The sequence below is a fragment of the Homo sapiens genome, chromosome 6 (assembly GCF_000001405.40).
Source record: "Homo sapiens chromosome 6, GRCh38.p14 Primary Assembly".
NCBI lineage: Eukaryota > Metazoa > Chordata > Mammalia > Primates > Hominidae > Homo > Homo sapiens.
Genome location: NC_000006.12, coordinates 139,084,169 through 139,364,881, shown reverse-complemented (window position 1 = coordinate 139,364,881; position 280,713 = coordinate 139,084,169). Strand labels below are relative to the sequence as shown.

Below are 280,713 nucleotides of genomic sequence, written 5' to 3'. Positions count from 1 at the left end.
ACACTATAATAAGCAGATACGTAAGAGTTTTCAAGTAGTTAAGAGGCATTTGTCTATATCCATTTATCTATTTCTCCCTCCCCAACTTTACAACACCACATTCCACCAGTTTGGGAAATCAATTATTTAGCTAGATGATCAACTAATAGATTAGTTGAAAATTGTTAAACAAAAGTGTATCATAATACATAACTATCCAGGAAATAATTATAGACTGACATGTAAAAGTAATGTAGCTAAAGAACCATGATAATGTTACAAAATATTTGTTCCTTTCATCACTTAACCACTAGATGGAGCTAAAGGTCTGTAAATTCAAATTTGCGCTTTTCTCCTGAGCTGCTGGACTGTCATTTCCTTAAAGAATTTGCCCCCATCCCCACTTACCATTTCCTGTTTGTATTACTGAAACAAAAAATATCCTATGTGACCTATTTTAACCCTCAAAATTAAAAATATGTCAAGGTCACCCAAATACACTCTGCCCAAGCACCATTGCTCGCTACAGTCTAATAAAAATAGGAAATTGACAAAAGATGTCTTTGAGCAACTCCACTTTTTTTTTCTTTTTTTTAAATTATACTTTAAGTTCTAGAGTACATGTGCACAACGTGCAGATTTGCTACATAGGTATACATCTGCCATGTTGGTTTGCTGCACCCATTAACTCATCATTTACATTAGGTATTTCTCCTAATGCTATCCCTCCCCCTACCCCCCACCCCACGACAGGCCCCGGGGTGTGCTGTTCCCCGCCCTGTGTTCAAGTGATCTCATTGTTCAGTTCCCACCTATGAGTGAGAACATGCGGTGTTTGGTTTCCTGTCCTTGTGATAGTTTGCTGAGAATGATGGTTTCCAGCCGCATCCATGTCCCTACAAAGGACATGAACTCATCCTTTTTTATGGCTGCATAGTATTCCATGGTGTATATGTGCCACATTTTCTTAATCCAGTCCATCATTGATGGACATTTGGGTTGGTTCCAAGTCTTTGCTCTTGTGAATAGTGCCACAATAAACATACATGTACAAGTGTCTTTATAGTAGCATGATTTATAATCCTTTGGGTATATACCCAGTAATGGGATCACTGGGTCAAATGGTATTTCTAGTTCTAGATCCTTGATGAATCTCCACACTGTCTTCCACAATGGTTGAACTAGTTTACACTCCCACAAACAGTGTAAAAGTGTTTCTATTTCTCCACATCCTCTCCAGCATCTGTTGTTTCCTAAGTTTTTAATGATCGCCATTCTAACTGGTGTGAGATGGTATCTCATTGTGGTTTTGATTTGCATTTCTCTGATGGCCAGTGATGATGAGCATTTTTCTCATGTGTCTGTTGGCTGTTACATAAATGTCTTCTTTTGAGGAGTGTCTGTTCATATCCTTTGCCCACTTTTTGATGGGGTTGTTTTTTTCTTGTAAATTTGTTTAAGTTCTTTGTAGATTCTGGATATTAGCCCTTTGTCAGATGGGTAGATTGCAAAAATTTTCTGCCATTCTGTAGGGAGCAACTCCACTTTCTTCCCCTTTTTAACCCCTTCCCTTTTTGAAGTGTTCTCCTGCCTTTCATTTGCTCAGGTATCAGTGGCTCAATTTTCTGCCCTGCTGGGACGTTTATATCTTAATAGAGAAATTTGAGAGAGAGAGCATTTAAAACTAAAGGAAGAAATTTTGAATGGTAGGATTTTGTGCATCATTCAGAAAGATATTTGAAGGTCCCTAAGCCTTTCTCTATCTTTTTCTGACCCTGAAATCATTCCTTTTTCCTGTCTCTCCTACCTCTCAAGCCAGTGCTATTCAAAATCTTATACGAGGCCCTTTGCTCCTACCTTAAATATTGGTGTTTGCCAGACTTCTTACCTCACCTCACTAGTCAATTTCATCTATTTCTAAAGGGCTCTGATACCACCTAGAAATTGAGCATTTCAAAACCCAGATGTCCAGCCCAGACCTCCCCAATCTCTGCTTACTACTGAATGAACACACGCACGTGCACACACAGACACACACACACACACACACACACACACACTGACGTCTGATACACATTGAAGTAGAATATGTCCAAGACTTTATTCAATCCTCTCTCATTCACTTCCTGTGTTCTGATTCCTGGTTAATGGAACTGCTATTCATCCAGACACTGAAACCAGAAATCTAGAACTTTCTTCCATTCCTTCCCTCTTCTTCACCACCAGCCAAGCTACTTAGTTACCACATTCAACAAACTTGCCGCCTGCCTAAAATGTGCTTTCCTTCCTAAACCTCCCTTAGGTCTTTGTGAGAATTTGCTTCCTAGATGGCCACACTAATTAAAATGGAAAGCCGTCTCCAGCTTTTCCCCATGGCATGCCCTATCCCTTTAATCCTGATCAACTTTTCCCCAGAGCACTGCCAAGGGTGTTTCAAACTCTGTAAAGGCCCGGCACGGTGGCTCACCCCTGTAATCCCAGCACTTTGGGAGGCCGAGGCGGGCAGATCACGAGGTCAGGAAATCAAGACCATCCTGGATAACACGGTGAAACCTCATCTCTACTAAAAATACAAAAAATTAGCCGGGCGTGGTGGCGGGCGCCTGTAGTCCCAGCTACTCAGGAGGCTGAGGCAGGAGAATGGCGTGAACCCGGGAGGCGGAGCTTGCAGTGAGCCCGGATCGCACCACTGCACTCCAGCCTGGGTGACAGAGCGAGACTCCGTCTCAAACAAACAAACAAACAAAAACTGCCTGTAAATTTTTTGACACTCATCTCATCAAAACAGCATTAGGCCTCTTCCCTGAATCTGAGGTTCACTTATGGACTCTCTTCCTGTGTAACTTTCAAGACTGAATAAGAAAACACCGCATAGCTTCCCCTTGGTTCTCTTGGGACACACGCCTCTGGAGCTCTGGGCTACAATATAAGAAGTCCAGCTACCCTGACACGGCCATGCTGTAAGGAAGCCATGCCACAGGGAAAAGCCATGTGTAGGTGCGTCCACCAGCAGCAGCAGCCAAGGTTCCCAGGTGATAGCCACTATCGACTGCCTCCAGGTGCTTCCAGGGTCCAGCTGTCGAGTGCCAGCATCTGTAGCATCTTCCCTGTGGAACCCCCAGGTATTATACGCTATGGAGCAAAGTCCTTGCACTAGCTCAGGCCAACTGAAATGGTGAATCTGGGCAGCCATGTTTATACCATAATGACCCTGTCTCCCAATGATACAGCAGATTGGACTATGGGCAAGTAGCTGTCAGGAAAGGCTAGCACATTGGCTGGCCGGGAAAACTCCAACAAAGAGACAGAGAAACTATAGTCAAAGAAAGCATGGAGGTGTTTTTAGTGAAATTATCTAATATTGACCCTGTAATGTCCTCTGGAAGCCATGCACTCATACTGAAGAGCAGAGAAACTGGTTTGCAGAAGTCAGCGGGAGAGTGGAACACATTGCCTGAACAAAGCAATAGTAAGAGACCATCTGGTGCTAAATCAAGATAGATGGAGAGGGAAGACACATCTGTCCCGGGCAACTTCCTGGTTTCCTGATTAGCACCCACCATACCCACAGTTCCTGTAAGATGTGTCTATGCCTTTTGTAATTTGTCTAACTTGAGGGATTTTGAGAATATCTATTTTATTACTCTGTGCTTTTGCACATGCTGCTCCCTCTGCCCAAAAGGCACTTCCTCATCTTCATTCCTTTGCTGAAATGTCCTTCAATACCCACCTTAAGTATCTTCTTCTCTGAGAAACTTCCTCATATACCTCCCTACTTTGCAGCACCCCTATACCTTATAAATACCTCTGTTTGTATGGATTACGTACACAGTATTACAATTATTTGATAATAAGTTTCTCTCTTCTACTTTGCAATCATATCTATTAAGAAATTTTTAGCTGCAAATAATAGAAATCCTGATTCTGGCTTAAACCATGAGAAATACATTTATTATCTGTCAAAAGTCAAGAAGGCAAGGGCAGGCTTCAGGGTTGATTAATTCACTGATCAATAATGTCCACAAAGACTCAGGCTTCTCTCATCTCTCTCCTGGGCTGTCGTCAGTGTTGGCCGCACCGTGGACCGGTGACAGGTGGCATGAGCAGAGCTCACGTGACAAGTAGGGAAAAGAAAACTTTCTCCAGAACCATCCTTTTCTTCATGTATCATGTCATGGACCAATTTCTGAACCAACCAACCACTGGGATTGGTTTTACCATGGGGTGGAATTATCACAATTGACTTAATCACCTCGGTGTGAAATGGATATTAAACTGACAACTCCATCACCAGAAGAGTTAACAGCGAAGCAGACCTTTTCTAAAATTTCTGTTTCAAGGCATAGATTTTAAGCTGTAATTGACAGGGACTCTTTTTAAAGTTTTTTTTTTTTCCAAATCTTCTTCATATAATAAAGACATATATAGCTAACAAAATTATATCATAAATCACTCAGAGAGGGTTTACTTGATTAAGGTTGAAATGTCTTCTATAAAGCAACATTTGTTAATATAAATAAATATTCTATTAAAAAGAAGTATATGGTCATTATGTCTTCATTTCTAGCCCTTCAAAATATGTTTGATATTCCCTTGTTAATATGACTAATAAGTAATTTTTCTGCACCAAGAAAATCATGTACATTTTGGCAGGTGATTAATCTCTGTGCAAAATGAACAGAATCTAATATTTATGAACAAATTACTGATAGCTATATAATCTATTTCCATAATAAATGCACTGGTCCGTATGACAAAGCCAAAAAGAATATAAAAACAGCCTGACAAGATTCAAACACGGAAGATAAGAAAACTCTAATATATGGCCGTGAACATCTTCTGTTCTGTCTACTCATTGCTTGTCCTACCCTTCCACAAAATGCCACTTTTTCACTTTAGTTACATACGTCCATGTGAAAATTCCCATAATCCTATGTGCCCTGGGCACAGTGAATGGCTAGGGGTGCCCAGATGGGCCCAGTTGAAACATTCATCACACTTTCATCTTACCCTCTGGCTGCAGCTAATTGGTCTGTGGATAACACTGACCCAACAGAAACCTTCCCACAGGAGTTAGCTTTCTTCCTTTCTTCTTCATTTTAGTAATTTTGGGGGCACAAATAGTTTTTTGTTGCACAGATGAATTATGTAGCAGTGAATTGAGATTTTAGTGCTCCCATCACCCATGTAGTGTACGTTGTACCTAATGTGTAGTTTTTTATCCCTAACCCCCCTTCCACCTTTCCTGTTCTGAGTACCTATAGTCCAATATATCACTCTGTATGCCTTTGCGTACTCACAGCTCAGCTTCCACTTATCAATGAGAACACATGGTTTTTGGTTTTCCACTCCCAAGTTACTTCACTTAGAATAATGGCCTCCAGCTTCATCCAAGTTGCTGCAAAGACATTATTTCATTCCTTTTAATGGCTGAGTAGTATTCCATGGTGTATATATACCACATTTGCTTTATCCACTCATTAGTCAAAGGGCACTTAGGCTAGTTCCACATCTTTGCAATTGTGAATTGGGCTGCTATAAACATGCACGTGCAAAGATTATTTTCATGTAATGACTTTTTTTCCTCTGGGTAGATACTCAGTAGTAGGGTTGCTGGATCAAATGGTAGATCTACTTTTAGTTCTTTAAGGAATCTCCATACTGTTTTCCATAGAGGTTGTACTAATTTACATTCCCATCAGCACTGCATAAAAGTTCCTTTTTCCCCATATCCATAGCAATATCTGTTGCTTTTGACTTTTTAATAATGGCCATTCTTGAAGGAGTAAGGTGGTATTGCACTGTGGTTTTAATTTGCATTCCTCCCCCTCCCCCAGGAGCTTTTAACTTGACAACAGAGAGATCAAGTTTTAAGTCCTCTTTAGTGATGAAACTATGAGCCTGTAAACTGCTGTTAGCCATACTTCCAGCCGTGTGAAAGAAGTGAGTGTGGGAGAATACACACTCTGTTCATCTGTATTCACACTGCTAAGAAGATATACCCAAGACTGGGTAATTTATACAGGAAAGAGATTTAATTGACTCATAGTTCAGCATGGCTGTGGAGGCCTCAGGAAACTTACAATCATGGCAGAAGAGGAAGCAAACACGTCCTTCTTCACATGGTGGCAGAGAGAACCATCAGATCTCGTGAGAACTCACTCAGCTATCACAAGAACAGCATGGAGGTAATTGCCCCCATGATTCAATGACCTCCCACCAGGTCCCTCCCACAACACATGGGGATTATGGGAACTACAATTCTAAATGAGATTTGGGTGGGGACACAGCCAAACCGTATCAACAGAAAATATGAAGAAAGAAGCAGAAACAAAAAGGTAATCTGTTACTATCTGAGTCCCTGAGGTCTAGGTGCAACTTAACCCTTCCTGAAGTTTGGTTACGAGAGACAATAAAATTTTCCCTTCCAGAACTAATTTGAATTGTGATCAAACACATGAAACAAAATTATCTTGACTAATCATACTAATACTAACACAACTTTCATCTCCACTGTATTTTGTTTGTTTGCTTGCTTGCTTTTAAATATTTTCCTGAAGTATATGTTTGGGAGGGACTTCTATTTTATGTATACTTTCAAAGTCACTTAAAAATGATCTTTTCAGGAAACAATATGAGAGATATAACATGTCTGTATTAAAATTCACTTTTTTTCTCCTTGGATAAGGCTTCTAGCATTGTCTTGCACCAATATTACAGTAAGTAATGGACATTGTGAAGTGCTGCTCAAATCCCCCTTCAGGACTGAAGAACTTCTTCCCTCCATTACTGGGAATACTGTCAGCAAATGGCCCTCAACTGACACCTTCTTCTGGAATTTCCTCACCACCTTGCTCAAGGTCACACCCCTTCTGGAGGCAGCCTGCATACAGTGTCTGGAATAAAGGCCTGGCTCTCTCGTCAAGTTGGGACAATTCTGGGAGACCACCCTAGGAGCTTCCCATGGATGAACTGAGGACTTTCTTGAGGCTGCATTGAAGTTCATCTTCTGCCCAATCTGTCCTTCCGCTTCCTTCCACAGGCGTTGCTTCCAAGACCACTCCCAATCCACTCCCAGCATTCTAATCTTCATCTCAGGGGCAGCCCCTCCTAAAGAACTCAACAGGTAGCACAACACTTTAAAAATCGTCAAACTGGGCCGGGCACGGTGGCTCATGCCTGTAATCCCAGCACTTTAGGAGGCCGAGGCAGGTAGATCACAAGGTCAAGAGATCAAGACCATCCTGGCCAACATGGTGAAACCCCGTCTCTACCAAAAATACAAAAACTAGCTGGGCATGGTGGCACGTGCCTGTAGTCCCAAACATTTGGGAGGCTGAGGCAGGAGAATCACTTGAGGTGGAGGTTGCAGTGAGCCCAGATCATGCCACTGCACCCCAGCCTGGGTGACAGAGCGAGACTCCATCTCAAAAAAAAAAAAAACAATCATCAAACTGTGAAAGTATTACGGGGTCCCCTAAGAATGGCCCCTTAAATTTTCTTAGCACTCTGCTAAGCATTCCAGAGGACAGAATAGAGGTATGAGGTGTGTGCCCTGCCCTTAAGGAGCTCACAGTCTCATTGGAGACATAGAGCTTAAGCAGGCGTCTTCATACAGCTCAGCAGTGTGCTCAGATGAGGAAGGCTAAAAGGAAGCCAAAATTAGTGCAGAGTAGGTCACACATAAATACTGAATGAATGAATGTGTTAATTACTTAATAAGAAGAGATCTATGTGAGCTCAGATAGACGATAACATTTATTTGAGGCCAAGGTGCATTTGCCACTGCCATTTTTCTTTTATTCATTAACCCAGTGCAGTACAGTTCTCCCAGTGGCCTTGAACCAACCCAGTTTTCCCCACTGTCTCACTTCTAGTCCTTTTTTTTTTAATTATTATTATACTTTAAGTTTTAGGGTACATGTGCACAATGTGCAGGTTAGTTACATATGTATACATGTGCCATGCTGGTGTGCTGCACCCATTAACTCGTCATTTAGCATTAGGTATATCTCCTAATGCTATCCCTCCCCCCTCCCCCCACCCCACAACAGTCCCCAGAGTGTGATGTTCCCCTTCCTGTGTCCATATGTTCTCATTGTTCAATTCCCATCTATGTCTCACTTCTCGTTCTTAAGAATGACTGTAGGCTGGGCACGGTGGCTCACACCTGTAATCCCAGCACTTTGGGAGGCCGAGGCGGGTGGATCACGAGGTCAACAGATCGAGACCATCCTGGCCAACATGGTGAAACCCCGTCTCTACTAAAAATACAAAAATTGGCTGGGCATGGTGGTGCACGCACCTGTAGTCCCAGCTACTTGGGAGGCTGAGGTGGGAGAATGGCTTGAACCTGGGAGGAAGAGGTTGCAGTGAGCCAGGATTGCACCACTGCACTCCAGCCTGGTGACAGAATGAGACTCCATATGAAAAAAAGAAAGGAATAACTGTAGAAGCCAAGTGCAGTGGCTCGCACCTGTAATCCCAGCTACTAGGGAGACTGAGATGGGAGGATCACTTGAGCCTAAGAATTCCAGGCTGCAGTGAGCCTGGGTGATAGAGATCCCATTAAAAAAAAAAAAAAAAAGAATAGCTGTAGAATGCGCTGGGAATGCACATCCTGAGGCAAGGAAGAACTGGCCAGAACAGCTCAGTCTCTGTTCCTTCCCCCTCCCTCTTTGACAAAGGATGTTTTTAAATGCTTTAGCCCAGCAAGTCACATTACCCTGAACTATAAAACCCAAGGCAGTTGCTATCCAGACTCCCTCAGCTGTGATGCAGGTTGGATGCCTGCAGATGACAGTCCATCTGCCCTAGGTAGCTTTCCTAAGTCCTGAGGGACCAGCTTGCCCTGCATCCTTGGCATCTGTTGTGCCTTGCTGCCTATCTGTGGGTAATAAACCCGCTTCATAAAACTTGTGCATGCGAGTGTTCTGTCTTGCTGGACTCAGGCAAGTAGTAAAAGCGCGGTCCAAGATGCAGTGGGCTGAAGTGGAAACCAGCACACGGTGAGCCTGCTTTGCACCCATTGCTTACTTTTCACAACCAAATATAAAATAACTAACCCAAGCAAACACAAGATCCTACTGGAAGCCCTGCTTTGGTTTGGGACAGGTCCCAAGAAAAAGAGCCTGCCCTTTTCCCACGTTCCAGAATCTCACCTCTCATTCATTCTCTGAATGGCCAAGGTGGACCAAAGCTGTTGTCACCCCAAAAATAACCTGTGAAGAAAGAGAGCTATTCTACAGCCAGTAATGATTGTAACATTGGTAATAATATCTTACATCAATATAGTATTTTATTGTCTCTGAACTGTGCCTTACTTGCTCCTCACATCATCCCAAAAGGTAAAAGGAATAGATATCATTGTATCCTCCTTTCATAGATAGAGAAACTGAGGTTCAGAGATCCTACATGTTAGAGCTGGGCTCTATTGAGGTCTTCTTACTCCCACTGCAACCTTACTCCTACTGCAACCCTACCAACTCTTGGTTTCTACATGTACTATATTCTTGGGTTTCTGTTTCTTATGGCTCATCCTCAACTGAGGGTTATGACTTATATCAGTAATAGGGGAATTTACGTCTTTCGTTCTAGTAGCACAAGTTTTGGACTCAATAAACATTAATTAAGCTTAACAAAACTGAATGTGTGTTATCTTATACATTACTAAGAAGTGATGCATTTCAAACACTATTCACAATAGCAAAGACATGGAATCAACTTAAAGGTCCATCAATGGTAGACTTGATCAAGAAAATGTGGTACATATATACCATGGAATACTATGCAGTCATAAAAAAGAATGAGATCCTGTTCTTTGCAGAAACATGGATGGAGCTGGAGGCCGTTACCCTTAGCAAACTAACACGGGAGCAGAAAACCAAATACCTCATGTTCTCACTTATAAGTGGGAGCTAAATGATGAGAACACACGGACACACAGAGGGAAGCAATACACACTGGGGCCTATCAGAGGGTGGGGGTGGGAAGAGGAAGGAGATCAGGAAAAACAACCAATGGGTAGTAGACTTAATACCTGGGTGATGAAATAATCTGTACAACAAACTCCCATAGTACAACTTTACCTATTTAACAAACCTGCACATGTAACCCTGAACTTAAAATAAAAGTTAAATTAAAAAAAGAAATGATGCATTTGAATATAAACCTTGAATTAAAAAGCAGAGAGAAGTTTGTCCAGTTAATTATACCCATATTTGAACAAATATGTGCATTACATTCTAAAAGATAAATATCTTTAACTTTTATGTAGGGTACTATTTTCAATTATGCAATTTCTCAAGAGTTAAAAACTAGATTGTATTGGAAACTTTTATTTCTATGCTGCTGCACAACATAACATTCTATTCTTAACTGAGATATACTTTTTTTTGGATGTCTATATTGCCAGGTCCCTTGTGAGGTGGAGGTGGGGGCGGTGGTGAAAATTGATGGAAAAGAAATTGTGCTGTCAGCTCCTGCGATGCGCCTTCAACTCAAATTGGCTTGCAATTTCCTCCACATGTCTTCAGCCAGCATATGGCAAAAATATCAGTTCGTTTCCTCTTCCCTTCATGAGTGAATTGAGGTCATCTCTTGTGCAGTTATTATTCTGTAAGGATTGTTCTGTAGGATGATTTGATTTCCTATTCTCTTGTCTACTCTTATTTCCACCTATATTTACATCTCATTGATTCTCAGAAATAATGTCTTACTCAGCTTCATTCCATCTGCTCATGTATATAATGAAGATTCTGTTTCTAATGCATTCTATTCCTGAGTCTGAGCCTCATCACAGCAGTCCCACTTGTGGACAATATGACCTCGGCCAAGACAATTACCTACTTACTGGCCTTATCTTCCTTCTCTGCACAAAGGGGATAATTATAACCGCCTCTTAATGTGCTTTGAAAAAAATCACAATAGATCCTTGAAATGTGTAGATTTATCGTTCATGGTTGTGCATTCACACATAATTCCTGGAAGAAGCCCTTGACATGTAGAGTAGATTGTCACTTTGGATTAGTGGATGTTTAAAGATGGTACCTGAGATAGTCATTCAGCTGATGCTGGAGCTATGGGACTATCCAATAATTGTATCTTGTTCCCTTCTCATCAGCGAAAACATGGAATAATAAAAACCATGTTTATTTAGCATGGACCCCAAAAGCAAGCTAGCGTTGAAAAAGTAAAGAGCAAATAAAGTAACCATTATTAGCCAGAAAAATTTGGTTTTGAATAAGTGAAAGAATAAAAGAATATTGAATTGGTCAGTGACTCTTATGTGAATGATTCTGACATATTTATTCAATATGAAAGGAAGAAAGGATGATTGAAGAAATTATTTCTGCAGTGCTTTAGCCAATGCAAATATGGAAATGTGTGGGGGAAAACTATATGTTGAAGTAATTTTGTAACTTGGAGGATTCTCGATGGGTTTAGGTGTTTCTTTCTTGAATGTTAAGAACCTGCTACATAAGGCAGCGTGGAATTGCTGGGCATGTTATTATTGTCTCATTGGATGAAGTACTGCTGATTGTATAGGGGTTATTAATACTTAATAATATTGTTTTGACTCCTACATAAAACAACTATGTATTTTAGGCCAGTGTGGTGGCTCATGCCTGTAGTCCCAGCACTTCGGGAGGCTGAGGTGAGGGGATTGCTTGAGCCCAGGGGTTCGAGACCAGCGTGGACAACATGGCAAAACCCTGTCTCTACAAAAAAATACAAAAATTAGCCAGGCGTGGTGGCAGGCACCTGTAGTCCCAGCTACTCAGGAGGCTAAGGTAGAAGGATCACCTGAGTCCGGGGAGCTAAAGGCTGCAGTGAGCTGAAATCAGACCACTGTACTCCAGCCTGGGCCACAGAGTAAGACTCTGTCTTAAAAAAAAAACAAAAAACAAACAAAAAAAGACCAAGTATTTTAAACTCCCTGGAGCTCATACTCCATACTTATGACTGAGAAAATAGTAAGCAGGTTGGATAATTTGTTTAAAACTATCAACTCACTTAGGGGCCGGGCATGGTGGCTCACACCTGTAATCCCAGCACTTTGGGAGGCCAAGGTGAGTGGTTCACTTGAGGTCAAGAGTTCGAGACCAGCCTGGCCAACATGGTGAAACCCCATCTCTATTAAAAATACGAAAAAAAAAAAAAGCCTGGGTGTGGTGGCTGACGGCTGTAATCCCAGCACTCTGGGAGGCTGAGGCGGGTGGATCACCTGAGGTCTGGAGTTCGAGACCAGCCTGGCCAACATGGTGAAACCCCATCTCTACAAAAAATACGAAAAATTAGCCAGGCATGGTGGCGGGCACCTGTAATCCCCGCTACTTGGGAGGCTGAGGCAGGAGAATGGCTTGAACCAGAGAGGCAGATGTTGCAGTGAGCCGAGATGGAGTCGTTGCACTCCAGCCTGGGCAACAAGAGAGAAACTCCATCTCAAAACAAACAAACAAATAAACAAAACACAATTAGCCAGACATGGGGGGTAGGTGTCTGTAATCCCAGCTACTGGGGAGGCTGAGACATGAAAATCTCTTGAACCCGGGAGGTAAAAGCTGCAATGAGCCAAGATTACTCCACTGCATTCCAGTCTGGACAACAGAGAGAGACTCCATCTCAAAAAAACCCCAAAACTCTCAACTCACTTAAAGGTGCTGTGTAAATGCTCATAGCCTTTAATTTATGTTTTCCTTCTGTGAATCTATCCTAAGAGAATAGTCCAAAATATAGAAAAATGTTTGAAAATGTTTGTGCATTACAATATTTATTGCAGGTTTATATGTAGTCAAAAGCTTTTGGAAACAATCAAAATGTCTACTATTAAAAAGATGGTTTAGTAAATTATTATTTAAACATAGAAAGATAAGTTGTGTTGCTGTTTAAAATAATGTTTAAAAAAACTTTAGTTAAAAATGAAAATGGCATGACAAAATGTTAAAAAAGTCCTAGATAAAAATCTATTTTACTGGTGGAGATCAACTATATGATGATACGCATGTTGATAAAAGTCTGAAAATAAGTATGCCATGATGATAATACAATGGTTTTTGAACAATGAAATTAAGACTTATTTATATTTGATTTACTTTATAATTTTTCTATAATCCATACATATTATGTTTGGAGTCAGAAAAAAATTGAAGAAAATTTTTAAAGAAATGGAGTTTGTTTGTTTGTTTGTTTGTTTTGATGGAGTCTCGCTCTGTTGCCCAGGCTGGAGTGCAGTGGCGTGCTCTGGGCTCACTGCAACTTCCGCCTCCTGGGTTCAAGCGATTCTCCTGCCTCAGCCTCCCAAGTAGCTGGGACTACAGGCACACAACATCACTCCCAGCTAATTTTTTGTATTTTTTATTAGAGACGGGGTTTCACTGTGTTAGCCAGGAAGGTCTCCATCTCCTGACCTCGTGATCCGCCCACCTCAGCCTCCCAAAGTGCTGGGATTACAGGCTTGAGTCACTGCGTCCGGCCTATTTTTAATAATCTATGTTCCTAACAATTAATATTATCTGGTGGAATTTTGTGCCATGAACAAGCCAATAACCCAATATCAGAAACTAGAGTGAGTATTGATGATCTGTAGCACCTATACCATACAGGCATGTAAATGTCTTGCAACTTCTTGTCTAGCACCTGTGAAATCAGGCTGGCTATAACTATTTTTTTTTTTTTTTAGATGGAGTCTCACTCTTGTCGCCCAGGCTGGAGTACAGCGGTGCGATCTCAGCTCACTACAACCTCCACCTCCCAGATTCAAGCAATTCTCCTGTCTCAGCCTTTCTAGTAGGGGCAGGGGTTACAGGCACCCACCACCACACCCGGCTAATTTTTGTATTTTTAGTAGAGACGGTGTTTCATCATGTTGGCCAGGCTGGTCTTGAATTCCTGACCTCAAGTGATCTGCCCTCCTTGGCCTCCCGAAGTGCTGGGATTACAAGTGTGAGCCACCGCGCCCAGCCTATAACTTTTAAACATTTCTATAGTGAGCAAAACAAAGTATTGACAAGATCCAGAAAAAAAATTCCCAGATGCCTTCTGTCATTACCCTACTTTGGGTAATGGTTCATTTACAAATGCCTGTCTAACTAAACACTTGATACTGTATGTGTTATGGGTTGAGAAGCAAGACAAAATAAGTAGTTCAGAGTTTAAAGTCTAATAGGAGAGGTAAATATGAAGCAAATAATCACGTAACTAGAAGCCAGAAAGATTAGTGAGAGCTCACCAAGCCAAGCTGAGTGGTAAATAAGGCATGAGGCAATATATGCCCCAGCTCTGGAAGCAAGAAGGCGAGTACCTAGTGCTCTCCAACAGCCAGCTCTCCTTCCTTGGCTTGCTTACGGAGGGCTCTACTTCTCAGCTCCTTTGTACTTGGGCAAGTAATGAGTCTGTTTCTGTCCACTAAAATGTGAACAGGAGTCAATATATAGCAATTCCAAGCCTAAGGCAGTCTCTTTCCTCTCCTGACCTTTAGCAGAGGGGTCCATGTCTCGTAGAGGGTACAGGTTACAGGATCATGTCTAGATCATGGAGTCCCCATATAGATAGCGGTCACCCTGGAGAATTGCCTGGACCTGCAGCAGACTGCATTGACAAGAGATACCTTTTTGTGTATGTCCTGTTTCATAGAAGAAATGTGCATCTAGAAATGGCAATATTAATTGCATCAGCTATGGCTGACATTATTATGACATGGTCCCTATGGAGATGCATTCCACAGCATTTTAAGTTGATACTCACTTGCCTGATCTCAAATCTCCCCATCACACACCTCTGGAAACATGCTTTTCTAAGCCCCATTTATTCAATTTCTGGTCAGTTTTCCCTCCCGGGTTGTAGCTGTAAGTAGAGTATACTTCTCAGTAGACTGCCACCAATCCCTAACTGCACATTTCCACGACTCTTTCTTTGAAGCCTCCTCTAGGTAATGTAAAAATTGCATGTTAATATCCAGCATGAGGTTTCTCTGCTTCACTTTTCTTAAACCCTGTCATCAAATATGTTTGCCAAACACAAAATAAACAACATAAAAAGAAGCCACAGGGGGGAAAAGACTACCATGCTTGCAACACACAGTCAATTAAACTCAGAAGAGTACAGTGATGAGCATTTGAGGCATGCTACCCACATATGCCTTGCTATGAGCACACAGACTACAGTCAGCCCCGCTAGTTCTACCTATCCTCATCTGTAGTAATGGCTAACATTACACAGGGCTTACTTTGTGTTAACAGGTTAGAACCAGACCAACCACCTCCATCAATCATGCCAAACTCAGAACTGGAAGAACTACTTCCAGTTCCAACTGAGAATGTCTTAGGACTCACATAAACACTTCCTTCTTCTTTCAGAACTGGCGTCGACCCCCACTTTAAGAAACCAATCAATTCAAAGACTTTTCCCGCTTTTCATATTCCAAGATCAATCACTGAACAATAAAAATTATGCAGTCATTTCCCCTGCTATTTCAGAATTGAAATGTATTCTCTTGCGTCTGTAAGTTTATGAAGTTCATTTGCTTATATCACAATAGTTTTTTGTTGTTGTTGTTTGTTGTTTTTTTTAATAAGAAGCAGGCTTTTCCACAGTTTACAGAACCCACCAAGGCTCAGCTGCCACCGACGAGGACCCCTGAGCCAAACGACTTTGGCATGCAAATCTGAGGGCCCTGAAAACCTCTTCTGTTTCAGATTCCTGGCTTATGGTGGAGAGATGAATCATATTCTGGGTCTGAGATATGATTTCATTGAAGCTTCCAAGCACTGAATCTGATTTTTTTTTCCTGAGAAAATTATATTTTACTGATTGATCTCTTTGGACTTTCTGATTAGACTTCTATCACTAAAAGTTCTTGGTGATATAGCAGTTTTCGTCCAAGCTCAACTTTATCTTGTTCTGTCATCCCATAAACATTATTTGTCAATAAGAGGAAAAACAATAGAGAATGATCAACAGATGGAGTCCCAATAAATCTATGTGCATGATCAAGAGTAGCTGCCAAAATTTGTGCTTATGGCTAAGATGGAGTAATAAGGACAGATTAACCCTCTTGCCCGAAACAACTAACACAAAAGGACGAAATATATGAAACAACATATTTCAGGTTACTAGGTGTCAGGCAGCAATAAACATTGATTGCTGGGAGATGGGAAACAAATAAGATGAGTGATGATTGGCTTGGCTTCAGGCCACAGAACAGAAAAACAGAACCGAAGAGGAGCTTCAAAGTATCCCTGAGTTGAGGAGATGGAGCTGAAAATCTGGAGAAAACAAAGTAGCTAGGGTTTACAGGACAGAGTAGTGAAGATTGTTGCAAGGAAGGAATCATCCAAAATAATTAGAGCTAATAATAGTGGGTACTCACACAGGACAGGGAATAGTGCCCACTCCCACCTGCCAAACTGAAAAACCTTGTAATTCACAAAGCATTTGGTAAAGTGTCTTGCCTTAAGTGTGAAGAATAATTAACCCTACCCTAAGACTGATGAACAAATCTTAAAAGTAAGCCACGAAAGGATCAAACTGTTTTCAAGTAGTTTAACTACATCCCAGAAAAATGCACAAGAATCTTTTATTATTATTATTTAATATTTTTATTTCAATAGCTTTTGGGGTACAAATGGTTTTTGGTTATAGGGATAAATTACATAGTGGTGGAGTCTGAGATTTTTGTGTACCTATCACCCAAGTATTATACATTGTACCCAATATGTAATTTTTTTTATCCCTTATCCCACCCGTCTTCCCCCTTCTGACTCTCCAGAGTCCTGTTATACCAATCTGTTTGCCTTTGTGTATCCACAACTTAGCTCCCACTTGTAAGTCAGAACATACGGTATTTTGTTTTCCATTCCTGAGTTACTTCACTTAGAACAATGGCCTCCAGCTCTATCCAAGTTGATGCAAAGACATTATCTTGTTCTATTTTATGGCTGGGTAGTATTCCATGGTGTATATATACCACGTTTTCTTTATCCACTCACTGGTCAGCGGGTACTTTGGTTGGTTCCATGTCTTTGCAATTGTGAACTGTGCTGCAATAAACATACCTTTTTGTATTACCATTCAAGGTACCTTTTTGACATAATCACTTCTTTTCCTTTGAGTAGATACCCAGTAGTGGGATTGCTGGATCGAATGGTAGATCAACTTTGAGTTATTTAAGAAATCCGGCCAGGCATGGTGGCTCACGTCTGTAATCCCAGCACTTTGGGAGGCTGAGGTGGGCAGATCACGAGGTCAGGAGTTCGAGACCAGGCTGACCAACATGGCAAAACCCCTTCTCTACTAAAAAATACAAAAAAACTTAGCCAAGCGTGGTGGTGGGCGCCTGATGTCCCAGCTACTCAGGAGGCTGAGGCAGGAGGATTGCTTGAACTCAGGAGGCAGAGGGTTGCAGTGAGCCAAGATCATGCCACTGCACCCCAGTCTGGGCAACAGAGTAAGACTCTGTCTACAAAAAACAAACAACAACAACAACAACAACAACAAAAGAGCTACTCCTGCTCACTTTTGGTTTCCATTTGTATGGAATATCTTTTTCGATCCCTCTACTCTGAGTTTCTATGAATCCTTATGTGTTAGGTGAGTCACTTAAAGACAAGAGATATTTGATTTGTGATTTTTCATCTGTTCTGTCAATCTGTGATTGTTTTGTTTTGTTTTGCTTTGTTTTTTTTTTGTTTTTTTTTTTTTTGGCAGAGTCTTGCTCTGTCGCTCAGGCTGGAGTGCAGTGGCACAATCTCAGCTCACTGCAACCTCTGCCTCCTGGATTCAAGCAATTCTCATGCCTCAGCCTCCAGAGTAGCTGGGCCCACAGGCATGCACCACTGTGCCTGGCTAATTTTTTGTATTTTTTAGTAGAGACAGCATTTTGCCATGTTGGCTAGGCTGGTCTCAAACTCCTGGACTTAAGTGATCCGTCCACCTCCTCCTCCCAAAGTACTGGGATTACAGGCATGAGCCACCATGCCTGGCCCAATCTCCGTCTTTTAAGTGGTGCATTTAGGCCATTTGTGTTCAACATTAATATTGAGATATGAGGTATGATTCCAGTCATCAAGTTGATTGTTACCTAGATATTTTGTTTCCTTTGTTGTGTTATTGTTTTATAGGCCCTGTGACTGTTACGCTTTTAGGAGGTGCTAGTCTGGTGCATATCAATCTTTTGTTTCAAGAGTTAGAACTCCTTTTAGCTTTTCTTGTAGAGTGGGTTGGGTTAAGTGACAACTTCTCTCAGCATTTGCTTGTCTGAAAATACTTTATTTCTCCTTCATTTATGAAACTTAGTTTTGCTGGATACAAAATGCTTGCGTGACAGTTTTTTCTCTCCAAGGAGACTAAAGACAGGACCCTGATCCCTTCTGGCTTGTAATGTTTCCACTGTGAAGTCTGCTGTTAGTCTGATAGCTTTTCCTTTATAAGTTACCTGAGGCTTTTTTCTCACTGCTCTTAGAATTCTTTCTTTCACATTGACTTTGGATAGCCTGATGACTATAGGCCTTGGTGATGTCCTTTTTCCAATTGATCTCCCAGGAGTTCTTTGAGCTTCTTGTATTTAGATATCTAAATTTCTAGCAAGGCCAAGGAAGTTTTTCTCAATTATTCTCTCAAAGAAGTTTTTCAAACTTTTTGCCTTCTCTTCTCCCTCAGGAACACCACTTATTCTTAGGTTTGGCCATTTTACATAATGCCATATTTCTTAGAGACTTTGATAATTTCTTTTGATTTTTTTTCCTTTATTTTTGTCTGATTGGGTTAATTCGGAAACTTTATCTTGAAGCTCTGAAATTCTTCCTTTTTTTTTTTTTTTTTTTTTGAGATGGAGTCTCACTCTGTCACCCAGGCTGGAGTGTAGTGGTGCAATCTTGGCTCACTGCAACTTCCGCCTCCCGGGTTCAAGCGATTCTCCTGCCTCAGCCTCCCAAGTAGCTGGGACTATAGGCACACACCACCACACCCGGCTAATTTTTTGTATTTTTAGTTGAGACAGAGTTTCACCATGTTATCCAGGATGGTCTCAATCTCCTAACCTTGTGATCCACCTGCCTCGGTCTCCCAAAGTGCTGGGATTGCAGGCATGAGCCACCACCGTGCCTGGCCTGAAATTCTTTCTTCTACTTGGTCTAGTCTATTTTTAAGCTTTCCACTACATTCTATAATTCCCCAAATGTGTCTTTCATTTCCAAGGGTTCTAATTGGTTTTTCTTTAAAATATCTATTTAGAAATTTTTTAAGTCATATCCTGAATTTTTAAAAATTTCTTTATGTTGGTTTTCACCTTTCTCTTGTATCTCCTTGAGTAGCTTAATAGTCAACTTTTTGAATTCTTTATCTGGTATTTAAAGAGTTTATCTTTGTATAGATCCATTGCTGGAGAGCTCGTGTGATTTTTTGGTAGGGGGTGGTGTTATAGAATGTTGTTTTGTTGTATTGCCAGAATTATTTTTCTGGTTTCTTCTCATTTGGGTAGACTATTTCTTGTAATTATTCTTGAATTTATTTTTGATATTACTCTTTTTTAAAATTTCTTTTCCCCCCATTAGCAATGTGACTTTAATGTTTATAATTTACTGTAGCCTAATGTGGCTCTTGGTGCTTTAGGGATGAAGATTCTGTTCCTTGGTTACAGAGAGTCTCTCTGTATGATGGCTTTCTCAGATGCTGGCTATGGTAGCAATGTGCTTGTTGTGTGAGCAAGTTCAGTGTCCCCTATGAGGTTGGAATGGCAGAGGTCTCTTGAGGTTTCTCATTCCCCCATGGTGTGCACTTTTTTATTCATTTATTTTTTCCTCCAGTATTTTATTTATTGGGTTGAATAGTTCAGGCTTCAGGCCAGTAGAGGAGGTGTCTCTGGGTAGAAACTGGTCATGACTAAAGCAGGTAGGTAAGTGCAATACCCAATGGTGGGCAGAGGTCTCAGCCTTGGCAGAGGTGGCTGGGGTAGCTCTCAGCGAAATGCACTGAGGTCTTTTCAGGGGGAAGAGTGGGAGCTGCCTCAGCTCCACTGCAAGGCAAGCAGGAAAGCCCTTCACCTCCCAATCACACTCCTGACCCAGTGTTTCAGTTATTCAAATCAGGCAGGCACCTCTTTTCATCTGCAGGAATGTTGATGTTCTAAGTAGAGAGGGATTGTAACTCTACCACTTATGCAAGCCTGAACCTGGAGGGTGCCCTTCCTGGAGTGATGCAGTCACCCTGAAGTTTTCTAGAAAGGCTGTCTATAGGTGCACCCATGCTAAGCTCCCATAGGAGAAGTCCCAGATGTGCCTGCAGTGATGGACTAGGGGGAAAAGAAGTTCGCTTCTCCAAGACCCTTCACAAGTGCTAGGGCTGCCTGACTGTTGGGGTAGAGCTATAGACTGGTCACGTGGACGGACTCAGAACCTCCTGGTTAGCCAGGGTGCTGCATGCAATGGTGATAGCTGAGGTCACACACAAGTTTTCTCCTTCCTGGGCTCTGTGTTATTCTACCTGAGAATGCTGTAATGGACTGTGTCAGTTGGCCTCCAGCCAGGAGGTGGTGCTTGCAAAAGAGTGTCAGCTGTGGTAGTAGTGGTGGGATTTGTGCTTGCCTTATGTAACTCAGGGGAGGTATTCTAGAATCTCAGGCAATGGGTGGGTCCATAGAGCTCCCAAAAGTTTCTGTCCCTTGTGTTAAGCTACCAGGGCAAGTGGTGGAGCAAAGCCAGGTGGGGGCTGGGTCAGGCAGGTCCATGCTCTGGCTCTCCACATGCAGGGCAAATAACCCCAGTAGGAGCTGGGGGCCAGTTCTCCGGCTGCTCCGGTAATATTCCAGGAAGCAGTGCAGCTGCCTGTGTTGCACAGAAGAGTTTCACAGGGAGTGGGGAATAGCAGGCAACAGTAAGCCTACCCAGCTCCCACACGCTTAGAAAGGCAGGTGGCAGGTCGCAGGCCAGGCGCGGTGCTCATGCCTGTAATCTCAACACTTTGGGAGGCCGAGGCAGGCAGATCACGAGGTCAGGAGATTGAGACCATCCTGGCCAACATGGTGAAACCCCATCTCTACAAAAAATACAAAACTTAGCCGGGCATGATGGCACATGCCTGTAATCCCAGGTACCTGGGAGGCTAAAGCAGGAGAATTGCTTGATCCCAGGAGGCGGAGGTTATAGTAAGCCAAGATCACTCCACTGCACTCCATCCTGGGAGAAAGAGTGAGACCCCGTCTCAAAAAAAAAAAAAAGAAAAAAGAAAAGAAAAAAGAAAGGCAGGTCTCTCATACTTGCAGTGTTACACTAGCATCAGCTAGCTAAGTTCCAGGCAATCTGCACTTAAAACTCAAAACTGCCCCAGCCCATAAGCCTTCCCTGTGGAGACAGCAACAGCTGCTTTCAGGACATGCTCCTCCCAGTCCCAGCTCCTGTACTTGTGGCTATAGCACACTTCCCACTTGCCCCCAGTTCTGGCCAAGGGAGTCTGTCCCCACTTGAAATTATATCATGAATTTCAGCTAGGAGCTTCTCTCAACGTGCAACCACCACTTGAGTTAGTTGGCAGACTTCTGGGAAGTCCCTTGTGAGGTAGGACCAAAAATCACTTCCCTTAGTCTGTGCTGAAGACTGGGAATGCACACAAGGCTCTTCCCACTGCTGCCCCTGCTTTTATATGCCACATCAATCCCTAAATCAATGCCAGCACTCAGTAGGGTTAAGGCCTTCCCCCATGGACTGGATTAACTGGTTCCCCAGTGGGAGTGTATTTCCTGGAGGCAGTTTATCCCCCTTCAGATTCTGCAGACTTAGTTTTTCACCTGACTCATGGTGTAGGCTGCAGCCCACCACTTCTTTCAAAGGGCCTGTGGTTTCTTTCAGTTTTCCTGTTTAGTTCCTGTGTTGCTTCTTGGAGAAAAATTCACAGTGTGAAACACTACACACTATTGTGTCTTTCCAAGGAGGAGAAGCATGCTGACAATGTCTCCAATCTACCATCCAAGAAGAGACCAAGAGTCTTTTTAGGAATATGAAACTATCCAGCACCAAACAAGGAAAAAATCTATAATGCCCAGCATTCAATCAAGGATTACCATACATCAGGATCTCAAATCTAATAAAACACAATTTAAAGAAAGAAAATAAAAGATCACCAGTCATGAAGGAAGCAAAACACCACCCTTAATGAAGAGAAAAGTCAGTCAATTGAAAACCACCTAGATGTTAGAATTAGCAGACAAGGACATTAAAACACTTATTGTAACTGTTTTTCAAATGATCAAAAGTTAAGTAAAGACATGAAAGATATAGAGGAGACCTAAATCAAATTCTAGTGATGAAAATTTTAGAAATGAGATGAAAAATTCATTGGATGAAATTAGAAGCAAATTAGATGTTTCACAATAATGTGATTATACTTAACACCATTGTACTGCACACATAAAAATGGATAAAATGGCAAATTTTATGTAGATTCTTTTACCACTATATATACAATATATATATTTTTGAGACAAGATCTCACTCTGTCACCCAGGCTGGAGTATAGTGGCACAATCATGGCTCACTGCAACCTCAACCTCCCAAGCTCAAACAATCATCCCACCTCAACCTCCCATGTAGCTGGTACCACAGTCACATGTCACCATGCCCAGCTAATTAAAAAAAATTACAGGCACAGTGGCTCATGCCTGTAATCCCAGCACTTTGGGAGGCTGAGGTGTGTGGATCAACTGAGGGCAGGAGTTCAAGACCAACTTGGCCAACATTGTGAAACCCTGTCTCTACCAAAAATACAAAATTAGCCAGGCATGGTGGCAAGCGCCTGTAATACCAGCTATGCAGGAGGCTGAGGCAGAAGAATCACTTGAACCAGGGAGGCAGAGGTGGCAGTGAGCCGAGATTGTGCCATTGCACTCCAGCCTGGGCAACAGAACAAGACTCTGTCTCAAAAAAAAAAAAAAAAATTGTAGAGATGGGTCTCACTTTGTTGCCCAGGCTGGTCTCAAACTCCTGGGCAATCCTCCTGCCTCAACCTGCCAAAGTGGTGGGATTACAGGTGTGAGCCACCACGCCCAGCCTAAAAATATATTTAAGGGGTCAGGTGTGGTGGCTTAAGCCTGTAATCCCAGCACTTTGGGAGGCCAAGGCAGGTGGATCATGAGGTCAGGAGATCTAGACCATCCTGGCTAACATGGTGAAACCTTGTCTCCACTAAAAATACAAAAAATTAGCCGAGTGTGGTGGTGGGCACCTGTAGTCCCAGCTACTCGGGAGGCTGAGGCAGAAGAATGGCATGAACCCAGGAGGCAGAGCTTGTAGTGAGCTGAGATCACACCACTGCACTCCAGCCTGGGCGACACAGCGAGACTCCGTCTCAAAGAAAAAAAATATATATATATATAAGGAGTTTAAGAAATAGATTAGAAATTGCAGAAGAAAAGATTAGTGTATATGTGTATATGAAGACATAGCAATAGAAATTATCTAAAATTAAACAGAGAAAGAATAAACATTTAAAAAACCATGTATCACTGTGCTGTGGAAAACTTCAAGATGCCTAATATACATGTAATAGAAGTCACTGAAAAAGAAGAGAGAGGGTAACAGAAAAAAATGGGAAGAAATAATGGCCAATAATTTTCCAAATTTAATGAAAAGCATAAATCTACATATTCAAGAAGCCCAATGAACCCAAAGCACAAGAAATGTGAAGAAAACGACACTAAGGCACATCATAATTAAATTTTCCTAAACAAGTGATAGAACATTGTAAAGCAGAGAAAAACATCACAATATATTTAGGGAAACAAAGATAAGAACTATAGCAGATCTCGTATAAGAAAAAATGCAAGTGAGAAGACAGTGACACACAACATCTTTAATGTACTGACAAAAAAATTATTAAACTGTCAAACTAGAATTTTATACCAAGCAAAATATGTTTCAAGAACTAAGGTGAAATAAAGACTCTTTCACATATACAAAAGCTGAAAATATTTATCAGCAACAGACTTGCTCTATAAGAAATGTCAGGCTGGGCGTAGTGGCTCATGCCCGTAATCCCAGTGCTTTGGGAGGCCAAGGTGGGTGGATCACAAGGTCAGGCAATCAAGACTATCCTGGCCAACATAGTGAAACCCCATCTCTACTAAAAACACAAAAATTAGCTGGGCTTGGTGGTGCGCACCTGTAATCCCAGCTACTCAGGAGGCTTAGGCAGGAGAATCGCTTGAACACGGGAGTCGGAGATTGCAGTTAGCTGAGATCACGCCACTGCACTCCAGCCTGGCAACAGAGTGAGACTCCATCTCACCACAAAAAAAAAAAAAAAAAAAAAAAAAAAAAAAAAAAAGAAATATCAAAGGAAGTTCTTCAACCAAAGACATGAGGAAAAGGGAAGAAAAAGAAGAGATGGGTCAAACAGAAAACAAATGGCAAGATGACAGACTTGAATCTATCAATTATCACATTAAATATAACTTTGTCAAAACATCTCAATTAAAAGTCAGAGATTGTCAAACAGAAAAGAAACACAGGGCCGGGTGCGGCAGCTCACGCCTGTAATCCCAGCACTTTGGGAGGTCCAGGCTGGCGGATCACCTGAGGTCAGGAGTTCGAGGCCGGCCTGACCAAACCCCGTCTCTACTGAAAATACAAAATTAGCTGGGCATGGTGGCACATGCCTGTAATCCCAGCTACTTGGGAGGCTGAGGCAGGAGAATTACTTGAACCCAGGAGGTGGAGGTTGTGGTGAGCTGAGATCGCGCCATTGCACTCCAGCCTGGACAACAAGAGTGAAACTTCGTCTCAAAAAAAAAAAGAAAAGAAAAGAAAAGAAAAAAACAGAAGACCAAACTATATGCTGCATATAAGAAATGTACTCTCTCTCCATATATATTTTCTTTCTTCTTGATCAGTCTAGCCAGAGATTGACCAATTTCACTGATTTTCTCAAAGTAACTGTTTTTGGTGTTATTCATTTACACACACACACACACACACACACACACACACACACACACGTTAGATGTTAAAAGACAGAAAAAGATAATCTAGCTAACCTTAACTATAAGAAAGTTGTAGTGACTATATTACTACCAGACATGATAGATTTCACAGCCAACAATATTACATGGGATTTTTCAAGTTTATTTCATAATGATAAAAGGTCATAAACAAATCTAAACATTTATGCACCTAATAATAAAATACATTGAGCAAAAAACTGATAGATCTACAGGAGAGGCAGACAAATTATGGTTTGAGATTTAAATATTCCTCTCTTAATAGAAATGATCTGCTGATTACATTTAAACTGAGCGACTCTGCATTTTCTGGATTCTGGATGGTTGCCTTTCATGAGCCCAATCGAAGAAAGAAAATCCTTGGACCAGATGCTTCACAGCTGAAGCCCGTAGGACCGCGGAAGAATACCTTGAAGATATTGTTTGCATCAAAATCACCCAAATTTATGTCTTCCTTATCCAGGTCCTGCCCACTGTGATAATGAATCGTTTTCTTGGAATCAAAGAGGATGATAAAGACCTCGCCACTTCCTTGATCTTCTCCTCCTCCTTTTGAACCCCAGCGCTGGCTCCATCATGACGATGTGGATGGTACTTCAAGGCCTGTTTCCAATAAGCTTTCTTGATCTTGTCCTCAGAGGCATTCTTGTCACTTCCAGAACCTTGTAGTAATTATCCCTCTTACTCTTCTTCAGTTCCAGCTGTGCATTTTTTAGGAGCTGTTTGTATTCTTTTGTTTTCTCCATCTGATATACTTTTTTCATAGCCTCGCACTGTTTCTTCATACTGTTCTGTGTCCAAGAAACACTGAGCTCTTCTCAAGTAGGCTTTTATGTAAGTGTCATGAGCTTCACTGCATTTGTGCAGCTGTCTATTGCATCATCTAGTTTCCCAAGCTCGGAATTAACCATATCCCGGTTACAGTAGAGTTTAGCAATTGCTTTTATGTTGTCGGGGTCTACCCCGGGGGTTCTGCGTACAGTTCATCAGCTAGTTTGTAATTTCCTTCCCTAAACGCTTTATTCCAGTCTTCTTTCTTTGCGTTAAGTGCTCTGGCATTTCTGCACGCAAGGCAGGCCTTCTCATGGTCAGGAACCACTCTGAGAGCCTGTACAAAAAACTGAACAACTGCCTACTCAGTACAATCTTCATAATAAAGGCAAGGTCCGCGTACATACAGAGCATCCACATTGGTGGAATCCGTTCATAAAATGTCACTGGCCACAGACTGTGCTTCTGGATAACGACCCAGCATTGCTAAACATTCTGCTTTGAGGGATATTGAAGTGATGGCAGACAGGGGCAAATTCTAGGGCATAGTCCATGCAGAAAACAACCTTCTGAAAAGCCCACTTCTCAAAACTTGTTTCTATGACTTTCTCCTATTCCTTGACTGCATTAGCATTTGTGAACTCCTGTTGTGAGTGAGCATTGTTATGATCCAGTTCTAGGGCTCTCTGAAAACTGCAATGTGCTGCCATGGCATTCCCTGGAGAGAGGTGGCACTTGCCCTCTCGTAGATGTCCCCAGAAGAAACCATCATCCAATTTCACTGTGAAAGTATCTCCATGGGCTTCGCAGAACCTTCCAAGTATCATCAATGTAGCTGCTCTATTACTATGATAGCTAGCATTTTTAGGGCACATATCTGTGGCTTTTGTTTAATAGTTATAAGCTTCGTTGTAATCTTCCTTGGCATAGTGTGCATTTCCTTGTTGCTTCAAAGACTGTGCTTCAGTATTTTAAATTACAAACTGGCAAAGCCACCCTCCTTTTATTGAGGCGATCCTGCCTTTTTGTTCTTCTCCATCACTGTCCTGGCAAGCCGTCTTTGCTTCCTCTTCATGGAGCAGCCCTGGCTTGGTTGCCGCACCACATTGCACGATGGGGCAACTGACAGTTTCTTAAAAAGGAAATTATATCCCTGCCATATGACGCAGCAATTTCACTCCTAGATATTTACTTAAAGGAAAACAAAGTATGTATCTATACACACAAACTTGTAGATGAATATTTATAGCAGCTTTATTTATAACAGCAGAAACCTAGGGAAAGAAGGCTTCAATGTTTATGTTCAGGTGAGTGGATAAACAATTTTTGGTATGCCCATATAACAGAATACAAATCAATGCAAAAAGTGAACTATTGACTCACACAAAACATGGAAGAATCTCAAAATTATGCTGAGCGAAAAAAAATATATTTTTTCTCAGAATGCACACTATATTCCATGTATGTAAAATTCTAGAACACCAACTAATCTACAGTGTTAGAAAACAGATCAGTGGTTGCTTGGGGACTCAGAGGTATGGGGAGCAGGGAGAAGAAGGGGGTATTACCAACGGACATGAGGAAACTTATGATGCATATTTTCATTATCTTGATTATTATGCTGGGTGTATACAAATGTCAAAGCTTTTCAAGGTTTATAGTTTAATTATGTGCATTTTATTGTATGTCAATTTGGCCTCAATAAAGCTGTTAATAAAAATTTTGTCAAGCTTATGTTCCCCAGTAAATGAAATTTACTTCAAGTCACCAACAAAAAAACGTACAAGGTCCATTTTTCCTCTGTTCTGTGTTTACAACTGACAGTTAATATGAAAGACAGAATATCCAAAAATTCTATCTGCTGAGGGCCACAAATTATCAAGTCTCTTGTCAAGGGTGGCCAGCCACTGGTTAGTGGCTCAAGACACAAAATGCAGAACCAACACATTCAACTGACCATGATCATTTCTCCAGGGGTAATCTCAGTTCAAGTGTGCACTTCTGCCAGTCCAGACACTTGCTTCTTTATTATTATCCAAATGCTTGCACACATCTCACAAACTGGCACTAGTTCACCGATGATGATTTGGCCACTTTGGGAGAATTCCATATGTTTCCAAAATTGTCCATCTTACAGTGTTCTTAGAGCAAATGAAGTTTCTCTTCATTAGGACAGTAAAGTCCTAATGTTGAATGTACTATCTTTTTTGATTGGAATAAAGAAGCTTCTAAATAAAATTCTGATTCTCTAATAGCTTTAATTACAAGGAAAGCACCAAAAATCCATAGCTTATTACAGTCTGTCTTTTGATCCTGTGGCAAAGGCCTACCTTGCCTCACGGCTACAGCAGCCACTGCCAAATTCATGGCCGTGTCTGCTGGCACAATTCCAGGGGCTTTCTGGGAGCTCGTGCTACACAATTTTGGCCCTTAACTGAAAATACTCATTTCCAGCAAGCTGGTTTACTCCTGTAAGATCATCTTACCTCTTTGCAAATTACTAGCCATTATTATAACACTTTATACCTTGCTACTTCCACTCTCAGGAAAAGAAGAAATGCAAATAACTTGGGGTTACCTAATTCGTAACACCTCCCTAAAGTTAGATGCCACTTGGGCTAATTGAAATTTGGGGGAAGAAGCCTAAATTGAATGATTTTACCCTGAAACAATGTCTTAAAAATCCTAATTTGGCTAGGTTTATCCTGAATTAGAAGAATTAAATTTGTCATTACCAGGTAGAAATTTAGCATTTATGACAGAAATTAAATTTGGTTATAGAAAATTTTTAAAAATCTCTATTTCATGCACAATTAAGTCATGGACTGATCCATTTACAGCCACTAAAAAAGCATCCACCCCTACTAAGAGGAGGATCCAGCCTCCTGGTCTATCTCATTTGGGCAATGATGGAATGAATCATATAAGCTCCCAGACAAGGGTCTCAAGATAGAATTTAAAATAATTCCACTACAAGGATAAAGGAGATTATAGAATAGATTGGGACAGAAATAGGCATGCTAAGCCAGAATTCACACAGGAGTTCATTTGACTCTAAACCTATGCTCTTTTTTTTTTCTGATGAGATGGTTCAGAGTTTGCGTTTCAACTCACTAGCTTAGAGTCTGAACATTATTGCCTTTTATGTAAAAGAGGGATTATAGCGATCTTAAAGGGTGAGAGAGCCTTTGTAAAGGCCTGACACTAGCGTTTGACTCATTTTATTTAAAATTATAGCTATTTATGTAGCAGAATGTCAGGTGATGTTGTGGAGAAACTGAGGAACCAACCAAAAAAAAAAAAAAAAGGTTATATACCAAATGATCAGTTTTCTGGCCAGAGAGAATTTGTATTGAAATTGGCAAGAAAGAGGCAGCAGGATTTTTGAACTGCCTGTACATGATTAAGTGAAAGTCAGAGGGAGTCAGAAAAGAAATTATACTTGCTTTCACAGCTCCGTTCTACAGCATTCTTCCACCACAAAAAAGCTTGCAGGTGATTTGTTCAGACCAGTTCTAAACGCCTGCAGAGGTAACAGCCCCACCTTTTGGAGATTATTACTTCACCTAACTCTGATGGGAGACAAGCTAATAGGACTTCCCATTAAGAGTAGTTCTGGATACTAAATTTACTCATTTTCCTCTGTAGTCTGATTCCACTTCTTTTTATTTTCACCAATGTTCAGTGATCTTGCTTTGACTTATTGTTGCTGTTGACCTTGACTCATGGCTTCAGGTTATTCTATTCACCATCTACCTGTCCCTAGTTCTTCTTCGCCCCCTCCCTAAAAACTTCCAAAAAACCTTTCTGAGAGTATGTTTCTAAGTAACAGCCTTCCCTGTATGTTACAGCCTCTAAGATTATGAAGTCAACACCGACATGCTTCTTTTGAGACAGATTTCATCATCACAGCAGTGAAAGAAACACAAGATGCGTTTTAAGGGTGACTTTTTGAAAGATGAAGATGGCTAGGGAGAAGTCTGTTGGATGGAAGATGAGCCCATTTGGCAAAGGATTAAATGAAGCAGCAAGTTTGATAAATCTGTTCGAGGTTTAAGAATATTCAGACACCTTTTCTTCCCAAGAAAATCCCCACACATCTCTTTTGGAACAAAGGCTTCTCTACAATGGTTCCAAATGATTCAGACATAACTTCCTGCATCTGTCACCAAAGGGATTTCTTCACTTTTAGTAAGACCATTAGCTGGCTTGCCAAATTCTTCAGCATAACAAAATTATACGTCATTTCTCTCTTGGGTATGCTGAAATGGTGAAAATTGCCCAGAGAAAATAGAAACTCTGATAAATGATTTTCTTACTGTTTTCAAAAGACCCAAACCTTTCTCTTATTAAATTGAATCTTTCAGGATGAACACAATCAAGACCATGGGGAATATCTCTATATTCTTAGAACACTTTCCAGCTAAAGTTTACAGATGATATTTCTTCAGACACAGATTTAGAATTAAATTATTTTTCTGAAATAGAACTCTTCTCTCTGAGCTTATGCGGAATCAGCCAATTTGACTATGTGATTTACTTTGTCCTTTTTATATGAAGTCCAAGAATTAAAGATGAAAAAAAGAACAGGTAAATATTGCTGTAAAACAGACGTTCATGTCATAAACTTGATACTGAGAAATAAATCTCTCTCCTCATTAGTGAACTACTTGAGGTAGAGACTTCGTTGACAAAATGGCTGAAATGCAGGACCTCTAGTTTCCTCATAAATTATGTTTCCAAATGATTGGATAATATTGTCAACACAAATATGTGGTGTATATATTTCCAAATCAAGATGCTTTGTGGTTGTCCGTAAGATACAGATTGAGTTGCATGACACCACTGCTAGACAGGTATGTGAGAAAATATATTGAACACTGAAAAACAATATTTTCTTTTTTTTTTTTTGAGATGGAGTCTCACTCTGTCGCCCAGGCTGGAGTGCAGTGGCGTGATCTCGGCTCACCGCAACCTCAGCCTCCCGGGTTCAAGTAATTCTCCTTCCTCAGCCTCCTGAGTAGCTGGGGCTATAGGCGCATGCCACCACATTAGCTAATTTTTTATTTTTAGTAGAGACGGGGTTTCACCATGTTGGCCAGTCTGGTCTTGAACTCCTGACCTCAGGTGATTCACCAGCCTCGGCCTCCCAAAGTGCTGGGATTACAGGTGTGAGCCACCACACCTGGCCAAACATTTTACATTTGAATGTTCTTCCAATAGAAACACTTGACGACCTTTACTAGAATAACTCTTTATATACCAAAAGCATATCTGGGCTATGAAGACAAGTTCTTTGAATTATTCATTTCCTGAACACAATTGTATTAGTCTGCTTGTGGTACTATAATAAACTAGAGATTGGATGACTTAAATCAGAGACATTTACTTTACACAGTTTTGGAGGTTGGGAAATCCAAGATCAAGGTGCCAATAGATTCAGTGTCTGGTGAGGGTCTACTGCCTGGCTTGTAGTCAACTGCCTTCTCCCTGGGTCCTCACATGACAGAGAGTCAAAGTTCTTACTCTTCCACTTCTTAAAAAGCCATTAGGGCCGGGCATGGTGGCTCACGCCTATAATCCCAGCACTTTGGGAGGCCAAAGCGGGCGGATCATGAGGTCAGCAGATCGAGACCATCCTGGCTAACACAGTGAAACCCCATCTCTACTAAAAATACAAAAAATTAGGAGGGCGTGGCGGCAGGCGCCTATAGTCCCAGCTACTCGGGAGACTGAGGCAGGAGAATCGCTTGAACCCGGGAGGTGGAGGTTGCAGTGAGCTGAGATCGTGCTACTGCACTCCAGCCTGGATGACAGAATGAGACTCCGTCAAAAAAAAAAAAAGCCACTAATCGCGCTCTCATGACCTCGTCTAATCTTAATTACCTCCAAATCCTCACCAATAAATTCCATCATATTGGGAGTTAGAGCTTCAACATATGAATTGGGAGTAACGGGAGAGATAATGCAATTTAGTCCATAGCAATGATATGACAATATTTCATATCTCAACTGATATTTATACCCTTCTTTTCTAAAGTTCTATATCAGAAAAAAGAATTTCATGAAGAGGTCTAGAGATCGTTGACCTCAAATTCTGACCAGCTCTGCTGCTGGAACATCTGAGTTCTACCTTAGGGTGGACATTTGTTCTTTATGCCCAGGATATCCACTCTTCCTCATGTTGGTAACAATACCCCAATTTTGCTTTGGATGAACAACCGCATCCCCAGTTCATGTGCTTAGGAAAAGGTGACTCCTCTTTACTATGAGGTGGAGCCTACGCGAAAGAGCTCACCTCCACCCACCCAGGCCGCAGTCACTATGATTGTTTAAAGGATGGGATGAGCACATTGACCCAGTCTGAGCCAGAGAGAGAGAGTGTGGGAACCCCTAGAGTTATGAAGAAGCTGCAGGAGGCAATTCCCCCTCTGCAGAACTTGAAAGTAGAATAACGTAAATTTGAATAGCATTATGGACCACAGTGCAGCGCGTAGAAACGGACCCTAGTGGTATTCTCTAAGCACAGAATCCAGCAGTATCTAAAACTAGCTCTCTTCCTGGATGATTTCATTTCATCCAAAAGAGCATCAAATATTAAGTCACAGTTCAATTTTTAAATGGCTGCAATATTTAAAAAATCCTAATTGGCATTTAAGCTTCTCCACTATTTGAGAAGTAACATTTTATATCTTAATTAAATTATTATTAAAGACAAGTTTTTGGCTGGGCACGGTGGCTCACACCTGTAATCCCAGCACTTTGGGAGGCTGAGGTGGGCAGATCATGATGTCAGGAGATGGAGACCACCCTGGCTAACATGGCGAAACCTCATCTCTACTAAAAATACAAAAAATTAGCCAGGAGTGGTGGCACATACCTGTGGTCCCAGCTACTCAGGAGGCTGAGGCAGGAGAATCGCTTGAACCCAGGAGGCGGAGGTTGCAGTGAGCCGAGATGGCGCCACTGCACTCCAGTGTGGGAGAGAGAGTGAGACTCTGTCTCAAAAAAAAAAAAAAAATCCTGATTTCCATTTTTTTTTTTTTTTTTTGAGACAGAGTCTCGCTCTCTCGCCCAGGCTGGAGTGCAGTGGTGCGATCTCAGCTCACTGCAACCTCCGCCTCCTGGGTTCAAGTGATTCTCCTGCCTCAGCCACCCAAGTAGCTGACATTACAGGCATGATCCACCAGGTCCAGCTAACTTTGTATTTTTAATAGAGACGGGGTTTCATCATTTTGGTCAGGCTGGTCTCGAACTCCTGGCCTCAGGTGATCCACCCTCCTCGGCCTACCAAAGTTCTGGGATTACAGGCGTGAGCCACCCAGCCTGGCCTGAAGACAAGTTTTCAACAGGAACTTTCATTAATCTGAGAGAAAACAAAACAGCTTAAAGTTACAGAGAGGTACCTAAGTGTGCAATTTATAAGTTATATACATAACTATCAATTTTATAGTTAAATTGAAATGTATTAAATTCAAATATTTAATCTACATTTTCCTTAAAAAGAGCTAGAATGAAAGGTCTTGGATATAGAGAATAGGATCAATAATGAGCATAGATTTGGGGACACGGTTGCCTATGCTATGGCTTTTACAAGAGCACCATGAAAGTACAAATTCCAATTCTGACCAGCTGAGCTATTTTACTCAACTTTGCAGGCTTACAACAATCTCTCCTTATTGTATAGCTCCAAGGACTCTTCCCACGCAATAATTTATTTGAACAAACATTTATAGCTGGATGATGGTATCTACTCAGTCACCTGAAAAGGAATGGAGACTCAAGAGAGAATCTTCTGCCTGCAGTTCTTTAGAAACTATCCTGAGTAGCAAATCTCAATCCCGATCAACTGTTTGCTCTCTTTAATGTCTTAGGCATAGTTTCTTCAAATTGAACTCTGTGTAGAATCAATCTTATCCACAAAAAATAACTCTGTTGTTCCTCTAAGTTACAAATGCATACATTGGCTCTCTCCTCCTTTGAAAGTGTAGGACAGATTTCAGACTTCAGGTCTGGATTTCTCAATCTTTTACAAGGGGGAAAAAAACACAAAACACAACCATCTGACCACTGGACACTGTTTTATTTTTCCTTTCAGTCTCACGAAGTAGTCAAATTAATGTCATAATCATGTTGGTATTCACACATTTTTCCTGTGTTTTTTCCCATGTGTGGGATCTTGGTATAGAAACCAGCTTTTGAATTTTTTTTTTTCCAGCCAGTATCTAACATTCTGGCAGAATGAGAATGAATGAGTGACATTGTGACAGACAGAGTTTTAATTTTAAATGTTTTAGAACTTGAGTATATTTTAGTCTTTTCAACTTATATGTGTATATGTGCATGTGTAAAAGATATTATTCAGATCTTAGTTAAACATAAGTATTCTTCCTTCTGAATAGGAAGATGTTTTAGTTAGATATTTAGTTAGATATATATTGGTTGCATGTAACAGAAAAATGAACCTAAATTGGCCTAAACAAAAATGATATTTCTCCAAACATGGCTGGATCGAGGGCTCAAAAGCTGTCATCAAGCTGTCTTTTTACTCAGACTTCCCCTGTGCCGCTCTCTGTCTTTGGCTCTTCATGGAAGCAAAATAGGGCAGCTGCACTAGGCATTCCATTCCATGAGGCTTCTTGTTCAGCTGGGAAGCAGACCTTTTCCCAGAAATCAGCGAATGTCAGCATACCTGCTTGACTCAGATTGGGTGGCTGGACAATGTCTGAACCAATCAGAGAATGCAACGTAGAGATTGGTTCCACAAATTCCTGTTACCATAATGATGCACGGATGATAGGAAGCCAGAAAAACTACCTTCTTCTATGAAAAGTCCATTACAGGATGTAAGAGTTATCTTTCATTTTTTGACATACTTGTATTAAAATCTATGAGGGCAGTTGGAAAGCAGCTGCACTCATTATCTACTTATGGTCTGAAGATTCACCTTAGGATAAGCTATACTAAAATACTTTGAGACATATTTCAAATCTACAGAGACAATAAATTAAAAACTCCACTTAACAGGTCAGTTTATGGTGTAGGTATTGGTATATTTTGCAAATAATTCTCAGAATGTAATTATAACCAAAATTAGATTTGAGTAATACCCTACTTAACCCAGAAACTCAATTTGGAAACTTGAGTAGGAGGCATAGGGGAAATAACTTTTTCTGCTTTATTTTAGTTCTATTACTATACATGATGTTTGATAAGGACATGTTGACCTCTACTTGTCCCTTTTCTTAATAAACTTTGCCTTTCTTTTAGCTTAGTTCACCAGAAAGCAACATGTACTTATTATCTTAACTCTTCCCTGAAATGCCTTCGTGGAAGTTTAATATTATCCTCTCAGAATCCATCAAAGGTTAATGCAGGAAATGGCCATTCATAGACCTTTTTAAAAATTTTACCTTACTTTAAGCATGTGCAGAATGTGCAGGTTTGTTACATAGGTATACACGTGCCATAGTGGTTTGCTACACCTATCAACCTGTCATCTAGGTTTTAAGCCCTGCATGCATTAGGTATTTGTCCTAATGCTCTCCCTCCCCTCACCCCCAAACCCCCAACAGGCTCTGGTGTGTGTTTTTCCCTTTCTGTGCCCATGTGTTCTCATTTATCAACTCCCATTTATGAGTGAGAACATGCGGTGTTTGGTTTTCTGTTCCTGTGTTAGTGTACTGAGAATGATGGCTTCCAGCTTCATCCATGTCCTCGGAAAGGATATGATTTCATTCTTTTTTATGGCTGCATAGTATTCCATGGTGCATATGTGCCACATTTTCCTTATCCTTGTAGACCTTTTTGCACCAACCTAATATCTTCCATAAAACAAAATTTAAAGGTACTGCTTACTGCGCTATCAACTCCTTCTCTGCTCTGTATGAATCCCTACAAGGAATTCCTCCTGGAACAGAATTCCTACCTGGCACACAATGTTTGGAATACTGAGGGGTTTTGTTTGTTGTTTGTATGTTTCTTTTATAATATTTAACGGGACCTCTAGAACCCATTCTGTTTCCTTTTTGGTCTTGTCTACGAGGAAATTAAAATATATAGCTATATTGCTAAATTTATGTTAAATCTAAATCATATTTACATATAAATTACACTAATGATTCAACATCAGATTTTTTTTTTTTGAGACAGAGTCTGGCTCTGTTGCCCAGGCTAGAGTGTAGTGGAGTGATCTTGGCTCACTGCAACCTCCGCCTCCCCCATTCAAGCAATTCTGCCTCAGCCTCCCAAGTAGCTGGGAATACAGGTGACCACCACCACACCTGGCTAATTTCTTGTATTTTTCTTTTTTTTTTCCTTTTTTTTTTTTTTTTTTTTTGAGATAGGGTCTTGCTCTGTCACCAGACTGGCATGCAGTAGCGTGATCTCAGCTCACCACAACCTCTGAATCCCTGGTTCAAGCGATTCTCCCGCCTCAGCCTCCTGAGTTGCTGGGATTACAGGCACGCACCACCATTCCCAGCTAATTTTTATATTTTTAGTAGAGACAGGGTTTCACCATGTTGGCCAGGATAGTCTCAATCTTCTGACCTCATGATCAGCCCGCCTCAGCCTCCCAAAGTGCTGGGATTACAGGCATGAGCCACTGTGCCTGGCCTCAACATTAGAGTTCTGTAGTAATCGATTTTCTTCTCTTAAAAGCCTAACTATTGCCTTAATCTTTATATGAACTTATTTGTCTGATGTTTGAAAAATGTCTTAGTATGATAGTGGCCTCAAATTTTACTTGGAAGTAAAGGTATAATAATAAATTTTAAATATACATTAACTTCTGAATTTACACATAAAGTTGAAGAAAAGTTATGTACACAAATTTTTTATTGCTAAAGTGAAAAGTGTTGTGGAAATGGAGAGTACTGTGAAGGTTCACAAACCATAAAGCGTATGTTTAAACATTTTTCTTTTTTCTTTTTTCTTTTTCTTTTTTTTGAGATGGAGTCTTGCTCTGTCGCCCAGGCTGAAGTGCAGTGGTGCCATCTCGGCTCACTGCAAGCTCCGCCTCCTGGGTTCACGCCATTCTCCTGCCTCAGCCTCCTGAGTAGCTGGGACTACAGGCGCCCGCCACCACACCCGGCTAATTTCTTTTTGTATTTTTAGTAGAGACGGGGTTTCACTGTGTTAGCCAGGATGGTCTCGATCTCCCGACCTCGTGATCCGCCGGCCTTGGCCTCCCAAAGTGCTGAGATTACAGGCGTGAGCCACCGCACCCAGCTGGTTTAAACTTTTTTCTAAAAACTGATGAGGAAACACGACTCCCAATTAAGTAGTAATTAATAATAAGTGAGATAACCTGAAATGAAATACCACACTATCTCTTGATGTTGGTACTCTAAATTTTGCTCCAATGTATTCATTGCTTAATTTATATTGTGTCTATACTGCCATCCAAACAAAAAACAAAAAAACAAAACAACAACAACAACAAAACCACTTTTAACACACATTGAGCTGTTAGGTCATTTATTCATTCTATTTATTCAGTCACTAATTCATTCATTCAACAGATATTTATTGAGCACCCACTAGGTGTTAGGCACTAAATTTTCAACCCTATTCTTATGAAACTAACAGCCAAATGAAGGAGACAGGCATCAAATAAACGAAAAAGTCAGCTAACTATATAGTGATAAAATAATAAGTGCTATGCAGAATTCAAAAACAGAGTGTTAGGGGAACACGGGAGATCACTGATATCAGAGCATCAGAGAAAGCAACTCTGAGGAATTTGACATTTAGGCTGAATTCTGAAAGAATGATGAGAGTTAGCCAAAATAAGGAGGTCAAGAGAGAGAAACTTCCAAGCTGAGGAAAAAGTCGGAAGAGCCAGAGGCAAGAAAGAGGCTGGCACATTTAAGGAACTGAAAGGCCAGTATGGCTGGAGCTTGAAGAGTGAGGGGGAGGTGGCAGAAGCATGGTCCAGAAATGAACACCTGTTTAAACCGCCAGATCAGTCAAATAAAGCCAACAGCGGGGCAGACAGTATAGGGGCTGAAAAGGTTAACAAGAAAAAAGCATAACAAATGTGTTTTTTTGTTTTTTGAGACAGAGTCTCACTCTGTCGCCTAGGCCAGAGTGCAGTGGCACGATCTCGGCTCACTACAACCTCCACCTCCCAGGTTCAAGCAATTCTCCTGCCTCAGCCTCCCAAGTAGCTGGGACTACAGGCGCACACCACCACGCCCAGCTAATTTTTGTATTTTTAGTAGAGACAGGGTTTCACCATGTTGGCCAGGATGTTCTCGATCTCTTGACCTTGTGATCCGCCCCGCTTGGCCTCCCAAAGTGCTGAGATTACAGGCGTGAGCCACCACGCCCGTCCAACAAATGTGTTTGATCACAGTTTTAGGTAACATGAGAGCCTTTGGAATGAAGACCCAAAAATACAGGGGAAAATATCAATTTTTATGCTTAGGTTAAACAAAGAATGGACAGCTATGTAGAAATGTGATCGGGCCAAAGGTTTTCCCCCAAGGACTAACGTGATAGACTGAGGAGGAAACCCAGGAAGTGTGGGCTCATATTCTTGGCTTCTCTGTGTGCCATTCCTTTCTCCAGGAATGGGGGCAGGACCCCTCTGGAATGAGGGTCTTAATTTGTTTATGGCCAGCTATTACACAGAAAGCTGGGAGAAGGTTAGAGTAACATTTTTGGTCTTTATGCTTGCTTTGGGGAAAGGGAGTTCTGGTTTCTATGACCCACCATGGGGGAGAGAAATTCTAGTTTCTTCTAGTTTCTATGACTTGCCTCAGGGGACTATAAAGGATGAGAGACAGGAGGGCAGGAGAAGGTCAGAGAGAAACTTTGCTTCTGAGGCCTTCGTTCTGGGGTATAATTTTCTGAGCCCCAACAAGAGCAACAGATATGGTGAAGCAATTACCCTTAGACTCTCACTGTTAAACTATTGCATGAGAAATTAATATATGTGCATATGGTGCTGATTTTTTTAAAAGTGCATTTTATTGTGAGAAAAAAATACATGACTGCTTGCTGCTAATTTATGGTGAGTTATTCCCTCATCAGTCAACAATCATTTATTGAGCACCTGCTTGGTACTGGTGCTGGGTATACAAAGATGAATAGGAGAGACACCTCTTTTGCCTTCATGCAACCTAAAGTCTAGGTTAGATGAAGACAAACAAGCAGGCAAACACCTGGGACTTATTCACAGCTCAGCAGTAGTGGAGGCAGCCGTTCCACAGAGGAAGGAGGGGAGTAACCAATGGCAGACAGTGGCCACAGCAGTGTGGGTAAAGCAGCTGTGAAGAATGAGCAGGAATCCAAGACCCCATAGCACAGGAAATATTCCCCAGCCAAGAGACACAGACCCAGGCTGACCCCCCTCACTATTTAGCCAGGTGTCAGGGAGGAGCTGTTTTGGTGTTACCATGTCAGGGTTGTCAGGAGCAATTCTGTCCTAATTCTTGATTATCCAGGGATGATTGATTTCATTTCCCTCATAAAATGAAGGCACTACTGACTTGGAGAAACATGCAGCTTTAGAGGTTGGGTTTTTAAAAGAAAACGATTTATGTTTTCTAACTAGAATGTAAAATATTTGACAAATGTCAAATTATTTGACTCTATGTTTGCATTTGAGAAAAATTGCAGCCATCAGCAGGCATAAAATTAACACCCCTTGAAAAATGAGGAAGTAACTATTACAGTTAGTAAATTGTTTCCCTCTCTGACCACAGAAGCAGAGGCTGGCAACAAATTTGATTTACAGAGTAAATATAATTCCTACAGTTGGGCTGAGCCTGTTGTTTTCTTAAAGGAAATATATTTTAGGTTGCTCTATGAAAAACACACATTAGCATTTTTCAGAACATTAGGAACCAAACACAGTATCATAAAAACATAGAAAAAAAGGAACTAATTTTATCTTCTAGTCACAGATGATGTTCAGAATCAAAATGACATGTGACTAATAGTCAGATATCAAATTAGTGGAGCTCTGCTCTTAACCACATATTACTCCATATCTGTTTCTTTATGGCAGCAAAAGACAAGACTCCAGCAGTGGTTCAGCTGTATAATGGGAATATGAATATTCCAGAACTTTCTGTATGCCAGGTGATTGAGAACAACAGTCTCTTAATATTACCTGGCTTTTAAAAGTATTGGCATACATTTGAACTAAAGATTTTTTTAAAAAATAAAATCTGTCCAGGTGCAGTGGCTCACGCCTGTAATCCCAGCACTTTGGGAGGCCGAGGTGGGAGGATCACGAGGTCAGGAGATTGAGACCATCCTAGCTAACATGGTGAAACCCCGTCTCTACTAAAAATACAAAAAATTAGCCAGGCGTGGTGGCACGTGCCTGTAGTCCCAGCTACTTGGGAGGCTGAGGCAGGAGAATGGCATGAACCCAGGAGGCGGAGCTTGCAGTGAGCCAAGGTGGTGCCACTGCACTCGAGCCTGGGTGACAGAGCAAGACTCCGTCCCCCCCAAAAAATAAATAAATAAAAAATGAAATAAAAGGTAATCTCTTAAAAAAAATTATTCTGCATTCAAGTTAAAACCATTGAATGTAGTCCCACGGGCCCTTGTCCTGGGAAAGCCACTGTTCAATCAGCAGCTGTTTATGGGAGATTGAACAGGGAGAAAAAACTAACAAAAATTCCTGCCCCCATGCAACATACAGGAGAGAGGAGAAGACACAGAATAAACAAGGAAATAAAACTTTCCTTTCCAGAAACAATAACAGACCAAAAAAAAAAAAAAAAAAAACGGGGGGATTTTGTAAAATGTCATCCTGAACTAGTCACAGTTAAAAAAAAAAATTAAATGAAAAAAATATATATGTATGTATATATATATACACACACATTGAATACACTCCACAAAAGAGGAGGCTCCTCTCTGTCCCCAGAGCTTGGAAGGAAGCTAGAAGCTTCCGGCAGAAGATTCTGAAAACAAAGCTAAGCTCAAGCATTAATGGGCTGCATGTTTAACATTTGGTGCTAGAATAAGGTAGTCAAAGATGGGAATCATAAAACAATGTCAGTATCCCAGAACACTTTTCCAAGTCAAAGTGGAGTTGAAACAGTTAAACAGACAGTCATCTGAATAAACAGGAACCTGTTTCTATGGCGATGACAATGGGGGAGGGGCGTGACTCCTATCTACCTTCCCTGCGCAAAGCTTCTGGGGGCGTGTTTTGCTTTATGGGACCCTTTCCAAACCCTGACCACAGCAGAAAGGACGGGGATGAGCACTGACTGGAGCAATCTGTTGACTGTCCCCTGTTGTAAACCACAGCTGCCTAATTTTGAGAAACAGGGGCCGAGCCATCAGATGTAGGGGAATGGAAGCTGATGCCAACGGAAGCCCGGAGGTAAACTAGGGCCCCGGAAAAACGAAGAGGAAACAGAAATTATGAGTAAGCAGCGGAAGTTGGTAAGTAAGCCTAGAGAAGACAATGCAGCAGATGTACAGAGAGAAACCACGTGCCTCGTGATTCTTGGTGACTTTCCTGCTTGTCCCCAGCCCAGGTCCACATGTTTCTTTATTATTATATAAGTAAATAAAAAAACTAAACAAGCCTGGGCGCGGTGGCTCACGCCTGTAATCCCAGCACTCTGGGAGGCCGAGGCGGGCGGATCACGAGGTCAGGAGATCGAGACCATCCTGGCTAATACTGTGAAACCCCCGTCTCTACTAAAAATACAAAAAATTAGCTGGGCGTGGTGGCACGCACCTGTAGTCCCAGTTACTCGGGAGGCTGAGGCAGGAGAATTGCTTGAACTCGGGAGGCGGAGATTGCAGTGAGCCTTGATCATGCCATTGCACTCCAGCCTAGGCGACAGAGCGAGACTCCGTTTCAAAAAAAAAAAAAAAAAACTAAACAAATTCTTTTTCTTGGGGTCACTATAATACATCTCTAGAGGTTTCTTGCAAACAAAAGAGCCCAAACCACACACTGAGCCCCATCCCTTCTTCATCTCGTGCAATGTCAACACCAACAAAATGATTTCCTATGTATTTAAGGAAGGATAATCATAGTCACTGGTCCAAAATGAAACTTCTTACTGAAATGACAATTGAAATTATTCCTAGTCAGTTCACAGAAATGCTAGTTTCTTATTTTAAAATGAGGACAGATCCAAAAGAGATAAAGGGATTTAGGGAAATGGACATTTAGAAAATTGATAGCCCCATGGGCCTCTGTCCTGGGGAAGCCACTATTCAATTAGCATCTGTTTATGGGGGATTCAACAGCAGGGAAAACCCAGCGAAAATGCCTGCCCCCATGCAACATACAGGCAAGAGGAGGAGACAAAGAATAAACACAGCAAATAAGTAAAATGTACAGAAAATGTGCAGTGTGTTTTTTCTACAGAAAAAGAAGGAACAAGGGGGATATAAAGCTGGGCTGGGGAGGCATCGATATTTTAGGGGAGTGGCCGGGAAGGCAGTTGTTACTAAGATAATTTGGATGAGAGGTGGTTGAACTCTGCACCGTATTGAGGATAGAACTAATGGGACTTTTGTGTTGGATCAGATGTGGGATGGAAAAGGAAGAGAGGAGTCAGGCATGAGTCCAAATTTTTGATCTGAGTAACTAAAGGATGGAGTTGCCATTTTCTATAATGGGGAAGACTGGAGGAGGAATTTCTTTAGAAGGGAGGTGGGGCCTAATGGGAGGTGTTTAGTTCATGAAGGCTCTGCTTTTATGAATGGATTAATAATGGATTAATGTCACTATGGAAAGGGCTGGCAGGAGTGGGTTCACTCTCTTCTGCTCTTCTGCCAGTGTGAGGACACAACACTTGTCCCCCCAACCCTTGCCCTTCTACCTTCTGCCATGTGAGGATGCAACAAGAAAGCCCTCATCAGATGCCAGGGTGTTGATCTTGATCTTCTCAGCCTCCAGGACGGTGTGAAATAAATGCCTGTTCTTTATAAATTACCCACTCTGTGGTATTCTGTTATAGCAGTGCAACCCAGCAGTGATAATGCCGAAGCAGAGATGTCAATAGGCTGTGAAGTCAGGCATGGTGGTGCACCTGTAGTCGCAGCTCAGAAGGATGAAGTGGGACGATTGCTGGAGGCCAGGAGTGCAAGGCTTTAATGTGCTATGATGGTGCCTGTGAATAGCTACTGCACTCCAGCCTGGGCAACATAGTAAAACTCTGCCTATCTTAAAAAAAAAAAAATTAATGAATCTGTAGTTCAAGAGAGTAGTCTGAGAGGCTGGGCGCAGTGGCTCATGCCTGTAATCCCAGCACTTTGGGAGACCGAGGCAGGCGGATCACGAGGTCAGGAGATCGAGACCATCCTGGCTAACACAATGAAACCCTGTCTCTACTAAAAATACAAAAAAATTAGCCAGGCGTGGTGGTGGGAAACTGTAGTCCCAGCTACTTGAGAGGTTGAGGCAGGAGAATGGTGTGAACCCGGGAGGTGGAGCTTGCAGTGGGCCAAGATTGTGCCACTGCACTCCAGCCTGGGCAACAGACTCCATCTCAAAAAAAAAAAAAAAAAAAAAAGAGAGAGTAGTCTGGGCTAGAGACATAAATGTAAAAGTTTTCAGAAGTCTCTGTATATGAAGTCTCCATAGATTAAAAAAAAAAAAAAAAAGGAGAGCTCAGTCATAGCCCATGTGGGCTGCTATAACAAAGTACCATAGACTGGGTATTTTATAAACAACTGAAATGTACTTCTTATAGTTCTGGAGGCCGGGAGACCCAAGATCAAGACATCAGCAGATTCAGTATCTGGTCAGAGCCCATTTTCTGATTCACAGATGGTGACTTCTCACTTTATCTTCATATGGTAGAAGGCACAAGGCAACTCTCTGGAGCCTCTTTTGTAAGGGCACGAATCCCATTCATGAAGGCTCTACCTTCATGACCCATTCACCTCCAAAAGGCCCCATCTCCTAATGCCATCATCTTGGGGGTTAGAATTACAACACCTGAATTTTGTAGGGGACACCAACATTCAGACAATAGCAAGGTCCAGTGACGGAACCCCGGGGCACTTCTACACTGACAGGCTAGTATCAGGATTCAATCCATTGGATAAGGTAGAAAACCCAAATAATAGTGTCTGAAAGAACATGGATGTCTGGAGGTGAGTATTTCAGGCCTAGCAAGCAGGTGCATGACATTAACAGGGATCTAGGTTCCTTTTACTTCTCTGCTGTGCTGTCCCAAGCCCATGGCTTTCATCTTCACAGTTGCCTTAGAGTGGAATATGGCCACTGTAGCTCTAACAAATACATCTGCTTCAGGTAAGAAGAAGGAGAAAGTGGGAAAGGGCAGAAGAGCTTTCTTAGAAGTGTTACCCAATGACTTGTGCCTATGTAGCATGGGAGAGATATAGACTCTGAAGTCACCTTGTTGAGTGAGAATCATGTCTGTACCAGTGCAGAGCTAGAAAGTCTTGAGCAAGTTGATAACTTGTCTCTGCCACAGATTTGTCTTTTGAAAATGGGAACAATCACACTGCTCACCTCTAGGTTGGTAAAAAAAAAAAATGAGATTATATGCTTAGAAAATTTTCTGCCTACAGAAAATTCCCCAAAAGTGGAGTTTTACAAATTAAGTAAATGATAATCGAAATAAAAAGGAACCCATTTGATTTCCAGTGTCTCGTCTCCAACCCAGTCCCATGAATTTGGATTTTTGGTGATGGTAATATTTTAGTGAAGGAAACTTGAGTTCACTGGCAACAGTTGTGTTCCTCTAGGACTGAAAATATCAACTCATAACGAGCTAGCAAGGAAGGCAATTGTCTCACTGATTTTGTAAATATTCCTTGTGGTTTCCAGAAATTATTTGGAAACAGAAACCTAAAGGAAGAATAGATTAGTGCTCAAAATCGATAATATGAGTAAGAATATAATGTAATTGTCTACTCCCAAATTGATGAATTAGGACCTATGTGTCATACAAAATTTTAGAAAACATATAGGCTTAGTCACCACTTAGAAGTTACTTAAGTAACTTTTATTTAAGGGAAAGAGAAGTTAGAAACCAGGCACTAATATTTATTTTAAAGAGTTAATAATTTAATACCACATTGGATTTTAATAACTTTAACAAATTATAATTTAAAACAAGATATAAAATACATATTCAATAACCACTACAAATTAAGAGATATTTCAGTTATTTATATATATATGGCCATAAGCTAAATATTTATAAAGTAGTAGAAATGTATTTTTAATAACTTTTTTTTTACTTTTTATCCACTTCACTATGCTGTGTATTGCTAATCCTTTCTAAATGTCTCATTTCCTGTTGTAATTGTTAAATACTATAAATAGTCATTTATTAATTCATGTGAAATACTCATTTAAAAGGATTTACTTGTTCTCATGTTGCTCCTTTTACTTATTTATTTTTTTAGAGACAGGGTCTCACTCTGCCACCCAGGCTGGAGTGCAGATGGCACAATCATGGCTCACTGTAGCTTTGACCTCCCAGGCTCAAGTGATCCTCCTGCCTCAGCCTCCCAAATAGCTGGTACACAGGTACATGCCACCATGCCCAGCTAATTTTTGAATTTTTTTTTGTAGAGATGGGTTCTCCCTATGTTGCCCAGGATGGTCTCAGACTTCTGAGCTCAGCCTCCCAAAGTGCTGGGGTGTGGTATAAACCACCACAGCTAGCCTTATATTGCTCCTTTAACAAAGGAGGTGTGGTCATGCCACTGCACTCCAACCTGAGTGACAGAATGAGACCCTGTCTCAAAAAAAAAAGAAAGAAAGGAAGGATGGGTGCAGTGGCTCACACCTATAATCCCAGAACTTGAGGAGGCCAAAGCAGGCAGATCGCTTGAGCTCAGGACTTTGAGACCAGCCTGAGCAACATGGCAAAACCACATCTCTGCAAAAAAAAAAAAAAAAAAATTTTAAAGGGAGAAAGACATTGGCTGGGTGTGGTGCTCATGCCTGTAATCCCAGCACTTTAGGAGGCCGAGGCGGGCAGATCACGAGGTCAGGAGTTCGAGACCAGCCTGGCCAACATGGTAAAACCCCGTCTCTACTGAAAATACAAAACATTAGCCGGGCATGATGGTGCGTGCCTGTAGTCCCAGCTACTTGGAGGGCTGAGGCAGGAGAATCTCTTGAACCCAGCAGGCTGAGGTTGCAGTGAGCTGAGATCGCGCCATTGCACTCCAGCCTGGGTGACAGAGCAAGACTCCATCTCAAAAAAAAAAAAAAAAAAAAAGGAAGGAAGACAATCTAATATCCTGAACAAAGCTTTAATCTCTTAAACTCAAAAAAAGGCTAACTACCATTTGTGAATTCATCATTTTAGTTTATTCATTTATATCAACTAATATTTATAGAGATTGCTACATCAATCAATTTTAATGTGGATTTATTGGCAACAAATACACTCATATTTTGTCTGGAAAAAATGTCTTTACCTTCAGATGTTTGCACTGCTTATAGAATTCTAAGTTGGTTAGTATGCTAAAAATATCAGTCCATTGTCTTCCATTGTCATCTAGCTTTCATCAGTTTGTTTCTGCTTGGAAATAATGTGTTTTGTCCTCTGGATGCTTTTAACATTTTCTCTTTGTCTTTGGTTTTAAGCAGTTTTACCAAGGTACACACCTTGGTACCTTGATGTGCTTGGGTTTTATAGAGATTCTTGAATGTTTGACTTGATATCTTGTGTCAGTTTTGGAAGCTTCTCAGCCAGTATCCCTTCAATTATTGTTTATCTCTCATTCTCTTTCTCGTTTCCTTTTGGGGATCTAATTACACATACGTAAGAATTATCACCACTTTTCATATATCTCTTCTTCTCTTATATTTTTCATCTTTTTAATTTCATATTTCTTATTTAGCAGTTCCATAATCCTTTCTTTTCTTTTTTTTTTTTTTTTTTTGAGACAGAGTCTCACTCTGTCACTCAGGCTGGAGTGCAGTGGCGTGATCTTGGCTCACTGCAAGCTCTGCCTCCCAGGTTCACGCCATTCTCCTGCCTCAGCCTCCCAAGTAGCTGGGACTACAGGCACCCGCCACCACCCCCAGCTAATTTTTTGTATTTTTTAGTAGGGACGGGGTTTCACTGTGTTAGCCAGGATGGTCTCGATCTCCTGACCTCGTGATCCATCTGCCTCGGCCTCCCAAAGTGTGGGATTACAGGCGTGAGCCACCGTGCCCGGCCCCATAATCCTTTCTTTTACTGTCTAATATGCTGTTTAGATCATCTGATGAGATCTTTTCTTCTGTTTTTTAAATTTTTTAAAAAATTCTCACAATGTTGCCCAGGCTGGTCTCAAATTCCTGGCCTCAAGTGATCCTGTTGCCTCAGTCATCTGATGAGATCTTAATTTTGATTATTTGTATTTCTCAACTATAACTTTCATTGGATCATTTTTATAGATTCCAGTTCTGTGGCAAAATTTTATATTTATAAATCTATTTTCTTAACTCTATTATTACCATTAAAAAGCCTCTGTCTTGGCCGGGCATGGTGGCTCACGCCTGTAATCCCAGCACTTTGGGAGGCCGAGGCGGGAAGGTCAGGAGATCGAGATCATCCTGGCTAACACGGTGAAACCCTGTCTCTACTAAAAATACAAAAAATTAGCTGGGCGTGGTGGCGGGCGCCTGTAGTCCCAGCTACTCGGGATGCTGAGGCAGGAGAATGGCATGAACCTGGGAGGCGGAGGTTGCAGTGAGCCGAGATTGCGCCACTGCACTCTAGCCTGGGCCACAGAGCGAGACTCCGTTTCAATAAAAAAAAAAAAAACCTCTGTCTTTATAACTCTAATATATAGGCCATCTATTGTTTCTGCTTTAGTATTTGCCCATTTTTTTTCCTGTCTCTTGGGATGTCTGGTAATTTTTTACTTAATGCCAATCATTGTGTATGATGAGTTACAAGATCACTGGATAATATCTTCTTTTAGAGATGACTTTTTTTTTCTAAAAGACAGAGAAGCTACACATCTTGATCCAATCAGTGACTGAACTAACTAAAATATAAGAGGTCCTTGGAAATGTCTGAACTCAATTTTTGTCTCTCTCAAACACTGTGAAACTATCTCAAGTTCTGCTTGATTTCTCAGCCTCTTAGCTTCCACTTTCTGCTTTATCGCTTATATTCTCACACTGGAACCTCAGGAATAATCAGATTCCCCGAGGGAAAAAAAGAGTTGCAGAATATCCAACCCACTTTTCTGCAATTCCCTTTTCTCCAGTCTTGGATCCTCAAGTACATGACTAGTATTGAACTCCAACCTTTGCCTCCCCAGCCTTGTGAGCCTTAACTGTTCTAGGCCTTTCCTTCTGCTTTTCCTCTCACCTGGGCCACTTACATATTGAAAAATGGCTTGAAAGGACAACCCACAAAGAATGTGAGGTTTACCTCAATGCATTTCCCCTGACTCCAGAATTTGTACCATTAATTGCAGCAGTCTTAGTTGTTCTCAGATGTCTCCAAAAGCTGTTTTTTAAAAAATACTTTTTACAGGCTTTTTTGTTATTCTTGTGTTAAAGAAAAGATTGTTCAATGATACTTGTTAAAGCACAGTAAGGAAGACTTTATTCAAGATCAGCAACATATGTTTAGGGACCACTGCAACAGGGTCTTGTAGTATGAAAGATTGGGCTCAATTCCAAATACAGCCTGGGCAAGTGGGAATTTATAGCTAAGAAATAGGGTAGAGGGTCTGTGATAAGAAAAAAAAAATTACTAGCAGAAAACATCAGGGGTAAGGGAATTCTGACTAAACCAACCTAACAGGATTCTTGCTGAAGACAGGCCAGGGTGATCAAACATCACCTGTGGTGGGAGGGGAGGGATAAGAAACCTGATCATATATCAAAGGTGATCAGATATTAAAGGTGGGGGTTCTTGGTAAAATGACTTAATAGTGTTCTTTTCTAAAACTGGATTTTATAAGGAAGTGCACAGGTAGGCCTAAGAGAAGGTTCAGGACCCTGACTAAAGCTTAGCCAAGCAAAGAATCTTTGTCCCTTGTCAGAAGAGAGGGCTTAGGCCGATATAACCTACTGCCTCACAGATAGAAGTGGAAATTTTCTAACAAGATTTTTACATTCTTCTCTGTATATTCTTACCAAATATTTTTTCTCCCTGTCATTTTTTACTTATTATTTAAACTTAATGAAGTTTTACTATTATTACTATATTATATAATTTAGTTTTCACATTTCTTATTTATTGAAATCTGTATCATTTTAAATTCTGTATCTTTTTGGCTTGTAACTTCATAATCCAAATTCTCTTTATAAGTTCTCTGTGTCTAAAATAACATCCATTTTAAGTCTGTTGATTAAATGGCTTTATTTCTAAATTTATAAGAAAGTAATTGTGATTTTTTAAAAAGCTGGCCCACATACATTTTATTCATCTCAGCATAAATTATTTTTCTTCTATCATTTGCTTTATTCTCATGAAGAATTTTAAACTCCCTTGTCTGAATATTCATCCTTGCCTCTCACAATTTTTATAATATATTCTACTTAAAGGGAATCTGAAACTCAAACTTGCCTGGGATATTATAAATATTCTATTTGTGTGAACTTTGTATTCAAATAATTGTTTCTTTATTACAACATTCATATGAGTACTATTCGCAGCCAGAGGTCTAACAAATAATTACATGTTTGCAGATTTCATTCAAAGAATGCAGAGATACATGAATTTTACTCATAACTTACTCTCTTTTATGTCAGGAACAAATGGAGGAAAAAACAATGTAACTGCCCAATGGGTTCACCTTGCCTGCTGCCTAGACAGAGCCGATTTATCAAGACAGGGCAATTGCAATGGCCAAAGAGTAATTCACGCAGAGCCAGCTGTGGGGGAGACTGGAGTTTTATTATTACTCAAATCAGTCTCCCTGAGCAATTAGGGATCAGAGTTTTTAAAGATAATTTGGTGGGTAGGGGCTTAGGAAGTGGGGAGTATGGATTGGTCAGGTTGGAGATGGAATCATAGGGGGTCAAAATGAGGTTTTCTCGCTGTCTTCTGTTCCTGGGTGGGATGGCAGAACTAGTTGAGCCAGATCACCAGTCCAGGTGGTGCCGGCTGATCCATGGAGTTCAGGGCCTGCAAAATATCTCAGGCACTGATCTTAGGTCCCCAGGAACAATTTGGGGGGTTCAGACTTTTGGAACCAAGGGCTGCATGACCCCTACGTTGTAATTTCTAATCTTGTAGCTAATTTGTTTGTTCTGCAAAGACAGACTGGACCCCAGGCAAGAAGGGGGTCTTTTCGGGAAAGGGCTGTTAGCAATTTCGTTTCAGAGTCAAACCACAAACTGAATTCCTTCCCAAAGTTAGTTCGCCCTACGCCCAGGAATGAACAAGGACAACTTGAGGATTAGAAGCAAGATGGAGTTGGTTAGGTCTGATTTCTTTCACTGTCATAATTTCCTCAGTTATAATTTTGCAAAGGCGGTTTCAGAACTACTTAGTATTGTTCCAGATACAAGTAATCACTGTCAATGGAAAAGAGGCAACTCTGTGAAATATTTCAAGGGATTTATTCCAAGCCAAATCTAAGTGACCAAGGCCCAAGGCACAGTCTCAAGAGGTCCTGAGAACGTGTGGTCAAGGTGGTTGGATTACAGCTTGGTTTTATGCGATGTAGGGAGATAGAAGATAGCCATCAGTGCATGTAAGGTAGACATTGGCTTCGTCTGGAAAGGCAGGATAACTTGAAGCAGGAGCTTATAGGTCATACATGCATTCAAAGATTTCTTAATTGGCAGTTGGTTGAAAGGGTTAAGCTTTGCTTGAAGAGTGTAAGTCAGCAGAAAGAAATGTTTGTAGTTAAGACAAGCAGGGCGTTGTGGAAGCCAAGGTTCTTGTTACATAGATGAAACTTCCAGGTCATAGGCTTCAGAGGAATATATGGTAAATGTCTCTTATCAGACTCTAAAAGGTCCCAGAGTCTTAGTTAAATCTCTTCTGTATCAGGAAAAGACCTGGAAAAGGAAGGAGACTCTCTACAGAATGTAGATTTTCCCCACAAGAGATAGCTTTGCAGGGCTATTTCAAAATATGTCTAAGCAATCTATTTTGGGGTAAAATGCTTTGATTTCTTTCAGGGCCTGCCATCTGTCACATGATGCTATACTCGGGTCAGGTTGGAATTTGGTATCTTATTGCTACAAGGAGTCTTCTTTGTCAGTCTTAAGATCTCTGTTTTCATGTTAATGCTGGTCGGCTGTGCCTGAATTCCAAAGGGAGGAGAGCAGAAAGAGGCAGGCCTGGACTCCCTCTTTCCATCATGGCCTGAGCTAGTTTTAGTTTTTCAGGTTTTCTTTGGAATGCCCTTGGCTGGGAGGATGGTTCATTCAGTCGGTTGGGGGGCTTAGAATTTTATTTTTGGTTTACATCACAAAGTTTGAGATCCTATTTTGTGAAAAAAATAAAATCTTATAAATGAATACTGGGGCTGCCTGCCACAGGGTGACTTAAAAAAAAATATAGCAGCTCAATTGATAATTAAAATTTACCTTCCCAGCATAAACTTTCTAATAGCAAGCTGCCCTCAGTTGTTTCTGAAAGCACACAGAGCTCTTTCTCACAGATGTTCAACAATACCTCCTGCACCTGGTTCTTTGCCCCAAACTCCTGGTCAGGGTACTCTTTTCTTGTCTCCTCACCTGATACACATTCTGAAATTGCTGTCATGCAAGAGGAGCTAAACTCTGTAGGGGAGGAAACTTTTTTTTTTTCTTCCTGCCATCCTAGGTTCCTGGCTAAAGTCCATGTAACAAAAGACAGATTAAAAAGAGAAAGACAGGCCGGGCGCAGCGGCTCACGCCTGTAATCCCAACACTTTGGGAGGCCGAGATGGGTGGATCACAAGATCAGGAGATCGAGACCATCCTGGCTAACACAGTGAAACCTTGTCTTTACTAAAAATACAAAAAATTAGCCGGGCATGGTGGCACGTGCCTGTAGTCCCAGCTACTCGGGAGGCTGAGGCAGGAGAATGGCGTGAACCCGGGAGGCAGAGCTTGCAGCGAGCCGAGATCGCGCCACTGCACTCCAGCCTGGGCAACAGAGCGAGACTCCATCTCAAAAAAAAAAAAAGAGAGAAAGACAAATAGAAGTTTATTAACACTTACATCACATAAATATACATTAGAGAAACTCAGGGATGAGTAACTGAAAGAGGTGGCTAGAATTTGGGCTTCAATACCATCTTCAGTTAAAACAAATAGTGTGCGAGAGGCAAGTTATTGGAAGGTGACCAGGAAAAGTATAGTAAACAAGGGTAAGATTTGTTGTGCAGATTTCAGTCAGTGCCTTCTTCACAGATATGAGTCTTTAAGGACTTACAGTCATCCTCTCCTCAGTACAGAGGGAGAAACCCTCACATGGATATTTCCTTTATAAAATATAAATTATCCTTACAAAAGGGTAACATACTGTTTTCAGAGCTTCTCCTGCGTATGCTATATAATCAGCTTAAAATAATCCTTATCCAAGGGATGTTTTGGGGTTCATATTCAAGTCTCCTACAACTCTAAGGATGATGGCCATTGCTAACTCCACTCAGGCCTAGGGGTCAGCCTCTTCCCCTCAGTCTATATCATGCAGCTAAGTTCAAACTGTAGCACTTAATAAAATTATACTGTCATTTTTGAGGCAAGGTACCCAAATGGAAAGGCATCTTGCAAACACTACGAGAGGTGGCAACCCTCACAGTTTAATCTCCACTTAACTTCAGAATCCTCATAGGGTTGCCCCCAGCCAGCTTCAACAGAGTAAGGGTCATGTTATTCCAACTAACAGAAATTATTTTTTTGACTATAACTGTGCCTAACAGTCCAGATCACCTAAGACAGCTTAAGATTAAAAAAGAGATTGATTTTTTTTACCTTTCCTCAAGTCTAATGTCCTAAGATTGGCTCTTCTTATTCAAGGAGAAGAGGTGTCTCCTTCACAGGAAAGCCTACCCCTACCCATTGGAGTGTCATCTTGCATCATGATGGCATCAAAACTATGACACCAAAACATAATAGTGTAGTGTTCATCATCTTGGATTATTCACTCTTAACTCATATAGGATATAGGACATATTATGGACTGAATGTTTGTGTACCTCCAACATTCGTATGTTGAAATCCTAAGCCCCAGTGACATGGTATTAGGAGGTGGGGCCTTTGGGAAGTGATTAGGTCATGAGGGTATGAGACTAGTGCCTTTATAAGGAGAGAGACTAGAGTTCAGTCTCTCTATCATGTAATACACCATTTGCAAACCAGGAAGAGAGCTTTCAACAAGAACCTGGCCATCCTAGCCCCCCTGCTCTCGGATTTCCAGAACTGAGAGTAATAAATGTTTGTTGTTTAAGCCATCCAGCCTACGGTACTTTGCTGTTGTGCCGGAACTGACTAAGACAGGCCACAAACAGTCCAGTTCAGGTGGAGCTGCAGACGACGCGGTCCTGTTCTCTTGATTGTTTTTCCTCCATAAGAGGTAAAGATTTCTTCTGGATGTCCTTCCTTCCAGTTTCTCCAGTTTAGTACATCTCAGGTAAAAATGAAACTAACAACAATAAACTGCTTAAGGCAGAACATATGCAGCATCACAAGGTCAGCTAGAGGCCTTTTCCAACAGCAGACTCTAAATTCATAATCACGCACACCCCCCCACCCCCCAAAAAATATCACAAAGTAAAGTCTCAGAATCATGGCTTGGGCTTATGGACAAGTTACAGTTTCATCACCAAATAGAACACTCTGCAGCACCTGTCCTGCGTTCAGATCTGCCCACAGATTCTTGATTTACATTTGTATAACTAAGTTATCCATTCAAGAGGTTTTATGCAAAAGAAAAGAAAGATATGGCTCAGAGATAAGCTGAAATCTCTTTTAGCAAGCAGACTTGCTTGCCACTTTTTGAAAAGTTTCTCCAGCTTCCACTGATCAAGATGTCAAAAAGCATTAGGGCCACATTTTCAACCAGCATTTGCAGTGACACAAAGTGCAGCATAGGCAGAGAGGGTATAGGCTGGCCAAACCAGCTCCAAACTGCAGGCTGGAAAGCTTGTGTGTTTGCCTCAGCTCCAGATGAAATGACTGACATTTAAGTTATTATTTCATCAATTATTATATCTTAGTACTTATACATAAACACAATAGCAATTGTGTGGTATTGAAACAGAATGGGCTGGGCACGGTGGCTCACGCCTGTAATCCCAGCATTTTGGGAGACTGAGGCGGGTGGATCACCTGAGGTCAGGAGTTCGAGATCCACCTGGCCAACATGGTGAAACCCTGTCTCTACTAAAAATACAAAAATTAGCTGGGCATGGTGGCCAGTGCCTGTAATCCCAGGTACTCAGAAGGCTGAGGCAGGAGAATCACTTGAATCCGGGAGGCGGAGGTTGCAGTGTGCTGGGATCGTATCACTGCACTCCAGCCTGGGCGACAGAGTGAGACTCTTGTCTCAAAAAAAACCAAACCAAAACAAAACAGAATGACATGTTTGTCTACAGTGCAACAATATTAAAATTTACTCAAAAGATATATACTTGTCCTTTTTAATAATTTAAACTCTTCTTCATTAGGTAGCTGGATGCTTTGAGCTTAATCTGAAGGCTTCGGAATTAGACAGAGAGATAGAGTGGCTATCCTTAAACTGCCAGAAATTTACTTCTAATAGGTTTTATTGTGTGAATTGTGGAAGAAGACATTTGTATGTAGGATAGATAGCTTCTGTTTTGGAAGGTATCACTTTAGTGAGTGTATAAAGTCATTCCTTATGATTAGTGATGTTGCACACCTTTTCATACACCTGTTGGCTATTTTAACTCTTCTGTGGAGAAATATCTGCTCAGGTCCATTGCCTATCTTTTATAAATCAGATCCTTTGTTTTTCTGCTATTGAGTTGTAAGAATTCTTTACAAATTTTGGATATTAAGCCCTCATCAGACATGGGGTTTGCAATTATTTTTTCCCAGTCTGTAGGTTACTCTTTCATCCTGTCGATTGTATCCTTTGCTGGACAGAGGTTTTCATTTGATGGAGCCCCATTTATTTATTTTTGTTTTTGTAACCTGAACTTTTGGTGTGATACCCAAAATATCATTGCCAAGGCCAATGTCAAGAAGCTTTTCCCCTGTGTTCTTGTCTAGAAGCTTTATGGTTTCAGGTCTTCCATTTAGGTCTTTATCTGTTTCGAGTTAACTTTTGTGTGTGGTGTAAGACAAGAGTCCAATTTCATTCTTTTGCATATGGTAATCTAGTTTTTCCAGCACCATTTATTGAAGAGACTGTTCTTTCCCCATTGTGTCTTCTTGATGCCCTTTTCAAAAATTTGTTGTCCATGTATGTTTGATTTTATTTATGGGTTTCCAGGGCCCTTTTATATTTTTTAATTAATTAATGTATTTATCTAAATAGAGACAGAGTCTCACTATGTTGCCAAGCTGGTCTCCAACTCTTGGGCTCAAGCAATGCTCCCTCCTTGGCTTCCAAAAGTTTTGGGATTACAGGTATGAGCCACTGTGCCTGGCCCTTTTTGTATTTTCATGTCGAGACTCTTCGGGGAATTAACGATGAATTCTGCTTTACTAAGTGTGTAGTTTGGACAAGAGGCAATATTGACTACTTTCTTTGTACAAGGTCACATGCTAAGCACCTTTATGCTTATGTTAGTGAGAACAAATAGGCCTATCATGCAACTGGGAAAGGAAAGAAGAAAGAAAAGGAATTAACACTTAATATGCATCTACAAAGGCCTGTGATGTGTACTTTGTGTGTGTACGCAAGATCTACTGTTTAGAAATCTTATTGCAAACAAGAGAAACTGATTTGGGCATATTTAAACAGAAAGAGAATTCATAGCTAGCCTACTGAATCTAAGAAATATGGAAAATCAGGTTTGGGAAATGGTAAGGAATCATATAAATCTAAGCAGAAGAGTCCTGGCTCAGAAATAACTCTGATTAACATTTGCTGCTGAAACCTCTTCCCATAATTCTGGGGCTGCTGGAAACTCTCCACCCACTGGACAGTCATCACTGCCCCAGGAAATAACCTCTGCTCCCTGCATCATTGCATAACTGCCCAGATTCAAAGTTCCAGCTGGGAGTGTGGTTGGACAAGGCTAGGCCATGTGCTACTCCTAGCTGTCAAATAGGGAATGGAATGCATGCTCCTCTTTACCTTTCACAGGGGTAGACAGAACCCTGCCCATCACCAAGACTTATCCTTATTCAAGGTTTGAAATAGAAAGAAGACTTGGATGCTAAGCGGTCAACACAATGGCAAGCATTCACTGTTGTTTTACTACTTTGGTTTCCTAATTTCTATATTTGCCACTTGTCCTTTATGGTAAAAACTTGCATGTTAAAATAAATATTCCTGTTTAACATGACTCATTACCTAGTGGGAAATTTACCCACCCCCTCAAAGGGAAATGACCCAGCATCTCAATAGTTTCTACATTCAGCTCCAAATCTAAGATCTCTGGGTGATACTCATTTCTCCTCTAGTGACCATATAAATCTATCTTCATGTAATGTAAGTATGAACAAAATTGGAAAGTCAACCACTAACGACATAGTCCATACACAATAGTGTGGTTGGAAAACAACAAAAAACTTTTAAAAGGAGTATTAGTTGGAATATATAGCAAAACAAGGAAGTGAACACAAATAAAGCCTACAGTAGTCATATCTGTAACTCTTCACAAGATATTTTATGATGTGTGCAGTATTTACAACTTCCCTCTTCCACTACCTACTGCATCTTGCCTTTGTTTTCAGACGGCGTCTGGGCTGGTCAGGGTTTGTCTTTGGAAGTCCTTCCAATATAGTGATGCAGTGGTCTTCATTAATTTTTTGCAACCAGGCAGGTAGTTGTATCGCTTAGGATCCATCCATACTTTTCTCTGTCCTTCTTATATAGCAATAACCATACATGCCCATGGTAGCCAGAGTCAGTGACTCCAAACAGTTTCTTAACAACCATCAGCCCTTCCACTCTGCCTATTTGCCTCTTCGTTTAATAGCATCTAGAGCTCTCAGTAGGTAGGTGTCCATTTAGCTTTCATTTTAAAAGAGCCATTGTGGCCGTGTGGAAGCATCGATCACTTGGGTTCTGAAATCTCGCATGCAGAAGAACCCAGGTGTCAATACTATTCCTGGGTTCTGAAATCTCGCATGCAGAAGAACCCAGGTGTCAATACTACTCCTGGGAAGTGTCAACCCACTTCCACTCTGGGTCCCTAGACCCATGTGTTTTAATTAATCAGGAGCAAATTTGTGTAAAAACACGTCTGGATAAAAATCAATTTAGCAAAATTGTTTTTAAGATATTTATACAGATAAAATGATATAATTATTTCTTAGTCTTTCATAATGAAGCCAACATTTAACAATAAATTCAATATTGCCTTTAAAAAGCCATTTGTTTAGATATCCAAAGAATACCCAATACTATGTTGAACAAGAATGAATAGAAGAGGAAAAAAATGAATGGGTATAATAAGGTTGTCCTGGAAATCTCTATATAGGCAAGAAAACTATAATTTGGAAAAGTATGTTACATTCTCTTATGAAAATAATTGAAAGGGCATAAGCTCACCTGAATATGTTACTATAGACAAAAACTATGATCTACTTTTCCTCAGCCAAATTTATGATTTAATTCATAGATATTTGTTGAGGCCATGCACAGTGGCTCATGCCTGTAATCCCAGCACTTTGGGAAGCTGAGGAAGGAGGATCACTTGAGGCCAGGAGTTGGAGACCAGAGTGAGCAACATAGCAAGACCTTGTTCCTACAAAAAATAAAAACTTAGCCAGGGGTGGTGTCATACACCTGTAGTTCCAGCTACTCAAGAGGCTGAGGCAGGGGGATTGCTTGAGCCCAGGTTCAAAGCTGCAGTGAACTATGACTGTGCCAGCCTGAGCGGCAAAGTGAGACCCTATCTCTAAAAAACAAAACAAACAAACAAAAAACCCCAATCATTTGTTGAGAACTAGTAGTGTGCTCTGGGCTCTCTGCTCAACCTGTCTTGGTCAATACTTTTGTCAGTGAAGATGTAGCCATAGGCTTATCAAAAGTATAGATGGCAACAATGTGAGATTTAAAACATCTAATAGTAGAATCATGATTCCAAAATGTCACAATAAGCTGGAATAATGATCCAAATAGAGATACTAGTGAAATCCTTAGGTTCAAAATAGCAACTACATAAGCACAGAATTATAGAATCATGTTTTAAAACATCACAGAAAGAAACAACAACATAAAGCAAAACACAGGGGCTTGAGTTGGCTGCAAGTATGGTGAGAGTCAAGAACATGATAAGGCCACCAAGCAGATAATGGCTGTTGGCTGCTGTAGAAATGCAGTGCCCAGGAGCAGAGTAGGGTCCCCTGCTGCCTACCTTGGTCAGGCTACATCCCACATGCTGTGCTAGCTTCTGCATCTTTGCAACAATACAGGGATGAACTGTAGCAGGAAAATCAGGCTGAGGAAAGGTTTGGAGACTATATCATATGAGGAACAATTGAAGAAAGCGGGAATATTTAGATCAAAGGCCCATATGATTTTCAGACATTCGAAGGGCAGTCATGAGGAAGTGGATTGAAATATCTTATCTGTGACTCCTGATAACAAATGCTTAGGCAGGGTCTGAAAGAAAAACTGTCTTCATGCCTCAACCATTTGCCATTCAAGCCCAGTTGCTGGCAGGCACCTTTTGTATAGCACATCCTTTCACAGAGAATGTCAAGGGCTGTGTCTCTGGAGCGTCCCAGAAGTTTGACCCTTTCCATCTGTGAGCATGCCCTGGAATAAACATCAAAAACATCAGAGAAAACTTTTCCTCTGTCTCTAGTACTTTCTGAAATGGCTGCAGGAGGGAGCATTCAAAAATAGGAGCAGCTCAGTAGGACTGGAAGGAGACAGACTTTTCTCTGATCTTTGTGGAAGGAGACACTGATGGAAACCAAATCACCTTACAACCTTAAGGACCTCATTTATTCATTCATGGTTACTGGGCACTGACTCTGGGCCAGGCACTGTATTGAGTATACTGAGATAAAATACACCATTCTTGTTTCTAAGGAGCTCCCAGTTTCCTGGGGATGTAGGCAAATAAATCACTTCAATGAAAATTGTTGAAATGCTACAATCAGGGCTATTTTCCTAGGTAGATCTTCTAGTTTCCTACTTTACACGAATATTAATAAATCATTTTCATTCCTTTAAATTGTTCTATACTTAATTCCAAATATTCTGTGGATTAAAAAAATGCAAACTCATTAAGGAAGATGAATATCTTCCTAATTAATTAAGATTATTTACTATCAGAGACAGATGGAGGATCTGGATCCTTTCCCAAGACCTAATGATACATGCAAAAGTCTACTTATAGTTATTATGTTAATAATTCTACAACTCTGATACAAGTTATCACTCAGCCCACTTCCTTCTCCTTAACATTATACATAGTACCTAATTCTTCTATCTTCCTATAGAAATCTACAGCTACTGTCCAGGATGATCCATTCAATGTGTTTGGGATTTTTTAAATATGTGAATATCTTTCTGACTCTAACAATTTATAAACTGATAACATTGTAAAAGATTTAGATGCCTTTTCATTGAACTGTTTTTTATAAATGAGACTTTGTTCCATGGTCAATCCACAGATGTTATATAACTATGTGGAAGCAGTTCTTAATACAAATACCAAAAAAAAATTGTTTTAATGCATATGGTTATAATCCATAGCGATTTTTCTGGTGCCTTTCTATCTTAAAACTTGTAGGCAAATTGTCCTTAAATAAGATTGTAAATATCAATATTTTAAAATATTAGTAAGCTGTTAGATCTCATTTCCCTCCAATTTATATCTTAATACATACACACCACATGCTCAAAAATTTCCAATCTTTCACAACACATCAATCAAGTAATAAGAAAAACTGGACTACCACTACCAAAGTTGTCAAAGTTTCAATGGGAGAGTTATGAACAAGGAGAAGGCTTTTGGGGGAACAATTCTACTTAAAAGTGAGTGGAAAAGGTAATTCAAAACATTTAAGTTACGTTGAATTCATGATTATGATTTCAAATTGCTATTTAGTTATATTTCATATTACAGGCTATCAAAATTGCCCTTCTGCTGCCTGTGGAATATTAAGTTGACAAACGAGACAGTTATTTACCTCTTTAAAAAACAAGATTTACACACAAAAAAGCACCCACCTAAATATGTTTTATTAAAAAATGGAATGAGGTGGTATCTTCTCCTTTAAATTGTTTTCCTAGAGCTACCAAAAATTTGCATTTATAGAAAAGTGGACACAAATACCTCTGGATTGATACAAACAGATATACGGAGACCAGCGGTGAGAGTTGGTTTATGACACACTCATTGGACTTCACTTCTTTTTCATTTGGCTTCATTAAAGGCTGGACTCTCTTCATTGTTAGTTTCTCTGGTTTCTGCAGGAGTCTTCTTAAGTTCTTGGATAACCCTCTCTACCTGTTTTACTTTTGTTTGCCTATTCTGTTTTGTTTGCATTCATTTTTGTCTGAAGATTGGTTCTGTCCTGTTGCCTGTTGCCACTTGTTTCAGCTCACATGAGCAGGCTTGGTTGATAACCTTGCTCGTCACCTCTTGAGCCCTTCTTTTACTGCTCTTTTAGTGGAAGTGACCCCCTTTTGTGCATCGTGGTACTGATTGCCTTTTCCATTTATCTCTAAAGACATCTGTGCAGGATACATTTCTTCCTATTTCTTTGCATCATTTAAAAACTGATATAACCGAATTTTGGATACTTTCCATGGGTTTTGTCTGACTTGTAGTCACAAATTATGGAGTCTTTCTACTGATATTCTCACCTTGTGTCAGAAAATGCCTTTAACTGATATATTTATAGCATTATTCATTTCTGTATTCTTTATGGATACAATCGATGAGCCAAGAGTGCCAAATAAATAACAAAGCTCAGCAGTAACAACTTCTTCACCTTCTTTTCAAATACTTCCCGTTATTTATTTTCTTTTTGTTCATTGCTAGGGAATCATAGCTGTTTAATAGATTTCAGTTGACTGGAAGATTTATTATAATTCTTAATGATACAACTTTGACTAGTGGTAGTTTCTTTTAGGCAGGTTCTTATGTCTTTTTGATAGTACTTTAGAAAGTTTTGAAAGCTTTCTTGCTTTCTAGCACAAGGCAGTTCAAGCTATCTTGCACATTTCTGGGCCAAACAAAGACTGAGATGTTTCTCTTAAGAATCCTTAGTTTCTTTTAGTTTAAAAAAAAAAAAAAAAAGACCAGGAACTGGATGATTGGCTGCAACATGGATTGACATTGTTCCTAGATTATTTCTGTGTCAAAACTACAAATATTTTCTTTTAAATTTTATATTTATGTTAATATTTCTAATTCTGTTCTAAAATTACAACATTCCTCATTAATTTAGGAATTCTATAATTGTAGCACATTCTCTCTTATATAAGAATACTTATATTTACTTTATATAAATATTAAGTAATTTATAATTACTTATATTCTTCATTTGCCTAAGAGTGCCAAGATGCTAACACCAACATCAGTATGAACAATAAAGTACTGAGTTAAGCTTAACCTTTTCTACATAGTTACTTTTGTTTTTAGAAGGTTTTCCAGAAAGAAAATGCATTCCATCCTTTCCTGAGCCATAAACATTTCCTTGTATATAGCATGCAACATTTCCTTATTCCCTCAGGAACCTAATATATCATGGAATGTTTTATTTGCATTTCATGAACCCAAGTCATTTGCCTAGTTAGTACTATGTATATGTGTACTTCCATCCAGCGCCAGACCAGTTCAAAGTGTTTCATTTTCTTGCAAGTAGATCAAGGAGAGACTTTGTAAGCGAGTAACATTACATGGAAACTCAGGCTTTTGAGGTTTAAACTGAAAGTCTCTTCTTTGACCCAGGATCCAAAATCCATATATTTTAAATATGTTATCTGATTAATTATCACTTATCAAAAACACATTAGTTAATTACCAATGACACTACTATAGAACTCTAATTTTTCAGAGGTCTTTGGATAAATCAAAATATCCATGACTTTAATATTTTATGAATTCAAAACTTTTGAAAACCACTTTGGAATATCAGAAAATAAGCAGAATGTGTCAAAATAAGACAGTTTAATAGAAATACTATGTACATTTACATAAGGTAATTGCATATTTCTCTGTCAATTTTTTTGCAGAAATCTGAATTTGTATCACTTATCCTTATACAGAAAAACCACAAAATCACATTAATTTTCCAGTTTTATTACACAATATAAATGTAGTTACCTTTCAAAGCTTAACAAGGTTTTTTTTTCTTTTTTCTTTTTTTCAAGACGTAGTTTCACTCTTGTTGCCCAAGCTGGAGGGCAATGGTGCGATCTCAGCTCACTGCAACCTCCTCCTTCCCGGGTTCAAGTGATTCTCTTGCCTCAGCCTCCCTCGTAGCTATTCAGGCGCCATTCAGGTGCCCGCCACCATTCCCAGCTAATTTTTTTTTTTTTTTTTGTATTTTTAGTAGAGATGGGGTTTCACTATGTTGGCCAGGCTGGTCTCAAACTCCTGACCTCAGGCAATCCACCCGCCTCAGCCTCCCAAAGTGCTGGGATTACAGGTGTGAGCCACCGCACCCAGCTAACTTAACAGCTTTTTAATACAAAATCACCCAATTTTGGAAGAAATATTATAGAAAACCCACTAGATTCATTTTTGTGGTTGCTGTTTTTCAAACTCTGTCTTTCTAGATGTGTTTCACTGTTAGGGACTGATTTAAAACAGCTCCTTTTTTTTTTTTTTTCTCCTCTCTCTCAGACCTTTACCCAGACCCAAGTTTCTAATCCCTTTGTTGGCCTTATTTTCCTCTTACTAACACAAAACTAAATTTCTCTTCTTACGCTTAAAAATCTGACTTAAAACATATTTTTAAAAACAGCTTAATTCATATGATATTCAACTTTATATACCTACATGTATGCTACCATCTTATTTTTAGCTAAATATACAAAAATTCATCTAAGCAAAATATTCAAATACATTTTTTATCATATGCTTTTACCCAATAAAGCATCGTAGTTTCAATTAAGAATATATATATATTTTTGTTTGCTTTCCACCCCAAAAAACATTCATTCTTTAGATCCTAAGATCTCTGAATTTAAATTTTTTAATTCTAAGGACTTGTAATATATTATCAGCCTGTCAAGGGTTCCTTGCTTTGCTTTGTTTTTGTTTTGTTTTGTTTTAGGGGACGGGACAAGTCTTTTTTTATTAATATACACAGAGTTGCTTACTAAGTACTAAATGAATACTAAAATATGTACTATGGTCAGGGGGGTGGGGATTAGTTCATTATTATCTATATCAAGTTACTGTGAAAGTAAAGGTCAGGCAGGGGAAGCATTGATTTCTGTGCATAGACTTGGTGGGGGCTTGTTGCCCCATTCTGTGTGGGGCACTAGAGTACAGCACTTTCTTCGGTGAGGACTCTGATGATTCCAAACCCATTGTATCTCAGGTGTGCTCTTCTAACCCATGGAAGACTTAGTGATCCCATCTCAAGAGCTTACTCTTTTTTCCAGACCATCTATAGAAGATTTCCTGGCAGTTCTAGAGGAAAGATATATGGAGGTTTATGGGGACTTCATAGGAAGGTAGCTTTGGAACTCAGGGGACAATGGAGGTTGCAGAGGCTTACTCACACACTCATGTCACCAGTAGCAGGTATTATTACTTTTAATAATAGTAATATTTTCACCCTAATAAGGTCATCTAAGATGTCATCTTTTGTATTTGGTGGCACTATACAGATACCCAAGAAAATTTCCCTGCAATTTTTCCTTCATATTTTTTAATGATTTTGCAACCTCTCTTGGGTATATATGAGAAAGACAACTAGGAGTTTGTCCTTTCCACAGAGACCATGATTTCGCCTAGCCATAGTTTCTGGTATCAAGGTCCCAAGTTGAGTCTAGGAACTCTATGTTCCACAAACTCAGGGGGTCCCACATCTATTTTGTTTGAACAGTGACCCCTGGAGTTAGGTAACAAGGCATCTCAGCCAGGATCCATCTACAGTTTGGGCTCCTAACTGGCACAATTCCAAATTTATACAGAATGGGGGCCCTGAAACAGTTTAAAGAAGAATAGAAGAGATGTGGTGCTTCCTTTGTAGTCCTTGAGCTTGAATTAAGGAACACACAAGGGAAGTTATTCCCTTTTTTTTTGAGATGGAGTCTCGCTGTGTCACCCATGCTGGAGCACAGTGGTGCAATCTCGGCTCACTGCAACCTCCGCCTCCCTGATTCAAGTGATTCTCCTGCTTCAGCCTCCTGAGTAGCTGGGATTACAGCCGCGTGCCACCACGCTGGCTAATTTTTGTATTTTTAGTAGAGACGCAGTTTCACCATGTTGGTCAGGCTGGTCTCGAACCCCTGGCCTTGTGATCCACCACGTCAGCCTCCCAAAGTGCTGGGATTACAGGCGTGAGCCACCGCACCCAGCTGAAGTTCTCTTCTAAGGACAAAGGAGTCATATAAGATACATTAGGAGCAGAAAGGCTCTGAAAGCCTTTCGAAAGGCAGACAGGTTCAGGTAATGGGCTCCCTTTAAGCCTATCAATGGACAATTAGCCTAGGCATCCCCTCACCATGAAAGGGAGGGAAAAAAGAGACATAATTGGGAAGATAAAGAGGCAAGGTAGCAGGAGTCTAAGCATTTGCTCACTCAGTCCCAATCCTGTTGACCATCTCTGCTGTTCCCAGGTTGCGTTGTTCTACATCCTATCAAAGCCACACCAAATTGTTACAGAGAAAAAGACCACACATAGAATTTAAAAATTAGTCCATGCTCTTTGATAAGAACTGCATTGCAAGAAGGAAGGAGAGGAGTGTCCACCAGCTCAGAACTAGGTGACCACCACACACCTGTTTTCTAACACATCAAAATGACAGGCTTTCCTTTCAACACAAGTTCAACCTTAGACCCTTCCTGAGAATTGCTTTGTGATCAGCAGGGGAGGAGGGGCTTCATGACACTCACGTAAGGGAGAGAAGAACTTCTGACCCTTAGGGAGGGGAATCAAAAGAACTTGTCATACTAGACAGAGAAGAGAAAAATGAACCTTATAGTTAGTTAGTTAGAAAACCTCAAAAAGGCTATTTGAAAGGGATGCTTTTATCAAACCTCTGAAAGGAGTCACAGTGCTTGTATGGTAAAACATCATGGATCTATCATCTTTGGAGACTTAACTATTGGCAAGTAGTACTGTCTTATTTAAAAGAGCCATTTTTTTTTTCATCAAATGTCATCTACCTAAGGACAGATCAGGGTGGCTCTAGACAGGACCTCTAAGTCCTGTCTAGTATCAAGGTCCCAAGTTGAGTCTAGGAACACTATGTTCCACAAACCCAGGGGGTCCCACATCTATTTTGTTTGAACAGTGACCCCTGGAGTTAGGTAACAAGGCATCTCAGCCAGGCATCTCCCCAAGTGGGGAGATGATCTGTGAGGTCCCTTCCCTCACCAAGATTCTGCAGACCCCACGATAGCTGGCAAACCCTAGGACAAGGAGGAATGAGAAGAGGGGAGGGAAGGAAGAAACATCCCTGTCCAGGAGGTCCCAGTCCAAAACCATGGGTGGCCTGAGGACTTCAAAGTTGGGACTATTAACAGTTGACATTTCAGTTAATCTGCATTATTGCCTTCTTCTTGCCATTAGTAAGGTTTGTTTGGGTATCTTGTGGCCAGAGTTCTTTCAGATGGGATATGTTTCCCAAGTTTCTTACAGGGAACATGAGCCAAAGGAAGCAGAATGCCACAAAAAGGGTGACATGAGCCCTTCGAGTTCAGCAACTTTTGTTCCCAGGGTTGTTGAATATTCACACGCCAGCTGGGCTTTCTTACCCATGTGCAGCAACAAGGCAATCCCTCCCCTCCCCAGGAGCAGCCAGGGGCCAGCCAATGGGAACAAGCCAATGGCAACACAGATTGTCTTAGTCTGTTTGTGTTTCAATAAAGGGACACCTGAGGCTGGGTTGTTTATTTAAAGAAGATATTTATTTGGTTCACAGTATTGCAGGCTGCATAAGACGCATGGTGCCAGCATCTCCTTCTGGGGAGAGTTTCAGGAAGTTTCCACTCATGGTGGAAGGTGAAGGGGAGCAGGCATCACATGGCAAGAGGGAGGAAGAAGGAGAGAACATGGAGGAAGGTACCAGGTGCTTTTTAGCAATCAGTTCTTGTGGAAACTAATTGAGCAAGAACTTGATTCCAAGAGACTCGCACCTAGCCATTCATGAGAGATCTGCCTCCATGACCCAAAAGCCTCCACCTCCAACACTGGGGATCAAATTTCTACATGAGACTCTGAGGGGACAAATATCCAAACTATATCACATACTTTAATCAGGACCAATCACTTGACCTTCACATCCTCTTGCTGGCATGCAGGGGTTGCAACAGTGGAGTCTGCTTTAGGGGAATGTCATTGCTGCAGCCCATAGTAGCCACTAAAATCCAACTCTACCCTCAGGGGACACTCTGCATGAACAAGTCAACATGCAGTTCTATGCTTCTGAATCTCTACTACATCCAGCAATGGGATAAGGAAGAGCTCTTCAAAGATGGGGAGGTCCAATATTCCTGCAAAATAACACACCTTATTCTGATCTTCCTTGAAGCAAATATTGACATGAGCCAAATGTCCCCTGTAGAATGCATGCAGCAATGTCATATTAATTTGAATTCAACAGAGAATTGGTATAAAGGAGCCTATCCTAGAATCTGTCTGCATTATTTATAAGAAGACTTTCATGATGAAATTGTTAATATAAAAATGTAAGAGTAATAAGGCTACTTAAGAGGTGGGGCTCTTTGCAAGTACAAGTGTAGCACCCAATATTTATACAAATTTCAAACTATTTATTTTATTTATGCAAGTCCATCTGCTCTTTACTAGAAATAATATTTGCTTGCCTAATTTTGCTGACAAGTGATAAAACAATTCTTTTCACAGGGTGGGAATCATATTTCACTTTTAGTACAAATTAAAGAGTTGTCACCATGGGAATTGAATATTGTAACTTGCTGTTTGGTTTTGTATTTGGATTAATACAAAATAATCTCTGTTTGATTACAAGCCCACATTTCCCTCCATTTTAGAAAGACAAAGGTGATGTCTGCTGAGTAGAAGCAGTATAGAATGATGCGCCCCCACCACCCCAAGCCAGATCTAGCCTAGGTCAAGAATATAAATACCACAACCAAGAGATGATACAATAGATTCCTTCAACTTGGTCCTAGGCAGCAACAATTTGAAAATGTTATTGGTGTAGAAAATATTAATTCCCATTCACAGGCTTTATTTAAACACATAATTATTGGAATTAATTAAAAAGATTATGTGTTTGTATTAAACCACATTTACTATGTTAATTTCATAACAATCATATACAATAAGTAGTCCCCATTCTATGGAGTAGGAAATTGAAACTAAAGAAATTAAAATATAGCCCAAGTAAAAGACAGATCTGGAATTCACGTGGAAGCTACTTGATTTTAAGGCTCATAATCTTAATTATTTAATGATTTCTGTTTCCTTTCAGCCCATGGTAGAATAGTACAGAATTTATAAACTTCTATACTTGAAAAAGATCTTAAGTGAATCATTTAGTTTACCCCTGCCCCCTTTCCAGACATTTCTTTACTAGTATTCCTGAAAGAAAGAACAACCAAGTCTCTACTGGATATTTCCAATGCTGATGCTTTTTATTTGGAGGGATAGGTCATTTCATTACTGGACTGCTACAGTGGTTAAACACATCTTTATGGTAAAAATCAGAAAAGAAGAGAATTCTGACTTCTTTCTTCTATAAAATTCACCAGTAAAGAAGAAGAAGAAAAAAGGCAGAAAAAGGGAAGCTCTAATGTTAGGGAAGCCAGAAGAATTGAATCCATAAACCCCAAACCACAACGGATGAGGACTAGAACACAATACATAGTGGTAAATGATTCAACAGGAAGTGTGCTTCACAGGGATGAGTTGGATGTAAGTGGGACAGGCAAGCAGTGAGGGGCAAGCTGATTTCCCTGGTAGACTGGAAAGACTAAGGAATTTGAGGTTAATACTCTGCAAGTGGAGATACTATTGAAATTGGCAGTAAAGCAGGAGACTACAAATAGTAGGATGGTTTGTTGGCTGTTGGCTTTGTTTGTTTGTTTGTTTGTTTGCTTTCAGAGATGGGGTCTCACTATGTTGCTCAGGCTGGATTTGAATTCCTGCATTCAAATGATCCTCTCGCCCGCCCCTGTCTTCCAAGTAGCTGCGACTACCAGGTGCGCACCATCACACCTGGCTTGTTTGTTTCCAGTTAGGAGAAGGAACAGTTAGAACAAAGGGTCCTAAATGCCACCCTTCAAAATCAAGCCCCTTTCAGGATACCTGAGGATTGTTCTCTGAAGAAGCTTAACCAGAAAGGCTCTGAACTGAGCGATATGAGGCTCAGAGGAGGACAAGGGTGAGCAACAATGACGAAAAAGAGAAGAGGTTAAACATTTGAGTCTACAGACATTAAAACCAAGTAAGCATCCAAAATAATAAATGAAAAAAAGATCTACATCAAATTTAATCATTGTGAAACTTCAGAACATCATGATAAAGATGCCAAATGGTTCTAGAGAGGAAAAAAAATGGATCATATCCAAAGGATTAGGAATAAGAATGACCTTGCATTTTTAAGAAACATTAAAAACTAAAAGACAGGGGAAAATAATATGTCTTAAGATTTTTAATAAAAATTATTTTCAACCTAAAAGGTTACATCTAGCCAAACTATCAATCAAGTAAGTATAAGGGTATCAAAAAGATATTTCAGGCACACACACAGTCTCCCATAAATGCTTTCTCAGGAAGCCACTAGAGGATATGTTTTTCTAAATGAGGAATTAAACCAAGAAAGAGGAAGAATAGGAGCCAGGCAACAGGAGAGAGGTAAAGGGAATTCCCAGAACGACAGCAGGGGAAGTGCCAGGACCACAGCTGTGTAGCAGGCCTAGAAGCCACCAGCCCAGGCTGGAGGAGGGGGGGGTCAAGGTTCTAAGAGTGTTTGTATGTGGGGATCATATCTCCAAAAAAGTACTAGAATACATAAATTATTTGACCTTTGGGAATATTGTATAGAAAGATTTATAGGCCTCTTACGCTGTTTGGGAAGACAGAGTATTCTCAATACTAGGCAAATGAAAAGAAAAAGAAATTATCAACTCCAGGAAAAACAGAAAGTTGCATATGAATAGAACTATAATCACAATGCTCTACCTGGTTTAACAGTAAACATTATTTCAATAAAGACAATATAGGATATGAATTAAACATTGAGATATAATTTTGTGGGGAAAATGAAGAGAGGAGAAAAAGGGGAGTGTAAACAATGAAAATCTTCATCTATCATTATGAGAAGACAATAAATAATGTCAAAAATTGGTGAGTTGTAAATAAAATCAAGGCATTTTATTTAAAAATGATAAAGTAAATCCCCCCCCCAAAAAATATCTACAACAGTTTTATGTTATTACCTCTAGAAAGCATCACAAGGTTGGAGGAAGGTGGAAGAACAAGGAGTTATTGTTTCTTGGGTTAAGCTTTTTAGCATCATTTGAATTTTCAAATTATTTTCCTGTGATATTTGCGTAAACAGTTAGATGTATTTTCAAAAAATAAGTGTATTCTTTACAAAAGTTCAAAGCCTTAGACGTGTAATTTGTGTTCTTTTAACGTTGATTTGACAATAAAACACTGAGCTCTATTAATTTGCTGTCTTTATTAACTTATCCCAGTTTTTTGGGCCCCTATCAGGCCACAGATAAATTCTTGGGAGTCACAGTTTTGCATGTTTGTATTATTTTCAATTATACTTGAAAATGCATATGCCTGTTTTGGATCTGGGTAGCCACTGTGTAAGTGTCATTTTGATACCTCCACTATCATGTGTGTATCTATTCAAGTTAGGGCCAATTAGCACTACTTTAATAATTGCAGGACAATGAGAAAGAATAGGGCTTTCATCTATTCAGGCTGCTATAACAAAATAACATAAACTGAGTGACTAATAAACAATGGAATTTTTTTTTTTTTGAGACAGAGTCTTGCTCTGTCGCCCAGGCTGGAGTGCAGTGGCACAATCTCGGCTCACTGCAACCTCTGTCTCCTGGGTTCAAATGATTCTCCTGCCCCAGCCTCCCCAGTAGCTGGGATTACAAGCATGCGCCACCACATCCAGCTAATTTCTGTATTTTAGTAGAGATGGAGTTTCACCATGATGGCCAGGCTGATCTTGAACTCCTGACCTCAAGTGATCCACCTGCCTTGGCCTCCCAACGTGCTGGTATTACAGCCGTGAGCCAGCGTGCCGGGCCAACAATGGAAATTTATTTCTCATAGTTCTGTAGGCTGGAAAGTCTAAGATCAAGGTGCAGGCAAATTCTGTGTCTGGTGACTTCCTCGTACAAAGCCTTCTTCTCACTGCACCCTCACATGGCAGAGGGGTAAGGGGTTTCTTTCAGACCTTTTTTATGAGAACACTAATCCCATTCATAAAAGCTCTACCCTCATAATCTAATCACTTCCCAAAGGCCCCACCTCCTCATACCATCACCTGGGGGTTTATGATTTCAACACATGAATTTTGGGGGGACACAAACATTCAGACCATAGCAAGCAGTAAATGATGCAGCCGTATCAAATGAGAGCCCCATGAAATCATAGCAGGCCATATGAATAAAAACTATGTAATAATTTGAATGAATCAAGTGTTGAGGAAATTCCCAAACCACATTGTAGAAGAGTACCAGAAACTCAAAAAACCCAGCAGTCAATAGAGTATTCATGTTGCAAGCAGCAATTTAAGTTCAGCAAAACAATATCTGTCACATAAAAGTAGTGTTATTAATTTGAGTCGCATTTATTGATTTTGTAGGCTTTAAAATGTATACATTTTAAAATTTATGTAACTACTGTAAGCATAAGGAATTTATCCTATTTTCATTTTAGTACATGTAGGTTCAAATAATAATATAATCCTTCAAATAATTTCCACATTATTTAAATTATTCTGTTAAGTGAGTCTATACATTATTTAAATTTGAAAAGCACTGACTTGTTTATATTTACTAAGAGATGTGATCGGGTCAGTTTGCTACAATCCAGGATGGAATGCCACCCAATTTGTGGCACTCACCAAGTATTCATTAATTTAGAAGAAAGTGCTTTTCTCTTTCATCAATTTTAATTCACTAACTTAATTATCAAATAATATAGTGAACAGCTTCATTGTCTTCAACACTGGAATTTCTTTATCCTGACTTCTGCTTGTTGGGTGCACTCATCTATATATAACTTATGCCTCCCCTAAACTCAGAGAATAAGTAGGACAAAACTGGGGGTGGGATGTTTTCATTTCCTTTTGTTGCCATAACATCTTATCACAAATTTAGCAGCTTAAAAATAACATAAGTTTGCTATTTTATATTTCTGGAGGTCGGAAATCCAAAACGAATTTCTTTGATCTAAGATCAATGTCGCAGGATTGCATCCCTCTGGAGGCTCTAGAGTATAATCTGTTTCCTTGCCTTTCCCAGCTTCTAGAAGCTTCCTGACCTATGCTGAGGTCATCAAATCTCCTTTTCTGCCTCCAATCCTACTGCCTTCCTCCCTCATTTATAAAGACCCTTATGAGGCTGAGTGCAATGGCTCACGCTTATAATCCCAGCACTTTGGGAGGCCGAGGTGGGCGGATCATGAGGTCAGGAGTTCGAGACCAGCCTAGCCAACACAGCGAAACCCCGTCTCTACTAAAAATACAAAAATTAGCTGGATGTGGTGGCAGGCGCCTGTAATCCCAGCTACTTGGGAGGCTGAGGGAGGAGAATCGCTTGAACCCGGGAGGTTGCAGTGAGCTGAGATTGCACCACTGCACTCCAGCCTGAGTGACAGAGCGAGACTCTGTCTCAATAAATAAATAAATAAATACCCTTATGATTACATTGAACCCACCCAGTAGTTCAAGATAACCTCCCTACCTCAGGATCCTTCCTCACATCTGCAAAGTCTCTTTTGTCATGTAAAGAAACATATTCACAGGTTCCAGGGAGTAGGACGTGGAGATCTTTTGGGTGGCATTATTCTGCCTCCCACAAGGGATGCCACTATGCCTAGCCTGTCCCCAGAGCAGAAACCGATGGAGGAATCTGCTTTGGAAGTATGGGAACACAAGCTCCAGAAAGAAAAATAAAAGGCAAATGGATGTAAATTAATAGACAGGCATTTTATGGTGAATCAGAAGGAATTTCTTTTTCTGAGGAGGATCAAGGAGCATGTTGAGGATTTACAAAATGTGGGAAAGCCACCAACTAAGGAAGAAAAAGCAGACTGCTTCCCTGAGGGTTTGTTTGAGATGGGAAGAGTTACCTGGGAAAGACTGTGCTCCAAGGTCACACCAATTACCACGTGCATGAAGATTATACTCAGTTCAGCTCCAAAATCACCATCTACATGTTTATTTCAAACTTTGCAAACAAACCAAACAATGACATCAGAATTAAAATGGTTCCACCACCTCCCTGTTCTTATGCCATTGTTTTTCTTTTTCCATGATTCCTGTAAGAAACCTGACACTAATTAAGCTAGTGCAAGAAGAAGAAGAAAAAGAAGATGAATCTTCCACCACACTGGAGATAACCCAAGAAGTAAGAAAAACTGATCTCTACCCAAAAAGGACAACAATGGTGAAAGACTGCATTTGCAACGGGGGTAATATACTCAGAGTTTAAATTTCCGAAAGGACAAACAAAACATGGAGAGTCTAATGAGATCTTCCAGCTGCTTCTCTCTGCTAAGGTATTTCCCCTGGCAACAGCTAGGGAAGCTTGGGTGTATTTTCCCCTTGCTGTGTCATATGATGTTCCTTTCCCTACCCCCACCTCCTCCAGACTGCTGCCTCCATCAGTGCCTGTGGCGTGTGTGTGTGTGTGTGTGTGTGCGCGCGCGTGCGTGCACGTGTGTATGTGTGTGTGTGTGTATTGGGTTTCTCTCTCCCTTGTAAGAACACAGCCAGCCCGCCCTCTCCTGCTGTTGCTGCAGCTCTGACTTGCTTTTTCCTGCCTCCTTCCTCTCCTCTCTCTTCTTGCTTAGCTTCTTGCCTTCTGGTAAGTATGACAAACACTCCCCCAAGCCCTGTGAGAAGGTATAGGGTGCGGTTTGTGGTGTTCGAAACTTGCAACTTTGAGATTGCCAGTGAACTGTTGGAGAACTTTTCATTGTTGTATTTATAAATAAAATGTGTTGCTTAGGGAGGGATGTGTCTGTGATAGTCATCTGGAATAGCCAACACAAGTGAAAAGTTCTCTCCCTGGGGAGGGGAAAATAAGGCAATAAAGTTTATATAAGATAAAAGTTAGAAATAATTTCTTTGCCACATAATATAAAATGGATGATTGAAAAGTAACAAAGTTCTCTGACTTTGTTTTTTTCCCTCTTGTTAACTTGTCTTGAGGCTACTTTTGGGAATTGAATTGTCCTGGGCTTTATAATGACTGTTCTGTTTTAAAGTAAATGTGGAACAGGAGTTTAAAGAATAGCCATGGAATTAAGAATTTAAAAAATCAATGATTGTGGCATCTCATGAAGAATAAATCAAATACAAACAGCCACTTGCATTTAGACTAACCGAAGTAAAACTCCTATGGACAGCTTATCTTAAATTAATTATTTTGAAGTTCATTTTACTTGAGATTTTATTTCATCCTAAGATAGTCTCCCCGACTTTAAAACCCATGTATGGATTTAAGCCACTAAATGTTTACTGTTTTCAATTTGACTGAAAAACGATTCTCTTGATTTTCAAGGATGAAGTGCTAAACGGCATGACTCATTTTAGAATAGCTTAAAATAACTTCTGGCTGGACAGCAGGTGCCGTGTGTCTTTCTCCGTGTTCAGGGGAGGCCTAAGTTATATATAGATGAGTGCAATCAACAAGTGAGGTCAGGAAAAGAAATCCCAGTGATGAAAATAATGAAACTGCTGCATTATTTGATAATCAAGTTGGTGAATTCAAACCAGTGAAAGAAAAAAAGTACTTCCTCTAAGTTATGAGTGTTTGGTGAGCATCACAAGTCAGTGGCAACATCTGTGTGTTGAATTTTCTGTTCTTGTTGGTGTCTGAGCATTCAATTGACATCTACTGCCCTGAGAACAGGAAAAGGAAGCTGTGCAGTTGTAGAACAGTATGCTTTTGTTTTCACTTTCATGTTACCACAACAGCAAAACCTGTGAATTATGAGGATCTTGCCACATTTTTATGCTGCTATTTAGCAGCATCACTGTTAAATATTATTTACAAATAAAATGCACCATAACTTAAAGGCCTAAACCAAATCTATTGCAACTCTAGAAGTGGTAATAGTCAGAAACCCTGGAATCTCTGACTCAGTACCATCTCTCACCCTTTCCTAAGGGCCCTTATTATTGCTGAATTATTTCTCGAGTTGGTCTCCTCCTTGTTTATGAAACATTGCTACTTCTTAAAAATCATTAAGTTTTTCTAGAGCTTCCTGACTTAGAAGAGAAAGTTGTAATCTGTTTTTCTCTTTTAAAAAATTGGTTTATATATTGGAATAAAAGAGTATTATAGAAATTTAAGGAATTGTTGTTATAAGTATCATCATGCTTTTGTTTTGTTTAGTTTTTGAGACGAAGTCTTGCTCTGTCACCCAGGCTGGAGTGCAGTGGCACGATCTTGGCTCACTACAGCCTCCGCCTCCCAAGTTCAAGCAATTCTCATACCTCAGCCTCCCAAGTAGCTGGGACTACCGGTGCCCGCCACCACACCTGGCTAATTTTTGTATTTTTAGTAGAGACAGGGTTTCACCATGTTGGCCAGGCTGGTCTCCTGGCCTCAAGGATCCACCCGCCTCGGCTTCCTAAAGTGCTGGGATTACAGACATGAGCCACAGCACCTGGCCCGTGTTTCCATACTACTTTGTCTATTTATTTATACCTTCCCTCATTCCCTGTCTTAATCTAAAAATGATGCCAGTTTAAGCCTCAAAAAAAGCATTCGTGTTGCTTATCTGAAAAAGAAAATGCCAGAAAAGTGAGAAATGTCTCCTCTATCCAGTGTAATAATGCATTTACATCAAAATATTCACACTAAGCAAAATATTGATTTATGGATCAAATAGAGCTTAGAGATGTTATTCTTATGAGTTATTTAAATAAATTCAATGGCTCTTCTATTAAATATTTTAACTTTGAAAGAAAACTAATACCACTTTATATTTAAACATTTTAAATATATACAGTCATGTACCCCCAGTGATTGTTAATCTACATAGAATTATACAGGAAAATGGTAACACAAACTGACTAGTGTAAGCAAAATGACAAATATGGCCACAAAGAAAAATAGCATGAATTACTTTCTTAATGTGAATAATAAGGAATGCTACTGAAAACTGAAGATCAAAACCAAAAATATGCCAGCAGTGTGACTTGATTTGGAAAAACAACTTTCCACTGTCCCTACTTTAATAATTGTAATGCAGCAGGACAAGCCGCAGACAAAACCCTTCAGACACCCAGTTAAAGAAGGAAGCAGTTTAATCGGCCGGGAGCGTCAGCAAGACTCCTGTCTCAAGAGCCGAGCTCCCTGAGTGAGCATTTCTTGTCCCTTTTAAGGGCTCACAACTCTAAGTGCGTGCACGTGAGAGGGTTGTGATTGATTGAGCAAGCAGGGGGTACGTGACTGGGGGCTGCATGCACCGGTAATTAGATCGAAACAAAACAGGATAGGGATTTTCACAGTGCTTTTCTATACAATGTCTGTAATCTATAGATAACATAACCTATTAGGTCAGGGGTCAATTTTTAACTACCAGGCTCAGGGCGCGGCACCAGGCTGTCTGCCTGTGGATTTCATGTCTGCGTTTTAGTTTTTACTTCTTCTTTGGAGGCAGAAATTGGGCATAAGACGATATGAGGGGTGGTCTCCTCCCTTAGTAACATCAATGGTTTGTGAAAGGACATTGCCTTTCTCTACGTTAGAGACTATAATTAGTTGGTATTCACTTGGGGGATATCCTTACCATTGAAATGTAGCATTGATATGTAGCAAGTAGGTTAGCTACATAAAGCCTAACTGTGCTTACCACTAGATACTACTCCCAAGATGGAGGCTAATCACTCTGAACAGCTCTCAGCGGAACGACAGTCAACACCTCCAGGTGACAGTTCATCATTACCCAGTCACAATGGCCTGGAGAAGGAAGATGGCCAGGATTCTCCAACCCCAGTCCAACCACCAGAGAAAGAGGCAAGTGTGCACCCCGATATCTCTGAAGAGCTGAATCGACAGCTGGAAGACATCATTAACACTTATGGGTCTGCTGCCAGCACAGCAGGGAAAGAGGGCTCTGCCAGGGCCAGTGAGCAGCCTGAGAATGCAGAATCACCTGACAACGAGGATGGGGACTGTGAGGAAACAACTGAAGAGGCTGGAAGAGAACCCGTTGCTTCTGGAGAGCCACCCACTGTCAAAGAGCCCGTCAGCAATAAGGAGCAAAAATTGGAAAAGAAAATCCTAAAAGGATTAGGCAAGTAGTTATGTTCAAATATGTGACTTTTCTGTATGGTATTCCTAAAAAAGGGGCACTTCTTCCAAACTTCACTAAAAGCCACATCCAATATTTGGATGACTGTAGTAGCCTTCTATATTTTCCCTTGTTGTATTTGTCCCCAGCCCTTACCCCTCAATGGAGCTCAGGTGAACTTTTCAGTGTGTTACCCATTGACCCTTTGTTCCGTGGCCTCCTACTGCTCTTAGGATGAAGACCAAAATCTTTAACATGTTCTCTAAGATCCTAATGGTCTAACTCCAACCAGTCCCAGTTTTATCTCAGATTACTCTACCCTACAACATCACCTTCCTGAACACTCTGCCTCTATTACCACCACCACCACTACTGCCTAATAGCTAGTCATTCTGATCTTGTCTTTCAGGCCTTTGAACATGCTATGCTCCATCGCCCACAAGGCCTGTGCACATCCTAGTTTCTTTACCTAGAAATCTGTACCTATCTTCAGGTGCCCAATGAGTGTTTATTAATGCCTAGTCTTTGTAAGGCACTGTGCTAGGTGCACAAAGATAAATAAATCATGGTCTTTTGGTCAAGGAGCTGTAAGTATAGAGAAAACAGAAGACATGTAAATTAATTATATAGGAGAAGTGCAAAAACGGGAAAAGGAAAATTTTTTAGGAGAGCATGGGAGATTGGTGACACCAACGATGGCTGGGAAAAAAGGGTGAGAACGTTAATTTTTAAAACTATGAGTGAAGCATGTTACTGTACATAGGAAAGTCCCTCTGCTTGTCTTTCCTGGTGGAAACACTCACTACGAATACTCCCTCCTATGTGATACTTTCCCTGACATGCCCAGGTAGAGTTAGCATCACCTTCCTTAGTTTTCTATTAAATTTTCTGCAGCAATCATTTGTTTATATACCCATCTCTCATGCTAGATGGAGAATCTATCAAGGGCAGAGACCACATATGATTTGTTTCTGGAAGACTATGTGGTAGAGTGAAAGATCATGAGCATTGGAGTCAGAACTGGGTTCAAACTCCAGTAACCAGACTATCTGTAAACCCAAATATATCACAAACTGGAGTAGAATATTTTTCTGCAGTGAGCAGGTATATACAAACCTACCCACAAAGGCCAAGGGAGCTGAAGGCCAAAAACAGAGGCTGACAAATCCACTTTCTCAGAAAGAAATATTTAATAGGGGCTTACAAACAGTAGTGCTGTCTTGGGCAGCAGTGAGACAGTGAATTCCTACACCCACTCTCCAGAAAGTGTCCTTTACATAGCAAGCTTTTAGGTAAAGTCATGTGCAGCTGGTCACATCTCCAACTTTCTTGCCAAAAGTCATGACCACTGGGAACGTTAGATAAGCATCTTTCTGAGGGATTGTCTATGTCACAGGCATTGTTTAAAGACCTTGCTGCAGAACAGCCGTCAACCTTTTTGGCACCAGGGAAGACAGTTTTTCCATGGACTGGGGAGGGATAGTTTCGGGATGATTCAAGTGCATTACATTTATTGTGCACCTTATTTCTATTATTATTACATTGTAAGATATAATGAAATGATTATACAACTCACCGTAATGTAGAATCAGTGGGAGCCTTGAGCTTGTTTTCCTGTAACTAGACGGTCCCATCTGGGGGTGACAGGAGACAGTGACAGATCATCAGGCATTAGATTCTCACAGGGAGCATGCAACCTACATCCCTTGCATGTGCAGTTCACAATAGGGTTCACGCTCCTATGAGAATCTAATGCCACCGTTGACCTGACAGGAGGTGGAGCTCAGGTGGTAATGTGAGTGATGGGGAGCAGCTGCAAATACAGATGAAGTTTTGCTCTGTCGCCTGCCACTCATCTCCTGCCGTGCAGCCCAGTTCCTAACAGGCCACGGACTGGTACCTCACCCTCCCAAAGTGCTGGGATTGCAGACGTGAGCCACTGCGCCCGGCCCCTAGTCTTCCTTTGAACGGTCCGGTCACTCTCCCAGATAGTCTGTTTCATCTGTTTTAGCTTGATTTCTAGTTTCTCTGAGAGAGTAATAAACTGCAGCTTTGATATTTTCTGAAGGAGATGGTATTTTCTGAAGGAGACTAAATTTTCTGAAGGAGATGATAAGAAGACCAGAGAAATTCAAGGGAAAGAGGAATAAGCAGAGACAAAGCTTGACAGGTAGATTCATAGAGAAGCTAGAACCTAGACCAGACCTTGACAGGGAGGAGAGTTTACAGAAGCAGATGGAAGGGGAGAGAAAAACCTTGAGGAAAATTATTAGTACTCTCTTCTGACCAAGGTAGGGAGTGGATGGATGAATATTTTACTGTTTTTTCTAATATTTTTATTTTTGTTATTGGTAATAGTGTATACACATCATCACTGTTGACCTAATAAGAACTCCAGATCCACTCTCCTACTGAGTGAGAGGCCAAAGTTCCCCTACAAATATGACAAGGCCACTGAAAGATAAGAAATAGAAAATGTAAGCCAAAGGGAACAAAATCTGACAAGAAAACACAGGCTAGGTGGTATTTTCGAAACTGATAGAGGCCTCTCGTGGGTAAAATCTCTCTCGTGGGTAAAGTCACTTTCCCCTTGGCATCTGAAATGAAAGAAATGAAAACAGATTTCCCATTATGCAGCCCACAATGACTGGTACCAGTCCGTGGCCTGAGGGTTGGAGATATCTGCTGCAGAACACCTTGGTATGGAGGAGTCAAACATTGGTCATCATGGCAGGTTTGCTTTACGATGGCATCACTCTTGCCATGCAAGGGGCTATTTTCCTACAGATATCGCTATGATGCTAAAACCCATTGCTACAATGCTTTCAAGAAGGCCTAAATAATACATTCAGGTAGCATACTTCACCCAACTAGGATAAAATTAAAAGAACTCAGATAATAACTTTTAAGTATCTTCAAGTTCCAAAGTGCAGGGTTGGAATCACTCTAGTGTTTTGGAACATGGAAAAACATAATAAAATTGCTCTGTGTTACAGAGCAATTTTTTCTTCTCTGACAAAACATCTCAAATGTGTCCCTTTGCAAAGTTAGTCATTATTCAAGTTTCCGTAAGACAATATACAAAATCTCATTCCAGAGGTAAGCAACTTCAAGTGTTCCTAACCAGAAAAGTTATTTTTCAATCACCCTAAAACTTTTACATAAGAATTGGGGTGTGTGTGTGTGTGTGTGTGTGTGTGTGTGTGTGTGTGTGTGTGTGTTGAGGGGAAAGATATGAAGAAAATAGGGATAAAGTTAAAATAACCAATTTGGGTTTCTACTCTCTTCCATGAGTTATTTCATAATCTGCATTAACCTTACAATTACCAAATAGTCAGGATGATGTTTTTAAAAATTCCAACTCCCTAATTCTGCCGCTATTTACGATACCAAATTCCAACTGACTGTGTTTGACCAAAATCAATGCTTGTGGATTAGAGTACCTAGGTGTGTCCACTCTAATTGAGTATGTGTGGGCTCATGACCTTTCTGTGCCTTCCCACTCATCATCATTAGCATATTATTTTAAACACTGTACTATTTAACAGCTACATTATGCATGAAAACAACATTTTTAGGCTAACCTCAACTTGTAACCACCATTTTAAACTTTCAGTTGTTTGCAAGTAGCTTTGGCAGCCTTCTTAGCTACTTTTCAGTTAAATGGTACTGTGCTATCGTCTAGACTAATGGTTTTCCAACTTAACTGTTTATTAGAATCAATTGCAAAATTTGTGAAAAATGCTCCTCCTGAGCCCCCACACACAGATATTTGGAGTTTGTAGGCCTGGAGTGAAGCATGATCTAGTTTCTCAGTTCTTTGAACATGCTATACGCCATCTCCCACAAGGCCTGTGCACATTCTAGTTTCTTTGCCTAGAAATTTCTACCTATCCTCACGTCCTCAATGAGTACTTATTTATTTATTTTTATTTATTTACTTTTTTTCTTTGAGACAGAGTCTCACTCTGTTGCCAGGCTGGAGTGCAGTGGCGCGATTTCGGCTCACTACAACCTCCAGCTCCCTAGTTCAAGCGATTCTCCTGCCTCAGCCTCTCGAGTAGCTGGGATTACAGGCATGTGCCACCATGCCCAGCTAATTTTTGTATTTTTAGTAGAGACGGGGTTTCATTGTGTTGGCCAGGATGGTCTCGATCTCCTGACCTCATGATCCACCCGCCTCGGCCTCCCAAAGTGCTGGGATTACAGCCGTGAGCCACCGCACCCGGCCCACAATGAGTATTTATTAATGCCTAGTCTTTATGATGCACTGTGCTAGGTGCGCAAAGATAAATAAGTCATGGCCTTTAGTCAAGGATCTCTAGGTAGAGAGGAAGAAGAAGACACATAAGCTAATTGTCATATAGTGTAAGTGCAAGAGCAGGAACAGGAAAATTTTTAGGCGAGCATGGGAGATGTTCACCCTGGGTAATTTTGACACAGATTGTGGAAGCAATGGTTCTGATTCTTCAGAAAGTGTTTTCTCTGCTCTTTTGGAGAAAATATAAACATCTGGCTGTGGTCTCCTTTTATAACCTATTTGGACCTCTTAGAGAATTTTAATAAGTCATTCAACCCATATCTGAAGATATATTCTTAGATTTTGCTTATGTACTTGATCAAAGATGTCTTTAATCATTGTATTTATTAGATGCTATTTGCTTTATTGGCACATTTGAGATGCTAAAATGTTTTGACTCTCTACTACAACATTTTCCAAAGTGTGTCTACTTTGGGATGCTTGAGATTTCACAAAGTTAAACAGTTTCTTTACTGCCAGAATTCTCTGACCTTTACTGTATACACAATGAAGATCTAAAATAGTGATGGGCATAGTTTCCATCATTTCCAAAACTTATTGACTGATTGGATCTATGAGAGACATTTTTTTTTTTTTTTTTTGAGACGGAGTTTCGCTCTCATTGCCCAGGCTGGAGTGCAATGGTGCGATCTCGGCTCACCACAACCTCCGCCCTCCGGGTTCAATCGATTCTCCTGCCTCAGCCTCCCAAGTAGCTGGGATTACAGGCATGTGCCACCACTCCCGGCTAATTTTGTATTTTTAGTAGAGACAGGATTTCTCCATGTTGGTCAGGCTGGTCTTGAACTCCCGACCTCAGGTGATCCGCCTGCGTCGGTCTCCCAAAGTGCTGGGATTACAGGCATGAACCACCACGCCTGGCCAAGGCTTTTTTTTTTTTTTTTTTACAGAACACCTTGAATATTTGGGAAATGTCTCTACAACCTAAGCTCCCAGGACTTCTTTTTCCTTTTGAGGCTGCACTTTCTCCTACAATAAACGCAGTACTTACCGGAGCAGTTGGGGGAATATTTAAAAATCTCTCTCGTGGGTAAAGTCACTTTCCCCTTGGCATCTGAAATGAAAGAAATGAAAACAGATTTCCCATTATGCGGCACCATGCCAAGTTCACATCTAAAGTATCCCCTTTGTTCTCCTACTCGCATCCTCCAGGCTCAGAGGTATCTCTCATTTATCACTTCTTTGACAACATTATGTGGGCTGGGAGAAAAACAAAGCTCATTCACAGGGCTATTCTGAGCTCAGAATCCATCTAGTCAACCTACTAATTTTATAGACAGGGAAATTGAAGCCTAGGGAGTTTCAGAATCCACCAAAAAATGTTACTCATCTAGTTGATGTGATTGTGAGATTAGTCATAAAGCAAGGGATGGACTTTGTGTCACTGACATCGCAGGACCAAAGTGGTACAGAAGCAAGCATCATATTGGTTAAGGAGCATTTATTACACCTCAGTTAATGAATTTTGTCTTTCTAGTTACAAGTGAGCTTCAGTGGTACCTTCTGAGAGGCTCCTGACTAGGACATCAGTATTCTGAAATGTCTTCAGACATCCATTTACATAGTCTTCCTTTATTTTTTGAGACAAAGTCTCACTCTGTTGCCCAGGCTGGAGTACAGTGGTGCGATCTCAGCTCACTGCAACTTCCACCTCCCAGGTTCAAGCGATTCTACTGCCTCAGTCTCCCATGTAGCTAGGATTACAGCCACGTGCCACCATGCATGGCCAATTTTTATATTTTTAGTAGAGACGGGGTTTCACTGTGTTGGCCAGACTGGTCTCGAACTTGTGACCTCAAGTGATCTGCCCACCTCACCCTCCCAAAGTGCTGGGATTGCAGACGTGAGCCACCGCGCCCGGCCCCTAGTCTTCCTTTGAACGGTCCGGTCACTCTCCCAGATAGTCTGTTTCATCTGTTTTAGCTTGATTTCTAGTTTCTCTGAGAGAGTAATAAACTGCAGCTTTGATATTTTCTGAAGGAGATGGTATTTTCTGAAGGAGACTAAATTTTCTGAAGGAGATGATAAGAAGACCAGAGAAATTCAAGGGAAAGAGGAATAAGCAGAGACAAAGCTTGACAGGTAGATTCATAGAGAAGCTAGAACCTAGACCAGACCTTGACAGGGAGGAGAGTTTACAGAAGCAGATGGAAGGGGAGAGAAAAGCCTTGAGGAAAATTATTAGTACTCTCTTCTGACCAAGGTAGGGAGTGGATGGATGAATATTTTACTGTTTTTTCTAATATTTTTATTTTTGTTATTGGTAATAGTGTATACACATCATCACTGTTGACCTAATAAGAACTCCAGGGCCGGGCGCGGTGGCTCACGCCTGGAATCCCAGCACTTTGGGAGGCCGAGGCGGGCGGATCACGAGGTCAGGAGATCGAGACCATCCTGGCTAACACGGTGAAAACCCGTCTCTACTAAAAATACAAAAAATTAGCCGGGCGTGGTAGCGGGCGCCTGTAGTCCCAGCTACTCGGGAGGCTGAGGCAGGAGAATGGCGTGAACCCGGGAGGCGGAGCTTGCAGTGAGCCGAGATCGCGCCACTGCACTCCAGCCTGGGCGACAGAGCGAGACTCCGTCTCAAAAAAAAAAAAAAAAAAAAAAAAAAAGAACTCCAGATCCACTCTCCTACTGAGTGAGAGGCCAAAGTTCCCCTACAAATATGACAAGGCCACTGAAAGATAAGAGATAGAAAATGTCAGCCAAAGGGAACAAAATCTGACAAGAAAACACAGGCTAGGTGGTATTTTCGAAGCTGATACAGGCCTTAAAACCAAACGAAACAAGCAAATGAAAACCCTGACAATGAGTGGTGACAGTGAGGAGTAAGAGAACCTTTGTAAATTAAAAAAGTGGACCATAATAGTCTAAGATAACAAATATGCCATCCAAACAATGTTGCTTTTGTTTTCATTGTTATCTAAATCAAGCTAAAAATGGTGAAAGCTATTTTAGTTGTGAAATGACCAAATCTTAAAGGTTGAACTCAGAATCCATTTAGTCAACCCACTAATTTTATAGACAGGGAAATTAAAGCCAGAGAGTTTGAGAGTCCACACACACACAAAATAATAAAAATAAAAAAATAAAAAAATAAATAAATAAATCACTCAACTAGTTGATGGCAGAGTTGGTTCTGGAACCCAGGTCTCCTATCCTTAATCCAGTGTGAATTTAATAATACTTTCCTTCCTATCCCCTGCATACATGAATTTTACTTCCCTTAAAAGATATCTATAGATGCTCAGGAATTATTTATCTCATGCTTATTTTTAGAAATCATATCCTATTAGAAGAAAAACAAAACTAACAGTGAAATATAAATCTAGGTCTAACATTTGAAAGAGGGACATTCACAGTCTTTTCTGGCTTTAAGTTTCTGCCACAATTCATGGAAATCAGGAAGGTGGTTAGAGAGGTACACAAGTACGTATTTATAATGAAATTTAACCCCAAAGTTCTAAAAAAAAAATTTTGGAAGAGAAAAGGCATACTTTTGTTTTTGAGAGATGGAGTCTCGCTCTGTCCCCCAGGCTGGAGTGGAGTGGCCAATCTCAGCTCACTGCAACCTCTGCCTCTCAGGTTCAAGCGAGTCTCCTGCTCAGTTTCCCAAGTAGCTGGGACTACAGGCGTGCGCCACCACGCCCAGCTAATTTTTGTATTTTTTAGTAGAGACGCGGTTTTACTATGTATTGGCCAGGCTGGTTCTCCCGACCTCTGGTGATTTGAACACATTAAATCTGCATAAGTTGTCACCAAACTTAGTATAAACAATCATTACTATGCTAAAAGTTTCAGAAAAATCCTGGTCCACATTTCTGCAGCTGGCTTAGTTGCCTTTAATTTCAGGTTTTTTGTTTCTTTCTTTCTTTCTTTTTTTTTTTTTTTTTTTTTTTTAGAGAGAGAGTCTTGCTCTGTTGCCAGGCCGGAGTGCAGTGGTACAGTCTCGGCTCACTGCAATTTCTGCCTCCCTGGTTCAAGCGATTCTCCTGCCTCAGCCTCCAGAGTAGCTGGGATTACAGGCATGTGCCACGACACCAGCTAATTTTTGTATTTTTAGAAGAGGCAGGGTTTCACCACGTTGGCCAGGATGGTCTCGATCTCCTGACCTCGTGATCTGCCCGCCTCGGCAAGCATGAGCCACCACGCTCGGCCAGTTTTTTTGTTTCTTTGATGTAAAAATAATTTCTCCACCTTCCAATAAAACTGTGCCAGTGACCACAGCCTTATGCAACAGCGCTGTGTCTGCTACACAGGTGGTTCCACTTTCATGTAGACTTCCTACCACGCTGAGCATTTCGCAGTGTGGTGGCTACATGCCCACATGCCTTCCTAGCTTTCATGAGGAAGAAATGAAGCTTGCTTTGGAAGAACACATTAGGGAGAAGGCAGGTGATTCCTTCCTGATAAAGCGTCCCTGAATAAAGTCAGTTTTTCCTCTTTTGTTTGACACTGTCACCAAATGACCCTATTTCCATGGAGATGTAATGATAGCCTTTTGTAGATGATGAGCAAGTCTCTGTCTACTCCCCTCCTCCATGATTACTTCACATAGCACCCTAGTCCCACAACACCAATGGAAGTTTAAAAACTGAGGTCAGTGATGTTGTAAATTTATGAATTCTGCACATGCCCATCTCCAGTTTCCTGGATTTTTTTTAATTAATCTCCAGTTTTAGTGCTTTTCCTGTGAGACTTACAAATAGAAATTCTGTTTCCTGGATTTTTTGTTGAAGGGAAGAATAATTTTTGAAGGCATATTGATGCACCTGGATGTTAACCTTCTATACAAAATAACACAGTAGAGCAGAAAGAGACCTCAGTGAGTGTGAAGAGTAAAAAACAAAACAAACAAAACCAAAAAGAAACCTCTTCTCACAGTCACAGAAAATAAAACCAAAGGGGAGAAGATACTTAATGTGGGAAGAAAGCAAGAACCTTTGGACTCACTCATTTCTATCTCTCCCAAACAAGACAGGTAATGGTTTCACATGTCGGTACACACACTGAGAGGTATTCCAGGATACATAAAACATCACAGGTGAGAGTAAGACCTGTTTTTCCTCTAGTTGGTCACAAAAAATTGTTTTCATGACAGTGTTTATTTGATTCACATGATACGAGTTTGAGCTAGTTGGCTTTGATTTTTTTATTTGTTCGTTTGTTTTTTGCAGTGGAGTGCAGTGGTGCAATCTCAGCTCACTGCAATCTCTGCCTCCTGGGTTCAAGTGATTCCCCTGCCTCAGCCTCCCGAGTAGCTGGGACTACAGGCATGTACCACCAAGCCTAGCTAAGTTTTTGTATTTTAGTAGAGATGGGGTTTCACCATGTTGGCCAGGATGGTCTTGATCTCCTGACCTCGTGATCCGCCCGCCTTAGCCTCCCAAAGTGTTGGGATTACAGGCGTGAGCCACCGTGCCTGGCCAGCTTTGTTTTATTCTATTATTATCATCATTTACTGAGCACTTGCCATGGGCCAAACACTGTGTTGCATCCTGGGCCAAGAATGATCAAGAGTAGTCTCTTGACTTTAATAGATGACACTCTAACTTGAGATTGTAGTCTTCATGTGGGCACCTTCCCTGGACTGAAGACAAAGGTGAAGGGATGGCCTGACCAATGCAAATCCATCCCTGTCAGTAGAGGGATAACCCAAAGCACATGCCTGGCAGGGGCGAGGCGTCAGTGATTATCAGCTGCAAATGCCACAGGCCATAATTGGAGAGCTGGGAGGGACCCTACTCACACCCACCTTCCCCTGTTTTAGGCTAATCTGAACTGACTCACTAGGCAAAGATAGACAAAACTAACTGTTGGGAATGAGGTCATTTAAAAAAAAAGTTGCCTTCTATTTCTCTAGGTCTCTCTAGCATCAGAATTCCACATGAGAGTGGAGTGACTTAGAACAAGTAGGCTAGCCTTGGATTCAAGCCTTCTCTCTGCCAGCACTAATCATGTAACTTTGGACTTTTCTGGGCCTTAAATACTAAAATGCATAAAATTAACCGGTTAGTCTGGATGCTCTTTGAAATTCCTTCTAGACCTAAAATTCCTTGATTCCATGTAAAGTTGCCAGGTTTAGCAAAGGAAAATACAGGATGTCCAGAAAAATTAGAATTTCAGGTAAACAACGAATCATTTTTTAGTACAAATATGCCCCATGTCCTATATTTCATCTGGCAATCCTAATTTCATGACATATATGCCTCTCCAAGATGAAAGCAAGTACTCTAGCCAAGGGGAAATGTCTGTTCTTGGGGGAAAGGTTGTCAATTTTCTTAAGCAGATTTATGTCAGGAAGTGTGGGCTTTGTTGTGTGGCTTGACCACCCTATTCTGATTAAACAGAGTGGTTTTCATAGATAGGTAGGGATGGGAAAAATGCCCCACCCTTTCATGATTATTTAACAGGGTTAATTTTTTTTTAGTGTAGCATAAACTCCAACTGGAAACAAAATGAAACTGCCAACGGATATTAAGGCCTAGGTGGGGGAAAGGAAGGCCAGAGAAGGCTGTGTCCATTATCACAGAGACAGAAAAAGGCTTGTGGAAAGGCTCTCCATGTCTTTACTTGGTTTTCCTTCTATAATGATTTTATTCTATTTGGTAGGAAACAGGATCAGAGTTATTCCCACTCCAACGCCAGGGAATGGGTTTATGTACAAAAAAGAGAAACTTGGTTCCCCCTAAAAGAGGGAAAAGAAGTACCAAAAGAACAAAAAACACAGGGGAAAAAACGGGCAGGCTACTTCATCAAGCTTCTCTGCTTCTGGCTGGAATCCCAGCAACTCCGTGTTGCTGTTTCATACTAGTCGGAAATTTTGATTGGCTGTTTTGCTTCCTTTTTGTTAATTCAAGTGGGAAAACGGGTGACGTATTCTTTCAGAAAGTATTTTTGATGTATAAAATCTTTTGATTCTGAAGAATACAGGGAGGAGAAATAAGAACGGATTCTTGTGATGAAAACTGGGAGACTTCTGTTATAGCAAACATTTATTGAGAGTCTGCCATGAACCTCACACCGTACCACACATTCACAAACTTCCCAACTAATGTTCACTCTGTAAGGTAGGTGTCATCATTTCTATAGGAAAGAAAATTACATCTGATAAGATGAATGGCTTAGCCAAGGTTGGGAATAATTAGCAAGTGGTCAATCTGAGACTCCAGCCCTTATCACCTGACTGTAAATTCAACACTTATTTTTTTCATGTCTTTTTTTTTTAAGGCAAAGAAGCCAACCTGCTAATGCAAAATCTGAACAAGTTGCAAACACCGGAAGAAAAGTTTGATTTTTTATTCAAGAAGTATGCTGAATTGGTAAGATCTTGGATTAGCTTCTTTTCTCAGAACGATTAGTGAGCCCAGTGCCTCTAGCTTCAAGGAACAACAAACACCTGCCAATCCGAGAATGAATTGTAAACAGCAACATCTGAGGTCTGTGCGCTAACCCTGCAGATTATGAGACCCACAGCTAAGATGTGGCATTCTCTCTAGTAAAGCTAGGCAGTGGCCTTCTCCTTTATTTCTGCTTCTTAAAAAATTCTTTTGAAGGAATGCCCATCAGAATCTCTATCTGATCCATTTGGTTATCTAAATCAGGGAATGAAAATAAACCATATCACCCAATCCCAGTGACATAGGTACCTCTACCTGAAATGCATTGTGACCAGAATCACTGGGTTAATTCTCGCATGTTAGCACCTCACTAGCTCCTTTTGACTGTGTTGGTGTCATGTTGAGAAAAAGGTAAAATAAATCTTACCATACACTAAAAATTCATACTAATAGTAGTGAAGTTAGATGGAACAAACAATTGAATTTATTTTTATAGAAGTTATTGAGAATAATCTTTCTTTTGTACATATACGCATTTTTAGGTATATTGACATAGTTTGGGAAACTTTATTAAAGTTAGTCAGTTGCCTGAGTTTTTAATATTGGACTTGGCATTTATATATGTGCATCAACTCTGTTGGATACCAGAATACTATAGGAGTGGATGAACTGTTCTAGCAACTTTCAGCATGTACTATATGGGGCATATTTAAGTTATTTATAAACAAGGAAATCTATTTTATGTCGTTGTTTAGAAGAATTGCATGAAATCATGTAGTTGCAAATAAAAGGTAGTTTGAGGCAAAACAAAAATTCTTTCACTTACTTCTTTTGGAGAAACAGTGACAGGAGAATGCAACTTAAGAGACTACATATAGCAAAAAATCCCTCCAGGCAGTAAGTTGAACTGCCCCCAACAGTAGATTTACCATTGCAGCTGAGGAAGCTTAAACCTCAGGACATCTCACTTGCATGGGCCCCTTTGAGGCCCGGGGCCTAATTCTCTTTAATTTTTTATTTTGAAGAGGGCCTCCAAAACTGAATAAGCTTCAGGCCCACAAACTCTTCATCCCTGTTGATGGAGCACACTTTAGTAAGTGACTTGTTTTCTTTGTTTTTCACTCTGAATCTAGTCCTGTAATCTTTCTGTTCTTCTACCTAATGTGTCCTGTTATGCTGAACTATTATGCAGTAGATCCAGAAAAATTCTGAAACTCTGCGTGACTGGCTGTTTGCTTAACCCTGCCAACAGTATTTTTAAATTATTTTTTAGACACACAAACTACTTCACGAAGATATATAATGCTGAATACACAAAATAAACAAAAAATCTCTAATCCCTCATGTAAAATACAAACTTTGTTCTATGCATATTCTTTTCCTGTTCTACTGTGTATGCAGATTTTTATTATAATTACAGTCATAAGGTACATATAAGTTGATATCTGGTTTTCTTACGTGACAGGCATTTTTCCATATAATATATAGTCTTCACAAATATATTTTGTAAAAGTTGTGTCATATTCCATTAAGTGGCTGTATCTACTGATTCAATAATTTGAATATATTTAAATTCCTCTCACTGTTTTGCTTTACCAAATATTTCTGCATTGAACATCATCACGTATTAGCTTTGTTCTTTTTCCTTCTTTTTTATGATTTTAAGAAAAATTTCCAGAAATAGGCTTACTAAATTAAACAAGATGAGTGCTTTCTGGTTTTTAAACTTTATGGCCATATTGCTTTCCAAAAGAGCAGTAGAAACTCACAAAGCAAGTATCAGTGTATCAATTTTCTTGCAACTTGTATTGCATTGGCTATTAACAATTTCAATACCATAAAAATAATTTAGGTGTCAAAAATAATATTTTCTCCCCAAATCTGGCCCCCACTCTCACGTTTCCATGCGATTCTCACCTATCCATCCTTGCTCTTTTTAGTATTTTCTGAGTCATTTTTCCTTTACCCCTTCGATTTACCAACTCATACCAAGGCCATTCATGTTTAGTTTCCAGCGCCATGTTCTATACTTGAGGGGACTGGGCAGCATTCTAGACTAATACAGGAAGTGATGTGTGGTGTTACATTCCCACGACAGTGCACTGGGGAAGCATCACTTTTCCAGACTTACCGATATTTTCTCCATGAGCCAGGGTTGTTCATCCTGGTCTCAGGGAACTCCCTGTACCTACTCATCCTCCTAGCAAAGCAGTCACCCCCAATAAACAAGAGATTGTTTTTCCAGAGACCATATTCAATTCAAGCCTTACTTGCTATATTTTGGCATTTGTATCATCTCTCGTAAAAAACTTTCGAACCTGAGAGATCACCTTAGAAAAAATGAATAGGAGAAGATTAACCCAAAAAACTTATCACATTTCCTTTTCAGAAAAGAAAAATTATGAGGAATTTCAATTTTTTACGTGGAGACTAAAGCCTATTTCCTTGCTCACTGATTTGGATATTAATATAGAAAATGACTGAAATATAAGTGTTCACATAGAATAAATCATCAAATTCAAAGCTGTGAATCAAACTGCCACTCTAGCTCACTCATCCTTGCAGAGTCTAAATCCTGTAATATTATCTGACATTGTATTCATTAATAAATAAAGATAAGCTCATTAATAAGTAAGGACATTTCATGACTAAATTAGGAAATGGCCTGGGAGAAATATTTTTCACATTTAATTTCCTCAATTCTTATGTAGTTAAGACAACATCAGTAATAGGATTTTAATTTAGTACTTAGCATTAATTTTACTTTTTAACTTAGTAAAAAAAGAGAAAGAAAACAAGAGAAATTACAGACAGAAATTCTATATGCCTATTACAGTTGTACAGAAGAACTATGCCTAAGTTAAATCACAAAGCCAGCATTTGATTGAAGCTAGGCAGTAAGAACCTAGAGGGCAGGGAATGTGTATTTTTCATTGTCTTCAATGCCAAGAATCACTTGAATATTGGCTGAATTACTTTGTTAATAATTTAAATTTTTTTAAATATAAAGGAAAGTTCTGGAGTATTATCTGGCTTAATATTAGAAACAAAATAGGCCAAGCACAGTGGCCCATGCCTGTAATCCCAGCACTCTGGGAGGCCAAGGCAGGCAGATTGCTTGAGCTCAGGAGTTCAAGACTAGCCTGGACAATATGGCAAGAACCCATCTCTACAAAAAAATTAGCTGGGCATGGTGGCACACAACTGTTGTCCCAGCTACTCAGGAGGCTGAGGCAGGAGGATGGCTGGAGCTAGGCGTTTGAGGCTTCAGTGAACTATGAATGATTGTGCCACTGCACTCCAGCCTGGATGACTGAGCAAGACGCTGTCTCTAAAAAATTAAAATTAAAAATAAAAATAAAACATTAAATGGAAAATGAGCAAGCACAAATCATTTCTCTTTCCAATTTATGAAACACCTGTAGGGTGTCTTCCTCCTGACACTCAGATAAAGCCACATAGTGCAGAGTTCCCTAAACAGGGACAGTTTTGTTCACCAGGCGACAATAGGCATGTCTGTCTGGAGATATTTTGGGGTGTCGCAATTGGGCAGTGCTACTGGCATATAGCAGGTAGGGGCTAGGGATGGTGTTGAGCAACTTACAAGGCATAGGACAGCCCCAACAACAAAAAATTATCTGGCCCAGTATGTTACTTGTGCTGGGGTTCAGAAGCCCTGACATATGGTTTAATCTTCAGAAGGTAAAGTCTACGCCAGAATGGCAATAATAATAACAATATATAAATTTCTTTTCTTTTTCTTTTTTCTTTTTTTTTGAGATGGAGTCTTGCTCTTGTCACCCAGGCTGGAGTGCAATGGCACGATCTCAACTCACTGCAACCTCCGCCTCCCAGGCTCAAGTGATTCTCCTGCCTCAGCCTCCCAAGTAGCTGGAATTACAGGCACCCGCCCCTAGGCTCAGCTAATTTTTGTATTTTTAGTAGAGATGAGGTTTCACCATGTTGGCCAGGCTGGTCTCCATCTCCTGACTTCAGGTGATCCGCCTGCCTCAGCCTCCCAGAGTGCTGGGATTACAGGCATGAGCCACCGTGCCTGGCCTACAATATATAAATTTCAAGAAAGGACAATAGTCATTTTAAATCCAAATATATGTACAAGAAATTTCACGCCTATCTAATAACTATGGTGCAAAATTAAAGGCTCACATCTATACTATGAGCAGCTTAGCATGAGAAATATTTAATAACAGATTATTTATTTTCCAAGGAGGATATCTATTTCAATCAATATTTTTAGTAATATGGGTTTTGTTTTTACAATGCTAATTTCCACTAGTAGCTAGAAATTGCACATAAGTATGAAGATAGAATATCATATATACATATCCTTAGCTTTATCTGGCAAGGGTTTAAAATGCTTATTTTAGGGTGGCAGGAGGGAGAGAGGAAAGAAATAAAATGTGAACCGAAGAAAGTGTGACAGGTGTTCATCTTGCTCAGAAAGAACAACTGCTTTTCTATTTATTTTTTATTTATTATTTTTTGAGATGGAGTCTTGCTCTGTTGCCCAGGCTGGAGCGCAGTGGCACAATCATGACTCACTGCAACCTCCATCTCCCTGGTTCAAGCAATTCTCCTGCCTCAGCCTCCCAAGTAGCTGGGATTACAGGTGCATACCACCACGCCCGGCTAATTTATGTATTTTTAGTAGAGATGGGGTTTCACCACGTTGGCCAGGATGGTCTTGATCTCCTGACCTCATGATCTGCCTGCCTCAGCATCCAAAAGTGCAGGGATTACAGGCATGAGCCACCACGCCCAGCCCCAATGGCTTTTTTAAAATGGGGAAACTGAGGCACGTGTCAGGACTCATGTGGCATCTGTATCCATTTGCATTAGGCTCTGTGAGGCACCAGAACACCTGAGGTCCAGAAGAACCAGGGCTTTTCCTTTCCGTTCACCAACAAAGTCGTTATTAGGACTAGTACTTACCTGACTTCAGCACCATCTGGGCCCTACAGAAACTGAGGCCAGTGGAGGAAATGGCTCTGGACAAAGGGCTGCTGCTTGGATGTGGCCCCAGCGATGGTCAGTCTGAGATCGACACTCCTAGAGTCCACCAATCTCTCTCTGGAGGCTTCTGAGGTTGATCCCCATACTCCCCACACCAGGTCTACAACTCCATAATAATGCTGCCAGATGTAACAAATAAAAATACAAAGTTTACGTTTCAGACAAACAACAAATAACTTTTTGGCAAAAATATGTCTCATGCAATATTTGGAATATATTAATACTTACGCTAAAAATTATTTCTTATTTATTTGAAATTTAAATTTAACTGGGTGTCCTGCATTTTACTGACAACCCTACCCTAGAACTTCAGCATCCAAGATGGAAAGTACAGCGGTAAGTTGGTTTCATGTTCCAAGGCAGTCCTGATACAGTACTTTAGTTGTGGCTGCTGGAGGAACATGAGAAGAGTTCAACTGGGCTCAGCAGAAACCAGCAGAATGATTTATTTGTTATAAGCACAGAGCGGGTGCGGGTGGGGAGCAACAAGGCGTGTTACAGATATTTGCTATTCATGCTGTTGAATCATGCAGAAGCTATTTCTGATGCTTTGGTGAAAACCCGTCAATGCTTAGGTAGTGGAAGGGTACTTTCTCTTCTCCTTTCCCACACATAAACAATCCACACTCAGAGCCCAACATTATAAAGAAGAGAACTTCATCTTCTGTTTACCAGGAGGCTGCATTTCTCTTTCCTATTTTTAAAAATAGCGCTAGAAGCTTGTTTCAAGGAAGAATTAGGAAAACTCAATGCAACCCAAGCAGACAGACTTTAGATCATTGCCTCAATGCAAGGCATCGTCATGAACTCTGGCAGTTTACAGATTCTGAGACATGCCTTTCTATTTTGTCTGGCTATTCAATATTGGTTAGATAGACTCAGGAAAAATATTTCTAGACCATCCAAAAATAGATCAAAGTAAAAAGAGACTAATAATAATGAAAAACCTATCAATGCTGTGTTCTAAAAACTATATACCTTCAAGTACTACAAAGGTGACGTTTGTGAATTTCATTTACTTCCAGAGGAAGAGATAATAGCAAAAAATGTTTCCAAACAACCACAGAGTAATCTTTAGGTTTGCTTTTTTTCTATCCACTCCAAGGAGATCCCTGCCATTTTCTTTCATGTTTGTATCTCCATGTGTACAGCTGGATGAACATCGTACTGAGCAAAAGAAGTTAAAGCTCCTCCAAAAGAAACAGGTACAAATTCAAAAAGAAAAGGACCAGTTACAAGGTGAACACAGCAGAGCTATCCTCGCTCGAAGCAAATTGGAGAGTCTGTGCCGGGAGCTGCAGAGACACAACAAGACTCTGAAGGTATGTCCCCATGCCTCAGAATAACATAATTTCTTGAATGGGGCACAGAGACAGGCCTCTGCTACTCATGGAAAGAGTGTGAATTTTAGAATCAGAGAGGCTTGGGTTCAAATACTGCCTCTGCCCCTTGCTTGCTTGTAACCTTAAATAATTTTACCTCCTTGAGCTACTTTCTTCATCCGTAAAATGGAGATTAGACCAGCTTCACTGTGTGGCTGGGAAAAAATTAGATGAAGTTGAATAGGTAAGGTACCCGCACAGTACCTGACACAGTGCAGGCCCTTGATAAAATGCATACCATTCCCCTTACCTTTCTATTATGTTGAGTTTGTTTCTAAGGTGGGCCTTAGTTCTTTTAAAAAAATACATTTGTAAAGATTCAGCATTTTTGGTGTTATAATGAATTCTGCATGACATGAGACAAATGGACACACACCGAATTGACACAGTGAAGTGAGATTGAGAACCAAAATGTCAATAGTCATCTGAAAAAAAGGAAGCTATTGGAAAAAGCACTGAAGCTCTTCAGGTTTAATTATTCAATCTAAAAATAATAGACTGATCACTTCATTTGGTCTGCACGGGTTTCATTAATTACAGCGTAAGCCCTAGCAGTGTGGTTAATTTGATTACACAGAGACACTAGCTCCATTCAATATAGCAAGATGCAGAGCTCTCCAAGATGATACTGTGTGCATCCCCAATCCCCTTTCCAGCTGAAGATCCTAAATCTTTTGACAAATAATAATTAATCAGACACCAGTGTTCCTGTAAGGTAGTTATTATTATAAGCGTTTAAAAGGAGATACTTCAAGAAACAGAGTACATGAAAATCACTGCTGAATTTGTACAATTGAGTTAGGAAGAAAAATAGAAGAGAATCATGGTTCCTCATTTTCCCAAATTGTTTTTTGATATTTGGGAAATGGAGAACCAGTGTGATGAAGTCAAAGTCTCAAATGGCAGGTTTTAGATGTGCTACTGGCGTCTTGTCAACAATAGTACTGAAGACAGACTCCCAGGCCGAATGGGGGCCTGAGGATGGAAGCATCGTCCTCAACTCAAGGTTTGGATTCAAAGGATGCATAAATCTCTTGTGTGCCTGCGTAAATCCACTGTCTGTCAGTAATGTTACACAGTAAGGAGATAAAATTAAATCAGATAGGGTGGGATCATTTATCAACAAAGAGATATAAAGAGTAGAATGATACAGCGTGGTCTTCTTGGGTAGTATTGAAAGACAGAATGTTCAGCTGGTCACAGTGGGTCACATCTGTAATCCTAGCATTTTGGAAGCCCAAGGCCGGAGGATCACTTCAGCTTGGGAATTCGAGACCAGCCTGGGCAACATTTATGAGAGCAAGACATTGTCTCTACCAAAAATCAGGAAAATTAGCTGAGTGTGGCACGTTCCTGCAGTGCCAGCTACTTGGGAGGCTGAAGCAGGAGGATCATTTGAGCCCAGAAGTTCGAGCCTGCAGTAAGTTATGATTGCGCCACTACACTCCAACCTGAGTGACAGAGAGCAATGTCTCAGAAAATAAAGAGAGAGAGAGAGAGATCTTATTAATACCATCCAACTGGCTAGAGATTCTCCCCCACCAAAAAAACAAAGACAGAATGATCAAAGTAGCAGGAGACCCTGTAAGTGTGCCCATATGCCCTCAGTAATGGCTTCTCATTATGAACAATGACATTAAGTATTATTATTATGCCAGAAGTTATGCTAAGTGCTTTATATACATTATTTCATTTAATCTTCATGATAACCCAGTGAAGGTTAATATCTCCACTTTATTGGTGAAGAAACTGACACTCAGCAATCCAAATTGGTTGTCCAAGATCAAGCATATTTAAATGTCAAAATCAATATTTGAAATTTGAATTCAAATTCAAAATATTTTCAAATTTTCTTTCTAATTTTTTCTTTGACCCAGGGATTATTTAGAAGTGTTATTTAATTTTTATAGCCGATCATACATGGTCTTATCTTGATACCATATGTACTTCAAAACAATGTTTTTCAGATGTTGGGTGTAGTGTTCTATAAGTAACAATTAGCTTTAAATCATTTATGCCTTTTTTGAATTTTTTTATCAATTGCTGAGAAATGAGAGTTAAAAATCTCTTCATATAATTGTGGAATTGTCCGCTTATTTTAATTATGTCAATTTCTGCTTTATGTACTTTGAAGCATTAATATTAGGTGTATATACATTTATGATTATTATGTCCTCTTGATGAATTGGTGATTTTACCTTTATGAAATGTCCCTTAGTAATCTTTTTTTTTTTTTTTTTTTTTGTGAGATGGAGTCTCGCTCTGTCGTCCAGGCTGGAGTGCGGTGGTGCAATCTCGGCTCACTGCAACCTCCGCCTCCCGGGTTCAAGCAATTCTCTGCCTTAGCCTCCTGAGTAGCTGAAATTACAGGCACCCGCCACCATGCCTGGCTAATTTTTGTATTTTTAGTAGAGACGGGGTTTCACCATCTTGGCCAGGTTGGCCTTGAACTCCTGAGCTTGTGATCTACCCGCCTCGGCCTCCCAAAGTGTTGGGATTACAGGTGTGAGCCACCACGCCCGACCAGTAATAATCTTTGTCTGGATGTCTACATTATCTGATATCAATTTAGCCACTCTAGTTTTCTTACTCTTATTGTTTGCCTGGTGTATCTCTTTTCATCCATTCATTTTCAGCCTGGGTCTTTATATTTAAAGTGCATTCTTTCAAGATAGCATATAGCTGGATCTTACTTCTTTTCATTCCTACAGTATCTGCCCTTTAATTGCAGTACTAGTCCATTAACATATAATGTACTTACTGATGTGGTTTGATATATGTCTACCATTTTATTATTTATTATTTGTCACCTCTGCTTTGTTTATCTTGTTCTTTTCCTGCCTTCCTTTGGATTATTTGAATATTTAAAAATTACATTTCATCTCTTGTATTTTGAAATTATAACACTACACATTATCTTTAGTAGTTGCTCTGTGATTACAATATACATTCTTAATTTTTCATAGTCTTCCTGGAGTTAATGTTGTATTACTTCACATAACATGTAGAAACACTGCAACTAAATAGATCAATTTACTCCCTCAGCCTTTAAGCTATCATCATTATATGTATTATATTTATATACTTTTGTAAAGCCGATGAGACATTGTTATAATTTTTACTTTAAACAATAATATGTATTTCTTCTTAAATTAAAGGCAAAACTATATCCCTTTTATCTACCCAGATGTTTACCATTCCTGATACTTCTTATTCATTCTGTAGCTTCACATTTCTGTCTGATGTCATTTCCCTCAGCCTGAAGTACTTCTTTTAGTATTTCTTATAGTACAAATCTGCTGGTAATCAATTCTCTTAGTTGCCTTTTATCTTTAAAACATCTTTATTTTTTTTTTAATTGAAGGCTAAATTCATTGGATATAGAATTCTGCATTGAGAGAACCTATTCGTGGGTTTTTTTTTTTTTTTTCCTTTTAGCCTTAAATAAATGTGCCACTATACTGGCTTTTAAAATTTCTCATGAAAATCAACAATCATTTGAATTATTGTTCCCCCATATGTGATATGTCCTTTTTCTCTGCCCTTTTCAAGGTCTTTGTATTGATCTTTCGTTTTCAGAACTTTTACTGCTTTAAGGCCAGGAGTGGTTTTTTTCACATGTACCCTACTTGGTATTTGCTAAGCTTTTTTGTATCTGTAATTATATGTCTTTTACCAAATTTGAATTTCTTTCAGCCATTATTTCTTCAAATAGTTTTTCTGCTCCACTTTCTCTCCATCTTCTTCCCTTCTAAGATTCTAACTCTGTGTGTGTAGACCTTTTGATATTGTCCCACAGGTCTTCGAGTCAGTCTTCACATTCTTCACCAATACTTTTTCTCTTTTATTTTTAGATTATCTTATTTTGATTGGTCTATCTTCACATTCAGTGATTCTTTTCTCTCTCATTTTCATTCTGCTCTAAATCCATCCAGTGATGGTTGTGTTTCAGATTTTGCGATTTTTAATTTCAGAATTTCCATTTGGTTCTTTTTTTGTATGTAACCTCTCACCTGAGATTTTCTACCTTCTCATTCATTGAGATAATATTTTCCTTTACATCATTGACCATAGTTATAATACCTGTTTTAAAATACTTGTCTGCTAATTCCACATTTGCAGCATTGTAGAAAAAGCCTTCTCTAATTGTCTTTTCTTTTGAGAATAGGCCATATTTTCTTGGTTCTTCATATGTCAAGCCATTGTCTATTGGATCCTGGATATTGTGACTATTATGTTCTGGAGAATCTGGATTCTACTATATGATGAATAGTTTTTATTTTTTTAAGCAGACAATTAATTTGGTTAGATTCAAACCATAAACTTTGTCTCTTGAGCAGCAGCTGAAATCTCAGTTCAGTTCTTTTCTACTTAGCTAGACTGCTTTGCACATGTGTGGCTCAAGGCCAATCAGATTTGTGTAAAGTTCATTCACAGGATCTGGGCTCTATTTCTCTGACTCTCTCTTTTTTTGGGTGATCTTCCCCTCACTGTTGAGGGACTATAGTTGTCCAGAACTCTGTATTCTTATTCTTCTAATATGAAAGATGGTATGTTTTATATGAGAATTTTGCCCACCTCATACTCCTGCCAACTGCAGATTTCCCTCAAGCTAAAAGCTATAAAGAATAGGAAACTCATGTACAAGTGCCAACTTCCCTCTAGAGTCTGTCTGATTTTGTTTACTCTCTAGTGTCATCATTGTTTCTTGCATTTCATCCAGAGTTTACAGTTGTTATTTGCAAAAGGGTCAACTTGATATGAGCTTCCTTGGCCACACTAGTGAAACACCTTAAGTGTACCTAAATCTAAAATCCATGCGCTGGGAGCTTGGGAAGATATAGAAAGACAATGTATAACTAGGTATTTCCGCCATCACAAATTTTAGCTTTTACTTTTCTTTATTAAAACCGCTTCTTTAATGAGTCAAACGCACACACACACACACAGACACACACACACACACACATACAACCTCACAATTTAGGATAACTTAAGAAAGGATTGATAAAAGTCTGAGACATGGGTTTGTTTCAACAAAATCATACATATATTCAAAGTGATAAATCTGAGCCTCAAACTATGCTGAAAAAGAACTGCCTAGTAAGAGAGGGGTAAGTGTCTCAGGGAGCATGATTTTCCTAAAGAAATGAGAAGCATTTGTTGTCAGAATATCACAGAATTTTAATGTGGAAAGGACTGTAGGAATGATCTAGTCCAAGCTACTCATATGTCTGTACATAAATTAATAATTCACTGATTCATTAAATAAACATTTACTGAATACCTTTGGATTATGTGCCAGGCACAGCACCAGTTGTAAGATGCACAATGATGCTTGCAAGGTTTTTTTGTTATCTCAGACTTCATCCCTCAATTTTATTGACATTATTTTGACTTTGAATAATGTATTTGATAAAGAAAAGATAATTTTATCTCAGACACTGTCCAAATGATTGAAAATCCTTCTAACAATGGACTCAAATTTTATAAGATTTTGCTAGATTTCTTTTGGTCTCATTGAAAAACAATATAGGCCGGGGGCAGTGGCTCAACCCCCATAATCCCAGCACTTTGGGCGGCCAAGGTGGGCAGATCATCTGAGGTCTGGAGTTTGAGACCAGCCTCGCCAACATGGTGAAACCCCGTCTCTACTAAAAATAAAAAAATTAGCTGAGCTTGGTGATGCGTGCCTGTAATCCCAGCTACTCAGGGGGCTGAGGCAGGAGAATCACTTGAACTCGGGTGTTGGAGGTTGCAGTGAGCCGAGATCATGCCACTGCACTCCAGCCTGGGCGACAGAGTGAGACTTCATCTCAAAACAAAACAAAACAAAACAAAACAAAACAAAAAATATATATATATGCAAGATTACATCTTTTGGGCCAGGATTGGCGGTTATGATTGTTTGTTTGACATTTATTTAGTGCCATCCTATCATCTGTACCTTCTTTCTATAGCCAGTTCCCAATTAAAAAAAAAACAACAACTCAGACTTGCATGGGGTGTTTCATTTATTCATTCATGGAATATTTATAAATACAAACGGTATTCAAATCATGGTCTGTAGTTCTGATTCCAAACTTGCTGACTTCTAAGCTAATCAGGACCAGTGAGGAAACAATCATAATCACACATATATTTAGTTGCTCCTAACTGGTAACCATAATTATTTTTAGCGAAACACATATAGTAAGTGTTAGTATACAAAGTTCAGGGAAATAACATCTCGGATAGTTTATTTCTTCAGTTTAAGAAGTACAGATATCTTCAATACCCCTGAGAAGTTGTTGCTTAATAAAGGTTTATAACATGAATAAATTATGATTCTGACATCAGGAGTCACATTAGAGTTGGGAAATGTGTTGTTATTATAGAGGAAAGAAGAAACCTAATGATAAAATATTTTCAGAGCATATATTCTCAGCATCAGTTTTTATTTGGATCACATTATTCTGTTATGATAAAGGTCTGTACAATTACTTCTGTTAAAAATTATTATTTCTTTTAAAAAATCCTGTTACATAATTTGAACTTGGTAGGCAATCAAATTCAGTATAATTTTACTTGCCAACAACGAAGCAAGCTTTCATATTAACAATTAATCAGAACTGAAAGGAATCCTAAAATGTCTGTATCATTTGTCAGCCACGTAAATGTCTCTATCTTTGGTAGGATGTAGCAAAATTAAACCCTTTTATTCAAAAAGAATAACAATCGCAAAGCAATTCTCAATATAGATATGGAGGAAATTGGAGCTCATTGTTAGTGGCTAGCAATGAATGGAGAGTTTTGATTTAGGAGAAAAGAGAACAGAAATGATATAAAAGTTAATTTGCAATTCTTCAATGTTAACAAAGCGGAAGAAGGAAAATTAGATGTTTCACTTTAGAGTTAAAGAAGATTTGAAACTTAATATTGCTTTCAGATTCAAAATTTACATTGAACATTTTAATTACCCTATGTGACACATTTAATGATTGTTCTTTCAAAAACAAAATAATATCCAGCATGTTTGGAAAGATTCCCTTTTATATTCTTGAATGGCTGTAATTGAGCTATGCTGTCTTAGTTTCCTTTTTTAAAGCTTTTTGATGAAAGTTTTTTCTCACAAATAGAAAATTTTTATTGTGATCACTTATATTTACAAAACTTGGTAATATAATTATGTGGTTAATATGCCATGGTTTTTACAGGGAAATATAAGATCTATTGTTCTCCCTTTACCAAACCAGAGAAACACATGATCTGTCTCATCCATCAGTAAACTCAAGTGGCCTTTTTTTCAGGCCACAGCCAAGAGATCAAAATCGTGTGACTGTGTGTTTGTTAGAAATCGCTGCAGTTCATTCACTCAGCAAGAGACGCATCATCTTTAAAACAAGTCTATTCATCACTGACTACAAATTCAAGGCCTTCACAGCACCTGTTCTGAGTAACTATGTACTCACAGCTGAAACCTTTACTCATACATTTATTTTGGGGCTGAGCAGCTTTAGCTCTAGAGAACTGAGAAAAAACATCCCACCTACTCTGCACACTTATCTCCTTTAGGTGACCTAATGCTGAGTTCTATAAACCCGGGGTGCATTTAAACAAAATGTTTTGCTTTTTATCCGCAGGAAGAGGCGCTTCAGCGGGCACGTGAGGAAGAAGAGAAAAGGAAGGAAATCACAAGCCATTTCCAGAGTACCCTCACGGACATCCAGGGCCAGATCGAGCAGCAGAGTGAGCGAAATATGAAGCTCTGTCAGGAGAACACAGAGCTTGCAGAAAAGCTGAAAAGCATCATCGATCAGTATGAGCTCAGAGAGGAGGTGAGAACCACATCAAACAACTTAGAACAGTACATAGATCCGGATCTGGGAGCTAAAGGTGGGAACTTGGTTAATAAGACAGTTACAGCCAGCCCTCTCAACTGATTAATATTTAGGATTGGATTTCCTTGACGAGCCAAAATGAAGACAGATGGTCTTACAAAATACCTGACTGAAAGTCATATGGGATTTCTTCAAAACTGGCATCACTACAAAGTAAAGGCAATAAATAGAAAGTGATAGGCTGTGGGCACAGTTTTCCTTGAAAATAATATTTCTCAGCCTTTTAAAAATCCTCTCTCTATAGCCAAAAATAACTCACGCACTCCCTCTTAAGAATTGCCATGTCATCTAAATTAAGAGTCTGTATTCTGGCCAGGCGCGGTGGCTCACGCCTGTAATCCCAGCACTTTGGGAGGCCAAGGCAGGTGGATTAAGAGGTCAGGAGTTCGAGAGCAGCCTGGCCAACATAGTGAAATCCCGTCTCTACTACAAATACAAAAAAAAATTAGCCAGGCGTGGTGGTGGGCGCCTGTAATCCCAGCTACTCGAGAGGCTGAGGCAGGAGAATCTCTTGAACCCAGGAGGTGGAGGTTGCAGTGAGCTGAGATCACGCCACTGCACTCCAGCCCAGGCGACAGTGTGAGACTCCGTCTCAAAAAAAAAAAAAAAAAAAAGAGTCTGTATTCTATGTACCCTACCAGGCCAATAATAGTATTAATAATGTAATCATTGTAATAATAATGATATCATTTATTCAGTGGTTAGTTTGTATCAGGCAATGTGCTAAGTGCTGTACTTTACATACCATATGGCATTTAATTGTCTCAACAATCTTATGCATTAGATAATAATATATTATCCATATCTTATAGATGAGAAGCAGAAGCTAAGAGATTAAACCACTTACCCACAGTCACAAGAGGCAAAAGCCTTTTACTTTGAATAGGTTATATTAGGGGGATGATCAAGGTCTTTTGTTATACCCAAATTATATTTTAATATTTAATATATTTTTAAGATTCCAGATACCCTCTCAGGATTTTGACACATCATATTCCTTTCCCTATCCCACCCAAATTTTAAATCTCTGCTTTAAAATGTAACATAACATAGTCAAAGCGGCTCTGTTGGTAACATGCTAAGATTTTATCAAGCACAAAACTGAGCCAACAGCATATGGTCGCGGTGGTTAGGTAAATCAAGAAACTCCTAATAGTAAGCCAAAATGCCATGCTACCATTTTATCTTGTCATAAGGATCAATCCCGCTCCAGAATGGAGGTTCAGACTAAAGAAGATAGGAAGGAGTGAAAGGAAAATGTCCATATTCTTCAGAGAGATCTCAGATGGGAATGGGCTGCTATGCTAGTTGTATATTCCTGGGACTGGTTCTAAGTAAAGCCCAAGGGGAGAATTCCATGTCCTGTTTCTGATTGGACCTCCCAGTGACCAGGAATTTATCCATCCTGAGGTAGAGTTGGAAGTTTCTCTTGACCAAACTAGTCCAGAGGTCAAAAGGTGTGGCGAGCTCTGCACATTTGCGACTCAATTTCTCTATGACCCTTGGCCTTGTCATCTCCACCAGAGCAACAGAGTAGAATTCAGGGGGGCTCAGGCCTCACTCCCAGACCTCGGACCACATGCTGGCACCCCAAGGCTTTCTCACAACGCCAGAGGCAAGAATGCAGAGAATTCATCATGATAAATTGCACAAGTGTTGCAATTAAAAGTGGTTTTATATTCACAGAAAGAGCCAAAATACCAAATGATACAACTGTAGCCCCTGTATATTGTATACTGATACATCATTGTCTGTGCTGTCTAGCATAATAAATAGCATCATATCTAATAGTTACCAAACGTAGAAAAATATTGTATGGATCTTTTGGCATTGACACTGCTGAACTCTGGTGCCTCTACCTTTTATAGCTAGCTTTGTGTGTGTGGTGCAAAGTCAGGGGGAGGGGTTCACCAATTTACAGCTTTATTATAAAGCTGTAAGTGATGCCAATGCATTTATCCCTCTCTTCTTTTAAATCTTAAAACCTGGGGAATGTGTATTAATGTGAATTATTTTACTTTGCATTTTTAAGCACCAATAATAAACCAAGCTTTCTATGTACACTTTATTTTTCTTAGCATCTGGACAAAATATTTAAACACAGAGAACTGCAGCAGAAGCTGGTGGATGCAAAGCTTGAGCAGGCCCAAGAAATGATGAAGGAAGCGGAGGAGCGACACAAACGAGAAAAGGAATATGTATTTATCATTTTAGTCGTTGTGCATATCTGGTCTACCTCAGTGTCAGAGACACTCTGAGCAAGTTGTTTTGTATTTATTTATTTATTTATTTATTTGAGACAGAGTCTCGTTCTGTCATTCAGGCTGAAATGCAGTGGCGTGATCTCAGCTCACTGCAACCTCAGCCTCCAGGATTCCAGCGATTCTCCTGCCTCCCCAAGTAGCTGGGATTACAGGTGCCCACTACCACAACAGGCTACTTGTTTTGTATTTTTAGTAGAGACAGGGTTTCACCATGTTGGCCAGGCTGGTCTTGAACTCCTGACCTCAGGTGATCCGCCTTCCTCGGCCTCCCAAAGTGCTGGGATTACAGGTGTGAACCATCGCGCCTGGACGCAAGTTGTTTTTATAATGGTCAAAGAGCACTAGACTGATGGAGAAAGAGCCCCAGCTTCTATGGAGAACTAAATTAGCCAGCCCAGTCTGAGGCACTATGTCTACACTACTTTCTACATAAAATAGTCATTCATCTATTCCACACATATTTTTCAAGTGCCTGTTATCTACTAAGCACCGTGTTAGGTGCGGGGACATAGCCGTGAACAAGACAGAGAAGGGGCATCTCCCACTATGGAGATTAGAGTCTAACTGGAAAGAGACAAGCAATAGACAAGCAAACAGGGAAGGGTCATTTCAGACAATAATCACCACTACTAAGGAAGTAAGGAGAAACTGAGAAGGGGCCAAAGAAGGGGACGTACTTTAGATTGAGTGACCAGGAAGGCCTCCTGGAGGGGCGAATGCTTGAGCTAAGCCCTGCCAGATGAGGAGCTGCTACTTGGAGCATCGTCTCCAGCATCTGCAGCAGCAACAAACGCCCTAATGCTGGAACCAATTTGGTGTGCTCCAGAAACAGGAAAAGGTCAGGGAAGCAAGAGCATGGGGGAGAGGTTCAAAATGAAGTTGGAGAGGTAAGCAGGTGCCAAACTGTGTAGCTTTGTAGGGCTTAAAAAGTTATTTGGATTTCATTCTAAATACAATGGGAAAGTACTGGGTGCTTCTGCAAAGGAAGTGATGGCATGATCTGCTCTGCATTTTCTAAGATTAATTTGGCTCCTGGATGGAAAATAGACTGCAGAGGGACAAGAGAGCAAGAAGACAGGAGGCTACTATAGCAATCAGATGAAATATGATGATGACTTGGTTTAGGGATATGGCAGCAGAGAAGAGGGGTGGAGATGGATGAAAGTTGTTTTCAATGTGAAATCAACAGACAGTGCTACAGACCTGAAGCTGGTGACAAAGAGAAAAGGAGAAAGTCAAGGATGACTCCTAAGTTTTGGGCTGAGGAAACTGAGTGGTGGTGTTTATTGATATCTCATTAACCCCAAGCACTCCCCAAAAAGCTGTAGGGTCATTCTACAGATGAGAGAATTGAGGCTCCAAGAAGATACGCAACTTGTTAAGGTTGCACACTGCTGACTGAGCAAGATGTGTTTTGATCTTATGTGCGTCTGTTCCCAAAGCCCACACTCTCTGTGACGGTGCATCACACTCAGACGTGTGTTTCAGAGGTATGAGTTGACGCATGTATCTGTTGCTGGGGTGAGAGAGAGGTAAAACATGGTCCATGGACCACTTATTCAAATTTGGCCATGTCACATTTTGATCTTGAGATTTTCATTTACCTAAAATCAGACCAGAATCAATTCAGTTGATTAGAATAGTAATTTTAAAATAAATTTTCAAACATGGCAACAAAAAGACAAATTTTGAGCAACATAATCTGGTGGACATTGGATAATTTCAAATCAGAAGTCCATGTTCTCTTAAGAAAAAGATTAATTTATGAAATCCATCTACAACCTAGCTCTGAAAGCAAGAAATAAAACATTCAATTATTATTCACAATCCAAGAGAATAGAAATTCCACCATTGGTGTAATTACCTTCTTGGGTAAAATATGCTTCCCATAGTATATTGGTACTTTGCTGTATAACACGAGACATGAAAGAGAAAGAACAAGACAAAGATGCACATGAGAGACATTGGAGAGCAGATTTGAGACGACCCAGCCTTAGCAAGAAACTAGCACCTGTTTTGGTTCAGCAAAACAGATTTGAGTCAAAGAGAGGGAGCTCATCTCACTTCTTCGAAGCTAGCCACCTACCTGGCTTGCAGCTGGGGCACCTCCTTTTGGAAGCGATGAGATATCAAGTCACCCAGGCAGAATAGGCAGCCACCAGCCTCCCTCGAGGTTGGGGGTCACCAATCACAACAAAGCTGCATAGCCAGCTCACAAGAAGCAGGCACAGTGCCACCACTCCCCTCAGATGGCCAGAGGGGACACTGTAGGGCTTCTACTCCACAGCTGCCCCAGTCCTCTCATAGGACCATTTGGTTGCACTTCTATGAGAATCAATCTTCATTGCACCCTGGGAGGCATAGAGGAACAAATGCAACCCATTTTACAAATGGAGAGGCTGGGTCATGGGAAAAAGACAAACTTAGATGAGGAAAAAGAAGCTTTCCAGTTTTTAAAAGTAATGATTTTATTGTTAGTTTTTTTGGTTCTGATTATATAATACATAGACCTCGTGGACTTTTTTTTACAATAGGGATAAACTAAAAGTGGGAAATTTTAATCAGCTTATCTTCAAATACAAGAGAAACTTCTTAATTGATAGCCTCCAGACTGACTAGCCAGATTGATCTCTGCGTTCACTGTTTTCTCTGTAAAACGCACTGACCGATGCCCACAGCATGCTGACTTGCAGGTCTACCCAGCCACTCTCTGGAAGGGCTACAAAATTTGCCCCAGTTTAGTAAGGTGGAGCTTACCAAGAATCAGCTCTTTGCACAAACCTTTTCTTTCCAATTGCACTTGCTTTTGTGTAAATCAACAGGATGTTACATAAACTGATGAAATATAAGTATGAAAACAAAAAACTGTTTGTGCAAATTATGCTTAGTGCTTTGAAAGACCAAATGCAAGCAAATGGCAAAAAACAACTGTCAAACTAGATATGAGTAGCTATAAAAGACTGGGGGGAAGTGGAAAACTCTAGAGAATTATCCAGACAAGCTGCTTCATAAGTATTTTTAGGTTCTAGCACTATCGCTAAACACACACACACACAAGCCTAACAACCTAGAAATCTTACATGGCACACTGTGGATGTGATTTTTAAAAATAATAATAAAAACCAAACAAAAAACCCTCTGAACTCTAATCAGAAGATCCATACCCAAAACAAAGACCACAGCCCTACCTCAAAATTGATAAATAGGCATTCATCTTAAGTTAAAATTACAAGCTTATATATGAATGTGTCATTGTATGCCCAAATCCCCTTTCCAATTTAACCCATCAGCTCTCAGGGGCCAGGATTTAGACCAATAGGTCAAACTTCTAACCCATACTTCTCAAAATGTAATCCACAGGCCACCGATATCCAGACCATTTTGGGTATTTTCTTGAAGCATAGAATTCAGTCACACTCTGTACTTCCTAAATCATATTATCTGAGAGGCATCTGCATTTTTAATATGTTCCGTAGGAGATTCTGATGCATGTTAGAAGCTCTGTGTCAGGAATCAGGGACAAAGACCAAGGACATACATAGTTCTTATTGTATCAAGTGTGCTATGGTGGAGAACAGTGGTCTAGGAGAATGATTCTGGATGTACTCTAAAGAAACAGTTGTTGGCCGGGCACGGCGGCTCACGCCTATGATCCCAGCACTTTGGGAGGCCGAGGCGGGCAGATCACGAGGTCAGGAGTTGGAGGCCAGCCTGGCCAACATGGCAAAACCCCGTCTCTAGTAAAAATACAAAAATTAGCTGGGCATGGTGGCAGGTGTCTGTAATTCCAGTTACTGAGAAGGCTGAGGCAGGAAAATTGCTTGAACCCAGGAGGCGGAGGTTGCAGGGAGCTGAGGTCACACCACTGCATTCCAGCCTGGGCGACAAAAGAGAAACTCCGTCTCAAAGAAAAAAAAGAAAAAAGAAAAGAAACAGTTGCTAACAAAAGTGCACCAAGTGGGGATGTTCTGGAGAGGTTCCAGCAGAGGCTGAATGATTGTTGGCCAAGATTACTAGAGAAGGTTCCAGAATGTGGTGGGAAGTTGAATTTTTTGTGATTCATACTTGAGCTAGAGACTATTTTTTTTATTAAAACCACTAGTTTATAGTTGAGAATCCAACTTTTTTAGACCAATTATTTTCTTAGCTTTCTTTTTCTTTATTTTTTTAGAAATGGAGTCTCACTCTATTGCCCAGGCTAGAGTGCAGCAGTGCCATCATAGCTCATTGCAACCTGGGATTCCTGGGCTCAAGTGATCCTCCTGCCTCAGCCTCTCGAGTTGCTGGGACTGCGGGCATGCACCACCACCCCTGACTAATTTTGGTTTTTTTTTTTTTTCAGTGACAAGGTCTCCCTATATAGCCCAGGCTGTTCTCAAACTCCTGGCTTCCAGCAATCCTCCCAGCTCAGCCACCCAAAGTGCTGGGATTATAGGCATGAGCCACCATGCTGGGCCTGGTTTTTTAAGCTTTCTTAGATTCTTTTCAAAGTTCCAAAAAATTACTTAAGGAGGTTAATGAGCAGGTTGCTAAGTTTTGTAGACAAATTACAGCCAAATAGTAATCTAAAAGGCAAATCTGACCATCTTTCCACACACTCTCTCTTCTCATAGTTGCTGAACCAGGCAGCAGAGTGGAAACTTCAGGCGAAAGTGCTGAAGGAGCAAGAGACAGTCCTGCAGGCTCAGGTGAGGCCAGGTGGACGAGGCATGGGGGTGCTGTCCTCACTGTCCCCAGATAAAAAGGCTGGGGCCAAAGGTGGGCAGCAGAAGTCCTCCTATGTGGCAGGGGATGGGGGGATGGGAATTGGAAATGAAGAACAACTTCACATTTATTCATATTTTCAAGTAAAAATAAAAGCACAATATTATATCTATGAAAAAGAAATGTTCTGCGCCGGCAACATCCAGTCAAAGGTTTGTTGACAGACAATGGATGACAGTACAGTGGTCAAGAGAGTCAGCCAGTGTCCAGGTTCCCATCTAGCACTTCTTATTTCCACCGTACTTCCCCTCTCATTGCCCTGTTAAGGTAAGAAGAAAACGTAAACTGCTCAGATGCACCATCTATGACTGGCGATTCTTAAGATGTCCTCATGTCTTGATATTATTTATCATAAAAAGAAAATGAGGCCGGGCGCAGTGGCTCACACCTGTAACGTCAGCACTTTGGGAGGCCCAGGCGGGCGGATCGCCTGAGGTCAGGAGTTCGAGACCAGCCTGACCAACATGGTGAAACCCCGTCTCTATTAAAAAATATATAAACATTAGCCAGGCGTGGTAGCATGTGCCTGTAATCCCAGCTACCCAGGAGGCTGAGGCAGGAGAGTCACTGGAACTCAGGAGGCGGAGGCTGCAGTGAGCCGAGATCACATCACTGCACTCCAGCCTGGGCGACAGAGTGAGACTCCATCTGTTTAGAAAGAAAAGAAAAGAAAATGAGAAAAATAGTCACCACTCAAGTTTCTATGCCATCAGAGGTTGGCCTTGTCAGTGGTGAATGGATACAAGTGTCAGGCAAGTCAGGAACCATTTTGGTTTGGCTGCGTGACAACTTTTATGTGCTTCTGTTAGACTCTGGGGGTTCCTATTTCAGACTCAAAAAAAGGGGGGACCATTCTGGACATTTATGCCACAGCTGACTCTGGAAGAAAGCCAGACCTACCCATCTTACCCCTACCTGGGGCTCTGCCTGTCCTAAATAATGGTCCCTGTGGGTTCCAGGAGTACCATCCTGCCACAGGCCACAGACTTCCACTGCCCTGGGAAACACCCAAGTGCTAAAGGGACTGTGAGGTCACAGGGAGAAATTCACCGAAGGCAAGGAAATCAGAAACCTTCCAAGCTGGGCAGCATTAATTTAAGATTTGTAAATGTTTATATGCTGACAGCTGAGTACTTGTTCACTGTAAACACACACACACACACACACACACAAATCGTGTTCATTGTAAAAGAAAAAAGCAAATAAGAAATTTAAAATCACAGATTATACTACTGCACAGACAAAAATACAGGGAACATTTTCATATCTAGCCTTCTTAAAGTATATTTCTGCAATGCATATATAGCAAAGCAATAATAAATTATTTTCTCCAGTATGAACTACTCTCTGATAATAAAGAAGAATTGTCTTAATACACTAGATACATAGAAGTTAGAACCATAATGTGTCTGAAGCAAAGGGCCCAGAGTTACAAACTCAAGATCATCCTTTAGGCAGTCACGGAACTCATCACATCATGGTGTAGGGTGGGTGGCTGACTGCTGGCTGTCTAGCAGAAGGAAAGGGGGTGTGACCTCAAGGAATCAAGCCAAGGCCTCTAATTCTATCTGTGCCTCATTCACCACACAGAGCCTTGAGGGGAACAATAAATAATACTTGAAGCTGTGCACTGTTCACATCATCTGCTACATGCAATCTCTACTCCTCCATGCAAAATGAAGACAATCAACTTGAGCAGAGTAGATTACATTGTTAAACTGTGGGCTACAGAGTGATTCACTCAGCTGGCATCAGAATCGAGGCCTTTAATGACCTGTACAATACAAATATTAAAGTTTTGATCTAATTTCCCCCTTATACCCCCTCAAACTTAAAAAACCATCAACCAGGGGTTCTAGATTTGCTATTGTTCCTCATTCATCCCTGAGTCAAGGCACCAGGTCAGAGTCCTGGCTCTTTTACCGAGAAGCTGTGTGACCCTGTGTAACCCACCTAAACCTCTATGGAACTAAATTTCCTTGTCTGCAAAATGAAAATGCTATAATGAATCAATGACCCCAGCCTGGAGTCGTGCAACCCCTGAGAGGCCTATGACTTTTCAGCGTTTCCAAAACATCAGCACATAAGGTAGCAGCTACTATCTAAAATGTAGTTGTTTCTGGTATTACTTCACCTCTTGCTCAGCAACTGTGGATGGAAATTATGCCTATGTTTAAGTTTTTAAAAGGAAAATCAGTTAATGCATATGTAATATATGTAGTTGGTTTTCAAATCATGCATCCAAAGCATTTTGCTCAGTGTCTGGCCCAAAATAAGCATAATTAATTCAACCAATATTTACTGAGCATCTACTAAGTGCTAGGCATGGTTCTAGGTTTGGCGATATAATCATCAATAAGAGAGAGAAAAATCTCTGCTTGACTATTAATTAGTGTATGAACTAGTAGTATTATTTCATAGGTAAGGATTTCATATAAGGAAATATGGAAATATGAGAAGGAAATATGAGACAACAGGAGTTTTTTGTTTGTTTTTGAGACGGTGTCTCACTCTGTTGCCCAGGCTGGAGTGCAGTGGCATGATGTCAGCTCACTGCAAGCTCCACCTCCCGGGGTTCACGCCATTCTCCTGCCTCAGCCTCCCGAGTAGCCGGGACTACAGGCACCTGCCACCACACCCGGCTAATTTTTTGTATTTTTAGTAGAGACAGGGTTTCACCGTGTTAGCCAGGATGGTCTTGATCTCCTGGCCTCGTGATCAGCCCACCTCGGCCTCCCAAAGTGCTGGGATTCCAGGCGTGAGCCACTGCGCCCGGCCCAACAGGAGTCTTAAGTTGCAAAAAAGTTGAAGAACCGCTGGAAAAGATGATCTCAAGATGCTATTCAGCTGTAGTTCATGAGCATAGAGAACTTCCAGAGCTGAAGAAGTGTGGCCCTAAGCTAAGTTGACCCCGCCTTGTCCATTGCCTGCAGTGTTCCACAGTGCAGGCAGCCTCACTAATTGCAAGAACCCTCCTTTGTCTTTCTTTTTTGTCTCCAAGTTACCTTTGAAATTCCAATAATTACTTAAGCCTCAAGAATAAAATAGAGGTCCTGAATCCCTATGCGTAATCATGTTTAAACAAGCTCCTCATTAAAAAGTATCAACATTATATTTCTAAAACTTCTAAACTTTGAAAACAAACTCTATCACAGATTCTTTTGCATAACACTCCAACACTTCCTTTGGTTTTACGCTGCCTTTAAAGGGGTGGGAGTAGCAGGAGGCCAAGGCCAAGGCCCCATTTCTAAGGTCTGGGCAACAGAATTATCAAGGACAGATTGTGTTATTTTCCTAGAGAAGTCACTTTTCAGTCATAAGACAACTGCTGGCCAATTGGGGGCAGGCTTCTCACTTAGGGAAGCGATGTCTGGCTTTCAATTATACAAGCCAAGGCAACAGAATAAATGTCAGAGATGATCAATGGGATACAATTGTCACTACAAAATCGAGTGTTCATTGGATCAACAAGGATGAAGACAGTAGCAGATGTGGGAAGTCAGCAATATCTGATGTGGACGCAAAATACTACCCAAGGGGAAAGATGAGTGGGTAAATTGTGGAAAGCATGTAATCAGAGTCTTTAAAGTCTGAAGTCCTCCCCATACCTCTACAGGGTGAGAGGAGAGCACTGCTGCACCTGTTCTTGTCATAGGACTTAACTCCCAAACCAAATCTCACAGGTTCACCAAGATGATTCCTGGACACAGTTGTTTCCCATGTCTATGAGTGTCTGTAATTAAAATTTGGTGCTCAGTGAAAAGACTGTGTTTGTCACTTGGCCCATTTAAAAGTGAAATATTGAGGCAATTTTTGTTGTTGTTCTAATCATAGAAGAGTTTGTTTCTATTTCTGCCTCTGGCAGGGGAAATGCTGTGCATGACCTCTGGATGTCCTTCCCTGGCTCTGTGAAATACCAAAGTGAGACTGGGAATATGACACATGAAACCAAACATGTATCCTGTCAGCACGATAGTGAGAGGGAAGACGCTACCAAACAAATATCCATTTAGTAAACAAGAAGCACAAACATTTAGTAAGTAGGAGAGTGTTAGAGTTATCTGAGAAATCCATAGTTTTTGCCACCAGACAGAGAGGTCAAATAGGAAGAAAAGCAAAATGTTAGACTGGTCACTGGAAGGAAGAAATAGGGAATTGTTGTTTAATGTGTATAAAGTTTCCATTTTGCAAGATGGAAAAAGTTCCAGAGATTGGTTGCACCACACTGGAAATATACTTAGCAATTCTGAACTATACACTTAAAAATGGTTAGGATGGTAACTTTTGTGCTATGTGTATTTTACTACAATTAATTTTTTTAATAGAAAGCAAAAATGAAAACCATAACTAGAAAAAGCACAGAAGAGCTGGTGATGAATCAAGACACTACTTCTCAGAACTCTGGGTGTGTCTGTCTTCTCCATGCTCATGAGCCAGCAACAAGAAAACATAAGAAAAGGAAACAAAATCTGCCCAATTAATACACCACAAAGAACATTCTGCCTTTTTCTTTTTTAAAGCCTTTACTTTGAGACATAATGAAAAAATATAACAGGTACACATGGAAAAGTAAGACATGGTGACAGCCTTACCCAGTTAAGTGAAGACAATCAAACCTGAGGGCTTTTAATGCCTGTTAGCTCATGTTGAGGCTGAAGTCCTGGGGGTGGTTGTTCTTGCTGATTCCAGCAAGGCTGCATCTGTGAGATGGACCAGACATGTGCTCACTCCTGCCCCGTCTGTCTGCAGCCTGCAACTACAGGGCTGCAAGAGGGATCGGGAGGACCAGCTGAGGAGACCACAGTGTCTGAGGCCTCTATGTAACTCTGCTAGAGTTACTGATAAGTTGGAAAAAGAATGGGGAGAAATTAAGGAAAAAAGTTAACAAAAGAGGCCGGGCTGAGAATACAAATGAAAAGATTTTGTGATAGAAGGTGACCAGGATCTGCTGGGGGTAGTTGTTCCCACCCTAGGCCAATGGATGATGTACAGGATAGGTAGCCAGTCCCCAGGAGCTAACCCTAGGGCACAGTGTCTCAGACCAAGAGGTCTGACCCATTTGTGGGCCCTGAAATTAATTCTGGCCCACAGTGGATTCCAGCCAGTATTTTGAAAAAAAAAAAAAAAAAAGAAAGAAAGAAAGAAAGAAAAAACACAGTTGAACAGAATATGTCAGAGTGCATTGCACATGATTGGCTGGGTACAGTGGCTCATGCCTGTAATCCCAACACTTTGGGATGTTGAGGCAGGAGGATTGCTTGAAGCCAGGCGTTTGAGACCAGCCTGTGTTAAAAAAAAAAAAAAAAAAAAGCCAGACATGGGGCATGTGCCTGTAGTCCTAGCAACTCTGGAGGCTGATGCAGGAGGATCCCTTAAGCCCAGGAGGTTGAGGCTGCAGTGAGCTAGGATCACACAATTGCACTCCAGCCTGGGTGACAGAATCAGACTGTCTCTTAAAAGAAAGAAAAAAAAAACCACAGTAAACATTGTCTTATGCACCATGCGTGTGTGTGTGAGAGACAGAGTGTGTGTGTCTCTCTGTGTGTGTAAAACCCTAGAGCCCCTTCTTGGCCATGAATTCCTTGATGCCCCTTTACTCTGTCTTCTTTAATCTGTGTGTCAAGGAATCATGAGAAACAAATTTCGGTTCTGTCACATACAGTACTAATGAGAGAATTCAAAATGATAATCAGCTGTCATTTGGCTTTTCTTTGGATAATCTGTATTCTACCGAAATGATTTATGTTATTGCTGTCTACTGCAGTAAAATCTCTACTACTCCAAATTATTGGGGAAAACCCATTCTAGATAAGCAATTTTCTGGGCTCTAGGGGTTGTTTGACTCATACATACTCCCTCTCACACCCACACCCCAAGACTGGAAACTCTCCAATCTGCCAGCTTTCATTCAGGGTGCTTTCTGTACTTTAAAAAAGACAGTCTCACTGATAACACCGGTCGGTGCCTTCCTTCCAGCTGATAACCCAGCCTTCCTGGTCTATCCAGTGCAGCCAGGGCCCTTGTTTATTGACGGATGCTGCAAGTCTGCTTCTTCATACAAAAAACTATGTTGTATGAAAATGTTATACCCATTTGAAGACTTGGGACTATTCTGGACACTCAAGAGTACCAAAGATTCATTTGAAAATTGAGGCTTGACCAATCTGAATCATCCATACTAAATCCTCTCTTATTCAAAACATGCTACCCTAATATTATTTTCAAAGACAAGATTTTATTATTTTATCACTGTCATTATATCACTGATCAAGTATTTACACACTCTCCTTCCCTGTGTTGCCCCATTTCCACCCCGAATGCAAGCACTTGAATTAAGGACTTGGCGATACAAATGCTCCTCGCTATATCTCCATGGTGAGCCATACACTTGGCAAATGCTAACCCATACAATGCTTCTCTGCAAATTAGAAAAAGGCATCTCTTTTTCAAGACTCATTACTTCCATCTGTGGAAAACTGATGTAATAAACTGATTTTGATAAAAAGGGACATTTAACTGCTATTGGCTAGAATGCTATATTCATAAACATACAAAACTCTGATGTCTGAAACAGAAATGGCAACTGCCTAGAGTGGTGTACAACCTGTGTCATGGCAATGGCCCTTGTCCGTGTCCAGCCCACATTGCCTTTATCACGTCTTTTCATTTGTCTATTTTTTCCCTTCCTTCAAGACCAAGTTCCAGGTTCACCTTCTCCATAAACATGTGGCTCACATGATCACCTGCCATGCTCACCTTCTCCGATCACCCACTGTCCTTAACTGACTTGACTATGTAGCCATTGTCCCATAGTCAAGTTGTCTTTGAGATGGTCTTCCCATTAGAAGTGCAGGTCCCTCAAATGCAGATCCATGTGTTAAATACTTCTGTACATACAGTCCATGCATGTAGTACTCAATCAATGTTGATAAAAGTTTTAATATAATGAAATAACATATTTTCTTTTTTCATTTTTTTCTTTTTTTTTTTGGAGACAGAGTTTTGCTCTTGTTGCCCAGGATGGAGTGTAATGGCGTGATCTCTGCTCACTGCAACCCCTGCCTCCTGGGTTCAAGCGATTCTCCTGCCTCAGCATCCCAAGTAGCTGGGATTACAGGTGCCCACCACCATGCCCGGCTAATTTTTGTATTTTTAGTAGAGACGGGGTTTCACCATGTTGGCCAGAATGGTCTCAAACTTTTTTTTTTTTTTTTTGAGACGGAGTCTCGCTCTGTCGCCCAGGCTGGAGTACAGTGGCACGATCTCGGCTCACTGCAAGCTCCGCCTCCCAGGTTCACGCCATTCTCCTGGTCTCAAACTCTTGACCTCAGGTGATCCATCTGCCTTGGCCGCCCAAAGTGCTGGCATTACAGGCGTGAGCCACTGCGCCCAGACTATTTTTCCATTTTTCTTTAAAGAAGCATTTCAATCATGCTCACTGGCCTAGGTTAATCTTGTAGTAAATAAAATAATTAAACATATTACTAATACTATATTGAGAATTCCTTTAAATAATGAACAATGACATGTTTTCTTCTGGAAGTATTCTGAAAGATCCACTCTTTCCTCTGTTTACAGCTCACTCTCTACTCAGGAAGGTTTGAAGAATTCCAGAGCACACTAACTAAAAGCAACGAGGTGTTTGCCACGTTCAAACAGGAAATGGACAAAGTGAGTATTGCTTATCACCAACAAAATATTGACATTTTCTATTTTGACAGGCAAATTTCCTTTGGTTTCCTTTTTCTCTCACTAAGATATTTTGGTGCATTTCACAAAGTAATGAAATGTTTATAGGTAGGAATGAGGTTTGGGCTGTATTTTTTAATTGGTAAGTATCTAGTGAATTAATCTTAGCAGGAGTCCAAAAATTCTAGGTTTCATTTTCACTCTGAAGAAGAATAGTTCTTTTTCTAACCCATGGATAACTTAAAAAAAAAAAAAAAAAAAAAAAAGAAGACCAGAGCTAGCAATTTAACATGATGGTGTATATACTGAACTCAAAATATAACCTTCTAAGAATTAAAAAAAAAAAAACAAAAACTTTTGTCCAGACGTGGTGGTTCATGCCTGTAATCCCAGCACTTTGGGAGCCCAAGGCATGAGGATCACAAGATCAGGAGTTCGAGACCAGCCTGGCCAAGATGGTGAAACCCTGTCTCTACTAAAAACACAAAAATTAGCCAGGCGTGGTGGCATGCGCCTGTAGTCCCAGCTACTCAGGAGGGTGAGGCAGGAGAATCGCTTGAACCTGGGAGGCAGAGGTTGCAGCGAGTGAGATCACGCCACTGCACTCTAGCCTGGGCAACAGAGCGAGAATCTGTCTCAAAACAAAAACACAAAAAACCAAAAAACTTTTATATGAATATACAAAAGTAGAATGTTAGAATAGGAAATACCATCTTATAAGAACCTTCTTAGAAGAGAATTTAACTTATGTAATGTAATATAACTGACAGAGCCTTGAATGAGAAGATGGAAGCCTGAATTCAATTCTGGTGTGTTCTTGCTCATCAAGTGGTCTTACTCATCAATTCACTTAACTTCCTGAATCTAATTTTTTTTTTTTTTTTGAGATGGAATTTCGCTCTTGTTGCCCAGGCTGGAGTGCAATGGTGCGATCTTGGCTCACTGCAACCTCTGCCTTCCGGGTTCAAGCAATTCTCCTGCCTCAGCCTCCCGAGTAGCTGGGATTACAGGCATGCACCACCATGTCCGGTTAATTTTATATTTTTAGTAAAGACGGGGTTTCACCGTGTTGGTCAGGCTGGTCTCGAACTCCTGACCTCATGTGATCCACCCACCACGGCCTCTCAAAGTGCTGGGATTACAGGCATGAGCCACCATGCCTGGCCTCTAATTTTTTTTAATCTATGCAGATACTACTTTCCCTGCCTAACTCACAAGATTGTGAAGTTAAATTAATACATTTTGGAAGGGATTTTAACTTTTTACATGTATTTTTCAAATATAAGGTGCCAGTATTATAATTTAATGTAATGTTTAAAGCTTGTTCAGTGTCTTCCCAATACAAAATCAGCCATCAGAACTGTGTTTCCGAACAGGGATTGGCATTAATGGTTTTGAGGTGTAGAAAACATCCTCTTAAAATATATTTTTAAAATATTATGACAAATTTTACAATGAGCAACCTGAAGAAGATTGGCACTTGTTAAATGTTACAGTTCTCCCACTTCAGAATGGAACTATCCATTTGCTTAATTTTTTTTTGAAATTCTAGCATTTTAAGATTGGAATAAATTAGAACAGGAAAACATGTTTTTCAAAATTATGTAGTTTTAAGAGTGGAATAAATATTAAATCAGGAGTTCTTAATCTTGGGTCCATTTATGGACGTTAGTAGTTGACCTGAGAACTCTCTAGAAATTACCATAAAAAAAAATGATGCACATATGCACATTTTTGTGAAGTGTGGTCCCATAGCTTTCACCACATTCTTAAAAAGATTGATGACCTTAAAGTTTACAAACAACTGGCTGGGCGCAGTGGCTCATGCCTGCAATCCCAGCATTTTGGGAGGCTGAGGCGGGTGGATCACTTGAGGTCAGGAGCTCAAGACCGCCTGGCCAACATGGTGAAACACTGTTTCTACTGAAATACAAAAAAATTAGCCAGGAATGGTGGCAGGCGCCTGTAATCCCAGCTACTCAGGAGGCTGAGGCAGGAGAATCGCTTGAACTCGGGAGGCAGAGTTTGCAGTGAGCCGAGATCACGCCATTGCACTCCAGCCTGGGCAAAAGAGTGAAAAACAAACAACAACAAAAAAGAAGAAAACAAAGAAGTTTACAAACTACTAACTAATTTAAAATATGATCAAAATTAAAAACCTAGCTTGTCTGTAGAGCCAGGGGCTGACAGTCTTGGGCCCAGCCTCTGGCCTCCGTGGGTACCCAGCTTCAGGCAGCTTGGCACCAAGCAGCGAGTGCCCAGCTATGTTTCATCCAGGAAAACTGCACCTGAGTACATGCCTCGTTCTCCACTTCATCTAAGCAAAGAAGAGATCCTACAAACAAGAATGTGAGTAGCCTCAGGTTCGAAAAACACAGGCTGCATTTTATTCACTTCTTACTTCCTCGTACCCAGCCCAGGGCCTGGTGACCACCAGACATTCTATATGCTTCATTAAATGAAATAAAAGAATGGCAGCCCCACTGTTCTGTTAATTCACCTAAATATTACTCTACCTCTCCGAACTTCGGTTTCCCCATTTATAAAATGGGGGTGAAAATAGAACCTTCCTTGTGGGACTGTTTCAAGGATGAAACAAATAATGCATGTAATCACATTTTGTGAACTCTACCTCACTCTATAAATGTAAAGACCCAGAAAATACAGAGACTGCTTTTGTGCAGCAACTTCTCAGATGTGCCCAGATATTATCAACATTTTAATGGCTAAAAAGGCCATGCCAGCTTTCCCACTGTGATAGTCTTCTATTCAATACAGTAAATATCCTAAATTACAGGCTTGTTCATGGAACTCCATAAAGATATTCTTCTTTTAAATGAAAGAAAAAGCAGTGACAAAACCATGTGCCCCTAAGTCATTTCCCATTTCCTGAATTGGCTCAGGTGCAAATAAGTTTGCTTGCCACTGCCCTAGACGGCTCAGAAATAAATTATGACTCTGCTACAATCTTCATTCTTGACATTGAACATTTGTTTGCTTCAGCATCTGGTAACAAAAGGGCTTCTCCTGGTCTCACATATGGAGCTAATAGCTTCCTTGATATATTAACTTTTCAAGATTAACACACACTCACTCTAATTTCTGTAGACAACTAAGAAAATGAAGAAGCTGGAAAAGGACACAGCCACATGGAAAGCCCGATTTGAGAACTGTAACAAAGCTCTGTTGGACATGATTGAAGAGGTGAGGAAGTTTCTCCCTTAGCTTTAATCCCCTCTGTCTAGTCAAAACATTCAAACTTACGATACAATTATAACCTGGTAATAGTACAAATGGTTATGTGTGAAAAAGAGTTGAATTTGGGGTGGCAGGATGTGACATTTTAAATTGTAATAAGTATAATAAGAGCAAAGGTCATTTAGAATCAGGTCCAGACTCAGAAAGAGTTTTGTGACCCTAAGTCACATGCTTACCTGTTGATTCAATAGCTGTACCCAGGGCAGCTGTCCCCTTTAAGGGCTGTGAATTCCTTAAAGGTAGGATGAGTGTCTTATTTTACTTTAAATTTCCCCAGTGTCTGACACATAACAGGTGCTGAATAAATTAATTAGTTGATTTGAACATACTGCGAGAAGACACCAGCCCAAGAGTCCAGTGCATGTGCTATTTTCTAATATAAACAGATATGGAGATATCTTTTTAATTCCTCCAATAGACATTTAAACACTGATCTCATGCCAGGCTCCAAGTAGGTTTTGAGAGTCCAAAGGCAAAGATACATGGCCCCTGACCTGAGAGGTAGGGCTTACAGGTGAAGGTCTCTCCATGTATAACGAGTGGGGGAAAAAAGGTCTCAAAGGGACAGAGTAGCTCAGAGGTGAGGTGAAGGAGTGAGATAATTAGGAACATTTTCATGCACAAATAGACATTTCTAGAGGAAAAAACTGAACCGTTTGAGCAGCCAGCATCGTGAATTAGTATATGGTGAATTTCTATGGTTATAATTACTGCTCTAACAATTCTTCTCAAATTGCAACCAATTCCAAAGAGATATTACTCATCAACATAAATCAAATGGCTGCTGGGATTAGCACATAGCAGTTTATTCATAGAACAGATAAGGAAGGCATTGCTGAAACCCAAGTCCCAATCCATCTCATTTATCTTGCCGCAAGTCTTGCTTCTACCTTCTAAGTCTCAGAAGCAGAAAATTCATCCATAAGATTTGAGAGGCTATGGACCAAAGCAGAAGGAAGCCTGACCATCTTTCTTTCCCAATGAACAGGGTATGGTGATTAAAGAATCTACCAGTCTAGTACACAATGCCAAAAAAAAAAAAAAAAAAGGAAAGTGATGTCCATGACCAAGCATCTGTTCAGCCCCTACTCTGTAGCCAGGTCCCAGAGCCTAGTAGACAAATTCTGGGACAAATAGTTTTGCTTGTTTCCAGAAAGCATCCTGGACATTTTGCTTATCATGTCATTTCATCTGTGTGTGTATGTGCGTGTGTTTTCACATCACAGAAAGCACTGAGAGCTAAAGAATATGAGTGCTTTGTGATGAAAATCGGGAGGCTAGAGAACCTCTGCCGTGCTTTACAAGAAGAGAGAAACGAACTCCACAAAAAAATCAGAGACGCAGAAATATCTGAAAAGGATGACCAAAGTCAGCACAACTCCGATGAAGAGCCAGAGTCAAACGTCTCTGTGGATCAAGAGATTGACGCAGAGGAGGTTAATAGTGTCCAAACCGCCGTGAAAAATCTGGCCACAGCCTTCATGATAATTCATCATCCAGAGTCAACCCCGCACCAGTCCAAAGAAACCCAACCCGAAATAGGCAGTTCTCAGGAGAGTGCTGACGCCGCTCTCAAGGAGCCAGAGCAACCCCCTCTGATCCCTTCACGGGATTCAGAGAGTCCCCTGCCTCCCCTAACTCCTCAGGCTGAAGCCGAAGGAGGCAGTGATGCTGAACCTCCCTCCAAGGCCAGTAATTCTCCTGCCGGGTTGGGAGCAGAAACCCAATGCGAGGGTCTCCCTGTTGGAGCACAGGCTGATCAGGCGTCCTGGAAGCCAGAGGCAGAAGCTTCCGGTCAGGCCCCACAGGCTCCCACCGAGGCCTCCCTACAGAAGATGGAGGCAGATGTGCCTGCTCCAGCATGCGCAGCAGAAGAGCACGTTGCAGCCATGGTGCCTGCATGCGAGCCCAGTAGGCAGCCCCCACGAGCAGCAGCAGAGGAGCTGCCAGTAGGGGCCTCAGCTGGGCCCCAGCCGCGCAACGTGGCTGACACCAATCTGGAAGGCGTCGACTAAGCCTCACCGTGCCTTCAGAGGCTTCTTCCTGCCTCTTTGCATATTCAGCATAACAGCTTGTCTTCCGAAAAAGGCATTAAGGGCTAGAGATGTCAAATGGAAGAGACTTAGGATCAAGACATTTTTTAATGTTAGGCAGAACACATTCATTCAGACTTTGCTATTTGTTGTCAATTTATAGCTGATTTGAAGGTTTTCTATTTAACACTGGTTGACAGTATAATTTTCCCAAAGGGCAACAAAACATACAGATAGCAAATTTATATTCCTTTTCTGTTAAGATAATACTTAAATTTGTTAATCACCAGTAAGATTTGATGTTTAAAGACTTCCACTGCAATATATAAATACTGAAAATGTGATGTTCTGCTTATTTGGATATATAGTTTAACAAGTTCCATAGTAATTTATGGATGCCCAGGTTACATTTAAACTATACATATACATAATATATACATACGTGTGTACTTATTATATGTATATATACACGTATGTATAGATGTGTGAATATTTGTTTATATACATATATGCACGTATCTATATGTATATATAAATGCATTATTACACATACATTTCTCTCACCCCTTAATGCATTTTTCTCAATGCAGAATATTTAGATGCTAATCAAAAAAATGATCTCTTACTTGCACTTGAGACTATGGTTGACTAATGCTCTATAAATCCGAAGAGAGTTCGGACTATAAGTATTTAGGCTATCATTATGTTGGGCAAAAATAAGTAACCCAATGGTAGATAAATGAATTCAACCAGTTGATCAAATGGCAGAAAAGCAGTTAGACTACAATCTGTGCAGACAGCATGGACACAAAGATGACCACAAGGGGCCCAAAACAGAAAAGAGAAACACAAGCTCACCTCTTGGAGCTGCTTCTCCTACACTTCTCAGCCCATTGCTTTGCCACCCCCTCATGTGCCAGGGCATCCCATTCCAGGCTTCCTGCAAGGAAACGGTTGGAAGTGGGAAAGGGGAGCTAGGGATTGAGGGGTTAAGGGACCTCACACTAAGAAGGGGCTGTGCTTTGATCCCCTGCCTCTTGCACTACCAATGTCTCAAGACATAATATTCATCTCTTGCTGTCAGACCCATTCTATATTCTAAAAGCTTCTGCTCCTTCCTTCCCAATTTCTCCTTTGTAGCAGGAAATTACACCCAGCCCTCATCTCAATTAATGCTAAATAAAGCTATTGTTTTTCCAAAACACAAATCTACACTGGGTCTCAATATCAGTGATGAGGCTTACAAACCAACACGTTTTCTGCCATGAGGATTTCTCTTTAGGCCAGAAGTACAAAACAAAAAAACCAATGGATTTTAACCAAAATGATTTGAAATATAGGTGAGGATTCAGGAGAAGGCAAAAGCTAGAAACACTTGGGGTTGTCAACATGAGTATTACATTAACATTGCTTGATGAGAACCTCTAATGATACTGACAACATAAATTACCTAGGGTAAAGGATAGCTGCAACAATGAAACAGGAAAGAAGAGAGGGAGAGAGAGGAAAGGGAAGGAAGAAAGGAAGGAGGGAGAAGGGAAGAAAGAAACAATGTCTAACCCAACCCTATCTTGAAAGTTGAACTCAAGTAGAAAAATGGATAGAAACAAAATTCTCTAGTACTCATCCAGGAAACCATTCTTCAATGTTGCATGTGGCTGTTTGCCAAGGCACACAAAGTGCTTGTAGGCAGCAACCATATGCTACAAGAATTGTAAACTGCATACAGTTTGTTTGAAGTAGACAGTGAGGATAATAACAAAGTTGCTAGGCAGGAAAAAAAATCAGGAAAAAAGCTTGTCGCTATTTGAGAATCTGTATATTTTTAAAGGCTTAAAATATTATAACCACAGGGTATCCAGCCAAATTCAACATTACTGCAAGTCTTAGAGATTTAAACATTCATTTGATTCAGAGCTAAATATTCACCATAATCCAGGAGGGTCTCCTTCCCCACTGCAGAGGCAGAACGTCCAAGAATGGAGTAAGATTAGTCATAGTAAAGTCTCAGTCTGAATATTTAGCAAGAGAAACAGGCAGCAGAGGAACCCAAAGGCAGTAAATCAAATATTCTAAAACCCAAAGTTCATTATTTTCATCCAAAAGACTTTCACAGAAACACATTACTCACAGCCATGTATATCTTGGACAGAGTTTCAGATGGAATGACTTGTCTGAAATTTGTAAAGCTTAATATAGGTTTTGGGGGAATTATTTTAATATTCAAAGAATGTTTTATTATAGTCCTTTGTGTTAAAATTTAGCCTTACTAATTATAACAATAACTCATAAAGTTCTAAATTCAGAAGGAATGTCTGTTCTTTATCAAGTGTATGTAACTATTTTTTAGAAATGCCATCTACTTTCTAGAAACACTAAAGTTATTGTTTTCTAAGTTAAATAACTATAATTTATATATCTATTAAAAAGGTACTTCTCTTCCCAAATTCTCTAGTACTCATTTTATTTTTTTAACTTTGACTTATTTTATTTTTGTTTTTATTACTTCTATGTTTCGACAATACCTAATGAAAATTATGGTTTTATTCTGTAGTTTATTAAGTTTTTGGTCACTAAATAGAATTACGTGTAGTCAACACTTTGAAGATATTGGGGGCGGGGGTGTGTGTGTGTGTATGTGACAGACAGAGAGAGACAGAGAGAGAAAGGGAGGGAGAAATAACAATGAGGCTACAGTTACAAATCACGGAGGCCAGGCATGGTAGCTGACGCCTATAATCCCAGCACTTTGGAAACTAAGGTGGGAGGATCACTTGAGCCTGGGAGTTCAAGACCAGCCTGGGCAACATAGTAAACCCCCATCTCTACAAAAAATGTTTTAAAAAAATTAGCCAGACATAGTGGCACATGCCTCTGGTCCCAGCCACTTGGGAAGCTGAGGCAGGAGGATCGCTTGAGCCTGGAAGGTTGGGGCTGCAGTGAGCCATGATCATGCCACTGTGCTCCAGCCTGGGTGACAGAGTGAGACCCTGTCTCAAAAAAAGAAAAAATGTCACTGAGGCCTATAAGAGAGAAGCACTGGAAACGGAGTACCCAGGGCTAATAAGAAAACAAAACCCAGACTCCTCTGCCTGGCTCTGCAGTGCTGGTGGACAGTGCTCACCCAGCTGATATGTTTCTCAGTACCAACCTCCCACGAGACCACGTTTCCACAGGCTTCTCTGCCGTGCGTCCTCCTGGAGGAAGGGAGGAAGCGTAGAAGGTGCCGATGCACTTTTCCTCTCTCCAGCCCTCCTGACTGCTCCAAGAATTTCATCGAACAAGACTCAAAGAGGCCCAGCTGCTCTGCGTTTTGATTCTTCTCCCTCTCTCAGTCCACACTGACCTGGGAGGGGCTTCTCAAACACCACATTTCCTAGCGTGCTGTGAGAAGAGGACTGTGAGCTAAGAAGGGAGAAAAGGTAAGACCTGCCTGTAAGACTGATTTTGCTCCTTTTGGCCTGGTATTGACGTACACGTTTTAAATAGCCCCTTTTTTGAGATGATAAAAGTAACATGTGTTCGTTGTAAAACTGATGCTGCTTTTCAATAAGACCAACAAGAAACAGGAGAGGCAGATGGTTTCAGGACAATTTTCCTGGCCCATTCTCCTCTAACCAGTAGTTAAATCCAGTATTTGGGAAAGTAAAATAATTTAAAATGTAAAGAATTTGCTAATGGAAGATGTGAAATGAAAATAAGGACTCTGGCCTCCGAAGTTCATTCTCATCATAAAGTGGCAAGGAGGGTTTCACAGGCGAGTGAGGCATAAGGGTTCAATTTTCACAAGGTTTAAATAATTTCCATTTCTGTATTTTAGAACTTGAAAATTAAGGTTATCATCCATAGAGCACTCTGTTGGAACAGAAGTTTTCATGTGATAATAATGAAGATTTTTCTCAACGCTATTAAGTTGTATCCTCAATACTGACGTTAAGTCTCTTTGGTGGTTTCTCTTGATAAAAGTTCTACAAATGCTAGCTTCTGTCACATGTGCGTGTGAATGCACACACACATACATATACATAAATACGGAGGTATAAAATTTGACCTAAGTTTAATTCTGGTCCCATTGATGAGTATTTACACTAATATTTTCTTTTTTCTTTTTTGTGAGACTAAGTCTCACTCTATTGCCCAGGCTGGAGTGCAGTGGCGTGATATCGGCTTACTGCAACCTCCACCTCCCAGGTTTAAGCCAGTCTCGTGCCTCAGCCTCCTGAGTAGCTGGGATTACAGGCACCTGCCACCATGCCCGGCTAACTTTTGTATTTTTAGTAGAGACGGGGTTTCACCGTGTTGGCCAGACTGGTCTCAAACTCCTGACCTCAAGTAATCTGCCTGCCTTGGCCTCCCAAAGTGCTGGGATTGCAGGCGTGAGCCACCATGCCTGGGCTTACACCAGTATTTTCAAAGGATACTTAGTATTATCTTTCCTGACAAGAACAAACTATAAAAAAGAATCATTTCCACCAAATAAGGATATTTGGTAGAAACACTTAACTAGCAAAATAAACCTAGAAATTCATTGATCTATGGCACAAAAATTATTCACAGAAGCTACTTCACCTGGCCAGGAGATAACAAAAAGGATAAATTATTTCAACAGCACAATCAAGCTCAGCTAAACCCAAATGCAAGTCCTTCTTCCTGCTGAATTTTAGAGCCCAGGATTTCTATTCATACCAACATCTATTCCACTTTGACTTTTTTTTAAGTGATATAATGTTCAATTACCTCAAATCATAACTAAAACATACCGACGTGTAAAACTCATTATTTCAGAACTGACAGTCAGTTGATGACATTTTATGTCAAATAACACAAAAACTACTTGCTAGAAGCCAAGCAGGAAGACATTATGTTACAAGAGGAAAAGGAAATATTTTCAATCTGATAGCTATTGTGTCTGTTACATATGTATATATGTTATAGGTAAAATATCTAGAATAGACACATTACATCATTTCTTTTTCTTTTCTTTTTTTTTTTTTTTTTTTAGATGGAGTCTCTCACTCCATCCCCCAGGCACTGGACTGCAGTAGTACGATCTTGACTCACTGCAACCTCTGCCTCCCAGGTTCAAGCGATTCTCCTGCCTCAGCCTCCCGAGTAGCTGGGACTACAGGCATGTGCCACCACACCCAAAATAAAGATATTTTGTATCTTTAGTAGAGACGGGGTTTCACTGTGTTAGCCAGGATGGTCTCGATCTCCTGACCTCCTGATCTGCCTGCCTCAGCCTCCAAAAGTGCTGGAATTACAGGTGTGAGCCACTGCACCCGGCCAATATACTACATATTTTCAAAAAAATGTGAAAGAGTTCAAATCTATAAGCTATTATATAGAGGGTAAGATCTTAAGATAAGATATGACATATAAGATAAAACCGTAAGACTATTAAGAACAATGAAAGGAAGAGGGACATAAACTGATGAGCCCTTTTGGGGAAGCAGGATAGCAATAAAAAGCCCAACCCATGATGACCTTAATACACTTTAACACCACAGCTCCAACCTGGAGAATTTTTACGCACAGGGTTTGTAGGGTTGCTGCCTTGTTTTCTTATTTGTGTTTCTTTTAGAATAATAAAGGTGGTCAGGCACAGTGGCTCAGGTCTGTAATCAAGGACCTTGGGAGGCCAAGGTGGGTGGATCAGGAGGATCACTTGAGCTCAGCAGTTGTAGATCAGCCTGAGCAACATGGCAAAATCCCATCTCTATAAAAATTACAAAATTAGCCAGGTGTGGTGGCAGGCACCTGTGGTCCCAGCTACTTGGGAGGCTGAGGCAGGAGGATTGCTTGAGCCTGTATATTAGTCTATTTTCACACTGCTATGAAGAAATACACAAGACTGAGTAATTTATAAAGGAAAGAGGCTCGACTCACTGTTCTGCATGGCTTGGGAGGCCTCAGGAAACTTAAAATCATGGTGGAAGGCAAAGGAGAAGCAGGTGCCTTCTTCACAGGGCAGCAGGATGCAGTGAGTGCAAGCAGGGGAAATGCCAGGTGCTTATAAAACAATCAGATCTGTGAGAACTCACTCACTATTGAAATGGGAAAAGTTCCCTTATCCCCATTGCAGGACATGTGATGGGGGTGTGGCTCGCTTCTTTGGTGCCCTACTGCTCATACCCTTAGGGGAGCATGCAGAAGGGCAGGTCGTGGAGAGCACTGACTCCACAGCAGCATCTAGGGTTGAGTGTTTACAGCTCTGGAAGCCCCAGTGGACGTGTGTTACAGTGCACTCTTTCAGTTTAGCCGTCTGCAGGTGGCTTGCATTAATCAGCTCAGTTAGACTCTCTGACTTATCACAAGGACAGAGGGCTTTCTCTCTCCTGGGTTCTTACCTTAGTGTACCAGAAAAATTGGATCACACGTGGGCTTAGAGAATAAGTGCAAGGTTTTACTGAGTGGAGGTAGTTCTCAGTGAGGTGAATGGGGAGGCCAGAAGGGGGAAGGAGTGGGAAGGTGTCTTCCCCTGGAGTCAGGCTGCCCAGCGTCCGGACTCTTCTCTGACCATCCCCAGCCAAATTCCACATTGTTCCACTGTTGATGGCCTACCAGCATTTGCTGGTGCCTGTCGGTGTGCTCTTCCGCTCCTCTGCTCTTCTTGACATCCAGCTGCCTGTGCGTTCTTCCGCTGATGTGTTCCTCTTGACATCCAGCAGCTGTGTCTTCTAGGGTGTCAAAGTTTTTATAGGCACAGGAAGGGGGGGCGTGGCGGGCCCGGATGGTCTTGGAAAATGCAGCATTTGGGCGTGAAAACAGGAGTGCCTGTCCTCACCTCGGTCCCTGGGCACAGGCTCGAGGGTACAGCCCTCACCAGGGACCCTGCCTTTCTCTACCAGCACTTCCCTGCCCCCATCCCATATCACTATCATAAGAACAGCATGGGGGAAACCACCCCTGTGATCCAATTACCTCCACCTGGTCCCACCCTTGACAGATAGGGATTATGGGGATTACAATTCCAGATGAGATTTGGGTGGGGACACAGAGCCAAACCATATCATTCTGCCCCTGGCCCCTCACAAATCTCATGTCCTCACATTTTAAAACATAATCATGCCTTCCCAACAGTCCCCCAAAGTCTTAACTCATTCCAGAATTAACCCAAAAGTCCAAAGTCTCATCTGAGATAAGGCAAGTCCCTTCTGCCTGTGAGTCTGTAAAATCAAAAACAAGTTAGTTACTTCCTAGACAAAATGGGGGTATAGGCATTGCATGTGTTCCTCTTGACATCCAGCCACTGTGTCTGCTAAGGTGTCCAAGTTTTTATAGACACAGGATGGGGGATGTGGCAGGCCAGGGTGGTCTTGGAAAATGCAACATTTGGGTGTGAAAACAGGAGCGCCTGTCCTCACCTAGGTCTGTGGGCACAGGCCGGAGGGAATACACCTATTCCAAATGGGAAAAATTGGCCATAACAAAGGGGCTACAGGTTCCATGTAAGCCTAAATCCAACTAGGTAGTCATTAAACCTTAAAGTTCCATAATGATCTCCTTTGACTCCATGTCTCACATCCAGGTTATGCTGATGCTAGAGGTGGGCTCCCGTAGCCTTGGACAGCTCCACTCCTGTGGCTTTGCAGGGTGCAGTGCCCTTCCCAGCTGCTTTCATGGGCTAGCATTGAGTGCCTGTGGCTTTTCCACGCACATGGTGCAGGCTGTTGGTGGATCTACCATTCTGGGGTCTGGAGGACTTTGGCCCGCTTCTCACAGCTCCACGCTCCACTAGGCGGTGTCTCAGTGGGGACTCTGTGTGGGGGCTCTGACCCCACATTTTTCTTCTGCACTGTCCTAGTAGAAGTTCTCCATGAGGGCTCTGCCCCTGCAGCAAATTCCTATCTGGAAATCCAGGCATTTCCTTATATCCTTTGAAATCTTGGCAGAGGTTCCCAAACCTTAATTCTTGACTTCTGTGCACCCACAGGCCCAACACCACGTGGAAACCACCAAGGCTTGGGGCTTGCACCCTCTGAAGCAATGGCCTGAGCTGTACCTTGACCCCTTTTAGCCACTGCTGGAGCTGGAGCAGCTGAGATGCAGGGCCCCATGTCCCAAGGCTGCACAGAGCAGTGGGGCCCTGGGTCTGGCCCACAAAACCATTTTTTCCTCCTAGGCTTCCAGGCCTGTGATAAGAGGTGCCGCTATGAAGGTCTCAGACATGCCCTGGAGACACTTTCCCTATTGTCTTGGTGATTAACATTCAGCTCCTCATTACTTATGCAAATTTCTGGAGTGTTTTAGCAGGCTTGACTTTCTCCCCCCAAAATGGGTTTTTATTTTCTTTCACAACATCTGGCTGCAAATTTTTCAAACCTTTATGCTCTGCTTCCTCTTGAATGCTTTACCCCTTAGAAATTTCTTCCATAGATATCCTAAATCCTCTCTCTGAAGTTCAAAGTTCCACAGGTCTCTAGGGCAGGGGCAAAATGCTGCCAGTCTCTTTGCTAAAGCATAGCAAGAGTGACCTTTACTCTAGTTCCCAACAAGTTCTTCATCACCATCTGAGGTCACCTCAGCCTGGACTTCATTGTCCATATCACTATCAGCATTTTGGTCAAAGCCATTCATCAAGTCTCTAGGAAGGGAATTCCAAACTTTCCCACATCTTCCGAGCCCTCCAAACTGTTTCAACCTCTGCCTGTTACCCAGTTCCAAAGTCACTTACACATTTTTGTGTATCCTTATAGCAGCACCCCACTATCTTGGTAACAATTTACTATATTAGTTCATTCTCACACTGCTATAAAGAAATACCTAAGACTGGATGATTTATAAAGGAAAGAGGCTTAATTGACTCATAGTTCTGCATGGCTGGGGAGGCCTCAGGAAACTTAACAATCATGGCAGAAGGTGAAGAAGAAGCAGGTACCTTCTTCACAGGGTGGCAGGACAGAGTGAGTGAGTGCAACCAAAGGAAACACCAGACACTTAAAAAACCATCAGATCTCATGAGACTCACCAAGTCCAGGAGGTCAAGGAAGCAATGAGCCATGTTCCTGCCACTGTATCTAGCCTGGGTGACAGTGAGACACTGTCTCAAAAAAAATATCTATCTATCTATCTATATTTATTTATATATATATAAATTTATATAAAAATATATATTTATTTATATATATATAAATTTATATAAAAATATATATTTATATATAGTAAAGGCAGTCTCTTATAAAAATAATAAAATTACATAATAAACATTCAGAAAATAGAGAAAACTTACTCATAATTATATCACTCTAATTTAACCACTGTCAGCATCCAGTATATAAAATAGTGCATTTTAAATTATTTGAATGTGTTTTTAAGTTTAACATTATGTTAGTTTGGCTTTTAGGGAGGACACAGTAGTACAGGTGAGAATGATAGCTATTAATAGGTACCAGATTTGAGTGTTTACATTGTGTAGTAAAATTTTATATATTTCACTTTATCATAAAAACATGGAAGCATATTATATTATTTATAGAATAAACATGACTATGTAAATACAAATACCCAGCATTCATACATGTTGTTACAAAGCTTTTCCACACATTGTACTTAAAGATTTCAACACACACATACAGGTTTCCACATAAACCTCCTGGACATGGGGTAGAGCAAGATATTTAAACTCAACACAGCTCAAAAAATAAATAAGAGACCAACTCAGGAAAAATACGAATGTGGTAAATAATAAAACAAGAGAAAAAGTCAAACTGTTTATGAAGTGACAGGAAAGATGATAATACCATAAATCATAGCATTGGCTAAAGGTCAGGGTTCTAAAACAAATTCGAGCATTTCAAAATTGATGAGACAGTTAGTGGTTTTGTTGCTCTAGGGAAATGATAACCAGCATTATCTGTTTCATACCTATTAAGTAGAGCACGGATAAAAACTGTCAAGAGCCTGAGATTGCTCTAATATATGTACTAGGAAGATGTAACAAGCCATAAAGTATTCAGAAATCCCATATACAAAGAAAATTTCAAAGTCAGAGTTCAAGTTTATAGAACTAGTGCGACAGGACTACTTTAATCATATCTGAAGTCATGAGATTAAATATATATTAGATGAGAGTACTACAAGTATAATATGGTTTGGCTCTGTGTCCCCACCCAAATCTCATCTTGAATTGTAATCCCCATAATCCCCAGTGTTGAGGGAGGGACCCGGTGGAATGTGATTAAATCATGGGGGCAGTTTTTCCCATGCTGTTCTCATGATAGTGAGTGAGTTCTTATGAGATGTTTATAAGTGTTTGACAGCTCCTCCTTCATACAAGCTCTCTCTGGCCTGCCACCATGTAAGATGTGCCTGCTTCCCCTTCTGCCATGATTGTAAGTTTCCTGAAGCTTCCCCATGTCCAGTCCCAGCCATGTGGAACTGTGAGTACATTAAACCTCTTTCCTTTATAAATTACCTAGTCTTGGGCAGTTCTTTATAGCAGTGTGAGAACAGATTAATACACAGTGTGATACCACAGGCCAGATTTATTAGAATATAGTAAATGCTCTACCCAAACCAGTATAATTCCTCACAGTCAGACTATTGTAATGCTCTGAGTAAAGAAATTCACGTTCATTTGTCTTCTTAACATTCTTATCAACAAGTTATTCCTGGAATAAAAGTATCCAAGTTTAATCAAGGATAGTACTCATCCAGGAATCAGCCTATTGAATGCTTAGTCCCTGCTCTGCTGCCAACTAGCTGGGTGACTTTGGAGAAATTGCTTAACATCTCTGGGCCTCAGTTAACTCACCTATAAGATGAGAACCTCAGACTAGAGATTCCTTACTAGATATGTAAGGATTTTGGTGTCTCCAATTAAAATCTCAAGAGATTATGAAGTTTCCCCACCTCCAGGGAGAGTTTTATTCTATGAGACCTGCACGTCATTTGGGTTACTTCTGTTAAGTCAGGCAAGAAAAAGGAGACAAGAAATTACTCATATAATTTCTTTTAAGTTTAAAAATTAAATAGGGAAAGATGAAGGATTTATTCAACATACATTGAGGGCCTTCTCTGCATGAGGTTCTGTGCTAGCCCCTGGAATGACAGTGGTTACAAGTCTAAGCAAAGTGTTTCACGACCACCCACACCTTGACCCTGTCTGCTCCAGATCAGAGCACCTTGTTGTGTGACTCAGGCCTGATGACTCCTTCCACTTCCAGTGCTAGGAACTCAGCACCGTGGGAAGGGCCTGGAAGAGACTCTGGGCTGTCTCATTCACCCCAAAATGTTCAGCAACTAAAAAACAAGAAGGAAAACTCTGACAGCATGTTTATTAGAAATGATACCCAGATCTCCAAGTAGAGAGTGTAGGTTCTTGCTAGAGAATGGGGGTTTTATGAAATGTGTGTGTGGTTATTTGTGTGTTCATGTATTTATGTGTCAGTGTGTACTTGTGTGTGAGGGTACGTATGAATATTTGTGTGTAAAACGTGCCGGTATGTGCAGTTTTCTGGGAGTGCATTGTATGTATGTAGTTCTATATGAATGCTTGTAGTTGCATGTGACTCTATTTATGCATAATAAAGTAATGGAGCCTATGTAAGGGTGATGGTTATATGCAAGTTTACAATGTGTATGTGTTGGGGCTGGGAACTGAAAAGCTGAAACACTGCAGATGTAATTTGAGTCATGTGGCTAGCTACTTTTTCATAGGATCCCATCTTGCTGCAGACTTTTGTTTGCTCAACTAATCCTCTTTTGCTTACAATGTCACAAGGCTCACTTTTTTTGGCTTCTGAACAAACAGGCAGGTGTGTGAGGCTGCAAGTATAGTGTCAGCTATTCATGAAATAATTGCATGCACCACCAGCCCAATGTGACAGTCATCATGGACTCACAGCTCCATCCCCAGGCAAGAAAAGGAGTATGTCTTGAGAAATTCTCCATGCCATTCCTCACAGAGACCAGCTGCAGAGCATGGAGCACAAGAAGTGGTAGCAAACAGGCTAAATTGATTCTGGCCTGCCTAAGCGGAGAGGAGCTCTTCAGATGGTTACTATCTTTAACTAGGGTGACGTCCTTGGAGGCGGAGTCCCAGTCTCCTTTTTCTCTGCTATTATCCAGCTGAAATCAAGCCCCTGAATAGTTTCCCTGAACCAAAAGCCAAAGAGAAATAGTGTCCAATCCATTTATGTTTTAATCAGTGAGTCAGAAGGTAGTAAACCAGGACTGATTGCAGATCCTACTGGCCTATCAGCCATGCCCATAACTCATTCTTTGTGCCAAGAGATTTTTTGCTGTGATACAATTCATCTCCCCAAAATATTTAGCACTGACTAGCTATATAGTTGTAGGTGGACCATCTGGCTTCTCCCTTGCCCATTATTAGAAAACCGATATTGAAGTCCTTCAATTCAGTCTGGGAGTAATTTAAAGCAATACCAAGAGGAAGGAGAAGGAGAGCTTTTTATAACAAACTAATTGTCTGCCACACGTGTTAATTAATAATCTTCAAAAGTTAAAGGGAGCAAAATAGGTAAACATAAATAAAAGCCAAGGATAGATTGGGAGAATATAGTCACAGTAAATACAACGAAGCATTAACGTCCAGGAAAAAAAGAAATAGTACAAAGTAATAAGAAAAGACAACTCAGAAGAAAGTGGGCAAGGGCAATGGAAGATGGGGTGGGAGGTGCATTGTCTATCAGAGAATATTTAATGGTAATAAGACCAACCACAAGCCAGTCTGCTTTTTATTGTCACCATGCACAGCAGTCCCAAATAATGTGAGTGGTAGTTTTCCTCCCTGCCAGAGATGATCACACCCGCTGTGTGTCCCACCCTCATTTCTAAGCTCCTGGCATGGGATGTGAACGGGCAGTTTGTAGAAGAAGAAATACAAATAACTAAAACACATCAGGTAAATAAAAATAAACAGGCCAGGCATGGTGGCTCACACATGTAATCCCAGCACTTTGGGAGGCCAAGGCGGGCAGATCACCTAAGGTCAGGAGTTCGAGACCAGCCTGGCCAACATAGTAAAGCCCCATCTCTACTAAAAATACAAAAATTAGCCGGGCGTGGTGGCAGGCACGTGTAATTCTAGTTACTTGAGAGGCTGAAGCAGGAGGATCACTTGAACCCGGGAGGTGGAGTTTGCAGTAAACCAAGACCACGCCATTGGTCTCCAGCCTGGGCAACAAGAGAGAAACTCCATCTCAAAAATAAATAAATAAAATTTTAAAATGACACACAATCACTTTTGCTCATTAGCCTGACAGAACTTTCATACTGATAATACCCAGTATTAGAAAGGATGAGGGCAAATGGGTATACTCAGAAACTGTCAATATGGTATTGGGTCATCTGTCCTTTTCTCGTACATTTGTAGGAGTTCTTTCAAAGGGCAATTTGGAAGTATTGATTATCTTTCCCTAATGTGCAAAAATAAAAATTATTTAGCAAAGAGCAGACATATCGCTTTTTCCTGCCCATGTCCCTTCCTTGGAAAAAATACTTTGTCCTGGATACATGCAGTCTGGATGGGGCCATCAAGCACAGAGCCCTACCCACTCACCCAGTCCTGGCCTCAGGAGACGGGCCTAAAACAGTGTAACACTTGATAGAGTATTTAGTTCAAAGACAGTGGCAGCTCCAGAACTGCCATAGAAGAGGGCTTATGGACTGCAACTGGGTTGAAAGTGGGGCAGGAGACTATTTGGCTTGTCATGAAGTTGCACTTTCACACTAATTTTATTCATACGTTATCTGGGGGTTTGTGTGAACTGAAGCCACTCCGATCCAGTGTGCTCGCCCACGTGTACCAAGTGGGGTCCAGTCTAACCTAGCTATTGGGTTTTTTTCTGCTGTAATTCTGCCTACCAAGAGGAATCACCTGCAGGTAGAATCAAGCCAAGAGGAGGTGAGTGGAGTTGCAAGAAGAGAAACTTAATCCTGGTAACCATATTTCAGCCCCTGGAACATGTTGGTCTTTTTAGATCCATTAACTTCCCTTTTTTTTTTTTTTTTTTTTGAGATGGAGTTTCACTCTTGTTGTCCAGGCTGGGGTGCAGTGGCATGATCTCAGCTCACTGCAACTTCTGCCTCCTGGGTTCAAGTGATTCTCCTGCCTCAGCCTCCCAAGTACCTGGGATTACAGATGCCCACCACCATGCCCAGCTAATTTTTTGTATTTTTAGTAGAGATGGGGTTTCACTATGTTGGCCAGGCTGGCCAGGCTGTTCTCAAATGCCTGAACTCAGGTGATCCACCCGCCTCGGCCTCCCAAAGTGCTGGGATTACAGGTGTGAGCCACTGCGCCCAGCCTAGTTTCCCTTTTTAAGAGGGTATGGTTGCGTTGCTGGATGGGTTGCTGTCATCTGCATCCAAACAGCAATGAGTAGCAGAGATGAGAAGAAGCATGAATGGCTACACCATGGTGGCACACCAAAAGAAAAGAGGTCTAAATTCTAATAATTAACTTCTATGGAAATAGTTCCAAAATCTCATTTCTCATTTTAATTTCTCAACATATCTTTAAAAACTCTTTATTGCAAAAATGATGATTTATTACAAAGTGAATTCTCACATGTAACCCACCACCTGGGTCAAGAAATAGAGCATAGTCAAGCATCCTACAGGTTACCCCTCCCTCCTTCTTAGAGAAAAGCACATTTGTTTTGCCTGTGTGTGTATATGAGTGCCTGTGCGTGTGTGCATTTGTGTGTGTAAGGGGGCTGTTTTTTGTTTTTGTTTTTACTTTGTGAAGTTATCCTTTTATGTCTGGCTTCTTTTGCTCAAAACTATCTATGTGCAATTCATCCACGTTTTGGCTTGTAGGAGTAGTTCATTGATTTTCATTGTCATATAGTGATCTATAGTATGAATATACCACAACTTATCTATTCCGATGTTGACTGACATTGGAATTGTTTCCAATTAGTGTCCACTACAGATAATGTTGCTGTGATATTTCCTATGTGTATATGTAGGAGATAAATTGGTGGGTTATATGACATGTGTCTATTTCAGATATAGGAGATACTACTAATCAGTTTTCCAAATAGATTGTAACAATAATTTCAACTACCAGTGTATGAGTGTTCCCATTGATCTATGTCCTCCCCACACATCATGTATCAGTTGTTTTCATTTTAGCCATTTGGAAGCGTATAGTAATATCTCACTGTCGTTTTTTTTTTTGTTTGTTTTGTTTTGTTTTTGAGACAGAGTCTCACTCTTTCTCCAGGCTGGAGTGCAGTGGTGTGATTTTGGCTCACTTCAACCTCCACCTCTCGGGTTCTAGCGATTCTCATGCCTCAGCCTCCTGAGTAACTGGGATTACAGGCACACACCACCACACCTGGCTAATTTTTGTATTTTTAGTAGAGACAGGGTTTTGCCATGTTGGTCAGGCTGGCAAAACTCCTGACCTCATGATCCTCCCACCTCGGCCTCCCAAAGTACTGGGATTACAGGCATGAGCCACCACACCTGGGATCTCACTGTAGTTTGTTTTGTTTTGTTTTGTTTTGAAACAGAGTCTTGCTCTGTCTCCCCAGCTGGAGTTCAGTGGTGCAATCTCAGCTCATGGCAACTTCCACCTCCTGGGCTCCAGGAATGCTCATGCCTAAGCCTCCCGCGTAGCTGGGACTATGGGCGTGCACCACCATGCCTAGCTAATTTTTGTATCTTTTGTAGAGACGGGGTTTTGCCATGTTGCTCAGGCTGGTCTTGAACTCCTGACTTAAGTGATCTGCCTGCCTCAGCCTCCCAAAGTGCTGGGATTACAGGCATGAGCCATGCACCTGACCCTCATTGTAGTTTTAATTGGCCTTTCCTGATGACTAATGAGGTTGAGCACCTTTTTCTATAGTTATTGGTCAGGCGTATAGCCTCTTTCGTGACATGCATATTCATGATGTTTTTTTCCCTCATTTCCTATGGTTTATCTGTTTTTTCTTGTTCATGTGTAGTAATGCTTTATATTTCTGGAAAGCAGTACTTTATTACTTAACAATTACAAATCAGTTCTGCTATGCTGTGGTTTACCTTTTTATTCTCTTAATATACTTTGATTAAAAGAATTTATCAATTTTAATAGTGTTCAATTTATCAATCTTTTACCTTTTTTGACAAATACATTTGTATTTTGTTTTTGTCATCTTTGTGCTACTTTAGTCATAAATTGAATGTTCAGGTGTATGTGTGTCTTTCTCTCTCTCTCTATCTCTTTTTTTTTTTTTTTTTTTTTTTTTGAGACAGGGTCTCACTCTGTGGCCCAGTCTGGAGTGCAGTGGCGTGGAGCAATCTCAGCTCACTGCAACCTCTGCATCCTGGGCTCAAGTGATCCTACCACCTCAGCCTCCCGAGTAGCTGGGACTACAGGCACGCATCACCAGCCTGGCTAATTTTGGTATTCTTAGTAGAGACAGGGTTTCTCCATGTTCTCCAGGTCGGTCTTGAACTATTGTGCTCCAGCGATCCACATGCCTCAGCCTCCCAAAGTGCTGGGATTACAGGTGTGAGTCACCGCACCTGACCTATGTGTGTCTTTTTTCTAAACTCTATTCTGTTCAGTTGATTTGTTTATCCTTGCACCAATACCACATAATTTTAATTACTGTAGCTTCATAATAAATCTTTATAGCTGATAATGTAAGTCTTCCTGCTTTGGTGTTCTTCAAAGTATTCTTAACTTCTTAGCCCTTTTACTTTCATATATAATTTAGAATCAGCTTGTCAATCTACACACACAAACACACACACACTGGGGTTTTCATGGGGATTGAATTTAATGTATAAATCAATTTGAAGAGAATTGAGGTTTTCACAATATTGAGTTTTCCAATCCAGGAATGTGGTAAATATCTCAATTTATTTAGTTCTTCTTTGACTATTTTCAGTAACATTGTATATTTTCTTGGTGTCTTTGTTTATTTTTCATTAGGTTTAATTCTAGATGTTTGATGTTTTATGATACAATTGAAAATGACATAGTTATTTAAATTTCACTTCCTATTATTGTTTGCTGCCGATATACAAAAATATAATTTTTTTATGTATTGGCTTTGTAGCTAGCAACTTCATCAGATCCACTAGTTAATTACAATAGGCTATTTGCAGATGTTTTTGGATATTCTAAACACACAATCATGTCATCTAGAAATAATGGCATTTTTTTCTCCCTTTCCACTCATTATCTCTTTTATTAATTTTTCTTGCATTATTGTACTTGGAAGAACTTCTTGTAGAATTTGAATGTTTATGGTGATACTGGGCTTCTTAGCTTATTCCTGATCTCAAGGGAAAGCTTACATATTTTGCTATTAAATAGAATGTTTACTCTATGGCATCTGTAGACATTTTCTATCAGATTAAGGACATTCACTTTTATTCCTAGTTTGCTATGAGTGTTTGTCATAAATAGGTGTGAATTTTGTCAAATGCATTTTCTGTGTCTATTTAGATAATCATGATTTTTCTCTTCTGTTAACAAGGTGGGTTACAGTGATTGATTTTCAAATGTCAAGCTAACTTTACATTTTTAGAACAAATTCAGGTTGGTAAAGAAGTAATATTCTTTTTACATTACTGGATTTGGTTTGCTAGTATTTTGTTTAGGATTCTTGCATCTATGTTCATGGGAGAGATTCTTTGTAATTTTCTTTTTTTACAACGTTCTTGTCATTATAAGTTGGGAAGTATGCCTTACTTTTCTATCTTGGGGGAAAAGTTTGTGTATGATTAGTGTTCTTTTTTTTCTTAAATATTTAGAAGAATTCTTTGGTTAAGTTATCTAGATCTGGAGTTTTTTGTGGAAAGGATTTAAATTGTGGATTTAATTTTCTTTAATATATTTTCCATTTTCCCTGTCAGTTGTGGTATGCTATATTTTTCAAGATATTAATCTATTGCATCTAAATTTTCATATTTATTGGCACAAATTGTTTATTCTCTTAATTTAAAAAATCTTGTAATATCTGCAGTATTTTCCACTCCTGATAGTAATTGTCTTCTCCCTATGTCTTATCAGAACGCTATCAATTACAATGTTCACAGACCAAATATTTTTTTTTGAAGTTTTAAATATTTATTTATTTATTAATTATTATTATACTTTAAGTTTTAGGGTACATGTGCACAATGTGCAGGTTAGTTACATACATATACATGTGCCATGCTGGTGCACTGCACCCACTAACTCGTCATCTAGCATTAGGTATATCTCCCAATGCTATCCCTCCCCCCCTCCCCCCACCCCACAATAGTCCCCAGAGTGTGATGTTCCCCTTCCTGTGTCTGTGTGTTCTCATTGTTCAATTCCCACCTATGAGTGAGAATATGCAGTGTTTGGTTTTTTGTTCTTGCGATAGTTTACCGAGAATGATGATTTCCAATTTCATCCATGTCCCTACAAAGGACATGAACTCATCATTTTTTATGGCTGCATAGTATTCCATGGTGTATATGTGCCACATTTTCTTAATCCAGTCTATCATTGTTGGACATTTGGGTTGGTTCCAAGTCTTTGCTATTGTGAATAGTGCTGCAATAAACATACGTGTGCATGTGTCTTTATAGCACCATGATTTATAGTCCTTTGGGTAGATACCCAGTAATGGGATGGCTGGGTCAAATGGTATTTCTAGTTCTAGATCCCTGAGGAATCGCCACACTGACTTCCACAATGGTTGAACTAGTTTACAGTCTCACCAACAGTGTAAAAGTGTTCCTATTTCTCCACATCCTCTCCAGCACCTGTTGTTTCCTGATTTTTTAATGATTGCCATTCTAACTGGTGTGAAATGGTATCTCATTGTGGTTTTGATTTGCATTTCTCTGATGGCCAGTGATGGTGAGCATTTTTTCATGTGTTTTTTGGCTGCATAAATGTCTTCTTTTGAGAAGTGTCTGTTCATGTCCTTTGCCCACTTTTTGATGGGGTTGTTTGTTTTTTTCTTGTAAATTTGTTTGGGTTCATTGTAGATTCTGGATATTAGCCCTTTGTCAGATGAGTAGGTTGCGAAAATTTTCTCCCATTTTGTAGGTTGCCTCACAGACCAAATATTGGCCTTTGTTCTTCTCTATTTTATTTTCTCTATTGTACATTTGTTTTCTATTTCATTCATTGTGTTAATTTCTTCATACTTAATTTGTTGTTCTTTTTCTCATTTCTTGAGCTAGAGTCTTAGATCATTAATTTTCTTCCTTCCCCATCCCAATAAATGCATTTAAGACTACCTAAGAATGGCTTTAACTGCATCCCACAAGTTTTGATCTACTATGTTTCTTATCACTCCATTCAAAATATTTTTAAATTTTCTCTGTGATTTCGTCTTTCACATATGTTTAAAAGTGTATTGATTCATTTCTAAACATTAGACATTTTCTACTTTTATCTTTTAATTAATAGTTTAATTGTGTTACAGTCATGGACTATACTATATGATTTAAATCATTCGAAACATGTTGAAACTACATAGTTTTGCATACAGTCAATCTTGGTAAATGTTCCGCCTGCAGTTGTTGAGTGCAGGCAGTGTTCTATATGTATCAGTTAGGTCATTTTATTAATCCCGTTGTTCAAATCTTCTTTAACCCTGTTGATTCTTCATTTGTTTATTTATTTTTGGTCCATTGACCAAAATATTGACCAGTTTTTGGTCCATTGACCAATAAATTTGGTCCTATCAGTTAAAGCTCTTACTATCAGTGTAGTTTTTGTTTTTGTTGTTATTGTTGTTGTGTTTTGAGATAGAGTCTTGCTTTGTCACCCAGGCTGGAGTGCAGTGGCGCAATCTCGGCTCACTGCGATCTCCACCTCCCGGGTTCTAAGCGATTCTCCTGCCTCAGCCTCTGGAGTAGCTGAGATTACAGGTGTGTGCCACCAGGCCCGGCTAATTTTGTATTTTTAGTAGAGACAAGGTTTTGCCATGTTGGCCAGGCTGGTCTCAAACTCCTGACTTCAGGTGATTCACCTGCCTCGGCTTCCCAAAGTGCTAGGATTACAGAAGTGAGCCACTGCACCCAGCCCATTGTAGATTTTTATATGTCTCCATTTTGTTCTATCAGGTATTGTCTTATTATTAGGTGTATAAAAATTTATACTAGCGATATCTTTATGTTGGATTGGCCACTTTATTATGAAATATCTATTTTTATCTGTAGTATTGCTTATTGCCTTAAAATCCACTTTGTGTGATATAAGTATGAGCTTATATAAACATGATATAAACATGATATAAGCTGATATAAACATGAGCTTTCTTGTGGTTAATATTTTCATGCTGTATCTTTCTCCACACTTTTATTTTCAATTTTCCCAAATTATTTGAATTTGCAATATGTACTTCTGTACAATATAGAGTCTTGTTTTATGTTGTTTGCTTTATCTAGTCTGACAATTTTTGTCTTCTAATTAGAGATTTTGATTCATATGTATAAAATTAAACTCACCACCTTGCTATTTATTTTATACTTGTGCCATCTGTTTTATGTTTATTTTTATTCCTTTCTTTTTAAATTTTTTTGGACTTTGGATTATATATTTTTATTATATTCCCCTCTCTGTTAGCTATTTTTAGTTATTCAATCTTTCCTTAAGCTTTTAGTGGATACCATAGGCATTTCAACATTCATCTCTGACTTATTAAAGTCTAATGAAAAATATTATTTTGCCACTTCCTGGCCAAAGCAAAGCCTTAGAACATTTTAACGCCATCTAATCCTTTACTCCTATCTTCTGATTCATCATCCAGTTTATGATCATTCTCTCTTCAATTATATCTAAGCCACTGTTATACCAATCCATTGAGTTCTTAATTTCAGCTATAATATTTTCCAGTTTTAGACATTGTATCTTATTTTTTTATAGTTTCCAGTTTTCTTGTACAATGCTCTATCTCATCATTTAATTTATTGAATGTACAAATCATCATTATCTTAAACTCCACGTCCGATCATTGCAATATCTGGATATCTTAAGTGTTTTTTACCTTGGTTTTCAGCAATTTTGCCTAGAGATATACCAGATATTTTTTGTTCGAATGCAGGGCAGTTTCTGGAGAAAAAAAAAGAAAGAAAGAAAAATGGAGATGATTTAAATCTCTGGAAAGTGTTATCTTCCTGAAGAGAGTACTTATTTTAGCTTCCAGCAGGCAGTTAAGATGGAACCAATTATCTTACCCAATCATAAACTGAGGTGATTTGAAGTTGGGCTTCAGACTTTTTAGGGAACTTTATTTTCTGCAGTGTAATTGTTTGAGGGTCCCAACTAAAAGCATGGAGTGTTTGCCAGGGCCCTAAACCATTAACTAGCTCTAAAATCCAATTTTTGTTTCTGATGCCCCATGAAACTGTGGGATGCTTTGCTTAGCGTCTCATCCTCTCAGTCACAGGTTGCATATTTGCAAGAGCGTTCAAGGGGAAAACCAGTCCCAATGTTACTTCATTTCTCTTTTTGCTTTTCTTGACCATTTCAAGTTTTTGTTGCCTAGCTAGCTCTCCAGTGCCTTCCAACAGACATTCTACCTGTTTTATCAAGTTCTCCTAGTTCTTGGATGCAGGGTTACCCTGCAACAACTGATTCTACCCTTACAAGAAGCAGAATTCCCATCCAGCTTGTCTCTTGAGCATCAATTTCATTATCTTGAGATTCTGAAGATGCATCGTATTTCCTTTGAGCTCTAGTATTTGGGCTCTATGATTTCGGCTCCTCTGAGTTTCTGTTTTATTTAAGAGCCAGCTATGGAGGACCAGGTTTGTTATTTTAGCTAAGATTTTGACCTTTATCATTATCTGATATAATGCAAATATTAAAGGTCAACCACGGTTGAAACTGGGCAAGTAAGTTTTATCCTATGTGCCAAAGAATCTGTCTGAGACCAAAACTGGTCTGGAAGGAAAGTGTGCCACAATAAGTTAATAACGCCAACCCTAGAAGGAGGGGAAGGGGCAGCACATATGCCAGGCATTTGTCAGACGCAGATATGATGACACACATATGGATCCAGCTCTCCGAGGAGCTACTTTGTATCCACTTAAATTTGAGAGACTCATGGCTACCTCACTCCTGCCTCCCTTTGGATGGTATACAAGGATTCACTAAAATGGCAGATATTCACCCCATAAACTAAAGTACTAGCAAAAAACAAATCCCAGTGACTTGTGGTTTCCCATCACTTTGTGTGAGAAGTTTGAATTAAATAGAAATTAAATAGTCTGTTCAGGCTTCTATAACAAAATACCATAGACGGGGTGGCTTACAAACAACAGAAATTTATTTCTTGCAGTACTAGAGGCTGAGAAGTCCAGTATCAAGGTACCAGCAGATTCAGTGTGTGGGAGATCTGCTTCTTCATAGACAGCCATCTTCTCATGGTGACTTCACATGGCAGAAGGGGCAAAAGATCTCTCTGAGGTCTCTTCTATAAGGGCACTAATCCCATTCATGAGGGGTCCACCCCCATGATCTAATTATCACCCAAAGGCCCCACTTCCTAATACCATCAGTTTGAGAGTAAGGATTTCAACATATGAATTTGAGGGGGACACAGTCAGTCCATAATATCAGTTGAGATTCAGCTGTCAGGAAATGAAGGGTAATTACGGTGACCATATTTTCTAAACCGCAAGTGAAAATGCAGTTGGACAAAGCCTAATACTCTTATATCAGCAAGAAAACAGAACATTAGAAATCAAGACTGACCAGGAAAAGCCAGCTCATAGGTATAACAAATATAATTCTGCCACCAGTTCAAGATACTCTAGATTTTTGCTGACTTGGTTTCAAGATGGGTCTTTAGAGAGTTTTCCATATTGATGAGATTTTCCAGCCCAGAGTTATAAGAAGGAAAGGCCTGCCTGCCGTCTCAGCCTCCCAGCTGCTCCCAGACACATCTGTGGGGAACCAGATAACTGACTCCTAACCTGCTTATTTTAGCCCAGTGGCTTCGCTTCCTGACGTCTCCAGTCTCATGGTCACATTCCAAAGGCCCTCACTCTGAAACTGCCTGCAAGCAGGGACAAACAGCAGCAGCTGCCACCGCACTGATAATGGGTTTGTGTTGCTGCTTGCCCAGAAAGGCTGCTTTGAGCTGATGATTTGCATTCCTGCTTGCCCAAACATACAGCCTCCGTGCGGCTGCCAGCTTCTGCACAGAGAGAACAGCAGTGCCACCTACTGAACCGCTGGAGATGTAGCCAGTGACTTGGTCAGCTCAGGCCTGCTTGTCACTAAATCTGGCAGGACTGTATACCCAGCAACTGGACTGAAAACCACCTTTGTACAGTGATTAAGTAGGCCTCCTCTTCTGCCAACTTGAGTGATTGTTTACCACTGTTAGGCTGAAAAAGTCTCAAGGAAGTTTATTTTTCTCTGAACAAATGAAACCAAATTGCAGTTGGGATCCAGGCTGTATCCCACTTCAGTGAGAAATGGGCAAGCCAGCAATTGTGGAGTTGAACATTGAATACAATTAGTGAGTACTTACCCTGTGCTAGACAGTGGGTGAGGCACCGGGATAGAAGTATGAATGAACTACACTAGACAAGCAATAGAAAGATAACGAACCTATACCAGTATTCCACAATTGACAAAATATACTCAAAGAACTCAGCCACAATTTACACCACAGAGAGTATATCTCCAGGGATGGAATTTGGGGGAACCAGCTTTCTATTTTCCCATGGGTTCCATTGCTGCTGTTGCCAAGCTGAGATCCAGAAGCCATGATGACTTCTTCAATGGTTTTTTGGGTTTTTATAAATCATCAATTAACAAATAATATTATGGAATCTTTTTTTTTTAGACAGAGTTTTGCTCTGCCACCCAGGCTAAAGTGCAATGGTGCAATCTCAGCTTACTGCAACCTCCACCTCCCAGGTTCAAGCGATTCTCCTCCCTCGGCCTCCCAAGTAGCTGGGATTACAGGCATGCTCCACCATGCCTGGCTAATTTTTTGTATTTAGTAGAGACAGGGTTTCACCTTGTTGGTCAGGCTGGTCTCGAACTCCTGACCTCAGATGATCCACCCACCTTGGCCTCCCAAAGTGCTGGGATTACAGGTGTGAGCCACCACGCCTGGCCTATATTTGGAATCTTCTTCACAAAATTGCTGCTTTGCAGATGCCCTAAGTATCTGCTTGGCCTTCCTCTTGGAAAATCTTACCTGGACAACTCTCAAAGTGCTAAATCTTTTTGCAGTATTCACAAACTCATCTATGTGTGTTAATAGCACATTTCTGACAATTATTAATAAAGTATATTTTATATGTTTTTGGTGTCTAATAACATCAGAAAACCTTACTTAAATATGTGCATACATACAAACGTACTTGTACTTGCTTATGTAAGTTAGTAATTAAGCACCCTATTAAGTCGAGAACCCAACACATACTGAATTGGTCACACATTTGCTGCTGAGCAGCAGAAGCTGAACACCCTAAAGGGGACCCTACCATACTGAAAGACACTAATGCTTCAGCCACCGTGTACAGCTGCCATCCAATCATAGTCTAATGAGTTATGCAGGTGTGACTCCTCCTCTAAAAGGAGAGACCAGGTAAATACAAATTATTGGAAATGGGCAAATCAGTGTCATGTTGGACACAATGTTCATAGCTTTAAGACTGATTGCAATATTCACAAACTAAGCTAAAATTTCTTTTTCTTTTTTTTTTTTTTTTTTTTTTTGAGACTCTTGCTCTGTCGCCCAGGCTGGAGTGCAGTGGCATCATCTTGGCTTACTGCCACCTCCGCCTCCCAGGTGCAAGCGATTCTCCTGCCTCAGCCACCCGAGTAGCTGGGATCACAGGCAACTGCCACCGTGCCCGGCTAATTTTTTGTATTTTTTAGTAGAAACAGGGTTTCACCGCGTTAGCCAGGATGGTCTCGATCTTCTGAGCTCGTGATCTGCCCTCCTTGGCCTCCCAAAGTGCCAGGATTACAGGTGTGAGCCGCCACGCCCAGCCTAAGCTAAAATTTCTTAAACTACTACTGTGAAAATTATATGTGAAGCAGGATGAAGCAGACGTTAATCCTGCTAAAGTGTCTGGTATTTTACTATGATTTTAGTTTTGAAGTGGGCAATAATTTAAATATTATGCATTAAATATTTACATTAGCTCTTATTTTCACTCATAAATATTCAGTTGTCATATTTCCTACACATCCCGACTCCCTTCTTTTTGCAAGCTTCTGTGCAAAGTGGCTTTGCAAACATGTTTCCACTCAATCTTTCAGCTGCTGACTTCATAGATTTTTCTTATATGACTTATTCTTTGATTCCCATGATGCAGTCAAAAGGGAGGTTTTCAAGTACTAAATGTGTAAGCGCAAGGCTGCTGTCAGCTGCTACAAGTCCACATTTAGCCATTAGGTCTGCTGCTAGGAGAACAGGCACACACCACCCTGGACATCTCTCAGAACCTTCCACAAAATTCTGAGACCACTCCAGGCCTCATTCTCGCCAAAATACCTGCACGGTTCTAAGGATAGGCATTGTAGCTTATCTAGGTCCCTTTGTTTGAATTTTTATTTTATTTCAATAGTTTTTGGGGTACACGTGGTTTTTTGTTATGTGGATAAGTTCTTTAGTGGTGATTTCTGAGATTTTGGTGCATCAGGTACACCCGAGCAGTGTACACTGTACCCAATATGTAGTCTTTCATCCCTAACCCCCTCCAACTCTTCCCTGCAAGTCCCCAAAGTCCATTATATCATACTTATGCCTTTGCATCCTCATAGCTTAGCTCCCACTTATAAATGAGAACATATGATGATTGGTTTTTCATTCCTGAGTTACTTCACTGAGAATAATGTCCTCCAGCTCCATCCAAGTTGCTGCAAAGGCCATTATTCCGTTCCATTTTATGGCTGAGTAGTATTCCATATTGTCTATATACCACATTTTCTTTTTTTAAAATTATTATTATTATACTTTAAGTTTTAGGATACATGTGCACAACGTGCAAGTTTGTTACATATGTATACATGTGCCATGTTGGTGTGCTGCACCCATTAATTCGTCGTTTAGCATTAGGTATATCTCCTAATGCTATCCCTCCCCCCTCCCCCCACCCCACAACAGGCCCCAGTGTGTGATGTTCCCCTTCCTGTGTCCATGTGTTCTCATTGTTCAATTCCCACCTATGAGTGAGAACACGCGGTGTTTGGTTTTTTTGTCCTTGCGATAGTTTGCTGAGAATGATGGTTTCCAGCTTCATCCATGTCCCTACAAAGGACATGAACTCATCATTTTTTATGGCTGCATAGTATTCCATGGTGTATATGTGCCACATTTTCTTAATCCAGTCTATCATTGTTGGACATTTGGGTTGGTTCCAAGTCTTTGCTATTGTGAATACTGCCGCAATAAACATACGTGTGCATGTGTCTTTATAGCAGCATGATTTATAATCCTTTGGGTATATACCCAGTAATGAGATGGCTGGGTCAAATGATATTTCTAGTTCTAGATCCCTGAGGAATCGCCACACTGACTTCCACAATGGTTGAACTAGTTTACAGTCTCACCAACAGTGTAAAAGTGTTCCTATTTCTCCACATCCTCTCCAGCACCTGTTGTTTCCTGATTTTTTAATGATTGCCATTCTAACTGGTGTGAGATGGTATCTCATTGTGGTTTTGATTTGCATTTCTCTGATGGCCAGTGATGGTGAGCATTTTTTCATGTGTTTTTAGGCTGCATAAACGTCTTCTTTAGAGAAGTGTCTGTTCATATCCTTCGCCCACTTTTTGATGGGTTTGTTTGTTTTCTTGTAAATTTGTTTGAGTTCATTATAGATTCTGGATATTAGCCCTTTGTCCAATGAGTAGGTTGCAAAAATTTTCTCCCATTCTGTAGGTTGCCTGTTCACTCTGATGGTAGTTTCTTTTGCTGTGCAGAAGCTCTTTAGTTTAATTAGATCCCATTTGTCAATTTTGGCTTTTGTTGCCATTGCTTTTGGTGTTTTAGATATGAAGTCCTTGCCCATGCCTGTGTCCTGAATGGTATTGCCTAGGTTTTCTTCTAGGGTTTTTATGGTTTTAGGTCTAACATGTAAGTCTTTAATCCATCTTGAATTAATTTTTGTATAAGGTGTAAGGAAGGGATCCAGTTTCAGCTTTCTATATATGGCTAGCCAGTTTTCCAAGCACCATTTATTAAATAGGGAATCCTTTCCCCATTGCTTGTTTTTGTGAGGTTTGTCAAAGATCAGATAGTTGTAGATATGTGGCATTATTTCTGAGGGCTCTGTTCTGTTCCATTGGTCTGTATCTCTGTTTTGGTACCAGTATCTCTGTTTTGGTTACTGTAGCCTTGTCGTATAGTTTGAAGTCAGGTAGCGTGATGCCTCCAGCTTTGTTCTTTTGGCTTAGGATTGACTTGGCAATGCGGGCTTTTTTTTGGTTCCATATGAACTTTAAAGTAGTTTTTTCCAATTCTTTGAAGAAAGTCATTGGTAGCTTGATGGGGATGGCATTGAATCTATAAATTACCTTGGGCAGTATGGCCATTTTCACGATATTGATTCTTCCTACCCATGAGCATGGAATGTTCTTCCATTTGTTTGTATCCTCTTTTATTTCATTGAGCAGTGGTTTGTATTTCTCCTTGAAGAGGTCCTTCACATCCCTTGTAAGTTGGATTCCTAGGTATTTTATTCTCTTTGAAGCAATTGTGAATGGGAGTTCACTCATGATTTGGCTCTCTATTTGTCTGTTATTGGTGTATAAGAATGCCTGTGATTTTTGCACATTGATTTTGTATCCTGAGACTTTGCTGAAGTTGCTTATCAGCTTAAGGAGATTTTGGGCTGAGATGATGGGGTTCTAGATATACAATCGTGTCATCTGCAAAGAGGGACAATTTGACTTCCTCTTTTCCTAATTGAATGCCCTTTATTTCCTTCTCCTGCCTGATTGCCCTGGCCAGAACTTCCAACATTATGTTGAATAGGAGTGGTGAGAGAGGGCATCCCTGTCTTTTGCCAGTTTTCAAAGGGAGTGCTTCCAGTTTTTGTCCATTCAGTATGATATTGGCTATGGGTTTGTCATAGATAGCTCTTATTATTTTGAGATATGTTCCATCAATACCTAATTTATTGAGAGTTTTTAGCATGAAGGGCTGTTGAATTTTGTCAAAGGCCTTTTCTGCATCTATTGAGATAATCATGTGGTTTTTGTCTTTGGTTCTGTTTGTATGCTGGATTACGTTTATTGATTTGCATATGTTGAACCAGCCTTGCATCCCAGGGATGAAGCCCACTTGATCATGGTGGATAAGCTTTTTGATGTGTTGCTGGATTCAGTTTGCCAGTGTTTTATTGAGGATTTTTGCATCAATGTTCATCAAGGATATTGGTCTAAAATTCTCTTTTTTTGTTGTGTCTCTGCCAGGCTTTGGTATCAGGATGATGCTGGCCTCATAAAATGAGTTAGGGAGGATTCCCTCTTTTTCTATTGATTGGAATAGTTTCAGAAGGAATGGTACCAGCTCCTCCTTGTCCCTCTGGTAGAATTCGGCTGTGAATCCATCTGATCCTGGACTTTTTTTGGTTGGTAAGCTATTAATTATTGCCTCAATTTCAGAGCCTGTTATTGGTCTATTCAGAGATTCAACTTCTTCCTGGCTTAGTCTTGGGAGAGTGTATGTGTCGAGGAATTTATCCATTTCTTCTAGATTTTCTAGTTTATTTGCGTAGAGGTGTTTATAGTATTCTCTGATGGTAGTTTGTATTTTTGTGGGATCGGTGGTGATATCCCCTTTGTCATTTTTTATTGCGTTTATTTGATTCTTCTCTCTTTTCTTCTTTATTGGTCTTGCTAGTGGTCTATCAATTTTGTTGATCTTTTCAAAAAACCAGCTCCTGGATTCATTGATTTTTTGAAGGGTTTTTTGTGTCTCTATTTCCTTCAGCTCTGCTCTAATCTTAGTTATTTCTTGCCTTCTGCTAGCTTTTGAATGTGTTTGCTCTTGCTTCTCTAGTTCTTTTAATTGTGATGTTAGGGTGTCAATTTTAGATCTTTCCTGCTTTCTCTTGTGGGCATTTAGTGCTATAAATTTCCCTCTACACACTGCTTTGAATGTGTCCCAGAGATTTTGATATGTTGTGTCTTTGTTCTCATTGGTTTCAAAGAACATCTTTATTTCTACCTTCATTTCGTTATGTACCCAGTAGTCATTTAGGAGCAGGTTGTTCAGTTTCCATGTAGTTGAGCGGTTTTGAGTGAGTTTCTTAATCCTGAGTTCTAGTTTGATTGCACTGTGGTCCGAGAGACCGTTTGTTATAATTTCTGTTCTTTTACATTTGCTGAGGAGTGTTTTACTTCCAACTATGTGGTCAATTTTGGAATAGATGTGGTGTGGTGCTGAAAAGAATGTATATTCTGTTGATTTGGGGTGGAGAGTTCTGTAGATGTCTATTAGGTCTGCTTGATGCAGAGCTGAGTTCAATTCCTGGATATCCTTGTTAACTTTCTGTCTCATTGATCTGTCTAATGTTGACAGTGGGGTGTTAGTCTCCCATTATTATTGTGTGGGAGTCTAAGTCTCTTTGTAGGTCACTAAGGACTTGCTTTATGAATCTGGGTGCTCCTGTATTGGGTGCATATATATTTAGGATAGTTAGTTCTTCTTGTTGAATCGATCCCTTTACCATTATGTAATGGCCTTCTTTGTCTCTTTTGATCTTTGTTGGTTTAGAGTCTGTTTTATCAGAGACTAGGATTGCAACCCCTGCCTTTTTTTGTTTTCTATTTGCTTGGTGGATCTTCCTGCATCCCTTTATTTTGAGCCTATATGTGTCTCTGCATGTGAGATGGGTCTCCTGAATACAGCACACTGATGGGTCTTGACTCTTTATCCAATTTGCCAGTCTGTGCCTTTTAATTGGAGCATTTAGCCCATTTACATTTAAGGTTAGTATTGTTATGTGTGAATTTGATCCTGTCATTATGATGTTAGCTGGTTATTTTGCTCGTTAGTTGATGCAGTTTCTTCCTAGCCTCAATGGTCTTTACAATTTGGCATGTTTTTGCAGTGGCTGGTACCGGTTGTTCCTTTCCATGTTTAGTGCTTCCTTCAGGAACTCTTTTAGGGCAGGCCTGGTGGTGACAAAATCTCTCAGCATTTGCTTGTCTGTGAAGTATTTTATTTTTCCTTCACTTATGAAGCTTAGTTTGGCTGGATATGAAATTCTGGGTTGAAAATTCTTTTCTTTAAGAATGTTGAATATTGGCCCCCACTCTCTTCTGGCTTGTAGAGTTTCTGCTGAGAGATCAGCTGTTAGTCTGATGGGCTTCCCTTTGTGGGTAACCCGACCTTTCTCTCTGGCTGCGCTTAACATTTTTTCCTTCATTTCAACTTTGGTGAATCTGACAATTATGTGTCTTGGAGTTGCTCTTCTCGAGGAGTATCTTTGTGGTGTTCTCTGTATTTCCTGAATTTGAATGTTGGCCTGCCTTGCTAGATTGGGGAAGTTCTCCTGGATAATATCCTGCAGAGTGTTTTCCAACTTGGTTCCATTCTCCCTGTCACTTTCAGGTACACCAATTAGACGCAGATTTGGTCTTTTCACTAGTCCCATATTTCTTGGAGGCTTTGTTCATTTCTTTTTATTCTTTTTTCTCTAAACTTCTCTTCACAGTTCATTTTATTCATTTCGTCTTCCATCGCTGATACCCTTTCTTCCAGTTGATCGCATCGGTTACTGAGGCTTGTGCATTTGTCACGTAGTTCTTGTGCCGTGGTTTTCAGCTCCATTAGGTCCTTTAAGGACTTCTCTGCATTGGTTATTCTAGTTATCCATTCGTCTAATTTTTTTCAAAGTTTTTAACTTCTTTGCCATTGGTTCAAACTTCCTCCTTTAGCTTGGAGTGGTTTGATCTTCTGAAGCCTTCCTCTCTCAACTCGTCAAAGTCATTCTCCATCCAGCTTTGTTCCGTTGCTGGTGAGGAGCTGCGTTCCTTTGGAGGAGGAGAGGCGCTCTGATTTTTAGAGTTTCCAGGTTTTCTGCTCTGTTTTTTCCCCATCTTTGTGGTTTTATCTACCTTTGGTCTTTGATGATGGTGACGTACAGATGGGTTTTTGGTGTAGATGTCCTTTCTGTTTGTTAGTTTTCCTTCTAACAGTCAGGATCCTCAGCTGCAGGTCTGTTGGAGTTTACTGGAAGTCCACTCCAGACCCTGTTTGCCTGGGTATCAGCAGCGGGGGCTACAGAACAGCAGATATTGGTGAACCGCAAATGCTGCTGCCTGTTCGTTCCTCTGGAAGTTTTGTCTCAGAGGAGTACCCAGCCGTGTGAGGTGTCAGTCCGCCCCTACTCGGGGGTGCCTCCCAGTTAGGCTACTCAGGGGTCAGGGACCCACTTGAGGAGGCAGTCTGCCCGTTCTCAGATCTCAAGCTGCATGCTGGGAGAACCACTACTCTCTTCAAAGCTGTCAGACAGGGACATTTAAGACTACAGAGGTTATTGCTGTCTCTTGTTTGTCTGTGCCCTGCCCCCAGAGGTGGAGCCTACAGAGGCAGGCAGGCCTCCTTGAGCTGTGGTGGGCTCCACCCAGTTTGAGCTTCCTGCCGCTTTGTTTACCTACTCAAGCCTGAGCAGTGGCAGGTGCCCCTCCCCCAGCCTCACTGCCACCTTGCAGTTTGATCTCAGACTGCTGCGCTAGTAATGAGTGAGGCTCCGTGGGCGTAGGACCCTCCGAGCTAGGCGCGGGATATAATCTCCTGGTGTGCCGTTTGCTAAGACCATTGGAAGAGCGCAGTATTAGGGTGGGAGTGACCCGATTTTCCAGGTGCCATCTGTCACCCCTTTCTTTGACTAGGAAAGGGAATTCCCTGACCCCTTGCACTTCCCGGGTGAGGCGATGCCTCGCCCTGCTTTGGCTCACGCACGGTGCACTGCACCCACTGTCCTTCACCCACTGTCCGGCATTCCCCAGTGAGATGAACCCAGTACCTCAGTTGGAAATGCAGAAATCACCCATCTTCTGCGTCGCTCACGCTAGGAGCTGTAGACTGGAGCTGTTCCTATTCGGCCATCTTGGCTCCACCCACATTTTCTTTATCTACTTGTTGGTTGATGGGCATTTAGGTTGGTTCCATATTTTTGCAATTGTGAATTGTGCTGCTGTAAACATGTGTGTGCATGTGTCTTTTTAATAAAATGAATTCTTTTCCTTTGGGTAGATACCCAGTAGTGGGATTGCTAGATTGGATGGTAGTTCTACTTTTTGTTCTTTAAGGGATCTCCATACTGTTTTTCATAGTGGTTGAACTAGTTTACATTCCCACCAGCAGCATAAAAGTGTTCCCTCTCACCACACCCCCCTCCAACATCTGTTTTTTTTTAAATTTTTTATTTATGGACATTCTTGCAGGAATAAGGTGGTAGCTCATTGTGGTTTTAACTTGCATTTTCCTCATAATTAGTGATGTTGAGCATTTTTTCATATGTTTGTTGGCTGTTTGTGTATCTTCTTTTGACAATTGTCTATTCATATTCTTTGCCCACTTTTTGATGGGAGTATTTTTTCTTGTTGATTTGTTTGAGTTCCTTGTAGATTCTGGATATTAATCCTTTGTCAGATGCATAGTTTACAAATATTTTCTCTCATTCTGTGGGTTGTCTGTTTACAACACTGAATACTTCTTTTGCTATGCAGAATCTTTTTGGTTTAATTAGGTCCCATTTATTTTTGTTTTTGTTGCATTTGCTTTTGAGTTCTTAGTCATGAATTCTTTGTCTATGCCAATGTCTAAAAGAGTTTTTCCAATGTTATCTTCTAGAATTTTTATGGTTTCAGGTCTTACATTTAAGTCTTTGATCCACCCTGAGTTGATTTTTGTATAAGGTGAGAGATGAGGATCCAGTTTCTTTCTTCTACATGTGGCTTGCCAGTTTTCCTAGCACCTTTTATTGAATAGGGTATCCTTTCCCCACTTTATCTTTTTGTAAGCTTTGTCAAAGATCAGTTGGCTATTAGTATTTGGCTTTATTTCTGGGTTCTCTATTCTGTTCCATTGGTCTACATACATGATTTGTTCTTTTAGCTTAGCCTTCCTTTGGCTAGGTGGGCTCTTTTTTGGTTCCATATGAATTTTAGGTGTGTTTCTTCTAGTTCTGTGAAGTAGGATGATAGTATTTTGATGGGAATTGCATTAAATCTGTAGATTGCTTTTGGCAGTATGGTCATTTTCACAATATTAATTCTACCCATCCATGAACATGGGATGTGTTTCCATTTGTGCCATCTATGATTTCTTTCCGCAGTGTTTTGTAGTTTTCCTTGTAGAGATCTTTCACCTCCTTGATTAGGTATATTCCTAAGTTTTTGTTTGTTTGTTTGTCTTTTACAGCTATTGTAAAAGAGGTTGAGTTCTTGATTTGATTCTCAGCTTGGTCATTGTTGGTGTATAGTAGGATTAGTGATTTGTGTACATTAATTTTGTATCCTGAAATATCGCTGAATTCATTTACCAGTTCTAGGAGCTTTTTGAATGAGTCTTTAGGGTTTTCTAGATATACGATCATGTCATCAGCAAACACCTACATTTTGACTTCCTCTTTACCGATTTGGATGTCCTTTATTTCCTTCTCTTATCTAACTGCTATGGCTAGGACTTCCAGTACTATGTTGAATGGAAGTGGTGAAAGTGGGCATCCTTGTCTTGTTCCAGTTCTCAAGGGGAATGCTTTCAACTTTTCCCCATTCAGTATAATATTGGCTGTGGGTTGTCACATATGGCTTTTATTACCTTCAGCTATGTCCCTTCTATGGCAATTTTGCTGAAGGTTTTTATAAAAAAGGGATGCCAGATTTTGTCAAATGCTTTCCTGTATCTATTGAGATGATCACATGATTTTTGTTTTTAATTGTGTTTATGTGATATATCACATTTACTGACTTGCATATGTTAAACCATCCCTGTAAACCCATATGAAACCCACTTGATCATGGTGGATTATGTTTTTGAAGGGCTTTTGAATTTGGTTAGCTAGTATTTTGTTGAGGATTTTTGCATCTATGTTCATCACAGATATTGGTCTGTAGTTTTCTTTTTTTGTTATGTCCTTTTCTGGCTTTGGTATTAGGATGATATTGGCTTCATAGAATGATTTAGGAAGGATTCCCTCTTTCTCTATCTTTTGGAATAGTTTCAGGATTGTCACGAATTCTTTTTTAGATGTCTGGTAGAATTCAGCAGTGAATCCATCTGGTACTGTACTTTTTTTGTTGGTAATTTTTTAAATTACTGATTCAATCTCATTGCTTGCTATTGGTCTGTTTAGAGTTTCCATTTTTTTCCTGATTTAATCTAGAAGGGTTGTATATTTTCAGGAATTTATCCATCTCCTCTAGATTCCTAGTTTGTGTACATAAAGGTGTTCATAGTAGTCTTGAATGATCTTTTGTATTTCTGTGGTATTGGCTGTAATATTTCCAGTTTCTCTCTCTCTCTCTTTTTTTTTGTTTGAGACTGAGTCTCACTCTGTCATCCAGGCTGGAGTGCAGTGGTGCGATCTCGGCTTACTGCAACCTCCACCTCCCAGGCCCAAGCAATTCTCATACGTCAGCCTCCTGACTAGCTGGGATTATAGGTGCGCACCACCATGCCCAGCTAATTTTTGTACTTTTAGTAGAAACAGCATTTTGCCATGTTGGCCAGGCTGGTCTCAACTTCCTGGCCTCAAGCAATCTGCCCACCTCGGCCTCCCAAAGTGCTGGGATTACAAGCGTGAGCCACCGCGCCTGGCCCTATTTCATTTCTAATTGAACTAGATTGGATCTTCTCTCTTCTTTTCTCAGTTAGTCTCACTAACGGGCCATCAATTTTGTTGCTCTTTTCAAAGAACCAACTTTTGGTTCATTTATTGTTTGTAGTTCTTTTTGTTTCAATTTTATTTCAGTCTGCTATGATCTTTGTTATTTCTTTTCTTCTGCTGGGCTTGTATTTAGTTTGTTCTTGTTTCTCTAGTTCTTTGAGATGTGACATTGGGTCGTCTATTTGCGCTCTTTCAGACTTTTTGATGTAGATGTTTAATGCTATGAACTTTCCTCTTAGCACTGCTTTTGCTGTATCCCAGAGGTTTTGATAAGTTGTGTCACTATTATCATTCATTTCAAAGAATTGTTTAATTTCCATCTTGATTTCATTATTAATCCAAAGATCATTCAAGGGCAGATTATTTACTTTCCATGTATTTGTATAGTTCTGAGGATTCCTTTTGGAGTTAACTTCCAATTTTATTCCATTGTGGTCTGAGAAGGTCCTTGATATGATTTTGACTTTCTTAAATGTATTAAGACTTGTTTTGTGGCCTATCATATGGTCTATCTTGGAGAATATTCCACATGCTGATGAGAATAATGAATATTCTGCAGTTATTGGGTAGAATTTTCTATAAATATCTGTTAGGTCCATTTGTTCTAGGGTGTAGTTTAAGTCTATTTTTTCTCTGTTGACTTTCTGTCTTGATGATCTGCCTACTGCTGTCAGTGGAGTACTGAAGTCCCGCACTATTATTTTGTTCCTATCCATCTCATTTCTTAGGTCTCGTAGTAATTATTTTATAAATTTGGGAGCTCCAGTGTTAGGTGCATATGTAATATCTTCCTGTTGGACTAATCCTTCTATCACTATATAATGTCCTTCTTTGTCTGTTTTTACAGTTGTTGGTTTAAAGTCTGCTTTATCTAAGAATAACTACTGCTGCTCGCTTTTGGTTTCCATTTGTGTGGAATATCTTTTTCCACCCCTTTACCTTAAGTCTATGTGAGGTCTTATGTGTTAGGTAAGTCTCATGAAGACAGCAGACACTTGGTTGGTAGGTTTTTTTAAATCCATTCTGCCATTCTGTATCTTTTTTTTTTTTTTGAGATGGAGTCTCACTCTGTCGCCCAGGCTGGGGTGCAGTGGCGCGATCTCAGCTAACTACAACCTCCGCCTCTGCCTCCTGGGTTGAAGCGATTCTCCTGCCTCAGCCTCCCAAGTAGCTGGGAATACAGGCACATGCCACCACGCCTGGCTAATTTTTTGTGTTTTTAGTAGAGATGGGGTTTCACCATGTTAGCTAGGATGGTCTCAATCTCCTGACTTCGTGATCCGCCCACCTTGGCCTCCCAAAGTGCTGGGATTACAGGCTTGAGCCACCATGCCCCTGACCCATTCTGTATCTTTTAGGTGGAGCATTTAGGTCATTTACATTCAATGTTAGTATTGAGATGTGAGGTACTGTTCTATTCATCATGTTAGTTGTTGCCTAAATACCTTGTTTTTTATCATTGTGTTATTATTTTATAGGCCCTGTGAGACTCATGCTTTCAGAATGCTTGATTTTACTGTATTTTCAGGTTTTGTTTCAAGACTTAGAAGCCCTTTTAGCATTTCTTGTAGTGCCGGTTTGGTAGTGGCAAATTCTCTAAGCATTTGTTTGTTTGCAAAAGACTTTATCTCTCCTTCATTTACGAAGCTTAGTTTTGCTGGATACAAAATTCTTGGATGACAATTATTTTGTTTCAGGAAGTTAAAGATAGGATCCCAATCCCTTCTAACTTGTAAGGTTTCTGCTGAGGAATCTGCTGTTAATCTGATAAGTTTTCCTTTATACGTTACCTGATGCTTTTGTCTCATAGCTCTTTAGATTCTTTCCTTCATCTTGACTTTAGATAACCTGATGACTATGTTCCTTGGTGATGGTCTTCTGGTGATGACTTTTCCAGGAGAGCTTCTTATAGCTGGATGTCTAGATTCCTAGCAAAGCCAGGGAAGTTTTTCTCAGTTATTCCCTCAAATAGGTTTTCCAAACTTATAGGTTTCTCTTCTTCCTCTGGAACACCAAATATTCTTAGGTTTGGACATTTTACTTAATCCCATATTTCTTGGAGACTTTGTTCTTTTTTTTTTCTTTTCTTTTTTCTTTGTCTTTGTCTGATTGGGTTAATTCAAAAGCCTTTTCTTCCAGCTCTGAAATTCTTTCTTCTACTTGTTCTAGTCTATTGTAGAAACTTTCCACTCCATTTTGTATTTTGCTAAGTGTGTCTTTCATTTCCAGATGTTCTGAATGTTTTTTTCTCTATGATATCTATTTCTCTGGAAAATTTTTCATCCATATCCTGGACTATTTTTTAAATTTCTTTAAGTAGCCCGTAATCCCAGCACTTTGGGAGGCTGAGGCGGGTGGATTACTTGAGGTCAGGAGTTTGAGACCAGCCTGGCCAACATGGTATAACCCCATCTCTACTAAAAATAAAAAATTTGCCAGGTGTGGTGGTGCATGCCTGTAATCCCAGTTACTCAGGAGTCTGAGGCAAGAGAATTGCTTGAACCCAGAGGGCTGCCAAGAGTTGCTGTAATGCCCTGACTTGGTTGGCCTCCAGCCAGGAGGTGGCGCTTGCAAGAGAGCACCAGCTGTGGCAGTAACAGTGGGATGTGAGCTTGCCCTAAGTTGGCCAGGGGAAGTATTCTGGTTTCTCAGGCAATGGGCTCCCAAGAGTTTATGTCCTTTGTGTTAAGCTCTCAGGGCAGGTAGAGAAATACCATCAGGTGAGGGCAGGGTTAGGCAGGTCTGAGCTCAGACTCTCCTTGGGCAGGGCTTGCCACAGCCACTGTGGGGATGGGGGGTGGTTCTCAGGCCATCGGGATAATGTTCCATAGGGGAGTACAATTGACTCTGGTATACAGTAGAGTTTACAAGGGGAGTGGAGAATAGCTGGGTGAATGATAGGCCTCACCCAGCTCCCATGCAGTTGGCGAGGCTGGTCTCAATCCTGCAATGCCCTGCTAACAGTGCTGGGTTTAGATCCAGGCAGCCTGCACATAGAACTCAGACCTGCCCCAGGCTATAAGCTTCTGCACTGAGAAAGCAAGCAGGGCTTTTAGGCTTCATCCCTCCCATCTGCCCACAATGCCAGGTGCCTAGCTCCTGTGCTTGTGTCTGCAGCACACTTCCCACTTGCCCCCCAGATTCTGATCAAGGGAGTTCATGCCCACTCAAAATCCTGTCACAAAATTCAGTTGGGAGCTTCTTTCACCCTGTGACCCCTCCCTGGGTCCACTGGCTGCCTTCCCCAAAGGCCTCTATGAGATATAGTTAGGGATGGCTTCCCTGGGCTCGAGCTGGAGAATGGGAGTGCTGCAGAGTGGGAGTGCTGCAGAGTGCCTCCATCAAGAAGAATATAACAATTAGGACATTAGGCTGGGAGCAGTGGCTCATGCCTGTAATCCCAGTACTTTGGGAGGGCGAGGTGGGTGCATCACAAGGTCAGGAGTTCAACACCAGCCTGGCCAACATGGTGAAACCCCATCTCTACTAAAAAATGCAAAAATTAGCCGGGCATGGTAGCCCTAGTGGGCACCTGTAATCCCAGCTACTTGGGAGGCAGAGGCAGGAGAATTGCTTGAACCTGGGAGGTGGAGGTTGCAGTGAGCTGAGATCGTGCCACTGCACTCCAGCCTGGGTGACAGAGCAAGACTCCTTCTCGAAAAAAAAAAAAATTAGGACATTAATGGAAACTTCATTTCAGCAAGCTGTCTAACATGTCAGAGAATAGAGAGATGCACTTGAAGTTTAGAGAAGCACAGTTTGCTCTAAACCAAGGCTTTAAATAGGAATGTTTTTTTAAAAAATTCATACATATACCAGAACACCGATGAATTTTTTTTCCTCTTGTCCCAATTTCAACTCAAGTCCCTAAGTATAAATGCTAAGGTACCTCACATTCTGGAGTGGAACTGGACTGTCTTTGCAGAAATTTTAGGAAGTGGCCTCAAATCACCATCAGTGGTCTGTCAACCACATTTAGCTTATATTTGAGAAAACATGAATGATGAAGAGGGGAAACACTGATGGGTGTGGATGACTTTGAGGAGAATTGTTAGACTGCTGAGCAATTTCTCTCTTCTTCCTTTGACAGGGTGCATAGTATGAGAAGACTTAAGAGATGGGTAGAGAAAAACTAAAAAGCATCCAGAGAGGTAGGGGAAAAAAAGCCAGAAGAGTACATTGTCATGGAAACCAAGGGAAGAAAGTGTTTCAAGAAAAAGGGAGTAGGCAGCTTTATCAGGTGCTGCTGAGAGGTTAAGCTAAGAAATGAAAAGCACTTATTGTATTTAGCAATTATGGGACATTGGCTTCCTTGATTAGAGCAATTTTCCCCCGAGTGGTAAGGGTGGAAGTGAGATTGCAGTAGGTGAAGCACTAATGAGAGAAAATCCAGACAATTCTTTGAATTAGGCTGTGAAAGGAGAGAGAAAGGCTAGTAACTGAAGGTACATGTAAATTCCAGGGAAGAACTTTTAAGATTTAAATATAAGAATATATTTATCCAAAGGAAAGAAAATATGTGTAGCGAAGAGATATCTGCACCCCCACATTTATTGCAGCATTATTCATAATAGACATATTGTCATAATAGACAATACATGGAATCAACCTAAGGGTCCATCAGCAGATGACTGGATAAAGAAAATGTGGTATTTATATACAAATAATGGAATACTATTCAGTCATAATAAAGAATGAAATCCAGTCTTTCACAGCAACATGAATGAGATTAGAGGATATTAAGTGAAATGAGCCAGGCACAGAAAGATAAATACTGTGTGTTCTCACTCATATGTGGGAGCTTAAAAAGTTCTGCTCATAGAAGTAGAGAATAGAATGATAGTTACTAGAAGCTGGGAAGGCAGGGAGGGATGATAGGGAGAGGCGGTTTACAGATACAAAATTACAGCTAGATAGAAGGAATAAATTCTAGTGTTCTATACTGCTATAAGGTGACTAGTTAACAATAATTTCTTGTATATTTTCAAACAACTAGAAGAGATGATTTTGAATGTTTCTAACACAAAAAATGATAAATGTTGGAGGTGATGGATATGCTAATTATCCTGAATTGATGATTATACATTGTATACATGTATCAAAATATCACACTGTACTTTATAAATATGTACAATTATTACATGTCAATTTTAAAAGATTTACGAGAAAAATAAGAGTATAAAGCACTCAAGGAAAATTAACCTGCAATGTCATATGTACTACACAGAGACAATATCCTACAGCATAGTGAAAGCTGTGGGTCTTGAAGAGCTATATGTACATACACGTAAGTTTTTAATAATCTTTAAAACAAAGATCAAAGTTTATTTGTTTAGGTCCCATTACACAACCAAAATAAAAATAAAATATAAAAGAGACCAAATGATTGAAGTTTGAAATTCCTAAAATGGCCAATTTGTACAATAGTGGAAAATTTGATCAAGGTTTCTGAGAAGTCCAGGGCTTTTTCAGCTAAACCAGAGGTCACATGATTTGCATCACTGAAATGGTTCTTGGTTAGTCCAGTAGAAAAGAATGTACAACCACGTATACATGGATATGATCTATGCCAGTTAGATTCCTGATAAAGTCAGTCTGGGACAGGTTTCTGAACTGTACTATGTAACTAGATACAACTGAGAAACTTTCAAATGGAAATTTCATATGGCATCATTTCAATCAAAAGAAATAATAAAACTAAAAATATGTATCACTATTAGAAGAGAAAGCAGTGGTTATGGTGTGGGTACTGCAGTAAGTGACTGGCCGTAGCATGCTAGGAAGGTAATGTTGTAACGAGTAGGAAGCAGTTAATTTTCCCCGGTGTTTTCAGCTTTGAGGCCAGTCTAAGGCTTTTCTCCAGCATGTTTATAGCAAGGTGTTTGAGTCAGCCAGTGTGAGCAGGGTAATGCTTTCTGTCTTCCATTTCTTTTTTCACACAGCCAAATAAAAATACAGACAAACCAACCAACCAAGCACTGACGAGCCAGTAAAGAGGGAACTGTCGGGGAATCAGGGCTGAGAGAATCTCTGATACAGCAGCGGAAATAGGTAAAATGTACTAGCATTAGAGAAGTGTCAAAAGACAAAAATCTCAACAAATTTAGTTAAATGATTTAATTGGCATTTACTTGCAATTCATGAATTGGGCAGCATCTCACCTAGAAATAGGCACTATGCCAGAGGCATGTTGGAGCAGTCAATTTTTGTAAGGTAGCTTGAGCAGGAACAAAAAAAAAACAACATAATACAAAGAGTGGATTGGTTAACATCAGGTTATAAGGGTTAAAGCAGGAGGGAATTCCTTATCGTGCCAGCTAACACTGGCCTATTTGGGGAATTTGTCTATCATCTCTCCTGATTTTTTGGAAGGTCAGATTACCAATTTAGTTTCAGTTTGGTGATGTGGAGCTTCAGCGTGAGTGACTCCATTTTGATTCTGTCTGTTCTATTGGGGCCTGATGCAGGAGCTCAGTCCAAAACACTGGCCTCCATCAATTTCACTTCACAGGAAATTGGACAACTCTTTAAAGATAAGAAAGATGGAATAAAGTTCCAGATATTGTGAAGTTTGGTAATTTGGTGGCAAGAAGTTGAAGGATTTTTTAATTTATTTCAATGTAAAGTAAAAGGCAAGGTTATCTCCTGTGAATGAGGAAGAGGGGTTGGTGGGTTGGGTTTAAAGAGAATCAAGAAGAGATTTAAATATAAAAGCTGCCAGGAAGAATAGGGGAGGAAAAATGATTAAAAGAGCATGAGACTGTAGATCTATTGAGACTGGATAGAGACCAGGAAGGTAAAATGACCCAGATGCATGGTATGGGGTGTTCTCCAGCAGCTGCCCAGGCTATGACTAGGCTCAAGGAAGGCAGCCCAAAGTTGGTGTTTTGTCACTGCAGTTACAAGGGGTAACAAGAAAAATATTGACAAGATGGGAATTGAAACACTAGGTCATGAAATTTAGGCTGGACTGGGGTATCAGTCCCTCAATAAATCTTTGTTAACAGGGAAGTGAAAGAAAATAGAAACCTAATGGAGACATCCCACCAACCTAATCACTGAGCCCTACTGATTTTACATCCCAAATCTCTGTCCATTCTCTCCACCTCTCTCCACTTCCACTCTCACTACATGGTCACCAGCATCTCTTACCTCCTGACTCATCTCCCGACATCCACCATTGATCATGGCATCCCAAAATTACTTATTAAATACCTAAATCTTCATTGTTTTTCCCTGCTCAATATCCTTCCATGGTGTGCTAGACAGGGTCCTCGCTAAACATGGAGGTCCTTTGACCACGCTACATAAGGCATGGTCTTTTATTTCTCTCACCCTATGGGTACTCTTATCTGCCATGCTCCAGGTAGCAAATGTCCCTCTTAAAATATATAGCCTAGATCGTAGACACCAAGACAGGATTAAACATGCAATGGTATTATTAGGGGAGATGCCTGTGAGAGAAAATAGAGAAACAGAAGACACTGGAAGAGCTCTCGGTACACAATGCAGATCTGGCCGCAAGTGTAGAAGAGAGGGAAGGAAGGTGGGAGAGCCCTGGATTACCAGGGAGCCTGAGGAAAAGCTGGCAAGGCTGCAGGGGAGTCCTCAGCTAAGGATGGCCTTCAAAGGAGTCCCATATCTTCCAGGAATGGGCCCGCCTTGATCACCTGGCTGTGCTCAGCTACTGGCTGGAGCTACCTATGAAAGCCTCAGAGCAAAGACATTGATAGATTTCAGAGCACTGTTGCTGGGCCCCGGTATGATTTTGCTTCCTGTCATTGGAGGTCTGTGAGGCCCATTCTTAGAGATACGAGAAATCGCTTCCCATTAAAGTCTTAAAATTGAGTCTTAAATCCTTAAAAAAGCATCATGAACCCTATAAATTTTAGTCTCCACCCACCACTCAAGCCTTACCCCACCCCACTTTTTTACTGCTCCGGTCATACCAGGCTTCTCTCAATTCTAGAAATGCACCATGCTCTAGAAAGGCACCAATCAAGGCCTTTATTAATTCAGCATCCCTTACCAGCAAAGCTCACTCTGATCCCATCACCACCTATGCCTGGCTATATTTTTACTGAGGCTTTGCTCATATCTTTGCTTAGATGCCATCTCCCCAACTCCTCTGCCTATCTCCCCCAGCTTGGGTTCAATGCACTATTATGTGTAGCAGTGAGTTCTTCTCCTTTTTAGAGGAGTCACTTGAGCAATGGTCTGTCTGGCATCTGAATTTCCTGCCAGATGAGGTGGCTCCACAGCAGCAGAGCCTGTCTGCTCATTCACCACTGGACCCCAGGGCCAAACCCAGGGTGATGCTCAAGAAATGTTCAATAACACATTTGACTGACTGGTAAAAGGACATCAGGTAGACAGCAGCTGTTAGCAAGAAATTGGTAGAGTCGCAGGTTTAGAATGCTAGATAAGCTTGAAGCTTAGGAGAAAGAACTTAGTGAAAAACCTAGAACAGGAAGATTAGAAAGGAAAATTTTAAAAAATAATTTAGTTTGCAAAAAAAAATTAAGGCAAAGATCTTACTAACAATATGATCATTTTGCTGAACGGAGTGTGAATCTAGGATCTAAATATAGATATTTTTCTAACAACATGGGCCCTGTAGGCTACACCAGTCAGGATTAAATTTAGCTGCATACAGCAGGAAACCTAAATATGAACCTTTATCGGTTGGGGATCCCAGCATGAAAGAGATGGCACATTGACATTTTGGGCTGGATGATTTAAAAAAAAAAAAAAGGAAGAAAGAAACAGATGGCATATTCGAAAGAGTTTAGCTGAAACAAAGTTTAAAGAAGCCAGTATTTATAGAGGTATGGACAGGGTTCAGGAAACAAAGAGGAATGATGACGCTCCCTGGGGTTAGCAGCAGTGGGAGGCCATTACCACCCCTAGGCTGAGGGGATGGTGTGAATGGAGCCCATCAAGAGCTGCAGCCTGGGAGGAAGGGCTGCTGAGCAGGTGCTATGGCCATAGAGGAACAGAGCCTCTGCTAGACCCAAGACAATGCAAGCAGGGAGTGGGGAAAATTATCCTTCCCTTCTCCTGCATTGGTCTCCTGCCATGCACCTCAATTGGCCAAAACCAATTGGAAGCCAGAGAGCAATGGACCTTCCTAGGGCACAGATTATGGAAGACAGAGTAGAGGAGGGATCTTGGGGAGAGGGCTGCAAAAGGAAAATAACCAACACAACAGCTTATCTGTCTCACATTGTAACAATCTGGAGGTAGGCACCCCGGCCTGAGATGCTGGCTCCAGGGTCCTCAGGAGCCCAGGCTTCCTTCCTTATAGTCACCTCCCATTCCAAGATGACTTCTGGAGCTCCTGACCTCTCACTCTTTTTCCAGGAAGCAAGAAGGAGAAAGGAGAGAAGGGGTACCTTCCAGTTGAGTAGGGCCTCTTTAAGAAGTTCCCCAGCAGCCCTACCCAAGACTTCCACATAGATTTAGTATTTTGTCTGGGCATGTTGCTTCCCAGAACAAAATCCAGGTTTATTAGTTAAAAAAAAAAAAAAGTACAATGGATATTGAGTAGGCCCTCCTAAAACAATGCTTGAGGAAACATTGCCAGAAATAGTTTTACTGAAAGATGGTAGGAGTTTTCTCAGGGATTTTTTGTTTGTTTGTTTATGCTGCCTCTTATACCAACTGATATGGTTTGAATGTTTGTCCCCTCCAAAACTCATGTTGAAATTTACTTGGCCAGTGTAACAGTACTCATGGGTGAGAACTTAAGAGATGATTAGGCCATAAGAGTTATGACCTCATGGGTGGGATTAATGCCATATAAAAGGAGAGTTCAGCCCACTTTTACATCTTGGTCCTTCTGCCTTCTGCCAAGTGAGAATCCAGCCTTCCTCCCCTCCAGAGGATGTAGCATGCAGGGTGCCATCTTGGAAAAAGAGAATGGCTTCAGCAGACACCGAACTTGCTGGAGCCTTAACCTTAGACTTCTCAGCCTCCAGAAATATGAGTCAATAAATTTCTGTTCATTATGAATTATCCAGTCTCAGGTATTCTGTGATAGCAGCACAAATGGACTAAGACACTGACTTAATAACCTAACATCTGTTTGGGTTCCTCAGATTCCTGATTCCTCTGTATAACTTTCCTAGATTACAGAGACCTTTTTATTTACATTTACGTCGTCTTAGTCACATAATTGTCAAGGAATATTTGTCAATCAATGATTGATTGATTTCTGTAACTGATTGTAATGTATCATACCTCCAACTAGTGAAAGATGAAAAGTCTTCATTGACACACTCAAGAAATATTTATTGAGTGCTTACTAGGTGCCACGTACTACTCCAGATACTGGGAATACAGCAGTGAACAAATAAAATCACTGTCTGCATGGAGCTTGCATTATAGTGAGGAAAACAGACAACAAATATGATACATAAATATAATATACAGGATGTTAGTTGGTCATAAGTGCCTTGGACAAAAATAAAACCAGTAGGGGAAATAGGAGGTTAGGCAGCAGCTGCATTTTCAACAGTCAGAAAAGACCTAATTGAGAAAAACACATCTCAGTAAAACTCTATAAGAGTGTGTGATCTAGAGATAACTGAAGGGAGAGTAGAACAGTAAAAGAGAATAGTAAGGGTAGTTCCCTGAAGGGATATAATAGGTGGAATAATAACCCCCCACCCCCAAAGCTGTCCATCCCCTAATCCCTAGAACCTGTGAACATGTTAGGTTATAGGGCAAAGATTAATGAAAATTGCAGACAGAATCAAGATTGCTAGTCAGCTGACCTTAAAATAAGGGAATTATTCTGGATTATTGGGTGGGCCCAATATACTCACAAAGGTCCTTAAAAGTGAACATGGCTTGAATTCATTTATTTTTTTTCAGAATTGGAATTAAGAAAATAACCAAAGATAGTATAGAACTCAATGAGTGTTTTTGATGTCTTAGAAACTGCTATCTTGGCTGAGGTTTTAATTTACCTTTTAATTGACTATAAGGGACATTGCAGTAATATTTCCTATAAGTTCTATATATTTATTAAGGTTTAAAGAGATCTGGGCCGGGTGTAGTGGCTCATGCCTGTAATCCCAGCACTTTGGGAAGCTGAGGCAGGTGGATCGCCGAAGTCAGGAGTTCGAGACCAGCCTGGCCAACATAGTGAAATCCCATCTCTACTAAAAATACAAAAACTTAGCTGGGTATGGTGGTGGGCACCTGTAATCCCAGCTACTAGGGAGGCTGAGGCAGGAGAATAGCTTGAACCTGGGACGCAGAGGTTGCAGTGAGCCAAGATCACACCATTGCACTCCAGCCTGGGCAACAAGAGCGAAACTCCATCTCAAAAAAAAAAAAAAAAAAAAAAAAAACCAGATCTGGAGATACAGTAGCTATGACTTCCTTTATTATTATAAAAATAGTATGATAAGGATTAACAACAATAGCAATAATCATTATTGCTACTACTATTTTCTAAACTCTCATGTTCCAAACACTCTTAGTTGCTGGAAATTTTGCTTCAAATATGTTTTAATGTATCCATGGAAGATTTATTATATGGCTTAATTGGAGCATTTAAGATTACTGCAACCTATATGGTAGATTCCTTTCCTTTTTTGTCTTATCTCACCCTTTCCTCCCCAAAGAAAATATTTGCTGCTGACAACTATTATGTCTTACCTGTGCATTTTCAATGTTATTTTTGAGGTCTGGTGTCATTCACAGTAGAGTGGTTAGGGACCATCAGCAATTTCCTAGAAGAGTATGTTGGATTCTTTAGAAGATCCCATCTAGTGGATTTTTAGAGAACATGATGGGAAAAATGTCATCTTTAGTTCACCTCAGCAGACGTATTTGGAGAAAACAGCAAAACAAGCAGAAGAACAAAGGGAAAATTGACCAATTCCTCAATATAACCATTATTCAAGGAAATAACTCAAGTTAGCATACAAAGTCATCACTGAGCTTTTAATATCCAGTATTTTCTCAACTTAACCATGCAACTACAATTATGGCATCAACTTGAAGTTTATCATTTCTGATCACTTTGTTTACATTAGGTTGTCTTCAGTTTTGTGGTTTAACTTTTTAATGTGATAGAATTATTTTTCAATGCAATTTTGTAAAGATGGACCTCATGTAAATCTGTCACGGTTTTTCTGGTTCTTTTGAAATTTTTCACCATAGTTGGATGAAGGTATCTCTTGAACCTATTCAAATGTACTGCACATATTCTGGATAATTCCATGTTAGACACTCTAGCTATGCACAGGCTTCTCAGACTTCACATCAATGTCACACATAGAAAATAAAAATATGTGGCACACCAGGGTAAATTTGAGGAATTTTAGGGACATCTTACATGGGCCTAGGTGAAAATAATCATTGTATTTTCTTTACATTATATAGCTATCATAAAACTACCAAGTGAAAGGAATGATAATAAACGTTGTTTCTACAAAACTTACAAAATAAAATGTTTTAAAATTGTTTAAAAAGTGGACATGGGAGGCATAAAATGAGGTTAGAGTGATGCAATGTGAGAAGGACTCAATCCATCCTTGCTGGCATTCAAGATGGGGGAAGGGGCCATGAACTAAGAAACATAGATGGCCTCCAGGCATTGGAAAGGGCAAGGAAACAAATTCTCCCTGAAGGCCCTTGAGAAAGGAATGAAGCCCAGCTAACGCTGTGATTTTAGCACAGCAAGACCTGGCCTGTGTCAGGCTTCTGACTACAGAACTGTAAGATAATAAATTTGTGTTGTTTTAAGCCACTGTGTTTGTGGTAATTTGTTACAGCAACGAGAGAAAACAAATACAAGTGGCAACACGCCTGGTATTTTAGAAGAATAGCAGGGAGACCTCACTGAGACAGAGCAAGCAAGGGAAAGAGTAGTAACACTTCCCTAAGAGTTTACAGAAGTAATTGGGGGCTGGATCACTTAGATTCTTGTTGGCCATTTCAAGGATTTTGACTTTTACTCTGAAAGAAAAACATTATACAGTTTTGCAGACAGGGCTGTTTTGATGGAAATACATTGAGAGGCCAAGACAGAAGCAGATGGATCAACTGGAAGTCTATTGCAATATGGTAAGCAAGAGACAATGACTCGTATCAAGCAGTAGTGCTGAGTTGTGTGAGGTGGTTGAATTCTAAACATATTTTGGTGACTGAATTGATAGGATTTTCTAAAACTTTGGGTATGGAATATAAAAAAGAAGAATTTAGGATGATTCCAAGAATTCTGGTCTAAGCAATTGGACTTGTCAGTAATTGAAATGGGGGAGAATGTAGAAGGAGCAAGTTTGGAGAGAAAGATCAAGAACTCAATGTTGGACATGCTAAGTCTGAAATGTCTGATAGATACTCTGTGAGACTGTGTTGTTATTCAAAATCATTCACTCCCTTTCCAGTTGATGGAGTATACTCCTGTCTCATTGACTTTGGTCTTGGCCATGTGACATGCTTTGACCAATAGAATGTGAGAAGATGGGCTAGGTGCGGTGGCTCACGCCTGTAATCCCGGCACTTTGGAAGGCTGAGGCGGGTGGATCATGAGGACAAGAGATCAAGACCATCCTGGCCAACATGGTGAAACCCCATCTCTACTAAAAATATAAAAATTACACTTTGGGAGGCCGAGGCGGGCGGATCACGAGGTCAGGAGATCGAGACCATCCTGGCTAACACGGTGAAACCCCGTCTCTACTAAAAATACAAAAAATTGGCCGGGCGTGGTGGCGGGCGCCTGTAGTCCCAGCTACTCGGGAGGCTGAGGCAGGAGAATGGCGTGAACCCGGGAGGTGGAGCTTGCAGTGAGCCGAGATCGCGCCACTGCACTCCAGCCTGGGCGACAGAGCGAGACTCCGTCTCAAAAAAAAAAAAAAAAAAATATATATATATATATATAAATTAGCCAGGCATGGTGGTGTGCACCTGTAATCCCAGCTACTCAGGAGGCTGAGGCAGGAGAATCGCTTGTACCCAGGAGGTGGAGGTTGCAGTGAGCTGAGATCATACCACTGCACTCCAGCCTGGCGACAGAGCAAAACTCCGTCTTCAAAAAAAAAAAAAGTGAGAAGATGTGACATATGCCATGTTTAGAGGCATCAAAGACTTCCACCTGCCCTCTTGTTTCTGCTCTCTGGTGCAATAGAATATCACAGACCAGATACAGATAGTGCCTTTGGCCTGGGGTCCTAGAATAAGAAGATCAGCAAAAAGATCCACTTATGAAACAGGGAGAAAATGTAAACCCAATCCACAGCCTGGAGCTGAGACGCAGCTGAGCTGAAAACCCATGAGCAAGAAATAGATGTTTGTTTCAGCCACTGACATTTGGAGGTTGTTTTCAAACTAATACAGTCTAGAGTTTAGAGGAGAACTCTAGGCTAGATATATCAATTTAGGAGTCTTCACTATATGGTTGTGATTTAAGCCATGAAACAGACTGAGATCACCAAGACAATGATAAAAAAAAAAAAAAAAAAAGAGGGTCAAAGACTGGGCACTGGGGTATTCCATTGTTGAGACTGGGAGAGGAAGAAGGACCACTTAAGGAGGAATTGAGAAGGAGCTAGCCAGTAAGTTAGGAGGAAAACCTGCAACACATGGAGTCCTAGAAGAGGAAGTTATTGTATTAAAAGCTTTGAAGAATTTAAGTATGATGAGGACTGAGAAATGACCACAGGTTTTAACACATGGAGGTCACCAGTGATCTTCACAACAGTAGGGTTTTTTTGTTGTTTTTTTTTTTTGTTTTTTGTTTTTGAGACGGAGTCTTGCTCTGTTGCCCAGGCTGGAGTGCAGTGGCACAATCTCGGCTCACTGCAACCTCCGCCTAACAGGTTCAAGTGATTCTCCTGCCTCAGCCTCCCAAGTAGCTGGGAATACAGGCGTGTGCCACCATGCCCAGCTAATTTTTTGTATTTCTTTCTTTCTTTTTTTTTTTTAGTAGAGACGGGGTTTTACTGTGTTAGCCAGAATGGTCTTGATCTCCTGACCTCATGATCCACCTGCCTCGGCCTCCGAAAGTGCTGGGATTACAGGCGTGAGCCATCATGCCCGACCCACAACAGTAGTTTTAGTGGAGTGATCAAGTGAAAACAATCCTCCTCTTTGTGATCATATTCTACTTATTCATACATTCAGTGACTATTTCTTGAGTATCTCCTATGTGACAAGCACTGTTCTAGACACTTGGTATATATCAGTGAAATAGACTCCCCCAAATCAAACAAGTACCTATGTCCTTAACAGGCTTAGATTTCAGTGGGAAGAGACACACAATAAACAATAAGCATGCTAAATGCGACAGAAGGTGATAATTGTTATTGAAAAGGAGCCCAAAGGGTTGCAATTTAAATAGTGTGGTCAGGGTAGGCTTCATAAGAAGGTGACATTTGATTAATAGCTTTAAAGAGCTGACTTCTTGATCCAAGACTGTATTCAAGGATTTTATTTTCCTCGATGCACTCAGTTTACAGTCCTCAGCTGGCAGACAAGTATGTCTGCAAGACTTGTGACTCCAGAGGGTTCCCAAATTGTTAATTGGTTGAATAAATAAATCAGAAGTAAAAACCCAAGATTCAGCCTCCACTTATTTCACTGTTATACTTAGAATAATCCAATTAGTACTGTGATCTATGAGAACCACTCAACAAAGAAAAATCATCTTGGATTAAGTCCATTGAAGTTTCCTAAGGGATTATCAACTCAAAAAAATGCCATTAATATTAGGTTATTAAAAAATGAATTAACTGTATGCTTAGCTGCTCACAGAAGAGGATAAATTGAGCAGGGATGTTAGGAACTCCAGCTTTGGGAAGTTACTTTCGCTTGACACAGACCTGAAATTAGCCTTGTGTTTCTTAGGAGGCCAAGTGCGCCCTTTTCCATTCTGTCTCGCGTCCCTGTGGTTGCTTATTTAAGGCTGTTGATGTCTGAATGAACTCAACACAACTCCCTGAGTCTCCCAGGTACACCGCCCCACACCCAGGATAACCAAAAATGAATAAGTAACAGAAGTATTCCATACATTGTTTCTAAATTTAAATCATTTGTTGAAATATGTGAAACAGTGTTAAGGGCTAATAATTAGGAACCCACTCATTAAGGTTTTCACAGAGGACAGGAAAGATTTTGGTGAAAAAAATCTAGCCCAGCACTGTCCAATAGAACTTTCTCTAGTAATTGAAACGTTGTATAATGGGTGCTGTCCAATATGGTAGCCACTAGCCACATGTGACTACGGAGAACTTGAAATATCGTTAGTGCAGTTGATAAACTGGATTTTTTTATTTTTATTTTTTTTGAGACAGAGTTTTGCTCTTGTTGCCCAGGCTGGAGTGCAATGGTGCAATCTCGGCTCACCGCAACCTCCACCTCCCAGGTTCAAGCGATTCTTCTGCCTCAGCCTTCCCAAATAGCCGGGATTACAGGCATGTGCCACCAAGCCCGGCTAAGTTTGTATTTTCAGTAGAGATGGGGTTTCTCCATGTGGGTCAGGCTGGTCTTGAACTCCTGACCTCGGTGATCCGCCCATCTCGGCCTCCCAAAGTGCTGGGATTACAGACGTAAGCCACCGCGCCTGGCCAGATAAACTGGATTTTTAATTAAAAAAAAAAAATTAAACTTCATTTGAACAGCAGTATGTGGCTAGGCTGCTGTACTGAATGGCACAGCTCTAGAGGTCTTGATTCTAAGCAATTCTTGTATCTGTCCCCCTTTCTATACAGTACAGGGATTGGGAAACAGGATTTTTAAGGTGTCTTCTTTTTCTGACGTTTTCTAACTTTTTAATCTTAACTACTTAAATAATCCCACACAGGAGCACTGCTATGGTCTGAACGCTTGTGCCTCCTCCTGCAAATTCATATGTTGAAACTCTAAGCCCCAAGGTGATGGCTTTTAGAGGTGGGACCTTCAACACCTGTGAAAAGAAGAGAAAAACAAAAGCAAAAAACAACAGAAGGGGTGGGGCCTTTTGGGAGGTCATTAGATTATCAGGATTCTGATCTAATCAGAATGAGTTTGGTGCCCTTAGAAGTCCAAGTATGCTTTGTTCACACCTTTGCCATGTGAGGACACAGCTAGAAGACATCATCTATAAGAAACAGGCCCTTGGCCAGGCGTGGTGGCTCACTCCTGTAATCCCAGCACTTTGGGAGGCCGAGGTGAGCAGATCACAAGGTCAGGAGTTCCAGACCAGCCTAGCCAATGTGGTGAAACCCCGTCTCTACTAAAAATACCAAAAATTAGCTGGGCATGGCGGTGGGCACCTGTAGTCCCAGCTACTTGGGAGGCTGAGGCAGGAGAATCGCTTGAACCTAGAAGGTGGAGGTTACAGTGAGCTGAGATCGTGCCACTGCACTCCAGCCTGGGCAATAAAGCGAGACTCTGTCTCAAAAAAAAAAAAAAAAAAGAAAGAAAGAAAGAAACAGGCCCTCAACCAGACACCAAATCTGTTGGCACCTTGATCTTAGACTCCCCAACCTCTACAACTGTAAATAATACATTTCTGTTGTTTATAAGTTACGCAGTCTAAGGTATTGTTATAGCAGCCTGAACAGACTAAGAATCACTTTTATTCTAAATGTGTAAGATATGAAGGCAGTTCTTATGATCCAGGTATTTTCTTTACTGTTAATATTTTGACATTTGGTTTTCTGAAAGGAATCCCCAAGGAAGTAGGCACCCAAAACACAAAACTAGGAAAGAAAATTGTCTGAATTCCCCACAGCTGCCAGCACATTTGTTTGACAGACAGCTAATGGGCACAGCCCTATAGTAGGCATTATGGATAGAAGTTGTCAAAGACAGTCCCTGCCCTAGAGGAGAGCCTACTTGGAGTGACATTTACATGGAATCCCATCACGTGACTTCCATAGTACAACAGCTAGCAATATCTCTGTATCCCCCATCTGAGTGACTTCATACCCGACAAGATCAACCTTGCTAAATGCTGACATAGATCCTATAAAACTGTTTTCATCTGGCTCTGACCTCTCTCCCCGCAAACCTCCACAGCTGCAAAGACAATATTGTCTTTGAAGAGGTGAAAGCTTACTTCCTTGGCCCAAACTGGAAATCTGACCTGGAAGTTTGTATTTTCAAAAAGAGCACATCTCTACAAGTTGAGAACTCCATTTATTTCAGACCTTTCTTATTTCCTTTCTTTTGGGTTTAATAATAAATTCTGAAATCCTCAGACTCATAATTAATATCTTGTTAATTAAAATTACACATAAACCAAGAAAACTAAATGCCAAAGTACTTGCTCTAACCTCAATATAGAGGCAGTTCTAATAATAAAAAACACTAATTTGACTATTTTAAATATTCTTCTTAGATAAAATCATCCTTTTGAATTTTAATGCTTAGCAGTTTTGAATAAAGCTTTCACATGTAGCTTAATTTGCTAGATATTTTCTTAGAACTTTCAACTAATGCAAATCCAAACATGCAACATGAAAAACATCAAAAGAGAAATCATAAACTTTTGGGCAACAGAATACGCCTGTCACCTCCTTTGCAATGCTTTTACCCCGAAAGCTGTAATAAAACATTAGTGCTTCTTACACTACACATCATATGATTGCTTACTGTTAAAACCCCAATTCCAAAGAACCACAGGTTATATCCCACCTACATAGAATACGAGGTTAAAGAAATCTGGGCCGGGCATGGTGGCTCACGCCTGTAATCCCAGCACTTTGAGAGGCTGAGGTGGGTGGATCACCTGAGGGTCACGAGTTTGAGGCCAGCCTGGCCAATGTTGTGAAACCCCGTCTCTACTAAAAATACAAAAAGATAGCCAGGCATGGTGGCACATGCCTGTAATCCCAGCTACTCAGGAGGCTGAGACAGGAGAATTGCTTGAACCCTGGAGGTGGAGGTTGCAGTGAGCCGAGATCATGCCATTGTATTCCAGCCTGGGCGACAGAGCAAGACTTCGTCTCAAAAAAGAAAGAAAGAAAGAAAAAGAAATCTGGAAAACAATTGAGATTCCAACACAATTTTTCAAAAAGCTCTTGCTTCCCGGCATACATACAAAGTGCTACATATGCATTAATAAATCTAACAAAAATGTAAATGAGAGACGTTGGGAGTGAAATTTCTCTTTCAGAAATTTTTCAGTTCAATAAAATTCTTAATACAAAAATGCAAACCTTATAAGTCAAATGCTTTGTCAGAATTTCGATTAGATTTTTTAAAAATAATCTACACTTAAAATTTCATGTTAGGGTAGATCACAGATCCTGTTTTAGATAAGAGAAACAAATGGATCATTTTTCCATCCAAAGAAGAAATAGGTTTTTGAGCACAGGTCTCAGTTTGAAGCTGACCCAACTAGGGAAAAAACAAATACGGCTGTCACAAAATTTCTATCCATCCTTATTAAGACAGATTTTATCTGCCTGCCAGTTGCACAACTTTCTCAACCCTCTTCTCATCTCACTGCCTCACTGAGGCCTGGTTTTATCTCCCTTTCCATCAACGCACCCATCGATTTGAGAGACATAAAGTAAAGCCACTCTCAGAAGCTCCTGTATCCATGACACAGGATCTGCAATTCCTCCACTGCTATTAGAGAACTCTTCAGGAGCCTCTTAGTAAGAAGGCCCCTGGGAAGCTTTCTTAGGGGTTACCACCTAACTGGTTGGTGATGGAAAAGGCCATCAAACATTGAGCCATTTTCCTCATCGGTAAAATAAGTGTTGAGTCAGACAATCTTGCCCTAACATAAGAATGCTTCCAGAAATAACATAAATGATCCTAATACGGAACATCTTTGGCACTTACTCCATGCCAGTGACTGCAATAAACACTTAATTTAATGATTTCATTTAACACCCCCAGGTAGGGACTCAATATTTACAGGTGAGGGAAGTAAGGATTTAAACGAGCTTGAGCAGTAGAATCTTCTCTCAATCAACCTTTCCTTAACCAATCCAGCAATTAACTGCCTCTAAATTGCTTTGTAAAGCCACACTATGATGAATGACCTCGGCCAGATGAATGCTGGCAGCTGGGAGCCTCCTCGCTATCAGGCACCATCTGCATATGGTTTCCCCCAGCAGAGTTCTGTACTTACCAAAAGTTACTCAGGTTTATTCCCAGACTTGCTTATGCCACAGTTACGTTTGCCATTGCAATGATGTAATTTAATAAAAAAGTGCACAAACCAATGAAATATAATTATAAAAAAAAAATACTGTTTTGATAACTCAGTAGGATGCTTTGAGCAGATGAGGCAAATCATATACACAAAATACTGAATTAAACATGGGGAAAAAAAAGCAAAAGATTTTAAAAAATGGAAATCCTACAAGTCTAGAGAGGTTCTATATTTATAGTATTTCTCATGTGTCATTAAGTTCCAATTCCACTTTAAAGAGAACCAAATAGGAAGCATTCTTACAGTGCATCATAAATGAAGGTTTGCAAGAAAGTGTAGTCCTACAACTAGAGGGTCTAAAGAACCAAATCTGTCAAATGAAAGTGTATTACTGATTTAAATATAAATAAAATGTTTATGATATACAAGTTATCCTGGGTAGGGAGGTGCAGGGGGGAGAAGAGGGTATTTTTTTCTGGCTGATGGAGGTATAATTGACACAGAATAAACTAAACATATTTAAAGTATACAATTTAATAAGTTTGACAGATGTCTACATCTGGGAAACCATCACTACAATCAAGACAGTGAACACATCAGTCACCCCCAAATTCTCTCATGCCCTTTGCAATCATTTTCTTTCTCTTCTCATTAATATTCCTCCACCCATCTCCAGGCAACCACCAATCTGTCACCAGATTCATTTGCATCTTCTAGAGCTTTACATAAATGGAATCATACAGGGTGTAGTCTTTTTCTCTGGCTTCTTTCACTTTAATTATTTTGAGGTCCGTCCATGGTGTTGCATGTATGAAGAATCTGTTCCTTTTTATTGCTGGGTAGTACTCTGCAATTGCATATTGCAATTTTGTTCATTCTTCTGTTGATGGGTATTTGGATTGTTTCTTTTTGGGGCTATTACAAACAAAGCTGCTACAAACATTCATGAATGAGTCCTTGGGTAGACATATACTTTCATTTCTTGAATAAATGCACAGGAGTGGAATGGATGGGACATAGGTTAGGCACATGTTTAACTTTTTAAGAAAACTGTGAAACTGTCCCACCAGCAGTGTAATAGAGTCCCAATTACTTCATATCTTTGCCAGCACTTGATATTCTTTTTAATTTCAGCCATTAAAATGGGTGTGAAGTGGTACCTCATTGTGGTTTTAATTTGCATTTCCGTAATGACTAACAATATTGAGTACCTTATGTGTCATCATTCCTTTTTCTGTTAACGTGTTTGTTCAAATGTTTTTTGGGGGAACTTTTTATGTATTCTGGATACAAATCCTTTTCTTCCAGTCTGTGGCGCTTGTCTTTTTATTCTCCTAACAGTATCTTTTGAGAAATTCTTAATTTTAATAACATCTAATCTATCCATTTTTGGATTTTACATCTGATCCATTTTGAGTTAGTTTTAAAAATATGGTGTAAATATGGATCCAGATTGGGTTATTTATATATTTTTGCATATGGATATCAAATTGTTCCAACTCCATTTGTTACATTATCCTTTATTCAATGAATTCTCTTTGTACCTTTGCCGAAAATCAACTGATTATAGGGTCAACTTGTTGATCTTCTTGCTGATTGTAGGTAATTATTTTCTCAACTAACTTCTTTTTTGATTTGCTGACTAACTAATGTCTGGGTTTGTCAAGGAGCTTCTACTATATCCTGATGGTTAAGAAACTTGTTGCAACAGGAAGGGCAACAGAAAGGACAAAGTAGGAAAGAGAGAGATAGGCAGGTAAGGATAAGTAAGATAGGCAAAACTATCACAACAGGTAGAAGAAAAAGGACTAGAAAAAAAGTGAAGGACATTTTTTTAAATGGCATTTTCCCATCACCAAAGACCACCCTTAACCCAGTATGACTCTATCCTATGTTTTTGTGTGTTTTGTTTGAGACAGAGTCTCGCTCTGTCGCCCAGGCTGGAGTGCAGTGGTGCGATCTCGGCTCACTGCAAGCTCCGCCTCCCGGGTTCACGCCATTCTCCTGCCTCAGCCTCCCGAGCAGCTGGGACTACAGGTGCCCACCACCACGTCCGGCTAATTTTTCACATTTTTAGTAGAGACGGGGTTTCACCGTGTTAGCCAGGATGGTCTCGATCTCATGACCTCATGATCCGCCCACCTCGGCCTCCCAAAGCGCTGGGATTACAGGCCTGAGTCACTGCACCCGGCCACAACTCTATCCTGTGTTTTGAAAACTTATGTCTTTAAAGTGAACTGCATTTATTAGGTAATTCATTTGTTTTCATATATTATTCATCAAAGGCATATGCTACTGCCAGTGTTTCTGAGCAGCTTGATAACCAAGATTGCAGTAACTCCTGCCAAAAGTAAACTGACCTTTTAGGTATCCTGTGCAGCCTTGTGGTGGGTAACTTTGTGATCTCCATTAAGTTTTCTGAAATATGCACAGTAGCCCCCAGGACTCCCACTATCCCACTCCCTGCCCAAATCATTCTCTTTTCAGAACCATGGGGTTCTGGAGCCTCAGAGGAACGCAAGCCTATAGGCTTCACCCGGCTTTACTTCCCTCATCAATCACCTGCAGTGTCATCAGAGCTTCAGAAAAATATGCAATTTGTTAATGTGATGAAAATAACAAAAAGGCATAAAGCGCTTATTCAACCAATGGTTTGGCAGTAACTTAGAATACTGCTAATTAGCAAGGGACAGCCCCTAAACCATAAAAAAATTGTCATTCCTTAAGAGAAACATGTAACCAGCACTTTTTCCAAGACTATATGGAACTCCAATAAACCCTGATCAAGTCAAGCAACCCTCAACAGTCTGGGATACCAGAGCTTCTAACAAGATTGTGAGAAATTGAAAATTAAACACACCTAGAGGAACTGTTAGAAAAGTTAGTCAAAAAGGAAAACCCTGCCCAAACTGGATAGATCAATGCTATCAAATCCGACAGCTTGACATGTTTGAATCCAAAAATAACTCAAAGCTAGATCCCCAAGTGAGTAAAATGATGAATTCGTGGTGTAGACTGTGAAAACGTCACCTTATACCCAGAGTTCTCCTTAAGCAATCATCTATCTTAACAAAAGAGAACAGATGTCAACAAATTAATGCATTAAAAGATGAGGTGAAGACACAACTATTGATTTCAAATTTTTTCCCTTTGAGAAAGTGTTCTTTTTCTAAAATAGGGGATGCTTCCAATGTGCTCATCACTCCTATGCAGAGGGCCCAGCTAGGCCTCACAGAATTACTTCTATGTTGGCGCCTGTGTTGCTGAAGCAAGGGCTACTATAGCTTTTAAATCTACTCCCTTGTCACAAGCCCAAATTATTTCTCAACTGAAAACAAGGTGCCCATCCACTGATACATATATTGAGCAAATCTGTAATTTCCACACCCACAAGGCTCCTCTCACTTACTTCTGGGGACTCCCTGCTCTGTACAATGTCCAGACACTTCTCCTTCCATGTTTGTGTATTACACCCAACCTCGTAGGAGACAAAGTAGCAAACATAAGCAGCCATGTCTGCTCATTTCTGCTTGCTAACATAATTTCACGAAGCGCTGACTCCACAACAATGTGCAGCTCTCTGAAAGCATGCTTTGAGGACAGTGCAGTATTAGCAGACGGTCCTCCAAGTCTCTTGCCTGGTCACTATATTCTTTAAAAGATAAATGACCCTAGTCCTTGTGTTTTCTAACATATAATGTCTGACAGGCTTAGTGATTATGCTTCTGTAATCTACAACTAGATGTACTCTTAAACCCAAACTCTGATGTGATTTTGCACGTACCGAACCTCCAGCATCTGTATATAAGCAGTGGGTTGAAGTATCTGTGCTGGAGCAGCCTGGCAGAACCTCTCTCAAAGGCTGCTCCTGGGCTACAGGCCTCAGCCTACAGTCTTCAGTAAGACTTCTGAATAAAACAACCTTTAATTATTTAAAAGGTTGCTATTTTTTTCTTTAGTCAACATCAAGTTAGATATCTTATTAACATATCTGGTAAAAGTGTACATGGCTGTAATTGACATTTTCTTTCCTTTACAGAGAGTCTAAGTGCCATTCATATAGGCCCCCCAATTTGTTACCCTTAGCATCAGAAAATGAAATCAGTAAACACCAAATGAAAGCAACAACAAAAAAATTAACTTCAGGATCTAAAGTTCACATTTAAAACAGCTTCAAAAGTAACATGCACAACTGGCAACGATCTCTTCAGACTACTAATGTCCAGATCTGACAATTAATATGCTAAAGGTGGCCAGTATGCAAGTGGTAACAGAAAACAGAAGGGAAAACCGAAGAAAGTTCATGAATTCTCTACCTCTGAGCAAGAGTTAGCTAGCTGAGTATGTTACCGAATCTCACTTTGAGGACTAGGAGTGGGAATCCAGATTTAATTCCTAGTTAGTCATTAACTATATGAACTTACTTAGATTTAACTTCTTTGGGCCTCAGTTTACCTCTAAAATGAGTACAATTGTCAATGAAATTCACAAACATTTACCATGTGGGTAAAACAAAAAGCATAGCCCTTGCTCCAAATTCTGACACGTCTAAATTCTATGACTGTTTTGGCTATGACTTTCTCACTCTTAGAATAACTGGGTTTATTAGGAATTACAATTAGTTCTATGCTTGATTTAGATATCTAAATTTTTAATCAAGTGTAACAGAACCGCCTGAGATGGTGTTCATCACCAAGAAATGGTGCTACGGTAGCCAATTCCATTTGAACACTGATGAATGTAACCAGTGTTGTTTTACTGAACTTCATGAGACAAACTGCTTTATTTTTACTTTTGCTGTTTCTGAGGCTTAGCAATGCCAGGTAGAGCTAATATAATTACCACAATGCTAAAAGTTTCTACTAAAGAAAAAATATGCCTTAAAAATACATTACTATTTCAAATATTACATCTGTACAGCACTTTATTGTCCTCAAAGGTAGTTCACATTCAGCAGGTAAGGTTTACCTCACTGCAGAGTTGAGAGAACAGAAAAAGAAGAAAAGCTCAAGACAAGAATTTCTTCCCCCTTTGAAAATTTAACCCTTTACTAAACAGCCTAGATAATTAGCAATCTAATTGCTGCTGAATTTGCCAAATTTAAGTCAAAACAATACAAGCAAGATCTAAAGTAATGGAAACCACCAATAAGAAGTAACAATTTTCTTCCATTAAACTAATTGCTTACCAATCACCATTTAACTTCTTTTTTCTGCAACTTTTTTCCTTCTACAGTATGAACTGTACCTTCCTTAAAATTTCAAAGGAATTTTGCTGACCATAAATTACATTGGTAGAAATCATATCCCAAGTCCTTTATAAGGCTTTAAATAAAGTCAAATTTATGCCTCAGACATCTGCATTAGTAAGTAGCAACACAGGCTTTGAATCCACTGGCAGACTCAAGACTTTCTTTACCCAGGTTTCCCCAACTTATCTTGTGTTCTAATGTTTGTGGATTTCAATCTATTGGCCAAGAATGATATTTGAATTGAAGAGGACAAGGAGATTTAAGGATAAACTATTCTTGATCACAGTATATGAAGTCAGCAAGACGTTCAATTAGACTTCTTTGCTTATAATGAAGAAGCATACGATCAAGTCTTTTCATGATGAAAATTGTTACAGGCCTAGGAAACAAAAGCATCTGTGGAATAATCTATTGTCAAAAATAAAATCAGATCAAATTTTAAAATTGTATGTTTATTGTGCACATAAAAGAACAGCTGGCAAACCTGGAGACCTCAAACCAAAATGGTTAGAAGTCTGCACACAGCAGTTATAGTACCATTTATAAAGCATAAGGGAGAAAGTATTTTCACCCTCTTTTATAACTGGCTATTACATGTTAACATTCTTTATAAGGAAAGCAGACCAGTTGTTGATTTGTCTACACAGTAGGCACTCCCTTATCCTTAGGGGATCCTTTCCAAGACCTTTCCTATACATTCATACCTATGATAAAGTTTATAAATTAAGCACAGTAAGAGATTAACAATGACTAGTAATAATATAGAACAAGTGTATGAGTACACTAGCATTACTCTTGCACTTTGGGGTCACTTTTGGGTAAAATAAAGGTGACCTGAATACAAGCACCGCAATACCGGGACTCATCTAGCAGCCTCCTAAGTGACTAATAGGCGTGGGACGTCTACAGCATGGATCCACTGGACAAAGGGATGATTCGCCTGCTCAACAGGATGGCACAGGACTTGAGATTTCATGATGCTACTCAGAATGGTGCACAATTTAAACTATGTGAATTGTTTCTGGAATTTTCCATTTAGGGTGACCATGGGTTACTGAAACAACTGCAGAACGCAAAACAGCAGATAAGGGGGGATTACTGTATGGCTAGTAAGTTTGATTTCACCAAATCATGCCGACAAGGCCTTGCATTTTGTTTTGATTAGAACTAGCATTTCAGGGAAATCAGGACGACTTAAGTTTTGGCTATGTGGCTATGGGTGGTTGACCTTGGGGGTCTATCTAATCTTTAACACTATACTATCTATCAAATAATAGAATTCCCTAAAACCGGAACGATAATTTTGGACTATTCGTATAGAATCAACTTTGTCATACTGAAAGCTTTTATTGCAAAGTGAGTTTACATGTGATACATGACGCAAGCAGCAAAAAAGTTGGCAGTTTTTTTTATTAGCTGCAGGAGTGACTTTGAAATGGTTACCTGAATAGTGATCAAAACCTCAGAAAGCTTTCTCTTCATCTTTTCTGACCAGACAATCCCACTGCTCAAAAATCTCAATGAAAAATAAAGTGACAAACTAAAGACAGAGTACAATGTTAGTTTCTGGAATTTTATTATTTTTAATACATACATTTCACAAACAGAAACCCTCTAAAACCACACACAATTCCACAACCAAATGTTTCAATTTTATCAACATTCTTTAACTATTTACACTGTCTTTCCTCAACAAAAGTGCAATCCAAGACATCTTGACAAGAAATCTTTACTGACAAGAATTTATTTTTGAGCTGGTTTTAATGGAGCCCATCCATTATATTTTCTTTCAATTACCCGGAATATTCAGTGAACAGGACATAGAGATGAACTGGGTTAGGCAGCATCCTATTATAGGAAATAAAACACTAAACAAGAACACTTTCTCCTCACTTCCTTCCCAACCTCCAATGAAAGTTACTCAACAGCTGCTACCAGGACACAAAACAGAAAAGCAAACTGGAGTTCCTGACCTAGACACAGGAGAACAGACTGTGTATTAAGCATCAGTCTTGCAGGACTAAACAAAAGACTTAGCAAATTAGTTCTGGTGCTCTAATAAGGTACATATCTGTCTTATCTGTTAGTTTTAGAGTTCAAATACCTAATAAGATTCTTTTTAGATGAGTTAATTTTCCCCCAACATATATGAAAATACCTTTTACTCAGAAAATGAACTTCTTGAACAAAACCTAGAAGTTAAAGGGCATTTAAGGAAAGCTCCTCTGTAACTAGAATGGGATAATTCACCCAACTCCCCAACTTCATGGCACCATGTCTATCTTTTAAAGTATAAACCCATTATATCAACTGCTTCAAATGTAACAAGAGAATGAAGAGGTGAGATGGCCTGAAGAGAAAACAATCAATCAGAAATTGTCCTCTCACTAAAGCAGATCATTGTATCTGCTCAAGGTATAAAACTCTTAAAAATAAATAATTAAAAAATATTAAGAATAGACGAAAAATCACTTTGAAATTATTAGTCACTCTTAAGACTGCTTCATTTTACTGAACACTATTCATCAGAAAAACAAATTGGATCTCTTGGGTAACTAATATCCTTTTAGTATCCTAACTACAACAAAAATACTAACCTTTTTTGATATATTCCAATTCCAATCAAAGTATTCAGGGCAAGCTTGGGGTATTAAGGTCAGTAGATTTCCAAAATAAGATTTATCTTCATGGTGTTGAATATTCGATTATATTTTATTCCCAAATCAGCCAGATTTTCCCTCTAGACAAGAATGAATCGTCTTAAAGGCAAAAGATATTCCCAGATATGCTTCATGCTCTTATGCTTTTCTCTTTAAGTAACATCCACAGAATCCTTACTTTAGCATCGAAATAATGTCCAAGAGTAAACTTTACCCAATTACAGTAAAACCTCATCCTATTTATTGTTCAGGGGGTAGAAAGCCATCTAAAAAGGCAACATGGAACACAGCATACACTACACTGACGGCAGTTCTAAATTCAGGAGCTTGCTGAATGCAATGTATAGGTCAATTGTAAGCTTCAGAACAACAATATAAAGCAGGTTTCACTATAAAATTTTAGGTGGGTTAAAGATCAGCATCATAAATATTTTACTATTTAAATTCAGAAATAAAATCCAAATGGTATTACGAGGACAAGAGAAACTTAGCACTTTTTGCATCTGGGTACAGGAGAGAATCAATAAGGAGATAGTTAATTCACCACTACAGCTTTGTGCATTAAAGACAAGTTTGCAGAAAGCTATGTCTTACAATCCTCTTTTAGTTGCATCAAACACTGTCAGTTCAATGACTTTCTACTTCTTATAGGCATTTTATGCATTTCTTCCCACTGAAATGTTTTTTCAGATGATCAAACACCAACCTAGATGCAGCAAACCAAATCATCCAAACTGAAAGATGAATGATATTAGTGAATAACATTGGTTCTTTAATGCTGTATTGTTTCAAACAAAACATCAAATACTTCATATAGAACTGAAACTTGGCCAGGCACAGTGACTCACGCCTGTAATCCCAGCACTTTGGGAGGCCGAGGCAGGCAGATCACAAGGTCAGGAGATCTAGACCATCCTAGCTAACATGGTGAAACGCTGTCTCTACTAAAAATACAAAAAATTAGCCGGGTGTGGTGGCACGTGCCTATAGTCCCAGCTACCTGGGAGGCTGGGACAGGAGAATCGCTTGAATCCAGGAGGCAGAGGTTGCAGTGAGCTGAGATCGCACTACTGCACTCCAGCCTGGGTGACAAGAGTGAGACTCCATCTCAAAAAAAAGAAAAAAAGAACTGAAACTCACGTGCAATATTGCCTAAATACTTCTGAAAAGAAAAACCACACAGTTAAAAAAAAAAAAAAAAAAGTATAAACCAAATGAGTAACATAAAATGTTCACATCAACCCCAAATTTGGCTATTCATAAAATGATTTTCTGCATTCTTTTAGCATATATGCACATCATACATGAAATTATCAAATTAATTTTTGAGAAATCATATTCCAATTCTATAAGGGTATGCGACGTCAGTCTATTTAAAGCATTAAAATCTACTGAACCAAAGGCTGTATTTTGGAATGCCCAATGCTCTGACTAATCAAGTTCTATATATATGATCATCCTTTTTCATCAACAGTAAGGTATCATGGGCTTTTTAGAATGGTCTATTTTTCAAACATACTGCTATGCATTAAAATCATTGATTTTCCAAAACATACTTTTAAAAGAAATAGTAAAATTATTTTCTTCATCATCCTTTCACACTTTTTTCCCTTCCCTCTTAAGGTCAAATCTTTGATTTTGGAAACTCAGAATTAATTGGTTATACATGGCCATAAGCAATTTTGAGGACAATAAATGTGGCAATTATTGGTTCTGAAGCTCACCAGTTAGATTCTGTGGCTGAAAGATTTACCTGTGAGAAGAACCTGACACCAAATGACACTTCAACAGTGCAACCTGTAATAAATCATCACTGCCCAAATCAGGTTATTCATGGGTTCTCCTTAAAAGCTATATTACCAACTTCAAAGACACAATTTAAATGATTGAGTTCTGCCTTCTTGCATTATTTCCAAATTCATTTCACATATTCTGTTATAGGTCAGTTTACCTAAACATATTTGCAACACTAATATCTTTCATATGTCTTACAATTTGGATATTACTTTCAGCATGAAAAATGAACTGGCAAATTACAATAGTGATAGAAACAGCACTTGTGCCACTTTCAGGTCACCTGTCAGTGTGAGTAAACTGCCTGCCCATGTGTGCTGCAGAACACTAGGCTGAGATAGACTAATGCACTATTAGCTCTCCAGGCACAGACTTACATTCACTTGTCACATATTTTTCCAAAGGCCCAAGGAAGATCTAAAAGAAGGTTTTTAGAAAGTTAACATTTTAGTAAGAGTTTCCTTCCAACTCCTATCAAGCTCTTAGTTTATAACCACAAATTCCTTTCCTAAATTCACCCCATCCTCCCCACCATCTTAAAGCTGCATCAAAGATTCTTGGTAAGAGTGAACCCCAACCCAAATGCACAGGATTACCCATCTGGGCTCTGGTCAAAACCACAGATTAACACTCGGGAATCAAGACAGGGCAAGGGCAGCCCCTATTTTAGTGGCACACATACAACAAAGTAACTCTCCTTTAAATTAGAAAGGAAATTAATGTCACAGAATGTTTCCCTATAAAAGATATGTAATAAAGTAATAATATCAATAAAATAGCTATTACTAAAGCAAAGCTTTCATCAATAAGCTTCGAGAACTTTGAAGGAGGAAAATGGCTTCACGAAGTGGTAGTCCAGGTTCCCACAGTGTGGACACTGCTGGACGTTGCTATATTCGGAGAAGTACTGCATCCCGATCCTCACGTCGATCACCGGCTTCCCACAGTGCTTACAGTTCAGGCGGGCCTGGGGGAAACAGACACCATCAGCCACAACACCCCTCCACTTCCCAACACTTGTCAAAGTCATCCAAACCAAAATGCTGGGAAACTGATCAAGGGCTTTGCAAAGCATCCCTTTTACTACCAAAAACATGGAAACGGGGTATACCTGAAAGACTCCCAACTTCTCTCCTGATATGCAGCACTGCTAGCTGTTTCACCTACTTATGAGAAGAAAATTCTAAACTACTACTGCCTAAATGCTCTCCACTGAAGTTCCCTAACAATAAGAAACCCCTCCCCCTGGATTTTAAGACAGCGGCTGAAGCTGACTTCCCTCACCCAAACCTCCACGAAACTTCTTTGAAATTTCATTTTTCATTCTACTCTATAGAAAAGTTGCGTTTTCTTTGATGTAAAAATAAAATTTCCCAAGATACTCAAGTAAAATTAGCAATCCAGGAAGTGCGGTGCTGGTCTGAGGCTTCTGGAGTTCCCAGCACCCTGCATCTTCACTCATGCCTAGCCTCTCCGTAACAGCACAGTCCTGGAACCTTTCAGCAATGGGTCCAGGACTTAAGTGAATAACCACAAATTATAAATAAAACAGACTCAATTTAGACTCATTTTAAAAATGTACTTAAAAAGTATAATCTCAACTTGTTCTCAAAATACTCCTGGGAGGTAGGTAGTATTAGCTGACTTTTAGATAATGCAACTGAGGCACATGTGATAAAGCACCATGCCAAAGACCATGGTTAGAAAGCAGCAAGGCTGGAGTGAACCAAAGCAGCCTGCTGATCCTCAGCCACTGCAGGAACTACTTTTCTGTAACCTGAGATAAACACTCTTTTAACTACGTAATCTCTCTGAACAACATTAAAAGTGTGATTCTGAGCAAACCCGTCTTCACACTGTTATACCTTTCTAAGAATCAATTATTGCTTATTTTTGGCTACATCTTATTGAAGACTTCCCTTGATTCATTAGTAGCGTCTAACACTTGTATCCTCACTGATTTTTTTAAATTAACAATAATCGAACATATTTTCCATTTCAGTAGGGGGCCAGAAAAGAAAGGTCTGGGCTTCAATTGTTTTAAGGAAGAAATACAGTGCATGGTGAATACCAAGAGGCTGGGTGTGGCAGGATGCTGTTCTGTTTTTCCTCCTAAAGACATGGAAATAATCTCATTGCCTTTCAATGGTGTACCAGAAAGAACACCAGAACAGGAGTCACACGGTGCAGTCATGGCTGTGACACAATGTATGTAGACCTGGGTAAAACATCCCAAGTTTGTAGGCCTCCATTGTATGAGGAAATAAGGAGGTCGGTCTAGATCCCAGGTCCTTTCCAGTGCTAATCTTCTGAGTTAACAGGCTCAAAAGTTCTTTCACTTCCTTATTTCTTCAATTTAAAAGATAATCCTCCACGGTGTGTGTGTGCAGAGGGGAGCCACTTCCTCTGGTTTCTCTCAAGAGCTGGCATCAAGGCACAATAACTATCATAAAATGCCACAGTGAATAACTACTGATAATAGTAAAGATACTCTCTTTACAAAAATCAAGCCATAATGCTAAAGACATAAAACTATGCAGTAACTAATGAAGTATGTATCAGCTATTTGTACTAAAAAACCAGGCTGGAACACTTTAGAGCAAAGAAAAATTTCTCTCCTGCCCATGAGAGTATCAAGGAATTACCTAACAAGCTGTTTTCTTCCCCAAGCACTTGGAAATAAAGCAAGATATTTCCAAGCATTTTGTCTCCTGTGATTCTATAGGTTATTTGTGTTTTCATATGTGAATACTTCCCTCTTTTTCTGATGACAGCTAAATTTCAGATGTCCTCATAGCATGAGACAATGCCTCCTTTTAGTAGTGCTTTAAGGATTACAACCTCAAACACCTTACAAGGCATGCAATTCCTGGATAACTGTACTATCCCACAGAAAGAAAACAAGAAAATCCTATTTAAGAAAGTGACTTTCTTCCTTTTGAATAACATTTTTTCTATTAGAAATTTACTATAAGCTAATCATACAGAATCTTAGAAAATATACTCAAGGAAAAAGAAAACTAAAGGAACCATTCAGCCTCCCACCACTGAGACCATCTGGTAACAGGTTAGCAATTCCCTTTTCATGCTCACTTACTTACAAATGCAAGCATATTATTATACCATTTTATAACCTGTTCTTTTGACCTAATATACTGGAAATGCTTCCCACATAATTATATATTATTCTACAGTATTCCTTTTAATGACTGAATAGTATTCCACTAAATGACTACATTACAAGTAGTAACTCAGCCATCATTGCTGGACTGAATTTCTTCTTTATTGCCAGACGCATCTTCCCTACATTCACTTGGGGACAGAAGCCTAATATCACCCACTGCTCCCTCAGTGTGTTCAGTACCTACCTGACAACATGGAGAGGCAGCCAGGATGTCGTAGGTGTACATAGTGCCCAGCTGGTGCCAGCTGCCATCCCACCGTGACTTACACTTGATGCAGATGATCTTGTGAACCCCTTCCAGGCAGTCCACGCACACGGCATACAGATGCATGAGTCTCCCTGTGCACAGAAGACACAAGGCTCTGAGTGGCCATCATGGAAATCACATTTCATCTCCAAGGAGATAAAAATGTTTCATCTACCAATTATAAGCAAAGATTTTATCATTTGGATAAATATAAAAAGAAAAATCAATATTTAGTACACAAGCTGTCCTTTCAGGATAATGATGAATTACTAGCTGTTGTCAATAAAGCATGTATTTTAAGTTCAAGCATATTAAAAACTTGGCTTCAATTCACTTTTCCAAAAAGGGCTGCTGGGCTTACATAATGGGTCCATCCAAATTCAAGTAACAAAGCCACATACACTCAAAACCAGCCTGTACTGTATTCACGCAGGACTTCCTGCTCAAAAGTTTATGTTTAGCATATAGAGACTTAACCAACACCACTGATCTTGTCACAAGCTCTCTTGTGACAAGTCCCATCATAAAAATCAAAAGTCTGTCTTGGGGACTGATAGCCCAGAATTACACCACAACCAAAATTACTGTTAACTATCCTTGTCCTCAAAATGCTCAGCCATCACCACATCTAATTTAGGAACCAGAATTATATCTTACTCGTAATTTTTTAAAAGAAGTTCAATGTCTTATTATTCACCGAGCTCTTAAAAGTTACAACATGATCCCCCTCCATTATTTGATAACATCTTAATGTTAATAAAGGAAAGATGTCATCCTAGTGTATATGGAAGCATCACAGTTTAAATAATTAGGAAAGAGTCAGAATGCCCAGAATCTGCCCAGGCAACGTATAACAGCAACATTTCTGCTCTGTGTGGAACCCAGGGTGCTTCCCCATGTTAAAAACTACCATCAGGAGAACACATAATCCTAAGTGGCCTCATATTCAGAATGTGCTGCTCACTGCCATCAGTCAGACTATGGGTCTTCAGCACTCAGTAGTAAGGATCAACCTGCTCCTTACCCGATGGAAAGGTATGTATGTTCCATCTACAGTACTTAGGGGGAGCCCTTCGTTTGCATTTACTTGCATGACCCCCTTCCTCCTTGAGGGCAAGAACCATGTCTTAGTCATCCTTGTAGACTCAGTGACTAGCACAGTGTCTGGGATGTGGAAAGCACTTTATAAGTGTATGTTGGGTAAATGGATGGGGCATGTTAACAGCCAAAGACAGATAACCTTGGGGGCCTTTATGCCAAAAGGGGGAAGGATGACAAGAACTTCTTGAAATACTCCCCACCTCTGCTCTACGGCATTGAAAATAAAAGGGTCTCACATGCCACATCTACTCTGGCCTCGGGGCATGTTAGGAAGTCCGTTCAAGGATCCAGGAGCCACTGGAAAAAATTTCATTTGCACTCTCTGTCCTGCATACTCAATGCAATTCCCAAACATTCCCAGGTACAGAGGCCACAGCTGAGAAGGGTAAGGGCAGCCTTAGACACAGAAGTCAGGTGTTGCTAACGATGACCATAATGATGAAGACAGAGTAACTTTTACTAAGAGTTAACCGAGGGTATGGCACTATGCTACCAGCTCCGTGTGAATCATTTCATTTAACCCTAACAGCAGCATTACAGAATAGACATTACTGTTGCTCCCACTTCTGAGAGTAGGAAGTGAGGCTTACAGAGCTGAGCAGCTTGCCCAAGTTCTTAAGATTTAAGTAGCAAGTCCAGACTGATTCATGTCTCTCGGATCCGTAACCTACAGGCAAACTCACTGGAACACCTGGTCTGGACTGAGTCTAGATTTGTTTCAGTTCTGCTACACATTGTCCTGACCACAGAGAATTTTGAATTTCTAAACCCTTTGTGAATTTAAACAAAAAGCCGATTCTTCAGAGAACAATCACATGTGGTTCAAAGTGGTAAAGAAGCCCAATAAGAACTTCTTAATTAGATCAATCTTAATAAATTAATGCTAAACAAAACCTATTTTCAGAGGGAAAGAGAGCAAACGAAGTCCAGAGACAGGGTCCGGGGAGGGCAGTGAGTGGTAAAGGGCAGGGCGAGGGAGTAGTAATCCAGAAAGGGCCACTGAACACAGCAAGTACTGCAGCAGCATGTCAGCCCCGCATGCTGTGCAATCCTGTGGCCTGCAGTGTGGCCCTTCTATTGGAGTTGAAAATGCTTTAAAAAACACATGATCAGGCTAGGCACAGTGGCTCATGCCTGTAGTCTCAGCATTTTGGGAGGCTGAAATGGGATGATCATTTGAGGCCAGGAGTTCAAGACCAGCCTGGGCAATAATACAGTGAGACCCCATCTCTTAAAAAAGTTTAGGGCTGGGCGCAGTGGCTCACGCCTATAATCCCAGCACTTTGGGAGGCCAAGGCGGGTAGATCACCAGAGGTTAGGAGTTTGAGACCAGCCTGGCCAACATGGTGAAACCCCATCTCTACTAAAATATAAAAAAATTAGCTAGGCGTGGTGGCGGCGCCTGTAGTCCCAGCTACTCATGAGGCTGAGGCAGGAGAATCGCTTGAACCCAGAAGCAAAGGCTGCAGTGAGCCGAGATAGCACCATTGCACTCCAGCCTGGGCAACAAAAGTGAAACCCCGTCACAAAAAAAAAAAACACAACAACAAACAACAACAACAACAAGTTTAAACAAATTAAATAAGCCGAGTGTGGTGGCTTGAGCCTACAGTCCTAGCTACTGGAGAAGCTGGGGCAGGAGGACTGCTTGAGCTCAGCAGTCCAAGGCTGCAGTAGCTATGATCACTCCGCTGCTTTCCAGCCAGCCAGGGTGACAGACTGAGATACTCAAAAAAAAAGAAAGAAAAAAGAAAAGAAAAATAGAAGAATGTGTGGTCAGTAATTGGTGATTGAAGACATGATTTACATTTTCTTACTACAAATAAGACGGCATGGATTTCTCAAAGATGTGGCAATAAAAATGCTGATATGTGGTCAAGGCCTCACTTGTGGCAATGATAACTTCTCTGGTAATAATTAAACACCCTGATCTTCAGGTTTTACATCAAACGTTCAACTTCTCAGTATCTTTGTGGGCACATCTAATGTGCGCATTATCTATTTATGTATGTCTATGTTTTGATGTGTATATATACGCACACACAAGTACTCAGGCCTAATTTTCACCTCTTTCTTCATCTGCTCCCTGAAAGGTACTCTCAAGATTTGGTTGTGGGTTTATCATATCCTCCTTCCTTTTTTTTCTCTTTTCTTCCTATCCAAGAGCTCTTCCACCCTTAGGATTTTAACCACCACTGTTATAAACTCCCAGTGTTCAACCCAAATGCTTATTTTTAACCATGTTTGCTAGACATCTCCACACAAAAGTCCCAACATCCCTTCAAACCCAACACACAGAAACCTCATCTTCTGCCCGCAAAACCAGGCCCTTTCCCCACCTTTATCTACCCATCTCCTTTCTCTACTCTTGCACCATTTATCTGGTCTAGAAACAAAGTGAATTTTGTTTCTAAATTCACAAGCTGTAATTTTTCTTTAAAATAACCTCTTGACAATATCCCCTCCCTTCCATTCTGTCCACACCTTTTATCTCCTTACATCTAGACTACAAAGCCTCAACTCTGTCTCTAGATCCCACCCCTTTCAAACCCCTTTCCCGCACCTTTCCTCCATGTGACTGCCTGCTTTAAAAAAACACTGAAAATCTTTCCATTCACATTCATAAAGAATATATAGCAAAGTTCTTTATTATGGCTTGAAAGTACTTCTGCAATCTGTTCTCTCCCTTCTCTCCCTATCCTACTCCTTTCCCACTCTAGAACACCCTTGGCTCCAACCAAACAGTTCTCTCCCTAGCTCCTCATCGCAACCTGCCCTTCTTCTTTTTAACCACCCTTCCTTTGCTTGCAGGCACTCCCTCCTCATCAACAAACACCTGACCTGGGTAGACCCTCTGCTTACCAAGATCCAGTCCACCTTTTGACATCAGCATTCATGCTGCCTCTTTTTACGAACCAAGCCAAAGTGGTCCCTTCCTCTGGAAATTATAGGATACTTAATGTACATCATATCCAGGTATGATACTAGAACTTTAAGCCTGGTAAGTTAGTTACATTTTATAAAAGCATCTTATCCTAAGATTATAAATTGATGACAAGCAAGAACTGATAGTACCCAGCATGTGTGATATCCGTAAGTTTGATGAACTGATGAATGGATTACATGACAATAATCTGTCCATCATGGATAGAAAAAGAACACTACTATTCTCATATCTGCTGTACCCATATTCATCTTCATAAAAAATGTTTCAAGTTTTACAATGGAGAAATAAAGGTGTTTCCATCCACTTCCCTCTAAAATTACCCCCAAACAGGATAAAAAAACAAAAACACAAACTCCATCTTCCATGAAACAATGAGGTTATTTCAACCCTGAATTAAACTATATGAAGTCAGAAAGTAGACTGAGGGATAGTAAATGGTTAAGCTCAGAAACTGGACAAGCACCGGGGAGTTTGTAGGGAGCTCGCAGGGAGCAATAAGTTACAAACAACCATAAATTCTATGCAGCACTTTCCATCAAAAAGCAGAGTATTTCAGCATCATCTGAACCTGGGCTAGACTTAGGACTTATACTGATGAACAAAATGTGACAGGAGTGATGTTACTCAGTTCCAAGCTTAAGCCTCTAGAGACAGACTCTGCAGCTTCCACTTACATCTCTTGAATGCCATCCTGAGAGCAACATGTGAAAAAGTCCAAGCTAGCCTACTGGAAGATGAAAGACTACATGGAACACAGACAAGCCATTCCGGCTGAGGCCCCCTAAGCCAACCTAACAATCCACCCACAGAATTGTGAGAAGTCATTAAATTATCCTTTTAAACCACTAAGTTTTGGAATGCTCTGCTTTATAACAAATGCTACAAGATAAAGGGAGTTAGGTACAATTCTCAAAATGAAAGAGACTACTCTCTGCAATTTCAGCTCCCTTTCCTTGCTCACAAAGGTAGCACAAGAAATTACATACATGAAACAAGAAGAGAATGCTATTAAAAAGAGCTCCTGGAAATTAAAAATGTAAGAACAGAAAATTTGTAACTCCGTAAAAACACCAAAATAAAAAGTCAAGGAAATTTTCCATAAAGCAGAATAAAGAGATGAATAGGGCCATGTATATATTTATTATATATCCTTTATTATATATAAAATAAAGGAGTTCTCCACTCCAACAAAAAAAATAATCTAAGGGGTCTAATATCTGATTAATGAGAGTTTCACAGAATTTTTTAAAAGTGAAAATAGGGTAGCGGAAATTGTCAAAGAAATAATACAAAAACAAATTTCTCCAAATGGAAGATGGTAAGTTTATAGAGCCAAAGGGCCAAGAGAGTACAGAAAGCACGACAAATAGAGGAAACTGTGTAAAAGACCCACATATGGTGAAATTTCAGAACATTAGGGATATATGAAGAAAATCTTAAAACCTTCATGGAGGGGTGGAGATGGAGGCAAAGACAGGAATAAGAGTAACATCAGACCTCTCAAAATAGTGACATTGTAAGATGGGAGACAGTAAAGAAATGTCTTCAAAATTCCAAGGGGAAAATATGTATAACTTAGAAGACTACAGCCAGCTAAATAGCAAAGAAGAGTGAAGATTAAATCAGGATATTCTCAGACGTTGAAAGTCTCAAATCATCTATTCCCATGCTCCCTTTCTCAAAAAGCTCCTGGGGGATGTTTCCTAAAAGCTGAGAGAATAAACCGAGAAAAAAATAAAATATTGAGATCTAGGAAACAAGATTTTTAAAAATAGGACAGAAATGAAGGCATTCCTAGAAGGACAGCTATGTGGTACACCAGGTCCTGAGTGCACCAGGACAGGTAGAAGCAGGAGGGTAAGAGTCTCCACGAGGGGCATTTTCAGGGGCAAAAATTTTTTTTCCAAAAAAAATCTGACAGGTATGTGGAAATGTCTTTGAAAGATGGTTTGTAAAGCTGCTGGAGAGTGAGAACTAGCCAAAGTTAAAAAAAAAAAAAAAAACTATGCAAATCAAAATAATCAATTAACCCTAATAAAAACAAAAGGAGTCCTAGACTATATGGTACTATATAATAAGATAAAACCCTATACTTCTTGGCTCAATATTAAATATATATATTCACATTAGTAAACATTAAGGATTTAACTAATAATTGTGGTATCTTATCCTGAGAGGAAGGAGGAGGGGGATGCACAGTCATCCACCTTCAAAGCCAGTCAATAAACAGATAATATGTAAAGCTGGAGAATGAAGACAGCAGTATTTACAATCACGATGTCAAAAACTTGAAGCATCAGCTAAGATTTGAAAATGTTTGTCTGGGTACTGACACAGCAGGGTTGGTGGGAAGGAGACAGGTGGGGATATATCATTTTCACAACAAGCTTTTTAGCACACATTTAAAGTGTAAACATGTTATATGTGATGTGTCTCATCTTTATGGAAGTTCAGTAGTTGTACATGAACTGACAGATTTCTTATACTAACCAACCTCGTGTCATTCAATTTATGGCTGAAATGTACCAAATCCTTATATGCCATCCACAGGAATAATAAGCTTCCCCATCGCCCCTCCTTCCACCACCACCACCGGGCTAATGTCTGAGCTTTCAATAATCCTGTTTACCTTTTGCTGCTATCAACACACTCTCATCTTTCATAAACTTCAAAATTAATTCAACTAATCTAAAAATACCTTGGCCCTTTTCTGACCACTGCTTTTCCTCACTGTTATGTTTATAAGGATCTAAGAGGATACACAGCTAGATGGGCCCATTAAACAGGTTTACAGTAAGTGACAAATATGCAACAACTCCACTAATTTCCTTCCCCATTATGCAAAACCATACACCGGCAATCCTTTCTTCAAATTACAGAACACACAAAATTATCCGCTAGGACAACTGTACTTGGTACTGTGACATCAGAGTAAAAAATCACCGCGTCACTGGGCGAAGCTGAAATATTCAAATGTTACCTAGCACCTGACTAGAACAAAAAAACAACACTGGTGAAAACTACACCAAAATAGAGCAATCTGTCTTGTTTGTTGTTTGGTTTTTAACAAACAGAAAGCAGGCAAGGTGAATTAACACCTATACCTTGAAGGTGACAAGGAACATCATATTCGATCTCATCATGTCTCGACGGGCTTAGGAACAAAGTTCCATCCACCAGTGGGAACTGTTCGAACACCGGGAGCGCCCGGTGGCACAGGGCACAGTTTACCACGTTTCTGTGGCTGGCACTGAGCGCGGCCAGAATGAACTTCCGCAAGTCTTCCCCCTGGCCCACTTGGGCATCGTCTTCCATGCGCACGTGGAAAGTGTTCAGCTTATGCCTGGGGATGTGAGTGAGGAGTTCGGAGAGGTCCAGCCGCCGAAGGAACTGCACGGGGGTGTCGAAGTGTCCCCCCCTGTGAACTGCCAACCCCGCAGGGCTGTAATCAAAGTGGGCATTTCTGAACACATGGCCCCCAGCCATGGCCTTCTTGTGAGGCTCCAGATGGATGGCGTTCTTTAAGAACTCCCCGAGGTATCTGGAGGAGCGGGGGCCGCTGAAGTGGGCAGGAGAGAGGATGGAGTAGCCCGTGGGTGGGGACTGGCCCGGGGAGCCACCGGGGGAACGGGCACCGTAGGCTGCGGCACCCACTGCCTTCTCCTGGGAGTTCTGCCGGTCCATGGAATGCCGGCGGGGGAGGTCGTGGCTTGGGCCTTTCTGGGGCTTATTTGGGGGCCTGCACTTTTTTGCCTCCTCCGCCGCCTCACCAGGAGGCCTCCCTGTGTTCTTCTCGGAGCCAGACTTCTTCTTTTTCTCGTCCTGCATCCGCTTCACCTGATACCAGTCTGTGTCCTTCTTCAAGTGGCCCTGGCCACAGCGGCAAGAGCAGAAGCGGAAGGCCAGGTCGTAGCCCTTCTTTGTCCACATGTTCTGGCGGCATTGCTTCTCGTTCCAGCTGCGCGCGCGGCCGATGCAGTTGAACTGGACGAGGATGCTGCTCTCCCACTCGTAGAAGCACTGCAGGTGCATCCAGGTGCTGCAGGGGCAGTGCTCGTTGTTGCACACCACCTTCTGGTAGTCGTCCTTCTCCAGGTCCACCGGCCTACCGAAGCTGCAGATCAGGGGAGTGGCACATGGGGCTTCTGGGGGAGGAATAAAGAGAGAACAGATTTCAGATTTTTGGATTAGGGGTACTCAACCTGTACTTGCAACAGTATGGTATAAGGTTTTTCTAAGACATGAATATAATGAAAGGCAGTTCCAGGGTTCCTTTAAAGATGAATCACTCCAGTGAACCAGGGAATAATATGATGAAGCTACTTAACCAACCAGTCTGGTGGAATCTCTAAAAAGGACCTTCAACGCCCTTCATCCTGAGCTTTAGGTTGTCCTGAATACCAGAAAGCCGCTGGAACATAGACGGTCTCATACCGATTTCTCGTCTAAGGTGGTCTGACACCCAATGGCAGGGATATTGAATCAAACTAATTGTTGGTCTACACAAAATTACAAAGCCAGGCTGTGAAGGAAAAAACCAGAATTCTTCCAAAGCTACCAGGACAGGAAGTGGGAACAACATAGTTGTACTCTATCTTAAGTACATGTCCCACACATGTCCCACACTGTGCAAACAGCCAAGCCGGTTCCCAGAAAGGACAGAAAACATGGTGACAGAAAGTAGAATCCGCTAACCCAATTCTTAAGAAATAAACATGATTCATGGATATGGGAACTCCACTGATTCCTTACAGCTATTCAATGATAACTGAACATCTGAGCTTAGAATTTATTTCTAAAATGTCAAAAAGACATGATAGAGTCAGTAAAAAAAAAAAAAAAAAGTGGTTGCCACAGGGGGTGGGGGATGAGCAGGTGAAGCACAGAGGATTTTTAGGGAAGTGAATCTATTCCCGTGATACTATAATGGCAGATACACGTCATTATACATTTGTCAAAATCCACAGGATGTACAATACCAAAAGGGAACCCTAATGTCAACTATGAAATTAAATGACAATGATGTGTAAATGTAGGTTCATCAATTGTAACATATGTACCATTCTGTATTCACAGTGGGGGAGGCTGGAGGAGGGCAGGAGGTATATGGGAACACTCTATACCTCCAGTTTTTCTGTGAACTTAAATCTGCTCTAAAAAATAAAATCTGTTTTTTTAAAATGAGAAATAAAAGGACATGTATGTATAAGTCCTGGTTCCATGGGATACTAGCCGTGTAAAAGTGAACTGGTTATTTCATCTGTTTAATCTTCCATTTCCTCAACCATAAATGGGCATAATTGTAGTAGCTACCTTATAGAGATTTTTTGAAGATTAAATAAGAAATGCTTATAAAGAGTTTAGCACAGTACCTGGCACATAAAGGATCATTAATGTTGTTGCTGCTGTTCTTGTCGTTAGCTGACTGTGACACAGCTTGGGATATTTTTATTTACAAAAGAAGCTGTGTAATAAGGTGGCCAGAGGTGGAAGGGGCTAATGTAGAGATGGCAAAACTGACCAAATGTGGGGCCAAACTGGGAGACTGAGAGTCTCATAGTGCAGGACCAAGGAAGGAAACCTGTTGCCACAGGCCCAAAAGAGTGGCTGCCGGTTGTATGAGCGGTGGGGGGCGGTGGGGGGGAGGTTAGTGTGGCTTACAGGCTGGGATGACAAGGGTGCTTCAGGGAGTCACACAACTAACAGCCTTCCCCACTTGTGTCTTGGCATTTCTACAATTTTCAATACAATTCATCACTCCCTTACATTCTTGCTTGCATTTCCGTAGGATTTTATACCATGCAGTTCTTTTGCCTCCCAATCCCCAAAATAAGTACTCTCCAGGACCAGTGCTCAGCATTTCTCTCCTCATCCTCTAGGCAGAAGCTAAAAACTACATCGCCAATTCTTAATGAGGGCACTACTGGCATCTGGACAATTCTCTTCCTGTAATGCACTGGACAGCCCAGTCCAGCACACTACAGGAAGCAAACATCACTAGGCCTGAGCACTCAGTATCTGTAGCCCACCCACCCCACCTTCCCCATCATGATACCCCCAATGTTCATAACACTTTCAAAGGGCCCCTTTGGAGGGAAATACTACTCTCCCAATTGGGAACCACTGGGCTTGGTCATGAAGCAGTTTAGATTATGTGTATAGATGACAGAAGCTAAAGGCAGACTCCCAGGCTCAGAGTTCTGCTCTAGAAAGCTCCCCTGGTGGCAGCGTGGGGCACGGGACTGGAAGTAAGGAGGCCAGAGGGAGGGTGCTGTGGGTTGAGAAATAAGGAGTGCCTGTGCTTCAGGAGCAGTGTGAGAAGATGCTCAGAGAGAGAGAGAGAGAGAGTGTGTGTGTGTGTTTGTGTGTGTGTGTGTGTGAGAGTCCATGCTGACGGACAGCAATGTGGGAACAGCAGGACAGGGAAGATGGAAAAAGACTTAGGGCTGCCCTATTTAGGACCCACTGATTTAGAAGTGCCTGTGTACCACTGAGGTGGAGGAGACATGAATTTGACTGGAGCTCAAGAGAGCTAGAGCTGTGAATACAGATGTGGAGTCACTCACCCACAGATGAAGGTCAAATCCCTAGGACTAATGAGATGCCCAAGAAAAACGGGAGGAGTGGGCAGAGACCAGAGGCCAGGAAAAGAATCCTGGGATGCAAGGACTGGAACCAAGGCTGGAGGAGAAGATTCCCCTGCAGAGATTGGTAAGAAATGAACTCAGAATTTACTGAAAAACAAGTCAGGAGAGAATTATGTCCAGGCAGTCAGGGGACAGCGCAGTGGCTCACGCCTGTAATCCCAGCACTTTCGAAGGCCGTGGCGGGTGGATCACCTGAGGTCAGGAGTTCGATACTAGCCTGGCCAACATGATGAAACCCCATCTCTACTAAAAATACAAAAATTAGCTGGGTGTAGTGGCGCACACCTGTAATCCCAGCTACTCGGGAGGCTGAGGTGGGAGTATCACTTGAATTGGAAGACGAAGGTTGTAGTGAGTAGAGATTGTGCCACTGCACACCAGCCTGAGTGGCACAGTGAGACTCCCTTTAAAAAAAAAAAAAAAAAAAAAGAATGGAGAACTGCAAAATGTCCCAGAGCACCAGGTAACATCGGTGCTTCTCCACCTCTGCACTACAGACATTTGGGCTGGATCTCTGTTGTGGGAGCCATCCTGTAAGATGTCTAGCAGCTAGCAGCAACCTCACTGTCCATCCCGTAGAGGCCAGCCCCACTCAATGTCTCCAGGCACTGCCAGGTATCCCCTAGGGGGTAAAATCACCCCGAGTTAAGAATTCACTGGATGCAATAAACCTGAAAAGTCCCAGCCAAAATGAGCAGTGAGCCAGGCACTGTCTCCTCACGGAGAACAGCTCCAGCGGGAATGATGGAGGGCAGGTCAGAGGTAGACAGTGAGGTGAAAAGGCAGAAACAGGGAGACTCCAGGAAACTCTTTCCAGAGGGTAACTGTAGGGCAGGGAAAGAGCATGGGCAGGGTACAGAAGACAGCAGAGGCTGAGCCTTAACACCATGTTCATGAGCTCAGGGAATACAGGCCAAAACCTCACGACAGCTTAAAGACATATGAGAGGGAACAAACCATGTGACTCCTCTACTCAACAACCTTCCCAACCTTATCCCTGCACACTGAACCACAGACACAACATTCCACCAAATCAATCAGCAGAGGGTGGTGGCAATGTGGACCCATAAAGCCTATACAAATATTAGTTCTGTCATATGTTACAATTATCCCCTTCAGGTGTGGGATTCCAGGGCCTTGGCAAAATGGCCCTAAACCAATTTGTCTACCTCTATGTATTAATATTTGATCACCGTGGTTTCCCCTTAATCTTCATTTGTCCAAATCCCATTCAGCCACTGACAGCAATTCACAGTTCAGACTCTGCAACCAGACTGCCTGAGTTGGAATCCAGGCAGGACCATTTATGAGCTGCATGCTCTTGGACAACTTACTTAACTTCTCTTTGTGTCAGTTTCCTCTGTATAAAATGCAGAAAACAACAGAATGTACCTTAAATGGTTCAGAAGAATGAAATGAAAAAAACTATACACATGAAATGCTGAGAAAGCACCTGGCATCTAGTAAACTTCCTCCCCACTCCTACTGCTTCAAGGCCCACCTCTCTACATACCAATTTTACCAGGATTGCCCCCCTATCCTGACTCCAACCCTTCTCCTCCCCTCCCTGATGGTCTGGCCCCAATCTTACTTGAGTCCCTCATCATGGGGACTCTTCATAATCCCCACCAGCTGACGACTCAGGAGAGGAAGCCTCTTACTCATCTTAGTGTTTCCGGCACCACTGGGCCCAGGCTTTGTAAAACTCCAGTGCTGAAAAAAGTCGCATTAAAGATACTGGCTCACCAAACCCACACATGACAAGAGGAGCAGAAGTGAAAAAGAGAGCTGTAATCCTAGACAGTCAGACCTGGATGTACTGAAGCACAACAAAAAGAAGTAGAAGAGTGGTTTGAAACTGAGTAAATTCACCAGTCACCTGGGCTGTGACCTTTAGAGGCCTTTAAAATGTTAATTGGTCAATTATTAAGTGTAGTTGTTTTTATCTTGATCCTTCAGATGAAGAGCCTTGAAGTAAACGTCCCTGAAATGTAACCACAATAACCAAATTTTACTAACCCAAGACCAATAAAATCAAATTAGGTCAAAGGAAGATCTAACTAACATTTGCATTCACAATATTCCAACTGTAAATGTTGAGACTGACTTGATATTTCTTTGAAAAGTATTTTCACACTAAAGAAAGGTGGATTAAGAGAGGAAAAATTCTGTGTCTTTTCAAAAAGCAGCAAATATTTCATTTAACCAATACTGAGCACTTCCTACATGCCAGGTCTTGAGCTAAGAGCTCTAATGGTCTAACAGAAGTGCACACATGGAACACAGACAAGGTACCACAGCTGTGCCCCATCCCTGTCCCTTTAACAGTGTTTGTCATGTTCACAGCCATGCTCCACTGTTTCCTAACCAGAAAACCTCTTCCTTGTATGAAGAGCCCCCACTCCAACTTGCCAGCCCTGCTTGTTTATAGTCAGCCACTTTGATGTGGCCTTGTGGGTAGGCTTCAAAAACAAATACAAAGCCAAGAGCATGTTAAATACACCCAGTAATACACACAACAGACACTTCACCCTATGACACACCAGCAGGGTGAGGCTCCCAGGGAGACAGGCAAAATGGGGTAACAGGGTGGACCTCGGGAATAGTCAGAGGATGTCTGACAATGCTTTTGCTGAAGTGTGTTGGCCTCTAAACTCGGACATTATTTCCTTCAAGGCTCGGTTCAAACATACTTTCCTCCCTCATTAGCACCACCCCTGTCCCCGACACACACACACCACACACACACATTGTCCAAACTGGAAAAGCAGCAGGGAATAACAGAAGAGAGGTGTCTGATGCCAGGTCTGCTCCTGATTAGTTGTTTGACATTGAGCAGTTTTGTTTCCTCATCTGTAAAGTGGGGATAAAATGCTTGCCCTATTCAGCTCATGTACATGAAAACACTTTATAAATAGTAAAGTTTCATAAAAATGTTTGCTTATATGCTACCATAATTTTATACCGCTGTATTTCACTCCCCAGATAAATGCAAACTGCTCCAATGTTTTCTACTTTTTCCAATGTTTTGAACATGCCATACAGGTGTTTAGAAAATAAGTAAGTATGGCCAGGCACAGTGGCTCACGCCTGTAATTCCAGCACTTGGGAGGCTGAGGCCAGAGAATCACTTGCGGCCAGGAGTTAGAGAACAGCCTGGACAACATAGTGAGACTCCGTCTCCATGAAAATTTTAAAAAATTAGTTGGGCTCAGTGGCATGTGCCTATAGTCCCAGCTACTCAGGAGGCTGAGGTGGAAGGATCAAGTGAGTCGAGGAAATTGAGGCTGCAGTGAGCCTCGGCAATGAGTGAAACCTTGTCTCCAAACTAAAAACAGAACAGCAGTCCCACAAAGGCATAAATGGAATATAGATTGATCTGACACAATTAAATCTTCAACAGGAGAGATGGGAGAAGGGTATCATACACTTGTGCCACCAACTTCCCTTGGCGCATTAATCTAAACTGTGATAATCTAACAAGCAAAACAGAAAAATGCTCCTTTACACAGAGTTGGCATTGTTTAAAAAAGTATATAAACCTTCCAAGGCCTGTATTTTAGGTTCATCATCAAGTAGTCAGTACCCAGCTTCTATTTCTTCTGCTCAAGTTAAAATAAACAGGGTTCATGTGATTCTGGGCAAAAATCTCAGTTTCAAGTCTGGATAACAGGGTAGCTAGGCTGCAGTCACCTGGGCCAAGCCTATCCTGTCTCCCCAGCTTTCTTACCCTGCATCCTGCCCTCACTTGAGAACTCTGTGCTCCTTACCTATTGAAAGAGGAGGATCACACTGAATGCCCAATGAGCCCAAATCTCCTGACAACCTCATTCACTGAGGAGCCCCATAAACCGGACATTGCTATTTTCAGCTTTTAAACTATGAGTTAAATATTTTTATCCCCCTTAAAACAGCTGCACCATAAGCAGGTGGGGAGTTGGGTGGAATGAAGGTAAGGAGGGTCTTCTTAAGTCATATGAGGCTTTCCAGGCAAAATCTAAAATAGGGATGACTTAGTCACATTCATCCTTGTAAACCCACTACTGCATAAATAAGTGTTTAATAAATCTTCTGATGAAGGAAAGAATGACCCAACCAGACTCAGTCCTCTGGTTGTGACCACAGTAATAGAGAGAGGGTGAACCCATGGGGAGAACCAGCCCAGCTGCTGGGGAGGCAGCTGCAGAGCTCCAGCCAGGTCTCCTAGATTCAGTCCAGGCCTTCTCTGTCGGGACAGAGCCTGGCCCTCACCCTCACTTCCTCAAACTAACATCATTCCTGCTACCCTCCTTGTGGCACCCAGGTACCATTTTTTTTTTAAAGGAGGAAAAAAAGACATTTATGTGTAAGTCCCGGTTCCATGGGATACTAGCTGTGTAAAAGTGAACTGGTTATTACAAATGTAAGGTTTCAAAACTGTTTTATTAGATCGCTGATTATTCCTCTTATGTGGGAACAAATCCCCTTGTTTGCAGAGAGCATGGTCCTCTTAGGGTATGAATTTCTGACCAGTGTCCTCCATCTCCAGCTTCCCGACTCCAGACTGTGGGAGATGACACAGAGCCAGCCTGCCTGGATGTGACTCAGCTCTGCAACTTATTAAAGACCTTTGGCAAATCACCTAACTTCCCTGTGCCTCTGTTTCCTTACCTGTAAAATCCTGTAAAATGGCAGAAATAATAATTTTTTTTTTCAAAAATTTTTTTTTGAGAGGGAGTTTCGCTCTTGTTGCCCAGGCTGGAGTGCCATGGTGCTATCTCGGCTCACCGCAACCTCCGCCTCCCAGGTTCAAGCGATTCTCCTGCCTCAGCTTCCTAAGTAGCTGAGATTACAGGCATGCGCCACCATGCCTGGCTAATTCTGTATTTTTAGTAGAGATAGGGTTTCTCCATGTTGGTCAGGCTGGTCTTGAACTCCTGACCTCAAGTGATCTGCCTACCTTGGCCTCCCAAAGTGCTGGGATTATAGGCATGGGCCACTGTGCCTGGCCCAGAAATAATAATACTAATACCTACCCCAAAAGGGTTGCCATGAGGAATGAAGAAGTTATTAAAGTAGTTAGAACAGTGCTTGGCACCTAAACACCAATTTTTCTTTTTTTTTTTTTTTTTGAGACAGGGTCTTGCTCTGTTGCTCACACCGGAGTACAGTGGCATGGTCATGGCTTACTGCAGCTTCAACCTGCCAGGCTCAAGCCATCCTCCCACCTCAGCATGGGACTACAGGTGCTGGGACTACAGGTGCACGCCACCACTCCCAGCTGATTTTTTTTTTTTTTTGAGATGGAATCTCGCTCTGTCACCCAGGCTGGAGTGCAGTGGCACGATCTCTGCTCACTGCAAGCTCCGCCTCCCAGGTTCACACCATTCTCCTGCCTCAGCCTCCCAAGTAGCTGGGACTACAGGCACCCGCCACCACACCCAGCTAATTTTTTGTATTTTTTAGTAGAGACGGAGTTTCACTGTGTTTTCCAGGACGGTCTCCATCTCCTGACCTCGTGATCTGCCCGCCTCGGCCTCCCAAAGTGCTGGGATTACAGGCATGAGCCACCGAGCCCAGCCCCAGCTGACTTTTTATAAAAAAATTTTGTAGAGGTGGGGTCTCACTCTGTTACCCAGGCTGGTCTTGAACTCCTGGGCTTAAGTGATCCTCCTGCCTTAGCCTCCCAAAGTGCTGGGATCATAGGTGTGAGCCACTGCACCTGGCCAAGCACTGTTTAACTATAAGCAATTGTTAACAAATGCCATATCACTTTATATTACTTGTCATAAAAATCAAGAGATTTTGAACAAGTTTAGAGCAAAGCCACAACCAGGAAGTGGCCATCCATCCTCCTTTCTCCACATTAAGTGCAAGGCTGGCCGAGCCCACCAGGAGTTGGGCACTTCAGTGTTATTATATTCACCCCCTCTCATTTGCCCCCTTTTGCTACATGCAGGCACACACCCTCCTCCACCTGTGCCTCGCCTCAATCCTGTCCCAAGCCCAATCCCTTCCACATCTTCCCAAGCCCAGGGAGGTGCCAGCCTTCTTAGCTGGGAAAGTACCATCCCACTCTCTACAGCCCTCTATATTACTCTTGGGCCAAATGTTGCCACTTGCATGCTCTCCCAACTTACACTTTTGTCAGTCATGACTTTCTATGTGTGCTTTAGGCTTATGAGGGGCAAGAAGTAGATTTCTTCTTCACAACAAAGCAGTATGGCATGCATAAGATAATTCACTCAATATTTACTGACTAGTGTCAAAGAAGTAGAAGGAAAAGGAGACCTTCAAAATTATCTTCTTCTAACCCCATGAAGATGTTCTTCTCAGTGTCAGACAAATAAGTACTCTGTTATATTGTCAAGAGGCGTGTGAACCAGAGCAACTCTATCTTAAATAGGAGCTGGGTAAAATGAGGCTGAAACCTACTGGGCTGCATTCCCAGATAGTTAAGTCACATGATGAGACAGGAGGTTGGCACAAAACACATATCATAAAGACCTTGCTGATAAAAACAGATTGCAGTAAAGGAGCCGGTCAAAACCGACCAAACCCAAAATGGTGACGAGAGTGACCTCTGGTCATTCTCACTGCTCCACTCCCACCAGTGCCATGACAAGTTTACAAATGCCATGGCAACGTCAGGAAGTTACCCTATATGGTCTAAAAAGGGGAGGCATGAATAATCCACCACTTGTTTAGTGTATCATCAAGAAATAACCATAAAGTGGGCAACCAGCAGCCCTTGGGGCTGCTCTGTCTATGGAGTAGCCATTCTTTTATTCCTTTACTTTCTTAATAAACTTGCTTTCACTTTGCACTGCGGACTCGCCCTGAATTCTTTCTTGTGCGAGATCCAAGAACCCTCTCTTGGAGTCTGGATCAGGACCCCTCTCCTGTAACAATATGTATTTTTAAACCTAATCCATCTTTCCCTAGCATGGGTAACAGAGATTCATGAAGCATGACTGCATTTTACTCATGGGACATGGTCCTGAAGAACTTACATAATTCAGAACAGATTATTCCATAGTCTAAGGATAGAGTATGCGGAATGCACACTCAGAACACAGACACGTGCCGTCATTGTGCTGTATTTCTGCTTTACTCATACTTTTTAATTCTATCAGCATTAACTCTCATACTTCTGAGTTTATTTCATAAATTAACAGCATGTCATTTCCTGGTATCTTTTATCACATCTAATTTCTTTTCCAAAGTTACTGATTTCCAGGATGTTTTTCAGCACCAGTATTAGCACACTTAGGTGATATTTTGAAAGCTACAGGCTGGACACAATGGCACACGCTTATAATTCCAGCATTTTAAGAGGCCAAGGCAGGAAGGTCACTTCAGCCCAGGAGTTCAAAACCAGCCTGGGCAACATGGTGAGATCTCATCTCTATCAAAAAAAGAAAATACAAAAATTAGCCTGGTGTTGTGGCACGTGCCTGTAGTCCCAGCTACTCAGGAGGCCGAGGTGGAAGCATTGGCTTGAGCCTGGGAGGCGGAAGCTGCAGTGAGCCAAGATCATGCTACTACACCACAGCCTGTGTGACAGAGCCAGACCCTGTCAAAGAAAAAAAAAAGAAAAAGCTATAGTAAAGATTTTAAATTGTAACAGTGAATGTAAAAAATAATAATACAAACGTCACCAAAATCCTTACAGAAGTTCTAGCAACAAGAAGAGTTCACATAATACTGCCACAAGTTAGTATTTGTTTATAAGAAAATATAAACATATAAAATATAAACATATTTATAAAATAGAAACATATAAAATATAAAAAATATAAATGGTGCCACTGGGTAAGAAAGCACTTTTATAATTCAGTTGACCTGACAGCTTTGAAAATATGAAATGGCTTCACACATAATTTGGGAAAACATGCTTGTTGAAATTTTGCACACAATGTGAAGCTTTTATTAATATTATTTATATGTGAGTAGTTGAAATTTGCATAATTCAATTTGCATATAATGGGATCACACTGTACTAGAAAAGAAATTAGCAGGCTGCCTTTTCTCTTGTTTGGAGATTTAGATCTTGGGGGTACTAAATCATTGAAAACTACACAGCATCCTAGCACGAAAATGCACTACATAATATGCTCTGAAGGAAATGTAGATTCAGGAGCTCTTGGAACCAAATCACACTATCATAAAATGGGAAGAGGACTCCAGACTAAGCATATGTGTAAGTGTATGTGTGTGTATATGTACGTGTGCATATACAGTCATATGCTATATAACGACGTTTGATTCAACAATGAACTCCGTACACAACAGTGGTCCCATAAGATTATAACTGAACTGACAAATTCCTATTGCCTAGTGACGTCCTAGTATACCTACCTCATTTTTCCCCTACATTTAGGGTAGCCTAAGTGTACAGTGTTTATCAAAGTCTACAGTAATGTAATGTCCTAGGCCTTCAGATTCACTCACTGACTCACCCAGAGTAACTTCCAGTCCTGAAAGCTCCTTTCATGTGTAAGTGGCCTACATGTGTGTACCACTGTTTATCTTTTGTACTGTATTTTTACTGTGCCTTTTCTATGTTTCTGTATGTTTAGATGCATAAATGCCATTGTGTTCCAATTGCCTACAGTATTCAACGAACCTGCTGTACAGGTTTGTAGCACAGAAGCAACAGGGTATACCATCTGGCCTACGTATGTAGTAGGCTATACTTTGTATAAGTACACTCTATGATGTACGCCTGATGATGAAATCGCCAAATGACACACTTCTTAGAATGTATCCCTGTCATTAAGCAATGCATGACTGTATATATACAACTGCGGAGAAACTGTCCAACCAGTTGTTAAACAATCCTATTTTTAAAGACTTCATGTCAGTCTTTAGTACTGTATTCCAATATTATCCTTGCTTAGGAAAATAAGCTTGATTTTGATTATCCATATTAATGTCCTCCTTTGTCAGCACAAATATTCAAAATGTGGCAATACTCAAACCTCTTTACTCATAGTTTATCTATGTGATTTTCATTTACCATGTAAATTACAACGCAGTGTAAATGCTGGACCTGCTTCTTCTCTCTTGATGAGCCCCAAAATGGTATTTGGAGGCCAAAGGCCATGGCCGATTTGGCCCCTTCCCCTTACCTCTGAAATCCCAATGACCTCTGCTGAAAAGACTAATGACTTTACCCCTTCCCTTGTCTGCCCAACAGGTAAAGCATAAGACTGCATGATTAACTGGCAACACGGGTCATCCGTAGACCAGTTACCGGTTAGAAAATACAACTCACAACTCCCTGCTGTTCAAAATATTCTAAAAGCTCAACTGATAATAGGTGATATGATGTCTATATATCCCCTAGATCAGAGTTCCAATGGGGCAGTTTGGCCTGCATTGTGTCTTAGTAAACCAGTCCAGAGTTTTTTTTTGGAATGTGAATCAGAATGCTGTTTTGGTGCAGCACACATTCTCCAGGTAGCTAAGACTCCCTCTCCACCCCATTCATATGCAGTCTGTCCTCTATATCTGTGGGTTCCACATCCATGGATTTGACCAATTGTCAATGGAAAATATTCATGGAAAAAAAACAGATGGTTGTGTCTGTATTGAACATACACAGGCTTATTTTTCTTGTCATTATTCCCTAAATACAGTATAACAACTATTTACATAGCAATTACATTGCTCTGATACCACAGAGCTAGGGAAAGGGGGAGGTACTAACCAAGTTAAAACACCACAGCTCACTGTTTTTATTATGATTCAGTCATTTCTCTTGAAAGAACACTCTTAGAATTACTGTAAGCCTTTGGTTAATTTCCAGAGTTCTGAAAAAGTTAATTTTGGTAATTCTTGGCAGTGTTCTTATTGCTTTCATGGAGGAGCAAATTTCTGGAGGCCCTTACTCTGCCATCTCAGAAGTCCATCTTAATAAAAATTTAAAAGTTTATATGTATATTTTGTTATAGGAAAATATGATAGGATGATCAATAAAATACTTCTAAGCAGGACAATACCCTGTCTTAGGATCAAATTCTGAGTACAAACTGAATGGAAATAAAGAAAAGAATGTAAAATTTCTATTATTTTTTTAGGCCGGGTGCGGTGGCTCCCACCTGTAATCCCAGCACTTTGGGAGGCTGAGGCGGGAGGATCACCTGAGGTCAGGAGTGACCAGCCTGACCAACATGGCGAAACCTCGTCTCTACTAAAAATACAAAAATTAGATGGGCATGGTGGCACGTGCCTGTAATCCCAGCTACTCGTGAGGCTGAGGCAGAAAAATCACTTGAACCTGGAAGGCGGAGACCGCAGTGAGCCGAGATCGCGCCACTGCACTCCAGCCTGGGCGACGAGAGCAAAACTCCCTCTCAAAAAAAAAAAAAAATTACATTATTTTTTAAATGGATGATAATGGTTACCAAGTTACTACGATAATTAGGATTCTGTTTGCATAAATTACAATGTTTACAATGAACTGGAAACTGTATCCTCAGCATCTATTTAAGTCTTTAGAAAACTGGGTGTGACAACTTAAAAATTTACAAGAACCCTGTTTTTTTTCTAATTCTCTTAGGAGATACACAGCAAAAAAAAGTTTGATTGATTAATACCTTCAGATCGGCATTCTGAAAACTTGACTATGATCACATCATACACACATTCAGAAACCTCAGAAACTCAGACTAATGCTCCAAGTTCTTGGGTCATGTTCAAGGAGCTCCTGTAATTAGGCCCCAGCCTTGCTTTTCCATCTGATCACCAGCTAGGGTAAAGTCTCTGCTTCAGCCTTGGCCCATTCCTGTGGCTGTAACATGGAAATTAGGTAAGACACAGGAGTGGACAAAGAAGCTAACTGCAGCCCACTGATGCTCCACACTGTGCCTCAAATTCACAGGGTGTTTAGGAATCATTTCCTATATACTACTATGTACCCACAAAAATTAAAAATAAAAAGAAATTTAAAGAATCATTTCCTGATTAACCGGCAAGTATTATTTAAATGAAAACTCAAAAGGTTTTAATATAAATTTCCTCAAATATTTTTAAGACCTTTTTTCTACTAAAAATAAAGACACTAAGCACTACACATAAAGGAAGGCTAGTACTTACAAAAATATTTTGTCAACTTGTTTTAATTAGTATAGGAGCTACAATGAGATCACTTAAGCTTATCTGTCTTAACCTTTGATGTAATTTAACCTCCCCTTATGTTATTTTAGTGTGTGAACCTGCTCCAAAGTGAGTAGCAAATTGAGCACAAGGCAATTACATTCAGTTAAACATGTTTTTCTTTGCTTACAGTAGGATTTAAACGAAAAGCTTTTACTCAGGCAAACCACTCTGTCAAAATAAACATGGAAGCTACACACACACACACACACACACACACATCCAATGCTTCAATACAGTTTACAACTTGGGTTTTTAACATTCTCTTAATATATTTAGTCTGTTCTCCTAGACCCACCCTTTTCTTACTTTGAAATTAAAACCCACAAGTCTACCCAGCCTCAAATTCAAACTAAATAAAAAACTCTAGGTTTCTATTTTACCTGTTATTTCCATTCTGGCTCTGACGCTCTGATCTCAGTAAGAAATCACATCAATAATGACTATAAAGTAGAAGATTCATATTTTCCTTGTCTAATAGAAGACACGTCAAGACCCAAAAGAATACGGACCCAGAATATGCCTGGTTTAGGCTGAACATCAGGATGAAGATAATAGTGTCATAGTTTATCCTAAATGTTTCTTAAAAGTATCAAAGTTTCACAGAATAGAAATAGGACAATCACTTTAGTCCAGATTCCACATACTCTTTCTGAGCACAGGAAGGCTCCTTTGGTGATGTGCCCAAGGCCATTCAGCTAGTAAGTGGCCTTCTCTCTTGTATTTCCACCCATACTGCACACAGGACAATTGAGAGCACAGAGCCAGCTTATATGGAGAGGCTGTGACCCCACAGCTTTGCGTAACCAGATTGTAGTATGTAGTTCTACAATTGAGAATAGTGTCTTATTCAAAATGTTCAATCCTCATATTAATCCTTAGAGTACTTAAAAAGTAGGTAAGAAAGTAATGGCAAAAATCGCAAATTACTTTTGCACCAACCTAAGTGACCACGTTAAAAAAGTACTTAAACTCAATTACAGTATAAAGGTTTCCTGACCCCAATCTTTGCACTCCTTAAAAATAATGACAAGAAAGTCAATCTGCTCTAGTTAATAGAATTGCTAAACTCAAAAGAGGAGGATTTTCCTTTGAAAGAATGTAAAGAAACACCATTCTCTCAGTATGGAGAATATCAAATTAAGTAGCAGAAAAAGCACGGCCGGAAGAAACAGAAGTTCAGCCTGCCTTGCCTGCATTCTGTTTAGTTAAACGGATTGAGTTAACACACCAACTCCCAAGATGATTTTAAGACTACTGTATTTAAATCAATAAAATCTCAGCACGATGTAGCTAAATTCACTTCTTTACCCTATCCATACCCTAAAATAAATGAAATCTTTACACTCTTTTGTTTTCCACAGGCCTTTTCTGCCCTGCTGAACTTTCTGAAATACACTCTTTCTGCTCCCTGCGTCCCTTCAAAATAACCTGGTAAAATGCTTTATAGTGATCACTCTGGCAGTCATTCCGCTAGGTTCTTGGGAGAAAAGACAAAGCTTTTGCCTGGGGCCACACTGCACGGCCTATTTCTGAAAAGCTGCATCAGCAACCAACAGGCAAGTTATAGAATCTGTTGCAACAAGGAAAAACTTGTCAAAGAAGAGGGCATGTCTAAGTCTTATCCATACCTCAGTAAAAATGAAAAAGTAGACTCAACAATCAGTCATGATTGTTGTGAACTAGCAGTTCACATATACTAACTTGAAGCAACTTGCTATAATATGATTTGATTTCAAGGGAGTATTTCATAAAATTTTCTAAGGAAAATTAAGTAAACTTAGAGTTACAGACTCCTATTGATAGTTTAAGCTAGTGATATTTTAATTAAATGTTCATTCCTTTTCCAATTACTAACTTTTGTGGAACACAGATATAATTTTATGGTATGACCATTCTCAAAGACTCAAAACTATTCATTTCAAACCAGAGGGGAAAAATAATATAACATTTGTGAAAAGAGTTACCAAAAAAATCTAAAACTTACTTTCTACTATTATAGAATTTGTTATATTACCTATGATTATATTCAACATATATATATATATTCTAAATGAATTCTAACTCATATGTCCAAAATTGATCAAGAAAAAAATATTTAAAATTAATTATTTAAAAATTACTCAAAGTCATCTTTTTTATCATCTATTTCTTTTTTTTTTTTTAGCCCCACTCTCACCCCCAAAGTCATCTTTAGATCACATATATCACAGAACATTAAAATATAAGTTGAGGAAAACTGATTTATTCCAAAGTCAAAAATTTCAAATCTGAATACCTCTCATGAATGAAGCTAACAGATTGTTTTTTGTCAGCCTAACCCCAAGAAATATAATGATTCCATATAAAATATTGATACATACACATGACCAGTATTTCATACCCACAGAAACTGTTTGAATAAAATCCACAATATAGTTTGGTAAATTCACAATTCTATAACCTAATTTAAAATGCAAAACCTAAAAGGGAAGTAAGGAAACCATGAAAGTCTGATGAACATTTCAAAATGCTTTTACAACAACATGCAAACTTCCACTCCATATGGCCCTAGAGGCAGGTAAAGAGGAGAAAGCAGAAAAGCCTGAAGTGAATCAAAATATAAACTATGTGAGGCATAATTACAAATCCAGATGCACACTGTAAATCATGCAGCACAACAGGCCAAAAACAAGGCTCTGCTGATCAAATGGTTAAAATCTAAGTGGACTCTGCTGTTATAACAAAATCAGGAGAGCTCAGGGACAGGATTGATCCACAGATCACAACAAAAGAATCCCAAAGTCAGCTATGCTCACACTGGTGAAAGAACCCTCCTCAAGGCTTCGGTTGCCTCAGTTTCTCCTCACTGTGGGGTCAGAAAGGCTGTTTGCAGTAGCTCCAGAAGGTCTCATTCAAAAAACTGGGCTTGCCCTGAGACCGGCAGGAGAATGAATACTACAGATTCTCTGGGCAAAATTTGCACAGCAAGAGCTCCCAGATCCAAACTTGCAGAGAAACGAAAGGCTCCCCCCAAAGCAGCAGAATACAGATTTGGAAGACCGGCATTCACTGCAAACTCCCTGGGGGAAAGCCAACATCTGCACTGGTTCTTCCAACAAATCAGTGTGTGCATTCATCACTGGTTGGGAAGCAGCCACACTGCACCACATTACAAACAGAGAACCAAAAACTCACCTAGAAAAAACTAAAAACCCCAAATCATGGCACAACGATTTGCTTTTCCAAACAGCTCTATGGTTTGAAAAAGAGCTCGTCACAAACAGTATCATGTCATGCTCACTTTCTGCAGATAAAACTTGGGCTTGGCAAGGTTTGGCAGCCTTGCAAAATGGCAGAGCCAGATCACCTATAACCTGTGTCTCCCAAATCTCACACTGTTTAGAACAGAAATGAGTTTGGAAACCTCTTCCAAATCACAGACATCTGAGAAGGCACAAAGGCTCCCTGGATCAGCATGATGCATGGTGTGTGAATAAACTCTTGGTTCAATCGAGTGCTATGTTCTCATTTTATTAATATACACATGTAATTTCAGTTCAAGTGCCAGAAGGAGAAAAATGAGAACTTTCTTATGATTCAGCATTTAAGTCTGTTATCATAAGCAACTTATGGGCAATTTAGCCTTAAGAGGCCTCAGTTTGCAGCCTGGTTCTTGAGAAGAGGCAATTACAAGTAAATAATGAGTCTTTATCTACAAGTGTCAAAGTCCTACATAGCTGGAAAAAAACTACAAGGGATTTTAGAAATGTGCAAGAAGAGACGGGTATTGAGCACTGGAGCTCAGCTATTGACTCGACAGCAGTGAGTGGCCAGAGACTCGGAGAGGAGGTAAGGGAGGGCAGCAGGAGTTGCAACCAATTTTTTTTTTTTGGAGACAGAGTCTCCCTCTAATGCCCAGGCTGGAGTTTAGAGGCATGATCTCAGCTCACTGCAACCTCTGCCTCCCAGGTTGAAGCGATTCTCCTGCCTCAGCCTCACGAGTAGCTGGGATAAGAGGCATGCGCCACCATGCCCAGCTAATGTTAGCATTTTTAGTAGTGACATGGGGTTTCACCATGTTGGCCAAGTTGGTCTCAAACTCTTGACCTCAAGTGATCTGCCTGCCTCAGCCTCCCAAAGTGCTGAGATTACAGGCGTAAGCCACCACACCTGGCGGGTTGCAACCAATTCTGAGAAACAGAGCCTTCCAAATTAAAAAGTAAACACAACCTCATAAATGTAATAGCATTACTGTGCACTGGTATACAAATGAACTCAAAGTTGCTAACTTTATGCCATGCCCAAACTGCTTTGCCTACAAGTAATTTCACAACTTTCCTCACACTCCCTTACCTTTACCTTTATTTCTATGTGGATGTTAATGTAATCATACAAAACTGTAAAATTTCTAACCAGCAAAGACAACCATAAATAAGGCTGAAAGGCAAACAATAAATTAGGGAAAGCGTATGTCAAAAAGTACCCTGAATACGCAAACACTTTGTGAAAATCAGTAAGAACACAAATACCCTATTAGTAAAATGGACAAAAATCACAAACAAGAAAAAAATACAAATGATCAATATAAATATAAAAAGATATTCACTGATGATCCAAAAAATGCAAATATTATGACAATGAGATGTGATTTTTCATCTATCTGATTGGCAAAGATGAAAATGGTAATCGAAATTTACATTACAGAGTGCGAAGGAACTGCACCACCACTGATGGTGTAAACTGGCAAACCTCGTCTGTAGGAGCAGTTTGGCAATATGTATCAAACCAGTGATCCTACTGCTAGGACTTTACCCTAAAGATAATCACATGCTAGTTATGAACTCTGGTCCATTAAGAACAGGAAGTGCCAGTTCAAATGTTCACAATCTCCCAAGCCAAGACCAGGAAGTCCTTCTGTGATAGAAGGATCAGATCAACATACGTGTACAATGTGTGAGTAAAGTGCTTCCTTGGGTCAAGTATTTTCTTGTTTTACAAATGTAATTTCAGTTCAAGTACCAGAATGACAAGCATTTTTTTTCTTTTTTTAGACAGCATCTCGTTCTGTCACCCAGGCTAGATGCAGCTCACTGCAAGCCTTTCCTCCTGGGCTCAAGCGATCCTCCCACCTCAGCCTCCCGAGTAGCTGGGACTACAGGCACACATCACCACATCCGGCTAATTTTTGTATTTTTGCAGAGGTGGGGTTTTGTCATGTTGCCCAGGCTGGTTTCGAACTCCTGGACTCAAGTGTTTCACCCACCTCAGCCTCCTAAAGTGCTGGGATTACAGGCATGAGCCACTACGCCCGACCCATAAGACCTTTTAAAAGTAATGTAAATGTCCTTATTCAGTATAAAAACCATATTGGTGTTTTTACACTGAATTTCAGTCCTCTCCTTTAAAAATCTGCATACAGTTTTTCATTATTTATGTACGTATGTGTGTGAGTCAAGATGGACCCAACATCAACAAGATTCCAACTATAAAGCATGGGGGTCAGGCACACTTCCCTACAGCCAAGCCTTTTCTGCAAGAAGGGAAGGCCATCTCTGAAGCTTAGTGTCCTCATACTCAAATGTAGACTGCAGACTGCAGGTGTCACACCTGACTCCTACTAAACACTCAAAAAGGGGAGCTGTGGCAACTTCACTTTTCCTGTCACTAGGAATGGCTGCTTCTCCTTTCCGTAAGTTCTACAGACCCAACACACCAATCACCCAGGAGTCTTGCCTAATTTGCTTCTGCACTACAGCACATCACCTTCACTACTAAAACTATATGCCTAACACAGTGGAACTGTATCATTACCGAGGTAAAGAAAGTCACTGTGACATGTAGGCACTGCCCAGTAAGAACGGATCCAAGGAGCTGGAAGCCATTTGGAAGAATTCTTTGAGCTTCCCTATGTTTTCAGGCATGTACACTTCTGCCTCCACCACAGCAGGCACTTATTTTTCAATGCCAGGCCCTCTTCATGGCTTCTGGCAGCACTGTTCTGGGCTCTCCGTGTCTGTTCACTGACACCTATCACCAGCCATCTCAGGCTCCCGCTCTCAGATTACAGATTGTACCCGCTGCCAATCAAAAATAGCCAGAACTTGATTCTGTACATTTCTGTTTCGACTTCTGCCTACTGAGCTGTGTTAGGCATAACAACTAGTGTGTTACCTTAATAAGAAGTTGTGTTATACTAAATATTACACTGAAATAAGCATCACACTCAGGAGTGCTCATTTATAAAGCGAAAACAAAGCCTGTGACTCAGTTTCAACATTAGTGTCCAAAGACTCTACTGAGATGACTTTATAACTTGAAGGGACATGATCTAAAGTATAATCAAACCTATGCTTACCCCTAGAGAAAAATATACATTTTCAATGTGGCAAGTAGCTGCTTAACTTACCGGAGCAATTTGATACCTTACTAACTTTTGTCTGAATTCATCCTCTTGATCACGTGTTATGAAGGAATAAATCTTAAGGCATTCTATTTTTAATGAATTTCCAATAAAATGAAATAAAAAGAAATGTGAATTGTGACACCTGGACCATCTTTTCCTATCCGACTATCTGTAATTGTTCTTGGTAGGGGAGGGGAGGTAATATGATTTGAGTGGCAATATATTGTGAGGGGGTCCAGAATATGCCACTGTGGCATAAAAATTAAAGAGCTGAAAGTGATTAAGTTCCTGAAATCTCTTACTGGCCTAAAAGCAGAGGCTCTCAAAAAGAATTCAATTAACATAAATCCCCTCCCCAAGAGCAACCAAGGAAGAGCGACTCATCACCAGAGATGAAAAGTCTTCACACCACACCAAGCTGATATTACCACCAAACTATCGCATCTTTCATCTATTCTCCTAAACGCCCACTTATCTTTCCAAAAAGTCCTTTGTTTTCCCATAAGTTCCCTTTTCTCCCCTCCCCTTCCCCTATTAAAATAACATACAAGCCCCTACTTCTAACCATTCCTTTGGCTCACATTCTTCTATGATTAAATGTCTTTTATCTTGCAATCTGTCTCTTGTCAATTTAATTTGCAGACCCTCAATCACTAAGCCTAAGAGAGTAGAGAAAGTTTTTCCTCCTTGACTATTTAAATCTATGAAATACACTATATTACGTGTATATATGAGAACAATGCTAACTTTCTCATTAAATGCTATCTAAGCAATTATATGACTACATTGAACACTTCATCTTCCTTTTTCCTCACTTTTCTTTAAGCTTCCTCTTAGTATCTTTCTTGTTTCTCACTCTTAGACTTTTCAAGTATTATCCTCATCTGTACAATTTAGCAAAAGTAATTTGTCTGAAAAATTGTAACATTTTAAAGTATTAGAAATGCTACTGACTTTTTGCTAGTTTATAAAAAGCTCTCAAGTACAATTAAGCTAAAACATCCTGTTGATTAAATAAAGCAAGTTGCTATTTCGCTAACCACTGAAAACTGGAAGCTTTCTGAAATATACAAAATTAAAACACACAGTCACTCTGTACAAAATAGCATTTCCCCTCACCAGAGTTTATTGTTTTAAAAACTGGTAAGATGTTGACAAAAATAAAATGACAAACCAAGATAATTAGTACAACTTGGCACAGAGATATACACTTTCTACCTAGGTACGAAAAATAAACCATAGGGACAAGCCCCTGCCTCTAGAGAAAATCTTACTTGCTCAAATGGTCCCAATCCCTCCCACTGGCATCTAGTTCTCTGATGTTAACCTCAATTAGTAACCTCACATGGCTCAGAAAGCACTGGGCTGCTGCTGCCCACAATTAAGATAGGCTTTCCATACAGCAGTCTTGGATCCTGCAACACTGTCATCCTGGGCAGAAAAGCAGCATGTGCCATGTGCCCTCTGCTTCATTGAAAAACCACAATTGAGGGTCCATGGCAGGCTCCACCTCCAATCCTTTATTAGTTATATTAAAAGATACTCATTCTGTTAAAATATATAATTTTACAAACTTGTCAACAACCTGTGATTACCCCCTTTTCAAATTCAGCTGACCATGTCCTTGTTTATAAACCTAGGTGGGCGGTTCTCCACTGGCTACAAACATCCAGCTTTGACTGTCTGACCCAGCCCCCTTTCCAGCCTCCAGTCCTACCACGGCACCTGACACCGGCTACATCAAACTCCTGGAGCAACCAGAACTCAAGGCCCTTTTTCACTTCCCTCTGTTTGGAACATCCTTCCTCTACCTTTAGAATTCACTGTCTCTCTTCCTGCAAGACTCAGCTCAAATGTCCCCTCCTCCAGGAAACATCATTTTCCCCACTGGCTATCCACAGTACATTATCATGGCTCCTGTTGTTTCCATGTCTCTCTGCCAGCTTCACAGTGAGCCCTTGATGGTATGGATTCTGATCCCCCCAAGTATAATTTAACATTGTACTTCTCAGTCATAGGAGATAGTAGGTGCATAATAAATATGTAGTAAATGGATGAGTATATAAACAATGAATTAGGATCTAATGAATGAGGATCTAATGAATGAATGAGGATCTAATGAATCCAGTAGTTGCCTGGAGAGAGGGAAGGATCCTGTGTTTAATTCTCAGTAACACTAAGCCCTGGCTGATCCCCCAAAGTACATCCTGGGCTCCTCACCTCCTTTCAGCTACACAACTCCACATACTCATTTGACTTCTCCATCTTCAAATCCAATACTTATATTTAACCCAATATTTTGCCACATATGCTCCTGCTCTTTCACAGCTGCCCTTGTTTAATACATGGAATAACTTACTTGCATTTCTTTCTTTCTTTTTTTTTTTTTTTTTTTGAGACAGAGTCTCGCTCTGTCACCAGACTGGAGTGCAGTGGCGCAATCTCGGCTCACTGCAATCTCCATCTCCTGGGTTCAAGCGATTCTCCTGCCTCAGCCTCCCGAGTAGCTGGGATTACAGGCACGTGCCACCACATCCAGCTAATTATTCTATTCTTAGTAGAGATGGGGTTTCACCATGTTGGCCAGGGTGGTCTCGATCTCCTGACCTTGTGATCTGCCTGCCTCAGCCTCCCAAAGTGCTGGGATTACAGGTGTGAGCCACCACGCCTGGCAGCGTTTATTTCTATATAAGGAAGATGTACCCATTTTTACATGTTGCTTTTTGTTTGCTTATTTTTAGCTAAATCATCTGATTTTTTCCCAGTAAACTATGATAAGAAAGAGAAGATGGGGGAAGAGTAGATAATCATTTTGAGTCAAAGCAGTGCTTGAATAAAAACTTGCACGGTACTATAGTCTTTTTCCACATTAATGTCTCTCAGTGTCTGTTCTTAACATCACAATGGCTTAACAAGTTTTTTAGTTGGATAAGGTTGAACAAACCACAAAATTTACAAAGCTGTTGTTGACAGGGCTCATATCTGCCAGGCCCTGTGCCAACGTCTTTCACATATACTGTTTTCCTTCAAAAAAACACCCTAAAGGATTGCATTTAGAAAACAGAGGCTGAGAAAGGTTAAATAACCTGCCCCAAAGTCACTCTGCTATAGCGTAAGTTATAGCACCTAGCTTTACACCCAAGCCTGAAGTACCCAGTCTTTTTTCACTAAAGCTTTAAAAACTCCAGATCTTACTTTGTAAGATTAGAATCATAATACAGACAGAATTTCAAAGGTCTATGCTTTCATCTTCACTAACTCTATCACCAGTTACTAAAATATCATCTACCATTATTACTTTTGTTTTTGAGACGGAGTCTCATTCTGTCGCCAGGCTGGAGTGCAATGGCGCGATCTCAGCTCACTGCAACCTCCGCCTCCTGGGTTCAAGTGATTCTCCTGCCTCAGCCTCCTGAGTAGCTGAGATTACAGGAGCCCGCCACCATGCCCAGCTAATTTTTGTATTTTTAGTAGAGAAACAGGGTTTCAGCATGTTGGTCAGGCTGGTCTTGAACTCCTGACCTCATGATCCGCCCGTCTCGGCCTCCAAAAGTGCTGGGATTACAGTCGTGAGCCACCATTGCCTGGCCACCATTACTACTTTTTAAAATCTCTGTTTTAAAAACAGAAATACATCCAGCCTTGGAAAGTCCCCCTATGTACGACAGCATCTGCTCCAAATTCCGGATGCAAATGGGGCCCTCCAGTTGCTGAGACATTTTGGAGAATTTGCTGAGCAATTCTCCAGCATGCCTTTAAAACAACCAGGGAATGATGAGACCATGGGGAAAAGCACTCTGACCACAGCAATGTCAAACTGGTACAACCTTTCAATAGGGCAATCTGTCAGCATGTATTAAAAGTCACGAGAATATGCATAATCCTTGGATATAGCAAGTCCACAGGAAGAATTTTTCCTAAGTACATGCTGTGGTTTGAATGTTTGTGTCCCTCCAAGATTCATGCTGAAACTTAATCCCCAGTGCAACAGTATTATGAGGTGGAGCCTTTAGAAGGTGTTTAGGCCATGGTCAGGTGCAGTGGCTCACACCTGTAATCCCAGCACTTTGGGAGGTCAAGGCGAGTGGATCACAAGGTCAAGAGATCGAGACCATCCTGACTAACGTGGTGAAACCCTGTCTCTACTAAAAATACAAAAAATTAGCCGGGTGTGGTGGCGGGTGCCTGTAGTCCCAGCTACTCGGGAGGCTGAGGCAGGAGAATGGCGTGAACCCAGGAGGTGGAGCTTGCAGTGAGACGAGATCACACCACTGCACTCCAGCCTGGGCGACAGAGCGACACTCCATGTCCAAAAAAAAAAAAAAAAAAAAAAAATTAGCTGGGCATGGTGGCATGTGCCTGTAGTCCCAGCTACTAGGGAGGCTGAGGCAGGAGAATCGCTTGAACCTGGGAGGTGGAGGATGCAGTGAGCTGAGATCAAGCCACTACACTCTAGCCTGGTGACATAGTGAGACTCTGTCTCAAAAAAAAAAAAAAAAAAGAAGGTGTTTAGGCCATGAGGGCTCTCATGAACGGGATTAGATCCCTCATAAAAGTGCTTGAAGGAACAAGTTCATCCCTTTCACCTTCTCTGCCATGTGAGGATGCTGTGATTCTCACCAACTACAGAATCTGCTGGCTGTGACCTTGGACTTCCCAGCTTCTAGAACTGTGAGAAATAAATTTCTATTGTTTATAAATTATCCACACTGAGGTATTTTGTTGTGGCAGCAGAAACAAATTAACACATGAAGTAATTAAGTGGACAAATGCCCAGAAATATATAAATAAGAACCTAAAGGTAAACAATAGTGGAATGATCAAATTTCCAAGGTGCAGACATATGATGATGCACCTGTATATTTACTGCTCTGCTAAAATGTCCACAAACTATTCTATGTGTAAAAATCAGATTATAAAATATATGATCTTCTTTTTGCAGAAACTATATATGTACTTTTAAAAGTTTTGTGAGAAAAAAAATTTAAGGCTGCAAGAACATATATCAAAATATTAATAATGTTGATCTCTTAAGTGGTGGAATTATGTGTTTAACCAGAAAGGCAAAGAAAGCTTCTTTTCTAAGATGCTTATTTCATTACTGGTAAAATAATAAAATAACACAATATTTTCAAATAAATAAAGCCCTTAAAAATGCCAAAGAGGGCCGGGCGCGCTGGCTCACGCCTGTAATCTCAGCACTTTGGGAGGCCGAGGTGGGCGGATCTCGATGTCAGGAGATCAAGACCATCCTGGCTAACACGGAGAAACCCTGTCTCTACTAAAAATACAAAAAATTAGCCGGGCATTGTGGCGGGTGCCTGTAGTCCCAGCTACTCCGGAGGCTGAGGTAGGAGAATAGTGTGAACCTGGGAGGTGGAGCTTGCAGTGAGCCGAGATAGTGCCACTGCACTCCAGCCTGGGTGACAGAGCGAGACTCCATCTCAAAAAACAAAAATGCCAAAGAGTTGCTGATCAAAATCAGTTAGGACAGATTTTTTTCTGTAAAGAATCTCTTCTGGTACCTTCAAGTTCTTTAAATTATTCATAGCTAAAAGCCTGAAGTAAACTCATAGGAGGATTAAGCTGCAAGAGATTTTCCCGTTTTATCTCCCGTTTTCAATTCTCCATGGAATGAAATATATTCTTGGACTTACAGGAAAATTGACATTGAAGGTTTAGTTTCTAGAACTTAAGGACAGATCACAGATCCTCTAACAAGTAAAGAATGAGAGAAAGACGAGACTGCGCATAGAGCACCATGAACGGCGCACAGAAGAGCTCTTCACTTTAATACACGAAGTGTACAGGAAGAATCTTTGATGCATGAGGCAATATTTTCTGCCAATCTCCACTAAAAAGGTGGATTTCAAAAGACAACATCCAAAGGCAAATAGTTCTTGAGACCCAAAAAACTGACTTCTAGATAAGGCAAGAAAATGTTTTCTAAGATTATAATGGTAACCTATATACCTTAGATCCTCAACAGATATTCCTTGATTTGAAAATAAACAGCAAGCAAACATTTTTCATTTTCCTACTGATGGATATAGGTAATTTAAATGTAGTAGGAATTAAAGTAAACATCTAAAAAGAAACTATTTAAAATATACTACAAACCTCGGTTATAAAAAGTGTCTTTAGTGGCCTAAATATGCAGCAAAATACAAATCCTGTGCATAGGGAACAGGTGGTACTCCAAAAAAAATCTACTTGTCAACAGATATATGGAATTCAGAATGCGTTTTCCCATGGAAACACTGTTATAATGGTGGTTAATTCCCAGTCTCCTCCACAAAGCCTATTTAGTTGTTAGTGAGAAATATTTATCCCACACCTGTGTTTTATGTGAATGGTACTGGTGGTCTAAATGAAGACATCCATAATGCTAGGGGAATAAGAATGGCTCTCCTTTCACTCAGAGCTGAAGCTTCTCAGCAGAGTCCCTCTCCATAAAGGGTTTCCAGGTAAAGAGATGCCACCCTCAAGGTCATGCTCTCTTCCTGGGGGGAGCCCAAGTCCAAATGACCAGTCAACTGGGAGTTGGGGGAGTGTGTAGAAGGCCCTGCCCCTATTATTTAAGGTGAGATAACTCAGAAAGGCCATCCCACCTCCAGAGCTCCCCCAAGAGAGGATCAACTGGGGTCTCTGTTACAGATGCATCACAGTTCAACTCCTGCTTCTGCCCAATCCTGCTTCCTTCCCTCCTCCACTAGGAATGATGCCAAGAGCACTCTCCAGTAACCTCCAGCACGTGTATCTCTGCTCAGGCTATTTCCAGGATCTAAGACAAACAGCTAATACTTCGTAAGCTGGTACTGTAAGTCAGACACTGTTCTAATCTATCTAATGTATGTAATCTATTTATTTTAAATATATTTAATAGATAGATACAGATATTTTACTACATCTGTATGGGTAGGTACTACAATCCATTTTACAAAGCAGAAACCAAGGCTCAGAGAAGTTAAATGACTTGCCCAAGGTCATTTGACAAGTAATTTGAGAAGCCAGGATTTGAATCTAGGTCCACCAAATGGAAAGCCAATCTCTATGCAAACGAACTCCATCTGCTAGAAACAGTTCCATGAATTAAGGCAGACTCTGCTGCCCACGGGTTCTAGAGGCAGTAAGGAATGAGTGGAGTGATGAACCATGGTCATCCAATAACAGGAATTTATAAAAGTACTTAAGATCCAGGCCCAATGAAAACTAGATATACTATGATCAAGGTTTCAAATATTTTTAGGCCTGATATAAAAATGTAGAGGCCTAATGGAACCAGAATGAAACTACGTATCTACCTTTTGATAACTAGATTCTAAATATAACCATTGGTAATCTTGTATACCTGCAATGAAAATGCAAATGGTATGTGCAGACAGATTACTATGTAGGAAAAAGATGGGGTGGTCTTTTACACCAATCCCTGAAAAATAAGCCTCATAAACTAGTATCTTAAAATTAGTATCTAATAAATGTCTTATTAGCGGTATGATATCCTAAGAATTAATATTAAACTTACTCAAGATGCACAACTGCAGCCAGTTCATCTTCTCCAACCACAACTATACCGCGGCTTCCCCAAGCTCTCCGTAACTAGTAATCTTCCTTTACAGAATAAGTATTTATTTATGCCCACTTGACAAACTGAACAACTAAAAGCTAATATTGCCCTGCTCTGGTGGCCGCACTGCCCAAGAGCTACAAGACACAAAACCATTCTATAAACTCCAAACAACTACAAATAAACACTATTAATTTTAAGCGAAGTCATTAAGTTTGCATGTTTGCAGATGTAGATAGCTGACTTGAACAGTGAAAAACTATTTACAAGTTTCAAAGAATATCAAGTACCTCCTTTCTTGTAATAATTACTTGATTTGTAATTTCTGTAATTACAAAATCTAATGTCACAGTTAAGTAAAAAATTGAAATACACTTAAAACTACTACCGATAATAACTTTAACATTAAAAATCCAAATATTGGTCCTTAGTTGATTTTGAGAATTTACGCATCTCTTGCCCCTTCCTCTTTAAAAATTCACCAGTAACGCCTCTCCCAAACCCCTACCTTATAAACTATAGCTTTAAATAACAAAGAAAAAAACAAAGAAAGAAAGAAAAGAAAAGAAAAAAGCATTTGATTTTGCACCCAGGAGTCCTCAGCATCCAAGTTCAGTTATCATCAACTGCAGAACTGAGGGGGGGTTCCTCACATTAAGGTGAATCATTCACGAAGACTTCACATCACTTCAGAAACAAGAATCAGGCATCATAAAATTTGGCTCACTCCTCTAATATAAGTTACATCCTCTGACCCTGACTATGGGAATGTTGGCCCATTCCTTTTTCTCCCCGCCTTTCACTTAATAAAATAAGCTCCTAATCAGAAACAGCTCTTCACATACACTGTGCTGCTAAATATACTTGAGTCTGCCACTTCAGAGAATAATAATAGGGGCCCCTTAACCAGTTTGTTATGTACAAACTAGGAGGTACAAGTAGCCTAAGAAAAAAATTTCCTCATGCCACCTTAAATTGGACTAATCTTTTGGAGCAAGAAAAAAAAGGAAACTGTGAACTTGAAGCTTCCACATAGGCCAAAAAAAAAAAAAAAAAGGAGCTGGTAGGGGGGTGGGCAGAGCAAACCAAAACCACCACCAGAACAGGAATGCAAGCTCCCTGAGGACCGGGATGTCTCGTCTTGATTACCGCTGGATCCCTTAGTATTGAACACGGTACTTGCAACACTGCAGGTAATCTTTTTTAAATGAATAAACGAAAGCTGTCATCATTGTTCATGCACTCTTTGTGAGAAACTTTAAGCTCATTATATATGTAACCTTTAAAATAACAAGAACTGGGAGCATAATAGGGAAGGGGCACTCTGAGCCTCTCAATAACACTAGGAGGGAGCCAGGGTAATTTTTTTTCAAGTTTACACATGAGGAAATTGAGGCTCTGGAAGACTGACCTTTCCAAGATGATGAAGCTCTAAATGGCTGAGCTAGGAGTCTGTCCTACCCAGAGTCTGAGCACCTTTCTCTCTGCCACATCAATACCAAAATGAAGGTTAAAGCCAGGAGAAAAACAAAAGAACATGAAGAACACAGGCTACCCAAAACTAGTATTCTGAAACATTCACAAACGGGGTAAGTTTGTTTCTGAAAATAAATAAATAAATCTTCCTATTTCAATATTGCAGAGACACAGCCAACGGGGCCTACAGTTCTAACAGGCGACATTCAGCCGCCTATGTTCAGAGCACTGTACGCTGCTTGTAAGAGCAGGTGCCCTGTTTAAAAAGTGCCTGATCTGGCTGGGCGTGGTGACTCACGCCTGTAATCTCAGCACTTTGGGAGGCCGAGACGGGCGGATCACGAGGTCAGGAGTTCGAGACCAGCCTGACCAATATGGTGAAACCCTGTCTCTACTAAAAATAACAAAAATTAGCCGGGCGTGGTGGCGGGCGCCTGTAATCCCAGCTACTCGGGAGGCTGAGGCAGGAGAATCGCTTCAGACCGGAAGACGGTGGTTGCAGTGAGCCGAGATTGCGCCACTACGCTCCAGCCTGGGCGAAATTGCAAACTCCGTCTAAAAAAAAAAAAACAAAACAAAAAAGTGCCTGATCTACATAAAGAATGGCTTCAAAAGCTGACGCTATAAATTAAAAGCCAGATATAACAATTCAAATCTCCCTTCATTAAAATACCTACGTTGTCTTCCTGGAAAAAGTGCCTGACTAGAGGAATTCAAAGAACTGTCCAAATAAGTAAGTGTTTGCCCAGCACCTTATAACGAAAACCATGGCTCTGTAATGAGAACAGAAATCCTGTCACATCTGGGCCAGTTCCTAAGTGTCCCCTCAAAAGGAACATTCAGGCACTACCTAAGATTATGAGGCTTCCTTCTGAAAATGTTAAGCACAATGACATAGAGAATGATTTTTCTTTTCTTTCTTTTCTTTTTTTTTTTTTTTTTTTAACTCCGGGCTGAGAACGGAAGTCAAGTTCAGATTCTCTTCCTTCCTCAAGCAAGCCAAAAAATTAAAGAGCAAACACAGAGGCCCTAAATGTCTCGAGGCCTCTTCACCTGTGGCGATCGACGCAGCAAGCCTGGGTGTGCTAAGAATTGAGGCTCTCTCTCCTTCATTCCGGGGGTTACGGGTGGCCTTGGAGCACCGGGAAGAATTAACCGGTGCCTAAGTTTTCAATCGGATCATTCTTCTCAACTTGGGCGGCTCTTTCCTCCCTTCCTTCCTCCCTTCGGCCCGGCACACACGGCGGGGCAGTGCCAGCGCGGGCAGCAGGCTGGGCCCGAGGGCAGCGCTGCCGCAGCCGGGAGCCCCTCAGAGTGTGGGGCGCGGGCTGCCCCCCGCGCGGACACCGGGCAGGGGCCGCAGATCTGTCCCCGCCGCCAGGCGTGGGGACCGCGAAGGGGCAGCCGCGGCGGGGCGGAGGGGCGGGGTGAGCACTTCCTGACTCTCGCATTGTCCACGCACCGCCCGCGCCACCCAGGGCCCCGCCACCGCGCCGTCCCCGTCGGGGAGGAAGTTGGCGCTCGCCCCGCCAGCCCCGTCTTACCGTTTTTGGCATCGCCCGCGGCCGCAGCCCCCGCGGCGGCCGCAGCGTTCGCGGCGCCAGTCCCCGCGCCTCCGGCGCCCGCCGCGCCTCCGGCGCCCGGCGCGCCCGCCGCCGCCGCCCCGCAACCGGCCGCCGCCGCCAGGGCCCCCCCGGCCGCCGCTCCCGCCGCGCCCGCCGCTGCCAGGGCCCCGGCTCCATTTTCCTGCTCGTCGCCGCTGCTGTTGGCGCGCTTGTTTTTGCGGCCGCCTTTGCTGTTTTTGGGGTTGGGCATCTCGCTCGCTCGCGTCCAGGTAGGTGCCCGGCGTCAGCGAAGGCGGATCCCAGAGGCACGGCCGTTCCCGGCCCTGCGTGAAGCCGGCTCCGGGAAAGAACGGAGGGCGCGAGCCGGCGGTTCCCTCGGCTCCCGTCTAGCCGCACGGCCCGTGCCGCGCCATCCTGGCCGCCGCGCCCTCTCCGGCTTCCTGGAGCCGGCACGCGGCCACCCGAGGCTCGCAGCCGCGCGGGCGCCGCGGGCCCGGGGCGCAAGCGAGACGCTCCCGAGCCGGAGGGAAAAGGCGGGTCTCCGGCTTGTTTTGATTCGGCTGCACTGACACGCTCTGGGCCCGCCCCCTCCCGTGACGACACTGGGGATTCGGCCTGGCCGCGCCCACCAGGTGACCTCACGGCTGACGGGACCGCCCGCGTGACGTCACGCCCCGCGCGGGGCCTGCCCACCTCGAGTGACGTCATCCAGGCGTCCCCACCCGGGCCTCCTGGACTCCCGGGCGTTCATGAGCTGCCCTGCTTGACTTGCTCCACCCGCCAGTGCAGTGGCATGTGGAGTTCTTCGGTGGCCTCCTGGCCTTAATGTAATTGAGGCTTAGAACAGTATGGTCTGGAAAAATAAGCTGTGACTAGAGCAAGAATGGAAAACAAAAGATTTTGGATTAATAACTCATTCAAAGGCTATGCCTTTCAGTAACAGTAATTAAAGAAACAGGGGACCGGGCGCGGTGGCTTATGCCTGTAATCCCAGCACTTTGGGAGGCCGAGGCGGGTGTATCACGAGGTCAAGAGATCGAGACCATCCTGGCCAACGTGGTGAAACCCTGTCTCTACTAAAAATACAAAAAAAAATTAGCTGGGCGTGGTGGCGTGCGCCTGTAGTCCCAGAAACTCGGGAAGCTGAGGCAGGAGAATCACTTGAACCTGGGATCCGAGATCGCGCCACTGCACTCCAGCTTGAGCAACAGAGCGAGACTCTGTCTCAAAAAAAAAAAAAAAAAAAGAAAAGAAAGAAAGAAACAGGGTAGAGTTCCCAGACAATGGGGATGAACACCAGGGTCCTGAATGGGAAGCCTTCACAGTCTGGTGGTGAAAACAATTCACTCAAACAAGACCCATCATCCAGGGATGTAACTAGATGTTGCCTGGACTCTGAAGCAGTCCCTGCTTGGGGGGAACCCATCCCTATGCATAGGGCTGAGTTGTCCTGAAAGATAGTGAAAGATAGGTAGCCAGGTTATGAGCAGTAGGAGATTAGGTGACACCAGTGAAGACAGGCAATATGAGGGCAGGGGACCCCTGGGAAGAGCTCCCCTTGATCTCTTTCTGCAATTCTATTCTACCTTTTCGGCCAACTCCTTCCCTTCCTTCAGGTCTCAGCTCAAATACATCACTTCCACAGAGACCTTCCCAGGAGAGCTGTCAGAAGTTCCACCCTGTTATTTTCCTCCTCCATCTCTAATTATGTTGGCAATGTAGGTGTTTACTTATTTCTTGTATATCTCCCTCTCACTGAAATGAAACCTCCATGGATAGATTTTATCTGCCTTGGGCACATCAGAGAACAGCTGGCATAAATTTGTTGAATGTATAAATTAGGTTCCTTCCTCACGAACTGTGGAGGAAAGACTAGTTTAGCTGACAGCTTTACAGTGTTCCCCTTTTATAGTGTAATCTTTAATTCAGCCCTTTAGTAAAAGCTCTGTCACGGTGTTGTTGTTACCATTAGAGGGTCTTGACTGCAAGTCGTCCAAGTTCTTGGCATTTTGAACAAACAATTGGACCAAACGCCCAGCAAAGCAAGGAAAGAAGAAAGCAGGGATTTATTGAGAATGAAAGTACACTCCACAGTATGGAAGCGGCCCCAGCGGTGGCTCAAGGTTCCGGATGCAGAATCTTCTGAGGTCCAAATACCCCCTGGAGGTTTCTCATGTAAATGAAGTGGTGACGCACAATTAGTCTGATTGGTTGCTTTCGTCAACCAATCAGAGGCTGAAGTGGAGTTAACAAAGGTCACACTTCTGTGCAATCACACTTTTTGCACACTTCTGTTTAAAAAGCAACCAATCAGAGGCTAAGGTGAAGTTACAAAGTTGCACTTCTATGCAAAGACTCCACCCGCAATCAGTCTCATTGGTTGCTGACAGCCAGTTTCCCATCTGCCACGCAGAAAAGGTGAGGGTTTGCAAAGGGAGCAGCTTCTGGTCCTTTTGTTACTCAGGTGTGGAAAGTTAGGGTTTTCCTTTCAATTTAGTTTAGGAAGTGGGGTGAAACGCCCTTAGGTTCCCTGCCTCCAGACTCTGTTCTCTGCCTCATTGTGAACTATACAGATAGACAGGAAAGTACAAGAAACAATACTCTCCCCCACATTCAGGTAATGGAGAGGAGATTCTGATTGCGAGCTCTGGGCAACCATAGCAGAATGCATAACAGAGCCTGGAACGGCAAGAAGGAGCAAGCACTGGATACTCAGGGGAAATTGCTGGTTGGACTCTTTAGTAGAAAAAAAAAGTTGAAATTTTAAATTCCCTAATATGTATTAGAGGATAGTGACCCTTTAGAAGGCCCTATTGATAGATAGATATTTTGTGCTTATATTTTCATGTCTATTTCTCCCCAACCTTGAAATCCCCTAGGTGCTAAGAGAGCAGGGATTGTGCCTAGCTTTCTAACGCTACAGAGTCTGGCATAAACCTTGACCCACAGTAAGTATTCAATAAAAATTTGTTGCATGGAAGATACCTAAAGCACTCTTCTTCTGGCTACATTATTCTGAACCTTAAAGTCTCAGCTAAATCATCAATTCTCTAGGAAATCTGTGACAACCCAAAACTAGACTTGTCCCCAGATACTCCCTGCACCTTCCTCACCATAGCAGCTTACACACTGGGATATTGCTTTGGTGGCCACTTGGACACCAAAAATGAGGGGTGAAAGAGAGAGTGAAGTCAAGAAATTCTGAAAATCAGAAGAAATGATGAAGGTAGTTAATTAAAGGGAGACTTCCCGGGGAGGGCAGTGGGTCCGTGGAGGAAGATAATGAATTACTGTTGCCCATTCAGACTTAGCTTAATTTCATTATTGATACCACTAGAGGTCTCAAAATATGTGGGTGATGTTAGCTTTGGCGTTTCTTTTTTTTTTTCTGGTTTTTTGTTTTGTTTTTTTAAGTCGTGAAGGCGAAGACATTTTAGGTTAGAGTACAAGAAAATTGAGATAATTATTTTCTTGAATAAGCACATTGCTGTCATGCCATATTGGATCAGAGTTAGTATGCATGTACCCTGCAGACAGACATTCACACCAGCTGCCTCCCACCTCTACATAACTGAGAATTAAGAATTGGAAACTTTCCACAAAAATATCCTAATTGGCTCAAAGCACCCAGACATCCAGCCAGTTGCTGTTCTGGTTAATTGTGTGAGCTACCTCCTTCTATTCAAACTGAAACAAAATGAAAAGGAGGAAGGAGAAGCTTGCCACTTCTTCCATGCTCAACCTCGCTAATCTATTTTTAGCCTTAGTCAAATTTGGTGCAGAGGCAATAGTTCCGATTTTATTGCTACAAAGACAATATACTAAAATCAAGATGTTAGGAACAAAATGTAGGTGAAGTTAAAGGACTCCATTTCCTATGTTCTATCCTGCTGTCCTAGCCGTTTTCCCACCATTTCTGAAGGTGAGAGAGAGAGACAGCATACCAAAAGACAAAAGGTGGCAGATGGTACAATGGAACATTCCCCTTAGAAACTTCCAGAAGTATAAAGAACTCCAAGGAACTGAGGAAGCCACTCTGTTCTGTACATCTACACTTGCCTTCTCATTCTTCAATTTCCCTGATCAACTCATGCTCTGATATAAACTTCAAAAAAATTATACCTCTATCCTAGGTTTCCTTCCCCCAAACCTCACCCACCCTATTGCTCACTTCTCTGCGAAAACAAAATAAAGCACAGCAACAAATCAAGGGCATCAAAAGCAAACAATTTACACCCTTAAGAAAGGGGTGGGCTAATCTTCAGGCTGAACTGGAATAAGCAGTCATTGTTTCAGTGCCCTAATTTTGTTCATTTGACATTTTGTGGCTGTCTTCTGAGCTCTTGGGGTCAGCTAAGTTTGGTTAGGTTTAAAGTACAAAATATATGTGTTAAGGATAATTGAAAACTTAGAACATAGGTAAGAAGCCAAATATCCAAATACACCTTGATCGAAAAAATCATATTGGAACTCAGAAGGAATTCTGCAGATAACACAGTAATGCACACAAGAATATGTCCACAATTGAAACATAAGCTAAAAGGTACTAAAGCCTGATCTGCTAAAAAGTCACTTCAAATAAATACACCTGGAGCAATGCATTGTCTTCATGCATCAGTTTTTTCTTCTGCAAATAGCCTTTCCTATGGCCACAGGTTTTCTTTGAGGAATAATGACAATTGTGATTATAAAAACTTTGAAAAAATGGAATATTAAAGCAAATAATAATATTGATTAATAAATTCCATAGATCTACTCTCCCTTTAGGCTGTTCCCGATTACCAATATTAATATTTTTCTCAAATATTTGCCCTTAAAATCTCTTTTCCATCCTTTAGTTGTGACTTTTACATTATTTTCATAATCTATAAAAGCAGTCATAAAAAAGGGTCAGAATTTTTTTCAGTGATCCCTGAACTTGCTGCTTACTCGAACCTCTGTGCCTTCCTTGCTCATACTATTGTCCCAGTTCAGCATCAATACTATCTTAGGCCCCAGTAAACCCGAAAGAACGTTTCCTTCATGAGATTTATTTACTTTTTTTTTTTTTTTTTTTTTTTGGGACGGAGTCTCGCTCTGTCGCCAAGGCTGGAGCGCAGTAGCACAATCTCGGCTCACTGCAACCTCCACCTCCCGGGTTCAAGTGATTCTCCTGCCGCAGCCTCCTGAATAGCTGGGATTACAGGTTTGCGACACCATGCCCAGCTAATTTTTGTATTTTTAGTAGAGACGGGGTTTCACCATATTGGCCAGGCTGGTCTCGAACTCCTGACCTTAAGATCCACCCGCCTTGGCCTTCCAAAGTGCTGAGATTACAGGTGTGAGCCACCTAAGAGGCCGCGCCCGGCCTAAGAGATTTATTTTTATGTTTATTAACTTTGTTTACTGTCTGTCCTTCCACACTAGAATGCAAGTTTCAAGAGGGTGAGGATTTCTCTGTTAATCTTCTGTACCTAAAACAGGGCCTGGCATATAGTTAAGTGTTTAATACATATTCATTCAATAAAAGAGAATGGAGAGGAGCACCTAAAAGAATAATTTGAGCCAGATCTCATGAAGAAAAAAAGAATTCTTCTAAAACCACATTTTTATGTTCAGCTAGCATAATATTTAAACCAAAAAGGGATGGCTCAGTTTGGTCTAGATTTGTATAACAAGAACCCCTATAATAGCAATACCTTCATCAGCAATTGCAGTGGCCATGGAATTATCCATTTCTACACCTTGTATTTCTGATATCTCCTCTGGAGTGTCACTGAAATCTCAAAGATTTTTGTCATCTAGTTTTTATCAATATCCCCTATGTTTATGCCCAATTAAAATCAGCACTTTTCTATTCTGCCATTCTAAAGCTTGACTTAACCACAGTGCTTCTGAAGGCTGTCTGCAAGATTTGACTTAGATAATACAACATTGGCCCTCTCTAAATGCCTCTTTTAATATGGTGCTAATTATCTATTGCTGCCTAACAAATGACCCCACAATTTAACAGCTTAAAACAACAAACATTTATTATCTCACAGTTTCTGTGAATCAGTAATCTTGGGATGGCTTAGCTGAGTCCTCAGAAGGCTATAGTCAGCCAACTGGGGGAGGATCCATTTCCAAACTCAGTCCTAGGGTTGCGAGAAGGATTCAACATTCCTTGTGGGCTGCTGGCCCCAGACCTCCCCTCAGTTCTTTACCACAGAAACCTCAGCCTGGGGCAGCTCACAACAGGGCAGCTGGTTTCATCCAAGGGAGAAAGACAGGGAGCATGAGAGAGTAAACAAGACAGATGCCAATCTTTTTTGTAATCTAATCTCAGAAGTAACATCCATCATTTTGCTGTACTCTGTTTCTTGGAAGCAAGTCATCAGATTTAGCCAAAGCTTGGGTGGAGGAAATTACACAAGGGCATGAACACCAAGGGATGGGGATCATTAAAACCCATCTTAGGGCCGGGCACAGTGGCTCACGCCTGTAATCCCAGCACTTTGGGAAGCCAAGGCGGGTGGATCACGAGTTCAGGAGTTTGAGACGAGCCTGGCCAAGATGGTGAAATCCTGTCTCTACTAAAAATACCGAAATTAGCTGGGCGTGGTGGCACGCACCTGTAATCCCAGCTAATTGGGAGGCTGAGGCAGGAGAATCACTTGAACCCGGGAGGTGGAGGTTGCAGTGAGCCGAGATCATGCCACTGCGCTCCAGTCTGGGCGACAGAGTGAGACTCTGTTTCAACAACAACAACAACAAACCATCTTAGAAACTACCTACCACAAATATCTTCATATACTGCTTGCACTCTAAGTTCTCATTTTCAAGGGCTTCGAGTTTAGTTTATAAGATAAAAAGCATGGAAAAATTAAGACCTTATTCCAGTTCTTCCTTTCCACACTGCTGTTTCAACTAATGAATCTTTGATGATCTTGGATGATAAAATTTCATGAATTTACAATAACTTTTGCAAAAGATCTTTGGCTTAAGTGTTTCAGGCCTCTGTAGTTAAAGAACTATTGACTTTTAGAACAAACACAATCAGTGTAGTTAGTTCATTGTTGGATCTGAGGATCTATTTCAAGAACACCTATTTTTTTTCTAAGTGCTAAGGCTACTGCTCTGCTTGTTTCTGGAGTTAATTTTGATTGATCTTGGCTAGAATTTTCTCTCAAGATTCAGCTTCCTCCTTTATTTCTACTTGGAATGATTTCTACCAAGAATATCCTGAGGAACACTAGTTATATAAGACGTGCCTCTATTTCTGTGGTAAAATAAGTCTAGGAAACACTGTATATTGTATGAGTCACAATATATATTAGCATAGTAAAGATCCTAAAAGTCCAGCAGTAAAGAAACCTGTTTACTCTCAACTTAGAATTTCCCAAATGTATATAACCTATAAATCCTTTTACATGTAATGCTTATTAACATTCTACGGAAGTAGAGTCCTGCTGAATATTTTTAGGGGAAATAATGCCTTGGAACAACAACAACAAAAATCTACTTCTAGCTGGGCACAGTGGCTCACACCTGTAATCCCAGCACTTTGGGAGGCTGAGACAGGCAGATCACTTGAGGTCAGGAGTTTGAGACCAGCCTGGCCAACATGGTGAACCACCCCCGCCATCTCTACCAAAAATATAACAATTAGCTGGGTGTGGTGGTGCACTCCTATAATCCCAGCTACTCGGGAGGCTGAGGCAGGAGAATCTCTTGAACCTGAGAGGCGGAGGTTGTGGTGAGCCCAGATGGTGCCACTGCACTCCAGCCTGGGCGACAGAGTGAGACTCCATCTCAAAAAAAATAAGGAAGAAGAAAAAGAAAAGAAAACAATCTACTTCTGGCACTAGCAATCAGGTGAGTATTGATACAATGGTGAAAAGACAGATACTGGATCCCTCTTGTAAACAACCAGTTCTTTAGAAAACTTCTTGGGAAATATCTTCAAAACTATAAAACGGAAACTGTCAGAAGATATAATACATTAAGTACTAATTCTAAATGATGTAAACAGTTGAACATTCATGGTATTGCTTCCATTTTAAGAAACTTCAAATATGCTGTAATTGTTATAGGTAACAAAAATTTACCATCACATGAACAATCAGTTTCACATTTAGTCCAGTAATAAGTACTGCTATGTATGGTTCTGGAGTTCATTTCAATCAATCTCGAATAGAATTTTGTCTTAAGATTTCCTTTCCTCCTGCAGAATATTTGTTCTAAGTCCTTAAATGCAAACATAGCACTGCATGGATTAAAGATGAACACAAATGTGCTACTCCTCTCTTCAAAAGGTGGAGTCTGTTTGCCTTCCCCTTAAATCTAACCTGGCCTTGTGACTTGCTTTGACCAATTAGAAATGCAGCAAAAGTGCAATTGCTCTAGTCTGGACCCTAAATTTGCTTTTGCTCTCCCAAAAGCCAGCCACCATGCTGCAAAGAAACTTGAGCCAGACTATGGAATGATGAGAGGCCACATGGAGAGGGTGACAAAGACTCCGTCCTTGACCAAACTTGAGTCAGGCCCCTCTGATTCCTCTTTTTGACTAGGCCCCAACCTTGCCTCGTCCTTGGCCTGCTTAGTTCCGTTTTAGCAAGAATCTTGCTGGGTCAATTTCATAAAAATCCCCAACTTTCCGTATGAGATCAGCCTGGCCTGCCTTCAGCAAGAATCCTCTCAAGTCAGTTTGGCCACAATCCCCCTAACCTTGATGTTTCCTCTTAGTAACTGTCTATCCACTGACTCCCACCCCTGCTCCTTGGCTACAAATCCCCACTTTTCCTTGTTGTATTTGGAGTTGAGCCCAATCTCTCTCTCCTAATACAAAACTCCATGGTAGTAGTTCCCCTGAAAAGTTTGCATTACCATCTGTAACAAATGTCATGAATAACATTTTTCTTTAATAAAAGATCATGGACATGTGGAAGATGAGAAAGGATACTTGTGTTCCAGCCCCAGCCAAGCTCTTAGCTTCGTGGTTCTCAACCCCTGGCAATTTTGCCTTCAGGGACATTTAGCAATGTCCAGGGATATTTTTGGTTGTCACTTCTAGCATCTAGTAGGTTGAGGCCAGAGATGCTGCTCAACAGCCTGCAATGCACAGGACGCAACAACAAACAATTATCCAGCCCCGAATCTAGTGCCAAGCTTGAGAAATCCTATCTTAGCTGAATATAGCTGTATGAGTCACCACAGCTTTACCACATGGAACAGATTGCCCGGATGAGCCTAGTCAACCCACAGAATTGTGAGAAATAATAAATAGTTGCTGTTTTAAGCAACTCTTGGGGTAGTTTTAGTGCTGTGCTGTTGCTAAACTGGCTGGGAAGGGATGTGGGAGGGAACTCTGATTTGTAGCATTTCTAGTTGCCCATGGTATAAATACTCCTACTGTGGCCAGTTTTAGGTTATCAGCACAAGCCACTGAACTCAAGGTTGGGAAGAGATGTGCACAACCAGCTCTTATGAGCCAATGGGAAATGATTAAATTGTTATATTATAGTAGGCAACGGAGGCAACATCCCATGTACAAGATCTTCTTATGCCTGAAATTCTAGGTATGGCCACTTCCTATATGCTGTTGATCACCTAGTCATAGTTCTCTACTTCTATATTGTGTTAACATTTCTACTAGAAAATTCTATTTTAAGTGCTGACATACTGATTCTGCAGCCTTCCTGGTTTGGGCCATTTTTTTGCACCATTAAAGTTGCCAAGTTGGGTTTAGCCAACAGTCTCCCACAGAGGATCACAGCATGGACTCTACTCCAAACCAATCCTACCACACTCTCCAATTTGTAATATTGTGGCCCATGGTCTGGTTTGGGTTAAAACATTGCCCTTGGTAATCTGTGGGGTTTCTTTGTAAGAGGAAACACCTGATCAATACCTAAAGGAGCTGCTCAAAAGTGGAAGCCAGGGTGATAAGAGTACCACTGTGTATTGTTTGGACCTACACTACAGTGTGCATTTGTTAAAAAAACAAAACAAAACAAAACAAAAAAACAAACCTTTCCCTTCAAGATAGAGGAAATTCCTTCTAGCATATAAGCAGAAAACATTTGTTATTTCCTAGAGCAGGCACTTCTCAGGTTTCAGGGTAGATGCCAGCTTTAGATCCAATGAAGAGTTATTATAGTTTTGTGGTTAGGGGCGTGTGTACGGAGCCAGACTTTCCGAGTTGCAGTTTTGGCTTGCTAGCTGTGTGATCTTGGACAAGATATTTGTGAAATGGGGATAATGGTATCTATTTCAGAGTTAAGACTCATAATGTATGTGTAGGGCCTAGCGCATAGTAAGCTCTCAATAAATAGTGGTTGTTATTACCAGGAGCATTTACATTTTATATTCTTTGTCTGTTGCTATTTGCCTTTTTTTCTTTTTAACTGTAAGTGCTATTTAACTTTCTCCTTTTTAACGGTAAACAAGATTTTTTTTTCTAAAAGCAGTACTAGTTCTAGGTCAAGGATAAACTCTTTTCAGCATACAACTGTAGTCTCATCCCAGAACAAACCACACCCCACTTCCTGTTGCATGCAGATACAGATACCTTAAAGGGACAGTTTGTACCAGGGACCCATGCAGGATGCTAAGATTGCAACAGAGCGCACTCTGGTGTACAAAGCTGGGAGCCGGTGGGGAGGAGATTATGAGAAGCAATGCCTTGCCCAAGTTTGAAGTTGATTTGTCCAGCTCTAAGAAGTTATTGTAAGTTACTAGATAAGAATGATGTGATGAAAACATCGTTTTGGAAGAATACTCTGATAGTAACATTCAGGATACATTTGATAGGAAAAGTGGTGACAAGGAAGCCAGCCGAAAATATATTGTATCATCGTTGGGATGAGACGATGAGAATTTGCAGTTAGGGAGTTAAAAGGAGAACCGAGGAAAAGGATCACTATAGGAGACATTTTAAAGGGAAAAAAAAATCATAGTACTTAAAGACAAAAATTTGATCTTAAAGAAAAGCCATCCCACCATCTTATTCTGTTTAGATCATACCATAAGTTTCAGTACCCACAAATAAATTGCTAGCATTTTCTATTCTAGTAAAGCCTGTAAGTGGAAAAAATAACCCAATATTTGCTATGTTGGTTTGTTCTCTTTTAAAGGACAAAATTAATCTACTATGAATCAAGACTTGAAAGTTCTAGGTGAACATAGCACTTATTCCAAAACTGACCACATAGTTGGAAGTAAAGCACTCCTCAGCAAATGTAAAGGAACAGAATTGTAACAAACTGTCTCTCAGACCACAGTGCAATCAAACTAGAACTCAGGATTAAGAAACTCACTCAGAGCTGCTCAACTGCATGGAAACTGAACAACCTGCTCCTGAAGGACTACTGGGTACATAACAAAATGAAGGCAGAAATAAAGATGTTCTTTGAAACCAATAAGAACAAAGACACAACATACCAGAATCTCTGGGACACATTTAAAGCAGTGTGTAGAGGGAAATCTGTAGCACTAAATGCCCACAAGAGAAAGCAGGAAGATCTAAAATGGACACCCTAACAACACAATTAAAAGAACTAGAGAAGCAAGAGCAAACACATTCAAAAGCTAGCAGAAGGCAAGAAATAACTAAGATCAGAACAGAATTGAAGGAGATAGAGACACAAAAAACCCTTCAAAAAATCAATGAATCCAGGAGCTGGTTTTTTGAAAAGATCAACAAAATTGATAGACTTCTAAGAAGACTAATAAAGAAGAAAAGAGAGAAGAATCAAATAGACGCATTAAAAAATGATAAAGGGGATATCACCACCGATCCCACAGAAATACAAACTACCATCAGAGAATACTATAAACACCTCTATGCAAATAAACTAGAAAATCTAGGAGAAATGGATAAATTCCTGGACACATACACACTCCAAAACAAGGAAGAAATTGAATCCCTGAATAGACCAATAACAGGCTCTGAAATTGAGGCAATAATTAAGAGCCTACCAACCAAAAAAAACCCCAGGACCAGATGGACTCACAGCCGAATTCTACCAGAGGTACAAAGAGGAGCTGGTACCATTCCTTCTGAAACTATTCCAATCAATAGAAAAAGAGGGAATCCTCCCTAACTCATTTTATGAGGCCAGCATCATCCTGATACCAAAGCCTGGCAGAGACACAACAAAAAAAAAGAATTTTAGACCAACATCCCTGATGAACATCGATGCAAAAATCCTCAATAAAATACTGGCAAACCGAATCCAGCAGCACATCAAAAAGCTTATCCACTATGATCAAGTGGGCTTCATCCCTGGGATGCAAGGCTGGTTCAACATACGCAAATCAATAAACGTAATCCATCATATAACAGAACCAAAGACAAAAACCACATGATTATCTCAATAGATGCAGAAAAGGCCTTCGACAAAATTCAACAATGCTTCATGCTTAAAAACTCTCAATAAATTAGGTATTGATGGGACGTATCTCAAAATAATAACAGCTATTTATGACAAATCCACAGCCAATATCATACTGAACGGGCAAAAACTGGAACCATTCCCTTTGAAAATGGCACAAGACAGGGATACCCTCTCTCACCACTCCTATTCAACATAGTGTTGGAAGTTCTGGCCAGGGCAATCAGACAGGAGAAAAAAATAAAGGGTACTCAATTATGAAAAGAGGAAGTCAAATTTCCCCTGTTTGCAAATGACATGATCGTATATTTAGAAAACCCCATCGTCTCAGCCCAAAATCTCCTTAAGCTGAAAAGCAACTTCAGCAAAGTCTCAGGATACAAAATCAATGTGCAAAAATCACAAGCATTCTTATAGCCAATAACAGACAAACAGAGAGCCAAATCATGAGTGAACTCCCATTCACAATTGCTTCAAAGAGAATAATATACCTAGGAATCCAACTTACAAGGGATGTGAAGGACCTCTTCAAGGAGAATTACAAACCACTGCTCAATGAAATAAAAGAGGATACAAACAAATGGAAGAACATTCCATGCTCATGGATAGGAAGAATCAATATCGTGAAAATGGCCATAATTCCCAAGGTAATTTATAGATTCAATGCCATCCCCCTCAAGCTACCAATGACTTTCTTCACAGAATTGGAAAAAACTACTTTAAAGTTCATATGGAACCAAAAAAGAGCCCGCATTGCCAAGACAATCCTAAGCCAAAAGAACAAAGCTGGAGGCATCATGCTACCTGACTTCAAACTATAGTACAAGGCTACAGTAACCAAAACAGCATGGTACTGGTACCAAAACAGGGATATAGACCAATGGAACAGAACAGAGGCCTCAGAAGTAATACCACATATCTACAACCATCTGATCTTTGACAAACCTGACAAAAACAAGCAATGGGGAAAGGATTCCCTATTTAATAAATGATGCTGGGAAAACTGGCTAGCCATATGTAGAAAGCTGAAACTGGATCCCTTCCTTACATCTTATACAAAAATTAATTCAAGATAGATTAAAGACTTAAATGTCAGACCTAAAACCATAAAAACCCTAGAAGAAAACCTAGGCAATACCATTCAGGCCACAGGCATGGGCAAGGACTTCATGTCTAAAACACCAAAAGCAATGGCAACAAAAGCCAAAATTGACAAATGGGATCTAATTAAACCAAAGAGCTTCTGCACAGCAAAAGAAACTACCACCAGAGTGAACAGGCAACCTGCAGAATGGGAGAAAATTTTTGCAATCTACCCATCTGACAAAGGGCTAATATTCAGAATCTACAAAGAACTTAAACAAATTTACAAGAAAAAATCAAACAACCCCATCAAAAAGTGGGCAAAGGATATGAACAGACACTTCTCAAAAGAAGACATTTATGCAGCCAACAGACACATGAAAAAATGCTCGTCATCACTGGACGCCAGAGAAATGCAAATCAAAACCACAATGAGACACCATCTCACACCAGTTAGAATGGCGATCATTAAAAAGTCAGGAAACAACAGGTGCTGGAGAGGATGTGGAGAAATAGGAACATTTTTACACTGTTGGTGGGACTGTAAACTAGTTCAACCATTGTGGAAGTCAGTGTGGTGATTCCTCAAGGATCTAGAAGTAGAAATACAATTTGACCCAGCCATCCCATTACTGGGTATATACCCAAAGGATTATAAATCATGCTGCTATAAAGACACATGCACACGTATGTTTATTGCGACACTATTCACAATAGCAAAGACTTGGAACCAACACAAATGTCCATCAATGATAGACTGGATTAAGAAAATGTGGCATATATACACCATGGAATACTATGCAGCCATAAAAAATGATGAGTTCACATCCTTTGTAGGGACATAGATGAAGCTGGAAACCACCATTCTGAGCAAACTATTGCAAGGACAGAAAACGAAACACCACATATTCTCACTCATAGGTGGCAATTGAACAATGAGAACACTTGGACACAGGGTGGGGAACATCACATACCGGGGCCTGTCGTAGGGTTGGGGGAGCGGGGAGGGATAGCATTAGGAGATATACCTAATGTAAATGACGAGTTAATGGGTTTAGCACACCAACATGACACATATATACATATGTAACAAACCTGCATGTTGTGCACATGTACCCTAGAACTTAAAGTATACTTAAAAAAAAAGAAAAAAAAGAAGAAAGTTCTAGGTGAAATAGGGCATTCTGTCATTAAAAAGCATTGCCCAGTGAGCTAGATGTCTTTTGTATGACTCTGGTTCAAGTTAACAATCCTGAGTTCAACGGTTTCCTGAGATGTTTTTAGATTTCAATCTGAGGAAAAATAAGTACCAGATATTTCCTGCCAAGCGTTCTAAATGACTCTATTTCTCAAACTAGTATTCAGAGAAACTGGGTTCAACATGTATTTATCCAGTATCAACTATGTGCAAAGCTCTGTGATAGATGGATTACAAGCATCTTTCATTTTTCTTGGTTTATAAGCCACAACATTGTCATGGTCACACCATCAACAGGTTAAAAAAACAAGGAACTTTTTTAAGGTCATCTATTTATCCTTGACTTAGATAAGGAATATCTTCTGCCTTCTTGTTTGTAGGTGACAATTGGATTCTCAGTCTTTTCCTTTTGTCTTACCATGAAATAGAAAACTGGCATTGCTCAAATTACCAGATGATTTCTTTTTATTTTTCAATGGCAACTTCATTTAGTTTACTTTCAAAAATATTTACTGAACATACGGTGAAGTCTGTGCCACATCCAAGTGCAAAATGATAGAGAAACAACCCCAGGACATTCTCAAGGAGCTCATAGCCTGGTGAGAGAAAGATACAGATACATCTTTATTCTCATGCCTTTCTTCAAAAGGATTTACAGAGGGGAACAAAAAGAGGTACAATATTAGAATAGAAACAAGTCCATTAGAAACAAGTGAGAAAGGCAAAGGGAAAGCAATGATGGGATCATAGACTAGAGGCAGGGTAATACACAAAATAAACGCAATGAAGACCTGCATGTATTTGCTAAGGATCCACCAAGAATTTGGATCTAAGCTTTTTGGTAATCTCTGTCAAGGGAGAGACAATCCACAAGTTCTGTTACCAAAACACCGGGGTTTCAGTCTAGGTCTTGCTGCTCGTGACACAGAAACTGAATCACTGAGACAATGAGTACTGCCAGGGAAGAAGGCTTTAATTAGGTGCTATGGTCAAGAAGATGGGAGATCAGTCTCAAATCCATCTCTCTGACTGACTAAAATTAGGGGTTTATACAGCAGGAAAGAATTTTAACCATGTGTGGGAAAACAGGAATTAGGGAGGGATGAGAAAAAGGAGCTGTTCACAGGAAGCAAGTGGTCAGTTAGGCCAATGATGATGGGTGAAGGGTCCTGTGTCTCATTGTCCAGACGTGGTGATCTGGTAAGTTTCAGTTCCTTGATACTATCTGGCAGTCCTCATGGTTGGTTTCCCGAGAAAGGAACTCAGATAAGACAAATGTTAACTTTCTCAAGTTTTAAGGGAGATTAATTTTTATGTTTATTCAAAGAAACCATAAACATCTGTTCCATGGGACAACTGGGGTGGTTTCAGTTCCACCAGATAAAAACAGACCAAATGCTCAGGAAAAGCATACCTATTCCTAACGTAAGGCCAAACAAACAAACAAAACCCTCAAGGATCATCCAAAGGCAAATACTCTCTCTCTTTTTTTTTTTTTTTTTTTTGAGACAGAGTCTTACTCTGTTGCCCAGGCTGGAGTGCAGTGGCACATTCTGGGCTCACTGCAACCTCTGCTTCCTGGGTTCAAGTGATTCTCCTGTCTCAACCTCCCGAGTAGCTGGGATTACAGGCATGCCACCACGCCCAGCTAATTTTTGTGTTTTTAGTAGTGACGGGGTTTCACCAAGTTGGCCAGGAAGGTCTTGATCTCTTGACCTCGTGATCTGCCCACCTCGGCCTCCCAAAATGCTGGGATTACAGGCGTAAGCCATGGCATCTGGCCCAAATGCAAATACTATGTGATATACTGAAGGACATTTTCAACACTATCCTTATGGTAAATGTTGTGGGGCTATTTTTTTTCTTTTGACCTCTTTTTTTGGTGTAAATGTAAGGGATAGAAATGCAATTGTATTATATGAATATATTGAGTAATGGTGAAGTCTGGGTTTTTATTGTTTATTATTCCATCACCTAAATAATGTACATTTTACCCATTAAGTAATTTCTCATCACCTATGCCTTTCCCACCTTCCCACCCTTCTGAGTTTCCAATGTCTATCATTCCACACTCTGCCCATGTGGACACATTATTTAGTTCTCACTTATAAGTGATGATATGCAGTATTTGGTTTTCTGTTTCTGAGTTATTTAAGATAATGTCCTCTAGTTCCAGGCGTGTGGCTGCAAAAGACCTGTTTCATTCTTTGTTATGGCTGAGTAGATTATACATATATAATTTTTTCTTTATCTATTCATCCATTGATGGACTTTGGGTTGATTCCATATCTTTGCTATTGTAAACAGTGTTGTGATAAACAAATGAGTGTGGTATCTTTATGATATGATGATTTCCTTTTCATTGGGTAGACACCCAGTGGGATTGCTGGATCTAATGGTAATTCTATTTTTAGTTCCTTGAGAAATCTTCATACTATTTTCTATAGAGGTTGTACTAATTTACATTCCCACCAACAGTGTATAAGTATTCCTTTTTCTCCACATCCTTGCCAACATCTGTTTTTTTTTTTTTTTTACTTTTTTTTAAAGAGAGAGTCTCACTTTATCTCCCAGACTGGAGTGCAATGGTACTGGGTCAGCTCACTGCCACCTCTGCCTCCTGGGTTCAAGCAATGCTCATGCTTCAGCCTCCTGAGTAGCTGGGATTACAGACATGTGCCAACACACCCAACTAATTTTTTGTATTTTTGGTAGAGATGGGGTTTCACCATGTTGGCTAGGCTGGTCTTGAACTCCTGGCACTAAGTGATCCATCTGCCTTGGCCTCCCAAAATGCTGGGATTACAGGCATGAGCCACCACACCCTGCCTTGACGTTTTAATAATAGCTATTCTGACTAATGTACGATAGATTCTCATTGTGGTTTTAATTTGCATTTCTCTGATGATTAGTATGTTGAGCATTTTTTCATATGTTTGTTGGCCATTTGTATGTGTTCCTTTGAAAAATGTCTATTCATGTCCTTTGCCCACTTTTTAATGAGGTTATTTGTTTTGCTGTTGTTGAGTTATTTGAGTTCCTTATATATTCTGGATATTTGCCCCCTGCTGGATACATTGTTTGCAAATATTTTCTCCTTTCTGGAGGCTGTTCGCTGTGTTGATTATTTCTTTTGCTGTGCAGAAGCTTTTGTTTAATTAAGCCCCATTTGCCTGCTTTGTTTTTGTTGCTTGTGCTCTTGTCTTACTCATGAATTCTTTGCCTAGAGCAATATCCAGAAGAGTTTTCACTAAGTTTTCCTCTAGTATTTTTATAGTTTCAGCTCTTACATTTTATTATATTATATCTCAGTATGGGCTGATGGCTTGAAAACCAAACCCCAGTTCAGCAAAAGCAAGTCTACAGAGTTTACTTAAGCAGACAATTTCATTTTGAAGTGGTAAGTACAATGACAAAGATATGCTTAAGGTGCTATGAGATAACAGAGGGGACACAGCTCTGGTTTTATTTTTCAGGGTTGGAGCAGAAATATCATTGAGAAGAGATTCTGGAAAATTCTATTCAATTTCTAAAGGAAATATACACATTTTGTTGCAAACACCTAATTTGCTGCAAATATTTATTATGGATGGAATATTGTGTTTAAAAGACTATCCCATCACAACAAACAAGCTTCATATGAAAAAATCAAAGCAGGTTTTAATTGAAAGATTCTCACTTTCTTTTTACTTTGTATATCTTGTCTTTTCCTTAATATTAAGTATAAGAAATAATAAATTAAGAAAGTAGAGTCTACCTGTCTGAGATGTGAGTGTCTAAAGAATCAATAAGGTTTTAGAGTTATATCAAGTGAAAGCAGATTTTCTCAGAAATCCAAGACCACAAAACAATAGGTGTTCTTTGGAGAATGGTTCTGGTTCCATGTTGAATTGCACTTTTAAAAAATGATTTGGTCAAGAGTTATATCTCTACCTAATAATAGAAAGAGAAGAGTAAAACAGAAAAGGGAATTTTAAACATAAAATAACCTGCACATCTGGTGTCAAAGAAAAAGTCTTAGGTTTCTAAAACATTCAATAAAAAAGAGTAACAAGATTTGCCTTGAAGCAAAAGAAAAATAGAGGGAAGGTAATATGCTTCTATGATTGGTTTTATGAAGGTAGTGTTTTTCTTCAGGATTCAGCCAGGTATGAAAGAAAAGTAGCACGTTCCAACCTTTTCATAGCGTGACTAGCTTCCTCATCAACAGATACAGAGGAGCCTCTGTGCTCAGTCCAGGTTTGTGGCAGACGGGACCTCCACAGCAATGTGATTGGCACTAACACCAGATAACTAAGGATAATATTAGGTTCCCACAGATAAAAATGCACAAAATGAGAATGAGTGGCACAGTTGAGAAATCTGAGACCTCCCTTGCTGACCACCTGAGGACCTGTGGAAACATTTGCATAGACTCCTCTGTCTTGAAGTACTTGTAATTATTTGCTGAGATGACAAAACTGTTATTTAATATCTTTACCCAGCAGTGCTTTAGATGCCAAGGTTGACAACATTTGGGGGTGTCCCAGAAATAAAAACTGAGTGTTTAAAATTCATCTGTCAGTCTGTAAAGGGGGTGGATCATTTAGCGAAAGGATCTTTTGTTTGCTGAGCACACATGAAGTCATCCTCAGGACTGCAGACACTTGAAGACAATATTAAGAGATGGGTGAGGAGGAGACGGGGTGAGATACATTTCTATGCATATGAGAATGGAAAGGTAGGTGGGGAGAAAACCAGGAAAAGAAAGAAGCTAGAGATCGTATGAGGGGGAGGGAGGATGAAAGAGAATAAGAGTCCCATCAACTGCAGGTGGGGACAGAGAGATCTGGGGGAGGAAATGGATTTGGAGGAGGAGACCTGTCTCAGTAGTGAAACATCTTGCCCTGTAACTACTTTCTACCCACCCAGTCTCCACCTACTCCCATGTACATATATAAAATCACAAGTCAGATACCAACTTCTCAACACTGGGTTATGAAGTAGATTTTCTTTTGGGAATCAATAGTCATGTTCAATCCTACACTACAAGTGAGGAGAGACACATTCTTCCTTTATGTTTTCTTAACTCTGGCAAACTAGTAAAAATAATGGAAAAGTGGCTGGCCTCTTTGGCTTCACCTCACTCTTGCCAACTTTAGCCATCAAATGCCCAGGCCCTGTGGATTCTGCGTCCACAGTCCCTCACAAGTAGACTGCCCTCTGTTCCGTTTCCATTGCCAGTTCCCTGATGCGACCTTCCCTGGCTTCTGGCAGAATGCTGTCTCTACCTCTCATTACCCATGACACTATTCTCTACTTCACTTACCCTGTTGTGCCCATTCCAGCTTATATTTGAATAATTTATGAAGATGCCATATCCCTTAGTGCAGCAAGTGCTGTGTAAGAGCTGCCTTTTTTTCACCTTTATAGATTTGAGATGACCTTATACAAAGATTTTAAGTGTTTTAGGAAATCTTTGTGAAAGCAAAGGAGAAAAAAAGGATAAAGGGAAGGAAAAGGGAACCAGAAGGACACAGAAAGGAACAGAATGGAAGGGGAGGGAAGGGAAGGGAGTGGAAGAAATTCGGTAGTGTCTTTTTATGTGGGGTATATAATAGACCTTCACAACAAGTCTAATTTTATTCCTTTTCAAAATAAACTTTTTTATACCCTTTATTTTTCCAAAAACAGATCCTTATTTTCTTTGGAATGAGTGTCTCAGTTGTACCTTCTAAGAACTTAAGTCACACAACGTTTACACATATCCAAATACCAATGTTTAGTGCCATATTTTTCTCTTACTCAAATACCTCTTCTATTTTGTTTTCCTTTAGAATCAATGTTCTTTATTCTTAAGATAATAGAAAAGTGCACTAAATAGTTTGGAGACTGTTCAAAATAATCATATTTTACTCTTTACTTCATTTATCCTTCTTTAATACCTGAGGTATTTCATGAAGGCTAGTATGTCATAGATCTAAAATGATTGTTTCCTCATTTCTATGGCTCAGAAAAATCTGACAAGAACCTCCGCAGCTGCACTGGTTATAGTCTCAGACTGTCATCCCCAGCCAGGTGCAAAAACAATGGCTGCCTATTAATATCCCCGTGCCAGCTGTTATCCCTACATGTGCAACATCCGGGTGCTGATGGGGAGAACACCATTTTATCTGCAGCCTCCCCTTTTTTGGTAAGGAATAAACTTTGCTGTCAACTTTTAAATGGCTCCTAATGAGTTAAAAGAAATAAATTATGTTTTATGCAATGTATTTTTCATTCAAAGGACTAATGACAGACCCTTTTAGGACCATCCTTATGTTTGAGGCATATACAGAGCACAGGACTTCCAGCCGCAAAGGTTATGGGTGGAAATGATATATGTGATTTCACTCAGGTCTGCAATGGAAATCAATCTTCCATGAAAGTACCCTGTAATCAGGTATAATTGACATAATGAATAGGTAAAACATGAAACAGAAGAACACATTGGCAGGTAAGAGGTAAGGAGGGGCCAGGGAAACATATGTAAATGGAATCCAAAACCATAAACTAGTTAATATTTCAGTTTTTGAAAGTTACTAACAGTCAGTCTAAGGGACCCCCAATAAAATGTGATGGGCTCCAGTGTAAAAATAAGCCATACTCTTTATTCTTGATGAGCTGAATTATCTAAAGTCAGAAATGTGACACCAACCAAAGTATTCAGTGTCAGATTTATTTTATTCAAAGTCATATAATTTTATATTGGGAAGAGACCTTGCAATTCAACCTTTCATCAAGCACTGGAATTCCTTCCACAATATCCCAAGCAGATGGACATTTAGTCTTAGCTTGACTCCTGACTTAACCTGATCATTTAGACATAGCTTGAGCTCCTCCTACAACAGTGAGCTAAGCACTCTGTAAGGCAGCCTACTATATTATTGGACGTTTTTGGTTCCCAGAAACTTCCTTTTTAGGTTGAGATGAATCTTGCATTTCTATAATTTCTGTCCATTGATCATGGCTTTGCTATTTGGAAGATGCTGTATTCTAATTTTGGGGGCAGGCTTAGGTTGCCTAGGTTAGATAGGGTGATGGTTTAAGATATCCTAGGTCCAAAGAGTAGGGAATTAAGAGAGGTGAAATAAGTACATACTTTTAAATCCAACAATTCTTTTTGGGTCTAAGTAAATAGCATAGGTCATTATTATAACTTATATTTAAGGTATATTCAGAGTTAAGCGTATATATTAAGATTTAAAGACCTGTAACACTTAAGTACAATGCAATACTTTCTCATCATTTAATTTTGTATGTTCATCTAATTTCTGGAATCTCCCCAGCCTAAGCTCAAGGAGGTTAAAAGTTTTGGGAGTAGGAGACGTAGGAGACTTTTTGGGGAATAATTTTTCCCCAAAATATATTATTGGATAGAATTTACTTTCCAGTCCAAAAAACTTGATGTTGAAATTGTCACTTATAATCAGAGGTCTCAGTAGACATCTGCATTGTTCCAGCCTTGGTAGAGCTTTGGATTCTGCAAGTAACACTCAAACTCTACCACTTCCCCTGCTTCTGAGGTTAAAAGCAAGTGCCTGTCCTCATTATGATAGTTAAGATCTTATCTTCTCTTGTTTTTCTACCTCTGATAGGCTGTTCTGGTATTTATCCTGGGGGCAAAACAGAAAAGTGGTTGATTTCTTCGTGGCTCAAACAGAAAGATCATCAGGAACATGCACAACACACACACACACACACACACACACACACACACACACACAAGCATTAAGCTCCCTGGGGCCTTGAGGCCTCTACTGTCACTGCATTTCTTTGTTTTTTTTTTTTTTTGAGATGGAGTTTCACTCTTTTTTCCCAGGCTGGAGTTGCAGTGGCACGATCTCGGCTCACCACAACCTCTGCCTCCCAGGTTCAAGCAATTCTCCTGCCTCAGCCTCCCAAGTAGCTGGGATTATAGGTATGCACCACCACACCTGGCTAATTATATATTCTTAGTAGAAACGGAGTTTCACCATGTTGGTCAGGCTCGTCTCGAACTCCTGACCTCAGGTGATCCACTCACCTTGGCCTCCCAAAGTGCTGAGATTATAGGCATGAGCCACCGTGCCCAGTCTCTCACCGCATTTCTAACTCTCCTTCTTCATTGGTGATGGATAAATCACCATGTCTTCTATCTGCTTTGGGGTTTTTCTTCTTCCTCTAAACAAATTTTTGAAAGGGTTATATTGTAAACATTATAGATTCGTACTTTTATAGGTGACTAATAGGCTAAATTCCTTCTGGACAACAATGGAGCTTATATTTCTTTCAGATGCTTCAAAGAATATAGAATGTAAGCTCTAGGAAGCATGCCAGAAACACTTTTGAATCCAAACGGCCGGGTCGAGCCGGGTTATACTGAGAAATTTTGAGATATTTAAAAATCATTACAGCTGACAGAATAATAAACACCTATTCAAATGCAAAATAGTTATTTTTCTCTTTACCTTTTAAAGTCAGTGAAAGAAGGTTCTCACCATTTTACAGCTGTTAAAAAATTTAACTATATGTCACCCACTTTCATAAATATTTACCCAATTTAATCCTTAAAACAAGCCTCGAGGCATTACTCTCTGCATTTTTGAAAATAAGGAAACTGGCTTAAAGAGGAAGAGTTGAGACATGCCTGACAATCCCAGGAGTTGAAGTTGAGGGAGTCTCATGACTTCAGAGCCCAGGCATGTTCACTCTATCATGACTATTCCAGTGACCTGCAGGCTCACTTTGGTCTGCTATTACAAATAAAAGAGACCCTTGAATTTGCTTTCTAAATAATTATCTTCATGCCAGTCACCATGGCTCACGCCTGTAATTCCATCACTTTGGGAGGCCGAGGTGGGAGATTGCTTGAACGCAGGAGTTCAAGACCAGCCTGGGTAACATAGTGAGACTTTGTCTCTACAAAAAATACAAAATTGGCCGGGTATGGTGGCACACACCGGTAGTCCCAGCTACCCGAGAGGCTGAGGTGGGAAGATCTCTTGAGCCTGGAAGGTCAAGGCTGCAGTGAACTGTGATCTTACTGCACTCCAGCCTGGGCAACAGAGCAAGACCCTGTCTAAAGTAATAATCCTCATGATAATAACAATAATATTCCAAACATCTTTTGCCCAGTAAATTTTGATGTTTTGGTTCTCAATCTATGGGCTGGGTAAGACATGTCCTTTGCTGGAGATTTCCACAGGTAAATTGGAAGAAATGACATCTAAGACATGTTTCAACTCTTATGATGGTTAGTTTTATGTCAACTTTACTGGGCTAAGGAGTGCCCGGATAGATGGTAAAACACTATTTCTGGTGGGTTTATGAGGGTACCTCCTGAAGAGATTAGCATTTGAATCTGTACACCAAGCAAGGAAGATCATCCTCACCAATGTGGGCAGGTATCACCTAATCCATGGAGGGCTCAAATAGAACAAAAAGGTAGAGGAAAAGTGAATTTGTTCTTTCTGCTTGAGCTAGGACTTCTATTTCTCTCTTACCCTTGGACATCCACATTCCTGGTTCTTGGGCTTCCAGGCTTAGACCAGGACTTACACCATCCACCTGATTCTCAGGCTTTCAGACTCTGACTGAATCACAGCACTAGCTTGCCTGGTTCTCTAGCCTGTAGACAGCAGATTGTGGGGCATAAGCCAACTCCCATAATAAATCTTTATGTATATGTGTGTGTGTATGTGTGTGTGTGTATCACCTGTTGTTCTGTTTATTTGGAGAACCCAAACACAACTTTAAAACATGTGATTTTGTGAGATTACATGTAACAAAAAAGAAAAGACAAATAAAGAAACATATACTTAAGTATAGACATATTAAGGTAAGTGAGAGTCCTGCTTTGTTTAAGACAAGTCTCACCTGTGAACAAACCTTTAAGTGACCTAAAAACTTTAAAAAGCAAATTGTGGGAGGCTTGCCTTCAGAGATTATGATTCCCAATTTTGTTCTTTTATTTCATTTTGTTTGTTTGTTTTTGTTTTACAGCTACCAGGGATACCAAATTAAAAATTCTTCTTTGGCTTCTTAAAAGCAACCTTTTTAAAGCTCCCCAGGGAATTTTACTGTGCAGCCAAAATTGAGAGCCACTGATTTGGGGTGTATAGGGAGGGCCTGTGGTGGGAGGTGTTGGGGAATGGGACCTGGACAGAGGATGGCCCTCTTAAGAGTCTACGTTTCTGCTCGTGATAAAGAGATTGTGGGAATAAATACCACAACAGGCATTCATCTGCATTGTCTGCGAAGGCTAATTAAAGGAGATGAAGCTTGAGCAGAGTTTTGAAAGAGAACAGAGTATAATTTTATTACAAGGAAAAAGGAGGCAAGATTAGGTCAGAAACTTAGATGTGTAAGAGTGAATTATGTTCAGAGTTGGAACAAAGCTTTAAGCTGAGAACAGTTAAAGAATACCAAGAAACCCATGATCCAAACTTTGTTTCCTTTAGGCACTCAGTAAGTAGTAATTAAATTTCACTGTAGTTGAACTGAAATAATCTTAGTGGAAAACCGTCAAGTGGCTCAGATTAAATTTTTGTATTTACCACTGTATCCATTTAATCCTGGATCTGCTCTCTCGGATTTAGAAATTCTAAAACCCAGGAATTACTCTGTTCATTGTCTCTTCCCATTGCATGTCATCTTTGCAGCGGCACAATGAATGGAAATAGATACTATTAGCAACTTACACTTCCTATCTTGAGCAGATCAAATATCTCTCTAACCCCATTCAATGAAAGGTAATGGATCTTTAAAATGTCCCAATATCCACAAACATAGTGCATCACTGCTCTTAAGGGTCCTTATGATGATGGTCCCATGACTACAGGACAGAAAGATCACATTTTTACAAAACATTTCCACTGAATTTTATAATCTAATCATACCTTAAGAATTACATCTAGTTCCTTGAAAAAAATTATAAAACATTTCCCATCCTGTTTTAAATATTACTTTTTTTGTTCAATAGAGAGGTAAGTCAAATATGGATAGTTTATTAAATACATAAAGGACCTATTCACTAGCTAATGAATTTAGAGTGAAATTTTAATACTTACCTGAAAATCAAATATGACCTTCCTGTCATGTTTGTCCTGTGTATTAATCTGTTCTCACGCTGCTATAAAGAACTGCCTGAGACTGGGTAATTTATAAAAGAAAGAGGTTTAACTGACTCACAGTTCAGCATGACCGGGGAGGCCTCAGGAAACTTACAGTCATGGTGGAAGGGGAAGCAAACACGTCCGTCTCCACATGGTGGCACAAGAGAGAGGTGCTGAGCAAAGGGGGAAAAGCCTCTTATAAAAGCATCAGATCTCCTGAGAACTCACTCACTGTCACAAGAACTGCATGGAGGTAACTGCCCCCATGATTCAATTACCTTCCACCGGTTCCCTCTCCCAACACCTAGGGATTATGGGAACTGCAATTCCCAATTTGGGTGGGGACACAGCCAAACCATATCATCCTGTCTTCCCTTGGGGACTGTGCCATCAACACTTAAAGATCAGCAAACTGTAGCCCCAGCATCCAATCAACACAACAAGCTTTTACCAGCAGTCACTATTCATAAGTAGCAAGGCATGGCAGAACAAAAGATCCTAATTGTCTTTACGTGGACATGTCATAAGGTATGCTGGACTCATTAATATGATTTGTGAAAATACTGTAATATCTGACCTTGAAAAACACAGAAACAGTCACAGTTTGTCTTTAGTGCCACCATCTCTCAATCATAAATTCATTCATTCACAAAATCATTCATTCAACAAACACTTCCTGCGGCTGCACTATGTGCCAGACACATGTTTGTCCTGTGTATTAATCCGTTCTCACGCTGCTATAAAGAACTGCCCGAGACTGGGTAATTTATAAAGGAAAGAGGTTTAATTGACTCACAGTTCAGCAAGGCTAGGGAGGCCTCAGGAAGCTTATGATCATGGTGGAAGGGGAAGCAAACACATCCCTCTTCACATGGTGGCACAAGATGTTTTTTTCATAGAGACCGAGTCTCGCTATGTTGCCCAGGCTGGTCTTGAACTCCTGGGCTCAGGAGGCGGTTATCTCCATGCTGTTCATGTGATAGTGAGTGAGTTCTCAGGAGACTAAAAGCAAGACAGGCTATTCTCTGCTTTCATAGAGTTTAGTGAGGAAAACTAGCAATTAACAGTTAAATAAAAATTACAGTTAAAAATTGAAACATAAATGGTATAAAGGTAACAGTGGGTCATGTGAGACATGTGTAAGAAGGAACCAACCCTGCACATGGAGAGAAGAAGGCTCTAGATGAGGCTGAAGAGTAAGGTGGTCACAGCCAGGTTTTACAGACCTCTTTTCTATTCAGCTTGGATCCTATCTGCTGCCCAGCGCCAGGAGCTGAGACTAGCCAAGGACACCTTCTGCAGAGCCCAGACTGAGCTGGAGCCTTCCTGTCTCCTTGGTGAAAACTCTCCCGCGGCAGACTCAGCGTTGCATTATGTACGCATGCACGCTGCCATCAGGGGTGTCGGTGGAGCAGGGGCGGGGTGGTGGGCTTGTTTCTCCATGTGTCTCTGTGTGTTGGTGGGGGTGCATATTGCTAGCATAATTCACAGGTTTTAATTTATTTTATTTATTTATTTATTTTTTTTGAGACAGAGTTTCACTCTGTCTCCCAGGCTAGAATGCAGCGTTGCAATCATGGCTCACTGCAGCCTCGACCTGCCAGGTTCAAGTGATTCTCCTGCCTCAGCCTCCCAAGTGGCTGGGACCACAGGTGTGTGCCACCACACCCAGCTAATTAAAAAACATTTTTTTTCATAGAGACAGGATCTCGCTATGTTGCCCAGGCTTGTCTTGAACTCCTGGATTCAAGTGATCCTCCCACCTGGGCTTCCCAGAGTGCTGACTGGGATTACAGACATGAGCCACTGCACCCAGCATCAGCGTTTTTAAAAACACATGGACACAGGAAGGTGAACATCACACACCGGGGACTGTTGTGGAGTGGGGGGAGGGGGGAGGGATAGCATTAGGAGACATACCTAATGATAAATGACGAGTTAATGGGTGCAGCACACTAATATGGCACATGTATACAAATGTAACAAACCTGCACGTTGTGCCCATGTACCCTAAAATTTAAAGTATAATAATAATAATAATAAAAACAGTTGTATTACGTATTTCTATGATGCCATGTGAATATCTTGTAATTTTAATTATTTAACCAAAATTTGCTTTAAAATGAGGCCATTGAGAAAAATAAATAAATAAAATAAATAAAAATAAAAATAAAGTTAATTATTTTTTTCTCCTGTAGCTGCAAACTTAATTTTTTTAAGAAAACTAAATGGATGATTATTCTTCACATTCGTTGCTTGCCAGAAAGCCCAAACGTACTGACAGTGTGGAAGCCACTTCAGAGAGGCCTATGGACCCTCTGACCCACTAACTTTTTGAGGTAAGTAGGGGATAGGGAAGAGGAATTCTACAACAAGAGCTTTGAAGTCTGTGATTCATGTCAGCAAGTTAGGGAACATCTCAGGGGGACCTATGTGACAAGCCATCAGCTGTGGCTGCACTATTTAGCTTTGAAGTCCTTAACTTTTTAAAACCAGCACCCCTTTTGATACACATAAGAAACTCATACACTCTGTTATTGGTTGAATTGTGTCCTACCGAAAACATGTTGAAGCTCTAGCCCCCAGTATTTGTGAATGTGACCTCATTTGGAAATAGAATCTTTCAGATGATCAAGCTAAGATGACGTCATTCGGATGGGCCCTAATTCAGTATGACTGCATCCTTATGAAAAGGGGAAATCGGACACACAGGGAGAATGCCATGTAAAGTTGAAGGCAAGGTGATGCATCGACAAGTCAAGGAAAGCCAAAGGCTGCCAGCAAACCAAAGAAGCTCAGCAAGAGGCATGGAACAGATTCTCCCTCAGGCAGAACGAATGCTGCTAATACCTTGATCTTGGACTTCTAGCCTCCAGAACTGTAAGACAATACACTTCTGTTGTTTTAAGCCATCCAAAGTAGTATCGCGTTCATGCTAGTTTGTTATGCAGCCAGCGCAAACTAATACATACCCCAACCATCCTATTTGAAATTTCAAAACAAATGGAAAAGAAACTTCTTGTTTCTACCTTTTTTTTTTTTTTTTTTTTTTTTAGACAGAGTCTCGCTCATCACCCAGACTGGAGTGCAGTGGCATGATCTCGGCTCATTGCAACCCCTGCCTCTCAGGTTCAAGCGATTCTACTGCCTCAGCCTCCTTTGTAGCTGGGATTACAGGTACACGCCACCACGCCCAGCTAATTTTTGTATTTTTAGTAGACACAGGGTTTCGCCATGTTGGCCAGGCTGGTCTCGAACTCCTGACCTCAGGTGATCCACCTGCACAGCTTCCCAAAGTGCTGGGATTACAGGTGTGAGCTACCACGCCGGACCTGCTTCTACATTTAAAAATAAAAAGCTACAAAATGGAGAAACATGACTAAATTTATTAAAATATTGAAAATGCTTTTAAGAAATATATATTGCAGCCCACCCATTTCTGGAGATGCTGACATTCCCTGTGAAAGGATATCACTCCTTCACGCTGTACAGTTGAGAGTCACTGCTTTAGCTTCTCTGGTTTATACTGCAGTAGGGAGGGAAGGCTTGGGCACCAGCCAAACCTTCTTTCAGCCTCAGAGGAAACCTCCACCAAGGTATGATATGGGGGAGAGGTAGTGAAATCCTATGCAATGCCCTACCAAAGACACCACCTGATTATGCCCATCAAACAATACAACAGCAGGCTGGACAATTATGTCCATCCTTAGGCATAGGCATCTAGAAAACCATCCAACTTAACAGAGAAGTGGAAACCAGGAAGGCCTCATCTTTATACTATCTTGACCCCAGTTCTAGCTTGTCATGGATAGGGGAATGTCGTCTTGCTTTGGAACTAAGGTTATGAATACTGTAATAGTTTCATAGGGCCACCATAACAAAGTACCAAAAACCAGGTAGCTAAACCAACAAAAATGTATTGTCTCAGAATTCTGGAGGCTAGAATTTCAAAATCAACGTGTTGGGAAAGTTGGTTCCTTCTGAGGGAAAATCGGCTCCATGCCTTTCATCCAGTTCCTGGCAGCTGAGATACCCCTTGGCTTGAAGATACGTCACTCCAATCCTCCTTCTTCATATGGTGTTCTCCCTGTGTGACTGTAACTGTCCAATCCTCCCTCTTCATATGGTATTCTCCCTGTGTGACTGTAACTGTGAGCAAATTTCCCATCACAATCCTACCTTTTTTTTTTTTTTGAGACAGAATCTCACTTTGTTGCCCAGGTTGGAGTGCCATGGCACAAGCATGGCTCATTGCAGCCTCAACCTCCTGGGTTCAGGTGATCCTCCCATCTCAGCCTCGGGGGTAGCTGGGACTACAGGCACATGCCACCATGCTGGGTTAGGTTAATTTTTGATAGAGATGGGGTTTTGTCATTTTACCCAGCCCGGTCTCGAACACCCGGCCTCAAGGAATCTGCCTGCCTCTATCTCCCATACTGCTGGGATTACAGGCATGAGCCACCACACTTGGCCAAATTTCCCTTTTTAATAAGGACACAAGTCATATTGTATCAGGGCCCATCCTAATGACTTCATCTTAACTTGATCACTTGCAAAGACCCTATTTTCAAATAAGGTCACATTCACACATACTAGAGGTTAGAACTTCAACATGTGTGCTGTGGAGTCTGGGAGTTCAGAATTCAACCTGTAACATGTACCAACTTGACTGTCTATACTGCGAGAATCTAAGGAACACCAGTGAGGTTTTTGGATCAGAACCTGATCCTGAAGGCTGGGCACAGTGGCTCACACCTGTAATCCCAGCACTTTTGGAGGCCGAGGTGAGTGGATCACCTGAGGTGAGGAGTTCAAGACTAGCCTGGCCAACATGGTGAAACCCCGTCTCTACTTTTAAAAAAATACAAAAAAAAAAAAATTAGCCAGGTATGGTGGTGCACGTCTGTAATCCCAGCTATTCGGGAAGCTGAAGCAGGAGAATCAGTTGAACCTGGGAGGCAGAGGTTGCAGTGAACCAAGATTGCGCCACCGCACTTCATCCTGGGCGACAGAGTGAGACCCTCTCTCAAAAAAGGAACCTGATCCTGGAGGCCCAGCTACTCAACCATTCAAAAGCTGCCAGGAGGACTGAGGCTATGCATATGCTCCTCCTGCTGTAAAAGTCAATGATGTAGTGAAACCACTCTCATCCAGCTGCATTTGTACCTACATCCCTAGCTAAAATTAGCCAATAATTTTCCTTCCTTGTTTGGCCCATGGAATCAAGGTTACCTTATTGGCATACCTTGGCATACCCAAGGAGGGTGGGGAGGCACTGTCCCTACTTAACTATTCTCTGGAATTATATATATAAGATGAGGATTATCTGTTCTGTTGCTTGAAGATAAAGTAGAACTTGCTTAGAAAACCATCTTGGCCTTAGGATGTTTTGTTTGTAGGCAAACTTTTTTTCTGATATATTACATTTGTACATGTGAAATTTTGTTACATGCATAGAATGTGTAATGATCAAGTCAGGGTAATTGGGGGGTTCATCACCCAAATATTTATCATTTCTATGTATTGGGTACATTTTATGTCCACTCTTCTAGCTATTTAGAAAAATATAATACATTGGCCGGGCGTGGTGGCTCATGCCTGTAGTCCCAGCACTTTGGGAGGCCGAGGTGGGCGGATCACGAGGTTAAGAGATTGAGACCATGGTGGCCAACATGGTGAAACCCCGTCTCTACTAAAAATACCAAAAAAAAATGAGCTGGGCGTGGTGGTGTGTGCCTATAGTCCCAGCTACTCGGGAGGATGAGGCAGGAGAATCGCTTGAACCCAGGTGGGGGAGGTTGCAGTAAGTCGAGATCGCACCACTGCACTCCAGCCTGGCGAGAGAGTGAGACTCCGTCTCAAAAAACTAAAACTAAAAGTAAAGAAGAAAAAAAGAATACATCGTGGTTAACTACAGACACCCTACTTTGCTATCAAACATTATAACTTATTCCTTCTGTCTAACCGCATGTTTGTACTCATGAACCAGCCCCTCTGTATCCACCCTTCCTCTCCACACCCCACCATTTACCCTTCCCAGTCTCTGGTATCTATCTCCTTAGACAGAGCCTCTGTACCTCCATGTGATCAATTTCTCTAGCTCCAAACTTTTAAAAACTGCTGTTTCAATTTCTTTAATGGTCTAAGGTTGATTTGGAGGTTGTGTTTCTTTTTTGAGCTAATTTTTTTACATTATGTTTTTCTAGAAAATGGACATTTTACCTATGTTCTCATAATTATGCATACACTTTTTCTTGATATTCTATTATAATTTAAAAATACCTACTATATGTTTGTTATGCCCTCTTTTGCATTTAACTTTCTGGTGTGACTTCACTTGTCTTTCTCACCAAGAGTTTATCTATTTTGTTAATCTTTTCAAAGAACCAGTATCTAATTTTTGTTAATCCTCTCTATTACACATTTTTTAACTTCTTAATTTTAGTCTTCATTTTTATTATTTGGCTCCTTCCACTTTTTTTTTTCTGGTTTACTATATTGTTCCTTTCTAACTTTTTAAGGTTGATACTTGGGATGTTCATTTTGAAACATTTGTCTTTTCTTAATGTGTGCATTCAAGGCTATTTCCTTTCCCAAGTAATTGCACGCTCTAGTTTAATTAGTGCCATTATTGTTCTTTAAAAAATATATCATTTGGGCCAGGCACGGTGGCTCACACCTGTAATCCCAGCACTTTGGGAGGCCGAGGTGGGTGGATCACCTGAGGTCAGGCGTTCGAGACAAGCCTGGCCAACATGACGAAAACCTGTCTCTACTGAAAATACAAAAATTAGCCTGGTGTGGTGGTGGGCACCTGTAATCCCAGCTACTGGGGAGGCTGAAGCAGGAGAATCGCTTGAACCCAGGAGGTGAAGGTTGCAGTGAGCCAAGATTGCGCCACTGCACTCCAGCCTGGGTGACAAGAGTGAAACTCTGTCTCAAAAAAAAAAAAAAAAAAAAAAAAAATATATATATATATATATATAATTTCATTATGATTTAATCATACACATGCACATTATTTTATTTTTAATTGAATGGAGATTTGATGACCTTCTTGTTAATTTCTAATTTTATTACACTGATATCAGATAATGTAATCTGCATGGCATTTATTCTTTGGTTTTTGTTGAAATCTGTTTTGTGGTTAGTAGTCATCCAATTTTTGTACAAGTGCCATGAGAATTTGAAAAGCATGTATATTTTCTTTTTTTTTTTCAGATGGAGTCTCACTCTGTCGCCCAGGCTGGAGTGCAGTGGTGCAATCTAGGCTCACTGCAACCTCCGCCTCCCACGTTCCAGCAATTCTCCTGCCTCAGCCTCCTGAGTAGCTGGTGTTACAGGCATGTGCCACCACACCCAGCTAATTTTTGTATTTTTAGTAGAAATGGGTTTTCACCATGTTGGCCAGGCTGGTCTTGAACTCCTGACCTCAGGTGATCCACCCACCTCAGCCTCCCAAAGTGGTAGGATTACAGGTGTGAGCCACTGCACCTGGCTGAAAAGCATGTATATTTTCTAAATATGTGCAGAATTCCATTTATATCAATTCGATCAAGTTTTTAAATTGTGTGGTATCAACCTTCTATAACTTTACTTATTTCTTTTAGACTGCTTCATTTATTACTGAGGGAATTATATGAATTTATCCATTTCTTCTTGTAATTCTGTTAGATTTTGGATATTTAATTCAAGGCTGTATTGTACAAGGTATAGATTCAGAGTTGGTACAGCTTCCCAATGAATTGTTCATTTTATTATTATGTAATGATCCTCTTTGTAACTAATAACACTCTTTTTTTCTTTAGAGTCTATTTTGTGTGGAATTACTATAGTTATACCAGTTTTCTTTCGATTGAGATTTTTCTGGTATGAATTATTTATTTATTTATTTACAATGTCCCCATGCTATCCTGTGTTAGGTGTTATAAACGTGTAACAGCATTTTTTTTTTTTTTTTGAGACGCTCTGTCACCCAGGCTATAGTGCAGTGGTGTGATCTCGGCTCACTGCAACCTCCGCCTCCTGGGTTAAATGATTCTCATGCCTCAACCTCCTGAGTAGCTGGGATTACAGGTGCCCACCACCACTCCCGGTTAATTTTTGTATTTTTAGTAGAGACAGAATTTCACCATGTTGTCCAGGCTGGTCTCAAACTCCTGACCTCAAGTGATCCACCTGCCTCAGCTTCCCAAAGTGCAGGGATTACAGGCGTGAACCACTGCTCCATTTAACTGGATTTTTAAAATTCAATCTGACAATCTCTGTTTTTTAAATACTGTGTTAATTCATTTATATTAATACATTATATATTTAGATTTAATTTTAGTATCTCATTTTGTGCTTTTATTATGCCGTTTACATTTCTTCTTCTTCCTCCTTTTTCTCTTTCTTCTTTCCTGACTTCTTTTTGGTGAATTTGGTTTTCTACATTTCCTTTTATTTTTCAACAGGTTTGGAAGTCTTACTTTTTAGTATTCCAATTAGTTTCATTTTGTTCTTAGATTTTTAACAAGCTACAGTAGGTTCTGGCCAAGCTTGTCTTACCTAACCACTCTTCAGCTTTGCAACCCAGGAGATAACTAGTTGCATACAACCACAGCCTAGATGTTATGTATAACTTGTGTACCCAGAAACAGAGGTTCAATGATACAGCTACCTAAAGACCGCTTTTGCAAACATAAAAGGTAATTATGTTGGAGTTTTAGAAACTGGTATACAAAAGGCATGATAAACAATGCCTTACCTTAAACAGGTGGAAAACTACTGCCCACTCAGGCATGTCTGTGAAGCTTTGGGGGGACTTGAAAACCATGCTCACTGCACGTCTGCCTGCCTGATGTTTTCCATTATGCTTAGAGCTTATCACAGTAAGATGCGACAGTACACGATTTATTAGTCAAAGTGCTCATTTTCATTAAGACCTGGAATCAGCCCTCGGTGGAACTACTTTGCCCAGACACTTAACAAAATCTAAATTCATTAGTACCTTGGACCTGATACTTGGCAATAGGAGAACCTGAACTACCTATATTCACAAACACCCTCTCATCTCTCAAGTAACTCATTTTCCATGTAACTATTTGTTGTTAACTCCCCCAAATAATCATCAATATTTGTTTTTTACTTATTTTTTAATAATTTATTTCATTGTTCACTTTATATTTCAAATTCCTGGGGGTATGAATCTTTGTTGTATCTGCTGTCACCCATGGTTAATGATATGTTTGTAACTTTCTGTGTATGCCAATAAACTTGTTTTATTCTGTGGGAATCCTATTAGCCTGGGTTGTAGGATAGTGCCTCCAAGGAAGTTTTGTATTTTTCTCTGCTCTAACTTGAAATAAATTTTTATTTAATTGCTAGATAGGAGGTTTACATACCACACACATAGTAAGCAAAGAAATACAGACATTACTAGACATAAGATTTTAATGTGTGATAAAGACTTACAAATTAGATGTTGAAGAAAAAAATTATTTTTTAAAGTAGTGCTGCTAACACAAAGAATATAGTTATGTATGAAAATTAAAACAAAACTAGGAGGTCAGGGGAATCCCAGGACGAAAGGCAGAATGTGACAAAACAATCTAACTCTATTACAAATGCATGAAACAGCCTTACAAATGTTTCAGGCGCTGACCTCAAACTTTGGAAATGAGCAAAGTCTGAGAAACTAAAGGCAAAAGAAACTACACAGGCACTATACTTCTAGCTGAGAAAGTTGTTTCCCACAGAGTTTAACAATTCTGCTACTATTCTACATGTATACTCTGGTTGAACAATGAAGTAAACACATGGCAGGTGGTAGGAGCCAGGTTTCTCACTGTTGAAGTTGGAGGTTACAGATAAGCAAGGGGAGAGTCTAGAGCAATCTTAGTATTAAGGAATAAAGTTGGAGGCATCAATATGAATTCATGTTTAGCTTAATATAGATACAGATGGTTACATATAGAAATTTGTATGTGTGTGTGCGTGTGTATATATATACATGTTAGTATACACACATAGATTTCCTTGCACTGTCTGCTAAGAGGGCCTAGAAACAACAACACTGGAGTAACAAGCACACTTAGCACCCGCATTCCAATAAAAGTAACCAGAGCATCTTGGTGAAATGGCTGATTCTAAGATTGAAACAGAAAATATACAAGGTGGGCCTGGAACATCTCATAGTGCCAGAAAGTAAGGAAGTGCTAAATCATGCAAACCCCCTGCCCCCAGACACACACGAACAATGAGGGTAGTCAAAAGGACCCAGGAGTCAAAGGAAAGAGCTTTCAATGGCCAAGCTGGAACAATTTGTGCAACGACAACAACTAAAAGAAATAACATTGGACTATCACTCAAAATATAAAATAAATATTTATGAGTCTATACTGATGCATGAGTTTTTTTCACCCCTTCACTGGACATGCGGCAGGGGCACCACGTCTACTTGGCCCACTGTGCTCAGCCCCATGTGGAGGGAGCTTGTGAGTGGGCGAGTGCGGGATCCAGATGGCTGCTCTGGGTGCCAACACAGAAGCAAGCTCCATGTGGGGCCTGCAGTCAGACCAGGTGTGTTGCCTCAAAGGGAACGTGGTGGCACCCAGGTGAGGGTGCCTATGACCCTGAAGGCCCAGAGCAGGTGTCACAGTGCTGTTTAATTCCATCATCTGCAGTCTGATGGACGGCAGTGTGTTAGCAGCTCAGCTGGCCCCTTGCCTCATTGTGTGGGGTGACTGCCCTCTGCCAGAGAGGGCAAAGGGCCAGTGTGACAACCTTTTCAGGGTACCCGCACTCAGTGGGTCCCAAGCTCTTGTCCAGCATCCAAGAAGAATGAGGTCACGTGGACGGCTGAAGGATGGTGAAGACAGAGAATTTTACTGAGTGATGAAAACAGCTCTCAGTGGACAGGGGAGCTGAAGAGGGGCCAGGAAGGGCAGGTCATCTTCACCAAAGTCAGGCTGTCTCCTCCTCTACTGACTGAGTCTGGGGTCTTCATAGGCACAGGATGAGGAGTGCATGCTGATTGGCTTGTGAGTATGCAAAAAAGGTTAAGGTGAAGATACCACTCAAAAGTGGGCATGACAGTATAGAAAACAAGTTAGAAAAGGATAGATATATGTAAAATAGGTGATGGGGATTAATCAGAGGAAAGCACGCCAAACAGGAGGACAAGTTCTCAATCCAGTCTGGGGATTTAACTTGTAGTTTGGCTTTCAGGCTTTAAACTCTCTTCTGCTTGGAGGTGGGATTTCACTGAGAACTCGCCACTGTCTGCCTAGGCATTTCGCTGCCTCCTGTCACTATCAATACTACATAAATAAATGATTAAATAAATACATTAGGGGAGAAAAGACAAATAATTCTAGGCACAACAATTCCAAATAATTTATGTAGAAGCTGCACCCCTGTGGGAGCATAACTCCCCAGTCTTTAAGTGTGGGCTGCATAAAGTGACTCTGTCCCAGAGAGTACATTACAGAAAGGGAAACAAAAGCAACTTTGTAGTAGAGAAACCTGACAAACACTACCTCAGCCAGGTGATCAAGTCATGATCAACAGGGATAAGTCATGCTGATAATATGTGTCCTTGACATGATGTGATGAAATAGAACTTGACCTCTATGGTTTTCTTCCCCAAAACCCAAAACCCCAGTTTAATTATGAGGAAAGCATCAGACAAATCCCAGTAGAAAGACATTATACAAAATACCTGACCACTTCTCAAACCTGTCAAGATCAACAAAAACAAATAAATTCTGAGAAATGATCATAGCCAAATAGAGCTAAGGAGATGATGACTAAATGTAACACGGTCTCCTGGATGGGATCCTGAGACAGAAAAAGGACATTAAGTGAAATGTGAGTAAAGTATGGACTTTTATTAATATGTCAGGATTGGCTTATTAGCTGTGATGAATACTAATGTAAGATGATAGAGGTAGGAGAAACTGGGTATGGAGTTCATGGGAACGCTGCATAGTCTTTCCAATTTTTCTGTAAATCTAGGTTTGTTCTAAAAATATACGCTTTTTTTTTTAAAAAAAGATAATGTTGCAATAAACTTCCTTTTGTGAAAAAACACTAATGGAAAATCTCAAAATCTAGAAAATAAGTAGAATTTTTTTCCAACCTGTAATATTATTATTCTGAAATATGGACTGTTAATTTTTTTAAATATGTGGTGCTGGAAAATTAAATAACAATTTTTAAAAATCATAGCAACTCCCACATTGTTCCATTTAGCAAATAAAAATTTCAAATTCAGTGTAACACAACAGAAAATCAAAAGAAAAATTTGTGATAAAAATATTTGCAATGATTATGAGAGAGAAAATAACATTAATTTCTAAGAAGTGTGTAACTTTTTTGACAAGAAAAACACCAAAATCCAAGAAGACAGCTAGTTAGAAGCATTAAAAAAATTTACAAAGAAAGGAATACAATAGCTAATATATATTTAGCAAAACATTTTACCTTGGTTCCTGGAATAATTGAAAATTGGTGAAACTGGGTAATGAGCACATGGGATTCTTTACACAATTCTCCCTACTTTCGTATATGCTTGAAATTTTTCCATATTAGAAAGACAAAACTTTCACCTTACTAAAGATGACTGCACATTTTAAGCATAGATGTTGTTGTCTATAAAATTAAATAAGTTTTATTTGTTTAATAAAACCCAACTATGGATATGTTACATTGAAATACTCTCACTGATATTCAGATTGTGGAAATGTATCTTTGCAAAGCTTTCATGGAAAGCAAGTTTGTTTTACACACACACACACACACACACACACACACACACACACACTTGGAAAGTTCTTGAATACTTTAAGATGGCAGACTGAGTACACATTTGTCATCCTTCTACCACCTAGTCCATTGAATTCTAAAAAAAGGTAAATGAAAAAGAAAATATGGATGCGTACCATTGGCTGACCACAAATTTTTAAAACTTCATGGAAAAGAGAGAACAAATAAAACCAAATTGACAAACTAGATTGAGAAGTGTCAGATCGGTATCAGGGTCTATGCTTTCCCTAACCAATCCTTTTTCCCCTTCATTTTATTTTTCCCAAGGTATATACCCTAATAAACCTCCTACAGTTAAAATAGCTTTTCAGCATCTGCTTCCCAGAGAACACGATGACACAGCTGTACATATGATCACAAAACTTCTGATCTCAAATTATTTCTTTTAATTCCAAAAACATACTGGAAAAGAGAAGAATAAGAATCATAGTGGCATCAGACTTCTCAGCTGCTAGACAGGGTGTTGAAAATAATAGGCCTATTTCCGCAAAATTTAAGGATAACAGATTTTGTGGCTATACCATAGTTCTATACTCAAACTGTATGGTTTAAAGGGAAAAATGATATACATACATGGAATCAAAAAGCTATCCTGCCACAGGAACTTTTGAGGAAAAAATTCTTAAATATTTTCTCCAGAAAAATTGAAAATAATCAGATAAGACATATTAATTAAATACTTTTTGTTTGTTTGCAAGTAACAGGAGTCTATGTGAACCAGCTAGGCAAAAAGGTGAGTTTTTATAAGGAAACAAAGTTATGTGGCCCAGCACGGTGGCTCATGCCTATAATCCCAGCACTTTGGGAGGCTGAGGTGGGTGGATCACTTGAGGTCAGGAGTTCGAGACCAGCCTGGCCAACATGGTGAAACCCTGTCTCTACAAAAAATACAAAAATTAGTCATGCATGGTGGTGCACGCCTGTAATCCCAGCTACTCAGGAGTCTGAGGCAGGAGAATCGCTTGAACCCGGAGGGCAGAGGTTGCAGTGAGCCAAGATTGCACCACTGCATTCCAGCCTTGGCATCTCAAAAAAAAAAAAAAAAGCTATTTTACAAAATCTGTCTTACATTGGGTTCCCTAGAAACCAAAGGCTGAAGCAAAATCTCATGTGCTACTATTTTATTAGAGCATACAAGCCTAGGAAGGAGAGAGGGGACAAAGCCAAGAAGGGAAGGAGGGAGAGCAACAACACAAGTGTGTTACCAAGCGTGTCATTCTTTGGTATCCAAAGAGATAAACTACCAGATCTGATGGGAGTCTGTATTTTCCAGGGAGCTTTATAAATGACTGAATATCAGGACAGTCTGTCCAACAGCTCCCGACTCCACTGGACAGTGGATGGCCCCACAATGAGTTGACTTCTTTGTACTTTTAAGTTGCACCATCATAAATGGGCACCACACAGATCCTGAAATTTCTCAATGCTTTAGAATCAAAGGGGAAGCCCCAGAAAGGAGGTGACCTGTGGAAGGGGAGAGGCAACTGGTGTTGGCAGCAGGGCCCTGTCTGATTGTGCATATGAGAAATCAGAGCCCCCCTAGAGCTACTCACTTGTTGGTTGCAACAAGAATTAGCCAAAGATTCTCAAAACAGGCAGAGGTGAAAGGATCTGAAGTGCATTTTATTTATTTATTTATTTTGTTTGGTTTTGGGTTTTTTTGAGATGGAATCTCACTCTGTCGCTCAGGCTGGAGTGCAACGGACAATCTCAGCTCACTGCAACCTCCACCTCCCGGGTTCAAGAGATTCTCCTGCCTCAGCCTCCCAAGTAGCTAAGATTACAGGCACCCTCCACCATGCCCAGCTAATTTTTTGTGTTTAGTAGAGAAGGGGTTTCACCATGTTGGCCAGGCTGGTCTCAAACTCTTGACCTCAGGTAATCCACCTGCCTCAGCCTCCCAAAGTGCTGGAATTAAGGGCGTGAGCCACTGCCCCAGGCCTGAAGTGTGCTTTAGAGGTATCTGAATCAGAGTCTAGGATGGAGTCAGGCCTCTGCAGTAGAGTAAATCCAGTGACTGAGACTCAGGAAGAGCACAGCCGCCCTTGTTTTTCATTTCTCTTTTTGCTCCTCTCTCAATGTCAGGTCTCCTCAATCAAGGTCAACTTGATTCTCTATAGCTACAGATGGAATTCCTCAGACATGAAAAGTGATTTAAAATAAATAAAATAAGAGAATAGCTTTGTACAAACCAAAGATGATGAGGAGAATGCTTAACTCTCTGAATCTAAGTTTCAAAAAAAAAAAAAAAAAAAGAAATAACTGGAATAACACATCATATGACTAGATGAAAGCCCAGCTATTATGAAGACGTAAATATTTTCAAATTAATTTATGGATTTAGTGTGATCCTAATCACTGTTGCAATGGAATTTGGAAGAGGATCTAAAAAGATTTTATTTTTAGCCAGAGAAATGAGTGAGATTAACTTTTAAAATGAAAATCAAGGGTAGTATGAATAAATTAGATATTCCAGCTGTTAAAGTCAGTCCTCAATTAAGGACTTGGATAGGTTCTTGGAAGCTGTGACTTTAAGTGAAACAATGTATAACAAAACCAATTTTGGCTGAGCATGGTGGCTCACGCCTGTAATCCCAGCACTTTGGGAGGCCAAAGTGGGTGGATCACTTGAGGTCGGGAGTTCAAGACCAGCCTGGCCAACATGGCGAAACCCTGTTTCTACTAAAAATACAAAAATTAGCCAGGTGTGGTGGAGCATGCCTGTAATCCTAGCTACTCGGGAGGCTGAGGCAGGAGAATCACTTAAACCTGGGAGGCGGAGGCAGAGGTTGCAGTGAGCCGAGATCACGCCATTGCACTCCAGTCTGGGCGACAGAGTGAGGCTGTCTCAAAAAAAAAAAAAAATTCTCATCAACTTTATTACTAATGACACCGAAAGAAATGATATTATTCAAGGATCTGTTCTACATTGTTGGGCTTAAAATTAGTTTCCAAGAACCTATTTATGACATTGAGGACCTATTATATATCCCATTATATTTAGGCTGACATAAGAATAAACAGATCATGAGAGAGAAATGTACAAAAAGATAGACAAGAATAGCCAGATAGCCCAGAACGTCTCCGGGCTATTAAAATTAAAATTACATTAACATTAAAATTCAAGTTATTAAGCCAATACTGAATCTGATAATACTTCGACTTGGGACTGTCATAGTTTTAGCTTGTGCATTTACTGCTCTCAGTCTCTGCCATTTAGGAATTTCCTCTTCTTCCTCATGAACTCAAGATGACATTAAAGTTGTTATTTTTATAGCCACAGGCCATAAAAAGACAGAGGCAGTGGCTACCCTTTCCAGTTGCTTCTACTCAATGATGTTGGCTTGTCAGGCCAAGATAACTGCCATGTGCATAAATGATAACTGGTACAAATCAAAGTAGAGATGTATGAGTTAGATGTGTTTGGTACCACTAGAGCCTACTGACCTTTCTCAACTGGGGTTCCGTGAGAAAGTTAAGAGAAAATGATTTTGATTATGTCTCAATTGCACACCCCCCCACACCAAGATGATACATTGCTAGTGCCATTACAGACACATAAGAAAGAAGTTAATTTGGCCGGGCACCAGTGGCTCACGCCTATAATCCCAACACTTTGGGAGGCCAAGGCAGGTGGATCACCTGAGGTTGGGAGTTCAAGACCAGCCTGGCCAACATGGTGAAACTCCGTCTCTACTAAAAATACAAAAATTAGCCAGGTGTGGTGGCAGGTGCCTGTAATCCTAGCTACTCGGGAGGCTGAGGCAGGAGAATTGCTTGAACCTGGGAGGTGGAGGTTACAGTGAGCTGAGATTGCACCAGTGCACTCCAGCCTGGGCAACACAGCAAGACTGTCAAGAAAAGAAAGAAAGAAAGAAAGAAAGAAAGAAAGAAAGAAAGAAAGAAAGAAAGAAAGAAAGAAAGAAAGAAAGAAAGAAAGAAAGAAAGAAAGAAGGAAGGAAGGAAGGAAGGAAGGAAGGAAGGAAGGAAGGAGGGAAGGAAGGAAAAGAAAGAAAGAAAGAAAAGAAAGAAAGAAAAGAAAGAAAGAAAGAAAGAAAGAAAGAAAGAAAGAAAGGAGGAAAGGAGTTAATTCTCCTTGTGTACGTTGAATACTTCCAAGCTTAATCCTCTCATGAAATCTTACTTGAGAAGAGTTAACATAGATTACACTTGCACAGAGCAAAATGGGCCACTTTTTTTGAGTAATTTGATGTTTCAATCTGTTACCGGACCCCACCACTTACCCAAAGTTAGCCTTTAGCTTGGGGGTTTCCTCAGTATTGTCCCTTTCGTGGTTGCCAGAAAGATGTTAGCAGAAAGGGGTCCCGATCCGGACCCCAACAGAGGCTTCTTGGATCTCACACAAGAAAGAATTCAAGGCAAATCCATACAGTAAAGCAAAAGCAAGTTTATTAAGAAAGTAAAGGAATAAAAGAATGGCTACTCCAGACAGAGCAACCCCGAGGGCTGATGGCTGCCCATTTTTATGGTTATTTCTTAATGATATGCTAAACAAGGAGTGGCTTATTTATGCCTCCCCTTTTTAGACCATATAGGGTAACTTCCTGACGTTGCCACGGCATTTGTAAAAACTGTCATGGCACTGGTGGGAGTGTAGCAGTGAGGACGACCGGTGGTCACTCTTGTTGTCATCTTGGTTTTGGTGGGTTTGGGCTGGCTTCTTTACAGCAAGCTGTTTTATCAGCAGGGTCTTTGTGACCTGTGTCTTGTGCCAACCTTCTATCTCATCCTGTAACTTAGAATGCCCAGTAGGTCTCAGCCTTATTTTACCCAGCCCCTATTCAAGATGGAGTTGCTTTTGTTCAAACGCCTCTGACAAATCCACTAAGTACTAGACAGGCAAAATTATAAGACAAATAACCTATTTTAGCATCTGTGTTATGGCCTCAGGAAATCTTGTGGCCTAAAAAGTTTAATCTCCATCAGGTTTTTATTAGTTCGCTGGGATTGCTGTAACAAAGTACCACAAAGAGGGTGTCTGAAACAAATGTATTGTGTCACAGTTCTGCAGACTAGAAAGTCTGAAATCAAGGTTTTGGCAGGGTTGGTTCCTTCTGAGGGCTGTGAAGAGAAGAGCTATTTCAGGCTTCTCTCCCTGCCTTGTAGACAGCCATCTTCATGTTCCCATGGCATTCTCCCTGTATGGCTGGCTGTGCCCAAATTTCACCTTCCTATGAGGAGTTGGATTAGAGCCCACCTCAATGACCTCATTTTAACTTGACTAACTCTATAAAGACCCTGTTTCCAAATAAGATCACATTCTATGGGAGTGGGGGTGGGACTTCAAGAGATGAATTTGTCAGGTGGCATTCTGGCTATTTAACCCATAACGTAGGCTGTATAGGCAACTGTCAGTTTTGAACTGAAATCCTCTTTTCAGTAATCTTTTTCAAAAATCACCACTGCTTCCAGGAGTAGACATACAATCCAGACTTGAACAATCAGAGAAGCCTATTGCCCTGGCATTATGATTGATTTAGGGATGGTCACATGACTCAAATCAAACCAATCAAAACCCTTGCTGGGACTTTCACTATTACTATCAGGAAAGGTTGCAGGGGCCCAGGACCACCATGTAAGCCTAACTGCAGGTCGCCATCTTGGGTGGCACATGGATAGATGCTGCCTGAAAATAAAGTCAACTGTACTGGATGCATGGCACACTGCCCAAATCACTCCCTCTGGACTGGGGCATTGATGTTTCCAGCTTCTTGGAATATTGGCAGCTGATGGCTCTCAGCTAAGTTGTTCTCCATGAATTGCCCTCAGCAAGAAAAGCCACCTCGCCCAAGGACTGATGGATTTGGGGCTGAGAGCTTATAAAGGCCCAGTCCCCTTTCCTCAAGACCAAACAACCCTAGATAGGTTTATTCAGTACCAGAGCTCATCACAGAATCAGCTGCCTCCCATGCCCAATCTTGCTTTCTTTACTCCCCTTAGCCATGTTTCTATTGAGAGCACTTCCCAGCAAACTGCCTGCATTCAACAACTCTTCATCTCAAACCTATGACACCAGCACAGAGGAAAGTGGCATTCACAATGCCCGATTACTTGTATCGGACTATGGATTCAACCTTTGCACCTGTTGGCTATATGAGCCAATAAATTTCCTTTTTTGTTTTTTATTTTACTTATTATATTTTATTTATTTATTTATTTTGAGGCAGGATCTTGTGCTGTCACCCAGGCTAGAGTGCAGTAACACTATCTTGGCTCACTGCAACCTCTGCCTCCAGGCTTAAGCCATCCCCCCACCTCAGCCTCCAGAGTAACTGGGACTACGGGCATGTACCACCATGCCCAGCTAATTTTTGCATTTTTTGTAGAGATGGGGTTTCTCCTTGTTGCTCAGGCTAGTCTTGAACTCCTGTGTTCAAGAGATCTACCTACCATCCCCTCTCAAAGTGCTGGGATTACAAGCATGAGCCACTGCCACCAGCTAGGCTACATTTTAATGACAGAAAAGGAAAATAAGCAAGTAAGAAATTAAAAAGTAGGTCTTCATTTCCAAGATGGCTGAATAGGAGCAGCTCCAGTCTGCAGTTCCCAGTGTGATTGACGCAGAAGATGGTGATTTCTACGTTTCCAACTGAGGTACCTGGTTCATCTCATTGGGACTGGTTGGACAGTGGGTGCAGCCCACGGAGGGTGAGCCGAAGCAGGGTGGGGCGTTGCCTCACCCAGGAAGTGCAAGGGGTGAGGGGATTTCCCTTTCCTAGCCAAGGGAAGCTGTGACGACAAACTGTACCTGGAAAAATGGAACACTCTTGCCCAAATGCTGTGCTTTTCCCACAGTCTTAGGAACCGGAAAACCAGGAAATTTTCTCCTGTGTCTGGTTCAGTGGGTCCCACACCCACGGAGCCTTGCTCACTGCTAGTGAAGCAGTCTGAGATCAACCTGCGAGGCTGCAGCATGGCTGGGGGAGGGGCATCCACCATTGCTGAGGCTTGAGTAGGTAAACAAAGTGGCTGGGAAGCTCAAACTGAGCAAAGCCCACTGCAGCTCAGCAAGGCCTACTACCTCTATAGACTCCACCTCTGTAGGAAGGGCATAGCTGAACCAAAGGCAGCAGAAACTTCTGCAGACTTAAACGCCTCTGTCAGACAGCTCTGAAGAGAGCAGTGGTTCTCCCAGCATGACGTCTGAGCTCTGAGAACGGACAGACTGACTCCTCAAGTGGGTCCCCAACCCCCATGTAGCCTAACTGGGAGACATCTCCCAGTAGGAGCCAAGAGACACCTCCACAGGTGGGTGCCCCTCTGGGACAAAGCTTCCAGAGGAAGGATCAGGTAGCAATATTTGCTGTTCTGCAGCCTCTGCTGATGATACCCAGGCAAACAGGTTCTGGAGTAGACCTCCAGCAATCTCCAACAGACCTGCAGCTAAGGGACCTGACTGCTAGAAGGAAGACTAACAGACAGAAAGGAATACCATTAACACCCACAAAAAGGACATCTACACCAAAACTCCATCTGTAGGTCACCAACATCAAAGGCCAAAGGTAGATAAAACCACAAAGATGGGGAGAAACCAGAGCAGAAAAACTGAAAATTCTAAAAACCAGAGTGCCTCTTCTCCTCCAAAGGATTGCAGCTCCTCACCAGTAAAGGAACAAAGCTGGACAGAGAATGACTTTGACAAGTTGACATAAGTAGACTTCAGAAGGTCGGTAATAACAAACTTCTCTGAGCTAAAGGAGCATGTTCAAACTCATAACAAGGAAGCTAAAAACCTTAAAAAAGATTAGATGACTGGCTAACTAGAATAAACAGTGTAGAGAAGACATTAAATGACCTGATGGAGCTGAAAACCATGGCATGAGAACTTCGTGATGCATGCACAAGCTTCAATAGCCAATTTGATCAAGTGAAAGAAAGGGGATCAGTGATTGAAGATCAAATGAATGAAATAAAGTGAGAAGACAAGTTTAGAGCAAAAAAGAGTAAAAAGAAACAAAGCCTCCAAGAAATATGGGACTATGTGAAAAGACCAAATCTACATTTGATTGGTGTATCTGAAAGTGATGGGGAGAATGGAACCAAGTTGGAAAACACTCTTCAGGATATTATCCAGGAGAACTTCCCCAACCTAGCAAGGCAGGCCAACATTCAAATTCAGGAAATACAGAGAACGCCACAAAGATACTCCTCAAGAAAAGCAACCCCAAAACACATAATTGTCAGATTCACCAAGGTTGAAATGAAGGAAAAAATGTTAAGGGCAGCCAGAGAGAAAGGTCGGGTTACCCACAAAAGGAAGCCCATCAGACTAACAGCAGATTTCTCTGCAGAAACCCTACAAGCCAGAAGAGAATGGGGGCCAATATTCAACATTCTTAAAGAAAGGAATTTTCAACCCAGAATTTCATATCCAGCCAAACTAAGCTTCATAAGTGAAGGAGAAATCAAATCTTTACAGACAAGCAAATGCTGAGAGATTTTGTCACCACCAGGCCTGCCTTATAAGAGCTCCTGAAGGAAGCACTAAACATGGAAAGGAACAACGGGTACCAGCCACTGCAAAAACATGCCAAATTGTAAAGACCATCAATGCTATGAAGAAACTGCATCAACTAACGAGCAAAATAACCAGCTAATATCATAATGACAGGATCAAATTCACACATAACAATATTAACCTTAAATGTAAATAGGCTAAATGCCCCAATTAAAAGGCACAGACTGGCAAATTGGATAAAGAGTCAAGACCCATCAGTGTGCTGTATTCAGGAGACCCATCTCACGTGCAGAGAGACACATAGGCTCAAAATAAAGGGATAGAGGAAGATCTAACAAGCAAATGGAAAGCAAAAAAAAAAAAGCAGGGGTTGCAATCCTAGTCTCTGATAAAGCAGACTTTAAATCAACAAAGATCAAAAGAGACAAAGAAAGCCATTACATAATGGTAAAGGGATCAATGCAACAAGAAGAGCTAACTATCCTAAATATATATGCACCCAATACAGGAGCACAAAGATTCATAAAGCAAATCCTTGGAGACCTAGAAAGAGACTTTGACTCCCACACAAGAAAAATGGGAGACTTTAACATCCTACTGTCAATATTAGACAGATCAATGAGACAGAAGGTTAACAAGGATATCCAGGACTTAAACTCAGCTCTGCACCAAGAGGACCTAATAGACATCTACAGAACTCTCCACCCCAAATCAATAGAATATACATTCTTCTCAGCACCATGTCGCACTTATTCTAAAATTGACCACATAATTGGAAGTAAAGCACTCCTCAGCAAATAAAGAATGGAAATCACAACAAACTGTCTCTCAGACCACAGTGCAATCAAATTAGAACTCAGGATTAAGAAACTCACTCAAAACAGCACAACTACATGGAAACTCAACAACCTGCTCCTGAAGGACTACTGGGTACATAACGAAATGAAGGCAGAAATAAAGATGTTCTTTGAAACCAATAAGAACAAAGAGACAATGTACCAGAATCTCTGGGACACATTTAAAGCAGTGTGTAGAGGGAAATTTATAGCACTAAATGCCCACAAAAGAAAGCAGGAGAGATCTAAAATCAACACCCTAACATCACAATTAAAAGAACTAGAGAAGCAAGAGCAAACACATTCAAAAGCTAGCAGAAGGCAAGAAATAACTAAGATCAGAGCAGAACTGAAGGAGATAGAGACACAAAAAACCCTTCAAAAAATCAATGAATCCAGGAGCTGGTTTTTTGAAAAGATCAACAAAAGTGATAGACCACTAGCAAGACTAATAAAGAAGAAAAGAGAGAAGAATCAAATAGACACAATAAAAAATGATAAAGGGGATATCACCACTGATCCCACAGAAATACAAACTACCATCAGAGAATACTATAAACACCACTACATAAATAAACTAGAAAATCTAGAAGAAATGAATAAATTCCTGGACACATACACCCTTCCAAGACTAAACCAGGAAGAAGTTGAATCCCTGAATAGACCAATAACAGGCTCTGAAATTGAGGCAATAATTTAGAGCCTACCAACCAAAAAAAGTCCAGGACCAGATGGATTCACAGCCGAATTCTACCAGCGGTACAAAGAGGAGCTGGTACCATTCCTTCTGAAACTATTCCAATCAATAGAAAAAGAGGGAATCCTCCCTAATTCATTTTATGAGGCCAGCATCATCCTGATACCAAAGCCTGGCAGAGACACAACAAAAAAAGAGAATTTTAGACCAATATCCCTGATAAACATCGATGCAAAAATCCTCAATAAAATACTGGCAAACCGAATCCAGCAGCACATCAAAAAGCTTATCCACCAAGATCAAGTTGGCTTCATCCCTGGGATGCAAGCCTGGTTCAACATAAGCAAATCAATAAATGTAATCCATCATATAACAGAACAAAAGACAAAAACCACATGATTATCTCAATAGATGCAGAAAAGGCCTTTGACAAAATTCAACTGCTCTTCATGCTAAAAACTCTCAATAAACTAGGTATTGATGGAACATATCTCAAAATAATAAGAGCTATTTAAGACAAACCCACAGCCAGTATCATACTGAATGGGCAAAAACTGGAAGCATTCCTTTTGAAAAATGGCACAAGACAGGGATGCCCTCTCTCACCACTCCTATTCAACCTAGTGTTGGAAGTTCTGGCCAGGGCAATCAGGCAAGAGAAAGAAATAAAGGGTATTCAATTAAGAAAAGAGGAAGTCAAATTGTCTCTCTTTGCAGATGACATGATTGTATATTTAGCAAACCGCATCATCTCAGCCCAAAATCTCCTTAAGCTGATAAGCAACTTCAGCAAAATCTCAGGATACAAAAACAATGTGCAAAAATCACAAGCATTCCTATACACCATTAACAGACAAACAGAGAGCCAAATCATGAGTGAACGCCCATTCACAATTGCTACAAAGAGAATAAAATAACTAGGAATCCGACTTACAAGGGATGTGAAGGACCTCTTCAAGGAGAACTACAAACCACTGCTCAATGAAATAAAAGGGGATACAAACAAATGGAAGAACATTCCATGCTCACGGATAGGAAGAATCAATATCGTGAAAATGGCTATACTGCCCAAGGTAATTTATAGATTCAATGCCATCCCCATCAAGCTACCAATGACTTTCTTCACAGAATTGGAAAAAACTACTTTAAAGTTCATATGGAACCAAAAAAGAACCTGCATAGCCAAGACAATCCTAAGCCAAAAGAACAAAGCTGAAGGCATCAAGCTACCTGACTTCAAACCATACGACAAGGATAGAGTAACCAAAACAGCATGGTACTGTTACCAAAATAGATATAGAGGCCAATGGAACAGAACAGAGGCCTCAGAAATAACACCACACACCTACAACCATCTGATCTTTGACAAACCTGACAAAAACGAGAAATGGGGAAAGGAGTCCCTATTTAATAAATGGTGCTGGGAAAACTGGCTAGTCATATGTAGAAAGCTGAAACTGGATCCCTTCCTTACACCTTACACAAAAATTAATTCAAGATGGATTAAAGACTTAAATGTTAGACCTAAAACCATAAAAACCCTAGAATAAAACCTAGGCAATACCTTTCAGGACATAGGCATGGGCAAAGACTTCATGGCTAAAACACCAAAAGCAATGGCAACAAAAGCCAAAATAGACAAATGGGATCTAATTAAACTAAAGAGCTTCTGCATGGCAAAGGAAACTACCATCAGAATGAACAGGCAACCTACAGAATGGGAGAAAATTTTTGCAATCTACTCATCTGACTAAGGGCTAATATCCAGAATCTACAAAGAACTTAAACAAATTTACAAGAAAAAAACAACCCCAACGAAAAGTGGGCAAAGGATATGGACAGACACTTCTCAAAAGAAGACATTTATGCAGCCAACAGACACATGAAAAAATGCTCATCATCACTGGCCATCAGAGAAACGCAAATCAAAACCACAATGAGATATCATCTCACACCAGTTAGAATGGAGATCATTAAAAAGTCAGGAAACAACAGATGCTGGAGAGGATGTGGAGAAATAGGAACACTTTTACACTGTTGGTGGGAGTGTAAATTAGTTCAGCCATTGTGGAAGGCCGTGTGGCAATTCCTCAAGGATCTAGAACTAGAATTACCATTTGACCCAGCCATCCCATTACTGGGTATATATCCAAAGGATTATAAATCATACTACTATAAAGAGACATGCACACATATGTTTACTGCGACACTATTCACAATAGCAAAGACTTGGAACCAACCCAAATGTCCATCAGTGATGGACTGGATTAAGAAAATGTGGCACATATACAGCATGGAATACTATGCAGCCATAAAAAGGATGAGTTCATGTCCTTTGCAGGAACATGGATGAAGCTGGAAACCATCATTCTGAGCAAACTACCGCAAGGACAGAAAACCAAACACCACATGTTCTCACTTATAGGTGGGAATTGAACAATGAGAACACTTGGACACAGGGTGGGGAACATCACACATCAGGGTGTGTTGGGGGCTAGGGGGCTGGGGGAGGGATAGCATTAGGAGAAATACCTAATGTAAATGATGAGTTGATGGGTGCGGCAAACCAACATGGCACATATATACATATGTAACAAACCTGCACGTTGTGCACATGTACCCGAGAACTAAAAGTATAATAATAATATTTTAAAAAAGCAGACAGAAAAAAAAATTAAAAAGTACAATTTTAAGTAAAGGCTACCCATCCAAAGCTAGCCTTAGGGGAGTGGGCTGCCACAGAGGCTGGCTCTACCAAGTTGGATGGCATTATTATATTTGAGCAGAATGGGCCATTCCCAGGTTCTGTACTTATGTCAGAAAGGCTCTTTGGAAGGCTACTATGACTAATTTAAAATCACCCACAGAGTCTGGGAGGGGCCTTGCAATCACCATGCTGCCCTCTGTT

General features: G+C 40.7%; 2 protein-coding genes, 1 long non-coding RNA gene and 1 pseudogene across 14 annotated transcripts, besides 22 other annotated features; 1 reads left to right on the top strand and 3 right to left on the bottom strand.

The window, feature by feature from the left end:
- On the bottom strand, positions 25,240-26,700 carry LOC100129844 (DnaJ heat shock protein family (Hsp40) member C7 pseudogene; annotated as a pseudogene).
- Positions 40,932-205,720, top strand: TXLNB (taxilin beta). Of its 11 annotated transcripts, XR_007059218.1 has the most exons (14): positions 40,932-41,155; positions 72,421-72,653; positions 75,969-76,406; positions 87,961-88,052; positions 94,256-94,426; positions 102,109-102,303; positions 104,445-104,564; positions 109,244-109,318; positions 116,973-117,065; positions 120,192-120,287; positions 125,625-125,796; positions 161,247-161,307; positions 163,099-163,207; positions 194,318-197,776. XR_007059218.1 is itself a non-coding variant. In XM_047418252.1 (13 exons), exons 5-13 carry the CDS (start codon positions 75,983-75,985, stop codon positions 122,354-122,356), a joined length of 2,055 nt encoding a protein of 684 aa, XP_047274208.1. In that variant the 5' UTR covers positions 40,932-41,155; positions 67,998-68,095; positions 68,187-68,340; positions 72,421-72,653; positions 75,969-75,982; the 3' UTR covers positions 122,357-124,821. The 11 variants fall into 11 exon arrangements, 6 of the variants coding, with proteins under 6 accessions (XP_047274208.1, XP_047274209.1, XP_024302109.1 ...); XR_007059217.1 differs by lacking the exons at positions 161,247-161,307; positions 163,099-163,207 and adding an exon at positions 205,629-205,720 and having other exon boundaries at positions 194,318-194,482; XR_007059220.1 differs by lacking the exons at positions 161,247-161,307; positions 163,099-163,207 and having other exon boundaries at positions 194,318-194,482; positions 197,528-197,776.
- Positions 49,975-50,712: an enhancer, noted in NCBI's record as "OCT4-NANOG-H3K27ac hESC enhancer chr6:139635307-139636044 (GRCh37/hg19 assembly coordinates)". NCBI's record gives its function as "activates a minimal SCP1, AML or CMV promoter by ChIP-STARR-seq in primed H9 embryonic stem cells {active_cell/tissue: H9 hESC(primed)}" and the evidence as "EXISTENCE:reporter gene assay evidence [ECO:0000049][PMID:30033119]".
- Positions 50,713-51,450: an enhancer, noted in NCBI's record as "OCT4-NANOG-H3K27ac-H3K4me1 hESC enhancer chr6:139634569-139635306 (GRCh37/hg19 assembly coordinates)". NCBI's record gives its function as "activates a minimal SCP1, AML or CMV promoter by ChIP-STARR-seq in primed H9 embryonic stem cells {active_cell/tissue: H9 hESC(primed)}" and the evidence as "EXISTENCE:reporter gene assay evidence [ECO:0000049][PMID:30033119]".
- Positions 62,014-93,546, bottom strand: LOC102723690 (uncharacterized; the record flags this gene model as incomplete). Of its 2 annotated transcripts, NR_197427.1 has the most annotated exon segments (5): positions 62,014-63,370; positions 77,980-78,038; positions 78,962-79,000; positions 93,024-93,223; positions 93,333-93,546. It is a non-coding gene; the product is annotated as an uncharacterized LOC102723690 (long non-coding RNA).
- Positions 73,660-73,909: an enhancer, noted in NCBI's record as "active region_25170". NCBI's record gives its function as "activates an Ori minimal core promoter by ATAC-STARR-seq in GM12878 lymphoblastoid cells {active_cell/tissue: GM12878}" and the evidence as "EXISTENCE:reporter gene assay evidence [ECO:0000049][PMID:35858748]".
- Positions 73,660-74,050: a biological region, named in NCBI's record as "Sharpr-MPRA regulatory region 14530".
- Positions 73,756-74,050: a silencer, noted in NCBI's record as "tiled region #14530; HepG2 Repressive non-DNase unmatched - State 21:Repr". NCBI's record gives its function as "represses a minimal TATA promoter and a strong SV40 promoter by Sharpr-MPRA in HepG2 cells {active_cell/tissue: HepG2}" and the evidence as "EXISTENCE:reporter gene assay evidence [ECO:0000049][PMID:27701403]".
- Positions 74,110-74,169: an enhancer, noted in NCBI's record as "active region_25169". NCBI's record gives its function as "activates an Ori minimal core promoter by ATAC-STARR-seq in GM12878 lymphoblastoid cells {active_cell/tissue: GM12878}" and the evidence as "EXISTENCE:reporter gene assay evidence [ECO:0000049][PMID:35858748]".
- Positions 101,475-102,674: an enhancer, noted in NCBI's record as "P300/CBP strongly-dependent group 1 enhancer chr6:139583345-139584544 (GRCh37/hg19 assembly coordinates)". NCBI's record gives its function as "activates an origin of replication core promoter dependent on BRD2, BRD4, P300/CBP, MED14 and CDK7 cofactors, with strong dependence on P300/CBP, by STARR-seq in HCT116 cells {active_cell/tissue: HCT116}" and the evidence as "EXISTENCE:reporter gene assay evidence [ECO:0000049][PMID:35650434]".
- Positions 114,016-114,310: a silencer, noted in NCBI's record as "tiled region #11439; HepG2 Repressive DNase matched - State 12:CtcfO, and K562 Repressive non-DNase unmatched - State 12:CtcfO". NCBI's record gives its function as "represses a minimal TATA promoter and a strong SV40 promoter by Sharpr-MPRA in HepG2 and K562 cells {active_cell/tissue: HepG2 | K562}" and the evidence as "EXISTENCE:reporter gene assay evidence [ECO:0000049][PMID:27701403]".
- Positions 121,687-122,212: an enhancer, noted in NCBI's record as "H3K4me1 hESC enhancer chr6:139563807-139564332 (GRCh37/hg19 assembly coordinates)". NCBI's record gives its function as "activates a minimal SCP1, AML or CMV promoter by ChIP-STARR-seq in primed H9 embryonic stem cells {active_cell/tissue: H9 hESC(primed)}" and the evidence as "EXISTENCE:reporter gene assay evidence [ECO:0000049][PMID:30033119]".
- Positions 122,213-122,738: an enhancer, noted in NCBI's record as "H3K4me1 hESC enhancer chr6:139563281-139563806 (GRCh37/hg19 assembly coordinates)". NCBI's record gives its function as "activates a minimal SCP1, AML or CMV promoter by ChIP-STARR-seq in primed H9 embryonic stem cells {active_cell/tissue: H9 hESC(primed)}" and the evidence as "EXISTENCE:reporter gene assay evidence [ECO:0000049][PMID:30033119]".
- Positions 184,080-229,802, bottom strand: HECA (hdc homolog, cell cycle regulator). Its single transcript, NM_016217.3, has 4 exons — positions 229,215-229,802; positions 197,558-198,598; positions 190,343-190,497; positions 184,080-187,941 (listed from the first exon to the last, which is right to left on the bottom strand). Exons 1-4 carry the CDS (start codon positions 229,483-229,485, stop codon positions 187,777-187,779), a joined length of 1,632 nt encoding a protein of 543 aa, NP_057301.1. The 5' UTR covers positions 229,486-229,802; the 3' UTR covers positions 184,080-187,776.
- Positions 189,371-189,440: an enhancer, noted in NCBI's record as "active region_25168". NCBI's record gives its function as "activates an Ori minimal core promoter by ATAC-STARR-seq in GM12878 lymphoblastoid cells {active_cell/tissue: GM12878}" and the evidence as "EXISTENCE:reporter gene assay evidence [ECO:0000049][PMID:35858748]".
- Positions 191,381-191,430: an enhancer, noted in NCBI's record as "active region_25167". NCBI's record gives its function as "activates an Ori minimal core promoter by ATAC-STARR-seq in GM12878 lymphoblastoid cells {active_cell/tissue: GM12878}" and the evidence as "EXISTENCE:reporter gene assay evidence [ECO:0000049][PMID:35858748]".
- Positions 192,098-192,227: a silencer, noted in NCBI's record as "silent region_17608". NCBI's record gives its function as "represses an Ori minimal core promoter by ATAC-STARR-seq in GM12878 lymphoblastoid cells {active_cell/tissue: GM12878}" and the evidence as "EXISTENCE:reporter gene assay evidence [ECO:0000049][PMID:35858748]".
- Positions 200,817-201,316: an enhancer, noted in NCBI's record as "H3K27ac hESC enhancer chr6:139484703-139485202 (GRCh37/hg19 assembly coordinates)". NCBI's record gives its function as "activates a minimal SCP1, AML or CMV promoter by ChIP-STARR-seq in naive H9 embryonic stem cells {active_cell/tissue: H9 hESC(naive)}" and the evidence as "EXISTENCE:reporter gene assay evidence [ECO:0000049][PMID:30033119]".
- Positions 228,731-228,850: an enhancer, noted in NCBI's record as "active region_25166". NCBI's record gives its function as "activates an Ori minimal core promoter by ATAC-STARR-seq in GM12878 lymphoblastoid cells {active_cell/tissue: GM12878}" and the evidence as "EXISTENCE:reporter gene assay evidence [ECO:0000049][PMID:35858748]".
- Positions 228,961-229,230: a silencer, noted in NCBI's record as "silent region_17607". NCBI's record gives its function as "represses an Ori minimal core promoter by ATAC-STARR-seq in GM12878 lymphoblastoid cells {active_cell/tissue: GM12878}" and the evidence as "EXISTENCE:reporter gene assay evidence [ECO:0000049][PMID:35858748]".
- Positions 229,631-229,710: a silencer, noted in NCBI's record as "silent region_17606". NCBI's record gives its function as "represses an Ori minimal core promoter by ATAC-STARR-seq in GM12878 lymphoblastoid cells {active_cell/tissue: GM12878}" and the evidence as "EXISTENCE:reporter gene assay evidence [ECO:0000049][PMID:35858748]".
- Positions 229,716-230,010: an enhancer, noted in NCBI's record as "tiled region #4168; HepG2 Activating DNase unmatched - State 4:PromP, and K562 Activating DNase matched - State 4:PromP". NCBI's record gives its function as "activates a minimal TATA promoter and a strong SV40 promoter by Sharpr-MPRA in HepG2 and K562 cells {active_cell/tissue: HepG2 | K562}" and the evidence as "EXISTENCE:reporter gene assay evidence [ECO:0000049][PMID:27701403]".
- Positions 229,821-230,010: a silencer, noted in NCBI's record as "silent region_17605". NCBI's record gives its function as "represses an Ori minimal core promoter by ATAC-STARR-seq in GM12878 lymphoblastoid cells {active_cell/tissue: GM12878}" and the evidence as "EXISTENCE:reporter gene assay evidence [ECO:0000049][PMID:35858748]".
- Positions 231,289-231,338: an enhancer, noted in NCBI's record as "active region_25165". NCBI's record gives its function as "activates an Ori minimal core promoter by ATAC-STARR-seq in GM12878 lymphoblastoid cells {active_cell/tissue: GM12878}" and the evidence as "EXISTENCE:reporter gene assay evidence [ECO:0000049][PMID:35858748]".
- Positions 237,749-238,250: an enhancer, noted in NCBI's record as "H3K27ac hESC enhancer chr6:139447769-139448270 (GRCh37/hg19 assembly coordinates)". NCBI's record gives its function as "activates a minimal SCP1, AML or CMV promoter by ChIP-STARR-seq in primed H9 embryonic stem cells {active_cell/tissue: H9 hESC(primed)}" and the evidence as "EXISTENCE:reporter gene assay evidence [ECO:0000049][PMID:30033119]".
- Positions 255,016-255,310: a silencer, noted in NCBI's record as "tiled region #5517; K562 Repressive DNase matched - State 12:CtcfO". NCBI's record gives its function as "represses a minimal TATA promoter and a strong SV40 promoter by Sharpr-MPRA in K562 cells {active_cell/tissue: K562}" and the evidence as "EXISTENCE:reporter gene assay evidence [ECO:0000049][PMID:27701403]".

Coding starts and splice junctions, on each gene's coding strand:
- TXLNB (XM_005266836.2), top strand. CDS start 75,983: ATGGAGGCTAATCACTCTGAACAGCTCTCAGCGGAACGACAGTCAACA. Junction 88,053..94,255: donor TCAAGAAGTATGCTGAATTG/GTAAGATCTTGG, acceptor CCATGTGTACAG/CTGGATGAACATCGTACTGA. Junction 104,565..109,243: donor ACAAACGAGAAAAGGAATAT/GTATTTATCATT, acceptor CTCTTCTCATAG/TTGCTGAACCAGGCAGCAGA.
- HECA (NM_016217.3), bottom strand. CDS start 229,485: ATGCCCAACCCCAAAAACAGCAAAGGCGGCCGCAAAAACAAGCGCGCC. Junction 198,599..229,214: donor CGCGGGCGATGCCAAAAACG/GTAAGACGGGGC, acceptor TTCCTCCCCCAG/AAGCCCCATGTGCCACTCCC. Junction 190,498..197,557: donor TGTTCCTTGTCACCTTCAAG/GTATAGGTGTTA, acceptor TTCTGTGCACAG/GGAGACTCATGCATCTGTAT.